This window comes from Aotus nancymaae, unplaced genomic scaffold (assembly GCF_030222135.1).
Source record: "Aotus nancymaae isolate 86718 unplaced genomic scaffold, 86718_ANA_hifiasm-v0.15.2.pri h1tg000030l, whole genome shotgun sequence".
Lineage (NCBI taxonomy): Eukaryota > Metazoa > Chordata > Mammalia > Primates > Aotidae > Aotus > Aotus nancymaae.
Window position 1 is genome coordinate 10754282 of NW_026988443.1, and position 202424 is coordinate 10956705.

The 202424-nt window shown below is 40.6% G+C and overlaps 3 protein-coding genes and 1 long non-coding RNA gene across 10 annotated transcripts in view; 3 read left to right on the forward strand and 1 right to left on the reverse strand.

Moving 5' to 3' along the window:
- LOC105714069 (uncharacterized) overlaps positions 1 to 868 on the reverse strand; it is a 5367-nt gene extending 4499 nt beyond the window's left edge. The window contains exons 1-2 of the long non-coding RNA XR_001106732.3: positions 703 to 868; positions 193 to 301 (exon numbers count right to left, since the gene is read on the reverse strand). This is a non-coding gene — a long non-coding RNA (uncharacterized LOC105714069). The remainder of the gene's footprint in view (positions 1 to 192; positions 302 to 702) is intronic.
- Positions 869 to 19717: 18849 nt separating this feature from the next.
- MMP2 (matrix metallopeptidase 2) lies at positions 19718 to 63339 on the forward strand. 3 transcript variants are annotated; one of them, XM_012447939.2, is made up of 13 exons: positions 19718 to 19734; positions 39780 to 40006; positions 40892 to 41040; positions 42146 to 42274; positions 42460 to 42633; positions 45420 to 45593; positions 46528 to 46701; positions 48593 to 48748; positions 49896 to 50031; positions 53675 to 53811; positions 55059 to 55218; positions 60194 to 60303; positions 62423 to 63339. In XM_012447939.2, exons 2-13 carry the CDS (start codon positions 39855 to 39857, stop codon positions 62524 to 62526), a joined length of 1755 nt encoding a protein of 584 aa, XP_012303362.1. In that variant the 5' UTR covers positions 19718 to 19734; positions 39780 to 39854; the 3' UTR covers positions 62527 to 63339. The 3 variants fall into 3 exon arrangements, with proteins under 3 accessions (XP_012303362.1, XP_012303361.1, XP_064239144.1); XM_012447938.2 differs by lacking the exon at positions 19718 to 19734 and adding an exon at positions 36063 to 36539; XM_064383074.1 differs by lacking the exon at positions 19718 to 19734 and adding an exon at positions 36821 to 36837.
- A 2601-nt stretch (positions 63340 to 65940) lies between these two features.
- LPCAT2 (lysophosphatidylcholine acyltransferase 2) lies at positions 65941 to 184669 on the forward strand. 5 transcript variants are annotated; one of them, XR_010344834.1, is made up of 16 exons: positions 65941 to 66111; positions 82945 to 83084; positions 85822 to 86039; positions 87305 to 87417; positions 89404 to 89464; positions 91239 to 91297; positions 92802 to 92836; positions 96003 to 96057; positions 104118 to 104200; positions 107437 to 107562; positions 108968 to 109121; positions 137629 to 137727; positions 142176 to 142311; positions 145975 to 146187; positions 182977 to 183136; positions 183797 to 184669. XR_010344834.1 is itself a non-coding variant. In XM_064383076.1 (15 exons), the coding sequence occupies exons 1-14, from the start codon at positions 65941 to 65943 to the stop codon at positions 146157 to 146159; spliced, it is 1635 nt and encodes a 544-aa protein (XP_064239146.1). In that variant the 3' UTR covers positions 146160 to 146187; positions 149368 to 150081. The 5 variants fall into 5 exon arrangements, 3 of the variants coding, with proteins under 3 accessions (XP_064239146.1, XP_012303357.1, XP_012303354.2); XR_010344835.1 differs by having other exon boundaries at positions 183042 to 183136; positions 183797 to 184668; XM_064383076.1 differs by lacking the exons at positions 182977 to 183136; positions 183797 to 184669 and adding an exon at positions 149368 to 150081.
- On the forward strand, positions 123188 to 128833 carry CAPNS2 (calpain small subunit 2). Its single transcript, XM_064383075.1, has one exon. It carries the CDS (start codon positions 127531 to 127533, stop codon positions 128284 to 128286), a length of 756 nt encoding a protein of 251 aa, XP_064239145.1. The 5' UTR covers positions 123188 to 127530; the 3' UTR covers positions 128287 to 128833.
- Positions 184670 to 202424: the final 17755 nt, after the last annotated feature.

A 202424-nucleotide genomic window follows, 5' to 3' on the forward strand; every position in this document is an offset into this window, starting at 1 on the left:
CCCAGAAATTTTTATCTGCTATTAATCTTTCAGGATATAGTTAGTGTTGTGATATTTTCAGATATTGTTTTCGGGTGGCAGGGGGAGGGGAGGGCAGATTTCACGTGGCCGTCCCCTGGCAGTTTCAGAGATTACTCAGTGCTTATAAGCAGCTCAGAACTGTGTGACAGCATTTCCATGCAAGGGACTTACAATCATGTTTCATTAATTCGACGTGAATGAAGCCTCATTTCTGGCCTTGAGGAGCTTAAGATGTATGTGAAATTAATAACAGAACAGATGTCTTCACAATTTGGTTCCTCTGGAAAAAAAAAAAAAAGGAACCTGATTACTTTGAAAACTTCAATGCTTTAAAATGCAGACCCAGGGAGTTTTTACTCCAGGGTAAAGAGTTATGCCTTGATATCGTCCACATCTCAGAACTAAGTGGAATTTAAATGTCAGATTTATATTAAATAGTCATATTCCCCATCATGGCATATAATAAACAACAGCTTATTACTTTTATTAATAAGATGTGTTGGACATTTAAACTAAAGCTTTGGAGATAAAGCCACAGCTCCTGAGCAGGAGGTGCTGGGGAGACACAGGGGATGTGTGGGGGAATATTCAGGCAGCCTGGTTTTTAGCTTGCTTTCTGATAATTTAATCATTGATTTCTCACAGGAAAACAAAATGCATCTGTGCTCACACAAAACTCACCACTTTATAAAGAAGTTGAGCCGTCTCCCATGGATGTGTATGCCGGAGGCCGAATGCTCTGTTTCACAGGACACTTGAAGTCCTGCCTCTTTATTTTATTATTTCTTCCTGCTTGAAATCTTGTTTCTTTATCTAGGCTTCTGTGACACTAAGTGCCTCTCGAGCTGAATTTTAACACTCCTCAGGGCGTTAGTGTGACTGCACACCAGGGGGGCTGGGTTTTTATTTCTGAAAGTCCAAAGAGGAACAGTGTAATGGAAAGATTACCCAAGGGGAAGTTATTCTGGAGGAGCAGGAAGAGAGAACAAAGGCCCCCAGGCACATGGCCAGGAGTTGCCCTTGCCCTGGCTAGGCAAGCGAATGAAGTTTTCAGGGGAAAGGGGTGCTAACTGGGGAAGCCCAGGATTCACATGTTAGGTCTCAGAATCTGGTCTACTGTAATGACCATTACAACCGCTGTAATGACCCTTCTGTCTTTCAACGCCACTGTGTGTCCTTGAAACTGTCACTTTCCCCGCTTTCCACCACAGGGAAAGCAAGAGCATTGAACCAAATGATCTGCCAGCTTCTCACTTTGACATTCTCCATGTCATCTGAATTCGGCTTCCACAACATTTATTTTACTACGTCTACCTACTCCTCTCCACCTCCTTCCTCTCAAAACTGGACTGGGTGTGAGGTGCCATGGTAGTCAGTCACCTCTGCAGATTGCCCTAGATATAATGATCAAAAGAAGCTCAAAGGGCAGGGGTCTTCTCTGGTCCCAGCTCTCCGTACAGGCGTGGCCTTGGGTAAGATACATGGTGTGGGCACCAGGTATGGTGGCTCACAACTATAATCCCAGCACTTTGAGAGGCGAAGGTGGGAGGATTGCATGGAGTTTGAGACCAGGCTGGGCAACATAGTGAGACTCTGATCCCACAAACGAACAACAAAAAAATGCAGGAATAGTGGCACATAGCTGTAGTCCCAGCTACCAGGGAGGCTGAGCTGGTATGATCGCTTGAGCCCAGGAGGTCAAGGTTGCAGTGAGCTGTGACTGTGCCACTGCACTCCAGTCTTGGTGACAAAGCAAGAGCCTATATCAAAAAAAGAAAAAAAAAAGATACACGGTGTGTTTGACCCTCAGATTTTTCACGTGAAAAGGGATGGAATGACCTTCACCCAGGACTGTTGTGAGAATGATGCGAGCTGCTGCACATGTGTTTGGTACAGAACATAGCACCTCTTGTTAGTATTCCCAGCTAAGGAATGTGAAGGAGAGAGGTATCCAGGAGTGACTGCACTTTCGGAAACTCCCTGAACTGCCACAGTCCCCAGCACCACTGTTGAAGAAGGATTGTCTAAGTCTTCTGTATTCTTGACTAATATGGGGGCTGCGTGTGCACAGCAGTGGAGACCAGGCCAGGATGCAGAAGGTAGGCCCCACCCGAGGGATTGGGGGCAGCTCGGTGTCAGGCACTTGTCACCCCAGATGTGCATCCCAATGGCGCTATGTAGCCCCATAATCACTGCATAAGGTCACCACACAGCTCCAAGTGACAGAATCCCAAGCCAAATAGGTTTAAACAAAGAACAGCAACAGCAGTCAAGTTTATTCGGTTATAGGAGAGAAAAGTACAGAGGTGTCTGGCCAGGATCACCTGGATCCAAGTGCTCCAGCAACGACCCCTGGGCTCCGTTTCTGTCTCTCTGCTCCACATTTGGCTGTGTTGGTTCCACACTCATACAGATGCCTCGTGGTAGCAAAAAGGCTGCCGATGCTCCAGCTCCACATATTTCTGGGATTGGGTCCCCTGGGAAACAGCATCTGTTCTGTCCCTAGAACAAAAGCCATGGGTCATCTCTATGGCTCTGAAAGGGTCCCTTGCCCTCGTGGAGCCAATCACAGTGGTCAAGTTTACCTGCCCGCCTGGAACTAAGGATAGATTCCTTCTGGCCCATTTTACCCAGACTTCAGAGCCAGGGAAACTGAATGGAGGCCTGGGTGGGGGCAAAATCGTAGGTCTGTATTACCAGGTGACTCAGCAAACCCTTGCATTTCAACAGTGAAACTAAGAGACGAGGTGAAATCTGGCCAAAGTCACACAGCAAAGTCACTGGCAAAGCCAAGGCTGTGACCCGGACCTCTCAGTTTGGAAATTCCTGCATTGTACCACCTGGGATTAGTGGAACCTGTTTCCCCCATTTCCTATGTCTTCCCCCCAACCCCGCCCTGAGGGGAAAGAGACAAGGAAAGCCAACACTGTAACAAGCACACGCCCATGTGAGCACACGCGGGCGCACGCACGCACGCACACACACACACACACACCTCATGAGCAAAGATCACAGCCCTCCATTAGCAAGCTCGTGCCAGAGTAACCACAATTTACCTTTTCTTCTTTTGTACATCCCTCATCACTGGAGAGGTCTCTACTGAGTCCAGCACAAAGTTAACACTCAATAAATGTCGCTATTATTATTGTCGTAATTATTATCTCTCATACTATGAATTACTCCCTCCTACACTCTCCTTGGCCTAATCTGTTAATTTACATTGAGGCACAAATGATTAAGCAAAAGGAGTATGAATGACCAAGCAGAAGGACCAAGGGAGTCGGCATTTTTAATAAAAGCCAGAGCCTGAATTCAGCAAAAGATATGAAAGTCCTAATAATTATTAATGTGCATAGCTCTTTCCAGTTTGCAGACCACTTTCTCATTCATCACCTCATTTGATTTTTAAAAAACAAAACCAAAAAAACAACCCACTGACTGAAATTAGGAGAGAATTATTTCCAACCACAGATAAGAAAGCCAAACACTTCCAAAGAAACGTTTAGCTAAAGTTTTCCAGGTACTAACTGGGAGAACTGGGATAGAACTGGAGTCCTAGTTTAGAAGCTTTTTACTAAATGTACGTGTGTATGCATGCATGCACATAAGCATCCACACACACTCATATTGTTAGAAATACAGGTCTGGAGTGGTGACTCATGCCTGCAATCCTAGAACTTTGGGAGGCCAAGGTAGGAGGATCACTTGAGGCTAGGAATTCAAAACCAGCCTGGGAAACATAGCAAGACCTCATCTCTACTAAAAATAAAATAATTAGCAGGGCATGATAGTGCACATCTGTAGTCTCAGCTACTTGGGAGGCTGAGGTGGGAGGATCACTTGAGCCCAGGAGTTGGAAACTGCAATGAGCCATGATTGCCCCACTGCACCCCAACCTGGGCAACAGGGCAGCCCTTTTTCAAAAAAGGAAAGAAAAGAAGAGAAAAGAAAGAGAAGGGAAGAAAAGAGAAGGGAGAAAAAAGGGAAGGAAGGAAGGAAGAAGAAAGAAAGGAAACAAGAAAGTGAGAGGGAAAGAAAGAAAGAGAAGAAAGGAAAGAAAAAGAAAGAAAGAGGAAGAAGGAGGAGGAGGAAGGAAGGAAGGATGGAAGGAGGGAGGGAAGGAAGGAAGGAAGAAAGGAAAGAAGGGTGGGAGGGAGGAAGGAAGGAGAGATATTGCAACACAAATAAACGGTGTATCTAAAAGCTCACCAAGTCATGAACACTCATAGGGCCTTACTTAAACATTACTCATGCCCTGATTTAACTTTGCATAAAAGTATTAAAAGCTCTTTGGGCCACAGATCTTTAAGTCATGTATGAAATAAGCTCCATTTCCTACCCACCACCAATCATTACCACCTGCAAGGCCACCACGTTGATCTCTTCTCCTACCTCCCACTTTTATTTATCTCAATTATATTGTAGATTTTTTTCCCTTTGCTAACAAGAACTCTATTCAAGTCAATGATCTGATCTCCTAGAAGGCAGTTACTATCTCCATTTCACTGACTAGGAAGCAGAGATTCAGAAAGAGTTTAAGTAACGTGTCTGAAATTGTACAGCTAGACTTAACCATTTTCTCTTGTCTTCCTCTGGCCCAGGTGGCTTGTCATTTGATTCTACCCAGTTTCTTCTTTTTGAAACCAGGAAGCATGAGTGCTCAGGTCCTAACCTTGAAAAAGTAGAAAGAAAGTAGTTTTTCCTGGTCCCCACTTCAGACCAAGTCACGTATATTCATTCACTTGACAACATTTACTGAGTTCCTACTACGTGTTAGTTCTTTTACGCATGAGGTTTTGAAGGGTTTGGAGGGTAGAAGAGAAAGGAAAGAGAACAGTCATTTTTAATTAAAGTATAATTGATTCCATAAATGTTCGTTCTTGGGCGAGAGCCTATATTGACAAACACTAATGGAAAAATAAGTTCAAGAATCAAGCCAAAAGTATTATATACATATCTCATCTACATCTATATCCATACCTATATGTATGCATAATATTCTATTTTAGTAGGTAATGCGTACATGTGGTGGAAAATCGTAAGTTACAAAGTGTCTTTCACACACTAACCACCCAGTTCCACTGCTTAGAGACAATAACTTGTTTCTCACTAGTCCATCCAGAGAAAGTGAAGCATGCACTATTGAGTCTGCTTATCTCTCGGGAATCTTTTCAAAAGAATATACCGTCAAACGTTGTGACATTTGCCAATCTGACCAATGAAAAATTGTACAATCTGTCCTTGAACAACATGGGGGTTGGAGTGGACACTCCCAGCACAGTCCAAAATCCATGTAAAACTTTGGTCTCCCCCAAAACTTAACTACAAATAGCCTACTGTGGACCTTACCAATAACATAAACAGTTGACTGACATCTATTTTGTATGCTATATTTATCCTATGGTACATTCTTACTATAATGTAAGCTAGAGAAGAGAAAGTCATTAAGAAGAAAAAATGTATTTATTATTCATTAAGTGGAAGTGTATGAAAGGTCTTCGTCCTTATCGTCTTTAAGTTGAGCAGGCGGAGGAGGAAGACGAGGGGTTGGTCTCGAAGGGTGGCAGAGGCAGAAGAGGTGGCGGAGATGGAAAAGGAGGCAAAAGAGGCAGGCACACTTCATGTAACATTTTATTTTATTTTGAGACTGAGTATTGCTCTGTCTCCCAGGCTGGAGTGCAATGGTGCAATCTCAGCTCACTGCAACCTCTGCCTCCAGGGTTCAAGCGATTCTCCTGCCTCAGCCTCCTGAGTAGCTGGGATTACAGGCGCCCGCCATCATGCCCGGCTAATTTTTGTATTCTTAGTAGAGAAAGGGTTTCATCATGTTGGCCAAGCTGGCCTCAAACTCCTAATCTCAGTTGATCTGCCTTTGTCAGCCTCTCAAAGTGTTGGAATTACAGGCATGAGCCACCTGCACCTGGCCTTCATGCATCTTTTTTTTTTTTTTTTTTTTTTAAAGAAATTCTGGTGTAAGCGGGCCTGTGCAGTTCAAACCCGTATTGTTCAGGGGTCAACTGAATTTCATTTTCCTTGAGTGGCTCGTTCGTATTTTCAGCACATTTTTCTGTTCAGTCGTTTGACTTTTTTTTAATTGATTAATCGAAACTCTTTATACATTCAGTAAATTTATTATTGTAAGGTGCGAGCTGCAAATATTTTCCCACGTTTATTTTGCTTTACTTCAATGTTTGCTTTTTTGTTATTCAGTCCTATGAAGATTTTTTTGTAAATTGATCAACGTTTTCTTTTATGGCTTCTGTTGATTCAGTCATATTTTGAAAACTTTCCAATTCTGAGATTATTTTAAAGTTTCTCTATATTTTCTTCAATTCTTTTATATTTTATTGTATATACAAAAAAAACATTGATTCATCTGGAATTATCTTGGTATAAATTGTGAGGTAGGGATCCAACTTCCTATTTTTTCCAGATGAGTACCCATCTATTCTGAATATTTATTAAAAGATGTATTAAATGAGCCTTCTTTTCCCTAGTTTTTGAAATTTTCAAACCTCAGTAGCAGCTGTTATTTCAGTATTTTTCACTTATTTCATTGCTGGGAGGTTATGTAGTGATTTCAAACTGATAATCCCACTCACAATGCTTGTGGGAGCCATTTTGCACAAAGTTTAGACGATATAGATAAAAAATACTTTGATGAAGAACAAGGGCATTAAGTATACACCAACGGAAGAGCTACATACAATTGATGTTATAAATAAAAAACATGGTGGGAATACTGCGCATTATGCATCTCTAAGTGTGTTTAGGTTTCAGATACCAAGAGAAAAAAATTTGAATACCAAAACGGGATATGAAAGTGCATTGCTCTGTAAGCAAAAATTTGTCATGTGAAAGTTGAGGAGGTTCATATGTGAGATGCAATTCCTGATACACGTCGACTTATCCCCAGCTAGGACAGTTCCAGAACATGCTGCTAGACTTAGGGTTGTGACCCTACAGCCGTGACACTCAACCGCCCTCAACCAGAGCTCACCTCGTTGCTCTACAGCAACAATTTTAACTACTGTGGCCTGCCTGGAACTTGAGGTGATCCTGGGACCTGCCTCCCACTGGGGAAGGCCTGAGTGCTCTTTAATCTTCTTAGAGCAAAATCCACTGAGCAAAATTATAATTTGATATGGCTGCACTTAGCCAATAGAAACTCATAAACCATCTTAACATCATAATGCATTGTGAAAAAGAATTGCTAAGTACCATGAAACATATGAGAACCCCAGGCTTCCATTCATCTCTAGCTTTATGCTAGGGTAGCATATTAAAGTGATTTCAACTTCAGAGCAGAGCTCCCCGAAGAGTGTTCCAGTCTTAATTAAAATGTCAATGAAATACAAAAGTGCATAAGGGACATTTTCAGAAATCATTCCTTTTTAACTTCTGGATGGCTGGCTGATCCTTTCCTCAAATCTGCCTGCTTGTCCACTCAACACAGACACCCAAACCACCTTTCTTTTCTGCCACGGGGAAGCCTTTGCCTAGACGGAGTCCCACCCTGCCGCCCAGGCTGGAGTGCTCACTGCTACCTCTGACTCTTGGGTTCAAGCGATTCTCTTGCCTCAGCCTCCAGAGCAGCTGAGATTACAGGTGCTCACCACCACACCTGGCTATTTTTTTTTTCTTGTATTCTTAGTAGAAACAAGGTTTTGCCATATTGGCCAGGCTAGTCTCAAACTGTTGACCTCAGGTGATCCTCCCACCTCGGTCTCCCAAAGTGCTGGAATTACAGGCGTGAGCCACCACACCTAGCCACCTAGATCTTTTACCATTCCCATGCGAGACTGGAGTGAGGTGGGCTGCAGAGGTTTCTCTGCACTTGGAGTTAAGGCGTGGGTTAGCACCACCTGGGTGCACAGCCTAGAACTGCAGAATGCCGGATAAAGGGGAAAATTAGGGCAAAATAAGAAAACACCAGCCTCAGACTGGCTGGTACAGCATCAGCAAACTGAGGGGAACAAGAGTGACAAAAGATTTTCTTAGAGTTGAAAATGCAGATACTTATGGGGCTGACCAAGTGATGTAGCTGAGGATATTGGGGAGGTGTGGGGACAGTAGGGAATGGTAGGGACTGTGGTGAACTAGAAATCATTCTCCCTTCAAAAGGGGCAGCTGCTATTCAGCTTCAAGATTGTTTTCACATGGAGTGGAAACCTAGTGTTACTGTCTTTTCAAGAAAAGCCAGAGCCAGGTGTGGTAGCACTCATCTGTAATTCTAGCTACTTGGGAAGTCGAACCAGGAGGATTATTTGAGCCCAGTAGGTTGAGGTCAGTCTAGGCAATGTAGCATAACCCTGTCTCTTAAAAAAAAAAAAAGAATAAAAGCCATAAATTTACATTTTAAAGATGTGAAATCTCCCAATTTTGTACTGGCTACTTATTATTTGAAACCCTTGTGAGGGTCAACTGTACTACACACACACCCCCTACACACACACACACACACACACACACACAATGTGTGTAGACAAACTCTGGCCTTCAATCCTGAGAGGGGGCTGTTAGGTCTCAGCTTGGTCTCTTTCCTTAATTTCAATATTCATCCATCCATCCCTTCATCCATCCCTCCATCTATCTATCCATTCATTCATCCATTCATTTATTTATTCACCCATCCATTCATCTATTCATTCATTTATCCATCCAACCATTCATTTGCTCATCTATCCATCTATTCATTCATCCATTCATGTATTCATCCATTCATCTATTCATTTATGAATCCATCCATTCTTTTACTCATCTATCCATTCACCCATTCATTCATATATTCACCCATCCATCTATTCATTTATTCATTCATCTATTTATATGTCCATCTCTGCATCTGTTTATCCACTGAATATTTATTAGTGCCTTCAGGTGTAAGATAATGTGATAAAAATGGGAATGAGCCAAGCCCCAAATTCAATCTGATCTCCAGCCTTATCCTGATCCTATTCTTGACTTTGGAGAAGGAGACAGCAGGTATAGGTTTTAAATAATATTATGTGCTTACTTTTTCAGGCCAGGGATTAAGTCAATGTCGCCTGGGCCCCATGGCTCATGCCTGTAATCCCAGCACTTTGGGAGGCTGAGGTGGGAAGATTGCTTGAGGAGTTCGAGAGCAGAGTGAGCAACATAGCAAGACCCTATCTCAACAAAAAAATAAAAAATAAAAAATTCACCTGTGCATGGTGGTGCATGCCTATAGCCCCAGCTACATGGGAGGCTAAGAAGGGAGGATTCCTTGAGTCCAGGAGGTCAAGGCTGCAGTGAGCTACAATGGTGCCACTGCACTCCAGCCTAGGTAACAAAGATGTCTCTAAAACTAAAAAATTTTAGAAGTCAATGTCTTTGGACCTGTCTTGGCCTCTCAGTTGTATGTGACCTTGAGCTAATGCCTTTCTATCTTTAGGCTTCTCCTTTTCCATAGCATAAACCAGAGAAACATTTGTGAGACTTTAAGTTGACACAGTGATGATTTCTGCTCAGTCCTTGACCTCATCTGAGGCCCAAGGTCAATGCTGATCTTTGTGCTGACATCACCTCTGTTTAGAGAGCTAGTCTTAATAGGCTCCACTGCTTGAATCTGCCCATGACTTCCTCCTTGTGCCCTGCCTGGACCATAGCCACAAGAAATGCCTCCATAGTTGCTGAGATTGCAGCATTTTGAGTCTTTAACCAATGGAGAACCTAGGAAAGCGGCATCCATCACCTCCTCAGAGAGGAGTGACTGCCTGGGCTGCAGCCAGAGAGGGACTATTGCCAAGTGAGGGACTGACTTCCTCCTCTGTCCCCTGGTAGTCCCAACCCTGTCCTTTTGCATGGGAGGGGAGCAGGTACTTTTAATAACATGGGGAAGGCAATCCCTGCCTCACAGGTGGTGGCCCTTCTTGCTACTGATGTGAGACCCCTGGGAAGATGCCAGCCATAATCATCTACCACCTGATGCCACAGATAGCTTGTGAGGGCAGCCCCTTGACTCCCACCTCCATGTCCCTGGTGCCTTGCACAGAGATGATACTAGCAGTGCAATGTTGGTAGACTGACTGATCTGCTGGGGAAAGAATTGTTTCACTGATGGAGAATTCAGAAGCCAAAAAGGAGACGAAACTTTCCTAAGGCCTCTTTCTCTCTTCTCCCTCTCACTGTCTTCACACACACACAGTGGAGACACAGACACACAGACACACATCCAGATACCAGACAGGCACACACAGTCACACATAGACACACAGAGACACTGAGTTCACAGACACTCACACAGACAAACTCACACATAGACACTCAGATACCAGATAGACACACACTCACACGTGGACATTCACACACTCACACACTCAGACTGGAAACATACACATATGCATGGACTGCCATAGTCTGAGTGTCTGTATCCCCCCAGAATTCCCATGTTGAAATCTTAACTCCCAAGGTGATGGAGTTAGGAGGCAAGGCCTTTGGAAAGTGACTGGGTTATGAGGGAAGAGCTCTTGTGAATGGGATCAGTGCCCTCATAAAAGAGACCAGAGAGAGACCTCTTGTCTCTTCAACTACATGAGGACACAGCTGGAAGTCACTATCTGTTAACCAGAAAGGGAGCCCCACCAAACACTAAATCTGCTGGTGCCATGATCTTGGACTTCCCAACCTCCAGAACTGTGAGCAATACATTCTGTTATTTTAAGTAGCCCAGTATATGAAATGTTGTTAAGGCAGCCCAAATGGACTAAGACACAGACACACCCACACAGACAGACGTACATAGACAGACACATAGATACACATAGAGATACATGCTTACACACTCAGACACACACGTACAGACAACATACACATAGATACATGTGTTTATGTAGACATAAACACATGCACACAAACACGTGTACACACAGGCACATAAAGACACACATATAGACACACACTGACACACACATATAAACACACACTGACACACACACATACACATATATACCCTCCTCTAACCTTTTCCCTGCCTTTTGCTCCTGGAAACTACCCCTGTATCAATAGCGATTCACCCAGGTCTCTTGCTCAAACTCATTGTCCCAGTGCAGAGGGGCCTGTTTTCTTACACCTCTGTGAAAGTTGCACACATCTTCAGGTTCACGCTAAATATTTGACTTCTCATTCAAGTTGCACCTCTCAGGAAAACCTTATCCTTTAAACAGAGGGCTTCTTTCTGGGCCTTAAGTGAAAGAACAAACCTGGAAGGACATTTCCACTGGTGGGGAGAGATTTCCTCATCATGCTTGAAATCCAGTCTCCAGGAAGTATTTACTTCACTTGAGACACAAGTAGGGACACACCCATTCATGGCTGCAGCCACCCTTGACCTTAAGCTGCATAAAACATTTTTGTCATTTTTGTACAGAGTTGTAAAAATGCAATGTAGTTTCTTTGATCAAAAGTTTAAGATGGGCTGGGGGTGATAGCTCATGCCTGTAATCCCAGCACTTTGAGAGGCCAAGGTGGAATGATCACCTGAGGTCGGGAGTTCGAACCAGCCTGGACAACACTGTGAAACCTTGTCTCTACCAAAAATACAAAATTAGCCAGGCATCGTGGCAGGTGCCTGTAATCCTTGCTACTTGGGAGGCTGAGGCAGGAGACTCGCTTGAACCTGGGAGGTGGAGGTTGCAGTGAGCCGAGACCATGCCACTGCACTCCAGACTGGATGACAGAGCGAGACTCCACTTCAAAAAAAAAAAGAAAGAAAGAAAGCTTAAGATGCTGCTGTTAGACCATGAATGCCCACTTTTTCTGTGCCTATTTCCCTGAGTTCAAGGTTTTCATTTTCCTTATCTGCTTATCTTTTCCTTTGTGTCTTAGGTCATGAATCCGTATATGTCTTCTACACACGGTTTGGAGCCCTTTGGGGTCTGTTTTCTGATCATCCATCCAGTGAAAGACCTTTATTCAACTGCTACTCAAAATCTGTGGCACTTTGTCATCTCCAGCAGACAATTTGGCCATAATTTAACATGTGTGTCCTTTCAAATAACTCAAATGCTTTTCTCCCATTGTCCTAGATGCCCTGTTTGAGAGGCAGGGATGGGAGCGATGTACCTGTGGTTTTGCTCTGCCTTTGTCTGAGCCTGTTGCTGAGAAGTAGCGTGTATTTTGTTCATCTTATCTGTCTTTCCAGCTTTTGATCAATAGCAGAGTGTGTGTTTTTTATCCAAAAACTAACCAAATGTATTCAACAGATTATACATTAATTTTACCATCATGACATCGTATGAACAGATAATCCACAAAAAAGCTCCATATTTCCTAAAAGTGAATTTAATTATAAGTAGTAATGTGTGCTGGAGAATTATAATTATGAAAAGTCGTGTTCTTTAAGTCTGAAATGACAGATTATATTTCAAGGGCTTATTGCAGAGGAATTAAAGGACCCAATTTATTAGTTGTAAATGTATGATTATTGCAGCTTTGCTTTACACACACACATACACACACACACATAGTCATAGCATATTCTAGCTGGATTTAATGCATATAATCCTTTCGACAAGAACCGTATTTTGCACCAAAAGCTGCCACTCTATTAATTTGTTTGTGAGACAGAGACAGGCAACTAATCTTTGTCTTCTGATCCCTGAATAGCAATAATTTCAAGTACTTTGTGGGCATGTTTTGTGCCCCTTACTCCCATCCCCACAAAGCGATTAAGAAGTTGACATGGATTGAAGAACAGAAATATTATTTCCCAAAAAGAAACAGAGAGGGTCTTATGAAGGCTGGAAGGTGCTGAGGCTGCAAAGGACTTGGGCCTGGGCTATTTGTTCATGCAACAAATATTTATGAACATCTGCTATGTTCTAGGCACCATACTAAGTATATTCTACCTGCTACTGCAATTAAGCCTCTTAGAACAACACCTGAATGTAGATATATTGTAACCTTATTTCACAGATGGGGAAACTGAGGCTCAGAGAAATCATCAACTAACCTGCCCAGGGAAACTGAGTTTATGAGTGATGGAGGCAAGATGTGAATGCAGGTGTGTTGGTGAAAACTTTGGAGTGGTCTGGCACATCTACAGCCGCATCAAGCGGAGCTAGAGGGCTGTGTTTATAACGCTCTCAAAGGCAGAGCTGGGAAAGGAGGAGTCATTTGTGCTGGGTCAAGGTGTGAAGGGTGGCATCAAGGGAAGTCCAAAAGGATGGAGTACCAGAGGGGTGCGGTAGGTACATTGAGCCACATCCTGAAGGAGAAGAAAGTTTCTCCAGGCATGGAAAGAGTATTCCTGGCAGAAGGAACAGCTTGCAAAGTAGACAGGTTTAGAAGAACATAAAGAACGAGGGTCTTGTGTTTGCAAAGGTGTGACAAGGACTTAGGGTGTAAGGCAGAGCTGAGGAGACAGACATAAGGCAGAAGCAGGAGGTAAGCCTGGAACAGTCCATGGCAAAGATCCTTTACTGCCAGGCTGAGGAGCTTAGATTTCTCTCGTAGACAATGGGGAGCCATAAACAGTTCATGAGTTGGGAATATTGGAAGAAGAGATGGTCAACTCATTTGCCTACAGAACCAAGTGGGTAAGAGATATGAGTGAAGTCATGTAAACCAGAAACAGCACATCCTAACAGCAACCACCCTAAAAGTGTGTTCCTATTTGATTCCAGTTTACTGTGGATACTGGGAATTTGTTAAGAAAAGCTAGAAATAGTAGCAACTTGGTAGATTGATTGCAAAAATAGCCTCAGTCTTCCACCTCTTTATCTACACTTTTTATAAGTGATTTTGTAGCCTCTCCCATTGCAAATTAGAGTCTATTTCCCCACCCATTGAATCTGCTTTGGCTCATTAAGTATGTCAGAAGCAAAATTGTGTCTGTTCTGAGCCTAGGCTTCAAGTGACCTTGCACATTTCCATCCTCTGCCTTGGAAGCCTACCTCCACACCATGAACTGCTGGGGACCAGGGTCCACATGGAGCAGAGTCAAGCCATCCCATGGCCTACCTAGACCCGCCAAGCTCAGCTGACCCATCAGCTCTGCAGACGTAAGAGAGCCTAGCTAAGCTCAGAACAGCAGAACCACCTAACCACGCTGTAGATTAATTTTTAAAAAATGTTGTGTGAAACCATTGTGCTTTGGAGTGGTTTGTTAGGCAGCAATAGCTAACTGATACAGCAACTAATTCGTGTTTTAAAAAGCATCTCAGGCTGGGCACCATGGCTCACACCTGTAATCTCAGCATTTTGAGAGGCCAAGGCAGGTGGATCACTTAAGGCCAGGAGTTTGAGACCAGCCTGGCCAACATAGTGAACCCCTGTCTCTACTTAAAAAAAAAAAAAAAAAAAAATGGCTGGGTGTGGTGACAGGCACCTGTAATCCCAGCTACTCTGGAGCCTGGGGCAGGAGAATCACTTGAACCCAGGAAGCAGAGGTTGCAGTGAGCCAAGATCATGCCATTGCACTCCAGCCTGACAATACAGGAGACTCTGTCTCAAAAAAAAAAAAAAAAAAAAAAAAAAAAAAAGGCAGCTCTATGTGACTTCTTCCCTCCCTCCTACAAAAAAAACACGGAGGGGCCAGAGACTCAGTCAACAGCATTTCTGGTTCAACAAGCATCAAATTAGCTGAGTTCTATGTTGCTGGGGTGAGGCACAGGAGAGGTCTAAGGACATTTCACACCCTGACACCCGATCTGTCCTTTTCTGGAGGATTGTTTCCCACCACGGACTCCACTGCAGCCTCAGAATCCCCGAAAGCAGCTTGCTCACGCCCCACCCAGCTTCCCTCCTTCACTGCCTGTGCCCAGTTCACTCACCAGTCTCCAATCCAGCCGTCTCCCCTCACCCCCGGCCCTCAGCTCCACTTGTCTAGGGCTGTGACATCCAAGGTCTTGGAGCCCTATTAGGTTGGTGCAAAGGTAATTGCAGTTTTTACCATTGAAAGTGATGCAAAACCACATTTACTTTTGCACCAACGTAATAGATGCTGAAAAAATGGCCTTGTTTGGGAGCTCTGGACAGCAGCTGGCCGAATTCAGAGAGGCAGAACTGACTGGGATCCCCACAATCCTCCCTCCCCTGGGGAATGGCCCCTCTGAAAAGCACCCCTCAGCCCCCGGGCTGATTTCATTGGGATATACAGGAAGCCAACCGTTCCTGCTCACATCTGTTCAGCATTGACTGTTTTCAGACACCATGCTAAGCATCAGATGAGCAAAATCTAACACTCTCAGATGCCATCTGAGTTGGGCTTACTGAATATCACCTTTGGAAAGATGCAGAATTGTAAAAGAAGAAAAAAGAACCCCCCTTTGCTAGAGTGGGGTCCTATTTCCAGTGGCCAAAGAGGCCAGGGCTGAAAAACGCCCAACTGGCTGCTGGAGCAGAATCCCATGATGAAATAAGCCTCAAAAAGCATTTACTAGTATTTCTGGTCATGGCTGTTACAGATTAGATGGTGCCTCACCTTCTGCACCCCTCTGGCCCCCACATCTTCTATGTTCCTTTCTCAGGAATTCTCCATAGGGATCTGGAAGGACAGGTGGATCGAGAAACCACGTGGGGCCTCCATGAGGGGCCAGGGGACGTGGACAGTGAACTGCCTGGGGCAACTGCAGAGAGGGGAGCTTGGGGAACAGAGGGAGACCACAGGGAGACAGAGCTGAGTGCAGCCTGAGCCTGTGATTTTCAAGCCCCTCAGCTGGCCTCCCGGGGTCCTTATAATCATACTCCGACTCCCTTCTCCTTGGTCTAAGGGGGCTTCTGTTTCTTGTTCCCAACTGCTACCTCACTAAGATAGCCTCATTTCCAGACCTCTCTAAGGATTGCAACCTTTCCTGCAATTCCTGCCTGGGATGGCTGCTCCTCCAGTCCTGACCTGGGCAGAAGGTTCCAAGTGAGAACCTACAGCATTGCTGCTTCTGCGTCATCATCCACCCCCGAGAACCACTCCAGAGGCCAAGCAAGGCTGCGGAGCCTTCCAAGAGCCCCACACTTCTTCTGTCACGGGAAAGGAGATTGCCCAGGGAAGGCCTTGCCCTGAACAGACATGGCAGGCAATGCTGACAGCTACAAAATTGGAATGCAGAGACTTTGGAATCCTTCTAGATGCTGTTATCCTTCAGTTATTAAGATTATAAGGACTGGGCACAGTGGCTCACACCTGTAATTCCAGCACTTTGGGAGGCTGAGGTGGGTGGATCATGAGGTCGGGAGTTGGAGACCAGCCTGACCAACATGACAACATGCTGTTTCTACTAAAAATAGAAAAATTAGCCAGACCTTATGGCTGGAGACTATAATCCCAGCTACTCAAAAAGCTGAGGTAGGAGAATCACTTGAACTGGGAGGTGGAAGTTGCAGTGAACCAAGATTGCCCCACTGCACTCCAGCCTGTGTGACAAAGCAAGACTCCATCATGGAAAAAAAAAAAAAAAGAAGAAGGCAGGCTGCCTAGCCTAGCTTTGCCATGACTAATCTACTTATCAGCTAAGTAACATTCATGCAAGCTATTTCACCTCTGTGTGCCTCAGTTTCTTCATCTGTAAAATAGTGATAATCATTTTACACCCCTCGAAAAATGTCTTTTGAGTGGGTCAATGAATATTTGTAAAAACACCAGCCACATCGTTAGCCCTTGCTAAATCTAAACTTTAAATGTTAAATGGCTTCTTTCTTTTTCTCTCTCTTTCCTTCCTTCCTTTCTTCCTTTCTTTCTTTCCTTCCTTCTGCCCTCCCTCCCTCCCTCTCTCTCTTTCTTTCTTTCTTTCCTCTTTCTTCTCTTTCCCTGTTTCCCTCTTTCTCTCTTGGAAGGTCTCACTTTGTTGCCCAGGCTGGAGTGCAGTGGGCAATCATGGCTCACTGCCTACAACCCCACCCTAAGTCCCTCTGGGATTCCATGATGCAGATACTTATTCCAATCAGGGTCAAGCTGGTGGAGGAGTGGGATATTGCCTAGCTGTCAGTTCCTCAGGGCCGGTCCTTGGGAAGGAAGGACAGGAATGAGTTGAGTTTGCTGAGAGTGGGAACTCTCCTTGGGGTTGCCCCTCCTCCCCACTGAGGACAGTGTTGCTGGGAAGGCAGATTGGGAATGCAGAAAGGTCCAGATTTGGAAACTCACTTGGGTTTCACAGTTAGGGCTTCAGGGGACTCCAGCCTGCGGTGGGAGTTTGTAGGTATCTGGGCTGTGACTGGGAGGGCAATGGATGAAGGTCAAGCTGTGCCAGTTTTCCTATTTGAAGAGAAAGGGAGCAGGGGAAGCAGAGTTCTAGGTGGCACCATTGAGAAGGGAAGCTGTGTCCTCAGCCCGGCCTGGGGGGAGGACCGGGCTGCAACTTACAGGAAAGAGGATTGACTGGATTCTTAGAAAAACAAGAGCCAGGGCTTGTTGCTGCGCAGAGGGATTGGGGTCACCAGCTGGCTTTTGTTACTGTGACTGGTTCCTGATGCTTCGGAATTCAAGGGCAGAAGGCACTTGGGGCAGTGGCTGAACCTTGGCTCTCTGACCCCTCCTCAGCCCTCTTCCTGGGCCCCACCACATATAAGATACTCTGATTGTCTATGTCTCCTTCCTTCTCATTTTACTCTTCATTTGGTGGACTGTGTGCTGGGGATAAAATCTTAGACGTGTTTATCTGAGCCATATAGAGACCTGATGGAAATAGACGCGTTATCCCAAACTCACTGCCTGGATGCCTGTGGAGGGCGATTGCTCTCTAGTGCTCTCTAGTGGTAGAGTGTGGCGGGGACATGGCCTGGTGGGAAGAGGAGTCCTTCCAGACAGGGGCTGGTGGACTAACCTCATGCCCACAGGTGGGAAACCACCCACACAGAATCACAGCTTCTCAGAAGGGCAACGCCAGAAAAATCCCCAGGAACCTGATTTTCCTTGGAGCACAACCCAATTCCTTGGCCTGGCGAACGAGGCCTAGCACATCTGGGCCCAACGTCATCTTCCTTCATTCCTCCACTGCATCAGTAGGGTTATTTGGGTGTAGGCAAAGTAAACTCTGGCCAACGTAAGCAAAAGGGAATTTGTTAGAAAAGGATAAGGGAGCCAGACAACTGGAGCAGATATCGAGATGGGAACCCGAGACCCTCAGAGTCCCACAGCTGCTGTGCCTGGGCTGCCAGTGTTCCAGCTGTATCTATGCACTCAAGATTATATGAGTGGGCTGCTGCGCTGGCTCATGCCTGTAATCCCAGCACTTTGGGAGTCCGAGGTGGAAGGATCACCTGAGGTCAGGGTTCGAGACCAACCTGGCCAACATGGTAAAGCCCTGTCCCTACCAAAAATACAAAAATTAGCCAGGTGTGGTGGTGGGCACCTGTAATCGCAGCTACTCAGGAGGCTGAGGCAAGAGAATCACTTGAACTCCGGAGGTGGAGGTTGCAGTGAGCCGAGACTGTGCCATTGCACACCAGCCTGAGCAACAAGAGTGAAAATCTGTCTCAAAAAAAAAAAATCATATTAGTGTTCCGTTGGCTAAGCCTAGCTCACAGCCCCACCCCGGCAGGGTAATAAGAGGAAGGCTTAGAACTCTATTGACTTCTGAAGAGGGTAGGACGGTAACCCAAACCACCTTCCCAGCAGCACTGTCCTTAGTAGGGAGGAGGGACAACCCCCAAGGAGGTGGGGACACATGTTCTCCAACTAAACCTACAAAAGCTCATTGTGCCCATCACACACTCTGCTCCAGCCACGGTGGCCTTCTTTCTGTTCCTCAAATCCTATCAGCGTGCTCCCACCCCAGGGCCTTTGCACTCGCCATCTGCTCTCCCTGGAACACTCTTCCCCTTGTTCTGCATGTGACTGCTTCATTTTCCTCCTTCAGGACTCAGAACTAACAAGGGCCTCCAAGAGGCCCCCCCTGACCACCCATTCTCAAGTTGCCCCCATCAGGTAACCCTGACCTCATCCTTCCTCAGTCTCCAGCCATCTAAAACTACCTTGTTTACGAGTCTGTTTATTCTGTATTGTCTGTCTCCCCACTGGAATGCAAACACCACAAGAGAGATGACTGTGGTTAACTGCTGCTGTATATCCAGCACCCAGAACAGGGCTTAAAAACATTGACCAGGCAAATAAATAGAGACGGAGACCCCCCAGAGGTGGGTGCCTTGGCCAAGGATGCCTGGAGAGAATGCTGATGTCATTGAGGATGCAGAAGCCAAATCTTATCTGCCGCTGGGGCACAGGATAGCACCAGCCTAAGAGTGTGGGCACCAGAGCAGATTGCCTGGGTCAACACTCACTCTCTGTGTAACCTTGAGTGAGTTTCTTAACCTCTCTGTGCCTTGGTATACTCATACATAAAGAGATGACCATAATAATAATGCATTATCAGGGGCTGTGGCAAGGATCACATAAACTAATATATGTAAAGTACTAGAACAATATTGTAATACTGTCAACACGTGCAAGCTATTATGATTGGAAGCCTTCTGTGTCTTTATTTCTGATTGACAGGTCAGTGCTCAATCCCACCCTCAACCCAACCAGGATGAAGAATGAGTAAGCCAGATAGCTACAGTAATCGACAAACAGGAGCATCGTATGACCCAGAGGCCAGCAAGTCCCGCCCCAGTGACACCATTTCACTTTTGCAGAGCTCTTGTTTGCAAAGTGCAGCTAGGAGAACCCAGGTCTCCTGATGGCAAATGCTCCTTCTTTCTGCTCCCCATGTGCCAAGAGTGAGGAAGGAAGATGTCTGCTGGCTCGCTGTGTGGTCATAGGTGAGTACATGTGACTCTCTAGATCCCCATTTCCTCATCTTTAAATTGCAAGCAAGAACCTCAGCCTGCCCCGTCACCCTCTTAAGAGAATAAGTAGTGCCAACAAATAGTAAATGTGCTTTCTGAGACCTAAAGTGGCTGCTGATTTTATTACCAAACGGGAGGTCGGGGGAGGAACCGGTGCAAATAATTCAGCAGAAGTCCCGGTAAGGTCATGATTCTCAAACTCAAGTTTTCCAGAGTTAAGAATCACACAGGAATCTTGTTTAAAGTATAAGTTCTATGGATGCATGCCCCTAAATTCTGATTCTGTAGCTCTAAGATGGAGTCCCAGAATTTTTTAAAGAACTTCATCCGCAGATGGTGCTAAGCCTGAAACTAATGGACCGTGATGGTACATTAAAGCCACTAGATGGTGCCATGAACCCAGAGAATGGTGTAATCCGGGCGGCTCTGAGCCCTGAGGCTGCTTCTCCAAAAGTATCCACCAGATGGCGCAGCCTATCTACAGAAGGAAGAGCGCCTTAGAAATGTGGGATGGGCTGAAGTCACCCCGCCTAAGAGAACCTGTGATCTGAGAGATGTACAGATCTTCCCTGCCCAGGTAGTTCTAAGTCCGAGGAGGAGCTCGGTGGCCAGGGAGACCCAGTTCCATTTCAAGGCGATGAGCATCCAACTCCATCCCTGTCAGAGCCTCATCTGCCAATGGTCTCAGCACCTCCTCCAGATATAAAAGTCTTGCACTCAGTAGGTACTCAGCAAAGACTTTTGATCTTTTGATTTGGACAGATACACACACACACACACAGACATACACACATCTACACACACATGTATAACACACGGATAAACGAACACACATATATATCCGCACAGACATACACACATCTACAAACACACATACATGCACGTATAAACACACACATGTACACACACGTATACACATACACACAAGCACACACATGCATATATACACAAATATCTACACACATATATACACATAGACACATATGCACGTACACGTGTATACATATACATATATACAATACATAAACATATACACACATATTCACACACATATACACATATATACACATACACACATATATCTACACACACACATATACACATACACACAGGCCTACTTGATGAACACTGTAGGGAACACGTTATAAAGATAATGACCAATTATTACATTTCTACCGCATGCATGCCAGGCACTATAAGTGCTTAATAAACACCAACAGACTCTTGCCACAGCCCTGAGGGAAAGTAGCTACAGTTATTGGACAAATAAAGGGAGTGAGGCTCTATGAGGTTACATCACCTGGGGTCACACGATCAGGAGGCCGTATTCAGTACCCAAACATGTCTGCAGATGAAGGGCTTGGAATCAAGGAAGCCTTCCTGGAGGCAAGGAGTTTTGAGCTAGCTTTGAAAGTAGGGTACAGTTGTGGATGGGCCAAAGGGAAGGCATTTGGAGAACATCCCTAAACTAGGGAGAACCAGTGAGCTGAGGGCAGTGGAGGGGCAGAGGGACGTTGGCTGCAGGGATGCTGCAAAGGGGCACGAGACAGCGGGGTGGGGAGCTTGGCAGACAGAGAACCCAGCAGTGGGGGAGGGAGTAGCAGCTGCAGAGGATCAATGATGTGGGTGCCAGCATTGTGCTTACTTGCTGGGTGTCCTTGGTCAAATTCCTTAACTTCTCTGGGCTCACTTTTACCGTCATATTCATAGCCTGTAAATATATAACCCTGAGTTTATTAGGAGGACTGAGTACAACCACCTGTGTGAAAATGCCTGGCACAGTTCCTGGCTCAAAGCGAGCCCGGAGGAGTGCTGGTTGTCCTCCCTTTGTTGTGTGGCCCAGGCAAATCCTTTTCTGTGCCTCAGTTTCCCCATGTCTCCAGGAAGGCTATGTAATGTGGTGATTAGGTGGAAAGGCTGTGACATTAGAGAAGCCCCAGGCGTATCCTGATGCAGATATCAAGTGTGTGGCAATGAACAAGTCATCCTCTCTGTGCCTCAGCTTCCTCAACTATAAAACAGTGCTAACCATCCCACCTGTTTCAAAGAAATCTCCTGAGAATGAACATCCATAAAAGACCCAGCACAGTGCCTGACACGCGGTCAGTGCTCAGTCTCTCTCCCAGTGCTGACTGTCATTCAACAGGGAAATGAACTGGATCATCTCTGGGAACTGCTCAGATCTGACATGCTGGTCTTTAATTAGCAGCCCCTAACTGCCCTAGGACCCCACTCCTGGCTGTGTCCCGACCTGGGCCTCTCCTTTCTCTGACCATCTATAGCCTTCCATTCTACAGGAAGTCCCGCCTGGAAACGCTATCAGCAACAAATGCATGGCTACTATGTTCCCACTCCTCTGAAAAATTATTGTCCCAAACCCCAGCCCACCTAAGGGACAGTGCCTTAATCCAAGGGAACAAGTGTCCATGGGGAACCCGTGGTGCTATGGGAGATTTTCACAGGATGAACTGCCTAGGAGGCCCAGACTGTGAGGCAAAGAGTGAGCAAGAGATTTATCAGTGAGTGTTCTTGGGGTCGCCACCCTCTAAAGGGGAAAAGAGAAAGCGGGATGGGGCAGGTAGAGGAGGTGGGCTACTGTGCAGTCTCTACAAAGGCCTCATTCCACCTCACAGGGACACTCTAAAACTGAACTGTACTTCAAAAGTGTTCTAAATTGGGCCGAGTGTGGTGGCTCACGCCTGTAATCCCAGCACTTTGAGAGACTGAGATGGCAGATCACTTGAGGTCAGGAGCTTGAGACCACCCTGGCCAACATGGTGAAACTCTGTATCTACTAAAAATACAAAAATTAGCCAGGCATGGTAGCACACACCTGTAATCTCCGCTGCTCAGAAGCTTGAAGCAGAATCACTTGAACCCTGGAGGCAGAGGTTGCGGTGAGCTGAGATTGCACCACTGCACTCCAGCCTAGGTGACAGAGTGAGACTCTGTCTTTAAAAAAAAAAAAAAAAAGTGTTCCAAATTAAAAAAAGGAGGGAGTGGAGGGAGTGGAGCCATTCTAATCCTGCACCAACCAGCCTTGAATGCCTGCGGCCCCAGGAAGGGATACAACCTTCAGGGAGGCTGGTCTCTTCTGCCAGGGCAAGTCCCAAGGGGCTGAAAGCTGGCCAGCATCACACTAGCAGCTGGGCACAGGTCCTCCAGTCCGAGGCAGATCGGGGTGGGTAGTGTCCTCTCTGCTGCCTCCCCAGGTAGAGGAGCCCAAGCTAGTTTAAGCACCTTCCAATACTGCACAGGGAGCTCGCTGCCTGTTTCCATCTAGCTCCCCATAGCCTGGGCTTCCTGGGGTTTCTCAAACAGCAGGAGGAATGCGGTCCCTTCCTCACCGATGTCCTGGTGCTCTGTGGGGGCCAGATCTCTGCTCTGATCTCTTCCACCTCATGGTGCCAAGGGAGGAAGCCCCAACCCTCAGGAGCACAGAAAATGGCAAATCGTCTGCCTGGCTTAGTGTTGGAAACAGATACTCTGTGCCCCAAAGAAAAATTAGCACTGAGACAAAGGATTTCCTAGCAAGCAATTTTCACTTCCGGTAAAAAGAATATCCTTACTAGCCATTTTGCCATGAGAGTACAATGACCAAAGAAAAGCAGGCGTATTTATCCTTATGCATTTGGGGTCATCATTACTGCTATGTCTGATTTCTGTTGACTGGAGCCAGATCTCACCTCACAATCTAAACTAAAACCCAATTGGCTAATAACTTAAAACTTTTGTAAACAGGTAAGGGGCATAGGCTGCGAGCTGGGACGTGCCTCTGAGCACATCCAGCAGAGATATTTTGGTTAAAGAAAAAAGGACATAGAATATACTACGTGCCTGTAAGCATGGCATGTTTAATAGCTACATAGGCTAGGGCTTAACGAAGAGTTATTAGCAAATTTATTTTTTTACAAGAAAGGAAACTTTGAAGAGGAACTTTCACTTCCCACACTTGGTGACCTACAGACAGACAGACACCAGGACCTACGGCAATTCACTAGCCTTATCCACTGAGGACTCCTTACCTGCGGGAGAAGCTTAGTGGTGGCCTTTCCAAGGTAACACTTTTATTGCCCAGGGATCCTTTAGGTACAAACAATAGAAATGTTACTCAAATGGGACTCAGTATAATAAGGGTTCATTGGACTGAAAATCCAAAGCCAGATGGGTTTTAGGTACAGTGTAGCCGGATCCGTATCTCAGCCAGCATGGCGAGGCCATGGCCTCTACTCCCCTCTCTGAGGCAGGCACTGCCCCTTGCCCCAGACAGACACATTCAACAGTGTCCTGTGCCCATTCCTGAAGTTAGCATCATCTCCCTGAGGGCTCAAGTCTCCCAGTGGCCTGGGGCACATGCAGGTAGGGACACTCACTTTCTCGAGGACAGCCTAGTGTGCTTCGAGCAGAGGAACAGAGAGTGGGGGCGAGCAGGCACAAGCAACAGCTGGCCCAGCACCCCACCCTGTCCCGTCCCGACCATCCCAGCCAGAGGCCACACATTTGGACAAAGGCAAAGTCAGAGGCTGCGGCTAAGAACACAGCAGGGAGAGACGGGGAAGTGGGCGGTGGCAGAGCCTTGGAGAACACAGGGACTCGGGGGGACTCAGAGACCCCCAGGGGATGGTGGAGAGAAAATGGGATGGGGGAAGCAGTGAGCAAGGTGGGAGTGGCAAGGAAGGAAGCCAACTGCCCGCTTGCCCTTCCCAGCCCAGCCAGAATCTTTGAGCTGTCTTAAGGTTCTGGAGTCCACTCATGAGTCTATGCTAGGCCAAACCGGGTCTCACCAGTCCTCTGTCTCACTGAGGTCCCACAGGGAAGCAGGCCTACCTAATGAACACTTTAAGGCCTCATTCTTTTTATTTGCTATTGGGAAGTCCCACCTAGAGCCTACCCTAAATTTCTCCTGCTGTTGGTTACAAATAAACAATTCTACCTTCAGACTCCAAAGTCTAAAGTGATCTATCCTTACCTTACCTCCAGATGGCACAAAGGGAAGCTCTAGGATAGAAGGTGTGCCTTTATAAGACAAGAAAATTCCTAGAGTTTTGAGTCAGCCAAATGACTCCCGAGCAGCCCAGGGCAGAGCCCCCAGTGCTCTGTTTAGCCTTTCCTTCAACCCTGGGGACCACCCCACCATCCCCAACTCCAGCTACTGGGCCTGCCTTTACATCTCCCCTTATCTTGGGAAGAATCATTCATTTATTCAAACATGTATTTATTTAACATATGTTTATTGAGCACTTACTATGTGCAAAACCCTGTTCTTTTTTTTTCCTTTCTATTTTTTGGTGGGGGACCGGAGTTTCCCTCTTGTTGCCCAGGCTGGATTACAATGGTGCAATCTCAGCTCACTGCATCCTCTACCTCCTGGGTTCAAGCGATTCTTCTGCCTCAGCCTCCCAAGTAGCTGGGATTACAGGCATGTTCAACCACACGCAGCTAATTTTGTATTTTTAGTAGAGACGGGGTTTCCGCCATGTTGGTCAGACTGGTCTCGAACTCCCAACCTCAGGTGATCTGCCTGCCTCAGTCTCCCAAAGTACTGTGATTATAGGCATGAGCCACAGCGCCTGGCCGTGGAACCCTGTTCTAAGTACTGGAGATGCAGCTGGCATTCAAGTGCAAGAATCAATTTTTAAAAGTCAGAAATTAAAGTAACAAGATTGTTTCAAGACAGCAGTAGCTGCCAGAAATGAAATAACACAAGGGTGTTTAGGGGATGGTCAGTCAAGGAAGGCTTCACTGAGGAGGTGGCACTGGAGCTGAAGCCTTAAAGATGAGACACTTTGCAGTTCAAGGGAACATTGAATGCAAAATCCAGTGGAGACAGATGTGTCAGTTGGATCCTCCAGGAAGCAGAGTCTGAAACGAAGCTATAAGTTTGGGGGACTAAGAAAGAAAAAAGGGGGCTGAAGCAGATTTGGAAACGGAGAATCTCAGTCCTCGACACTCTGAAAAGTATCCACCTACCCAGTGGGGAGCTGTGGAGAAAAGATAGGAGTCCCACATTTAGGCAGATACACCAGGCTGCAGCCTTCCGCAGTGCATAATCATTGGCTGGGGCCTGACCGAAAGGAAAATGGCTTAGACTTAGAGGCTAAGGCTGTCATTTCACTGCATTCTGCTGCTGAATGGCAAGTTCTTTCTTTTCCTTTTCTTTTCCTTCTTTTTTTCTTTTTGAGACAGGATCTCATTCTGTCTTCCAAGCTGGAGTGCAGTGGCGCAATCTCAACTCACTGCAACCTCTACCTCCAGGTTCAAGCAATCCTCCCACCTCAGCCTCCCGCACAGCTGGGTCTCTAGGTGTGCGCCACCACTCCTGGATAATTTTTGTATGTTTAATGGAGACAGGGTTTCACCATGTTGGTCAGGCTGGTATTGAACTCCTGACCTCTTGATCCACCCACCTTGGCCTCCCAAAGTTCTGGGATCACAAGCATGAGCCACCATGCCCGGTTGGCCTGCAAGTTCTTTCTTAAAAGAGGACCCCAGCAGCCACCTCTATGGCCCTCACCACAGGGTTGCTATCTTTCAGGAACAGAGAGAAGGGCCATGTGGCCTGGACTGAAAGAACAAGGGAAAGAATTTGAGGATAGAGGCCAGAGCTGGGCCCTCCTCTTTGCCTCCCCAGGTGGCTCTGCACCTCCCACCCTCAGGCTGCATTGCCCAGCTCCTCTGCTTCCTGTCCTGGGCTGAGTTCTGCCAATGGGGAGCACAGACACAGATCAGAAGAAGAGAGGAAAATAAAGTCAGTGTATTCATTTCCAGATTCCTTCTGGGAGGCCACCTGGGGCTGGCTGCTTCATTCATGGCCTCTGCTGTGTGCAATTCTCCCTCCTTTTGGGTTCCAGGAACTGCTCCCTCTGGTCAGCCCTCTGGGCCTGGTGCTTCTGGCCCAGGTCCCTGCGTGCCACCCCTTGGCCTCCCTTATGCTCTGCCCCTGTGCTTTGAAATTAATCCATCTGTCAGTAAGCTTGCCTCGAATTATCCTTATCCGGGAGAGCCATCTGCTCCCTCCTGGGATCCTGATTGCTGCAGAGAGGTCATGGCAGGGTGTGGAAGGTTCTGCAGGCCGTGGCAAAGAGCTGTGGTCTTATTCGAAGAGTGAGCCAAAGTTGGCAGGGTGTTTTAAGAACAGTAGTCAGGACTTCTGAGCCTCTGGAGCTTGGAATCCATGAGCCTGGGATTGAGGCACCCAGCAGAGAAAACCTTCTGGGAGTCCCTGGCCCTGGGGAAGGCCCTGCCTCTGCTGCTTAAGGGCTGTACGTCCCAGCCCACTTTTGGCCCCTTGAGTGCTTCTCAGATGTATCTGGGACCTGTGACAAAACAAAGGAGGGCAGGGACCTCGGGCAGAGGGTCTCTGTAACCTTCACACCCCTGTTAGTCTTTCCTTCTATCCTGGGACCACCCCACCAGCCCAAATCTGGTTACTGGGCCTGACCTATCTCCCCATATGTAGGGAGAATCATTCATTTCTTCAAGCATTCATTTGTTCAACAGATATTTACTGAGCACCTACTATGTGCAAAATCCTATTCTAAGTATTGGAAACACAACTGATATTCTAGTTCAGAAGTCAATAAAGAAGTCAGAAATTAAAGTAACAAGATTGTTTCAAGACAGCAGTGGCTGCCAGAAATGGAATAACACAGAGGTGGCTCATTTTAGGGGATGATCAGTCAAGCAAGTCTTCACTGAGGAGGCAGCACTGGAGCTGAGACCTTAAAGATGAGAAGCTTTGAAGTTTCTTACCTTTAAGATGGGGGCAGGTTTCTTAGCTAAGAGGTTTCTCAGCAAAAGTCTTTCACTGTTTCAATCAAGACTCTCAGGTTGCAAGTGACAGAAACTCGACCCATGGAGTCTTAAACAAAAACAAAATAAAACTCAAAGTTGAGAGGAGGAGATTTATTGGCTCACAAACTAAAAAGTGAAGGACACTTCTGGCTACAGGCAGGGCTGGGTCCACGGGTTCCACGGATTTTGGCTCTGCTCACAGTGGTGAGTTAAGTTAGGAAGCCTCTAAATTTAAAGGGTAGCTCCACCCTTAGGTCAGATGAACTTCATTTACAGGTGAAAGTGTGGGTGCATCCCAAATATAGGCATAACTCCTAGATGTTGCAAGTTCAATTCCAGACGGCCGCAGTGAAGCAAGTATTGCAGTAAAGCAAGCCACACACAGTTTTTGGTTTCCCAATGCATGTAAAAGTTATGGGCAGGGCATAGTGGCTCACACTTGTAATCCCAGCAATTTGGAAAGCTGACGTGGAAGCATGGCTTAAGCCCAGGAAATTGAGACCAGCCTGGGCAACATAGTGAGACCCTATCTCCACAAAAAATAAAAAATAAAAAAAATTAGCTGGGCACAGTAGTGCATACCTGTGGTCTCAGCTACTCGGTAGACTGATCTGGGAGTATCATTTGAACCTGGGAGGTAGAAGCTGCAGTGAGCCATTATTGTATCACTGCACTCTAGCCTGGGTGACAGAGTAAGATCCTAATTAAAAAAAAAAAGTTGTGTTTACATTACATTATAGTCTATTGCGTGTAATAGCATTATGTTTAAAAAACAATGTACATGCCCTAATTTAAAAACACTTGATCACTAAAAAAATAAAATTCGAACAATCATCTGAGCTTTCAGTGAGTCATAATCTTTTTGCTGGTGAAGAGTGTTGCCTCATTGTGGATGGCTGCCGACTGGTCAGGGTGGTGGTTGCTGAAGGTTGGGTGGCCATGGCAATTGCTTAAAATAAGACAACAATGAAGTTTGCTGCAGTGACTGACTCTTCTTTTCACAAAAGATTTCTCTGTAGCATGCAAAACTGTTTGATAGCACACTAGAACGTCTTTCAAAATTGGAGTAAATCCTCTGAAACCCTGCCACGCCTTTATCAACTGAGTTTATGGAATATTCTAAATACTTTATCGTCATTTCAACAACGTTCACCGCATCTTCACTAAGAGCAGGTTTTTGTCTCAAGAAACTACTTTCTGTGCTCACACATGAGCAACTCTGTATCTGTTCAAATTTGATCATGAGATTATAGCAATTCAGTCACATCTTCAGGCTCCACTTCTAATTCTCTTGTTATTTCTAGCACATCTGCAGTTACTTCCTCCACTGAGGTCTTGAACCCCTCAAAGTCATCCATGAGAGTTGCAATTGACTTCTTCCAAACTCCTGTTAATGTTGATATTTTGACCTCCTCCCATGAAATGGTGAATGTTTCCGTGAGCATCTAAAATGGTGAATCCTTTTCAGAAGATTTTCAACTTACTTTGCCCAGATCTATCAGAAGAATCACTGCATGTGACAGATGTAGCTTCATGAAATACATTTCTTAAATAATAAGACTAGAAAGTCAAAATTACTCCTTGATCCCTGCCTGCAGAATGGGTGTTGTGTTAGCAGGCGTGCAAACAATATTCATCTCATGCATCTCCATCAGAGCTCCTGGGTGGCCAGGTGCCTTCTCAATAAGCAGTAGTTGTTTGAAAGAAATTTTCCTTTTTTTTCCTTGAGATAGAGTTTTGCTCTTGTTGCCTAGGCTAGAGTGCAATGGTGCCATCTTGGCTTACTGCAACCTCCGTTTCCCAGGTTCAAGCGATTCTCCAGCCTCAGCCTCCCAAGTAGCTGGGATTACAGGCACCGCCACCACACCCAGCTAATTTTTTTTTTTTTTTAGTAGATAGAGTTTCACCATGTTGGTCTGGCTGATCTTGAACTCGTGACCTCAGGTGATCCACCCACCTCAGCCCCCCAAAGTGCTGGGATTAAGGGCATGAACCACCATGCCCAGCTGAAAGAAATTTTCGTTAAGGGCCCAGGATTTTTGAATTAGCAAGTAAGCATTGGCTTCAACTGAAAGCCTCTAGCTGCATTAACACCTGACAAGAGAGTCAGCCTGTCCTTTGAAGCAGGCGTTGACTTCCCATTTCTAGATGTGAAAGTCCTAGATGGCATCTTCTTTCAGTAGAAGGCTGTTTCACCTACATGGAAAATCTGTTGTTTAGTGTAGCCACCTTCACCAGTGATCTTAGCTAGACCTTCTGGATAACTTGCTGCTTACCTTGTACTTTTATCTTATGGAGACAGCGTCTTTTCTTAAATCTCCTGAACCAACTTCTGCTAGCTTTAAACTTTTCTTCTGCAGCTTCCTCACCTCTCTCAGCCTTCACAGAGTTGAAGAGAGTTAGAGCCTTGCTCCAGACTAAGCTTTATCTTAAGGGAATGTTGTGGCTGCTTTGTTCTTCTATCCAGACCACTCAAATTTTCTCCATATCAGCAATAAGGCTGTTTTACTTTCCTATAATTTGTGTGTTCACTGGGCTAGCACTTGGAATTTTCTTTGAGACCTTTCCTTTGCATTCACAACTTGGCTACCTGGTGGAAGAGACCTAGATTTGGGCTCCCCAGGCTTTTGATATGCCGTTTTCACTAAGCTTAATCATTTTTAGCTTTTGATATAAAGTGAGAGATGTGCAACCATTCCGTTCACCTGAACACTTAAAGGCCACTGTAGAGTTATTAATTGGCCTCATTTTGATATCGTTGATTTCAGGGTATAGTGAAGCCCACAGAGAGGGAGAGAAGTGAGGCATGGCCAGTCAGATGGTAGAGCAGTCAGAGCACACACATTTACAAGGGTGATTAAGTTCGCCCTTGTATATGGGCACAGTTTGTGGCACTCCAAAACAATTAAATAGTAAAATCAGAGATCACTGACCATAGATCACTATAACAGATACAATAATAATGAAAAATTTGGAAATATGTCAAGAATTACCAAAATGTGACACGAAGACATGAAGTGAGCCCATGCTGTAGGAAAAAATGACATCAATCAACTTGCTTGATGCAGGGTGGCCACAAACCTTCAATTTGCAAAAACATGCTCTATCTGCACAGCACAGTAAGGCAAAGTGTGAATAAAATGAGGGAAGCTGTACCTCCAACTAAAGTCTCAGAATTAATTTTCCTTGGCTCCAGTGGATTCTCAAGCCTGTAACTGAAACATCACCTCACCAAGATGTCTGAATCTGCTTTTTAGCCCAGCCTGGGTCACATCACCACTGTGCAGCCAGGACGTGGGTCACATCTGCTGAACTCAGACCTAGAGTTGGGGAGAAGTGGCTTCCCAGTGGGAAATTAAGGGGCAGCTACCAAAAGTAGGAGGACAGGGTCTTGGGAAGGCTTACATGGCAGATGGCCACTATCTCCCTCAGGGCTCTGTCCTCTGCTTAGTGTCCCTCACTGTCATTTCTGCCTCTTCATCAATGCAAACACCACTTTAGTGCCGCTGCACCCCAGCACAGAGAACAGTGTTCATCAAAAACTTCCTCAGTGGATGAAAGAATTCGTGCCATATTGCGATGTCTTCTAATCACAGCCTGCGTAGGTTTCTAGAGCTGCTGTAACGAAGCACTACAGACTGGGTGGCTTAAAACGGAAATTTATTCTCTCACAGCTCTGGAGCCTAGAAGTTCAAAATCAACATGGCAGCAGGGCCACGCTCCCTCTGAAGCCTCTGGGGAAGAATTCTTTGTTGTCTCTTCCAGCTTCCGGATTGCAGGCATTCCTTGTCTTGCAGCTGCTTTACTCCAATCTCTGCCTCCACAGTCACATGGAGTTCTCGTTGTGTGTCTCTGTGTCCAAATTTTTGTCTTCCTGTAATGACAACAGGCAATGGATTAGAGTCCACTCATCCTAACTTGATTGTATCTGCAAAGGCTCTATTTCCATGTGAGGGCGCAGTCACAGGCATTAGGACTTGAACGTATCTCTTTGGGGAAACACAATTCTATCCACTTACCAGCATTTTTGCATCTGTATTAAGATTGACTAAAAGATGCTGCAGTTACATACCTCTAAGGCTCAGTGGTTCGTTGTGTAACAGTTTGTTTTTCACTTACAAAGTCAGTAGTGGGTCTAGTTGCTTTCATTTTACGACTTTGCCAGATCAACACAGGGCTCCCACGGTCACCAAGGCAGGGAAGAGAGATTTACAGGAGTGCACAGGGGCCCTGGAGCATATTACATGTGCTCACCAATAAGCCCATTATCATCAGATACTGCCTGCTCTCTCCTAGTCCCCTGGGCGGGCCCTGGTTGTTACTGCAAAGGGGTCCCAATCCAGACCCCAAGCGAGGGTTCTTGGATCTAATACAAGAAGGAATTTGAGACGAGTCCGTAGAATAACGTGAAAGCAAGTTTATTAAGAAAGTAAGGGAATAGGCCAGGTGCGGTGGCTCATGCCTGTAATCCCAGCACTTTGGGAGGCCAAGGCAGACAGATCATTTGAGGTCGGGAGTTAGAGACCAGCCCGACCAACATGGAGAAACCCCATCTCTACCAAAAATACAAAATTAGCTGGGTGTGCTGGTGCATGCCCGTAATACCAGCTACTCGGGAGGCTGAGGCAGTAGAGTCATTTGAACCTGGGAGGCGGAGGTTACAGTGAGCTGAGATCGCGCCATTGCACTGCAGCCTGGGTAATAAGAGAGAAATTCCGTCTCAAAAAAAAAAAAAAATAGGGAATAAAAGAATGGCTATTCCGTAGACAGAGCAGCCCCAAGAGCTGCTGGTTGCCCACTTTTATGGTTATTTCTTGATCATATCCTAATCAAGGGGTAAATTATTCACGCCTCCCCCTTTTAGATCATATAGGGTAACTTCCTGACGTTGCCATGGCATCTGTCAACTGTCATGGCGGCGGTGGGAGTGTGGCAGTAAGGCTGACCAGAGATTTTTCTCATCATCACCTTGGTTTTGGTGGGTCTTGGCCAGCTTCTTTACTGCGGCCTGTTTTATCAGCAAGGTCTTTATGACCTGTATCTTGTGCCAACCTCCTATCTCATTTTGTGATTAGGAATGCCTTGACTTACTGGAAATGCAGGCCAGCAGGTCTTAGCCTTATTTTACCTAACCCCTATTCAAGATGGAGTTGCTCTGGTTCCAGTGCCTCTGACATAGCCACTGCTGGGCACAGAAGCCTCTCTCTCACTGAGTGCTCTCTCTCTTCTGCAGCCATTGCCATCTCTGAATGGGCACCAAGCCCCTACACTGGAAACCGATGCCCTAGGAATGCCAAAACCACAGAGGCTCTGAAGAGGTGCAGTCAAAGCTGCCCTCTGCCACAGGAACCCCAAAGCTATGTTATGTAGATCCCAAAGACTTTTCAGAAAAGGTTAAAACTCAAATTGGGCAAGTGTAAGTGAGCAACACCTAGTGAAGGAAGCCACATGCAAGGCAATGCAATAGAGAGTGGTGAGGACTGTGGCAAACCGAAGTATGTGCCTCATCTAAAAGGAGCAGCCACTACTCGGCTTCGGCAAATTATTGCCATATGGAAACTGGCATCCGGTATCGTCAGATCTTAGGGAAATTTTTTTAAAAAAAGAAAACCAGAAAGTCAGATTTTTACGTGAAGTTTCCCAAATTTCAAAACGCTGTTCAGGCTGGATTCAGCCCACAGGCCACGAGTTTGCAACCCCTGCTTTAGTGAGACAACTTTTTCCATTTTCACTCTTAGCTCTCCGACTTGGCTCTCTGGCTATCCACAGGATGTGGACATGAGCCCAGTGGGGCTGGGCCAGGAGGCAATCCCCCTCCCCAGTCGACCTCAGTCTCGCCCTCTCCAGAACAGCGGAGGTTTCTCACTGGGTCAGGCTGAAGGGCCTGACTCCCTCCTTCGGGGCAAAGTCCCTCCCAAGAGTCTCCTTTTAAACTGACACACCCACCAGGCAAGCTTGAACTTGTCTGAAGCCCATTGAGACCCAAGCTGCAGAGGCTTTTCCGGCCGTGATGATCACGACTCATAACCGTGACCTCCAATTCTCTCCACAATCATATTGCTCCTGACTCTTTCAGCCCCTCACCTTGCTTCTCAAACTGTTCCCTGCTGACCCCCAGTCCTATCTGCCCCCTTCCTAGGCTGGTCCTTACTGACCCCTCCAGCTGCATCCCCTCACCCTGTGCCCCACCTTTTTCAGATAGAAAAAACTTCCTTCTCCAGTGCCTTTTGCTGTTTTTCATCTCTGGGCTATTGTCTGTGTTCCCTAGATTGGGCCTAAAACATTTCCCATATTCCCCACTCAGCCCTCCACCTCTTTAGCTCTTTGGGTTTCAGCTCTGAAGTCACTCCTTCCAGGAAGCCTTTCCTGATTGTCTTTACTAGTTTAGGGGCTGAAGTTAGGTGTTCCCAACAGCCTGCTGGAGTTTCCCATCACAGATGATCTCTTAATTGTCTTTCCTGAGAGAGGGAGAGGACATTCCTTAGAGGTGGGTGTCACGGGGAGAACCTCAAAATTGGGATTCAGCCTGAGAGACCACATGGATTCTTGGCTTGGCACAGGGAAGAATTCAAGAGTGAGTGGGGAGTTCCTGGAACTGAGGACTCCTCTCCTTTTTAGACCATAGAGGGTAAACTTCCTCATATTGCCATGGCGTTTATAAACTGCCATGGCACTGGTGGGTGCAGGGTCCAGCCTCGCAGGGTCTAGTGGGTGTTCTTTTGTGTGCAGAGACGATAGATCGCAGGAAAGAAAGACACAAGATGCAGAAATAAGAGAGAACTCAGCTGGGCCCGGGGGACCACTGCTATCAAGGGTGGAGTCCAGTAGTGGCCCCAAATGCCTGGACACGCTGATATTTATTGTATACAGGGCAGGGTGCAGGGTAAGGAGAGTGAATCATCTGACATGATGGATAGTGTCAAGCAAATCACATGCTTACAGTACAGAGGGCCCCTCCCTCTCAGGGAGCCACTACAAGGAGGAGAGGCACTTAGGTCAGCATCTCTCTATGCACTTATCAGAAAGATCAAAGGCTTTCAGGATTCCTCTATTCTTACTTCTCATGACTTCTAAGAACTTCAAAAGAGCACCAGGTGAGAAAGCAGAACATGAAAGTGGACAAGGATGGTGACCGTCGGAGCACAGCACCACAGAGAGGCATTTAAGCCCCTGGATGTCTGCAGGCAGGCCTGGCTAATGTCAGCCCTTCCTGAAGAGCCGGGCAGAGCAGAGTGTTCCCTGGACTCCCCCAGTGAAAGGGAAACTCCCCTTCACGACCTGCTAAATAACGGGCATCTTCCCAGGCAGTGGCGTTACCACAAGGCCTGCCTGCTAAGTAACGGGCACCTTCCCAGGTGCTGGCGCTACCGCGAGGCTCTCACTCTCGCCTCCTGCTCAGTCTCACAGGTCCCTTCAGTTCCTAACTATATTTCACCTGGTTGTTTCTATACTATAAGACTAGAATGTTTTTATGCTATAATACTAAAGCAAAGATTCATAAAGAATAATGATTTAATAAGATTATGTAATTATTATGTGACTGTTTCTAAATATATTTGGTATCATTGCTAAAACTAGGTAATCATTTATTATACTGGGTCAGCTTGTGCCTTCTCTTGGCTTGGCACCTGGGCAACTTTCTTCCCACAGGTGGGTGCTTCCTTTAACTTGCTAATGCATTATAATTAGCATACAATGAGCAGTGAGGATGACCAGAGGTCACTTTCTTTGCCATCTTGATTTTGACTGGCTCTTTCACTGCATCCTGTTTTATCCGTGGGGTCTTTGTGACCTCTCTCTTATGAAAGCAGTCTTGCCAATTCCTATCTCATCCTGTGACTGAGAATGCGGGCCCTCAGCAAGTCTCAGCCTCATTTTACCCAGCTCCCTGTTCAAGATGGAGTCGCTCTGGTTCAGACGCCTCTGACACGGGGCCCATGACTTTTCCCAAGGTGTATCTAGCATGTAGCACTATGCTGAGGCCAAGTTAAGGCTTAGACATTCATAGAAGGAAAGAGGTAAGGAAGCAGCCTGGGACCTTCCACTGTTTCCATCTCTCTATCTCTTTCCGTCTCAGTTCATCTCACCCCTCTCTACCTCCATTTCTAAATATCTAAAATTTCTGTCTCTGACGGTCTATCAACGTGGCTGATCATCTGTTTCTGACCATTCCTTCCTGTTCCTGACCCCAGGGAGCGCAGGGTGTCCTGGCCCAGCCCGCGTCCCTCCAACCTCAGAGTACCACTCTCTAACCTCAGGAAGTCAGGGGCCTAGAGCGACAGCGCCAGATGTTTCCCAGCAGGGGAGTCTGAGGCTGTGAGCCCAGATCGCGAGAAAGGGAAGTGGGGTGGCGAGGTCGTGCACTGACGCGGAGGCCAGGAGTAGCAGGCGGCGGGGGAAACCAGGTGGAGAAAGGAAAAAAGAAAAGAGGAGCGAGAGTAGGGGGTGGGGCAGAGAGGGCGGGTCCGAGTGCGCCCCCCGCCCCCAGCCCCGCACTGCCAGCTCCCTCCCAGCCCAGCCGGCTACATCTGGCGGCTGCCCTCCTTTGTTTCCGCTGCTTCCAGACTTCTCCGGTGGTGGCTGGAGACTGCGCATCTGGGGCTTTAAACATACAAAGGGATTGCCAGGACCTGCGGCGCCGGCGGCGGCGGGGGCTGGGGCGCGAGGGCTGGACCATGAGACGCTGAGCCGGGCAAAGCGCAGGAGACCGACCCAGCGGACCCTCGGAGCGCAGCCCTGCGCCGCGGAATAGGTTCCAACCAGGCGGCGTCGCGGCTGCACGCACCGAGCCAGCGACCCCCGGGCGACGCGCGGGGCCCGGGAGCGCAACGATGGAGGCGTTAAAGGCCCAGGGCGCGCTCGCGGGTCCCCTGAGGACGCTCTGCCTCCTGGGCTGCCTGCTGAGCCACGCCGCCGCCCCGCCGTCGCCCATCATCAAGTTCCCCGGCGATGTCGCCCCCAAAACGGACAAAGAGTTGGCAGTGGTGAGTTGCTGCGCTGGTCTCAAGGAACTAAGTTTAGACAAACTTCGGAGGCAAAGGATGGGGGTGTCTCTCTCCCTGCCCTCGGCAGTGGTCCCACACACAGCGTGGGGGAGGGGCTTCGGTAAGCAGTTTGGGGGGTCTTTGGCAAGCTGTTGGAATGATCTCTTGCAAACGGTGAGGGATCTTTTGTAAGCAGAGGAGACCTTTAATAAACAATTTGGCAACCTTCAGGATACAGCAGGGGGGGCGAGAAACAAGCCGGAGTGGAAGAGGGGTGACCCGGCTAACTACTGGCAAGGTATTCTATGTAAATAGCGGGGACCACCTCCTCTAGTAAATGGGATGTTTGGCTAGGGGGTTCGGGCTTTGTAAACAACTTTTGGACATATCTGGGCAGTTGCTAAGGGCTCTCGTCAAGCATCTTGGTAGGCCTTTGGCAAACAGCTAAAGGGTTGTTGTTTTGTTTGTTTTGTGTGTGTGTGTTTCTAATTTAGGACTTTGGGAACGAATGGGGCGCTCTGGCACACAATTTGGGTAAACTTTTGCATAAAGATGAGAAGGAGCTTGGCCAAAGCGGAGCTTGGCAAACTTCTAGGAACCTTTGGCACACATCTGGAGAGGGGCCTTTAAATAAACAGCTGGAGGGGGCCATTTGAGAAGTGATTGGGGCAGGAGGGAAGCAGAGAGAACATCTTTTTCGCCTGGTTTAATGGACAAATTAGTCAAGGGTTAGGCCTCGGAAAGTTTCCTCGAACTTCTCCAAAGGGTCAGAGGAAAGAAGGAGAGAGCTGGCCAGGCAGGAGGGAGGGGGAGGGGAGCAGGCGCAGGAGGGCCCGGCGCGTGGGGCGGGGGCGGACTGCGCTACCCTCTGCGGCCAGCGAGCCCTCCTTCCTGGTTCGGCTCCCAAACTGCGGTTCAGATGTTGTCTTGTGAGAGTGCGCACGCCTGGCTGGTGGGGCACCCTGGCCTCCGTGTTGCATAAGTAGAGCCTAAGGAGAGAGGCAAGTCAGGGACCCTTCAAGATGTCCTTTCCAGCCCAGGGGATATCTGTCCCTGGCTGCCTCAGGCACCCTGCCCTCCAGCCTCCCCCTCAACCTGTCCGGGAGAAGACTCCCCCGTGCCCTCTGGTCACTCCAGGAACTCCTTCAGGAATTGACACCTACCCTCTCCCACCTCTCACCCTTTCCAAGCCGCTAGGTCTCAGCCCCCTCTGAACAGATGGGTTGGGAGACCTCCACACATGTTTAGAGGGCTACTTTTTTCAAGGGTCTGGAGCTGGCTGGCACAATGATGTCGCCGTTTTGAGTGGAGTTTTGGGACAATAACAAAGAGACTTGGGTTCCTACACCTTTTCCAGCCAGCCAATGGGTCACAGGATGAACCTCTAAATTGGGGTTCAGCCTAGGGGGCCACATGGGTTCTTGGCTTCACACAGGAAGGAATTCAAGAGCGAGCCAACAGAATAAAATGAAAACAAATTTAATAAGAAAGTAAAGGAATAAAAGGGTGGTTATTCCATAGGCAGAGCAGGGAATGGGCTGCTTGACTGAGTATACACATGGTTATTTCTTGATTAGATGCTAAACAAGGGGTGTATTATTTATAAGTTTTCCGGAAAAGGGAGACGATTTCCTGGAACTGAGGGTTCTTCTCCCTCTTAGACCCTATAGGGTAACTTCTTGATGTTGCTATGGCATTTATAAACTGTCATGGCCCTGGTGGGAGCCTCTAATGTATTTAGCATGCTAACACATTATAATTAGCATATAATAAGCACTGAGGTCAACCAGAGGTCACTTTCATTGCCGTCTTGGTTTGGGTGGGCTTCGTCCAGCTTCTTTACTGTGTCTTGTTTTATCATCGGGGTCTTTGTGACCTGTATGTTGTGAAATCAGTCACGCCGACCTCCTGTCTCATTTTGCGACTAAGAATGCCTGCTCTCCTGGGAATCCAGCACAGCAGGTCTCAGCCTCATCTTACCCAGCCCCTACTCAAGATGGGGGTACTCTGGTTTGAATACCTCTGACAAATGGAAGTCTATGTGTCAAGAGATAATGCTATGGGGGCTTAGGAAGCTAGCTCTGGACTTAGATCGCTTGGTTTCAAATCAAAGAGTACACGAACCAACCAGCTGGCCTAGTGATGATCTTGGGCAAGTGATTTAGCTTCTCAGCTTCTTCATCTGCAAACTGGGAAATTTCCTGTCTCAGGGTTAAAGGAGAGGGAATCTTAGGTGCTTACCCAGCACGTGGTAAGTACTTAATAAGCATTAGCCATTATTCCTATTATATTATTATTATTGTTATATCCTCGATTTCCTTTTTCCTAACGACTTCCAACAAGGCTAGGACCATTGTCTTAAGATCTCCTGGCTGCTTTCATCATTCCAACACAGCCCTTATCACATACTTCATTTTGCTTTTATTTGTGATCTGTCAGCCCCCCTGCTAGGATTTGAACCTTAGAGACAGAACCATCTATCTTGTTCACCAGTTTATCCTCAGCAGTAACACAGGGTTTGGTACATGGTAGGTGTTAAAAAGTATTTGTTGAGTAAGTAAATGAGTCGATTGCTCCCGGAACCTCTGCAGGGACCTGCTCAGTTTTGGCCTCAGTTTGGGCTGGGCCACTTGTATGGCACCTGAAGGACAGGACTCCTTTCTTTTTGCAAATGGCCGATTCAGGATTTGAACTCAGGTCTGTCTGTTGCCAGAGCCCATGCATGTAGTCCTTGAATCTCTTTATAAGAAAAAAGAAGGAAAAAAGTCCCTAAGTCACCAGCTGTGAGGTAGAAAAATGAGTTGATAGAAGTAAAGGAAGGATGCTGGAGTATCAAGTTTCCCATCACAGGCTCTGGAGTCAGATTGCTTTGTCCCAAATCCAGATCTACCATTTGTGAACGGTGTGATCTTAAGTAAGTTTCTTAACTTTTCTGTGCTTCAGTTTCCTCCTCTATATAATAAGGATAGTATATCTACACTATAGAATATGTGAGTTAACATATTCTGACTTTAGAGCCTGCCATATAGCCAGCACCCAGCACCAACAAGTGGTAGCCATGCTCTCTATAGCTGTATGCCCTGTCACTCAACTAATGTGTGACAGTGCTGGTTTTGGGAACCCAGTACTCCACCCAGTGCTCTGGGACCCCTGGCTTACATGCTGTCTGGACTATGGCACTGGGTCGGGGGGTACAGCCTGCTACAGCCTGCTTTGGTCAATAGTATGCCATCCTTTCAGCAATACCTGAACACCTTCTACGGCTGCCCCAAGGAGAGTTGCAACCTGTTCGTGCTGAAGGACACGCTGAAGAAGATGCAGAAGTTCTTTGGACTACCCCAGACAGGCGATCTTGACCAGAACACCATTGAGACCATGCGGAAGCCGCGCTGCGGCAACCCAGATGTGGCCAACTACAACTTCTTCCCCAACAAGCCCAAGTGGGACAAGAACCAGATCACATACAGGTGCCAGGGCAGGGCTTTGGGAGGCAGGGCCATTGGGCTGAGGGACACGAGTCTCCTTGAGCCATGCGTTCTCTCCACTCGGGGAACCCATGAGGTGTCTTTTGTGAGGGCTTGGCATCTTAGGGAGTTTCAATACACAGTTCTTAGAAAATGAAGGCGGACAGACCTGAACTTAAGTTTCATACTTGCTAGCCAGGAGGCACTGGGTTACTTTCAATGCTGTGAATATTGGCTTTCCAGTCTACAAAATGGAGCTTAAAAATGCCCTTCGTCATAGGGTTGGTTGGGGAACTAAGCCAGACTGAACTAATATAAAGGGCTTCTATGATGTTTGACAGAGCAAGGGTGTAGTAATGCTAGTGATTGTTACTGTTTTTGGATACGGTCACTGGGATGGGCAGAAGGAACATGATCACTGATTGCTAATTAGGAGTTTAGCAGCCCAAGTGGGTTATCATTGGTTGATAATTGGGCCAATAGCTGTGTTCTGTATGGCTGCTGCTGGGTTCCAATGGTGAGATCTTTGCCCTGTGCCCCATAAGGCACTACTTATGGCCCTCCCCCACCAGCCAGAGTGAGAGATGGGACTCCTGAGTCAGGGCCTGAAAATGTTGGCTGGTCTGGGACTCCCTGGGTCTTCAAGGCATTCTGGGAAAGTTGCTCTTGGCAGTGACCCCCGCTCAACCTGCTAACACATACATGCAGGCACGTGCTCACATATACGTGCACATGCTTGTGTACCGTTCCCATGCATATGCATATACTTGTATGTTTTCATACACACACACTCAAACTTTTTCACATATCTGTGCACAGACACATATTTGTATATACACACACTTACGCACATGCATACACACTCACATGCATTTCTACCACCTCCAGGATCCTTGGCTACACACCTGATCTGGACCCAGAGACGGTGGATGATGCCTTCGCTCGTGCCTTCCAAGTCTGGAGCGATGTGACCCCCCTGCGGTTTTCACGAATCCATGATGGAGAGGCAGACATCATGATCAACTTTGGCCGCTGGGGTAGGCAAAAGAGTGGGTAGAAGAGTGGCCAGCAAGGATGAGTGTCGAGACAAAGGGGCAAGATGGACATTAGAGGGCCATGGGGATCCTGAGGGCAGCTTAGATAGGAGAGTCGCTGGTTTAGACCCTGGGGGTGGTTTAGATAGGGAGAGCACAACATGGAGTGGGCACTGGAGAGTCACGTGGACATGGGGGCAGATGCTGTGCTGTGGTGTAACCTGGAGGCCATGTGAACCTGAAGCAAGTGGTCTACTGTGATGTCCAATGTGGTGGCCATTGGGTATAATATATATGGCTATTTAAATTAGAATTAGTTAAAAATTTAGAATCGGTTTCCTGGCACTCTGGGCACATTTCAAGTGCTCAAAAGGCACATGAGGTTAGTGGCTATTGATTTTGGACAGCACAGACGAAGAATATTCCTCTAATAACAGAAAGTTCTGCTAGATGCTGCTGGTAGATTCCGAGGAACTGTAGAGACAGGAGATTGATTTGGAAACAGTGGAGCAACGTAGACATGAGAGTAAGGATCACAGAAACCAGGGTCAGGTGGCCATTTGAGTTTATGATGTGAACACTGGCAGCAGCGCAGACAGAAAGGTAGGTGGTATAGACACTGAGTGGTAAGTGATGAAGGTAAACAGCATGGGAAACAGTGTAGACAAGTGAGTGGTGACAAGGTGGGCATGAGGATTTGTGTTGTGGATATTGGTGATAGTGGAAGGCAAGTGTGTGGTTAAGATGGCAGTATTGACAGGACGGTGGATGGCAGAGACATTGGAGATGATGAGGGTAAGGGGTGAGGACACTAGTGTGGCAATGTGAGTATGTGGTAGATATAGTGTCATGGTGGTAGTGTAGACAATGAAGGTAGGGGGTATGGAGACTGGGAGTCATGGAAACCTGGGAGAGCAGTGTAGACCATAGGATGGTAACAACAAGGTCAGCAAATCTCTACTGAGCCCCTGTGTTTCCAGTCCTGGATAACCCTACTGGGATGAGGGAAGGGGCAGATGCTGGGTGGGCTGACAGGCCCCACACGTAGATGGGGTGCAGAGGGGTCTAGCTGGCACAGCTAGAAGCTAAGACCTGGTGTGTGTTTCAGAACATGGCGATGGATACCCCTTTGATGGTAAGGATGGACTCCTGGCTCATGCTTTCTCCCCAAGCCCTGGTATTGGGGGAGACTCCCATTTTGATGACGATGAGCTGTGGACCTTGGGAGAAGGGCAAGGTGAGCTGTCCCCTAGCAGCAAGAGCTGTGGCTTTCCTGGCAACCCTGGACACCTCCACCCACTCCATCTGCTTAGACCTGAGAGGTGGGAGGGGAGGAAAGTCACACACCTGGGTGCGTCATAATCTTGCTCTCCAAAGAAGACCTGGAGAAGTCCAACCTCCCCCTTCCACGTTGCCCTTTAGTGGTCCGTGTGAAGTACGGGAACGCTGACGGGGAGTACTGCAAGTTCCCCTTCCTGTTCAATGGCAAGGAGTACAACAGCTGCACTGACATAGGCCGCAGCGACGGCTTCCTCTGGTGCTCCACCACCTACAACTTTGAGAAGGACGGCAAGTACGGCTTCTGTCCCCACGAAGGTGAGCATCCACTCTAGCCCTCAAGGCTTTCCACCCCAAGCCTCCAGCTTCCCCGGCTCCCCACTGCTCCGCCCTCCACATTCTCCAAGACTGGCTGCCACTGCCAGCCAACGAGCATCTCCCCACCGTCCTTCACTCAGTTTCCCCATCCTGATCTGAGCCATTGCTGTTTCTCTTCCACCAGTGCCATGGTGAACGTAATACTTTAATTAAATCAAGTTAATAGTTTTTTTTTTAAGTTTCCCCATTAGTAATCATACTTATGGAGTCACAGATTTGATGTGCTAATTATTTATTTCTAACCAATATTGGAGTGAACTTAGAATTATTAAAATGCCCAGCGGTTCTCTGTAGAACCAATCTTTACACTTCAATCAAGATTGATAGTTCAAGGGCATGAGGAATGGCCTGCTGGTAACTGGAAACCTAGCAGTGTGATTGGGAGGCAGGACTCAGACCAAGGCTGGACCCAATCTGGTTTGGGGACTTCAACCCCAGGAATTTCAGCTATTGCTCCGGTCTTGGTCCAGATGCTGCCTCTGTTAATGCGTGCACATGCGTGCGTGTGTGTGTGTGCATGTGTTTGTGTGTGCACATGCGTGTGTGTGTCTGGGCACAGGGGCTATGCCATCTGCCTCTCTTGGACACTGTCTTTTCCTGCCTCCGGTTTAGCTTGTGTCTGCATCTTTGTGTCTTAATAAAGATGTTAGGCTTGACTCAGTATTTGTGTGTGTGTGCTTGTCAGTGTCTAAGACACAAAATTTTCAGAGATTTTGAAGCTACATGGGGGAAACCTTTCAAAAAGGGGTGCAGATATTGACATATGCACTCAATCCTTTTTAAAAATATCCTTGACACACTTCGTAGTCATAAATCACAAAAAGATCGTGTCTGTGTAACTTCATATTCTATGAAGTCATCATGTTTGATAATTCTGGAGATTGAAAGCCGAGAAAACCTGGGAAAAATGGGAACAAGTCAAAAATTTTTCTAAACACTATCTTCTTTCCCATCTCACAAAGACTCTTTAGTCTATCTAGACTAAGAACTGTCTTTTTGTCTGTAATTTTACGTCTGTGAATCTCCGTAACCCCATTGTAACTAAACACTGGGCACTATCTTGACAGAATGAAAGAAACGAAGAGCTAGTTAATTGCCTTCCTGTTTACGATTTTATTACCAGAGCTAAGCTTTATATTAAGTAAGAGTTCAAGCCATTCACCATTAATAAGTCAGAAATTTTGAAATAAAAATATTTTCTGTGTCTTGTGTTTCCCAGTAGGGATTACATGTGGCATTAACCTTTCCCTGTGTCACTCCTCTGATAGGAACAGAATCCTTTGATGATAGAAGTGGAAACAGCTGTATTTCATAAGTTTGGGAAGGGTTATTCCCTGCATTGGACATTAGCCATTTACTTTGTGCTTAGCCAGATGCAAGTACGCACAACACACACGTGTCTGGGTCTTGAGGCAGAGGTTCTTGTTACTCAGCCCCTGCTGACTGCTGAGTCAGTGTCTGATTCTTGCCATCCTTGTCGGGTGGATTTGGGAGGAGACGGGGGCTTCCTGGGTGGTAGAAATCGGCTGATCGGAGGTCAGAGGCAGGGGGCTGGCATTGGTCTAAGTTAACACTTTGCCTTTTTCAACTCTGAGGCCATAAAGGTATCTGGACTCTGTCTTGCCTTTTCTCTAGGTGCCATTGTTTCTGGCATTGCAGGACACGGTCTTTTGGTAGAGAGGGGAGCAGTGAGAATACAGAGCCCCAAGTTCTGTGGTGGGAGGCAAGGGACTGGGCTCCATTCTGGCCATAGTGGAGTTAACAGGGGCTGGTGAGGTCACTTCTGGCGCCGTTGTGCACAGATGGTCCTTGTTACTGACTTGTGGTTTTGCTGGTTGGCAATTCCAGAGACACACCATTTTTTAGCTTTGGGTGGATGAGGGGAGGAGGGGGAGAATCCAAGACAGACAGGCCAGGCTCTGAACCCCGCTCCCTCCCCCAGCTCTTCAGCCATGGCCCCTGTCTTAAGGATGTCAAAGTAAGAGCCCAGAGTGTTTAGTAAAAGGTACCTGAAGGCACCACCTCCTTCTCCCTCCCTCCTCCTCTTCTCTCTTTCTCTCCCTCCTACAGGGACTGCAACAAGGCCATCCAGGAAGGGGCCTGGGGCTGACAGGAGGTAAAGCTTTCTTTCTGTGCATGTGTGTGCACACACACACATACATGCCTGAGAGTGACAGAGAGACTGAGCAAGAGAGATTGAGATTCATGTGTTTTTATAGTTTTTAGTTCCAACCTTCACTCACTTCTTTCATTTGTGTGACCCTGAGCAGTTAGAGAACCAGCTTTGTCTTAGCCTTGATTTCTCCATCTATCAAATGGAGAGAGACTCTTGTGGTCCTGCCTGCCATGACTGACATATTCATGTCATATATCATTATTACGTGAAATTTGCATGATATAGCATGGACCAGGTAGAGTGGACAGTGACCTTGGGGCTGAGGCAGGGTTCTAGAAGCCCTTGTTGTGTACGCATTTACCAGGTGTCAACCATTTTGTCATTGGGTGGTCCATAAAGTCCCAGGGGAGGGATTGGATTAACTGAGGAAGCAGGGATTCTCTCTGGGAGCTCAGAGAAGCAGCTCCTTACCAACCAGTAGAGATGTTGTCTTAATATTTTAACAATGCACCAACTTCTCTGGTGTGAACCAGCAGGTGGGCAGCCAGCCAGCCCTATGCCAATGGAGGCATCTCTCATTCACATCCGTCTCTCTCTCCCCCACCCCTAGCCCTGTTCACCATGGGTGGCAACGCTGAAGGACAGCCCTGCAAGTTCCCATTCCGTTTCCAGGGCACATCGTATAACAGCTGCACCACTGAGGGCCGCACGGATGGCTACCGCTGGTGCGGCACCACTGAGGACTACGACCGTGACAAGAAGTATGGCTTCTGCCCTGAGACTGGTGGGTGCCACTGCCTCTCCCTCCATCAAGGCCCAGCGCCGGCTGTCTGATGAAAAACCCACAAGACTCCCTGTGCCAACCTCCTTTCCCCAAGACAGGGGTGCTAAGGCATCTGTGCGAATGACCTACACCCAGGACATCCGTGCAGCTAGTCAGGATATGTGACACCTGGTGTGGCCTGGGCATTGAAATCAGAACAGACAGTGGGAGTCAACAGCTGAATTGGTGACAACTAAATGTCAGGCCTACTCAGGACCCTGTGACCGAGCTGCATCCCTTTTCTCTCGGGATCTCTGACAGATGCTTCTCTCTCCTCCTCTCTGACCTTGCAGTCTCTCTTCCCTGTTGCTCCTGGTCTGTATCTCCTCCTTTTAGTCTGTTTTTCATTAAGAGCTCCCTGCTTTCCTTCCTATTCCCCTCCTTTCCTCCTTCTCTCCATCCCTCCCTCCTTTCCTTCTTCTCTTCCTCCAACAGGTGTTTACTGAGTGCCTGCTTTGTGCAGCAGACACAGAGGTTGGTCTCTGCAGAGCCCTGCCCAGAGGACTCACCACTGAGGGGCATGTGCTGGTGCTATCAGCTTCATCCAACCCCCTTTGCCCCTAGCCCATCTGCCCCCTCCATGGGAGGCTCATTAGAACTCTGAAACCTGGCTGCCTGGGTTTGAATTGCAGCTCTGATACTTCCTAGCAGTGTTGGCTCAGGGAAATTTCATCATCTCTCTGATCTCCAGTTTCCCATCCATGAAACTGCGGGTGCCATTCGGTCCCTCCTGCACAGGGCTGTTGCCAGGGGCAGGGTGAGATGACTCTACAGATACAGGGCCTGGGACTGAGTCTACCTTAAGTGTGGTTTGTTAAGGTCACTTTCATGCCACTGCTTCCTGGGTAACCTCAGACTCTTTGCTGCTCCTTGACCCATATCCCTAACCCCACAGCCATGTCCACTGTTGGTGGGAACTCAGAAGGTGCCCCCTGTGTCTTCCCCTTCACCTTCCTGGGCAATAAGTATGAGAGCTGCACCAGCGCCGGCCGCAGTGATGGAAAGATGTGGTGTGCAACCACAGCCAGCTACGACGACGACCGCAAGTGGGGCTTCTGCCCCGACCAAGGTACGAGGCTCTGGCCATTGGACAGAGACCCTGGACATTGCCCTCGCCCCTAAACCTGCGCCAAAAACCTCCCTGAGACCTCACCCACTTCAAGCATAGACACTGCCCCCAGACACTCACCTGCCCTCATAGGGACACTGTGGTCCCTCCCAGACCCGCCCACCTGGGCTGAGCTAATGCCCATCTCTGGTGGAGCCAAGGTCCCTGTTTAGGTCCTGCCCATCCACGTGGAGGCACAGCCTCCAAGACAAGACCCTGGTAGACCAGATGCTGCTACCTGCCTCCCGGGTAAGAACCAGCCCTCCTGAGGGGTCACTGCTCTTCCCTTCCCCTTTAGTCACCCTCCAGGCAGGGTTGTGACTACCAAGAAATGTCTGAGTCCTGAGCACAGGTTACCAGAGAGACGATTCTTCTAAGAGACCTTCCCACTGCACAAAGAGGGGCCTTCAAGGAGCTGGTGGGCAGCAAAAGAAAGGAAAAAAGCAACAGCCTCATGCTTGATCTGACCCCGCAGTCCATGCAGCCCTGGGGGAGCCCTCAGAGCCCTCTCTCCCCATCAGTCAGCACCATCTGTTACCAGGGTTTACATGGTGGGTCCTCATCAGTCCTGGGTGCTGAGGATGCAGCTGGCTGGGACAGCTCTCTGCCCCCTAGGACTCACAAGCTCAGGGGAGAGAGTGACCAGGAGACAGCTTGTGACCTTACTGTGTGCTACGTGCTGAGCAGGGTGTTGCTGAGGATGCAGCTGGCTGGGACAGCTCTCTGCCCCCTAGGACTCACAAGCTCAGGGGAGAGAGTGACCAGGAGACAGCTTGTGACCTTACTGTGTGCTACGTGCTGAGCAGGGTGTTTAGGGCCCTGTGCCCACTCCAGACTCCAGGGCCCAGGGTTACAGGGCTTAGAGCTCCCTGATGGCTCACAATGGCCAGGTCAGTGGGCAGGTCCAGGGCCAGTCAGAATTAGGCCAGCCTGTCTTTATGTTACTTTTATTCTTTTTCATCATCATGAGATGAAACTTGGCCCATGTCAGTGGACAGAGGCTGGCCAAAGGAGGTTTTCTTATCCCCTGCTAAATTCCTTCCTAGGGCACATTCTGATTTTACCAACCTTCTACCTAAAGTTGGGATTCTCCATCTTGCTGAGTGGTTCAAGGATCCAGAGCTCAGTGGCTCACCCAGGGTGGATATTATTGTCTCCTAGGGTTGCCACGACAAAGTGCCACAACTGATGACTTGAAACAAACCCAATGTATTCTTTCATGTTTCTGGAGGCTGGAAGTCTAAAATCAGGGTGTCAGTAGGGCCATGTTCCCTCTGAAGGATGCGTTCCTCCAGTCTCTGCCTCTGTCATGACATGGCCTTCTTCCCCCTCTGCCTGTCTCTCCTCTTAGAAGCTCACAAGCCATATTCGATTAAGGGCCCACTCTAGTCCAATCTGACCTCATTGTAACTTGCATCTTAATAACATGTGCAAAGACCCTATTTCCATATAAGATTCCATTCACAGGTCCCTAGGGTTAAGACTTGGGCAAATCTTTTCTGGTGGGGACTTATTTAACCATAACAGGATGTGACACCCTGCTGTGTGACAGGTGTGACGGGTTTTGCTCACTGGCTGTGGCTCAGCCTGGGCAACCACGCTAAGTGGGAGTAGTTTATACTGCTTTTGCTTGGGCAGAAACAGTGGTAATATGGGGCCAGCTGATCCCCATTCTCTTACCTCTTCAGAGAGCCTGAGGAGCGAGGTTGTTCCCTCATCTTTTAGAGAGACACAAAAAACCAGGAAGCAGGATTTTTGTGTCCTTAAAAGTCTGCCTCACTGGATCAGGTCCTGACTTCTCTTTCATCTCTCTTCCTGCCTTTCAACCCTCTCCCCTCCCTGCAACCCTCAGGGTACAGCCTGTTCCTCGTGGCTGCCCACGAGTTTGGCCACGCCATGGGGCTGGAGCACTCCAAGGACCCTGGAGCCCTGATGGCGCCCATTTACACCTACACCAAGAACTTCCGCCTGTCCCAGGATGACATCAAGGGCATTCAGGAGCTCTACGGTAAACCTCAGAGGGGGCTGGGGTGGTAATGTAGCCTGGGATGGAGGCCCAGGGGATGGGACCAGCAAGATCTCATCCAGCCAGAACTGCTGGAGAAGAGGGCAGGAAGCAGGAGTGTTGACCTGGTCCTGGAAAGTCAGAGCAGCTCTCCAAGGGGATATTCAGTTAACCCTTCCCTATCCAAACAATGCTAATATCAGTGTCCCTCTTGGTTCTCCATTTCTGGGTCTCTCCCATTTTCCAGGTGAGTAAGGTCACCTGGTGCAAGGTTACACAGGTTTGAGCAACCCAGTGGAGTTCAGAATCCAGGAGAGTTGCCAAGTACAGGAAAGAATTTTCCATCATGTGAAATGACCTTAACAATACGGGGGTGGAAGTTTCTAGTTTTCATAATAAGCTTTGATTTTAGTATGTAATAGAAGCAGAACAACCAGTGCCTTAAGCCAATGATTTATTTATTGTTAGTGCTTACAGTGAGGCTAGAGTTTAAAAAGTCAGTCCATTTTAAACATAAATTAAATATTTAATGGTCTTCGTGATATCTGAGCCAGGCCAAAATAGTGAAAATGGTGCTTGAGTGACGATGTTTGGGAACCACTAGACTCAGGAAGGAGCCCAGGTCTGCTGTGAGAAGTGCTGGGTTCAAATGTGGCCTCTGCCTCTCACCAGCTGCAAGAGATTGTCCAGGTCTTTATACCTCTTTGGACTCAGTTTCCTCATCTCTGAAATGATCGCTTATCACGAAGAGTGCCACACTCTCAATGCTGGACAAATCAATGGTTCCCTGACTACCCTGACTTGTGGGTGTAAGAATCCGAGTTTTGGGTTTGAAAGTTTGGGGAAGCCACTTAACTTTTCTAGGCCTCAGTTTCCTCGCCTGTGGAATGGTGCAATAATGATACCCCACTCCCAGGAATATAGAGAGGACTGGTTTGGGTGATGTCAGTAAAAACCATATGTCAAGTTCAAAGGGCCCCGGGGTGCCCCAAGTCTAAGCATCTTCTTGTTATCTCATGGAGCTTACACTAAGGCCAGAAGACTATTTCTTCTGACGCTTAGCAGGTTGGCTGGGCACCCCAGGGGGGCTCAGCCTGGTGGGGAGAACCTTTGCAGCTGCGGAGAGTCTAAGGTCAGGTGCCCTCCCCAGGGGTCTCTCCTGACATTGACCTTGGCACCGGCCCCACCCCCACGCTGGGACCTGTCACTCCTGAGATCTGCACACAGGACATCGTCTTTGATGGCATCGCTCAGATCCGTGGTGAGATCTTCTTCTTCAAGGACCGGTGAGTGCAGGAGCTTGCTCCTTGTCCTCCTTGTCTCCTGTCCTCTGCGCCTATACCATTATTCTTTTCCATCCATCTTTGCTGAAGAACCCACCAAGCACTTCACAGAATGACCTGTATTTGGCAGTTTCCGCTGTGTGTCAGACAACCTCCAGATTTTAGTGGATTTGCACCCAAGCATTTTGTTTGTTCTCTCATAGTCTGCGGGTCTACTAGGTGTCTTGGCTTCCAGGTACAATTGGGTTCAGGTGTGCTCTGCCTGTTGTTCTCATGGGATTAGCAGCTACTCATGGCAGATGACAGGGTGCAAGAGGCCAAACTGAACTACATAAGCACATTTAAAGCGTTCACACACGTCTTGTCTGAGAATATTCCACTGCCTGAAATAAATCACATGGCCAATCCCAACACCTAATCTAGAGGGTGGTACTACAAAGTCACATGGAAATGCACATAAATGCATAATTCTAAAATAGGAATAGAGGGAAGAATTGGGAACAATAATTCAGTCTACCACAGGCCTTCTTCTAGAATGGCATTGACCTCAAATGGCCAAATTGCTCTGTGTATGGGTGGTGAGTGACTGAAGGGTAGAAAAAGGTGGTATTCTTCATGCTGTAAAGATCACCACTCAGTTGACTAAAGGCTGAGATTTACCCTGATGCCCTTGTTCCCTGGAGAATGGCAGGCAGTGTCTAGGACTCATTAAAGGGTCCATCCTTCTATTCTTCTATCATCCATCCATCCATCTACCCGTCCATCCATCCATCCATCCATCCATCCCCATATCTTTCCATCCGTCGTCCAGCCAGCCAGTCAGCTATTATCCATTACTTATGATCCCACCATCCATTATTCATTATTCATCATTCATTCATTCATAGAGTGTAGTAGTTGAGAAAATGGACTCTGAAGCCAGATTGTCTGGGTTAGAATTTTTTACCTGCTACTTACTGTTTATATAATCATAGGCAAGTTAATTAAGTATCTTCTTTGTGCCTTGGTTTCCTCATTTATAAAATGGGGCTGGTATTCCAACATATCTCATAGGGCTGTTGTAAGGATTAGATGAACTTAGTGCTGAGAACAAAGACAATGCCTGACATGGAGACACAGACTATTCATATTAGCTATTATTATTGACACATAGTTATTTGGCATCTACTGTGCCATATACTTTGCTAGGCTTTAGTAGCTGGAGGAGGAAGAATGATGTTATTGGGGCAGTGGGGTGGGGGACTGCTTAATATCTAGATCAGCATTCTCAAAAACAGGCAAATGAGCTTCCTAAAACAGAGCCACCTACAGTGTGGTAAAGGGTGAGTATTAAAAGGTGGGTTTCTGCCCCAGCTTTAGACCCTCCTGACTGGAATCTCTGGGGATAGGCCCCCGGAATATGCATTTTAGCAAATTCCCCTGGTGATTCTGATGCACATTAAAGTTTGTGCATCACAAGTCCAGTTTGAGAAATAGGCATAGAGAACTGACATGGCGGGATGAAAGAAAAGTGATCACAGAGATATTAGGTGCTTTTGTGGGCACATCCAGTCATGGAAGTTTTCACAGATGTGGTAGCATTTGAGCAGAGCCTTTAACGGAGAAGCAAGAATCTGATGGGGGTGATAAGTTAGGAGGATCTTTGAGAAGGAGGGACCTGCAGAGCCAAACCATAGACATGTGAAGTTTCTGGGTTAGCCTGGGAGAGTCTGGTGAGGCTAGAAGATGTTCCACAAACTTTCAGGAAGGGCTTCCTCTACTCTAGGCACTGGGCCAGATTCTGGGATGCAGATGCCCTGCCCTTCACAGAGTCTGCTGGCCAGTGGGGAGATGGCAAGAATGCAATAAGAGACGAGACTTGGAATGCAGAGAAATCAGGTCCCATCAGGCTTCGGATCCCCAAGGGTACATAATAGCAGATGTCAGTGCTGCTCTGCAGTCCTCACTGTAAGGATCTGGCATCGTCCTTCATCTGGAGCTCCTCCTGCTAAGAAAGCCCTGACCACACGCGCAGATCTCAGATGTGTGAGGCCTAGGAAAGGATGCAGAGTCTAGACCCAGGCTGGAGCCACCCCTGGCCTGCTACATCACAGTTTCTTTCAAAAGGAATTTGATAAGTGTTTAATGGGCTTATCTGATTAACCAGTAAATATTAAGCATCAACCACAAGCAAAAATTGTTGCTAGGCACTGGTGAGGGTGGGGGTCATGAAGGACAGTATTGCAGGGTGATTAAACTCAGATTTTGAGCCAGATCTGGACTTGAACCTTAGTAATACCTCATTTACTTAGTTGTTGATGTAGTAATAACTAAGTAATTTGAATCTCAACCTCTCTGAACTTCATTTGCCAAACAAAAATTGTGACACCTTCTCATGTTAGGATGTTTTGCTGCAAATAACGGAGAAGATCCCTCTGCAAACTCAATCCAGCCTAAACAGTAGAGAGAAATTGCTTTCATATGGTACAAAGTCCAGGGGTAGAGCTGCCTGCAGGGGCAGAGAGAGGGTCAATGACTTGATATCTTTGTCCACTGCCAGCCTCTGCACTGACTTCACCCTAAGGCTGGTTCCTCCTCATGGTCACAAGAAGGCTCCTAGTGGCAACTGGGGCTCTAATCCCTGCCCTCTCCTAGCAAGTGAGAGAGAAAGTGACACCCACAGATACACACACAGAGACCCCTAGATGTGAAATACAAGTCAATGTGTTCTGTCTTACACCACTGTAAGTCACATTGCAACTGCTGAATCAGTAACAATGCCAGGGAATGCTAAATTCTGATTGCCTTAGACCAGTAGTTCTTAAACTTTGACATGCATTAGAATCATTTAGAAGCCTTGTTAAAACACAGATTCTGGGCCCCAAGCCCAGAGATTTTTATCTGTAGATCTCTGGAAGGACCCAATCATTTGCATTTCTAATGAGTTCTCAGGTGACGCTGGTAGGGAGACTGCACTTTGAGAGCCAGTGGCTTGGACCAATCAGTATCTACTACTAGAATAGGGGTTGGGGACACAGGGTCCAAGGAGGTGAAAGCTGGATCATAAATGTGGAAGTTTTATGAGGAGGGATGGTGGGGAAATAGATAATTAATGCTAGGTAGACCATCCAGAGTGCCTACTGTCATTTAAGATTGTGAGGATTAAATTACAAGGCACATAAAGCGCATGGCACTTAGTAGGACCTCAATAAATGATAACTCTTACTCTTGACAAAGTACACAAATTCATTTCATTTTAATTCAGGAAGTACTTGAGTGTCATCAACTCCTGCCCCAATTGACTTCTAATCAAATAGGACAGAGAAGACAAACAGACACTACTGTTCTGGGCACTCAGTTGATGAGTTTGAGAGGCTTAGAGGAAGGAAAACACAGTAGGGACAGACGTAGTCAGGGAAGGCTTCCTGGAGGAGGTAGAGGGAGAGAACAAAACAAGGTGAGCGGATGTTTCTCAGCTCCGGCAGATTGCAGACAGAAGCTCTGCCTGTTCTCCAGTCCTTCTCCAACCTTCCTTTAATCTTGCCTCCCACTCCCATCATGGAATCATCTCTGGAATGTTTCTGGGTGGGTTTCGGGGGGTGTGTGTGGTTCCAGCTGCAGGGTGACTAAAGATGTGGTTTCCTGTGTCCCCCTGCCCTCCCCCCAGGTTCATTTGGCGGACTGTGACACCACGTGACAAGCCCACGGGGCCCCTGCTGGTGGCCACATTCTGGCCTGAGCTCCCGGAAAAGATTGATGCTGTATACGAGGCCCCACAGGAAGAGAAGACTGTGTTCTTTGCAGGTGTGTGGGAAGCATCCTTCCTTGGCCCTCAGCTCCACAGGGCTCTGCGCCGGGGCTCCTGCATGGTCCAGGCTCACTCCGTCTCCCAAACCACAGTTCCTATGCACCCGTGGGCGCTCCCTCTCCTTTATGGATTCATTCTTTCAACATCATTTCTAAAGCATGCAACTCATCTGGGAGATTGGTTCCAACACCTGACATCAGATAGCATTAACCCACAGAGTACAATTTTCATTTTCCCTTAATTCTTTTCAATCCTTTTCGTTTTTTTTCTAGAAGGAAAAAAGTCTCAGTTTAGTGCTGGTGTGTCCCTAACCCCTTTGTAGTGCTACATCCTTTGGCAGGTAGCAGTTTTAGTTAGAATTTTTTTTTAAAGATTTGTTTTTATTTTTACTTTTAAACATAAAGTTATTTTAACAGAGGTAGTTAGTTATAATAGGGTGGAGTTCCAAATCAGGACAGAAACGGATTACTCAGTCACTGATATTTCAACAGTCAAAAAATATTTTTTAATAAATTTGTTTTTAAAGATTTCAAAATGAATTCACTGAAAGCAGAATGTTAAGGAAATAATAGTACAAGGAGCCCCTAGAAGTGGCGGAAATCATCAAGGCGAGGTCTGTATGGCTGAGATTTGGGAAGCCCTGCTCATTTAATGTTTATTGGAGCATTTCCATGCGCTGGGCTTTGCCAGACCCTGGGGATACAGTCTCCGCCCTCACGTTGCTCACAAACTACTCAGGGAGACAGACGGCTGGGCTGCCATGAGAGGGTGAAGAAAGACTTAGGAGGCCCCTGCCCTGGTCTGAGGTGGGATCCTAGAGAAGATAAAGGCTCAGCCAAGACTGTGGGTAATTACCGTCCCCACCACCTGGCTCCCATCTCCTTCACCCACTGTAATCACGGGTCCTGGCCAGGACAACTGCTGGCTCCTAGGGCATCTTTTTGCAAATTAGCAAAAGGTACCTCTTCATGGCAGGCACAGCCCTTAGAGTGCAAGACTTGATGAGCAGAGTGTGAGCTGGATGTATTCCCAATTCACGTCCTTGGCCAGGCACCTCCTGTAACTGACTTCCAAAGCCCTCTGTGTGAGCCCTGACTCTGGGCAGTGCACCCAGGAGTGAGCGGGAAGCTGTACTCTGTTGGGAATGGCCACAGTGGGGCCCGCTGACAGGCAGATGATGGTAGGAGCAGGCTGGCCTAGGGCATGTCAGCGCCAGCCAACACACCCTTTGCTTCCACCCCAGGGAATGAATACTGGATCTACTCAGCCAGCACCCTGGAGCGAGGGTATCCCAAGCCGCTGACCAGCTTGGGACTGCCCCCTGATGTCCAGAGAGTGGATGCTGCCTTTAACTGGAGCAAGAACAAGAAGACATACATCTTTGCTGGAGACAAATTCTGGAGGTAAGGGAGGGTCGTGGGTAGGACAGCAGCACAGCTGGCTGCGGGAGACAGAGAAGCCGCTCGAGTTCAGAGGTCAGTGGGCCCTGGATGCCCTCTCTCTGGTCTCTCACCTCTTTGGTCTCTAGCCCCTCTGAGATGTTGCCAAAGGTGAACCATTCTTGTACATGTTGCTGATGTAATTCTGGTTGGAATATCCTTTCCCTTTGCAGAATTCTTTTATTTATTTATTTATTTTTTGAGACAGAGTCTTAGTCTGTCGCCAGGCTGGAGTATAGTGGCTCAATCTTGGCTTACTGAAACCTCTGCCTCCCAGGTTCAAGCGATTCTCCTGCCTCAGCCTCCTGAGTAGCTGGGACTACAGTCGTGTGCCACCACATCTGGCTAGTTTTTTGTATTTTAGTAGAGATGGGGTTTTACCATGTTGACCAGGATGGTCTCGATCTCCTGACCTTCTGATCCACCCGCCTTGGCCTCCTAAAGTGCTGGGATTACAGGTGTGAGCCACCGTGCCCAGTCCCTTTGCAGAATTCTTTTGATTGGCCCATGTCTGGTCTGGAGCCCCACATTTTGAAGTGACTCACTGAAGAAGGGGAAAATAAAAAAAAAGATAATAACTGCTCCTACTGACACCATGTGCCAGAGACTGTCCCAAGGGCTCTATGAGGTGGCAATTATTATTTCTCCCATTTTACAGATGAGAAAACTTGGGTTCAGGAAGGTCAGGCAACTGTGGCTGGGCGCAGTGGCTCACGCCTGTAATCCCAGCACTTGGAGAGGATGAGATGGGCGGAACACTTGAGGTCAGGAGTTCCAGACCAGCCTGGCCAACATGGTGAAACCTCGTCTCTATTAAAAATACAAAAAAGTAGCTGGGCGTGGTGGTGCATGCCTGAAATCCCAGCTACTCGGGAGGCTGAGGCAGGGGAATCCCATGAATCCAGAAGACAAAGGTTGCGTTGAACCGAGATCATGCCACTGCACTCCAGCCTGGGCAAGAGACTGAGACTCTGTCTCAAAAAAAAAAAAAAAGCAAAGAGAGGCTAAGTAACCAGCTTAGAGTCACGTAGCCAAGTAGGGGCAGGTTGGGATTTGAACCCTGGCATTCTGTCTTCTGGGAAAACATGTTAGTCTTCACTTCTATTCTATACCTGGGAAGCGGGGTTTGAAGAGATGGGGAACATGATGGCAGAGGGCAAAATATGAAGAAGATTTAGAGATGGGGTACACCACCCATCCGTAGAAACCAGCATCCAAATCAGACCCCTTGGAAGGAGCAGGCACCCTGTGGCATAGCCCACAGCCAGCTCAGTGGCTGTGGGTATAAGTTGGCAGGGGATCAGTTTGGAAGCAGGTGGTTCTGCAGGGAAGGGTCCGATTCTGAGAGGCCATGGTCATGACCAGGGAACCCAATATCTGGGAGTGGCTGGTGAGAGGTAGCCCAAGCCTCAGGAGTTGGACTGTAATTCTGCACACTTTCTAGAAAGGAAACAAAGGTCAAAAGAAATTAAATAACTTGTCCAAGCTATTGAGATACATGTGTGTTTGCACAGAGCCAGGATTATAGCTACTTCTCTTGTATTCTAACCGAGTGCCCCCTTCACTATACCTGCTGGGCCATTTGATTAGTGTGGAAAGAGTGGTGGGGCACAAAGACTTGTGAGGTGTCTTTCCATCCCCTCCCTGCTGGGATCCCCACATTCCTTCTGTGGCTGCCACTGCTTCTGGCCCTTATCCAAGAATTTTAGAGGGCATTCGCTGAGGCCTTTGTCTGCCATCCCCAAAGCAATCCCACTTACTTCCCAAGACCTCTGTCTTTTCCCCCTTCCCTCCTCCCCACTACCCTGCCCCCCAGCTGCCCTGCGTTCAGAAGCTCTTTATAACCTAGGCCTGCCCATGTCAGGGTGGAATTCCAGACATATTGCTAAGACACTTAGCAACCTAAGCTGATTGATATCTCAAGCCTCAAGAAAGAAAACAGTCAGGCAGGAAACTGCAGAGCGGGCTTTCCACCCACAGGCTCCAGACACACACACACACATGCGCGCGCACACACACACACACACACACACACATACTGCGAATGGCATCTCAGCATTGTAGGACCTCTGAATCTCCAAGTCTTAGAATTCTGGCTGGTGAGAGGCACAGAACCACAGAAATGTGAATCTTAGAATCCTAAAGCCCTGATGTTTTCGAATTATGGTGTGGAAGGACTTTTTAAATCACTTTCCCATGCACTGTATCTATGTAAACATGCAAAAACAGACCTGTTCCTAGCATATAGGAACATGACTGTATGTGCACATGTGCACACACACACACATACACATACACACACACACAGGTATGCAGGTTGTGGCAGTGCCTTGCTGGGTTTCCAGGCAGAGTTATTTGCCTCCCAGTCCTTTTCCACACAAGTCCACCTCCCAAAGCCAGAGGCAGGACAGACAGCCTGCTCTACAGAGGAACCATGCTGAGACTTCCTGAAAAGGGACAGAGCTGAAGGGCCTATCAGAAGCTTTGTGCTGGCTTCCAAAGGAGGCGGATCTCTCTCCCAAGAGAAGTGGTGAATGAGCTTGTGACACTGGCCCCTGCCATAGAGTCTGCAGAGGCCTCAGAGGCATCTTTGCTGGAGAAGGAAAGAGAGCCCCAGAGTGACAGAGACCGAGCAGCTGTCTTTAGCATGCCAAGAAGAGCTCAGCGCCTGCTTGTAGAAGCTTCCACTAAGCCACAAATACATGTTCAACATCTGCTGTGTGCCAGACACTTAGCTAGATGCTGAAGAGACAGGGTCAAGAAATCATCACACCCTGCCCTCATGTAGTTTGTAGTAGAATGAGGAAAAATTACATAAATATATTTGAATCAGATAATGAAGGCCCTCAGTATGGGACCTCTACCAGAGCCCAGCCTGAGGCTATGCGTGTCATGTATTTCTCAGTTATTAGCTCCTTTTCCCAAGTGTGGAAACTGAGGCTGAAGTGGCTCAAGGAAAAGCTGGGACACAAATGTCTGTTCTTTTTTTTTTTTTTTTTTTTTTTTGAGACGGAGTTTCCCTCTTGTTACCCAGGCTGGAGTGCAATGGCGCGATCTCGGCTCACCGCAACCTCCGCCTCCTGGGTTCAGGCAATTCTCCTGCCTCAGCCTCCCGAGTAGCTGGGATTACAGGCACGCGCCACCATGCCCAGCTAATTTTTTGTATTTTTAGTAGAGATGGGGTTTCACCATGTTGACCAGGATGGTCTCGATCTCTTGACCTCGTGATCCACCCACCTTGGCCTCCCAAAGTGTTGGGATTACAGGCGTGAGCCACTGCGCCCAGCCCCAAATGTCTGTTCTTAATAGCTGCTCCACATGGCAACTTCTACAGCTGCAGAGAAGTACCAGAGTGTTACAGAGAAACCTTTATAACCAGTGTACACCAGTGAGTGGAAACCACCATTCAAAGAGCTGATGGGGACAGAGAGGAAAGTGAAGCGGTACGGTCCCCTTCAGAGAGAACATCTTCTGATACCACAGTGCTTGTATTCTTTCTGGATGAAAAGAACTTGGAAGCAAAATAATTATCTGAGCCTTAGTTTTCTCATCTGGAAAATGGGCTTGACTTCTGCCATCCCCACCTTCTGTGGGTAGAATGAGAAAGAAATGAGGGCCAGTTCAAGCATGGGACACATATCTCCAAACCATCCTAACGCTAGGGAATGTTGTTTGAGGGCTCAGTGGAGGTGGCTCAGATGGGAGTGTTGGGATTTTGAGCTAGGCAACTTGGTTTTGGTGACACAGGGCATGAGGAAGCATGCTGGGTTTTGTAAGAATGAGTCTTACGCTGCAGCTGGGATTAAGGAAGGCTTTTTTGGCAGTTCTTGGGGGTGATGGCTGAGGGAGAAGACCACTCTAGAAGGCAGCTGCTGTTGGGGTCCAGGGTGCTGTTGGGGTCCAGGGTGAAGGTGGTCAAGGCTGGCTGCAGACAGAAAGAGAGCTGGCTAGGAGGTGCTGTGGAGCAAAGGGTGGCTGCTACCAGGATGGGATTCAAACACATCCATCTAGAAACAGCTCTACTTAGGCAAGACTTGATCTTGTTTACTAGGGTATCCATAGCTCCCAGAGTGGGAGCTCAATAAATATTTACGGAATAATGAAGTGGAGAAGCAAAGGAATCAGCATGATAGCGGCATTTAAAAAGTTCTCCAAACATCTTAAAAAACAGAAGGGTTGCTAGCCAGGGAGAAGAACATACCAACCGATGCCGCGGTATTTACCTGAATTAAAGGCGGGGCCCAGGATTGCTGCGGCTGGAAATGAGGTGACATGTGGTCCACCCTGTGACTAACAGGCCTTGGACTCACACGTAGCACCTTGCATTGTAACCTCACTGCCCCAGCCATGACTGTCTTCCAGGGTAGAGTTTGTCATCTTCCCTTGACAGATGTAGAAGCAGCAATTTTTCCAAGCCACAAAGTGAAAGAATGATGGGGCGGGTTTCCATCCCTGGGCTTCTATTTAGTGCTCCTCAGATTACAGCAGGGATTTGTTTGTAAGGGAGCTAACATTTCTTAAATACCTACTAAATATTTATGAGATATGGGGATAGAGGCTCTGCATGTGCTATTTGATTTAATGCATACATTAAATTAAATATGCTAAATTAGACACAACCCAGTTTTACAGTTGGTAAAACTGAGGCTGTATAGAAAGTGTTTAACACACTGTTTGGCATGTAGTAAGTGCCATATAAATGTCAGAGATTATTTTTCTGGGATCGTCCAAAGTCATATATAATTAAAAGTAGGAGATCTGGGGCTCAGACTCAGGTCTGATTCCCTGCCTTTCCACTGCAGCCAGCTGCTTCCCTGAAGGGCTAGGTCCAGTTTCCCCGGCCTATCCAGGAGCCATCTGCTGTGTGCGCCCATCCAGGCTGGGAGAGAAGTGGCCTTTAGAGAGGCCCTGCTGGTTCACTGTATCTGTTTCTTTACAGATACAATGAAGTGAAGAAGAAAATGGATCCTGGCTTCCCCAAGCTCATCGCGGATGCCTGGAATGCCATTCCCGATAACCTAGATGCCGTCGTGGACCTGCAGGGTAGCGGTGAGCCACCCAGAACTGTCTCCGCTTTCTAGGACTCCCCGCCCCTAGCCAGGGCCCAGCTCCTTGTAAACACACACTTCCTCATTGTACAGGGCAGGCAGGCAGGCGGCGCCATGGAAAACAAATCAACTCCTTCATTCCAGTGCTGGGAAGGCATCCAGATCCCTAACCTCTGCTCCTTGGCCTGGCTCCAGGCAGTAAGACCCAGAAAGGCTTCTCACAGCTGCAGGGCCTGGAGCCAGGGCAGGGGAGGGCGTAAGGCCTGGGCTGGTGGAGGGGGAAGGAACACGGGCTGCATGCCATGGATTCATTCTGGGGTTTGATCCAGGCCCTTTGGGTTTCGCAGGAGGCCTGTGACCACCTCCCATTAGCAGAAGGATGGCTCCATTTGAGACAAGGCAAACTTTGTCATGCTCTGTTGCTCATGTGGCAAAGATCTCCCACTCAACCAGTTTGCCCCTGGCCCTTTGCTGATTAAAACACAACCAGTAGCAGTGAGGGATAGAATTTGGAGTTCAAAAATCATACTCTTGAGGAAGCATCTGTGAGCTCTCTAGGGTCCTGGAAATGGGTCCAGTTTAACGTTTTTAGAGGAGATTGTAACTAAATTCCACAGAATTTGTTTTTGAGCACCTACTGTATGCTAAGCACAGGGCCCCGACCTCCAGTAGCTAAAGGTCTTACATGTCCAAGAAAAAGCAGTGTACAATCAGATGCTAGATTAGGGACTATCTTTAAGAATAAACATCTATTGAGTACCTACTATGTACTAGCATTTTAATATGAGATTGTGTATGTCAGTAGTCACAAATTTCAGCAGCTCCATGGGCCAGGCAGGTAGTACAAATGAGTAAAGCAGGCAGGGCACACAGTGGGGAATGGTGGTGTCCACGTTGAATCAGAGAGCACATGCCTCATTTACAGGAGACAGCTGCTTCTCACCTTCTGATAATTATTGGTGGACAAGATGAGGGGCCTAGGCCAGGTACTGTGGTTCACATCTGCAATCCTAGCACTCTGGGAGGCCAAGGCAGGAGGATTGCTTGGGCCCAGAAATTTGAGACCAGCATGGGCAACATAGTAAGACTCTATCTCTACAAAAAAATTTTTAAAAATATTAGCTACACATGATGACACACACCTGTAGTCCAAGCTACTGGGGAGGCCAAGCAGAAAGGATTGTTTGAGCCCAGGAGTTTGAGGCTGCAGCAAGCCGTGTTCACGCCACTACACTTCAGCCTGGATGACAGAGCATTCAGCCTGGATGACAGAGCAACACCCAGTCTCAAAAAAAAAAAAAAAAAAAAAAAACAAGAATGGGGGAGCTGGTGTTGTTAGATATTCTATATTGGATATTCAGATTTAAAGACGAAACAAAACAAAAAAAAACTTAAGAGAGCCAAATAAAACACATCTGTGGGCCTGATAGGACTGGACGTATCCTGTTTTGCCACCTCTGGTTTATGGAAAGTGCTTAGTTTGACGCTTGTGTTAAGTGGGGTTATTGGTTTTAATAATAGCATATGTTATCTGATTTAATCCTCACTTCAAGCACTAGGAGGTTGGTATCTTTATCCTCATCTTAGAGATGAGCAAACAGGGAATAAGAGAGCTTACTTCACAGCCATTTCCCTTCTTACAGTCCCAATGGGGGCTCTTCTGGGTATTAGTTGTGTTTTATTTTTGTTTTTGTTTTCTTTTCTTCAATCAGCTCAGGTTGAAACAATTGAACTTTTTTTCTTTTTTAAGAGACAAGGTCTTCTTGCTCTGTCGCCAAGCTAGAGGCACAATCATAGCCCACTGCAGCCTCCAACTCTTGGGCTTAAACGACCCTCCCATCTCAGCCTCCCAAGTAGCTTGGACTACAAGAATGCACCACTATACCCAGCTAATTTAAAAAAATTTTATTTTTTTTGGTAGAGACAGGGGTCTCTCTATGCTGCCCAGGCTGGTCTTGAACTCCTTGGCTCAAGCAATCCCCCTGCCTCAGCCTTTCAAAGCTCTCTTCTGGTTTAAAAGCTTCTTCCCTATGCCAGGCAGAAATTCAAGCTCCCAGAAACCTTCTTTGTGCCAGAATGTCAGGATAAGGTGGTCACAGTCTCTTCTTTCTCTGTCCCAGGTCACAGCTACTTCTTCAAGGGTGCCTATTACCTGAAGCTGGAGAACCAAAGTCTGAAGAGCGTGAAGTTTGGAAGCATCAAATCCGACTGGCTAGGCTGCTGAGCTGGCCCCGGCTCCCACAGGCCCTTCCTCTCCACTGCCTTCCATACACCGGGCCTGGAGCACTAGAGAAGGACCCGGAGGGGCCTGGCAGCTGTGCCTTCCGCTCTACAGCTAATCAGCATTCTCACTCCTACCTGGTAATTTAAGATTCCAGAGAGTGGCTCCTCCCTGTGCCCAAGGATAGGTGCTGATTGTACCCCTCCCAGGCACCCCTTCCCCTTCCACTCCCACCAACCCTCAGAGCCACCCCTGACAAGATACTTTGATATTTTCAATGCAGCCCTGCTTTGGGCTGCCCTGGTGCTGCCACACTTCAGACTCTTCTCCCTCCACAACCTTCTGTGGCTCACAGCACCCTCGGAGCCAACAGAGACTGTCTCAAGGGGGCACTGGTGGCCCGACAGCCTGGAATAGGGCAGTGGGATGGGGGCATGGCCAGGTGGCCACTCCAGACCCCTGGCCTTTCACTGCTGGCTGCCTTAGAACCTTCCTTACATTAGTAGTTTGCTTTCTCTGCACTTTGTTTTCTTTCGGTCTTGTTTTTTTTTTTTTTTTCCTTTTTTTTCCCCACTTGGAAATTGCATTTCCTGACAGAAGGACTCAGGTTGTCTGAAGTCACTGCATGGTACATCTCAGCCCACATAGTGATCGTTCCCCTGTTCACTCTATTTAGCATGTCCCTACCCAGTCTCTTCCTCCACTGGCTGGAGGAAAACAAGTGGTGGCTTCCCGTTTGGCCCTCCCCACCCCTCCCTTCAACCGTTCCCCATGGGAAATGTCAACAAGTATGAATAAAGACACCAATTGAGTGGCTGCGTTTGCCATCTGTTTTAGCAGAGCCTAGACAAGGGCCACAGACCCAGCCAGAAGCGGAAACTTAAGAAGTCCAAATCTCTGGTCCCCGCAGGGAACAGGTGATGATGTCTGCTGGAAAGGTCAGCGCTTCTAAAGTAAACAGCAAGAGAATCTCAGGGAGAATGAACCCTAGTCCTTCTGTCCTGTTGAAAGAGCCCGGAAGAAACAGCAATTCTGTTGCTTTATTGTGGGGCCTGTTCAAGGTTTTCTTCCTCTATAAGTCTCAGTTTCTTCACTAGCAATCCTGTCAGTTCTAATGCTGCTACTAATAACAATGAACAGCAACGATAATATCCCCTTCCATTAATATGCTTTCTATGTGCGAAGCACTTCTCAAGCATCACTTAATTTAACCTTTCCTACCCCATAAATAGAGAGAGGCTATTATTGGTTGAATCTTATTGAAGAAGAGACCGATGGCTCAAAAGAAGTGGTTTTTCCAGGGTCCCATAGCTATTAGGGACCTAATATCCTTTGCAAGGCCAAAGGATAGCCTAGCAGAGGAGCTTTAGCCCTCAACTAGAATATCCACCACCCTCAAAACCACTCCTGCCACCCTCCACCACCCCCAAAACCACCCTGGGTAAACACAGCTAGGGGAGAAATAATGTGCTTGCTTCTAAACACAGCTGGTATTAATGGATAAGCTCCTTACTCCTTCATACCAGTCTACCCACCCCAACCTCCTATATAGAAATTCTGGAGCTACTGCTGAACAGAAATTTAAAGCCTGGGGATTTTCTGAGGCCCTTTCTGGCTCCGATAGTCGGATTAGTGTATTGCTTCTGGCTTCTGATGATGGGCCTGGTGAGGAAAGTGGGTAAGGAGTGAACTCTACAGGTGACCTCCTCAGTGGTCCTGATGTCATCTTTTCTATCATTTATCCTCCCATGGCCTGCCCCCTAGCTCATATTCTTTTTGTTTTGTTTTGTTTTGTTTTGAGACAGTGTCTTGCTCTGTCACCCAGGCTGGAGTGCAATGGCACAATCGTAGTTCACTGCAGCCTCGATCTTCTGGGCTCAAGCTATCCTCCCACATCAGCCTCCTGAGTAGCTGGGACTGCAGTCATGCAACAGCACGGCCAGCTAATTTTTTCTTCCTTTCTTTTTTTTTTTTTTGAGAGACGGGGGTCTCACTTTGTTGCCCAGGCTGATCTCGAACTCCTGGACTCAAGGGATTCACCCTCTTCAGCCCCCAAAGTGCTAGGATTACAGGCATGAGCCACCACCCATGGCCTGGCTTAGGTTGTTGATAGTTGGAAAGACATCCTTCTGTGCAGGTATCTGGCTAAAGAGCCTCAAGGGTCTGCCAGTCCCAACTTGAAGACTCCCTAGACTGGGGAATCTTCCATCATGGCTATAATACACTGTTGTTAATGTTCCCTGTTATACTGAGAGAAAGTTCAGTGGCTCCATGACATGATAATGCTTAAAATATGCCATTTCTTCAGTGTTCCTCTATGAACACTTCACATGCATTATTTTATTAAATCCTTACTACAGTTCTATGGGGTTAGAATGAATCTCCCATTCCTAGACAAGGAAGCAAACTCAGGTTAAGTGACTAACTCAAGACCACACATCTATGTGGTAGGGCTGGAAGATTCTGAGATTCAGAGAGTATGTTTGGAGAAGCCCAGAGCTCAGATTTTATCCTGGCCTAACTGCCTGCTGTGAGCAGAGTTGATCAGTAGGAGTGAGTTGATTATCATCTCCTTCCTTTAACTCTCAGCCACTCAGGGCTTGATCAACTGGCCTCAGGTAATGGGACAACAACCCCTGCCCTCCCACCCCAACAAAGACCCAGATAGTTCGAAACAGGCCTTGAACTTCCTCAGTGTGAAATGGAGTCACAGCCCAAGGCATTTCCCTTTTCTGGGTCAGGTTCCTCATCTAGTGTGGAGGGAAACTGTAATTTTTCCCTTTTCTAGAAATAGCAGCTCAGTTTTCCTCTGGAGAACCATCTCTCTCCTGTCAGTCCATTATGTTTTGAGTGAGACAAATTCCACTCCTAGTGCCATCATGGGTGTATTAATATTAGTTCATTTAATGGAACAGTCCAGGGGAAGTGCTTGCTCCTAGCATTACTAGAATCAGGTTCTGATTATCTGAGAATACATTTATCTCCATTTTACAGAAGGCAACTGAAGTTCATGGAGATAGTGATTTGGCCAACTTCACAGACCCAGTAAAAGGGATTAAAAATCCAGGTCTGCCTGATCCTAAAGCAGGAAACTCTGCCTAGTGTCTCGCTGTGGCTTGTTAGGGATCCTGGGGTACCCTTCAGGGTCTTGGCTCTGAAGGAAAAGCATTCCTCTCCGAGGGGACGGGCTATATTACCAAGGGGGTGTGGCCAGATGCCTGAGGGGGTGTGGCCAGGGCCTGGGGCGGTCAGAGCCGAAGGGGCGGGGCGGCAGCAGCCTGGGTCTAGGTAACTTCAGCGCCTGCGCAGAGGCTCCCCAGCCCCGTCCTAGACTGGGACTCTAGTGGGGCTTCGGCTCGGTTTTGGCTGCACCGCCCGCGTAGGTCGATTCGCTCGGGTTCCACGCCCGGCTTGACCATGAGCCGGTGCGCCCAGGCGGCGGCCGTGGCGGCCACAGTGCCAGGTGCCGGCGTCGGGAACGTGGGGATACGGCCGCCCATGGTGCCCCGTCAGGCGTCCTTCTTCCCGCCGCCGGTGCCAAACCCCTTCGTGCAGCAGACGCAGATCGGCCCCGCAAGGCGGGTCCAGGTGAGAGGCGTGGGTCTGACAGGGGAGGTGGTCAGAGGGGGACGTGGGTCTGAGTGGAGAGGTGGTCTGAGTGGAGAGTTGGTCTGAGGGGGATCCAGGTGACGGGCGTGAGTTTGAGAGAGGAGGGCGGCCAAAGAGGGCGTGGGTCTGAGGGGGGAGGTGGTCTGAGGCAGGCGTGGGTCCGAGGAGGGAGGTGTTCTGAGGGGGGCGTGGGTCTGAGCGGGGAGGTAGTCTGAGGGGAGCCTGGGTCTGAGGCGGGTCCAGGTGAGGGGTGTAGGTCTGACGGGGGAGGGCGGTCGAGGGGCGCGTGGGTCTGGGAAGCAAAGGCATCTGAGGAAGAAAGAGCAGTGGATCTGAGAGGAGAGGACTTTTGAGGGGCCGTGAGCCTGAAAGGGGCAGAGATATGCGTCTGAGAATTGAGGACATTTGGAGGATGGTCAGAGCGGGCGCAGGAGGAGAGAAGATGCAGGGAAGATGCGGGCCTGAGAGGAAGATCCGAAACAGGAAGAGACCAGCTGGCCGGTGGCGCAGGCTACATTCCATGCCCCCGAAGGGAGAAGAATCTGTGAATCTGTGACAGAAGCTTCAACTTCAGTTTGTGAGTGTAGTGGGAGGCAGATCTACCACGGAAGAGTAGGTTTGAAGAAGTCTTTTTTTTTTTTTTTTTTTTTTTTTTTTTTGGCCTTAGGAAGGAGAGGAGTCAGTATGGGATGGGTAAGAGTGAGGCAGAAGGCAGAGCCCAGATCTGGGATTGGAACAACAGGTAAGGCTGTAATGATTTAGCTTAGCAGGAGCATGCTGGAGGGTAGGAAGTCAGAATCAAAGAAAAGGGATAACTGAGTCAGCTTAGGGTGTTCAAGATTTTTTGGTCCAGAATCAATCTTCACCTAAAAACTTTTCCAAAACAGAAGCATGAGTAGTAGCCCAGACTGTTTTCCACTGCTCAAAACGACTATACTCTTATGCACGAAGGAACTTTCCTTTCCTTTCCTTTTTCTTGTAAAGAGCTCCTTTTACCATTAGCAGTTGCACTCTTTGGACTTCCTCTTTGTTGAAGTTAGTGATCAGAGAACAAGATAGACCCTGCTTACCACATTTGTCCTGTATGTTCTGCAGGGGGAAAAATTTTTGAAGTTTTCATGTCCACCTCACACATTACTTTGGATTTGAAACAGTATAACATTTGCAGTCAGCTTGTATGCACTAACACCATTGTCTTTTACAGTTAAGTGGGAAGGTTAAGTATGGAGCTAAGCAACACAGGTGGTGGCTTGAGTAATGGTAGATGAGTGTCTGGTTGAAGAAGGGTGTGAGAGAGGAAGAAGATGAGGAATATAGTAATGCCATTTTGTAAGGAAATTAAACGTTTAAAAATTTGATCTTCATGTCTTTAAATGAATATTCTTTTTGTGTCTTGACATTCTGAAACATTTGTAAATACATAGCCCATTGTTCAAGGTTAAATTTAGTCCAATTTAGTTAAATCATACTTAAAAATATGCCCATCTATTTGACTTCATATTTTGGAAACTCAGAATAGCATGTTTACAAATATGTATATTGCACCTGGAATAAATTATTAAGTTTTTCCATCACCTGGTTTGTTACTGCTTAAAGATCTCTTCCAAATAACTCTCTGAGAATTGTAGTATAATGGAATGATAGCTAGTCAGTCATAGGACCTGGTCATTTATTAGTTGTGTGACTTTGCCCAAGTCACTTAACCTCTTTGAACTATACTTTTCTCATCTATTAAATTGGAATATTAATAATTCAAAGTAGGGTTAAAATTAAGTGAAATAATATAGGAAAGAATTTGGTGGTGTTCACTGATCTTAATATTGATAATTACCCTATTATTTTCTGCAAAGTACAGACTGTACTTAAAATTTGCTACTTGGATTAAATGGGATTTAACAAAGTCTGGATATTAAAAATACTTTTAAAATTTATATAGATCAGAGATACCAAAGAGGTTTTAATGACTTGAATAATCTGGGTAAAGGGAAGATTTGAATAGGCATGGTAGAAAAACAATGTCTATATTATCCAGTTTAAAAGATTAGACATACTTTCATTTAAGTATGATTTCGTATGATTAATTCAGACTAAATTTAATCTTAAGTGATGATCAATGTCTTGCTTAAGGACTGTTGTCCTCACATTTCACTAAGAAAGTTAAACAAACAAGTACAAAAATATATATTCCCATGTTTAGTAACTGTAATGAAGGAAAACCAGAAAATAACACTGAGAGAAGGCCACCCAATGGAGATGACATATTACCAAACAGAAATATGATGGGGAAGCCTCTTAATTTGTCAACAAGTTAACTCAGAATTGACTTACTATTAAGCACTATTATTTGTTGCAAACCTTGAGATGGCACAGAAAAAAAAAGTTGTCTAATATTTGGCAACTTGTTCAATTAAAATCCATAATGGTTGCTCGTGGTAGACATGAGTGACTCTTACACTAACATACTTGAACTTCATTCCAGGTCTTTCTTCAGGGTCTATGCTATATGGTCCTTTCTTTCAGTCAAGATTATTTCTTGGTCTTTTAATAATGATAACTCTTCAAAGAGAATCCCAGCTGTGACCTACCAGAGTGACTTGGGAATTTGAGTCATGGCATCTTTTCCACAGTACTATTCCCCAGTATACCACCATAATTCATTGCACCACCCATTCAAATAAATATAATGTTATCTAAAAATAGTATGCTTACCATGTATACAGAGCTTCAAGAAAAATCTCCTGGATCCAAGATCCCTACTATGTTATGGTTCTGAAACTCCTACCCATTTAATCTAATACATATTCTGTTTTATAGGAAATAAGATTGATAGCAAAGTTTCATTATATTTGTAAGTCAGTTTTCAAGTGAAGAATAATTTAACAGGGCTGGTTTTAGTCTCAGGAATGATGGAGTAGCTTAATGTAGACAAACCTTTCCATATATAACAATTATAAACCCTAGTCAAAATATGAAAAAAAACTACATGAAGGCACTATAGAGCAATACAAATCATACAGAAACTGGAGGTATTTGTTGCTTGAAACAATAGTGCTATAATATGTAACATTACCCCTGACTCCTTTTTTCTCTGAAGGTTATCACTTGACACCATGAGAAGGGATTGCTAGAAAGCCTCAGTCTTACTGGCCTAATGTATCAGAGCACAAAGTTCAAGACTATCAGAGTGGCTAAAAACTGAAGGAGGAAATCCCAGAAAGGAGGAAGCTAGGAATGAGGGAGCCCCTAAATTGGCATATAAATTCTCTCAAAACCTTGGCTGATCCCTGAACTGTGTATTTACAAAGGAGTCTTCAAAAGTAACAGCGGAAAGGAAGAAGGAATGTTTAACAGCTGAAAGGAAGAAGGAAAGTAACAGCTGAAAGGAAGACGCTGAACAGACACTTCAACTGGTTAACACAACAGGGAAAGCACATTTAGAATCCCACCAATTAAGAGGACCCTGGCAAACATTTCAGGCTTTACACTGAAACCTCACAAAGGGGATACCATAGGAGAAAAGCTGTACCCTAGGACTAAGGCTTCAGTCAAAGACTAAGGTCTAGCTTCAAACCATTTTTTCCTTAAAAAATATAAAACTATGCCTTCACAAGGTGAATGCAACCAGCCAGAATTTTATCTACTTGCTAAGAAAGAAATCAATACTCTTTAGAAAAGGGTAACAGAATCCAGAATATCTGTAATATATCATCCAAAATGGCCACTATACTATAAAAACTATAGTAGACATTCAAATAAATAGGAAAGTGTGACCTATGATCAAAAGAAAAATCAGGCAATAAAAATAGACTCTAAGATGACCAAATGTAGTACTTTGCAGAAAAATACTTTAAAGTAGCTATTATAAAAATGCTCAAGGACTTAAAAGTAAAGAGTGACATAATGAATGAATAGTTGAGGGGAGCTTTAGCAGAGAAATAGAAAATGTAAAAGAGAACCAAATGGGCATTCTAAAACTGAAAATTATTATATCTGAAATGGAAAATTAACTAGATAGGCTTAACAACACATTGGAGATGGTAAAAGAAAGTGTCAGTGAACTTGAAGTTAGGTCACTAGAAATTATTCAGTCTAAAAAGCAGAATGAAAAAAAATTGAGATGAAACGTTAGCAAAATTGGTGAAGTAAAGGCCTTTGAAAATTATCTTCTCCATGCAAACAATGAAAACACAAAAAAATTATCAGAATCAACTTTGTCATAGCTCTAAAAATTAACCAAAGGCTTTCAACAATCCAAGGAGCATTTATTTAAGAGTGAGTGCTGACTCTTGATAAGAATAGTAGGCTTCGAGACAGTTTTATTTTATTCTCATTCCTCATCCTCAGCTCTGTAGTAGCCTTAGAAACCAACAGTCTGCAGTCGTAATGAAAACCAGTAACCTGGCAACCACTAGTGGGGAAAGAATAGTGTTGGAGTTTCTTCAAAGCCTCATTCCCAAGGAATTGTCATTATTGGTCAGTCTGGTGGCTGCCTGGAAGGCCTCCTTTGCCAAACTGTCTTCATGTGATTTGTCTTGGTGCTTACACAGTGCAAATAGCCTTTTCTCAAGGGCGTTTGTCAAAAACAATCAGAGGAAAGCGAGTGCAGTAGTGCACACCTGTAGTCCCAGCTATTCAGGAGGCTGATGTGAGAGGATCTTGAGCCCAGAAATTCAAAGCCAGCCTAGGCAACATAGAGAGACTCTGTTTCTTAAAAAACAAAAATAAAAAAATCAGAGGCAATTGCTTAACGTCACAGCTGCCTGAGGCAGTGGGTAACAGTTGGAGTTAACAGTAGGCTAGCCAAAACCTTAAAAGAAAAAGGTAGGGGATGAGATGACCATAAGGGACTTTAAAAGCTTTGACATATTCCTAGGAATCTAGAAGGCTCTCCACATAAGTAAGGCTTTGTTCATGCTTGAGGCTATGCACATGTTCTGAAAATATCTAAAAATACCCTAAGCTCTCACCTCTGACTAACCTTGAGGCTCTGTACTAGCAGAAAGTGAAGGCTAAGGCTGAGTTGTCATCTGTCACCTGAATGTTTATGGTGTGCCCCAACATGTACACAGAGACCCTTTGCAAGCATCAGGAAACTTAGTGGTTTCAGGTACTTAAGAAAATCTCTAATCATTAACTGATTACTAAGGTAACTGGACAGAGACTTTAAATTTAGTAGCCACAAGGGCAAAGAATACAAGCTTTACAAATTAGTTTATAAAATACACTAAACAAACAACTAACAACAACAACAAACAGCAATCACAACAAAGCCTGGTAAGGGATGAGAATCATTTCCAGAGTTGCTATATTATTTAAGATATTTAGTTTTCATTTAAAAATTGCAAGGTATATAAAGAAAAATAAAGTATAGCTTATAAATAGTTAAAAAAAAAAAAAAGCAGTCAATGCAAACTTTCCCTGAGTAAGCCCAGACTTTAGTCTTACTATACAAAGACTTTAAATCAGATATTTAAAATATGGTCCAATCACTAAAGGAAACCATGTCAAAAGAGCTAAAAGAAAGTATGGAGCGAGCAGGTTATCACCAAATGGATAATATCAACAAAGATGTAGAGTGTGTGTGTGTGTGTGTGTGTGTGTGTGTGTGTATTCACTAGAGGGGCTCAACAGCAGACTATATCAAACAAAAAAGGAATCAGCAAACTTGAAAACAGGTAAACTGAGATTATCTAGTTTAAGGAACATAAAGAAAAAAAAGATGAAGAAAACCAAACAGAGTCTCAGAGACCTATGGACACTATCAACTTTACAAACAGATTCATAATGGGAGTCCCAGGAAAGAAGAAAGGGGCAGAAAGAATATTAGAAGAAATAATGGCCAAAAACTTGATGAATTTGGTTAAAAACACTAATCTGCCTACCCAAGAAGCTCAAGGAACTCTAAGAATAAGCTCAAAGGTATCTATATCTACAGCTATCATAATTAAACCATTGAAATCCAAAGAAAAAGATCTTGAAAACAGAAAGAGAGAAGCAACTCATTATGTACAAAGAATCCTCAAGATTAATGACTGATTGCTCATCAAGAACTATAAAGACCAGAAGGGAATAACAGGATGACATTTTCAAAGTGCTGAAAGAAGAAGACTGTCAACAAAGAATTGTATAGCCAGAAAACTATCCTTAAAATGAAGTACAAATGAGCAAAAACTAAGAGAATTTGTCATTAGCACACATGCCCTAAGATAAATAATAAAGAGAGTCCCTCAGACTGAAATGAAAGGATACTGGAAAGTAACTCAAATTCACATGAAGACATAAACAGCAGTGGTAAAGGCAACTACATGAGTAGATATAAAGACAGTACAAATGTAATTTTTTTGTTTGTAAATCTTTTTTTGATCCAACTTTAAAAAGTCTGCATAAAACAATAATTATAAATCTGTGTTGATGGACATACAATGTATTAAGACATAATCTGTATAACAATAATGCAAATAGGAGAAAGGAGGGAATGGCTCACAGTTTTTGTATACTATTGAAATAAAGTTGGTTGATCCAAACCAGATAATTATTATAAGTTAAGATGGAGGCTGGGCGCGGTGGCTCAAGCCTGTAATCCCAGCACTTTGGGAGGCCAAGGTGGGTAGATCACGAGGTCAAGAGATCGAGACCATCCTGGTCAACATGGTGAAACCCCGTCTCTACTAAAAATACAAAAAATTAGCTGGGCATAGTGGCGCGTGCCTGTAATCCCAGCTACTCAGGAGGCTGAGGCAGGAGAATTGCCTGAACCCAGGAGGCAGAGGTTGCGGTGAGCCGAGATCGCGCCATTGCACTCCAGCCTGGGTAACAAGAGCGAAACTCCGTCTCAAAAAAAAAAAAAAAAAGATGGAAAAACTTAGAACAATCACTAAGCAAATACATTTTTAAATATAGCAAAAGAAAGAATGAGGGAATTAAAATGGTATCATAGAAAATATTTAACACAGGAGAAGGCAGCAATGTAGACATAGAGAAATAAAAAAAGATATAAGACATATCGACAACAACTAGCAAAATGTCATATATAAATTCTACCTTATTAGTAATTACATTAAATATAAATTGATAAAACAATTCAATTAAAATGAAGATTGGCAGAATTGATAAAAAATGTAACTGTACACCTCCTTAAAGGGACACACTTTATTTATTCATTCATTTATTTACGTAGAAGCAGAGTCTCACTCTGTCGCCCAGGCTGGAGTGCAGTGGTACAATCACAGCTCACTGTAGCCTTGACCTCCTGGCTCAAGTGATCCTTCCATCTCAGCTTCCTGAATGGCTGCCACTATAGGCATGCACCACCACACCCAACAAATTTTTATATTTTTTATAGAGGTGGAGTCTCCCTATATTGCCCAGACTGGTCTTGAACTTCTGGGCTCAAGCAATCTTTCTGCCTTGGCTTCCCAAAGTGCTGGGATTATAGGTGTGAGCTACCATGCCTGGCCAAGAGACATACTTTTGATTCAAATACACAAATAGTTTGGACATAAAAAGATGAAAAATGATATACCATACAAACAGTAACCAAGTGAGAGCTGGAATGGTTGTATTACTATTAGATAAAATAGACTTCAAGACAGAAATTTTTGCTAAAGAAAGACATTTATAATGATAAAAGGGTTGATTCATTAAGATGTAATTATAACTATATGCATCTAACAGCAGAGCCCAGAAATACACAAAGCAAAAAGTGGCAGAACTGAAGGGTGAAATAGACAATTCGACAATACTAAAGACTTCAATTACTCAATAATGATAGACGGTAGAACAATGAGACAGTATCAACAAGGAAATAGAAGACTTGAAGAACACTATAAACTGACTAGATCTAACAGATTCATATGTAAAATACTTAACACTAGCAGAAAAAACATTCCGTGTTTTCTGCTGTTGGAGCATTTGCCAAGGTAGACCATATGTTAGGCCATAAAACAAGTCTCAATAAATATAAAGTGGTTAAAATAATACAAAGTATGTACTCTGACCACAGTGGATTGAAATTAGAAATCAATAACAGAAAAAAAATGTTGGAAATTCACAAAAAAATACATTGAAATAAATTACTTCTAAATAACCAATGATTCCAAAGTAGTAATAAGAAAAACACCACCACCAAAAGTTGATACTCTGAAAAAAACCTGACAAATATTTGTCTGCACTAGCCAAGAAAAAAATGAAAGAAGACTCAAATTAAGAGAGAACAATATTACTGACCTTTCCAAAATAAAAAGGATTATAAGAATTATACGAACAATTGCATGCTAACAAATTAAATAACTTAGTTGAAATGACTAATTTCTAGAAAGACACAAAATACCAAAACTGATTCAAGAATAAGTAAAAAATCAAATAGATCTGTAATAAATAAAAGGATTAACTAGTTATTAAAAACATCCCACAGAGAAAAGTTGAGGACCAGATGGCTTCACTGGTGAACTCTACCAAAGGGTTAAAGAAGAATTAATATCAATCCTTCACAAGTCCTTCCAAAAAATAAGAGGGAACACTCCCCAGCTTATTCTGTGAGGCCAGGCCTACTCTGATACCAAAACCAAAAAAGGACATCACAATAAAAGAAAACTATAGACCAAGATTCATTGTGAATATATATGCAAAAATCCTCAATAAAATACTAGCAAACTGAATCCAGCAACTAATAAAAGGGATTATACCGTGGCAAAGTGAGATTTATCCTAAAAATGGAATTCTGGTTCAACATAGAAAAATTAATATGAGCATCGTATTTATTGAATAAAAGGCACAAGATCATTTTAACAGACAGAGAAAAATGATTTGACTCCCATTCATGATAAAAGCCACTCAATAAACTAAGAATGGAAAGGAATTTCCTCAGCCTTATAAAGGGCATATGTGAAAAACAGCTAACATTATACTTAATAGTGAAACACCGAAAAGTTTTCTTCTAAGACCAGGAACAAGACAGTGATGTCTACTCATTACTTCTATTCAACATTGTAGTGGAGGTTCTAACAAGGGCAATTAGGCAAGAAAAAGAAAAGACATCTATATTGGAAAGGAAGAAGTAAAACTATCAAGATGACATGATTTTTTAAACATAGAAAATCCTAAGGAATGCACAAAAACACTTGGAACTAATACAGGAGTTCAGCAAGATGACAGGATACAAGATCAATATGAAAAAATCATGGTATATTTTTTCCACAAGCAACAATCTGAAAATGAAATTTAAAAAACAGTTCAATTTAACTTAGCATCAAAAAGAGTGAAATACTTTAGCAACAGAAGAATTCTACACGGAAAACTACAAAATATCATTGTATTCTGTATTCATAGATTTGGATGACTTAAATTGTTAAGATAATGATACTCCCCAAACTGATCTACAGATTAATATAATCCTTATCAAAATATCAGCTGGCTTCTTTATTTATTTGCAGAAATTGATAAGCTAATTTTAAAATTCATACAGAAATGCAAGGGACTACAAACAATCAAAAGAATCTTGAAAAATCAAAACAAAATTGGAGAACTCACATTTCTCAATTTTAAAACCTACTATGAAGCTACAAGAATCAAGACTGTGTTGTACCAGTAACAAGACAGACATATAAATCAATGAAATAGAATTGACTGTACAGAAGTAAGTTCATACATCTATGGCCATTGATTTTCCACAGGATTGCCAAGACAATAAAAGGGAGTGACTAGTTTTTGCAACAAATGGTCTGGAACAATTGGATTGACATGTGTCACAGCATATACAAAAATTAACTCAAAGTGAATCACAATACTAAATGTAAGACTTAAAGCCATAAAACTCTTAGAAGAGAATATAAGTGTCAATCTTTTTGACCTTGGATTAGGCAATGGTTTTCTAGACATACAACAAAAGTACTAGCAACCAAAAAAAGAATGGGTAAAGAGTACTTCATCAAAATAAAACATTTTGTGATTCAAAGTACACTACCACGAAATTGAAAAGATAACTTACTGAATGGAAGAAAATATATGCAAATTATACATTGAGTAAGAGTGGAGTGTTCAAAATATATAAAGAACTCTTAGAATGCACCAATAAAAAGATAACCCAACCCAAGTATCAACCCAGAATTCTATATCTAATGAAAATATTATTCTGAAATGAAGGGAAAATGAAGACATGAAGACATTTTCAGATAAGTGAGAATGGAGGGAATTCGTGGTCAGGCCTGCATTCAAGAAATGGTAAAGAAAATTTTTTGAGTTGTAGGAAAATAACACCAGATTGAGACTTGGATATACGGAAAAGAATGAAGAACACTGGAAATGGTAAATATGGAAAGAACAATATCAAACTTTTTTCTTTATATTAATTTCACCAAAGAGTTAGAAAATGTAACCATTTAATACAAAAATTATTATTTTCTTGGGTTTACATATATGTAGAGGTAAAAAATATAATAATACTGAAAGGATGGTGGATAGGATGGAATTGTACTGCTTTTCTTACACTTTCTGTGAAGTGGTATAGCGTTAACTCAGAGAAGATTGTCTTATGCTAAGCACACATTGTAATCTTCAGCCCAACTGCTGACTAAAAGTACAAGAAGATACAGCTAAGGAGCCATTAAAGAAATTTAAATGGAGCACTAAAGAAAAATTTCATTAACTCGAGAAAACAGAAAAGAGAAACAGAAACATAAAACTGGTGGGAACTCATGGGATATATAGAAAAACAGCAAAACAGTAGATTTATATTCAAATACATCAATAATTAAATTTGGTATACATTAACATTCTAACAAAGGCGAAGATTTTCAGACTGGACAAAAGAATAAGACTCAGCTATACATTAATTTACAATACATGCACTATAAATGTAAACACAAAGATAAGAAAATATAACATGGAAATAGTAAGTGTAGGAAGCTGATACATACTAATATCAGATAAAGTAGACTTCAAGACATGTCATAACACCACATATAAAGAGGGACATTTCTTAAAATAAAAAGGTCAGTGGGAAAACTTAGCAGCACTTAATGCTTATGTACCTAATGTCAGAACTTTGAAAACATGAAGCTAAAATTGAGAGAACTAAACAAAGAAATAGATAAAACATAATTGAGGACAGAAACACCCCTTTCTTGGTAATTGACAGAACAGTCAAACCAAAGATTAATAACATAGAATATCTGAACATTAGTAACCACTTTGACTGAATTGAAATTTATGGAACGCTACCTCCAATAATACCAGAATATACCTTCAAGTACACATTAAATGCTTATCAACATAGACCAAATGCTGGGTCATAAAAACAACTCAATAAATTTCCAAAGTTTGAAATATTACACATCATATTCTCTGACCACAATGAATTATGTTAGAAATGAATAACAAATACATCTGATAAAAATTGACATATTTAGAAATCAAGCTATATACTTTAAAATGGTCCCTGGGTCAAAAACATACTACAAGTGAAATTACAAAATGTTTTAAAATAAATGTAAACAAAAGACAACATATCAAAATTGTAGGATGCAGTTAAAGCAGTGCTTGCAACTAAACCAATACATTTAAATACATAGAAAAGAAGAAAGGCTTAAGATTAATGATTTAAGTTCTCACCTTCAGAAGCTGGAAGAGAAAATTAAACACAAAGTAAATCAAAGAAAGGAAATAATAAAGATAAGAGCAATAATCAGTGAAATAGAAAACTAACCACATAGGAAATTAAAATGAAACATTTGTTAATAGATTAATAGAATAGACTAATGGAATTGATAAATCCTTTTGATGGAATTGATAAATACTTACCAAGACTGATGATAAAACAAGAAAGAAAATACAGATTACCAGTATCAAGAATGAAAGAGCATGTGTCATTATGGTTAGATGGCTAACAAGGGAACATTATTAATAACCTTATGCCAGTAAATGTAAAATGTACATGAAATGGACAAAAATCCAGTGTATCAAAAATGGACACAAGAACTAGAAAATATGGATAGACCTTTATCTATGAAGGAATTTGAATTTATTTTGTATACACAAATATACATTTAAAGAAAACTTTTCACCAAGATTATTTCACTAGTAAATTTTGTCAAACTTTTAAGAATATAATAAAATCACGCACACAAGCTTTTTCAGAAAGTAGAGAAGTGTGGAATACTACCTAATTACTTTGATGGGGATATCATTACCTTGATATCTAATCTGAAAAGACATTATAAGAAAAGAAAATTATAGATCAATATTCCTCATGCTCATAAACGTAAGAACTCTTAACAAAATATTAGCAGGTCAAATATGGCATTGTATAAAAAGAATGATACTGTATATTACTTCCAAGTTCATCATATCTCAGGAATATAAGGTTGATTTAACATATAAGATTCAAATTTCAATGTAATTCACCATATAAGCAAAGCATATGATAAAATGCATGTGATCATCTCAATAGATGAAGAAATTTCATTAACTTACATGACAAAATTCAATACCCACTGATGATAAGAAAATTTCATAATAAAATATGGATGAAAGGGAACTCTCTCCATCAGATACAGAGCATCTACAAAACACCCACAATTAATACCATGATGGTAAAATATTGAATCTATTTCCGCAAAGGTTTGGAACAAGACAAATACCTTGTTCACCACTTCTGTTTGACATTATGTTGGGGATCCTAGTCAGTGCAATAAGGTAAGAAAAAGGAATAAAAGACATATGGATTAGAATGGGAAAAGTATAACTGTCCTATTCACAAATGATATAGACTGTATATGAAGAACTTCCTAAGGAATCAACAGAACAACTAACTACTAAGACTAATAAGTGAACCTAGCTAGGTCATAGGATACAATATCAAAACTTAAAATCAATTTTACATTTATATACTAGAGGAGCAAATAATTACAAAATTAAATCAAGTAATTAATTTATAACAGCGATAAAATGATATTAAATACTTAGAAAAAACCATATAAGACCACTACACTGAAAACTACAAAATATTACTGTGAGAAATTAATGAAGACTTACATAAATGGAGAGATATACCATGTTTATGAATTGGAAGAATCAGTATTATTAGGATGGCAGTTTCCTCCAAATTGATCTGTAGATTCATTTTGAAATCTCAGTAAAAATTCTAACAGGCTTTTGTGTATGTATGGAAACTGACAATTCTAAAACTTATTTGGAAATGTGAAGTATCTAAAATAGCCTTCAGAAAAATGTTGAAGGAGAAAGTGTTGTTGGTCTCACACTACCTGATTTCAAGACTTACTTCAAAGCTGTAGTAAATAAGATAGCGGAGTATTGACAGAAGTATAGATGAACAGATCAATGCAACAGAAAGAGAATCCATACATAAATATCCAATTGATTTTTTGCAAAATTGCCAAGAAAATTCATTGAGGAATGTCAAGTCTTTTGGTGCTGCAACAACTAGATAAATTTATACTTAAAAATGAACTTTGCTCCATACTGCACACCACACACAAAAAAGTCATTGAAAATTGACCATAGATTGAAATGTAAAACTCAAAACCATACAGCTTCTAGAAGAAAAAAATATAGAATATTTTCAGGACCTTGAGGTAAAGATTTTTTCAGAAGGACACAGAAAAGAATTAAACATAAAATACAAATTGATAAATTAAGCTTCATCATAATTAAAATTACTTTAATCAAAAAATGCTATTAAGAAAATGAGAAAGCAAGCCACAGAATGAGTGAAAATATTTTCAATGCATATATTTTCAGAGCTCTTACAAATTGATAAGAAAAAGACAGACAGTTTTGATAAAAGAAAAAGACAAATTGATAAGAAAAAGAAACAACCCAGTAAAAATGGGCCAAAGACTTGAACAGACACTAGTATAAGAAGTTAAAGAAATGACCAATAAGCATATGAAAAATGTGTTCAACATCATTGTTCATGAAATGTAGATTAAAGCCACATGAGATATCATTTTATACCCACTTTAATGGCTAACATTAAAAAATAAAAAAACTGACCATACAATATGTTGGTAAGGATGTGGAGCAACAGGAACTCTCATACCGTGCTAGAGATGTAAACTGGTGAAGCCACTTTGGGAAATAGTTTTATAGTATTAAATAAAGTTAAGCATGCCCTATGACCCAATAATTTTATTTACAGTGCAATGAAAATGTATGGTCACACAGAGATTTGAATATTAATGTTCATATGAACAATAACGGTTGAAAACTTATAATGGGCCAAATGTCCTTGAACAAGTAAATAGATTGTGATATATTCATACAATGGAATAGTACTCTCCGATTAAAAAGAGTAAATACTGACACATATGACAATATGGTTGACTCTCAAAAATATGAAGTGATCAAGCCAGATATAAAAGGGTAAATGCTGCCAGGCACAGTGGCTCACGCCTGTAATCTCAGCACTTTGGGAGGCTAAGGCAGGCAGATCATGAGTCAAGAGATCGAGACCATCTTGGCCAACATGGTGAAACCCCGTCTCTACTAAAAATACAAAAAATTAGCTGGGCGTGGTGATGTGCACCTGTAGTACCAGCCACTCGGGAGGCTGAGGCAGAAGAATCTCTTGAACCCAGGAGGCAGAGGTTGCAGTGAGCCAAGATAGCGCCACTGCACTCTCTAGCCTGGCGACAGAGCGAGACTCCCGTCTCAAAAAATAAAAGGAAAATGCTATGTGATTTTACTTATATGAAAATCTAGAGCAAGTAAAACTATAGTGAAAGAAAGCCTATCAGTGGTTGCTTAGGTTTGGGGAGGGTATATTAATTGCAAAGGGCAAAAGAAAACTTTTTGGGATGATGGAAATATCTTGATTGTGGTGGTCATTGCATAGGAGTATGCATTTGAGAGACTTGTAATCTATGAACTTCAAATAGGTGTATTTTCTTTTATGCACATTATACCTTAATAAAGTTGTTTTGTTGTTTCGTTTTGTTTTTGAGATGCGGTCTAGTGCAATGGCATAATCTCAGCTCACTGCAACCTCTGCCTCCTGGATTCAAGCGATTCTCCTGCCTCATCCTCCCAAGTAGCTGGGATTACAGGTGCCTGCCACCATGCCTGGCTAATTTCTTTGTATTTTTAGTAGAGACAGGGTTTCGCCATGTTGGCCAGGCTGGTCTCGAACTCCTGATATGATGATCTGCCCACCTTGACCTCTCAAAGTGTTGAGATTACAAGCGTGAGCCACCACGCCTGACCATAAAATTTTTTTTTTTTTTAGTCTACCAACACCAAATGCTGGCAAGGATGTACAGCAGCTGAAATTCTCATACATTTCTACTGATACTTTTGTATGATACAACTTTAGAAAACTGGTGGCTTATTATAAAGTTTAACAACATCTATGAACCAGCATTTCAACTCCTAGGTATTTACCAAAGAGAAATGAAAACATATTCACAGAAAGACTTGTATAAGAATGTTCGTAGTGGCTTTATTCATAAGAGCCCACAATTGGAAACAACCCAAATGTTCATCAGTAGGAGAATCAATAAACCAATTGTCATATAGTTACATAGTGGAATAATACTCTGCAATTATGAAGAATGAATTACTAATGTATGAAACAACATAGTGGAATTAAAAATATTAAGTGGAAGAATGCATGATATAGGATTCCATTTATGTGATGTTTAAGAACAGATAAAACTAAATTATGGCAACAGAAATCTAGCATTGGTTGCCTAAGAACGTAGGGTTTGACTAGAAGAGGCACAAGGTGACTTTCTCAGAGTGGTAAATATGTTTTGTGTGTTAATTGTGGTGGTGGTTACACAAGTATATATTTATCAAAGCTCATTGAATTGTGTTCTTTAGATCTGTACATTTCCTTGTGTTACTATTTAGTATTCTAGAGACCAAATAATTAGAATATTTTTGGCATTTTTTATCAATTATTTGATGGTCTCGGAATCATATAAGGGCCAATAGAGACAGAAAAAGAATGCTATTTGAGTAATATAATTGGCTTATAGAAAAAATGACAATGTGCTATACATAAGCACAGTCTATTTAACTCAAAAGGCAGTACAATGAAAGAATTAAGAGCAAAGACTTTATAAGGAAACTAGGTTCAAATCCTGATTTTACCACTTGTGATCTTAAGCAATTTAACTCCTTCTGTGCTACTCCTCTCTGGTATGTAAAACTTGAAACTCAAGGTTGTAAAAACTAAATAGCTTACTACATGCCACAGGCTTAGAATGCCTGGTACATCACATAGTATGCATCCATGTATTATTTGCTGTTCTTACTTATTTCCTTTTCTTCTTATTATTTATTTTTATTTTCTCATCTGTTTTTATTATTAGTTATAAAGTTCTGGCAGGTATATAAAACAATGCATTTACTTCTTCACACTCTGGTGTCTTCACTCTTCTACCTAAAGCTCTCAAAAAGCAATTTCCCCTTCTTACCTTGCTAGTTCCTGCTTGTCTTGCAAGACTGTTCAAGCTACAACTCCTCCAGGAAGCTTTCCCTGGCTGCTAAATCTTATACACCTTTTCTTTGTTCCCCCAGCATTCTCTATTCACTTTCATGGATATGCAGATCATTTGTCTTATGGTTTTTCTTCAGTGTTTCTCTTGCTACACAGTAGGCTTTGTGAAGTTAGATATAATTTGTTATTTTTCTTTGTGCTTAAATCCTTGTCTGGTACAGGGTAGTAGACAATTCATCCTTAAGTGAGGGAATGCATGAATACCATAAAACTTTCCTGTTACATGTTTCTGCTTGATAGTTATGAATTAGAATAATGTCCATTCATCTATTTTTACCAACTTTGACTTTCAGATTTTCCTTCTTGGGATTATCCTGCTTCCAATTCGTGCCTTATTGGTTGCATTAATTTTATTACTTGCATGGCCATTTGCTGCAATTTCAACAGTATGCTGTCCTGAAAAGCAGACCCACCCAGTAACTGGTTGGAGGAGGTAAGAAATAATTATGTCCAAAATATTAGGACATAATATTAAATTAAGATATATTATGTCAATATAAAAAAGTTTATAATAATTTAGTCAGTGATCAATAGCTTTATCTAACTGCTACCTACTCAAAAATAAATAACAATTTATTTTTATTTCTCATATAAAATATGTAGAAATTACTGCCCAAATGCCAACTACATTATGATAATCTTCTAAAAGATGTAATTTCCTAATGTTAAAATATTTTATTTTCTGAGTTATTGCCACATGTGATACAACCCTAATTCGGAAAGATACCCAACGATTATATTTGAGACTATTAAAGCTACAAAATACCTCTTTTTCTCTTCCTCAGTTTTCACATTTGCTTTTCTCCCTCTACAGCTTTTTGTAGTGGCATTAAGTGGATGAATTATATTATTTTTATTAATTACTTTAATAGTAATTTCTATTGTAATAGAATAACAATTTAATTATTAACCAATATAGTCTAGTTGTTTCAAACATTAGCATGAGGCAGAATGGAACTACTTTTCAGGCATTATCTAATTAAGATGGTAATAGAAGAGAAACTGATCATGAATTAATAAACTACTGGTAAAAGTTTATTCTTATTGGACAGAACCAAATTGTTGTGTTCTGTATGCCTTGGAAGTGCATGCCTTGGAAGTGCAGCCTCTTATTTGGACTCCACGGATTCCATGTGAATTTCAAATCTGTAGATAGGTTTTAGTGCATTGTCAAACTCTTTGAAATTGTTGGCAATTTCTTTTATATGCCAGAATATTTTTGTATCCAAATCTCAAATGTGAATACATCCTCCGGAAATTTTGAGAAACACTATTCTAGAAACTTTTAAAGAAATGTGTAGTTTGCTGTTCAGTTCATGTTCTGGTGAACAAATGTCAATATCAAACACAAGGCTGGTTTGAAGTGGAAATGAATCCAATGCTGTAATGCCCCAGAGAAATCTCAGTTCTTGTAAACCATGCTCCTTTGTTTTATAACTCAAGGTTGTATAGTATAAAACAACACTTGAAGGGTTGTTTTTTATGACTCACCAATTCTTTTCAGATTACCTCTTTGGTTTTTATTGTCAGTGGCTTATGAAAACCTAGGATGATAAAAGGAATAGGTCTAAGAATCCAGACAATAGATATAATAAATGTTAGAAAAGAAAGTTTTACTTTTGTCCATTAAACCAGTATCTCTTTCTCCTCTCAAACAGGTAATGTTGAAGATATTATGTGGGAACAGACTTACAGCCATTTTTTAAACATGTTAAATAGGAGTGTTTAATGACTCCGAATATGGGATAAATATAGTTATCAGAAGCTACATCACTATAGATAAAAAATAAGAGGTGTGAAAATTTGATAAAGGGATACACTTTGTATCATTACATGAGTAGAAATCTCTTCTCTAAACTAAAGGTGAAGAAAGGGAGGTACAGTTCCTGTGCCCTTTGGAAAAGTATTTTGGTTTTCTTTATATAACTTCTCCTTGTGAAATGAAAGTCACAGAAACTTCCTCAGAGCTAGTTGCTAATAGCTCCTCACTATATTATTACAAAACTGTGGAGATAATTAGATGAGAATCCTATTTTTAAAAGCTAAGGTGGGCGGATCACTTGAGGTCAGGAGTTTGAGACCAAACTGGCCAACATGGTGAAACCCCATCTTTACTAAAAATACAAAAATTAGGCCTGGTGGCAGGTGCCTGTAATCCCAGCTACTTAGGAGGCTAAGGCGAGAGAATTACTTGAACCAGGGAGGCAGAGGTTGCAGTGAGCCAAGATTGCACCACTGCACTCCAGCCTGGGCAATAGAGCAAGACAACGTCTCAAAAAAAAAAAAAGAAAAAAAGCTCTCATTAGATACCTCCAGGATGATGTACATATTTTATTTTTGATAAAAAGCTATATGCTTATTCACATACTGAGATATCCCTTCTCTGTTTGCACTTCTGGGAATACATTTTTGTTTCCCTGCTCAACTGGATCTTCTTTGTCTTGTGTGTCCCGCACAGTTCCTGGCACAATTTGATGAATTAACTAATCTTTAATGGCACAATCTTTTTTAAAAAGTTTTTTTAAAAAGTAGTTTCTGGATTGCTCAAGTGGATCTCATTCCAGGGAAGTGAGATGGTGAACTAACTTCTGATGATTCTTGATGATATCTAAAAACTGTAACAATACAGATAACAAAACTTACTTTTTAAAAAATTCCGAAGATAATTCTGAAGACAGTTTCAGTGTGAGAGTTCCAAAAGTGTTTTAGGAGATAGTAGCATCTTCATTACAACAAATGTGGATTTCCAAGATAACTACTTTGAAGGACAATACTTATTTGGACATCTCAGTAGGGGATGTTTGTTGAAAATTCATTTTTAACACTTTATAGTCTCAGAATGATGGAGCCGTTTATTAGCCACATGTCCTTGGGCAAATTACTTCTCTGTGCCTCGGTTTTCTCATCTGTAAAATGGGAGAAATAATTTTAAAATACCTACTTCAAAAGATTAGGCTGAGGATTAAATATATATATATAAAGCATTTAGAATAGTGCCTGGTACCTGGCAGAAAGAGTGTCATGTAAATGTTAGCTATTATTCTCCTCAGCTCATATTTTTAATATGAAACACTCTGATGTATTTTGGTTTTCTTATTGTATTTTAGAGTAAAACCCTGCTGCTAGCTTTAATTAACAAAACTAATTGTATCTTTTTAATATTTTCACAGGAAAATTACTCAAACAGCTTTGAAGTTTCTGGGTCGTGCTATGTTCTTTTCAATGGGATTTATAGTTGCTGTAAAAGGAAAGGTCGCAAGTCCTTTGGAAGCACCAGTCTTTGTTGCTGCCCCTCATTCAACATTCTTTGATGGAATTGCCTGTATTGTAGCTGGGTTACCTTCTATGGTATCTCGAAATGAGAATGCACACGTCCCTCTGATTGGCAGTAAGTACTTGTAAGGTAACATAGATAAAATATTTTCATGCTCATGCTTTAAAATAAAATATATAGTTTATTGATAAACTTTTTTAAAAGTTTAAAATAATAAAACATTACAAACCTATTTACTTTATTGTAATAAGGTACTACATGGAAATAGTATATTTATGACAAAAGATTAGAGACTTCCCTTTTATAGCCTCATAACTCTTTAAAACTTTTTATTACTATACCATTATGTCTTTCTGTTCTTATATATAGCCAGAAAGACTGGTTTTCAGATACTACCCATGCTTGATTTGAGAGAATTTAATCCATGTTTGATTTGAGAGAATCTGTGAAAACACAGGTTACATGTTGTTTCATGAATTTATCTTCAGGATATTAGGCTGCTAAATGCAGTAAGTCATTTTGCCTCACTGTTTTCTTCATATTGCCCTCCAAATCTCCATGAGGGACCTATGTGTAGCTCTCTGAAAATTATGATGTGGAACAATAAGTACTTCCTGCCATAAAAAAAATAATGACACAAGTGAAATGTTTTTCCCACCAGATGCTTTGGTCTCTCCCTCAGGAATTGTCTCCAAGTAACTACTCCCTGTTGTCCCAAGGTTATTGCAAACATCACATGAGAGAGTGAGTGTGAAAGTTGCCTCATGTTGCCTTGGTGCTCTGGAGAAGTAATAGTAGTTCTTGCAGCTTTGTCATTCAGCTAAGACACTTTTTTTGTTTGTTTGTTTTTTTAACGTAACTACCATGCTTTGTGTAATATGTCTTTTTCCTGAAAAATTGTGTAGCAATAGGTTTTTGGTAAATTGAGGTTGATTTTTCATGTACCAGGAAGCTATTAAAAAAAAAAACTGTTGTGCTGAAAATTGCAGTATTATGAGTAATGGTTACCCCTACTTATGTGTACTATGAATTCAAATAATCAGTTTTCAAGGTATTCCTAAAATAAAACAATAATCTTGTAGCATACTGTAACGTTAATGTCAAATGAGGAAGAAGACCTTTAGGGGGAAAATTACATTTGCTTCTTTTCATATTTTTGCTGCTCACTCCTGTTAAATTAATGAAATATTTTTATTTGTAAATATCCACTTCTCCTTTTGAAATTAGAAGCTAAGTTCTAATAAATTCATTTTTAAATTGCTCTCTTCAATTTACTCTCATTTTAATTTTCCATACAATGTGTTATATATCCAGAATTATTGCTGTGGTTGCTTTCGCCAAAAAAATGGCATGCCTGTGACTTTTTATTTGTTTTAAAGGACTGTTACGGGCTGTGCAACCAGTATTGGTGTCCCGTGTAGATCCAGATTCCCGAAAAAACACAATAAATGAAATAATAAAGCGAGCAACATCAGGAGGAGAATGGCCCCAGGTAAAACATGGTAGATGTTAATTTAAATATATTGAGAGTTTATTCATTGTATGTATGTAGACTTAATCATTTGGATCCACAGATAGCAATATCTGTGGACACCTATACTAGGTATCTTTAGCATAATAGGTACAGAGTAAATATAGTAGCAAGTATTAAGCAGTCTTCTTTCCCATGAGATGCTCGATGGTATTAAATTTATCATTCTTTTTTATTCTCTAAACTCTTCGAACCAGTTTTCTCTTTGGGTTATAAAAAGTGATTCTCTAACTCTGAATTTAATTGCCACTTTAAAGATGAGATAGGAGATAGATACCTTAGTATCTATGACCATTATACTAAAGTATCTCCTATTTTATTTAAAAATCTTAATTATACAAGCTCAATTATACTTAATATTGTGATGGGTAAGTGATTAAGATCTTTAATTTCAACTGAAATTTATTTAGATAGTGCTTTTCAGTTCAAGGGGCATATCAAAATCACCTGTAGAACTTTTTTTCATACTTTACTATCTCACCATTCACTTCCCTGGAATCCCTTTTGAAAGCAAAGGAGGAGTAACATTTACTGCAAAATAAGCCAAGAGTGATTCTAATAGGAACCCCTTCATCTTTGCCCGGTTGTAAACAATTCATCTCTAGCAGACTAATAGTTCTACAGTGATCTAGCCATACATGATGACATGAAGATGTTAAAGTCCAAGAGGAAGTATGTTACCAAACAGGTGGTTTTAGAAACCAAGATGTGTAAGGAATGATTAAAATGAAGATAGGTGGCAGTTGGAGTAGAGTTTGATTTTTCTCTATGGATCCAAAGAATATATCTAGGACTAGTAAGTGGGAGATAGCAAATAAATAAATTTCAGCTCATTTTGCTCATCTTAAAGAACTTTCAGTCCAGAAGTAAAATGGTCTGATGTGGCATCCTTTTCTAGAGTTTTCAGGCATTGGCTGAACAACCACTTGGGGGGGATATTGTAGAAAGAATTTAAGCATTAGAGCTACTAGGTGATTTTTGAATGGCCCTTCCAGCTCTGAGATTTTATGATTCACTGTATACCCATTAATTTTTAGTAGTTTAGTTGTTAAATTTTCACTGAATAAAGTATATTTGATATTGTATCCCACTGTCATAGGAAACCTACTTTTAAATTGGAGAATGGGATTATACCTATTCATAATTTTTATTTTATAAATAACCTGTTATTGTGGCAATGTAGCCCAATAAGGGTTTTCTTTATCTAATTATCATAAAACCCTTTGCTAACTGCTGTGATTGCAGGAATTTATTTTATTTTATGCACTTAGCAATTTATTCATGGCTAAATTTTAAGGGCATCAGAAAACTAAGTTGCTACTTTACTTAGTTAATGGAGGAAACTAACTTACTGCATATCTTTTACCTTGAAAATGTGAAGAAGGATTTTAAAAGCTAAAAACACTGCCTGAAAAAGAAAAAAGATATTAAGTTGTATTCCATATGTCAACTAATTCAAGTAAACATAAAACACATTGTACACATTTCTTTTTTCCTTTGTCCTCAAGATATAACTGAACTACATGTTGGGAAGTAAATATTATTTAATGGGAAAACTGAAACAAAGTAGGAAATTATTTGGTTAAGGATATATAGCAGAAGAAAGAATTTAATGTAGCCTAATGCAAAATTTGACCATGAATTACACACTAATCTTCTTTTAAGTTTATTCAGATCATTAATATTATCATTATGAGATATTTGTTAAATATATTCTTTATTCAAAGCTTAAATCCATTTTCCAATTATCTTAATAGTCAGACAACTTTTTTTTTCATAAGAAAATTGAATTATCCGATGGTAGCATTCATTAGAATCAAGTGTTAGCCTTTTATTTTATTTTTGCTTTTTAAGCATTGGCAGCTGTTTGTGAAGTCATAAGAAAGCGAGTAAAGAGGTAATTTATTAATTAGATTGAAATATTAAATCTATTCCTTTTTTCCCAAGATACTAGTTTTCCCAGAAGGTACTTGTACTAATCGTTCCTGTTTGATTACTTTTAAACCAGGTGAGAAAAATTAAATTATGTATTCTAACAAAGTAATATGGAAGATTTCTCAAATAATTTTATAGAAATATACAAAATAATTCTTTAGCTTGCTCTGAGCATTTTTTTCTTTTCTGATAGCAAGTTTTTAACATTGTGGATCCACAGAACTTACTCCTTTGCTTTCTTTTGTGGTGTCACAATTCCTTTCCCCTTGTAGTGTCCACTCCATGCATGTGTGCTAGAGATGTGTGGCTGTGAATGCATTTGGGAACCCTCACAGACACGTGAGGTTCTATGTCATCAAGTAGAAAACCTATTTCATTATAATGTCTTCAGATGACTTCTAAGATTTACTTCTTTTTTTAACATTAGAAGTCAGTGAATGCAGCTTTCTTTATAATTTGTAATACTTTAAAATGTTTTTATGTTAGCTGCTAAAATGCTCAGCAGCAGTTATGACTCACTTCTAGTGAGTGTGGTAGTTCTTGCTTCAAGCATTTAGTTTATGTAGATTTTCTTATTTTTCTTTGTCATGATTTTATCATTCCTTAAAATTCTGTTGAGAATGGGAGAAAATTTTTGCAATCTATCCATCTGACAAAGGGCTAATATCCAGAATCTACAAGAAACTTAAACAAATTTTCAGAAAGAAAACAAACAACCCCATCAAAAAGTGGGCTAAGGATATAAACAGACACTTCTCAAAAGAAGACGTTTATGTGGTCAACAAACATATGAAAAAAGGCTCGTCATCACTGGTCATTAGAGAAATGCAAATAAAAACCACAATGAGATACCGTCTCATTCCAGTTAGAATGGGGATCATTAAAAAGTCAGGAAACAACAGATGCTGGAGAGGATGTGGAGAAATAGGAACACTTTTACACCATTGATGGGAGTGTAAATTAGTTCAACCACTGTGGAAGACAGTGTGGTGATTCCTCAAGGATCTAGAACCAGAAATGCCAATTGACCCAGCAACCCCATTGCTGGGTATATATCCAAAGGATATAAATCATTCTACTATAAAGATACATGTACACGTATGTTTATTGCAGCACTGTTCACAATAGCAAAGACTCAGAACCAATCCAAATGCCCATCAATAATAGACTGGATAAAGAAAATGTGGCACATATACACTATGGCACCATGGAATACTATGCAGCCATAAAAAAGGATGAGTTCATGTCCTTTGCAGGAATGAAGCTGGAAACTATCATTCTCAGCAGACTAACACAGATACAGAAAACCAAACACCATATGTTCTCACTTACAAATGCGAGTTGAACAATGAGAACACATGGACACAGGGAAGGGAACATCACATTCTGGGGCCTGTTGGTGGGTCGGGGGCTAGGGGAGGGATAGCATTAGAAGAAATACCTAATGTAGATGACAGGTTGATGACTGCAGCAACACCTCATGGCATATATATACCAATGTAACAAACCTGCACGTTCTGCACATGTATCTGAGAACTTCAAGTTTAATAATTTTTAAAAATTCTGTTGTATATTAACACTTAGAAAATGAAAAAAGTGAATAAATAATGAATAAGCAAATACTTTAAATGGCATAGGCACAGCATTTAATATTTTCTTTCAGTAGTTCTTAATTCAAAAAATCTCTCATTTGGTAAGCACTAGGAATTTACCAACATTTAGCAAATGATTTCTGTTATACATACTCTTAAAATATTTAGTCTGTTTATACTATTTACTAATTTTTTCTTTATCATAAAACTTTTATTCACATAAAAACACATTATAAAATGTAAATGTGGTTGCAGGAGCCTTCATTCCAGGAGTTCCAGTGCAGCCAGTCCTCCTCAGATACCCAAACAAGCTGGTAAGCATAGTATTTTACTACAGGAAGAATTTCAATATTCCTAATAGCACAGATACTCTGGAACCCCTTTTAATATAAAAATAAGATTGTGAACAGATAAATGGTGGAAGCCAATGGGCAAGCTCATTCTGCTCACCACATCTAGTTTTCAAAAATTTGCAAGATAGGCACATATCCACTGATACCAATATTAAATATTATTTTGCTATTACTGAACTTCAGGAAGATATTTCTTTAGCCTCTACTCTGTTGTCACCATGTTGGTGTGATTAATTCCAAGATTAGGGTCTCATTAGAATGAATAGTAAAAATTTGTGATTTTCATTAACTCTAGAAGGAAACTTTTCCTGATTCAGTGGTCATTACTAGTGAAGAAGTATTGAAATAGCAGGATAAATATGAGACGCTTGGTCTTTCATTACTGGCTCAGTACTTACTAATTGTGTGAGCCTTGGTAGCAAGTAGATTAATTAAATAAGAAAATATCTGAGAAGAACTTTACTTTTTTTTTTTTTTGAGACAGAGTCTTACTCTGTTACCCAGACTGGAGTACAATGGCGTGATCTTGGCTCACTGCAACCTCCGCCTCCTGGGTTCAAGTTATTCTCTCTCCTGTCTCAGCCTCCTGAGTAGCTGGAAATACAGGCATGCTCCACCAGGCCTTGCTAATTTTTGAACATTTAATGGAGACAGGGGTTCAACATGTTGGCCAGGCTGCTCTTGAACTCCTGACCTCAAGTAATCAACCCTCCTTGCCCTCTTAAAGTCCTGGGATTACAGGCATGAACCACCGTGCCCGGCCTAATTTAACATCTTATATAAAGTCCAGAGTTGCCTCAGGAAGTAGTCTCTTCTGCTCCAGTTGAGTTACATTGTTGTCCTCTAGATATTGATTGTACCATGATTTTCCTAAAGAAAGACTTTTGAGGAAATGTTTTGGTTCTGAGAGAAACTTTCTTTACTAGAGAATTTATATAAAAAGCCAGGATATAATTATTAGTTGTCTCTACTATTTAAGATTAAGAGTTACTGATGAAATCAATTTCTATATAGAGGCTGGTTTTTCAACCTTAGACATCTATGGCTAAAGAAGGAATTAAGATCTATCAAACTTATTCGTTGTACTTCTGCCTATAGGTTTGAGTTTATCATATGTTCAAATTCTTTCATTTCTCCCAAATAAGCATGTTTTCTTTTGAAAACTGATGTATTCTGGGTTTTTTTAAAGCAAATTAATTATCCAGATATGTTCATATTAGAAGAAAAGTGACTAAGCATGTACAATAGTTTTTAAAAAATTCAGAACATGTTATTTCATAAAAAGTTGGTGACATTAGGAAGATCTTTGCTATGTAGATATGTAATCCAATAATATATTTATTTTACTTCTCAACATTTTGCTTTTAATTTCAGAAAATAAATACATGAATCCTTATATTAAAATAAGATCTTTATTTCGTATTTTTCCTCTAGACTAACAGCTAAAATAATTTTGTTATTATAGGATACTGTGACCTGGACATGGCAAGGATATACATTGTAAGCCACTTATGTCTATTATTAGTTTCTATAAATTTTATTTTAGTGAAGAAAAAGAAAGATTGTTTATTCATTTTTTAACAAGTGTAATTTAAAACATATTGTTATCTTTAAAAATTTAAAAATTTCTGATCAGAGTCTTAAATCGTATTACTGATAAGTCTCTGTAAGAGCATCACTATTTTGACCACTAACCCCTGGTGTCTCCTGTATGCAAAATTCTAGTCATCTGTCCTATTCAAGTGGATCTCAAGTGTTTGTCTGCTAGTTTGTAAGTGACCTAATTTGTGTCATAGTTAGCTTTAATTGTGTAGTTTTATTTCCATTGCAGATTTGGCATTACCTAGTGTCTCCATTCTTACTATGTTGGTTTAAGCCATTCAGAAACATTTAGTCATATGGCCTGAAATAGCTATGAAGTGTCTGATATTCAGAGTTGAAAAAATAGCTAACCAAGATTTCAGTTCTGCTCTTGGATTTGAAAAGCATTGGAATCAGCAGTTTCTATAAGCACTTAAGAGAGGAGAGGAATATAGTTTCATTATTAAGCAAGCTGATGTGAAGTAGGCCTTTAAAAAGAACAGAACATGTAGAAACTTGGTTTCTCTCCAGATCTTTTGTTTAGTTCTCTCTGAACAAATCTCAGCCTGTTTAAATTTTGGTGAGAGCCATATGAAACACCTAGATTTGCAGACTTCCCCTAGGGGCTTACCCAGTTTTCATATTGTCAAGCACAAAGCTTAGATAACGTTGTTGATGAATAGGTGACAATCACTTAGAAATATTTAAGGAAATCATCAAGGGCCTTCACATACATTGTAGGCATTTTTAGATACTTTCCTCATAATCCAGCCAACTTCTGAAATCAAAATTTTTTACTACTGCATAATTTCTTCACTTTTTGTATTTGTAAATTGCTTTGAAATAATAAATTTAAATCAGAATAGGTAACTGATGGGCCAGTAGAATAAATATTAATACATATGAAACATTTATATTCTTGTTATGCTTCAGTCCTTGATAATTGAAGATAAGCAAATCACACCAAAAATAAAGAACATAAATTTTAGAGGATATCTAAACAGCATATTATCTTTCACTTACCAGGAAATCAATTTATTCATTTGACTAAAATACATGTTTCGTGGCACTACTGATTTTGAATTCCTGATTGCTTTTATACATGGGAGAATTAGGAGAAACAGGTAGTATGAAAGTATTTGGGAAAATGAAGTGACTTAATAATGGATGCGTAGCATACTTCAGCTTCCTGAGGTGCGCCTTCCTCCCGGCCTTTATAGGTTAAGTTCCTAACAGAGATAGTGACTTGGGTTCACTATGTGGTCAATAGGAATTTTTATTTTTTATTGCACAGCAGTCCAGGTTAATGTGCAGATCAAATAGAAGAAAGCTTTTCTAGAAGAGGAACTGGGGCTAGACAACATAATAGATGGGTTTAGTTAATCTAGCCTTCTCAACTGAGAAGTATGTGAGAAAAGGAAAAGGAAATTAGGAGAGAGAATTCAGGAATGAAAGAGAGAAAAAATATTTTGAGAGTCAAAGATTTTTCAGGACTTTTAGACAAACACAAAATCTTTAGAAGGCGCAGCTTTGTTTTGTTTGAATGCCACATTGCACCTGTCTATCTATTGCAAATCTCACTTCCACTTTTGTCTTCTCATCCACTTCAGACTATTGTTAGCACTGTCTCTCTTACTTCTAAATAAATTTTCTCAATGACCCTTGCTCAAAGTCCTACTCCAGACACAGATTCTAAGAAATGGATTTTATACCAAAACAAATATCCCAAGGGAAAGGAGACTCAGAATAAACTTAGAGAAGTTTTGTATCAGTTAAGAAGTATTCAGTCTGTCTGTAGGGTGGACGAGACGGGTTAATTGAGACTTCGTGTGTGGTTTTATATGTTTTACAGTATGCAGAATTTTCAGAACAGAATATGCATCTATTCAAATACTTGAATTCCACAGCTCTATTTAAATAATTAAAAAGAATTTACAGTGGATGGTGTGGATTGACTTTAGAGTTTAAAGATAGTAAAAGATTTTTTTCCTTTCAGATGGAAGATTTGCGAACTAACACATTAACAATTTATAATTAATTATGAAAGTGATAAATCTACTTTCTAAATTATTTCTTTTAACTAAATTATTAAGGTCCTAAATTCCTTAAATAAGTCCCCTCAGGTAATTTTTAAAGAAAAAATTATATTTTAATTTCTGAACAGTGAAAAGAGATTGGTTGGTTCTTTTCTTAAATGTGTAGTCTAATCCACTCTGCCTGATTTCTGGGTCAGTTGTCTAATGAGGCTAAATTAAAAATCCCATAGAAATCTTACCCAGAGAATCTGAATATGTACTGGAAAGCTACAAGTGGGAACAACTATTTCAAACATTATCTTTGAGAGGGTTGCTTAATCACTTTAAAGACAGTCTTTGCCTGCCTTTACAATGAAATTTGAAACTTTTCAGATTTCCTCATAACTAAAACATTTGTAAATAACTGGGACAACTTTGATAAAGCTTCTGCTTTTAAGAAAAGGCCCATTGATTTTTTTTTTAATGTCAAAAAGAGTTAAGAAATGTAATGATCTACCTAGGAGTTTTCTTATACACATATTTACATACCTTAAAATGTGGCCTTAGGTAGTTTCTCTAGGGACTTGCGCCTTTGAGTCTGTGTTGTCAAGGAAACTTCAAATTTGTGGTTTAGTCTGTTGAGCTGAGGCTCTCACTCAAATACATATTTGGTATTCATTTGGTGATTTAATTTTCGAATAAAAATTGTCAAGAATACTTGTCTAAGCCGGGCACAGTGGCTTACACTTGTAGTCCCAGCTACATGGGAGACTGAGGTAGGAGAATCACCTGAGTCCAGGAGGTTGAGGCTGCAGTGAGCTGTGATTATGCCACTGCACTCCAGCCTGGGTGACAGAGTAAGACCCTGTCTCCAATAAAAGAAGAAGAAGAAAAATAAGTATAGTTGTCTAGGCCCAAAATGTGTTATTGCTGCAGCGTAGCATTTATAAATGCAAAACATATATGTAGTGTGATATGGGAGTATTTGTGTATAAAGAAATGATTGCTGAATAATGTAAGATGATACTTGCATTATTGTATAAAGATAGCCCTTTCTTTTTTCTCTTCAGCATTCAGCTTTGTATGCTTACTTTCTGCCAGCTCTTCACAAAGGTAGAAGTTGAGGTAAGTCATTCAAAATGTAGCTTTGGAACTTGAGATTTGGCCTTTCCTTTAATTTTGAATTTCTAGTCTAGAGAGTCCAGATACAAAGGTCCATCACCCATAACATAAACCTTGGTGTTTTACAAATTGTGTATATAAACCTAGGCTGTCAGATTTAGCCCTTAAAATCATGTTAGAAAACACCTCTAGATTCTGGGAACTTGAAATATGTAACCACCCTGGCTGGCCAGAGGGTCATCACCTGCTCTCATTTTTTTTTTTAACTCCTTTTAATGCTGACCTCTGCCAAACTGAATGTGTTTCTACATTCTGACAAAAGGAGCTGACCGTAGCTGATAGAGCCCCACACCTCCTTAAAGAAAATGTTTTGTGAAAGCTAAGAGATGCTACTTGGGGTCTAGGGGAGAGACATAGGGGTCATAAGCCCTCACTGTGAAATCACTTTGCACATGAAAAGCCCAAGGAAATTATATCTGGGAGGCAGCTCATAACATCATTCACAGGACAATCCTGGTTTGAGTTACAGTGGCAGGTAGTGAGAGAGGTGTTATTATAGCATTCTGAAAATTTTGACCAGGTTTTTAAGGCTCTAAAGGTTAGTTCCAGAACTGTTCTTAGTTTCTAGATATGATGTAGAGTAGACCTCAGAATTCAGAATTTGGTGGGTTTTAGCAATACCCTCAGGTAGTCTCTGAAGAGAGACAGTTTGATTGTGGGTCTCCTGGATTTTCTAATTGCATCCATGAGTTGTGTAATGAAAGCCTTATACAGAGTTCTGAGTGGGGACTACTGCCTAAGTGACAGGACTGTGGAATTTAATTCATATGAATACTATTTTGCTTTGTTGGATAGCTTAGTGATTTGGCCATTTAGAGATTGTCAGCAATTCCAAATGAGTTAGGAGGGCAAATTACATTTCAGAATGAGTTTAGTGAAATTTTCTTGAGATTTGCCTGTTTTCTGCCTGTCTTGAAAATATCTGTCTATTAATTATATTTTGCACCTCCCCACTTTGAAAACCAGCTCAGTGTCTCTCATTGTGGCCAAAAAAACCCACATTTGTGCTTGAGTTTTTCTTAGAGGTTCCTGGGGGAAAAAAAAAAAACTAATTTAATAAGTTTAGGAAGTATTAAGGTAAACAAAATGAATTTTTTTTTTTCTCAAGACTACTCAGTGCCTTTGAAATGTCTGACTTATAGAACCATTTTCTCTGGATATCTCCCAGAACCAGTGTTCTGTAGAATGCATTTCAGGAAGCTCTATATGCTAATATTTCTAAATACTCTGACACTGTTCTTGCTTCTTTAAGAGCTGCTCAGGCGGTCTAGGCCGGTTTTACTTTTCTAAAAAAGCAAGAAAACTCTTACTTTTAAAAAGCCGTGCTGTCTTCTCTGCAAGACATTGTCTCCCTCTCAATTTGTCTCTCTCTAGCTACAACAAGATCTAGCAACAGATGTAGAAATGTACACAGAGCTATCCTTTTTCGTCTTAGCATGTCAGTGGTCAAACTGCATTACAACAGAGGTATTCAGATTCCTCTTTTTTTTTTTTTTTGCCGTGACCATTATTACCACATTTCCTTTTTGTGTCATGGCTTTCTTTTTTTTAAAACATTATAATATTTGCGTTCTCCAGCTAGTTCTGAGACCTATTTGGATTGTATTTTTCTGGCAAAGAAAACAATGTAGTCTTTGTTCCATAACTTCACAAGTAAAATGACTTTTTGCTGCATGAAAATAGCCACATCAACAAAGATTTGATGAATTAGAATTGTGGTGCAGAACAAGAGGATGAGAATTTGTGGACTTCAAATTTAGTACAGATATTCTTATTTTCATTATGTTTATTTTAAATTTATGATTCTCCCTTCCACTCAGGTGACTCCTAAATACTTTATGATATTTTGATATTTTAATACTCACTTTGGGATTTAACTGAAAATGTATCCCAGCAGCCCTTCAGGCACTAAGTATACCACACCCTGGCTTGAGGCTCTGAAGAGCTGAACCATCTCTGAGGTGCCATCTTTTCCACCGTGTCTGCTGAGGCCCATCTTGAGATTGGTTTGTGGTCTCGGTACATTTAGTTGCTCCAGTTTCAATTGTCTTGGTTGTTCTCAAGTAACTCCTTTTTTATTTTAAATTGATGGAAATCCTTGCTATTATCTTATTTTAAACATGGTTTTGGAACTTCTTAAATATTAGGTAAACCTAATTCAAGATATATTATTCAAGAATATGGTATTAATTTTATGGTTTTTAAATTGAACTTGGAGTGAATTGTTAAAGTGCCTTTTAGACACTCTTGCTTTTGTGAGTCACATGACATCCCATTATGTTGGCTGCCATATCCTTTAGTTTCACAAGTCTCCCCTCAGTAATGATGATTACCAAACTCTTTAATTACCAAGATCATTACATATCTAAGATGTAATAAATCTAATATTTAGGAATATTTTCTTACCACCTCTTCCCAGCCCGCTCTGCTTCCCAACATAGAGACATACAGTATTTTTGAAAAGGTTATTATTTTCTCAACTCTTGGATCTTAAAAATATAGTAAGTTCTAAACCTCATGTCCTGTGTAATTGTTCTTCCTGCATCCTTGAACAATGATAAAGACGTGTGTCTACAGAATGGTTCTACTAAAAGTTATTCTTTGAATTGTAATGTGGCATAATGGGTGTTCTTAAAGTATCTTTTAGTCATACTTTTATCAACCAGCTATTTCACAAATACGCCTTTATAATGATAAGGCTTAGGATAGAGGAAATAAGATAGCTAGTAGGAAGCATTGCAAAAGTGACATAAATGAAGAGTCTGCTAGTTTATCTCATGAGAGAGAATACATGCTAAATCAGACTATAAAGCACTAAGTGGGCAGCAGCTAGTTTATGAATGGAAACTAGCCATTCACACTAACTGTGCAGTTAGTTTCCTTCATAGGCTATATCTCAGTTTGTATTCAAAGCATGTTGACTTTAGAAGCCATGTAGTGTATATTATAGATACATAAAAATTGTCTGTACTGGACATATTAAACATATAATAAGTCCTCCCTTATCTGTAGGGGATATGTTCCAAGACCCCCAGTGAATGCTTGAAACTGCAGAACGTACCAAACCCTGTATATACTAAGGTTTTTCCTAAACATACATACCTCCAATACAATTTAATTTATAAAATAAGCACAGTAAGAGATTAACAGTAATAACCAATTATAAAATAGAACAGCTTTAACAATATATATAATAAGAGTTGAATGTGAATGTGGTCTCTCTCTCTCTCTCTCTGTCAAAATCTCATTGTACTATACTCATCTCTCTTCTTGTGATGAAGAAAGGATGGAGCAGGATGGCATGAAATTTCATCACCCTATTCAGAATGGCATGCAATTTAAACTTATGAATTGTTTATTTCCAGAATTTTCCATATAATGTGTTGGGACTATGGTTGACTGTTGGTACCTGAAACCACAGAAAGCAAAACCCCAGATAAGGGAGACTACTGTATTTTCTTTAGGAAAATTCCTTTACAAAGCTTATAGTGAGCTTATAGTAGCTAGCATTAGGTCTAAAATACTTTGTGGTGGGCAATTCATTTCCTTAAAGTAATAGAAAAGTTTTTTTTTTTTTTAATTTAAAAAGAATGTCTGATTTAGGAAAGGATCATAATAAGGAGTATTATGATCAACAGCTCTACATATATATCACTTTTAAGATCTTTAGAGAGCTAATTACTTAGGAAAGATCGAAAGGCATTTATATAGTTTATTTAAATATCCAAATGCACTAAAATTATTTGTAGTTTTTAATCTAAAATGAGCCTTTTAGAAAACCTCAATCACACAACTACACACACACACACACACACACACACACATGCCCTACATATATACTTGTTCTAACAAAGCTAATTTTGTCTGAAACTTGGTAATATTCTGGAATTTGTCAATACTAAATAGAGAAATAGAGTGTTATAAAAAGGGTATTAACTGGAGTTTTTTTTCTAATCCTGTTATTACCTACCTCTGTGTGCTTGAGAAAATTAAACCTTTCTAAGCCTGCATTCTCACTGGAAAAATGGGGATATAACACTTAATTTATAGAGTTTTGAGGATTAATAAGGTTACTTATGTGCTGGCACATAGTAAGTGTTCAATAAGCACTAATGTTTACTTTCCATCTCATCTAGATGTTTCTGTTCTTTTGGAAAGGAAGCAGCAAGAGTTGTTTATAAATACCTTCCTTCTTTTGCATTTTTTCTCTTCAAAGATTTAAAAGAAGAATTATAGAAAGAACTAGAAATGCATGTTTAAGATTGTCCTTTTAAAATTCATTTCTGTTACAAGGAAAAAAGAAAAGATTTATTATGTATCATAATTCCTCAGTCTACCTCTTCCTTATCATTTATTTAGTAGAAAGGAATGTGCTTGATGTGGTTAAGAAAAAAATGAATAAACTAGCTTTATTGATACTGAGCATTTATGTAAGTGACTGACTTTGGTTGATGGATGTCTTAAATAGTAGACTGAAGAATTTTGTATCTTGCTTGTATGTAATTTAAGGCCCAAGAGGAAGTAGGGTACTCTGGGACCAAAAGCACAAACAAGAGATATTAATCTGAGAAACATGTTGATTAGTCTCTTCCTCATCTGGGACAGGATGGTGCAGAGTTAAGTATGGTAAAGGTACGGAGAATACTGTATTTGAAAGGAGAGGGGAGTGGAGCTATGAAGCCAGTTTCAGATGCAAAAAAAAAAAAGGAATAAGTTAACATAAGCTGTCTTGTTTATAAAGTTGAAAGTGAAGTATCATTTATCCAGGGAGAGTGAGGTAAAAGTTCAATTGCAACTTGAAAAGCATGGAACATATGTAACACTGTTAGCATCTCTCAGTGGTCCCTAATAGGAATATGAAGGCAAGATCAGAAGAGGTGGCTGAGGCTGTGTGATTGGCACTATGGGCATGGCAGAAGTGAAAGATTCTAAGTAACAGGTCGTACAGGTCGACTTGAGAAGCATCTGACTCTCAAGTCCAGTTTTGATAGGCAGGGAGATGTTGCCAGAGAGAGTGGATGAAGAGGGATGATTAGATCCAGATGTGACCATTAGGTTGTCATGGTCTATGAAAGACCAGATTAGGGGAGAAATAAACACTAATAGATAATGAGGAAAAACTGATTGAAGAACTTATCAGAGATTAGAGTCATAAGTTTATTTCCATGAGTGAGTTAAGTTGAGAAGAATATCTGTGGCCAAGATGTCAAGCAGATCATCAGTGTGAATACAGAGGATACTGAGAGAAGATGAAGTTAGAAAGGAAAACTTGGCGGCTTGGATTCATTGGGATATAAAGATGTGTGTTGGGAACCATAAAAGATAGTGGCACTGATGTTCCCCTCTCTTTGATTGATTTTCCTTTCCAAATAAAGGATACATGGATACTGTGAGCCTTGAATGACTGTACAAAATGGAAATGTGATATACAGGGCAAGGTCTTATCCTAGGAGAGGTGACTTTTTATTAGAATTTCCACTGAATTGCTTCTCAGGAGAAATGGGGACTCCAAGGCCCATGGGTGTCAAATTTAGGATTTTAATTATTTTGTACTCTCAGTGGAACTTATTTCCTTAAGAATAAAATGCTATGACAATGTGAGAGCTATTAAAAATCATTTTATGAAAAATACTACCTGCACTAATAGAAACTAAACCCATATTTCATTGTATTATGTTTGGTTAACAGTGTAGCAGCAAATTATTTTTCAAGGTTTTCAGTATGTACTTTTATGACCTACACATCAAGTGTATTATAAATGGTTGTTTGGCCTTTTTAAAAAATGAAGAATTATATGGCAATTTGAAACTTTAATTTCTTACACTATTTTGTTAGAGATTTTATGAACATTAATTTCAACTTTCTGGTTTTTTTTAATGTCATACTAAGCAAATGCAAGAAATTTTGCTAGATCAGGATGCAGGGAATTTTTAGAAATATTTCTTTGCAGATAGTTATTCTAGATATATAAGGATGTGGGGACCTCTGGTGGCTTAGTTTATTTTTCCTATTAAAGAACAACTATGCAAAATAGAGAGCCACACACAGAATTCCAATTGGGAAGGACTTTAGAGATCATTTAGTTAAATTTTTTTGTTTGACAGGAGAGGGCACTGAGGCTCAGAAAGGCTAAATGACTTTTCCAGGATCACACGGCAGATCTCAAGCAGCAACCCAGTCCAACAACTCTTTCTGCAGGATGTGGCTGCCCTCTTGAGAGAAAGTAATCAGATAAATGTGAAAAGTAAAAATGTCCTATAACATATTGTTCTATAATTCCTATACATTTTATCTTAAAAAATGCAACTTGCATCCATGCCATCCTCCACATCCTCACTCCCTCTCCTGAAGGTCTTATTCTCTCTCTCTCTCATGATTGCAGTTGCTTCCAGCCATTCTCCCCACTCTTAGTCTCTTCTTTGGGGCATACCCTGAAGTTACCACTCAAAAACTCGGACCTGGTCATGTCATTCCCTTGCTTAAACGTCACCTGAGATACCAATGCTTACAGCTTTCTTAATATGATTGACAAGATTTGAAAATAGGTTCATTTGGGGAAAATACAATATTTTTAACTTCTTCTAGTTTCATTCTTTATTTATCAAATGGAAGTGGTAGGATTTACCTCAAGGAATTGTTTAGAGAGTTAATCATGTAAAGCCCCTAATATAAAATACCCAGCACACAGTAGATGCTTAATGGATGGTAACTCTTATTGGTGAATTTAGCTCATTGTTTCATAAATTTCTACCCTACTGCATGGAGAGCTTCTTGAGGGCAGGGACTTTGTTGTGGTGTTTTTAGGGCTTAGTGCAGTGCCTGAGCACCTATTACGGAAGAAGAATTAATGAAATAAAATAATGTATGTAAAACACCTAGCATGATGTCCTGTTTGTAGTTATAATTCAATAAATATAACTATTGGCAAAATCTCACTTAACCTTTAAAAGCCAGGATCAAGTATTAGTTCTTCTATAGAGTATCCTTAACAGAATTAGCTTTCTTGTGTGCACTCTCTCCCTAGGCACCAGCTTCCTCTTTGGCTGCATTTCCCTGGCCCCTGACAAAATTAATCCTTTCCTACCTCTTGCTCTCATACTCCTGGAAGGATGGTTAGTGGGGAAAATAAGGTTTTTTGAATCTGACAAATCTTGGGCTGAATTCTGGCCATGTGACTTGTATGCATTTAGGTAAGTTAATTAAGCTATTGAGCCCCATCTATAATTGGGGGTAATAAGGGTAATGACACTTAGCATATGCGGTTATTAATGTGTTGGTCTATCCTATTAAAATATTGATCTTCTTTAGAGGAGGGAATAGGGTCCTATTAATCTTGCCTGGTATATAGTAGGTGCTGAAAAATATGTAATGACTTGAATATGGCACTAAAACCTTGTTAATGTTAGAAAACCATAAATAAAAACAAGAACAGAACAATTGAAGCATCACAGAACATCAAGTGGAGAAAAAGTATAATTAAAAATGCTAAAGCAAAAAATGGTGTTAAGCAAAAACTGTAAAGCCAATACTAAGAGTTTTTTTTAAAGCAGAATAAATGATAAAACATAAAGTTCAAACAAATAATGAAAACTATGAAAGACAAAAATAAAAAAGTTTTCACATAAAGGGATGGGAGTAGTAGAAAATGCAGTTCTAGGAGTAAGATCTTTAAGTATAAAGTAGTTACAGCTTTATACTTCCAGAATTCCAGGCACTGGCTCATTTCACCCTCACAATCACCAGAGAAGTAGTGATCATAAACCTCTTTTTAGAGTTGAGGAGTTGGTTCAGCAAAGTTAAATGACATACTGGTTAACACACAAGCAGACTCAGGGCTTAGAAACAGATCTCCTGAGTCCAAGACCAGTGCCCCATTACCTCATGTAACCTGTGTTCTAGAAAGGTAGATGATTTAATATATTGATAATTTATAAATTAATTTACTTAGCATTTAATGTCTTAGGCTTAAGACATTGTTATGGAAAGGTATATTTGTCTTTCAGTTTATGCCTGTTCAAGTACCAAATGATGAAGAAAGAAACGATCCTGTCCTTTTTGCCAGTAGAGTCCGGAATTTAATGGCAGAGTAAGTGTCTTTATGTGATTATAACTCACAAATAATTTGAATGTTATTTCTACATGGTATTTAACTAGTTTTAAGGGGTTTTCCCCCCCACGAAGGCCTTGTTCCCCAACTTATTTTGGTACATAAAATAATGTTCCAAGAGACGAGGTCAGTATAACAATCTACAAATGTTTTCCCCAGCTACATACCCCAGATAAGGAAATATGACTGAAGAGGGTACAATAACCAGAAAAGACCAGAATCTGCTCTCCACAGGGCAGATTCTCTCAAGCTGGCCCGCCACTGTCAGATGAACCTTGTGATGATCTGTGGTTCCCGCCGTGGCCCGTTTTCTATCCCCTCAACCTTCATATAGCTGCCCAAGGCTGTGTTTCTAAGGCATTACTGACTATAGCACCAAAAAAGAGAAAGTTTGCAATGGAAAAAGATGCATAGAAGAGGGAAAAAGTCACCCTTCATAGATGGCTATAAATTAGGATTTAGAAACTATAAAACATAAGGTTAATATTTTCCTGCACATAAGGGAGTTCTAACTGGCCATTATTCTGATTAGATAAATCACCCCTATCTTGTAATGAAAGAATGTATTATACTCTACCACCACCCAGGCAGCCTCAGAGCCCTCCAGGCATGCACCCTCTCCCAACACACCACCTTCTTCATTCCCAGTAGTAAGTTTGGAGCTAATAGACCAGCAATGTTTATTCTCTTAGTAAAAATTCAAGGAGAACTCTGAATTTAGCTTCATAGCTGAATTTAGCTTTATAGCCAGATTTCATATATATAGCCAGCCATGTATATATGTATATGTATGTGTCTCTATATGTTTTATTCTAATATATGTATCTTAATGTTTTTCTGCAGAATAACTATTTTCAAAATAGAATAAAATTATGGCAAAAAAATTTGCTATTAAGTGTATATAGATGTGCTTGTTTTATCTAGTGTTTAGACCACCTACAAAGTTAACATTTATGTTGTTTTCCTTTCTTCCTTTCATGTTTCATGTCAGCTTATATCCAAAAGGTAGAAAGCAAGACAAGTATTAGAAATTGAGAACATGTACCCCAGAACCTAAAGTAAAATTTAAAAAAAAAGAAAGAAATTGAGAGAACTGGGCCAAGAGTGCTGGCTCATATCTGTAATCCCAGCACTTTGGGAGGCAAAGGCAGGCAAGTTACTTAAGGTCAAAGTTCATGACCAGCCTGGCCAACATGGTGAAACCCCATCTCTATTAAAAATACAAAAATTAGTTGGGCATGGTGGTGGTACATACCTGTAATCCCAGCTACTTGGGAGGCTGAGGCAGGACAATTGCTTGAACCAGGGAGGTGGAGGTTACAGTAAGCCAAGATTGAGCCATTGCCTTGGCAACAGAGCAAGACTCTGTCTTAAAAAAAGAAAAAAAAAAAGAAAAGAAAAAGAAATTGAGAGAATTTATATCAGATATTTTGGCTTCCCAAATTGTGCCTAAAAGCAAGAGAAGGGTTTTGTTTAGACAGTCTTTTTCTAAATTCAAAGGTGTGGAGGTAGTAATGGCTTGCGATAAAGACTAAGAAAGACCTTGATTAGCTGCATAACCCTGGACAAGTCTCCTCCAATTCTCCTTCTCCTCACATGTGAAATGGGAGTTAAAATCATTGCCTTGTCTTTCTCATGGTTTTGATTATTAGGAGACTCAAGGAGGAAAGTATGTGATAAAAGCATTTGAAAACACAAGTACTGTGGGAGGCCCTTAAGTTATTTAACAATATCTTTACATCAACTCTATGATGTAAGGAAGAAAGCTGACTCAGGCAGTGAGTAGTTTGCCTAAAATCACACTAGGTAGTGACTGTCTGAGCTGGAACTCAAATCCTCATTTCCTGTTACCAAAACCCAAACTCTTAACTATTATACTATACTATTTATTATATTATTATAATTCCCAATATTTTAAAATTTATTTTTCTATCTTATATATTCTTATACCCAAATATTTATTAATCAAAGAGCTATTACTTTTTCTATTAATAAAAAAAGTATTTTACATAGAAAAAAATGTTTTATTCTGATTGTATTCACTCAAAATTTAGTGTTTCTAGCAATGATTCAACAAAATCCAATACAGTTTAAAGACATAATTTTATGATTTTCACTGAATATTTGTGAATAAAAACTTAGTGAGGAATCTCATGTGCTGTACAATCTTTTTTTTTGGTATTCATTATTTTTCCAGTTCTTATAAACGTGTAATCTAATTAACTATCATTTAATCTGTGAGCAGTAGTGAAGTAGGAACTAGGATTTATACTCTTCCTTAAGGATGGAGGATTTTTAGGTTTAGAAGAAACATCAGCTTATTATCAATTTGCTTCAATATTTTTGGAAGATTGCTATGTAGCAAGAAGGTGATCTCTAGCTATAAAAGGTGAAAAAACATAGCTAGCAGTTTGAATAGATTGTTTACTTATCCTATGTACAAATCCAATTTATCTGCTTATTTATTTATTTTTTGAGATTGGGTCTCCCTCTGTTACCCAGGCTGGAGCGCAGTGGTACATTCTCAGCTCACTACAACCTCTGCCTCCTGGTTTCAAGCAGTTCTCCTGACTCAGACTTCTGAGCAGCTGAGACTACAGACATACCACCACCACGCCCGGGAAATTTTTGTATTTTTAGTAGAGATGGGGTTTCGCCATGTTGGCCAGGCTGGTCTTGAACTCCTGGCCTCAAGTGATCTACCTGCCTTGGCCTCCCAAAGTGCTGGGATTACAGGCATGAGACACCGTGCCCAGTTCCATTTATCTGTTTAAACAGTACCTCCACAGGCATTCTTCTTACATCCTTACAATAACCATTTGGAATAAGGACAGTATTCATTCCTGTGTACAGATAAGAAAAGTGAGGCTTCATTCACAGCTAGTAAAAAACTCCACTAGGACTTGAACCTAAGTCTTCTAATTACTTTCCATGAGACTGAAGGCAACTGTTATTATTGTTATAGTTAAAACACAAAACAAAAATGATCAGCCACATAGACAGAAGCATGTAGATATAAGTAGATTAACTTGGTCCTCAGTAAGTCTGTAAAAAAGTGGAGAAATATATCTCTTTGTGAAGAAAAGCCAGAGTTACTGGTTTAAAAAGTAGTAAATACTTTTTCATTTGCTGTTGTTTGGAACCAATTAAAGCCTGATGAAAAATGACTACTTTTTTTTTAAATTGAATTTTAGTTTTCTTCTTAATACTTTTAGAGCTCTGGGAATACCAGTAACAGATCATACCTATGAAGATTGCAGATTGATGATTTCAGCAGGACAGCTAACATTGCCTATGGAAGCTGGGCTGGTGGAATTTACTAAAATTAGTCAGAAATTGAAGTAAGTAGATTTTAAAATGACTACACTTTCATAAAGATGTTCAAAAGGGATCTGAAATTCTGTCTGTTTATTTTCTCCTGCTTTATTAATGCCCAGCTCTAGGACCCACTTGGTGTTTATTAGGAAAGTCGGAGTTGTAAATTTATCTCACACTTTTATTCATCTACTTTTGCTTTTTCAAGAACAGTTAACTCAGAGATGTGTGCATTGGTCACAGGAGGAGACCAAGGGATAAAAAATGTGGATCCACACAGATCTGCCTCCCTACTCAGAGAGAGGTAGTGGCTCAGAGAAGTTAGTCCTGCCACCTGCTTACAAGAAGGACAGCATTGTTAGATGATATTGGCATGTGGTGGTCAGAACTTTACATGTGAAACATGAATTGACTTGTATAGTTGCAATTCTGACCATCACTGAATTTTAAATACTTGCCCTAGGTCTACCTTTTTCTCTGGATACCTGTTTTCCTTTAAAAAAGACAAACATTCTTCTTCGTGCTCTTATAATTTAGTTTAAACCATTGACAACATTCTTTTTGAGCTGTTTTCTATAAAAGGTGTAACCCTCAGCCTCTCTTTACTCTTACTATAGTTCATTCTGTTCTCAGCCCTATCTGGAATTTGCAAAATTTATTAATTAATATCCTCTCCATGAAGGAGCTATAGAAAGTTACTATATTAAAGTTCAGTATTAAAGTATAATATTTTGATAACTGATATAGAAAATGTAATTTATGTCCTAAGATAACAAAAATGTTTTGCTTTTGTTTGTATATTCTGGTCACAATGTTATGTAGATATAAAAAGTTTAGAGAGTCACTAAAATTGGGCTAAGAAGTATATTTTGGGTCATTTGTTTAATTCTACAAAGCAAAGATAGGATATGATGTAAGCTACAGTACATTTTCCAGTGTTTTATCACCATGGCTTTTCATAACTAATCTTGGAGGACATGTGTATCATCTAATGAATCCCCCATCATAACATTTTGTGAAATATGAATTCACTCTCAGCCTGAAAGCTTCTTGAAAGCAAGAATTGCAATTTCATCTTTAAAAACTTAATACATGCTATAGATTTACTAAGATTATGTTTACATTTTTTAAAATTTGCTTTCTTATTTTCTTCTCATGAGTCATTTATTGTTTCACTACAATGTTCTTCTCATTTACTTTTATTTCCCTGAGATATTTGAGGTAATCATCAGTTATATAAGTATCCTTTAAAAGATTAAACGCCTGCATATATGTTCAATATGTGCTTTTAAATACCTATTTTATTCTCCTTTACAAATTTAACACTTAAATTTTTTTTCATCAGATACATTAATAAAATAATGGTCATAAAATGTCCATGTCAATTCTAAAGGGCTAATAACATGTATCTATAATTCTTTGTTTCTTTAGATTAGATTGGGATGGTGTTCGTAGGCATTTGGATGAATATGCATCTATTGCAAGTTCCTCAAAAGGAGGAAGAATTGGAATTGAAGAATTTGCCGAGTATTTAAAGTTGCCTGTTTCAGATGTCTTGAGACAACTTTTTGCACTCTTTGACAGGGTATGTTAAAATTTAATCTTTCACATTTTTATTCTGTCAGCCCTACAGTGCGTAAATCAATATGGTAGTCAGTTTGGAAAACTTGATAGTTCAATGTTAGAAGAATCAAGCCTGAGCCTATGGTTTATCTGCATGATTTTGTTTTTTCTTCTTAATAGTGATAATAATTGCGTGTGTGTATTATGTTTATTATAGTGTCATACATAATATAAGTATCTATTATTTTAAATACCAGGTCAGAAATAAATATTGTGATCATATAACCACATTTGTAGTGTGGAATTGGAAGAGTTTATATAATTGGCAGGATTTTTAAAATTTATAACAAAATTCATACATTGATGACGTAGGTGCTAAAATTCTATCTGAAGGTTTTAGACTTCCCCAAACCTGTATGAAGACCAAATAGATTTTTATTTTCAAGTGATATTTTGTAACAAATATTTTAATTAAAATCTGGCCATTTGTCCTTATATTGGGGATACAGTTTGCTGCTTATGAATATTTAAGTACATGCAATTAGATAATTGAATTGTCAATAAGTTTCCTTAGGAAAACTGTATCATGACTTCAGATTTTCCATTTAAAATTTTTTTTTAATATATAAAATTGGTAGTATACAGAAACTAGCCAGGCATAGTGGTACGTGCCTGTAATCCCAGATACTTCGGGAGGCTGAGGTGGCAGCCTCAGCTTGACCCAAGGAGGTCAAGGGATCAAGATGGCTTGACCCCAGGAGGCGGAGGTTGCAGTGAGCCAAGATGGTGGCACTGAATTAAAGCCTGGGCAACAGAGCAAGACCCTATCTCAAAAAAAAAAAATGATGGTAAAATGCACCATTTTGGTTACAGTTCTATGAGTTCTAACAAATGCATAGAAACATGTAACTACCACTGCATTCAAGATACAGAACAGTTTAAAAAATACATATATTTTATTGCAGCTATTCTGTTTGTAGTCAAGCCCTTCCCCCAGTTTTAACTCCTGGAAGTCACTGATCTGTTCTCCATCTCTATAGTTTATGTTTTTCCAGATGTCATATAAATGAAATCATGCAATATATAGTTTTTGGAGTATGATTTCTTTCACTGAGCATGATGCATTTGAGATTCAGGCCTGGTGTTTTATATATCAATAATTAGTTCTCTTTCATTGATGAGTAGTATTCCATTGTATGAATGTACTATAGTTACTTTATCTATTCCCTAATTGAGGAACATTTGGTTTGGGTACAATTGGGGGCAAATATGACTATAGCTGTCATCCTAAGCATTTGTATATAGGTTATTATATAAATGTAGGTTTTCATTTCACTTGGGTAAATACTTAAGAGTAAGAACCCTTTATTTTCTCTTATCTGAGATATTTTGCATTCATTCTGAAAGATATTTTTGTTGTCCAGGCAGGTCTTGGAAATGTTTGGGGTTTGGTTCCAGATCACTGCAATAAAGGGAGTATCACAATAAGTGAGCCATATGCAGTTTTTGGTTTCCCAATGCATAGAAAAGTTTATTTATAATATACACTTGTCTAGTGAGTATGCAATAGCATTATATCTAAATAAACAATGTATATATCCTAATTTAGAAATACTTGACTGCTAAAAAAATGTGAGCAATCATCTGAGCCTTCAGCAAGTTGTAATCTTCTTGCTGGTGGATTATCTTGCCTCAGTGTTGATGCCTGCTAACTGATCAGGATGATAGTTGCTGAAGGTTGGGCTGGTGGTGGCACTTTTTAAAAATAAGACAACAATGAAGTTTGCTGCATTGATAGACTCTTTCTTGCATGTAAGATTTCTTCGTAGCCTGGGTGCAGTGGCTCATACCTGTAATCCCAGCAGTTTGGGAGGCCAAGGTGGGTGGATCACCTGAGGTCGGGAGTTCGAGACCAGCCTGACCAACGTGGTGAAACCCTGTCTTTTCTAAAAATACAAAAATTAGCTAGGCATGGTGATACATCCCTGTTATCCCAGCTACTTGGGAGGCTGAGGCAGGAGAATTGCTTGAACCTGCGAGACGGAGGTTGCAATGGACCAAGATCGTCCCATTGCACTCCAGCTGGGGCAACAAGAACAAAACTCCATCTCCTAAAAAAAAAAAAAAATTATTTGTAGTATTTTATGCCATTTGATAGCATTTTACCACAGTGTAACTTCTTTCAAAATTGCAGGCAGGCATCTCAAAACATGTCATTGCTTTAGCAATTTAGTTCATATAATAGTCTAAATCCTTTGTTGTCATTTTTTGACAGTGTTCACAGCATCTTCATCAGGCATAGTTTCCATTGCAATAACCCACTTTCTTTGGGAATCCATAAGAAGATTATCATGAGATTGCAGCAATTCAGTCACATCTTCAGGCTCCATTTTTAATTCTAGATTTCTTGGTATTTCTACAACATCTGCAGTTACTTCCTCCACTGAGGTCTTGAACCCCTCAAAGTCATCCATAAGGGTTGCAATTGACTTCTTCCAAACTCTTGTTAATATTGATAAGTTGACCTTCCATGAATCATGAATGTTCTTAATGGTTTCTAAAATGGTGAATCTTTTCCAAAAGGTTTTCAATTTACTTTGCCCAAATCCATCAGCAGAATCGCTAGCTACAGCAGCTGTAGACTTGTAGCATTTCCTTATGGCAGCTATAGCCTTACAGTATTTCTTAATAGGATTTCAAAGTCGAAATTACTCCTTCATCTATGGGTAGCAGAACTGATGTTGTGTTAGCAGGCATGAAAACAACATCATCCTCCTTGTACATCTCCATCAGAGCTCTTGAGCAATTAGGTGCATTCTCAATGAGCAGTAATATTTTGAAAGGAATCTTTTTTTCCTAAGCAGTAGGTCTCAACAATGTTCTTAAAATAATCTTTAAATCATCCCATGAACAAATGTGCAGTCATCCAGGCTTTGTTTTTCCATTTATAAAACACAGATAGAGTAGACTTAACATAATTTTTAAGGGCCCTGGAATTTTCAGAATGGCAAATCAGTACAGAATATGGCAGGGACATGCAAATCAGGACAGAAGACAGGGAAATAGGAAGGAACACGAAACAGGGACAAAGAATGAAGTTTATAGAACATCTTAGACATTGTGCTCATCAGGATTTTTAATCAAAATTAAAATTTAAAGTCACCAGCTGCATTCTCCCCTAACAAAAGGATCAGTGTGTCTTAAGCCTTGAAGCCAGACATTGACTGACTTCTCTCTAGCTGTGAAAGTCCTAGATGGCATTTTCTTTCATTAAAAGACCATTTCATCTTCACTGAAAATCTTCATCAATGATCTTAGCTAGATTTTCTAAATAACTTGCAGCTTCTCTATCAGCACTTGCTGCTTTACCTTGTGCTTTATTGTTAGGGAGACAGCTTCTTTTCTTAAACCTCATGAATCAACCTCTGCTAGCTTTAGTCTTTTCCTCTGCAGCTTCCTCACCTCTCTCAGCCTTCATAGAATTGAAGAGAGTTGGAGCCTTGCTCTGAATTAGGCTTTGGCTTAACAAAATGTTGTGGCTGCTTTGATCTTCTATCCAGACTGTTCAAACTTTCTCCATAACAGCAATAAGGTTGTTTCACTTTTTTATCATTTGTGTGTTCACTGGGGTAGCACTTTTAATTTTCAATAACTTTCCTTTGCATTCACAACTTGGCTGTTTGATGCAAGAAGCCTAGCTTTTGACCTGTCTTGGGTAAGAAATGTGCAACCATTCCCTTCACCTGAACACTTAGAGGTTGTCATAGGATTATTACTCAGCCTAATTTCAATATTGTTGTTCAATATCCCTTCAGTGAACAGGGAGGGACCAAGGAGAGTAAGCAAGACTGGGAATGACCAGTCAGTCCATGGAACAATCAGAATACACACAACATTTATCAATTAAGTTTTCCATCTTACATGGGCAGAGTTTGTAGTGCTCCAAAACAATTATAATAGTAGCATCAAAGATCACTGATTATTGATCACCATAGCAGATATAAAAATAACAAACATTTTTTGAAGTATTAGGAGAATTACCAACATGTGACACGAAGACAGGAAGTGAACATGTGCTGTTGGAAAAATGGTGGTGATAGACTTGCTCATGCAAGTTTGCTACAAATCTTTAAACTGTTAAAAAAAAAAATACATTATCTGTGAAATGCAGTAAAGCAAAGAACAATAAAATGAGATATGCCTGTATATAGAATTCTGAGTTGACTGTTCTTTTCTCTCCACAGTTTAATAATATCTTACTTTAATATGACCCCCATGGTTTTGCAGCCTTACTAGTTCTTCAAGTTTTGACTTTTCTCACCAACCCTTCTCCTATGCTATTTTGTCCAGAGGTAGTTGCTTTTTGTATTTTGTTCAGAGTTTCTAGTTATAGTCGAGAATGATAGGCTGGCTAAAGATTCCATCCATCTTGGCCTGCAGCAAAAGTTCCAGTTTTATATTTACTGTTGGAAAAAAAATAGTTTGTAAGGAAAACATGGCTTCATGACCAAAATAACCAGTGCTTTTTTTCTTTTTTCCCAGAGCACACTAAATTCTTCTAATGACTGTGAACTCATAGATGAAGTATTCTTTAACAAGATGCTGTTAAGCAACCTTTTAGGTGTAGCACCTGGACCTCTCTTCTCAGCTTGCATGCAGCATACAAATAACCTGTCCTCATCTATGAAATAATAATGTATAACTGCAGCAGTATTACTATAAAGTGCAATGAAGATTTAGGGGAAGAAAGAAGTAAATTATTGTTTGTTCGTCTGTTCATTTCTTGAGATTTAGTCTTACTCTGTCACTCACGCTGTAGTAAATGGCATGATCTTGGCTTTCTGCAACCTCTGCCTCCTGGGTTGAAGTGATTCTCCTGCCTCTGCCTCCTGAGTAGCTAGAATTACAGGCATGCACCACTACCCTGGTTAATTTTTGTATTTTTAGTAGAGACAAGGTTTCACTATGTTGGCCAGGCTCATCTTGAATTCCGACCTCAGGTGATCCACTCACCTTGGCCGCCCAAAGTACTGGGATTATAGACCTGAGCCACCACAGCCATCCAGAAGTGCAAGTTGGGAAATTAGAGGTACCTTTTTACTTGTATGATTAATAATATTTCTGAGATTCATATAGCATTTTCCACTATGGCTTTAGAAACCATGCAAGTGATTTTAAATAAAATTTTTATATATACGAAACTAGTGATGAGAAGGAATATGGCAGGGACATATAAACCAGGACAGGAAATAGGGAAATAGGATAGGATATAAAACAAGGACAAAGGACAAAGTTTATAGCACATCTTAGACATTGTGCTCTCAGGATTTTTAATCAAAATTAAAAATAATATCTGTAGAAGAGAGAGATCCAAGATGGCTGATCACTAGCAGTTCGGGATTGTAGCTCCCAGAGAAAACGCACAGAACAAGAGGACGCCACAGTTTCAGATGAATTTTTGTTACCCACGGACTGGAAGATTCCCAGCGGAGGAGCCCCATGGGTCGCCAGGGCTACACTTGTGGCCGGTGTCGCGGTTTTGCCGGCGCCTCGGTGCGGCAGTTCTTGGTGCAGAGTAAACGGGACTGATCGATATTTGGAGCTCCGGGAAGGCAGAGTCACCCATTTACCCATTTACCTGACTGAAGAAGAGACTCAAGAGGGAAGCCAGACTGGGGATTCCCGGGCAGAAAAGCACCACGAATCTTGATGCCGCTGTTTTGGCCGGCACAGTGGGTTGCTCAGATTTTGGCACTGGGAATCAACAAGTTGGACGTCCACTCAGAGACCTAATTTGAAAGTAGGCAATTACAAAGACGACAGGTGGATGAAGAAGAAACCAATGTAAAAAGGCTGAGAATACCCAAGATCAGAATGTCTCTCCTTCTACAGGTGATCACAGTTCCTCATCAACAAGAGAACAAGGCCTGATGGAGAACGAGTGTGTTCCATTAACAGATTTAGGCTTCAGAAAGTGGATAATAAAGAACTTTAGTGAACTAAAAGAACATGTTCTAGCCCAATGTAAAGAAACTAAGAACCTTGAAAAAAGGTTTGACGAAATCCTAACGAGAATAGACAATTTAGAGAGGAATGTAAGTGAATTAATGGAACTGAAGAATACAATACGAGAACTCCGCGAAGTATGCACAGGTTTTAACAGTCAAATTGATCAAGCAGAAGAAAGGATATCAGAGGTCGAAGACCAACTTAACAAAATGAAATGAGAAGACAAGATTAGAGAAGAAAGAGTAAAAAGGAATGAGCAAAGTCTCCAAGAAATATGGGACTATGTGAAAAGACCTAATTTACGATTAATAGGTATACCTGAATGTCATGAAGAGAATGAATCCAAGTTGGAAGATATTCTTCAGGATATTCTTCAGGAAAACTTTCCTAATCTAGTATGGCAGGACAATACTCAACTCCAGGTAATACAGAGAACACCTAAAAGATATTTCTCAAGTAGAGCAACTCCAAGACACATAATCACTAGATTCACTAGGGTTGAAATAAAGGAGAAAATTCTAAGGGCAGCTAGAGAGAAAGGTCATGTTACCCATAAAGGGAAGCCTATCAGACTCACAGCAGACCTCTCACCAGAAACCCTACAAACTAGAAGAGAGTGGGGGTCAATATTCAATATCCTCAAAGAAAAGAATTTTCAACCCAGAATTTCATATCCCACCAAACTAAGCTTTATAAGTGAAGGAAAAAGAAAATTTTTCACGAACAAGCAAGCACTCAGCGATTTCATCACCACCAGGCCTGCTTTACAAGAGCTTCTGAAAGAAGCACCATACACAGGAAGGAACAACCAGTATCAGTCATCTCAAAAACTTACCAAAACATAAAGAGTATCTCTATAATGAAGAATCTACATCAACTAATGGGCAAAAATAGCCAGCTAGCATTAAATGACAATATTGAACTCACAAATATTAATATTATTCTAAATTTAAATGGATTAAATGCCCCAATCAAAGACACAGGCAGGTAAATTGAATAAAAAGTCAAAACCCATTGGTATGCTGTATCCAGATCTATTTCACAAGCAACGACATAGAGACTCAAAACAAAGGGATAGAGGAAGATTCACCAATTAAATGGAGAGCAAAAAATAAAAAATAAAAAAAAAAACAGGAGTTGTAACTTTCGTCTCTCACAAAATAGACTTTAATATTAACAAAGACTAAAAGAAACAAAGGACATTACATAATGGTAAAAGGATCAATGCAACAACAGGAGTTAATGATTATAAATATATATGCACCCAATACAGGAGCACCCAGATACATAAGACAAATTCTTAATGACTTATAAAGAGACCTGGACTCCTGCACAATAATAGTGGGAGATTTTGACACCACATTGTTAATATTCGATGGATTAACGACATAGAAAATTAATAGGGACATCTATGATTTGAACTTAGACCTGGAATAAGTAAACTTAGTGAATATTTATAGAATTCTCCACCCCAGGTCAACAGAACATACATTTTTCTCAGTATCACATTACACCTATTTTGAAAGTGACCACATAACTGGAAAATTGGAAGTAAATCACACTTCAGCATTTGCATAATAAATGAAATATTGGTTGGCTGTTTGTTATTTTCTTCTCTCATTCCTTCCTGTCTCCGTTGTTAAGCACAATTATCGGCATAAAAGAGGTTTTTAATACCTATTTTTAGATTGCATTCCAGCCCGGGCAATAGAGCAAAAATCCTGTTCTCTCTCCCCCTTTTTCTTTCTCTTTCTTTCTTTCTCTAAAAAATAAATAAATCGCCTCTGATAAAGTAGACTTTAAAGCAACAAAGAGCAAAAGAGGCAAAGAAGGACATTACATAATGGCAAAAGGATCAATGTAACAAGAAGAGCTAACGATTTTATAGATCAACGAGACAGAAAATTAACAAGAACATCCAGGACTTGAACTCAGACCCGGAACAAGTAAACTTAATAAACATTTATAGAACTCCCCACTTCAAATACACAAAACATACATTACCACCTCACACCTATTCCAAAAGCGACTACATAATTGGAAGTAAATCACTCCTCAGTAATCGCATAGCATTTCATAGGTTTAAATGAAATATTGGTTGGCTGCTTGTTTGTTATTTTCTTCCCTTATTCTTTCCTGTCTACATCAAGTATAATTATTGGTATAAAAGAGGTTTTCAATACCCATTACTAAACTGCATTGTAGCCTGGGCAAGAAAGCAATACTCCCATTCTCTCTCTCTCTTTCTCTTCCTTTTTCTTCCTCTTCTTCATTCTTTTTCTTTCTTTCTTTCTTTCTAAAAAAAAATAAAAATAAAAATAATAAATAAATAAAACAATAATAATAATAATAATATCTGTAGAGCTTGCCCTGTCCTTCAGGTGTCAAACTATTATAGCTAGCAGTTACAGGATTGTTATGACACCAGTTCTGTCTTTTGATGATTGATGATACCTGCCAATAGCCTCACTGTTTGTACAGCACTGTGAGTATAGGAAGATTTGAGTGGGGACGGGGATATAAACCAAGGATTAAAGTAACTACCAGCTAGCTGATTGACTAACTCAGACTAGAGATAACAATTGGCCCAGGCAGTTAGAAGACTGGTGAGCCTTTGTAGCCTATTTGGTCACCACATTTTTGCATGGAATGATTTGATAGCATACATATTATTTTATAATTATGGGGTGGTTTTTTTTGCTTTTTTTTTTCTTTGTATGATATGTCTGAAGTTTAGATATGAACCGTAACTGTTCTTCAAAGCACTTTTTTTTGATCTCCAACATACTGAAAGGTAGACAAAATAGTTTGGAGAATTAATGACTAACGCATTTGACCTTTCTTTCCTTCCTTTTTCCTTTTTTCCTTTCTCTCTCTCTCTCTCTCTCTCTCTGTTCTCAGCACACCTGCCTGTCTGACTGTGAAGATTCACTTTGTTTTGAGAAGCTGAATTGTGCAATTGATGCCACACCTTATATACATACTCACTTTCCATGCTAGGTTTGTTTTCTCAGTCTCTGCAAGTGATTTAACAGAGGGATGTTTGATGGGAAAGTCAAGGAATTTCAGCAGCTCCATAGTTTGTTTTCTTTCAGGGTAGCTTATCTTGTCAAACTAAATGCATAATGGGGAGAAGGGGAGGAAGGATGGGAAAGAGAAAAGGTAAGGTGTCCCTGTTGCTCTTTCAGCGCTAGAAATTCTTGCAGTGAAAAATGCTCCCATAAGTTCCTCCCATGTTCCTTTCCCACTTTATCCTCCTTTCCCCGCTTATTCTTTTCTTTTCTCATCTTTTCTCAAGTCTAATGCCATTGTGGTTGGAACCTGGGGGATGGAGGGAAAACCTCATTATCTCTCCACCATTCCCTTACTTTTTCTTCCCACCTGCATTCTTGGCTAGTCTGCAAAAACCTCATAATGGTTTTTGTCTCAGTTTATCCTACAAAAATATGCTATTAGCTCCTTCTAACATGTTCTTTAGATTCTCAGATATTTGATGGCAGACCGTTTGAAGGTCCAACAGAAATGTGGTATTCATGATCCAAAGCATGGCATAGTTCACTAGTTTAGGATAATTTCCTTTGGAAAAGTCTCATATCTTTGAAAAACAAAAAAGACTATTTTCATCTTTAGGTTTAATTTACCTTATTAATTTTTGTGAATGTGTTCTTAACTCTCTGGTTCAGAGGTTCATTGGGGATTAAATGTAAAGATGAGTTAGAGCTAAGGGCTTAAACAACAGTTTAAAACAGTGGATTCTCAACTTTTTTTTATGTTTATAATTCAAATTAAGAGTAGATTTTATACCAGCATACTTGAAGGGATTCAAAGACACTTAACAAGATTAAGAAATTTTTACACTGGCTAAATCAGAATTAATTATAACACAATCATTTTTACAGTTATAACAATGTCTTGCAATGTTCATAACAGCATCATTGTTCATTTCATCCTCCTTCAGCCCCGTGTTATTCGCCAGTTGTGTGCTTCCCTGGCAGCAGTATCTTCTGTATCTATAAAACAGTTCTTGCATATTTCTGTAAGCATAGAATTTTTGTTGCAAGCTTGCCAATATACCATATTATCTGCCTGTTACCTCCTACCACAAACAGGTCATATCTCTTCAACACTGTATCTCAAGATGTGTTCATCTTAATTTTCTATCTAACACTGTCACCATACTCACTAGCAGCAAAGCTATATTTTAGTCAGGAGACTTTCTCTCTGTAAAGGACCAGATAGAAAATATTTTTGACTTTGCAGACAATATGGTATCTGTTACAACTATTCATCTCCACTATTATAGTGCAGAAATGGCCATAAAAATACATAGATGAACAGCATGACTATGCCCCAATAAAACTTAATTAACAAAACAGGCACCAGATTGGATTTGGCCCACCAGCTGTAGTTCACTGGTCTCTACTGTATTTCCTAAGCTGATGAAAACAAAGCATGCTCCTAGGTTTAAGAACTGGATTCATGGATTACTATAAGTCACTATACATCAGTGCTTATAGTGACTGTTATTCATTTTTGGGTATTCTACATCTGATTTAAAGGGATCACTAATTTAAAGGGATCACTATTCTTAACTAATCTGTCTAGCTCTTGTTACTATCCTCCCATAGTTGTAAGTAGTGGTATATCATTCATCTTCACAGATGAGAGGAAAAGAGTGAGGAAATTGATTTCTAATTCTCATCTGTAGTCTGGCATAAGCTCACTTTCTCTTTTTACCAACACCATTATGTGAATAATAGATTATTCCTTAGTAAAATTTAGATAGATGATTATGATTTCCATTCTGTAAAGAATTTAACAGAGATCATGATTTTTCCCATTTCTGCCTCCTAACAAATACTTGGTTCTTCTGGCATTACTATGTACTTTGTTTAAATATTGGACAGGAAAAGTTTGTATATATTTTAGCACTTTGGCAATCCAGGCTTCTTGGCTATTGTAAACTTCTGTAGATGTTTTATTACTGTTTCACATTATATGGAATGAATGTGTTTCTTCGTTCCAAGTTTTTCCTGTCTGCCCTGTTCTTGTTCTTGGTATTAGTTCAAGTGTTAAATCTTAAGTGCCAATAATAACAAACATCCTTGCCTGCCCCTTCCTGTTAGAGAAGGTAGGGTGCTGTAGTGTGCAGGTTTTCTGCTCATGCTGAGAGTTAGGACAAAGCACTTAGGTGGGTTAAATGACTGGAAATGAACAGTAAAGTCTTCTATCCTTTAAGTTTCCAGTTGAGGTTTTATATGTAATACAGCATATATATTCACATGAAAAGAACCATTTTGATTCCAATTCCAGTTAATCAGGATTTGCTGTATGAAATCAACTCTACAACTTACATAAGTTGCCAAAAAAAGAAAAGAGGCTATAACTTTCTGGGTGGGACACATAAACTTTTCTATTCAGTTGTATAAGTTGTCTTGAATGTTTGGTCCTATATGTCTGAGTATTTCCCTATTCAATTCTCAGGTTCACTTAGCTCCTCTATTTAGTCCATCATAGTATTTTCTATGTCTCAGTATCGTTAACTAATATGTCCATCTAGACATGAGAATTACATGCTTTACTTCGGCTTCTCAATGCAAGTATACTTGGGGGATACATAGAGGAAACAGAAAGGAGCGGTAAAATTAAAATGTAACTTCTTAAACTAGAGCAAGGGAGTAATTACTGGCCTCCTCCAGGAGCACAAGGAAGTAAAGAACAAGGCTTTGTAAAAGAAAATTGTGTCACACCAACTTAATTTCCCTCTCTGACAGAGTGACAGTCTAAGATGATAAGGAAAACGAAATAGATTTCATCTATATGAACTCTAGAAAGACTTTTGATTTCATGGAACATGACATTCTTATCAACAAATTGGGAAGATCTGGTCCAGATCATGTTGCAGTTTGATGAAATCCCCACTTGACAGAAAGGCTTCCTCTAAAGTGGGAGTTGTGAGTCCTTCTGTGTTATTTAGACATGATTTAGTTCCCCTTGGAATTCTTTTTGGAGAGCAATATACTTAATAGGTTGCAGTCACCAGACAATATGTCAAAGTGGGAATAAGTGTAAGTGAGCATGTCTTTAAAAGTTGTAGAACCAAACCCAGATAAAGAAAGATTAAATTAAATTAATATATAGCATTAAAAGGTTTAGGCGCCAGAAGGAAACTAAACTCAGTACAAGAATGATAATCCTGTCACAAATCTAGATTCACAGAATTGTAGAGCTAAATACACTTTTGGTATCAAATTGCCTATCTTCATTTTGCAGAAGATTGCCAGCTCAAGAGAGGAAGTTACATGCTCAAGGCCACACAGCTGGTTAATTGCAGGACTGACACTAGAATTCCTAGTTTGGTATTTTTTTTTTACTACAAACTGTTACTATTGATTTAAAAAAAATTCTTTTGAGGCATATTTCACATATCATATAATTCACCCAGGTATACAATTCAGTATTTTTTTTGTAAATTTACCAACTTGTGCAGTTATCAACTTTAAAGCGATTTTAGAACATTTCCATCACCCCAGTAAGATTTTTATGTAATTAACTATTAATTCTTGCCACTACTTATGTCCTGGCCCTAGGCAACCACTAATCAACTTTCTATCTCTATAAATTTGCCTTTTCTGGACATTTTGTAGAAATGGAATCATATAATATATGTCTTTGTGTCTGGCTTCTTTCACTTAGCATAATGTTTTAAGGTTTATCTATCTTGTAGCATGTATCAGTCATCATTTTATTGCTGAATAGTATTCTTCTATGTGAATATATCATATTTTGCTTATCCATTCACGTTGGTGAACATTTAGGTTGCTTCCACTTTTGAACTATTTTAAATAATGTTTTTAATAACATTGTGTGTCGTTGTATACTTTTTAAGTTCCATAACTTTGTTCTCCAAATTGGGACTAAATTATCCATCAGGTGTGGCTTCTCTCTATACTACAATTTTTTTTTTGCAGATATGGATGGTAGAGTTCCCATAGACAGCAATTAAGGTTGCTATTAATGTTCTAATAAGTAGCCATAGGGGATTAAATCATCCAGAGGAGAAAAACCTTGTTAATCTAATACTAGCCTTTTATTTTGTGATGGCTTATGAGAAACTGTTGGCCAAATGCCTTCCATCTTCACAGAAAATAAATGAGAAGAATTGGATTTAAACCACAGGGAGAAAAAAAAAAACACTTCAGACGGGCACAAGGAGGCACATTTTATATGGCAGTCGATATTATCAAGTTAATTTGCAATATTATAAAAACAAAGTCCATGTGATTTTCTCTGAGAGGAGCTTATATGAATGGGTTTAAATCTGTCCTAAAAGGAAGACAGTTCTTTTGTGATACTTTTTCTGAGTGGTTAAAGAAGACATTTGGCTTTTGGTGTTCACAGAGGCCATTTCATTGTGCCCATTAGAAATAAAATCAGTCGTTGCAAAGTTTTACACAAACCATTCGGTGTGGCAGAGGACAGGACATTACTCCCATGTCCTGGACAGAGCAATGTTGCCTGGCTACTATTCCCTCCCTAGTAAAAGCTAGAATAATCATTATTTAATTCTAGAGTTAAGTAATTTCCAAAGTAATTTCACATCTCTTTTTTTTCTTTACATTTAAGCTCTCAGTAGTTTTATAGTTATTAGTAAGAGAGACTCTGCCACATAGCAGTTCAAAGCCCTTTCCAAACTGATTCCATCTTATTGATCTCTCTTTAGCTCTCAACACTCCTAGCAATGGAGTCTTATCGCATCATACTATTCACCATCTCTTGAATACCTTATAACCTTTAGCACCTCTGTATTTTTGCTATACTGTCCTTTTATATCCCTTATCTATTTTGAGAACTCTGACTCAGCCTCTGGTCAGGTCTACACATTATATCTTCTATAGGTAAATGTTCTCCTTTCCTTTGCCTCATTAGAATTCATTGATCCCTTTTTGGGTGCCCATACTAGTTTGATATCGCAGGACAATGTATTTGCTGCATGACCTTGGATAGTAGCTTAACTTTTCTTGAGTTTTTCTTACCTTATCTGAAATACATTTGTATCTTTCAGAGGAATTCAATGAAACCTAAACACTAAACCATATTATATACAAATATAATAGATTAGTATTAATAGTAGAAATGTAAACATAGACTTCAGATTATAATTATACCGGTTTCCTTGATTCTTGAGCATAGCCATCCTGCTTTATTCACCTTTGTAACCTAACCACTGAGCCCAAGTCCTGATACGTAATAAATCACATTGAATCATTAGAAGTAAGCAAGGGAGATAATATTGTTATCATTTGCATTTGAAATTGAGACCCCAAATGCTAAGTGATATAATGACTTAATTATTAAGTCCTAACCACTTTTCCTCAAGTTCACCAATAGAACTTTCAGCAACCTCTGGACTTGTACTCTGACTTGTAACCACTACTTCAAGGTAGGATTTCTCAAAGTATCTTCTGGGACTACCTGTTACAGACTGACTTCTGAAGATGCTTATTAAAAATGTAAAATCAAATCTCAAAAATATAATGTTGAGGGGGAAAAAGCCAGACACATAAAACCAGAAGTGAAAGAGAAGACATTGCTGCCAATTTCACAGAAATAAAAAGGATGATGAGTGAGTACTATGAACAACTGTATGCCAACAGATTGCATAAGCTAGATGAAATTGTCAAATTCCTGGAAACACACAATCTATCAAGACTGAATCATGAAGAAGGAAAACATATAAATAGACCTATAACTAGCAAATATATTGAATCAGTAACCAAAAACCTCCCAAAAAAGAAAAACCCAGGACAAGTTGGCTTCACTGGAAAATTCTACCCAACATTGAAAGAAGAACTAACACCAGTTGTTTTCAAATTTTTCCAGATAATTAAAGAACAGGGAATACTTTATGATTCATTCTCTGAGGCCAAAGTCAGATAAAGACACTAAGAGAGAAGAAAACTATAGACCAATATGTCATATGAATATGGATGCAGAAATCATCAACAAAATAGTAGCAAACAGAATTCAGTAGCACATTAAAAGTATTATATACCATGATCAAGTGGGATTTATTCTTGGAATGCAAGATGTTCAATATATGAAAATCAATTAATGAAACACAGCATATTCTCAGAATGAAGGGGAAAAATTACGTGATCATCTCAATGGTTGCAGAAAATGCATTTGACAAAATTCGCTACTCTTCTATGATAAAAACACACAACAAACTAGAAGGAAAGTATCCCAACATAATAAACACATAAATACCATATGTGAAAAGTTCATAGCTAACATTATGTTCGGTGATGAAAGAATGAAAGCTTTTCCTCTAAGATCAGGAATATGACTAGGATGCCCACTCTCATGCTTCTACTCAACATGGTACTGGAAATCATCACCAAAACAGTTAGGCAAGAAAAAGAAATAAGAGGCATATGAATTGGAAAGGAAGAAGTAAAACTATCTCTGTTAAGAAATGATATGATCTTAGTCTCAGAAAACCCTACAGATCCCACCCCCCTCCCAACACACACACATACAAAAAACAGAACTAATTAAGGGGCTTAGCAATGTTACAGGATATAAAGTCAACACACAAAAACCAGTTGCATTTTATACACCAACAATGAACAATCCTGAAAAGGAAACTAAGAAAACAATTCCATTACAATGGCATAAAAAAAGAATAAAATACTCAGGAATAGACTTAATGAAGGAAGCTAAAGACTTGTACACTGAAAACTACAAAGCACTGCTAAAAGAAATGAAAGAAGAGACAAATAAGTAGAAAGATATTCCATGTTTATGGATTAGAAGACAATATTAAGAGTCAGTACTCCTCACAGTGATCTACAGAGTTAAAGCAATCCTTTGCAAAGTCCCAACTTTTTTTTATGAAAATAGAAGATTCCATCCTAAAATCCGTAGATGGATTCAAGAATTCATCCTAAAATCTATCCTGACATTCAAATTCAAGGAACCCTGAATAGCCAAAACAATCTTGAAAAAGAAAAAAGAAGTTAAAAACTTTGTTTGTTGTGTGTTTTTATCATGACAATTCCTCATTTCAAACCTTACTACCAACCTACAGTAATAAAAACAGTGCAGCACTTGTTTCAATAAAGACATATAAGCCAATGGAATAGAATAGAGAACCCATAAATAAACTCTTCTGTATAAGGTCAAATGATTATCAACAAGAGTGGTCTTGGCCATTCTTGGTCAAGGACAATCTTTTCAACAAATGGTGCTGGGAAAATTATATATCCACATGTAAAAGAATGAAGTTGGACCCTTACCTTACACATACACAAAAGTTAATTCAAAATGGATCAAAGATCTAAACATAAGAGCTGAAACTATAAAACTCTTCGATGAAAACAGTGGAAAAGCTTCATGACATTGGATTTCCCAATGATTTCTTGAATATTACACCAAAAGAAAAAATAGCTAAAGAAAAATAGATAAATTGAACCACATACAAATTTTAAACTTTTGTGCATCAGATGACGCTAACAACAGAGTGGAAAGGTAACCTACAGAATGAAAGAAAACTTTTACAAATTATATATCTGATAAGGGATTAATATGTAGAATGTTTAATGAACTCCTGCAACTCAACAACAATACAAACTCCACAAGTAACCAGATTTTAAAATGGCCAAAAGATTTAAATAGACATTTTCCCAAAGATCTTCTTTGACCAGTAAATATTAATACATTAAAAGATGTTCAACATCATTAATCATTAGGGAAATGCAAATCAAAACCACAGTGTTATACCACTTTACACTCATTAGGATGATTATTATTAGAAAACAAAACAACACTAAAAGAGAAAATAACAAGTGTTGGCAAGGATATGGAGTAATTGGAACTCTTGTGTATTGCTGGTGGGGATGTAAGTGGTACAGTCAATATGGTAGTTCCTTAAAAATATAAAAATAGAATTATCATATGATTCAGCAATTCTACTTCTTGGTATATACCCAAAAGAATTGAAAGCAAAGATTCAAACAAAGATCTGTATACCCGTGTTCATAGCACCATTATTCACAATAGCTTAAAAACCCAAGTATCCACCAATGGGATAATGGAAAAACAAACTGGGTATATTCATACAATACAATATTATTCATCATTAGAAAGGAAGGGAATTCTGACAGATGCTACAACATGGATGAATCTTGAAGAAATTACGCTAATTTAAATAAGCAAGTCACAAAAGAACAAATACTGTATTATTCCACTTGTATAAGGTATACAGAGTAGACAAGTCATAGAGATAGAAAGTAGAGTGATGATACCAGAGGTGGGGGAAGGGAAGAATGAGAGTTAAAGGGTACAGTTCCAGTTTGCCAGATGAAAAAAGTACTGAAGATAGATGGTGGTGATGGTTGCATAATGCAAATATACTTAATGCTACTGAACTATATATTTAAAAATGGTTACAATAGCACATTTTATTGTATGTATACTTTATCATAATTTTAATATGTTTAAAATTTTTACAGTGAAAAAGGAAGACACAAAAGAGTCTGTACTGTCTGATTTAATTTATTTAAACTGCTAAAATAAATCTATGGTGTTAGATGTCAGGACAGTGGCTATCCTTAGAAGAGGGAAGTAACTGGAAAGAAGTATGAAGAGGCTTCCATGATGCTGGTGATGTTCTATCTCTTGATCTGGATGCTCTAACATGGATGTTCAGTCTGTGAAATTCTTTGAGCTATCCATTTATGATTTATATTATACTTTTTTCTATATGAATATTAGACTTCAAAAAAGATTTTAGCAGTGTCAGTCACAGACCCCACAGCAGACCTATGGAATCAGAATCTCTGGGAATGGGAACTCAGGGCTTTGCATTTAAAAAATCTCTTTTCTAAGTTTTTCTTAAGACTATTGGATTTTGAGACTGTTCGCTAAGGGAAGAGGATTAGATAAATATTCTTCCAGTGCTCCAGATTTCTTCAATTCTATCCTAACAATAAGTATTTCCTGGAAAAGAAATTTTTTATTTTCTTGAGTCATTTACCTTCTTCCTGTTAGGAAAATGCACACATTTTTTAGGTGCTAAGACAGAGGACTAAGAAATCAGTGACATAAAAATGCATAGTTTAATATTTTTTCTTTGAAACTATTATCCTAAGGTGTCATACATAGTATAATTTATGAATATCTGAAAGAGTGAAAACAGTTTTATTGAGGCCTTGTAAAATATGGCAGGTGCTAGGACCTCATGGAACTCAGTATCTTCAGTAGGATGTGAAACATCACATCATGAGGCGTGGTGCAGTGTCAGCAGGTAAAGAAAAGCCAGTTCTTCCACATGTAAACGACTTGAACTCCATTTCATCTTTTTTCATACCATCTCCAAGATTTCAGCAGCTTTCACACTTGCTTGTTAAACTGAAAGCATGTTTCTTGCAAAGGCTGTATTGGAAGGAGCAGATCAAGGTCTTGGAGAAGCTCTTGGAGGCCTCTTTGGAGGAGGTGGGCAGAGAAGAGGAGGAGGAGGAGGAGGAGGAAATATTGGAGGGATAGTTGGAGGAATTGTGAATTTTATCAGTGAGGCTGCAGCAGCTCAGTATACTCCAGAACCACCTCCTCCTACTCAGCAGCATTTCACCAATGTAGAAGCCTCAGAAAGTGAGGAAGTTAGGCGATTTCGGCAGCAATTTGCACAGCTGGCTGGACCAGACATGGAGGTGGGTGCCACTGACCTGATGAATATTCTCAACAAAGTCCTTTCTAAGCACAAGGATCTGAAGACTGATGGTTTTAGTCTCGACACCTGCCGGAGCATTGTGGCTGTCATGGACAATGACACGACTGGGAAGCTGGGCTTTGAAGAATTTAAGTATCTGTGGAACAACATCAAGAAATGGCAGTGTGTTTATAAGCAGTATGACAGGGACCATTCTGGGTCATTGGGAAATTCTCAGCTGCGGGGAGCTCTGCAGGCAGCAGGCTTCAAGCTAAATGAACAACTTTACCAAATGATTGTCCGCCGGTATGCTAATGAGGATGGAGATATGGATTTTAACAATTTCATCAGCTGTTTGGTCCGCCTGGATGCTATGTTTCGTGCCTTCAAGTCGCTGGATAGAGATACAGATGGACTGATTCAAATGTCTCTCAAAGAATGGCTACAGTTAACCATGTATTCCTGAAGTGGGCACTGAGAAGTCAAGACCCTCCCTGGAGGACTGAAAGCCTTGTCATGCTGTACACAGTTGCTGATACCCTGTGCAACAGCTGTCATTTCCTGGCGAGCTCTTTCACAACCCTACATATTTCTGATCATGTGCTGCCTTTTACTGCTGAATTAAAACAGATATTGCATGAAAAATGTTCTGAGTGGTTTGTATATCAGCTTTTTGAGATTTGGATTTATATGGACTTACATATATATGATGGGGAGGGTGTGGGATAGAGTTCTAATGAGTAGATTTTAAAAGGTGTTGCTTATTTGGTGAATAAATTTCAAGGAGTAGGAACTTTATCATTGTTGTTATTGCTGTTAAGAATGATTTTTTAAAAATCCTAGAATAAATCAAGAAAGCCCTCAGGAGATACATTTTTCTTTTTAAAAAGTTGAGGAGAGAAGTTCAAAATCTGTTTTTCTTATAATTTTACACCTGGTCTTTCCATTATGCAAAAAAATGAAGTGCTTTTTAGGAAACACATTTAACTGTAAAGAAACAGGTTCAGATAGTGAAATTAAGCAGTTTTACATAAGGGTAGCATTTTTTTTTTTTTTTTTTTTTAGAGTTCTTTGTTTTTTATTGATACATGATATTTTACATGTTTATGGAGTACATCTGAGTGTTTGTTACATGCATGGAATGAGTAATAACCAAGCCAGGGTAATCTGGGATATCCATCACCATGCATGTATGCATGTTTCTCATTTTTGGGTGTTGTTATCATTTCCAGTCTTCTCTTCCAGTTACTTTGCAATGTACATAATAGTATTGCTACATATGATCACCCTAGTCTACTATCAAACATTAGGATTATTTCTTCAATGTAACTGCATGTTTATATCCATAAACAACCTCTCTTTACCTCCCCTTCCCAGTTCCTGATATCTATCCTATTCTTGATGTCCAAGGGTAGCATTTTTTTGAATGATGGAGCTACTATCTAAAATTCTAAAGTTCTTTAATTCTGTTTCTTTAGTAAAAAAAAGCACATAGCAATTTTATTTTGTTCTGATACATTTGTAAAGAGAATTAAAGACACTGGGGAATAAAACAGTATACTCATAGTTTAAAAATGGCTCTCACTGCCTTAATGAATCAGAATGTTTGCTCTTATGCATACTTCATACAAAACCAGGCATGCCCTGCCGATGTTAGCCAGCTCTTGTCATGTCTTGTCCTGCCTTAGAGCAAGGAAAATTCTTTTGTTCATCTTTGAAAACTACAGGCAGGAAAAAACAGCAAACAAAAGAAAAAAAAAAAGAAAAACACATGAACAGTAATCAGTTCAATGGAATGTAAAGCAATATAGAGAACACATATTGCTGACTATTGCAGTTGTTCTCAGCTCTGGCTGCAATTTGGAATCACTGGGAGAGCTCTTTAGGAATACTAACACTTGAGTCTCACTCCTAATATGTTAAATAAGACTCTTTAGAGGTGGGGCCCAGAGATGAATATTTTTAAAGCTCCTCAAGTGATTCTAATAATTAGCCAAGGTTGACAGCCTTGATTGCTTTAAAGCAGGCTGCCTCACAGTATTTTTCAAGCCTGTCTCAGCCAAAACTGAGGCCAAGCAGGAGAGTCAGTGTTGCCAGCATTCAGGAAAAGGAAGATAGAAATACCAAGAAACTGCCACCCAAAAGCTGGAGTAGTTGTGCCTTTCTTGTGTACAGAACTTGGTTTGACTCTATAATTTTGATAACAGGCTATTACAGCAGAGCAAACAGAATCCTGAATCCCAGTGCCAGTAGACACAGCTAGAAACGCTGCGTTTCTAAGTGCTCAGTTCCTCTGCCTGTTACTTAATTGGTCTCTAACCCTTCTTCACTGATTTTTAATGCATTGTCTCTATCCCAGGCTACTTTGGAGGGTGATCCCGAGTTTGCAGATAAATTCTTCCTTCCTCTTTGGACTCATTTAGAAGAAAGTTGCAACTATGGAAATGATGTAACTAGCCTGTTAACATCCCTCAACTTCCTGTTAGAAATCCCCAGTGAAGTCTGGAGCGGTTGGCATTTGGCCTTTGTGTTCACCATCATCACCATCATCTAATATTTATGAAACACCACACACATATAATTCTGAACTGAGCCAAGCACAGAGATCACATCCACTTTCCTCAGGGGACTTGTAATTTAACCTTGGTCTGGTATGCTACTTCGACCAGGTGTGGTTACATAAGAATGAGGCTGCTGCCAGCAACCACACATTAATATCAATCTCTCTATTCTAGAGTAAGTCCAGGAATATGTTAGGCGTGGATGTAGTAAAGTAGCCAAGAAAGGGGAAAGCTGCCAGACATCTTTTAAGGTCTCAGAATATTAGGTTTATAATTTAACCTTTCCACAGGATGGTTGTAGAAAGAACAAGGTAACCACATTTTTTTTTATTATACTTTAAGTTCTGTGGTACATGTGCAGATCATGCAGGATTGTTATATAGGTATACACATGCCTTTGTGGTTTGCTGCCTCCATCCCCCCTTCACCTACATTAGGTATTTCTCCTAATGTTATCATCCCTCCCCAACCTCCCCACCCCCTGCTATCGCTCCCCTAGCCCCCTACCCAACAGAACCCCAGTGTGTGATGTTCCTCTCCCTGTGTCCATGTGTTCTCATTGTTCAACACCCACTTATGAGTAAGAACATGCAGTGTTTGGTTTTCTGTTCTTGTGTCAGTTTGCTGAGAATGATGGTTTACAGATTCATCCACGTCCCTGCAAAGGACATGAACTCATCCTTTTTTATGGCTGCATAGTATTCCATGGTGTATACGTGCCACATTTTCTTTATCAAGTCTATCCTTGATGGTCATCTGGGTTGGTTCCAAGTCTTTGCTGTTGTAAACCATGCCAAAATGAACATACGTGTATGTGTGTCTTTATAATAGAACTATTTATAATCCTTTGGGTATATATCCAGTAATGGGATTGCTGGGTCAAATGGTATCTCTATTTCTAGATCCTTGAGGAATCACCACACTGTCTTCCATAATGGTTGCACTAATTCACACTCCCACCAACAGTATAAAAGCAGTCCTATTTCTCCACATCCTCTCCAGCATCTGTTGTCTCCAGATTTTTTAAGGATCGCCATTCTAACTGGCATAAGATGGTATCTCAATGTGGTTTTAATTTGCATTTCTCTAATGACCAGTGATGGTGACCATTTTTTCATATGTTTGCTGGTGACATAAATGTTTTCTTTTGAAAAGTGCCTGTTTGTATTCTTCACCCACTTTTTGATGAAGTTGTTTGTTTTTTTCTTGTAAATTTGTTTTAGTTCTTTGTAGATTCTGGATATTAGCCCTTCATCAGATGGGTAGCTTGTAAAAATTTTTTCCCATTCTGTTGGTTGCCAGTTCACTCTAATGATTGTTTCTTTTGCTGTGTGGAAGCTCTTAAGTTTAATTAGATCCCATTTGTCTATTTTGGCTTTTGTTGCCATTGCTTTTGGTGTTTTAGCCATGAAGTCCTTGCCTATGTCTATGTCCTGAATGGTTTTGCCTAGGTTTTCTTTCGGATTTTTATGGTGTTAGGTCTTATACTTAAATCTTTAATCCATCTGGAGTTAATTTTTGTATAAGGTGTAAGGAATGGGTCCAGTTTCAGCTTTCTGCACATGGCTAGCCAGTTTTCCCAACACCATTTATTAAACAGGGAATCCTTTCCCCATTGCTTGTTTTTGTCAGATGTGTCAAAGATCAGATGGTTGTAGGTGTGTGGCATTACTTCTGCGGCCTCTGTTCTGTTCCATTTGTCTATATCTCTGTTTTGGTACCAGTACCTTGCTGTTTTGATTACTGTAGTCTTATAGTATAGTTTAAATTCAGGTAGCACGATGCCTCCAGCTTTTTTCTTTTTGCTTAAGATTGTCTTGTCTATGTGGGCTCTTTTTTGGTTCCATATGAAGTTTAAGATGGTTTTTTCTAGTTCTGTGAAGAAGGTCAATGGTAGCTTGATAAGGATAGCATTGAATCTATAAATTACTTTGGGCAGTATGGTCATTTTCATGATATTGTTTCTTCCTAACCATAAGCATGGAATGCTTTTCCATCTGGGTAACTACATTTTTGTTCCTCACTTTATTGTAAATGTTTTATAAAAGTTAAAACAATCATCCCACACTAGGAGTGGTATTATTGCCCTTGCTCCTCAAGTTGAGGGATTACCCACTTTTACAATTCTCTTCCAGCAGCGTGCTAATGGAGAAACATCTTGAAATTACCTAAGTTTCTCTCCTGTTCTCTTCTGAACTTGTATAAAAGTAGCCTCAGACATCAGAGTGGATACTAGAAACTCAAAAATCTGGATTTTTCCAAGGACCAATAGCCTAGCAAGTGATTGAATTTCTTAGTTTTCATTTAATATTTGATGTTTTAAAGGCACATTTTCAGTTTTAGAAGCAGTATTTAACCTGACGCTTTTTTTAAAAATTACCTGTTCTACATGCAAGACTATTTATAGCCTGAGATTTATATAATATGATTCACATAACTCCATGCCGACATTTTCAAATTTCTAACATTAAGTAATTTAATCAATGTAGTAAATTGAAAATCATACTCAGTGATAAAAAGATGTGAAATTGTACATCTACATTTTGAAATTTCAAAATAATGTCATATGATTTTGAAAAGTAACTTTATCTTGATATAATCCACTAAATTTTATAAACTATAAAAAAGAAAAAAGAATCATGTGCTCTGTAACTAAGAACAGCAGACTTCCAAAAACATTCAAAATTTGCATGTGATCTTAAAGTCACTTTTAAAATATTTTTGAGTAGTGGTGCATGTGTTTTTAAAAGTTGGTTTATCTAGCCACCCAGTCAGAAATCTTATCAGTACTGACTGAGATGGTGTGGCTCAGACCTGTAATCCTAGCACTTTGGGAGGCTAAAGCAGGCTGATTGCTTTGAGCCAGGAGTTCAAGACTAGCCTGGGCAACATGGCAAAACCCTGTCTCTACAACAAAATACAAAAACTCCCCACAACTAGTCAGGCAAGTTGGTGCACGCCTGTAGTACCTGCTACTCATTAGGCTGAGGCAGAGGATCACTTGAGCCCTGGAGGTTCAGCCTGAGAGACATACATAAGGAGACCCTGTCTTGAAAAAACAATTTAAAAAAAAATCTTATCGGTAGTATTACACAACTACCCATATAGTGGGACTTAAAAAATATTTGTGGAGGCACTTACAAGGTACTGATATTTAATGTGCCTACTGATCTTGAAGAACCTTCAGAATATACTTAAATATTTTTAAAAAGCAATTCTGAAAGTTTTTATTCCTAGAAAATTGGTACAATTATGTATGTGGGTAGAAATATGCTCTTAATCAGAATATTCAGTTAAATAGAATACCTCTTCCCATACTGTTCTGCATAACTAAGAACTTACTGAATTTTAATAATAGTACTCCTTTGGATTTATAGATTATCTTTGAAGATGTGAAGACTTTTGTCTGTTGGTTGCTGCCAAGTAAATTCTGTTTTATGTAATCATTTTAAAATTATTTTGATGACATTATCTCTCATTTGCAGGGATGATATGTATCAGTTATAACACAACGAAGGAAAATTGTCCTTCTTCTTGGGAGTTTATCACTGCAAAATGTCTTCAAAACCATATCCTTAAATTTTGCTAAACATAAAAAGCTGTAAAGAGTATCTAATTCCACATGAAAAAAGATGTTGAATGAATTCAACTATGAAACAACTAGAAGGAACTGATACCTAAGAATCAGACACATAAGAATCGCTCCTTATTTTTTCAAGAGTTTTAAGTGCACTTTGGGAGGCCGAGGCGGGTGGATCACGAGGTCGAGAGATCGAGACCATCCTGGTCAACATTGTGAAACCCCGTCTCTATTAATACAAAAAAATTAGCTGGGCACGGTGGCGCGTGCCTGTAATCCCAGCTACTCAGGAGGCTGAGGCAGGAGAATTGCCTGAACCCAGGAGGCGGAGGTTGCGGTGAGCCGAGATCGCGCCATTGCACTCCTGCCCGGGTAACAAGAGCGAGACTCCGTCTCAAAAAAAAAAAAAGAGTTTTAAGTGAACAATATTTGAACAAGTAGCCTAGAACTTCCTGCTTGCCCTAAAAGCTGATGTTGTGTGACTGAGCAGATGAAAGGTGCTGGGGGGCCATGAGCTCGCAGTGACCTCCACCCAGACAAAACTCCATGCTTTTCTGATCCTGTTAACTTCCAGGAAAGGGATGGGATCCCCTGTCTGGAGTTTCTGTGAGACCATTATCCCTTCTATTTGCAGTTACTCAATGCAACTCCTTACTTCCAACTCTGGACTTCCCTGGGCTCCAGACTAGGACAGTTTATGGAGGGATTATGGCCTCCCTCCAAAGAACTGGCCTCTTCCTTTGAAATGTGGCCCTGAAATATTTTCAAGTCTAGATTTTTTTTTCTTAAGTTCATAATTCTTCCTGGGCACTTCGGTAGGTTTTTAAAGAAAAGAACCAAAGATTGTGGAATAATTCTTATCATGATACTGATTCAAAATTTAAGAATTAAAAATAGTATATTTTGCTGTATAATTTTTATCTGTTTGGGGATATATTTTATCAAGCTATTTATTTTAGTAAGTAGCCAGATTACCTAAATTTAATTGCAGGTATGGCAATAGTGAGTTTTGTGACCTCAAGAGAAACTTTTGTCTCATTTTTTTCATCGGTAACAATTAAGAAGTTGAATGGATGATTTATAAGATTCCTTCCAGTTCTAAATATTATTATTCTGAATTTGGAATCTTAACAGTGTTTGATTTACTAATCCAATAATATAATCTCTCAGAATAATTTTCATGCTGCTTTTTTCTTCACATTACCAGGATGATAACATCCAGATAATCTTGCGATCATCAAGAGTCTGCTTTAACATTCTTTTGTCATTCAAAACCTCTCATCTGTTGGTGAAAATTAGGGGTCCAGAATGTTACCTTGTTCTATGACTAGTGGATATATTACGAGTTTGTCACATTTCCATTTCTCCATCTGCAAAATAACTTAATGATGCTTGACCTGTGTTATGCATAGGATTTGGTAGTATAGATAAAAACTAGATGTCTCACAATAAAGATACAACATAAATTCAAAGGAGTATTTCCAATTATACAGACAATCTATAATAGTAACTTCAATGTCCATAAATCATTCTTAGATCTGTTCTTAAGAACTTCTATTTAAGACTTCTATGTTGCTTAGTGGAAAAAGCTAAGTGCGGAAGAAATGTATCTATGTTGAGCAATATAGCCATGGTTCAAGAACATCCTCAACCTCTAAGGTTCAGTAAAAACAGCCCTCCAGAGTGCATAAGAAAATTAAATGGTGGTGGCAAAGAAGGAAATGGTTTCCTTTAATACTCTGCCTTCTCTGAAACTTCTAGAGTGATTAAATGTAGATATTGACTGTGACAGTGGTTACCATGGTGTATACATTTGTCAAAACACATCAAAATAAACTGGGCGTGGTGGCACACGCCTGTAGTTCCAGCTCCTCTGGAGGTTGAAGTGGAAGAATCTCCTGAGACAAGGAGTTTGAGCTGTAGTGCGCTTATGATTGTGCTATGGATAGCCACTGAACTCCAGCCTGGGCAAGAGAGTAAGAGCATATCTCTAAAAGAGACAAAAAACACATTAAAACTGTACATTTTAAATGGATGCATCCTGTTGAATGTAAATATAATCAACACTAATAAAGCTGATTAAAGAAAAGAGTGGGGGAACAGCTCTCTGACAGACTGGTAATCAGACAAAAGGAAATCAGGTAACTTGAATATTTCAGGAATAAACCTTGTTGCTTTAGTGAAATCTCAAAACCTCTGTTTCTACTTTCTCTGGTGAGAAAATGAGATTAAATTATTATTCCTTTTAGTTTTCACCCTGCAGTAAGATAAAGTAATATGGTGAAAATGATTCTTAACTTTTTGAGTTTTGGTTATTTTGAGAAGCTGATAAAAGCTACAACATTTTTCTCTAGAAAGATGTCATAAAAATTGCATACCATTTCAGGGACTTCACAGCCCTCTCTTCCCCAAATTCATTCATGAAACCCCAGCAAAGAATGCTTGCCTTAGTGTTTTAAAGTGAAAGTTCTATAAACCTAGAGTAGTAGGTAAAGGTAGATGAGAAAATGTTATTTTGTTGTTGTTTTTAGCACTTGTCTCTGTGCTGGGGAATGAGAATACACTGTTACACAAAGAAAACAGCCCTTGCCTTTAAGGAACTTTTGATTAAAGTTCAGATACTTAGTCACAGTTGAATGTCTTACTCTTGTTGAGTCAAATATTATTATTAACCTATCAAATTAAGTACTGCCCTAGCTTTGTTGTTACTAGTTGATAGTTTATCTGGGAACTTACCACTTGAAAAATTTGCTGCCAAAATGATTCTAACACCTGGTATTATAATCAAGTACTTATTTACAGTTCTCTTTCTCCCTCCTCCTACCTTACCTCCACATTGCTATCTTTTTTTCTAACACTTCCATCTATTTGTCCTTTCTCCTCTGCTCCCTCTTTCTTTTTTAGTTCTCTGTCTGGTCTGTCTTCCTTCAGTCCTCCCTACTCTCTGCCTCATCTCTGTCACTCTTTCTTCATTTTCTCCTAAGCTTTCTTCTCTCCATTTTCATCTTCTTTAGTGCTCCTGTCTAGGTAAACAGTTAATGTACAGGGAAAACTCTGTGTTTAGTCAGCCCAAATTACAATGATAAATTTCTTCCTTTATATTGCCATCAGGAAATGCCTCCTAGGATGTATTGCTCCTGGTTTACTGCAGATTAAGCCTGGAAGAAAGAAAAAATGTAGCTGGGATTATTGCCCTTTTTCTTATCCTTTTATTTTCCACATGTGGAAGAATGCTTAGTAACCCTTTAGGACCCTTAATGACCCTTTGGTGTTGGTCTTTATGGCAGGACCACCAGTAATGGCAAAATAAGCACTTCATTTCCACAAAGGATGAAACTCAAAGGTCCTGCCTCCCAGAGGGGTTCCCATCATGGCAAAGCTGAGCTCAAGAACCCCCACTGGATGCCATAGAGCCATGATAAATGGCCCCAGCCATAAAAGGTTTATATTTGTTGCTAAACAGAAAATATATTTTTCTTCCTTCTTGGGAATAGTTGGGCTACTTGCTTGCTCTTCCATCTCAATTAGACGTTCCTCCAAATAGGAGCAGTGAATGATGATGTTGAGCTGTAAGACATACCTGAATTTCACCTTGCTGTAGGATTAATTCCACTAGTAGTAATTCCACTAGTGGCCCTCCTAATTGATTTTTCCCATCCTTTCACAGAACCATGATGGCAGCATCGACTTCCGAGAGTATGTGATTGGCTTGGCTGTCTTGTGCAACCCTGCCAACACAGAGGAGATCATCCAGGTGGCATTTAAGGTACTGTCAGCCCCACTGAAAGCATCTTGGTCTGCCTCATAAACAAGTGTTGACTCTAAGTGTATTATTTGAAAAATCAGTGAATCTATTACATGATTTTATAGATCTGCTGTGACATGTACAGGACAATAATGTGATTAGGTCAGTTGCTACTGAGAATAAAGAAAACAAGCATTCGTTAAGCAAAAAGTCTTTAAAAGCAGCCTAATTAACAGCATCAAGATTGAAGAGCAGGCGGTTTCATAAATTAACTTAAAAAGTATTTCTTTTCAGCTTCCCCATTTTGAAGCCCCAAAGGGAAGTTTATAAATAAACACCACCTGTCACTAGTCATCCTAATTCACTCTCTGGAAAGTTCTGATCTATCCTTATTTTCTCATTCTGTATATCAGTGATATTTTCAGTGGTATGTTTTTTAATAGAATTTGTTTTTTCATTGTGGTATCCAGTGAACTCCATCATAAATGTCCCAAGTTCCTACCCCTCATGTCTTCCATAGATTTTCACAGCAATACAGGGATCTAAATTGGGAGCCGATGAATAAAATTCATTCCCTGGTTCCCACAGAGCTTGATGCAAGTTTGAATTTTGAGGACCATTTACTTACAAGTGTGAAAGAAGAGGGAAGAATACATTCCCAAAATGTATGTTCTGTTCTGAGGGTAAAGGGGCTTCATCTATCTAATCAGTATGTTTAAATATGATACTCCCTTTTAGTTCTAAGCTTTCATGGTCATCTCTCAAGTCAAAGAGAAACTTGATTTCTCTCTTTGGCTTGCTAAGCTGTGTATATTGGCTCTTGTTGTACAGCCACTTAGTTTCCTTGCTTTTGTCCAACAGAAAAGCTGCAGATCTTCTCTATTTCTGTTTTCTACTCGTCTCTTCCTGGCTTTCTTGGAGAAGAATATCCCACTGCAATTCCAAGATGTCATTTCTCCCTCTATTATCTATAAAGACTTTCTTCTTCCAAGAGGTCTTTCTTATGTCTTAGAGGCCACTTGGGATAAGTCTTAGGAATTTTTATGTGTACTATCATTGACAGAAGAGCCCCTGAGTTTACTTTTTATTTCAGATTGGTTTAAACTGAGTTAACTGCTAGGCCTATAAAGAACCGAAATGGTTGATGCTTAGCAGATGGTCATAAGGCAAAGGCCAGACTTTTTCCAAAGTTTAAACCTTTCAGCATTTACAGACTTATTCATCATAAAACCTAAAATTACACACATAGCTAACTTTTTCTGATCTAGATATTTCTGTTTCTGTTTTGAGATTGTATGTGTAATTATAAGTTTAGTTGAGCAAATGGTCATTTTGGTTTACTAATGAAAGACCTGATAGAAAATTTGGCCCTTAATCACAGTAATTGTGTTTTGAAAGAAACTGAGATTTTTATCTAGCCTAGACCTTGGTTTGGGGAAGGGGAAGGGAGAAAGGAGGGCTTAAAACTGTAATTAGCTTTTTTTTTTTCCAGTAAGGCAAGAATTATGCTTTACATTGGTTATTTTTTAACCTTCCTTTTCTAGTGTGTTTTATGTTTTGGAAGTATTTTTGCATACTTTTTATTTAGTAGTATCCTTTTACATATAGGATTCTTTTACATCCTTTTATTTGGATAGCACTTCACAGTTAATTTTCCATCTTTTATATCATTTCACCTTCACAGTGACACTTAGAGTTTGAATATTAGTCAAGATTCTTCATTTGCAAGCAGTAAGATAGACTGGCTGACTGATGCCAAAGTGGAATTATTTGTAAGGCCAGGGAGTAGACCCAAGGGAAAACTTGCAGCCAGGCAGCTTCAGAGGTCCCGGCTGCAGGAACAGCCTTACACCCTCCCTGGGCATTGCAGTTAAAATGAGCAAACTCCAACTCTGTTCATAATGCACATTTCAGGGAGGGTCCAGCTGGTCTTGGGCCATGTTTTTGATGGGAAAGACAGAATGTTTTCATTAAGATTCCACGTTATTCTGTGCAATGGGGAGATATCAGTCACCATAACAAAAGAAACTGGGGTGTTAAACTTTTTACCAGAGTACAGATCATGCATGGGGTTTACCTTAGATCTAGGAACTATGTAGTGGGGAGTGACAAGTAAGTGAGGGAAATTGAAGAGTTTAGTGAGGGGAGTTATGGCAGAGGACACATATAGAGAAAGTAAAAGTCTCTAGTATGGACCATGTAACTTATACAGAAGTGACAGACACCAAAGCACCAAACCTGACAAGAATTTAGACTGTTCAGATGAGTTGGTACAAACTGTTTAGGCATGGAAGGCCTCTGAAGAAAGGTTAGAGCTTGTAAGGAGGGAGCTAAGACTGAGTCCTGGCAATTACCGTGTGAAGTCCAGGGCACATGAAGAGCCTGAGGTCTATAGTTTGTGAAAACAGATGTGATTCACTTTTCACTTTCCAACTATTTTATCCCCTAACTTGGGACTGAGTGGTAGGAACTGGACTTGAAGCCAGAGCTTTGTCTGCTGGGTCAACAAATCTCAACTTCAAGTTATATTTTTTTTATCCTTCTACCCTTTATGAACCATTAAAATGCTATTCAATATTTGCTTATTATTTTTTTCATGGTCATCACCCCTTATCTAATACTCATTTTTCTCTCTTTTTGATCTTGTGTTTGGTCAGAGGTAGAAATCTCCATATCAGGAACTCTAGATATTATCTATCTGGATTGGGATACCCCCTGTACCACTTGCCAGTGGTGTGACCTTGGGAAAAGCTTCCTAACTTCCTTGCCCCTCAGCTTTCCAATCTGTAAGATAGGACTGACAGTGGCACCTACCATAAGACTATTGTGAGAGTTGAGTGAGTTCATACATGTAATTCCTTGCCCCTCAGCTTTCCAATCTGTAAGATAGGACTGACAGTAGCACCTACCATAAGACTATTGTGAGAGTTGAGTGAGTTCATACATGTAAAGTGATTTGAACACTTCTGATCAGTGCTTCTAAAACGTAAGTACTCATATCATTAAAAATTCTTAAGACCCAGGAGAAGACTTTGAGTAAGGGATATTAATTATCTGTCAGTTATCCTTATTTTGCTTCATGACTTTCAGTCTCCCCCACTCTACTGCCTTTTCCCCTCCTCCTAAAAACATATTCAATCTCTCCTTTCCTAAAACAACCTCTTTTGTGCTTGGATACTACCCCAAGTATCCCTCTCCCTTTGTTTCATAATTTCTTAAAATGAAGAGTCCATACTTCTTACCTCTGCTTTTCACTTCTGTTCATCTCTTGATTCCCATTACCGTCTGGCTTCTGGTTCCCTGAAACTGTTTACTAAAGTCATCCGGATCCTCTAATAATCAAATCCAACAAACTGTTTCACTTCTTGCTTGGCCTTCCTATGGCATTTTGCTCTGTTGTCCCACACTACTGTTAGCATCTCTTCCTCTTTCCTGAACACACTCCCTTAGCTTCTAAGAGGCATGCTCTTATTTCCTGGTTCTCCTGTCTGACTACTTCTTCTAAGCCTTTTCTGTCAGAACTCCTTTTCACTACTCATATCTCAACTGTTGCTGTTCGCAGGCCTTTGCTTTACTGTATGCATTCTCTACAGATAAGTTCAAACATACTCATAGTTTCCATTCTTACCCAAATTTATAACTCAACACTCATCAGTTTCCTAAAATGATATGCTGAATCTCTGATTTACTCCTGGCACCTCTGATTCAAATTTAACCTCTCTAGGTCTAACTCTTGGTCTCTGTGACACTTGTTCTGTTTCCCACTTTGGTTAAGGTAATCAGCTTTTACTTAGTTACCTAAGCTAGAAGATATCAATCATCTTTGCTTTTTTCCTTTCCATCACTACAGACCCCTTATTGATATGCAAGTCCTGTCTTTGCTTTTTATGAATTCTATCCCTTCCTGTCCTTCCTGCTTCTCAACCCCAGACTCTTAATTAGTTTTCCTGCCTCTGGTTTTATCAATCCTTTGCCCCCAATTCATCCTCCATACTCTCCCTCAAAGAGTTTTCTTAGTTCTCATAGGATCACACCACCTCCACTCTCATTAAAATTTTACAGGATTTTGTGAGGAATTATATGCCCACCATAATCTAATTCCTGTTTTTCTCTATCTTTTGACTGGAGCTCCAGGCAATCAGTTGCCCTTCCTTGTATATTCTGGGAACTTCTCTTCATGTTCTAAGACCCAACTCAAATGTTAACTCCTGTAAAGCCTTCTGTTCCCCATGGAGCTCCCCTGTCCCTTTGTACTATGTACCATTGGTATAGCTCCTGTTTCAATCCTGTCTCTGTCAACCACCAAGCTCCAGGTGTTGTGAGGGTAGCAGAGGTGATACTTTCTTAATATACATATTTCTAGCCCATGCCACAGTAGATGTTTGAATTATTAAAGACTTTATTTTCCAAGATTATTCCCCACCACTATGACCCTGAGGGATCTAATTCTTACATTTTATTTTCTTCAGCTCTTTGATGTTGATGAGGATGGCTATATAACAGAAGAAGAGTTCTCCACCATTCTACAGGCTTCCCTTGGAGTGCCTGACCTTGATGTTTCTGGTCTCTTCAAGGAAATAGCCCAAGGGTACTCAATTTCTTATGGTGAGTCGGCAATTTGGCCTCCTAATTTATTCAAAGGAGGACATCCAGACTATGGACTGCTGCTCAAGAGTACTGTTTCTCTTAACTAATTATATTAATAATAGACATAATAGTAATAATGATGACCACAGTAATAATAGTAGTAATGGTACTAATTACTGAGGACTTATATGCTAGGCACTCTATTAAACATTTTATATATATTAACCTGTGTAATCTTTATAGCAAGCCTATCTAATCAGTATTCTTAATTATTCTTATTTTACTAAGATACAAAGAATTTAAGTAACTTATCTAAGATAATTCAGCTAAAGAACATCAGAGCCACAATTCAAAAACCAAAACAGTTTGGCTTTGGAGCCTGCACTATTAACTCTACACCTTAGTGCTTTCTACTGTCAGTGTGACCAGGCAAAACTGAACAAGTTAACCAGGTAGGTTGCAACTATAGTAAAGGAACATGGACTGAGGCACCAACAATAATAGTAGCTGAACCATTTATTGATGTTGCTGTTAGTGACCTATGTAAGTTTTCACATTACTTGTCTCATGCCATCTTGATAGCAACTCCTATGAGTTAGGGTCTATTATGGAGAAAGACCTTGTGGCAAAGTGGCAGGTCTATCCATCAGTAACTGTCTTTTCTCTTGATGGCTCAAGTCCACCTATCAAAACAAGTTGCACAGGGTTAAAGGATGGTACATCGATTTCTCTATATTCACAGTGCAGTTGTTGAGAAAGACATCTCAATGGAGAGGCCAAGAAGATTGTTTCCCTGTCTTGGGTTTGATGTGGTCATGGATGTCAAGCTGGCTTATCTTCCTCAGTCTTTCCCCTGAGGCTGGAGGGAGACTCTTTAGTTACTCTTTCCTTAAGGTGTTCAAGAGTTTCAGCTTGTTAACTTTCATGGGATGGGAAAAGTAGATTACATACTTCTCTTACTCTCTGTTTTTAATTACTGTCATTTAGGTAATTAAATGCCTAGGGCACTTAATATATTGAGTTCACTTGAAAAAAATAGAATAAAATGGGAGGTATATATACTGAGATGAAAGTTATGAGTCATAAACTCATGTGTACTGATTCTTCCTTGGCTATTTTCTTTTCATAAGTAAGGCTCTCCATTACTCTAAACTACTAAATTTTGAAAAGCTATTTGGAATAACTACTTCAATGGAAACTAATACTAAAAATGATTTGTAGGTAGCCATAATAACCTGTCGAATTAAGTAATTTTTCAGGGATATCTGCTTTGATTTTTGGAGTTCAACCTTTTTCTTTGCGTAATACACAGAATGTCTCCCCTTTCCTGGTGTTAGGCAAATCTGCCATATTTTTCAAGAATGTTTGAAGTATTTAAGTGTAATTTTATTTAAAAAGTAGATATTGCTATCTGTCATGAATGTGACCATTTAAATTGTTTAAATGTGACCCTTTAAATCAGGGGTCCCCAACCCTTGGGCCATGGACCGGTACTAATCTGTGGCAGTTAGGAACAGAGTTGCACAGCAGGAGGTGAGTGGCAGGCGAGTGAGCATTACTGCCCGAACTCCACCTCCTGTGTGATCAGTGGAGGCATTAGATTCTCACAGGAGCGCGTGAGCCCCATTGTGAACTGCGCATGTGAGGGATCTAGGTTGCACACTCCTTATGAGAATCCAGTGCCTGATGATCTGAGGTTGAGCAATTTCATCCTAAAACCATCTCCCCTATCCCCTCTACCATCCATGGAAAAATTATCTTCCATAAAACCAATCCCTGGTGCCAAAAAGACTGTGGACTGCTGCCTTAAATTACTTTTATTTGGTTTTCCATTATCTAAATTAATACTCAAATTCCACTTAGAGCCAATCACAGGACTTTCAGAAATGAGTTACTCTTTAATGCCACCGACATCCCAGCAGAGGATCTTGATCTTTTGAACACAGCACAAGTCTTGAAATTAAAGTTCTTGGTTTCAGTAGATCAACTGTCATGCTCACTTATCTTCGAGGTCACTTAAGTCTTCTATGTCTCCATCACTGAAACAGACTCATGTAGACGAAGCTGTATTTATTTTGATTTCTTTTTCTATAATGTATCCCTAGAAACAAGAACCTTTATTTTGGAAGTTAAAAAAGAACAATTAGTAGTTTGCCTGATTTAGAAAGAAAAAGTGGTCTATTAATGCAAAACAACATTGCAATTGCAAATAATGATTTGGGTTCAAACTGGTGACTTCCTTATCACTAAGACCTGTTTGTTTATTTGTTTTTTTGAGATAGGGTCTCACTCTGTTTCCCAGGCTGGAGTGCAGTGGCATGATCAGGGGTCATTGCAGACTAAGACCTATTTTTATATTCAAGAGTTAGGCAGTCTACTGTGTCATGAAGCAGACTTGCTTATCAGATGATTTTTAAAAATAAATGGATATAAATAAGACATTGAGTTAAAATTCTTTTATTATCGAACCAAATAGCAGCAAATTGAAAGACCATGCTGTCTTTGCTCTAATAAACTCAATCAAGTTTTATCTAACAAAAAGAAGAACATGGAGAGATATCAAAATAGAGGACAGAATAATATTTCAGAAACTCCAGGTTATGGAGAGTTGAGGTTCAAATCCTGATAGTTAACTGAGTAAGCCTTTAATAGCCCTGCCTCAGCACCTAAAACACTTGAGTTAAAAAGAACTCCTCTATTTGCAGTCCTTGTGGTATGATTATTTTATATTGTACACTTCCTATCCATTATTGATTATAAATCAAGGCTCAGCTTTTTAAGACTGTATTTTTCTGTACTAGAGTTAAGGGCTCAAATAGTTTTAAAAGCCAGTTATAGAAAGTGCTGGGTAATAGAATATTTGAAACATTTTTTAATTGCTAGAAATAACAAAAATACGGAAAACTAAATAAAGCATATAAAGCACAATTAAGTTTTATAAAGTGAACACCTGTGTAACTACCATTCAAGTCAAGAAATAGAGCTTTTCCAAAACTCCAGAGACTCCTGTGTGCCCCTTCCCAACCACACCTGTACCTCTCTTTTAAAGGAGGGGGTTACTATCCTGACTTAAAAAGAAATCTCTGCCTTGCTTTATTTTACTTTAATAGTTCACTCCAAAAGTATGTATCTTTAAATATTGTATTTTAGTTTTGTCTAAGTTTTTGAACTTTATATAAATAGACTCATACAATTATGTGTTCTTTTATATCTTGCTTTTTTCATTAAACATTATGGCTTTAAGATTAATCCATATTGTTACTACATAGCTGTTCATTCATTTTCATTGCTATATAGCCTTATGTTCCATGAGTATGACACAACTTATTTATGCATTTCTACTGTTGATAGACATCCAAGTTGTTTTTATTTTTTATCTATTATGAATAATGTTGCTGTGAACATTCTCATACATGTCTCTCAGAGCACAATATACACAAATTTCTCTAGGTTATATACCTCAGGAGTAGAATTAATGGGTCAAAGAGTATGTATATCTTCAACTTGACTAGGTAATGGAAAAACCATCTCCCAAAGTGGTTGTATAACTTATATTTTCATCAACAATGTTTGTGTGTTGAGTAGTAGACTTTTGTAATAATTGCGTTATTAGAGTCATTTATTAATCTGCATCATGCCAAAAGAAGATTCACCCCAACTTATTTTTTCTTTCTCTTCTAGAGGAATTTAAAAATTTTGCCTTAAAGCATCCAGAATATGCTAAGATATTTACAACATACCTAGACCTCCAGACATGCCATGTGTTTTCATTACCAAAAGAAGTCCAGACAGCTCCCTCCATCGCCAGTAATAAAGTCAGCCCTGAAAAGCATGAAGACAGTACGTCAGACAAAAAAGATGACTGAAAGCAGTATTCCCAATAAGGAAAACACAGTAGGTTTTCATTGAAATTGTAAAGGCATTTATTGATAATACTTTTAATGTGTTGCTATAGTAATGATGTTTAAAATTGGAAGATTTTTAAAATGAAAATCACAGATTTTCTTACTAAAAATGTTTTTATTAACCTTGCTTTTATTGGAGAAAAGCAATATTTCTTTTTCTTTTGTGTTATATTGTACTTTACTGATTGGTTTACTGGTGATACATATGTTTTTATGAATTTTCCGTTTAATTTGCATATACAAATGAATGCAATAGTCTTACAATTGGTGAGCATTGAGTAATACCATATAAAGTTTTTATGAACACTTTTTAATTTACTTTCCTCTGAAAATCAATAATATTCTGTTATCTCTAATCCTTTTCCATTCGGGAAATACGAATGAATAATCTGAGAATTTTACACCTACAACTTTACAACCATTTAAATTTCAGTTTCTTGGATCACTGAATATGGGAAGGGAGAGCTTCATTAATTAGATGAAACTTCTTAAGAACTTATATTCTCTTTAACATACATCTCTATTGTATATATATTTTTTCTTTTTTTTTTGAGATGGAGTCTTGCTCTGTCACCCAGACTGGAGTGCAGTGGTGCAATCTTGGCTCACTGCAACCTCTGCCTCCCAGGTCAAGCGATTCTCATGCCTCAGACTCCCGAGTAGCAGGGATTACAGGCACCCACCACCACACCTGGCTAATTTTTGTGTTTTTAGTAGAGATGGGGTTTTGCCATGTCAGCCAGGCTGGTTTCAAACTCCTGACCTCAGGTGATCTACCTGCCTCAGCCTCCCAAAATGCTGGGTATTACAGGTGTGAGCCACCATGCTGGCCTGTTGTAGATTTTCTTAACTGCTTGCTAAGGAAATCATATCCTTTTACATGAACTACAGGTTTAGAACTTGGTTTTAAAGACAACTGCTATGGCCAGAGGGTAAATAGGAATTGCCTTATTGAAAGTAGCATTGATTGCCTAATGAGAAAATGAATTGTTTGCCACAGAGTTGAATTTAATTTGAGTTGGATAGTTCAGAATGTAGCACTTGCCCAATAAATGAATCAGATTTGTTCTATTTATATCATATTAGAATTAATATATTTTACCATCCCAGTGGGAATTTTATTTTGTTAACTGGACTCTCAAATTTCAGAGCTTGTATGAAATATCTCCACAGAAAACACAAAAAGTTTCAAAGTATCACCCAAAGCTAGGGAATCAAAAAACCTACTTTATTAATGCAAGACCACAATTTAAGCCCCAGGCAGGAATCCAACAGTAACATTTTTCCTTTAGGTTAAGCAATAATTTCTTTGAATTGCCATTTTAATAGGTCTCATACATGGTATTGTTCATATCATTCATGTTTGAGATTTTCAACAAAGAACCAATTTATTAATATAATGTACAAAAATAGTTGGTTCATTTTCTGAATTCAGTCTTTGAAATAACACTCTTTGTTTTGGCTATGTTTCTGAATGTATTGGTGATTCACCCCCAAGCGAATTTTTTAAAGTCATTTTTGAAGTTGGCAAGTCTCATGAGAGATGTTGAAGTATGAATTTAATTAAGAGTCATGATTTCAAACTAGTTTTACATATTAAGCAGTTAATGTTCTAATTTAATGGGTAAATGTGTATTTGGATAATTAAATACCTGAACATTTCATCCTTAAGTATATGTAATTATTTGCCTCTTATATGTCTTAAAGCTATTTAAATAGGTATTTAAAAAGCTATTTAAAAGGTGTTGAATGAGCCAAAACAATTGTTTAAGTAATTACAATGGTGCATCTTTATTATAATAGTGTCTGTCATGTGCAATGAATGTATGTAATACTAAAAAATCATGACTACTTTTATCAAAGAAAAACCACATATTAATCTTATTAATCATGAAAGTGTAGCATTGTAAATTAAAGGTTTTCTATGAGGCTCCTGAAAGTGATTCCATTGTTTTCCTGTTTTAAAATGATATTTTATGTTCGTTATTTCCACTTCTGTGTGATATTTTTATTTTGTGATTATGTTACTGGATAGACAAACTTGCTACATAAAATTCTTAGCAATTAAAAACATTCTGATTTTGTCCTTCTGTCTCAAATGTAATATACCTTTTTAATATCATGGTTAGGGTATGTTTACATATTTATGAATATGATTAATCATTTGTTTGCATTAAGCTTTATGAAATGTCAGACATGATTTTACTCTAATGAAAAACTCAAATTTTTCTTGAAGTAGCAATAGTTATTCTTAACTTGAATTTTGACTGGTTGAATTTTATATAATAACACAAGTCATGATTATTAATGTTACTGCAGACCAGGACTCTGCTTATATGCCTTGCTAACAAAGATTTCTTTCACAGAGGTTTTTCTCTTCTTAAGATGTAAAGTAAGAAATTAGATTTTATTAAATCAGTTAAATGCACCGTCGTTTCATATAATAATATGAAAAAATGACTCTTTGAAGTGAAAAAATATATCCTAAAACCTCTAAACCATAAAAATTTCATTTGAAACAGTTCTGTTGAAGGATAGTGACATACTGACTGCTTATAGACTAAGTCGCTTGCATTATGTATATTTAGTCCTCCTCTGCCACTGCCTTTAGAGCCTTGGAAGGCTGAGCATGGTAGTAATGCTAGCTCTAATGGATATTTAAAGGAGACTGCCTCCCTTTTAAAAGACATCTGGTCTGCTCTCTGCATGAGGTACAGCAGTAATGCCATCTGATTCCCAGAATCAAGAACTCTCCCCTTCAGATTATTATCAAATGCAGGATGGTTAAGTGAAGGCCATTAATTGATGCTCAAATAGAAGGGCATTGACTATATTGGAGCAGATGAACTCCCTACTACAAAAGTCCTTGGGTATTTGTTTCTTATATGGCAAATGCTAACATGGATAGACAGATACTGGTACAAGACCATTCCCTAGGGAAGCAGACAGAGTTACTTTTTTTTTCCCTTTTCTGCTTATTTGAATGAACTTCTCAATTTTTTTATTAAACTGTTATATCAGAGTGATAAGTAAATGCTATGTTATGGCTTGATAGAGATGAAGCTCTTCATATATATTCAAAATACATATTACAAAGTTTGGTAATAGGATAAAAATATGAAGAACGTTTGCCCTTTTTAACCCCATTTACTGTAACTCTTGTTTCTAGGTCATCGTTCTCTCCCAACAAACTTCTCAAGTGTCTGTGTAACAACCAACGTGTTCTCCTAATGTTATCCCTCCCCAATCCCCCCAACCCTGCTATACCTCCCCTAACCCCTGCCCCCGGCAGGCCTCGTGTGTGATGTTCCCCTCCCTGTGTCCATGTGTTTTCATTGTTCAACACCCACTTATGAGTGAGAACATGTGTATACCTATGTAACAAATCAGCACAATCTGTACATGTACTCCAGAACTTAAAGTATAATTTAAAAAATGAAAAAAAACCCAACATGTTCTAACAGTTTCCATTGCACTTCAACATCCAGCTCCCAATGTTTTATAACATATTAACTTTATCATTTCCTTATCATCATTTTAAAAGAACTGTGCACACTATAAAAATAAAAAAGGTAGAGAAAAATATAAACAGAAAAAATCATGTTTACGTCTACCACCCTAAATCAACTATTATCAAGTTTTTGACATATTTTACTCCATCTTTTTTCAGTTTCTTACATTTTCAAAATAACTGTGTATAAGCTGTTTTATATCCTACTTTTTCCCTTAAACATGGCATTTTCCAATGTTACTAAAATTCTCTGTGAATGTAAATTTTAAAAAGTGTACCTACTGTTTTTTGGAAATCTGTAACAAGCTATGTATAATCATTCTTCTAATATTAAACATGTGAGTTTGATTTTCATTTTCACTTGGGATCTATTATAAAATCCCTCAATATTCCATAGTAGTTCAAAATTAGAAATAGTTTGCTAAGAGACTTATTTATAATTTCTGAAAAATTCACTGAAGATTTTCCAATTATTAAAGTTGGTTTTAAACTACTTTTATTACAGGAAAAAGTTGATATTATTATAGATTACATAGAGTATGGTAATTTTAACTTCATGTAAAATTATGTGAAGGTAATTTTACATGAAGTTAACAGATTCATGTCTTTTAAAGGTTAGTAGATTTTACCTTTCAAAATATGCTTTCCTTTCTAAAAGTAATAGACTTAACAATTGTTATAATAAGTGATAATAATTATAATGGCTACCTTTTGGAGTGCCTACCTATGTATTAGTCATTGTGGTAAGTGATATACAGGCATCTCATTTACAGTTCAACTCATTTGCACCTCAATGAAGCATAGTTTTGTCCCTTATTTGTTCAACAAAATTTAAAACTATTTCTAAGTCACTCATTAAATGACAAAGCTTAAACCAAATTTTGTCTGATTCCAAAAGCCATACTTTTAATCATTTATATAAAACAATACAGCTGCCTGATTTATAGAATTTATAGATTTAGCTTCTGCCATATGTTTTCTTACTGACGAATGATAGATATCAAATGTTGACTTTGTTTTTAAATGGAAGACAGAGGTAGTTTAGAATGGCCTATTTTCAGTCAGTCGAAAATGCCAAAACCTTCTATGAGTAGTCCAAGTACTGGAAATCAGAGACAATTTAAACTTCAGGATACTACGATATGTTTTTTTCCTTTGTGAGTAGTGATGGAGCATGAATTCTCTACTTCTTGTCAGTCCTTCTGCTGTGATGGCCCTTTCAGTTACACCTCTGTTCTCAAAATAAAAATATAATAAATAAAGTAGGGCTTGAGGAACTGAGGACTAAGTCAAAAGTGGGATACCTAGGACTTCATTCTAGTTACTGTGGAATATTGCTTTTCTCCCTGTTTGTGCTTTTTCTGCCCTGTAAATTCTCTTGCCTTATGGAAAGCACGGTGACTGTTTAAAAGCATAAACTAGACATCACTTCTCCAGTTTAGTTTTTTTCAAAGGCCCCCATTGCATTTTGGAAAAAAATTCCAAATATTCAACATGGCCTACAAAGCCCTGTCACCCTTGAATAGAGTGTTGAGTCTGGCTCCTACCTGTGGTCTAAATCTCAACTGTCTCCAATCTCCTCCCTCACTAAACGCCTACCATTAAATCTTTCTTTTCTTCAAACTGCCTAATGCCTTATTCTAGCCTCAGAGTTTTTGTTTTGCTGTTCTCTTGGCTACAGTGTTCTTCCCCAAGATTTTTATCTGACTTTCTCTTCTTCATTTAGACTTTTAAACAAACAGCTTCATTGAGATATAATTCATATACATGAAATTTAGCCATTTAAGGTATACAATTTAATGTTTTTACTATATTCACAGGGTTGTAAAACCATCACCACATCTAATTTCAGAACATTTTCATCTTGACTCAGATTTTAAATCAAATGTCACATCATCCAATAGGAACTCCAGTCACTAATTAGAAATGCCCATTCTGTTTCTACAGACATTCTCAATCCCACTACCTATTTTGTTATTGCACTCAAACTTAAATGAAGTTATTTACTTGTGTATACATTTATTGTGTTATTCCTAGCACACAGAAGGTATGCCTGACACACAGTAAACACTCAATCTTTGATGAATGAATAACATGTTTTTTTGCTTATTTTGTCTTGTCTTGTGTAAGATAAGAGACAATCCTTACAACAAACTTGAAAACCCAGACTTGTGATCTCTAAAACTCATATGTAAATTAAGGCTCAGAGAAGTTACATCACTTGCTCAGAGTTACATAACTGGTGAATACCAGGGCTAGATTTCATACCCAAGGCTGCCTGGCTCTAAATGAGGGAACTTTTGATTAGGCCAAAGTAACCTGAACCCTTAAAATAACCAATTATTTGACAGGCTTTAACTTCTAGAAACATGGAAACTAAATAACCTGAGAACCTCTGGCCACAAAACCCCTAGAATACAGAACACAATATCACAAACATATTTTGAAATGCATAGATGAGCATGCAAAATACTGAGGGAAATCCTCAGTGGCCAAAAGTGAAAAGCAGCTGAAAACCAGAACTGTGTAAAAGCCTAAAAGTTACAGTTGTCCTGTAGACATTTGTCAATGTCAGTAACAAAGGGACTTAGTATTTTTTGGCTATGGAAGACAAAAGACAAGGTTTTTGTATAAGGTGGGAATGTTGAACTGAGACCTCGGGGAGAAAAAAAGAGATGAAGGGTTAGAGACTCAGTAAAAGAATGAACTGGAAAAATCCATCTTCTGACACAGACAATGAAGAAAGTTTTCTATCTTGGGCTGGGTGCTTGGTTGGAGCAGGGGGAAAGACTCTGTGATTTTTTTAAAACTTTCAATTAAGAAGAAATGTTTCGAGACTCATTTGATGGCCCAGTCTAGGTATGTCTTGTTGAATGTCCCATGTGCATTTGAAAAGAATATGTATTCTGCATTTGTTGAATGTAATGTTCAACAAATATAAATTAGGTTCAGTAGTTGGTAATGCTGTATAAGTCCTCTATAGCCTCACTGATTTTTTTTTGTCTGCTTGTTCTTTAATTATTGAAAAGGGGATACTGAAATTGCCAACTGAAACCATGATTTTATCAGCAGTCAGTTTGTCTGATGTCCTGCCCTTAGATTCATAATCACTTATGATTTTCATATAGTCTTGATGAATTGACCCTTTTATCATTATGAAATATTCCTCTTTAATTCTAATAATACCCCTATGGTTAACGTAGCTACTTCAACCATGCCAACCTTCTTATCATTAGTGTTTGCATGGTGTATATTTTTTCATTCTTTTACTATTAACTTGTGTCCTTATTTTTAAAATATATCTCTTAAATGAGTAATTTATGGCCCATTCAGGCCTTGATTTTTTATTCTATCTGACAATTTCTGTCTTTTAATTGTGGCATTTACTCCACCTGTGTTTAATGTAATTATTGATACAGTTAGGTTTACTACCACACCAAGTCTACTATCTTGCTTTTTGTTTTCTGTTTGTTCCATCTGTTCTGGGAACTCTCTCTTCCTTTTCTGACTTCTTTTGGATTAGTCATTTTTTTAAACATTTTATCATTTTATATTTTCTTTTGGCTTATTAGATATAATTACTCATTTTTGATGGTTGCTCCAAGGCTTACAATGTCTTTCATATCTAAACTGTATCTTTAACATAATATAGTCTACTTTCAAATAATAGTATGCATTTTCACGTATGGCATGTGAACCTTATAACAATATACTTTCATTTTACTCTACTTTATTATTTCTGCTGTTGCCATATGTTATTTATGTGTTTTAAACCCCACAAGACACTTTTATTATTTTTGTTATAAACAATTACCCTTGAGAGAAAGTAAGACTTTGAGAAAGAAATGTATTTTATGTTTATCTACATATTTACTGTTTCTGGCACTCTTCATTTCTTTATGTAGTTCCACTTTTCATCATTTTCCTTCAGCATGAGGACCTTCCTTGAACAATTATTATGGCACAAGTCTTCTGTCAATAAGTTCTCTCAGCTTTCTTTTGTCTGAATATGTCTGTATTTTGCCTTCATTTTTGTAGAATATTTTTGCTGGATACATAACTCTAGGTTGACTTTTTTTTCTTCTAGTATATTATTCATTGTCTTTTTATTATCTCTGATGAGAAATTAGCAATAATTATCTTCCTAGTTCTGTTGTATGTAATTTATCATCAGGCTACTTTTAACATTACTAGCTTCGAAAAGTTATATTATGATTTGCCTCTGTGTGATATTCTTTATGCTTTTGGGGTTTATTGAACTGCTTGGATCTGTATGTTTTGAGTTTTCATGAAATTTGGAAAATTTTTCAGCTATTATATTTTTCAAATAATTTTTCTGCCCCTAATCTTTCTCATTTCTCTCCTCTAATTGCATATATGTGAGACCATTTGGACTACTCCGTAGGTCCCTGAGTCTCTGGTAATTGTTTTCATCTTCCTGTTTCTGTACACTTCAGCTTTGATAATTTTCGTTGCTCTTCAAGTTCACCAATTGTGTCTTCTGCAGTATAAATGTTTCACAGATACCACATTTTTTGCTTCTTGAATTTTAATTTGGTTCTTTTCTTAGTTTCTATTTGGCTAATGAGAACTCCTATTCTCTCATCTAGACTATATTTATATGTAGTTTTAAGTTCTTATTTCCTATTTCATCTTTGTTATTCCTGATTCTATTTCTGTCAGCTGATTTTCCTCCTAGTAATAGGTCATATTTCCTTTTTCTTCACATGTCTGATAATTTTGTATTATATTCTAGACATTATGGATGCCACTTCATTAAGTGTCTAGATTTGGCTGTCATCCTTAAATTGAATGTTGAGTTTTGTTCTGCCAGGTAGTTAATTTACCTGCAGATCAGCCTGGTTCTTTCTAGGCTTATTTTAAAGTTTTACAAGAAAAGGTCTATAGTATTCTTTCCTCTGGGATTAGATTAGCCTTATGCCTAAGGTGTAGCCTTTCTGAGGGGTCTCTTTTGAATGTCCTGGATATTCAACAAGGTCTCTACCTTCTGGCTGTTCAAAAATAAAATCTGTTCTAACCTCGTGTGAGCTCCAGTCATTATTCAATATACAGCTTCCTTTGTAGATATTCTTTCCTCAGTAGTTTTTCTTTCCCCAGTAGATGTTCGTTATCTGGCCTCATAGATTCTTGCACTGAGAATGTGCAGCTTAGTAGCTATATTTATCCACTTAGGCTGCCATAACAAAATAGCAGACTGGGGGGGGCTTTAACAGTTCTGGAGGTTAGAAGTCCAAGATCAGGATGCTGTTAAGGATGGTTTCTGGTAAGGTTTCTGGTTTATAGACAGCTGCCTACTTATGTGTCCTCACATGGTCTCTTCTCTCTATACATGTGTAGAGAGAGAGAGAGAGTATGCTCTGGTATCCCTTTCTCTTATAAGGACACCATTCCTATTGCATTAGAACACCACTCTTATGATCTCATTTAACCTTAACTTACCTTTCTAAAGGCTCTATCTTCACATACAGACATATTGAGGGCTAAGGTTTCAACATATGAATTTAGGTGAGAGAGAGATGAAGACACAATTTAGTTCATGACAATAATCAACCTAAGACTTAAAGGGTTTCTTATAGAGATTTCTGTAGCTCTATCTGTAACCAACTTCCTTTTTCTAAGTACCATACTCTACATTTTCGAACCAACTCAGCCTCCTCAGGCTCTAATCTCTGTCTCCTTAGCTAAGTGATACTTCCATATTCTGTTTGGGCTCTTGCATTCTACAAAATAGTCCAGAAAGTTTTCTAGACAGAAAACAAGAGTGGTCATTTTATCACCTCATTTGTTTTCCTTCTCTTGGGAATCATAGTCCTGCATGGCCTCTTGTCCAAAGTCTGAAAATAGTTTTGATATATTTTGTTCATTTTAATAATACTTTAAAGCAAGAGGACTAACCAAGTACTAGCTATTCCATCATAAGTGGAAGCAGAGTTTCCTCACTGCCTCCATCCCAAGCATTTTAAAACATAGACTAGGCCTCATGTGTGTTTGAAGTTTGAAATTTACTGATATGTTCTATGAAACCCCAAAGCTGAAAATTAAGAATAAATTCCCTGGGATACCCACTAGATAGAAATGTAAATCTCTGGAATAGTGACCAATAAAAGACAAAAAGGGGCATTACATAATGGTAAAGGACTACACTTAACAAGAAGACTTAACTATCCTCCACAGAACCCTTTACCCCAAAACACAATATGCATTCTTCTCATAACCACATAGTACATCTTCTAAAGCACTCCTCAGCATATAAAAAAATAATAATAATAATACCAACCACACTCTCGGATCACAGCACAATAAAAATAGATATCAATACCAAGAAGATTGCTTAAAACCCTATAGTTACATGGAAATTAAACAACTGACTCCTGAATGACTTCTGGGTAAACAATGAATTAAATCAGAAATCAAGAAATGAAAACAAAGATATAGCACACCAGAATCTCTCTGAGACACGGCTAAAGCAGGGTTAAGAGAAAAGGTTATAGCACTAAACACCCACATTAAAAAGTTAAAAAATCTCAAATTAACAACTTAAAATCACATATCGAGGAAGTAGGAAAACAAGAGAAAGCCAACCTTGAAACTAGCAGAAGACAAGAAATAACCAAAATCAAAGCTGAACTGAATGAAATTGAGATACAAAAAAAAAAAAAATCTGAAAGATTGATGAAACCAGAATTGGTTATTTGAAAGAATAAATAAGATAGATAGACTGATAGCTAGACTAATAAAGAAAAGAAGATCCAAATAAACACAATCAGAAATGACATAGGGGACATTAACACTGACCCCTAGAAATGCCAAAAAAAGAAAGAAAACCCATCCCAAAGATTATTACAAAAACCTCTATGCACACATATAGAATACCCAGAAGAAATGGATACATTCCTGGAAACATAGCTCCCAAGACTGAACCAAGAAGAAATTGAAATCCTGAACAGATCAATCATGAGTTCCAAAATTGAATCAGTAATAACAAACCTACCAACCAGAAAAACTCAGGTGAAAACAGATTCACACCCGAACTCTACCAGACATATAAAGAAGAGCTGGTACCATTCCTACTGAAACTATTCAAAAAAATTTAGGAAGCACTCCTCCCTAATGCATTCTGTGAGGCCAGCATCATCCTGATACAAAAGTCTGGCAAATAAAAAAAAAAAAAAAAAACTTCAGACAATATCTTTAATAAACAAAGATGCAAGAATCCTGAGCAACATACATCCAAACTGAATTCAGCAGTACCTCAAAAAGCGATTCCACCACAATCAAGTAGGCTTTATCCCTGGGATTCAAGTGGTTCAACATTTGCAAATCAATAAATGTCATGCACCACATGAACAGAACTAAAAACAAAAAACACATGATCATCTCAATATGCAGAAAAAGTTTTTGATAATATTCAGCATTTCTTCATTTAAAAATCCTCAGTAAACTAGGAATTAAAGAAACATACCTCAAAATAATAAGAGCCATTTACAGCCAACATCATACTGAATGGGCAGAAGCTGAAGCATTCCCCTTAAGAACTGAAACAAGACAAGGATTCTCACTCTCACCATTCCTATTCAGCATAGTCCTGGAAGTCTTAGCTAGAGCAATCAGGCAACAGAAAGAATTAAAAGGCATGCAAATCAGAAGAGAGGAAGTCAAACTATCTGTGTTTGTAGACAATATGATTTTAAACCTAGAAAACCTGATTGTCTACCCCAAAGCTCCCAGATCTAATAAACAACTTCAGCCAAGTTTCTGGGTACAAAATTAATGTGCAAAAAACAGTAGCATTTCTGTGCAACAGTAATGTTGAAACTGAGTGCCAAATCAAGAACACAATCCCATTTACAATAGCTACAAAAAAAACAATAAAATTCTTAGGAATACAGCTAGCCAGGGAGGTGAAATCTGTCTAGGAGAACTACAGAACACTGCTCAAAGATGTCAGAGATGACATGACAAATAGACACAAACAAATGGAAAACATTTCATGGTCATGAACAGGAAGAATTAACGTTGTTAAAATGGCCATACTGCCCAGAGCAATTTACAGATTCAGTGCTATTCCTATTAAACTACCAATGACATTCTTCACAGAATTAGGGGGAAAAAAAAAAAAGCTGTTCTGCAATTTTTATAGAACCAAAAAGGGGCCCAAATAGCCAAAGCAATCCTAAATCAAAAGAACAAAGCTGGAGGTATCACATTACCCAATTTCAAACTATATTACAAGATTACAGTAACCAAAGCAGCATGGTACTGGTACAAAAATAGACACATAGACCAATGGAACAGAGTAGAGAGCCCAGAAATAAAGCCACACACTATAGCCATCTGATCTTTGACAAAGTCAACAAAAACAAGCAATGGGGCAAGTTATTTTATCAACCATCAACAAATGACTGATAAAATAACTGGCTAGCCATATACAGAAGACTAAAATAGGATTCCTTCCTTACACCATACACAAAATTAACTCAAGATGGATTAGTGGCTTAAATGTAAAATCTAAAACTATGAAAACCCTTCAAGAAAACCTGGAAAATACCATTCTACTTATAGGCTCTGGTAAAGATTTTGTGACAAAGATACCAAAGGCAATTGAAACAAAAACAAAAATTGACAATCGAGACCTAGTTAAAGAGCTTCTACACAGCAAAAGAAACTATCAATAGATTAAACAGAGAACCCACAAATTGGGAGAAAATATTTTCAAACTATGCATCTGACAAAGGTCCAATATCCAGAATCTGTAAGAATCTTAAATTTACAAGAAATAAAACCCTATTAAAAATGGGCAAAGAACATGAATAGACACTTCAAAAAAAAAAAAGACATACACACGGTCAAAAAGCATATGAAAGAAAACTCAACATCACAAATCATTGCAGAAATGCAAATCAAAACCACAGTGAGCTACCATCTCATACCAGTCAGAATAGCTATTAATAAAGTAAAAAATAACAGATGTTGGTGAGGCTGCAGGGAAAAGGGAATGTGTATACACTGCTAGTGGGAATGTAAATTATTTCAGCCACTGTGGAAAGCAATTTAATGATTTCTCAAAAAATTTAAAACAGAACTACCATTTGGTCCAGCAATTTCATTATTGGGTATATAACCAAAGAAATATAAATTGTTCCACCATAAACACACATGCATGCATATATTCATTGCAGCACTATTCAGAATTGCAAAGACAAGGAATCAGCCTAAATAGATTATCCAGTAGACTGGATAGATAAAGAAAATGTGGTACATATACACCATGGAATACTCTGTAGTCATAAGAAGGAGCAAAATAACATTCTTTCCAGAAACATGGATGTAGCTGTAGGTCGTTATTTTAGGTGAACTAATGCAGGAACAGAAAATCAAATACCACGTTTCCACTTGTAAGTGGGAGCTAAACATTGAGTACACATGGGCACAAAGAAGGGAACAATAGATACTGGAGTCTACTTGGGCATGGAGGGCAGTAGGAAGGTAAGGATAGAAAAAAAAAACTGCATTTTGGGTACTAAGCTTGTTACTTAGGTGATGAAATCGTGTGTGCACCAAATCCCCGTGACATGCAATTTATCTATAGATGTACTCTGAAACTAAAATAAATGTTAAAAAAAAGAAAAAAAAGCTGAATATCAAAGGAGAGAAAGATGTACCATGCAAAAAAAAAAAAGTTTATATTAAAATAAGTGAACTTCAAAGATACCAGGAGGGATAAAGAGAAGTCATTATATGATAGTAAAAGGTATAATTCACTAGGAAGATGCAATAATTCTAAACTTACAGGCATCTAATGATCTAACATTAAATATATGCAAGGAAAAAGTGACAATTAACAAGGAAAATGAAGAATCCATAATCACAGAGGAATATTTCAATAGGTTTCTGTCTGTAATTGATAGATAAAGGAGACAGAAATTAGTAAAATTGTAAAATATTAGAACAAATTAATTAACAAGTTGGAGCTAATGAACATACATAGAATATATAGAATTTTGCACCCAACAATTAGATTAGAGGATATATATTCTCAAGCATACATGAAATTTGACCACATACTGAACCCCAAAGAAAGACTGACTAAAATTTAGCATAGTTAGAATTCAATGGCAGATATTTACCAAGAATCCCCCAAAACACACCAAAAGAACATGTAAAGATATATATATATACATACATATATCTGTATATATATCTATATACATGGGAAAGATATATAGGCGTGGGTATGTATATATATACATGTATGTGTATGTATATATGTATATGTGTGTGTGTGTGTGTGTATGATGAGTTAAAGCCAATAGACAAGCGGATCAATAGATAGGAAGATTGGTAGATAGATACATGAAAAGAGAGAGATTTTAAGAAATGGTCTCACATAATTGTGGAGGCTGGCAGGTCCAAGATCTGCAGTGTTGGTGGGCAAGGAGATCCAGTGGAGAGTTAATGTTGCAGCTGGAGTTCAAAGACAACCTGGAAGCAGAATTTCCTGTTCTTTGGGGGACTTCAGTCTGTTTTCTCTTAAAGTCTTCAAGTGATTGAATGAGGCTTACCCACATTGTTGAGGGTAATCTGCTTTACTCAAAGTCTACTGATTTAAATTTTAATCTTCTCTTAAAACTGTCAAAACCACATTGAGATACCATCTCACGCCAGTTAGAATGGCAATCATTAAAAAATCTGGAGACAACAGATGCTAGAGAGGATGTGGAGAAATAGGATCACTTTTACAGTGTTGGTGGGAGTGTAAATTAGTTCAACCATTGTGGAAGGCAGTGTGGCGAGTCCTCAAGGATCTAGAAATAGAAATTCCATTTGACCCAGCAATCCCATTACTGGGTATATACCCAAACGACTATAAATCATTCCATTATAAAGACACATGCATGTTAATTGCAGCACTGTTTACAATAGCAAAGACCTGAAACCAACCCAAATGCCCATCAGTGATAGACTGGACAGGGAAAATGTGACACATATACACCATGGAATACTATGCAGCCTAAAAAATGATGAGTTTGTGTCCTTTGTAGGGACATGGATGAACCTGGAAACCATCATTCTCAGCAAACTGACACAAGAACAGAAAATCAAACACCGCATGTTCTCACTCATAGGCAGGTGTTGAACAATGAGAACACTTAGACACAAAGAGGGGAGCATCACACACCGGGGTTCGTTGCAGGGGCTACAGGAGGGATAGTGGGAGGGAGGGTGGGGGAGGGATAACTTGGGGAGAAATGTCAGGTATAAGTGATGGGGGGATGGTGGCAACAAACCACCTTGCCATGAATGTACCTATGCAACAATCTTGCATGATCTGCACATGTACCCCAGAATCTAAAGTACAATTTTTAAAAATGTCCTTACAGCTACAGCACACTGGTGTTTGACCAAACATTTGAATACCTCGACCTAGCCAAGTTGACACATAAAATTAACCATCCCACCCTTTGGCACCCATACGGAACTCCTTAAACCACACTTACTCTCCTCTAGAGAAGTGTGCCAAGTGAAAACAGCCAATTCCCCAAAGTTATATATTATGTGATTTCATTTATGTAACATTACTGAAATGACAAAATTACAGAAATGGAGAACCAATTAGTGGTTTCCAGAGACTAAGGTGGGTAGCGTGGATGGGAATGGGTGGGAAATGGCAGTGGCTGTAACAAACAAAATGAAGACTCCTCATGGTGATGGAAATGTGCTGTATCTTGACCATATCAATGTCATCTGGTTGTGATATTGTACTGTAGTTTTATAAGATGTTGCCACTGGGGAAACTGGGTTAAGGATACACAGGATCTCTCTGTATTATTTCTTACAACTGCTTGTGAATCTATAGTTTTTTCAAAATAAAAAGATCAATTTTAAAACTTCTAGGAAAATGAATAAAGAGAAAAACAATTTTAAGTATCTAAAAATGGGCACCACTACATATTGAGAAAGAATTTTTTAAAATCACAAGCAAATACTATGAAACACATTCTTCAGATGAAACAAAATATTCAAGAACGAGAAATGTTTATTCATGAAACTCACAGTAATGTAGTTTGATTGGGGTAGAGGGATAAGAGGCAGAATAACCTCTGAAAATTAATCTGCTTTACTTTAAGGGAGACTCCTTTTAATTTATGTTTACTGTATTTTACAGAGAAAAAGGCATACTTCTCATCTATTCTGAATCTTAAGACCATATTTTACCCCAGGGGTGTCAGAATTTCCTGGGCATAAAACAAATGAACAATTTGAAATAGTGACAGGTGAGAAATACAATCGCCAAATAATTGGATAACAAATACTGTTGTAAATCAGGTTTTTTTCATTGTTTTCAACAAGACTGGAGAAGGACCAATCAGCTTGTAAGCTGGTAAATAATTACAAACAATCTGTGATAATTGATCACTATATGATTTTTGGCAAATAAAAGTAATTCAAATAAATTTTTATAACACATTCTTCCATTCCCATCTCTTGTATGTTCAAATGATTTTTTCAGGGCTTTTATCTATAAAAATGAAAATATGAATAGTCCTGATGATAAACCATGAACTTTTAGCAATAAGTAATACTCATGATCAGCTACATAAGCTAATTAGAAAGAAATCCTGCTCATCTCATAAAAAGATACATTTCCTATGAAAGTTTGCTTTTGTATTTGATGGTACTAAAATATATAATACATTCCAATCAACACCTTCAATACAGAAGACATTTTAACGTTTATGGTCTTAATTTACACAACAATTAAGAGTATTGTGATAGGGTGATCAATAAAAGATTTTAAAGCAAAAACTTGTGAAATGGAAATACACAGAGAAGAGGGAATATTATAAAATTTCTGACTGAGAAAACTTTGTTCATGCAGTTTTATTGTTATTTTTATAGTTATTTTAATTAAAATATATAAACATTGGAATGCACAAATCTAACTGGAAACACTCATGTAAACCACACTCCTATTTCAAAGTTTCCTTAAATCCCTTTACAGCTAATAATCCTCATCACCATGAAGACAACTACTGTTTTAATTTCTATCACCACAAACTATCTTTGCCTGTTCCAGAAATTCATATAAATGAAATTATACAGTTTATGCTTTAAGTACATAAAATATGCACCATTTGGTGTCCAACTTCCTTTGCATTATATGTGGGATTCATCTATGTTAATGAATACTATTGCAGAGTAGGATTATATTGTATGAATACATCTCTGTTTGTTTCTCTGTTCTCCTAATGATAGATATTTGAATTGTTTTGAGTTTTTACTATTATGAATAAAAATATTCAGGGAATCTGCTTTCAACATTCACGTACAAGTGTTTTCATTTTTATTTAGGTTCAGGGGTACATATGCAGGTTTATTATATAGGTAAACACGTGTCACTGGGGTTTGTTGTACAGATTATTCCATTACTCAGGTACTAAGCCTAGTACCTAATAGTTATTTTTTCTGATCCTCTCCCTTTTCTACCCTCCACCCTCAAGTAGGCCCCAGGTATGTTTATCCCTTCTTTGTGTCCATGTGTTATCATCATTTAGCTCCCACTTATAAGTGAGAACATGCAGTATTTGATTTTCTATTCCTGAATTAATTTGCTAAAGATGGTGGCTTCAAGCTCCATTCATTTTCCTGCAAATGGTTTCATTCTTTTCTATGGCTGTATAGTATTCCATGTTGTATGTGTACCACATTTTCTTTATTCCATCTACCATTGACAGATAGTCTTTGCTATTGTGAATAGTGCTGCAATGAATATACACACGCATGTCTTTATAGTATGATTTACATTTCTTTGGGTATATACTTAGTAATGAGATTGCTGGGTTGAATGGTAGCACTGTTTTTAGCTCCTTGAGGAATTGCTACACTGCTTTCCACAATGGCTGAGCTAATTTACACTCCTACCAACAGTGTACAAGTGTTCCCTTTTCTCTGCAACCTTGCCAGCTTCTGTTATTTATTGACTTTTTAATAATAGCCATTCTGACTGGTGTGAAATGGTATCTCATTGTGGTTTTGATTTGCATTTCTCTAATGATCATTGATGTTGAACTTTGTTTCATATGCTTCTTGGCCACATACATGTCTTCTTTTGAGAAGTGTCTGTTCATTTCCTTTGCTCACTTTTTAATGGGGCTGCTTGTTTTTTGGGTTTTTTGTTGTTGTTGTTTCTTGTTTTTTGTTTTTTAATCTGTTTAAGCTCCTTTTCGATGCTGGGAAAAGGAGACCTTTGTCAGATGCATAGTTTGCAAATATTTTCTCCTACTCTGGAGGCTTTTACTCTGTTCATAGTTTCCTTTGCTGTGCAGAGCTCTTAAATTTAATTAGATCCCATTTGTCAATTTTTGCTTTTTTGTAATTGCTTTCAGCATTTTTGTCAGGAGTTCTTTGCCAGTTCCTATGTCCAGATGGTATTACCTAAGTTACCTTACATAGTTTTTATAGTTTTGGGTTTTACATTTAAGCCTTTAATCCACCTTGCATTGATTTTTGTGTATGGTGTAAGGAAGGTACCAATCTTCTACATATGGCTAGCCAGTTATCCCAGCATCATTTATTGAATAGGGAGTCCTTTCCCTGTCGCTTGTTTTTGTCAGCTTTGTCAAAGATCAGATGATTGTACGTGTGTGGCTTTATTTTCTGGGCTCCCCACTCTGTTCCACTGGTCTATGTGTCTATTTTTGTAACAATGCCATGTTGTTTTGATTACTGTAGTCTTGCAGCGTATTTTGAAATCAGGTAATGTGATGCCTCCAATTTTGTCCTTTTTGTTTGATTGCCTTGCTATTCATACTCTTTTTTTTTTTTGGTTCCATAAGAATGTCAGAATAGTTTTATCTTATTCTGTGAAGAATGTCACTGAAGTATGATAGGAATAATATTGAATTTGTAGATTGCTTTGAACAGTGTGGCCATTTTAATGATATTGATTATTTTGATCCATGAGCATGAAATGTTTTTCCATTTGTTTGTGTCATCTCTGATTTCTTTGAGCAGTGTTTTGTAATTCTCATTGTAGAGATCTTTCACTTACCTGATTAGCTGTATTCCTAAGTATTTTATGCATTATGTTGCAATTGTGAATGAGATTGTGTTTCTGATTTGGCTCTTAGCTTGGCTACTGTTGGTGTATAGGAGTACTGTGCTTTTTGTATGTTGATTTTGTATCCTGAAACTTTGCTGAAGTTGTTTATTAGCTGAAGGAGCTTTTGAGTCAAGGCTATGAGGTTTTGGAGATACAGAATTATTTCATCAGCAAACAGGGATAGTTTGACTTCCTCTCAACCTAATTGCATGCCTTTTATTTCTTTCTCTTGCCTGATTGCTGTGGTCAGGACTTCCAATATTATGTTGAATAGGAGTGGTGAGAGAGGGCATTCTTGTTTTCTGCTAGTTTTCAAGGGGAACACTTCCAGCTTTTGTTCATTCAGTATAATGTTGGCTGAGAATCTGTCACAGAGGGCTCTTATTATTTTGAGGTATGTTCCTTCAATCTAGTTTTTTGAGGGTTTATAACGTTAAGGGATGTTGAATTTTATTGAGAGTCTTTTCTGCATCTATTGAAATAGTGCTGCAATTTTTGTCTTTAGTTTTGTTTATATGATGAATCACATTTATTGATTTGCAGATGTTGAACCAACCTTGCAACCCAGAGATAAAGCTTACTTGATCGTGGTGGATTCGCTTTTTGATGTGCTGCTGGATTCAGTTTGCCAGTATTTTGTTGAGGATTTTTGCAAGGATATTGGCCTGAAATTTTCTTTTTTTCTTGTGTCTCTGCCAGGTTTTGGTATCAGGATGATGCTGGCCTCATAGAATAAGTTAGCAAGGAGTTCCTCCTCTTCAATTTGTTTCAATAGTTTCAGTAGGAATGGTGCCAACTCTTCTTTGTACATCTGGTAGATTTTAGCTGTGAATCTGTCTGGTCCTGGGCTTTTTTGGGTTGGTAGGCTATTTATTACTGATTCCATTTCAGAGCTCATTATTGGCTTGTTAGGAAATCAATTTCTTCATGGTTCAGTTTTAGGAAGGTGTAATGTGTCCAAGAATTTATTCATCACCTCTAGGTTTTCTAGTTTGTGTGCATAGAGGTGTTCACAGTAGTCTCTGATGATTGTTTGTGGTGTCAGTGGTAATATTCCCCTTTGCCATTTCTGATTGTATTTATTTGGATCTTCTCTATTTTTCTCTTTATTAGCCTAGCTGTCAGCCTGTCTATTTTATTATTCTTTTTCCAAAAACCAACTCTTGGATTCATTTATCTCTTAAATGGTTTTTCGTGTCTCGGTCTCCTTCAGCTCAGCTCTGATTTTGGTTATTTCTTGTCTTCTGCTAGCTTTGGGGTTGGTTTGCTCTTCTTTCTCTATTTCTTTTAGTTGTAATATGTGGTTGTTTATTTGAGATCTTTCTAACTTTTTAATGTAGGCATTTAGTGCTATAATATTTTTTTTTTTTTTTTTTTTTGAGATGGAGTCTCGCTCTGTCGCCCGGGCTGGAGTGCAGTGGTGTGATCTTGGCTCACTGCAACTTCTGCCTCCTGGGTTCAAGCAATTCTCCTTCCTCAGCCTCCTTAGTAGCTGGGACTACAGGTACACACCACCATGCCCAGTTAATTTTTGTATTTTTAGTAGAGACAGGGTTTCACCGTGTTGTTCAGGATGGTCTTGATCTCCTGACCTCAGATGATCTGCCCACCTTGGTCTCCCAAAGTTGGGATACAGAAATCTCTTCTAAGCAAGGGAGTTGTGCAGATGACAGTCCCCCTGCCTCGGTCTCCCAAAGACCAAGGGGATTACAGGTGTGAGCCATGGTGCCCAGCTTAAATTTTCTTAACACTGCCTTAGCTGTGTCCCAGAGATTTTGATATTTTGTATCTTTGTTTTCATTAGTTTCAAAGAACTTCTTGATTTCTCCCTTAATTTCATTATTTACCAGTCAGGAGTATTTTTTTTTTTTTAGAAGGAAAGAAAAAAAAGAATGAAGAAGAGGAAGAAAAAGGAAGAGAAAGAGAGAGAGAGAATGGAGGAGTATGTTGTTTGATTTCCATATAACTGAATAATTTTGAGTGACGTTTACATTCTTAATTTCTATTTTTATTGTACTGTGGTCTGACAGTGTGTTTGGTATGATTTCAGTTCTTTTGCATTTGTTGAGGATTGTTTTATTTATTTATTGTGTGGTTGATTTTAGAATATGTGCTATGTGGTGATGAGAAGAATGTATATACTGTTGTTTTTACATGGAGCATTCCATAGAGGTCTAACAGATCCATTTGGTCCAATGTTGAGTTCAGGTCCTGAATATCTGTATTAATTTTCTGCCTCAGTGATCTATCTAATACTGTCAGTACTCCACTTATTATTGTGTGATAGTCTAAGTCTCTTTGTAGGTCTCTAATAACTTGTTTTATGAATCTGGACACCCCTGTGTTGGTTGCATGTGTATGTGTGGTTTCTTTATTTATTTTTTTTTTTTTTGAGATGAAGTCTCTCACTGTTGACCCTTCTACAGTGCAATGGTGTGATCTCGGCTCACTGCAACCTCCACCTCCCAGGTTCAAACGATTCTCCTGCCTCAGCCTCCCGAGTAACTGGGATTACAGGTGCCGCCACCATGCCCAGCTATTTCTTTGCATTTTCAGTAGAGATGGAGTTTCACTATGATGGCCAGGCTGGTCTTGATCTCCTGACCTCGTGATCCACCAGCCTTGGTCTCCCAAAGTGCTGGGATTACAGGCATGAGCTATCACACCCAGCTGGGTGCATGTGTTTTTGTGGGCATACGTTTATGCTTCTCTAGAGTCAATATCTAGATATATTGCAAGGTCATTAAGTGACTGTAGGTTTAGTGCTTTATAAGAAACTAAAGTGGCTGTACCAATTTGTATTCCCATTGGCAATCGGTAAGAGCCCTGATCACTCTACAGTCTTGCCAGCATTTGATGGTGTCACTATTTTTAATTTTATAGGTTGTGATTTTCAAGGAATTTTTTATTTCATCGTTTTAAATTTTATTGCAATAAAGTTGCTCATAATATTCTTGTATTATTCCTTTGATATCTGCAGAATCGAAGTCATAGCCTCTCTCTTATTGCTAACATCAATAAATTATGTTTTATACTTTCTTAATTATAGCTGTTGCTTATTTTCTTGTCAATAGATTTGTGTTCTTGTCTTTCTTACTACCTTTCTTCAAGTTTTGGTTTTCATTTGCTCGTATTTTTTCTAGCCACCTAACATGGATTCTAAGATAATTGATTTTAAGTATTATTTCATTTCTGCCAAAAGACACAATGTCAACGAATTGAGTTTAAAGATCTAACTGTCTTTTATTAGTGATTCCTGAATCGAGAAGTACCCCATCTATTAAAAAAATAGAAAAGTGTTCTATTGGACATGGCAGAACAGTTATTTTTATAAAGTAGGTTAGACAGGAACAAAGAAACAGAGCAGTACAAAAGGCAAATTGGTAAAAAATCAGGTTACTTCCAGGTTACTTTCCTTGGAAAGGTTAAAGCAGGGGATTTCATTATGATACCAGGTCAAGTTAACTGGGCTTTCTGATTGGTTGCTGTGAATCTCCTGTTTTTAGAAATAACTGGTTTGTTTCGAGATTTTCTTGCTTTCTTAACATTTCAGTTTTATCATGTGGTGCTTAGCACAAGTGATTCCAACTATTCTATAATTAAATAATTGATGTCTAAATAAGCCAAAAGTCAAAGAAAAAATTATAAGATGAATTATAAAATATTTGGAACTGCATGATAATGCAAATACAAAATTTGTGGAAAGAAGTGAAAGTGGTGCTTAGAGAAAAATGTATAAATTTAATTGCCTATTTAGGACACATTCAATAAAATTTATGGGAGGCCATTGTTTTAGACTGAGCTCCTGCACTAGACCCCAACACACAAAACCATTTACTTTCAACCTATTTATATCTGTATATTTAAAGAATGTCTCTTCTAGATATCCTATAACTGGGTCTTCTTATGTATCCAGTATTGACATCCTCTGCCTTTTAATCTGAGTGTTTAGTTTATTTACATTTATTATAATTATTGATATAGTTGGATTTAGGTCTACCTCTTTGCCGTCTTTTCTTTCTTATATATTCTTTCTTTATTTAGATTAAATAAATAGCCTTTAAGATTCATTTTAACTCACCTATTGGACTTTTATCTATACCTCTTTGTATTATTATTTGGTGATTGCTGTAGGGCTTACATTATACAACTTATCAAAATCCTCTTAGTATTGCAATACTTCATATAAAATATAGGAACTCTCAACATTATAGCTCCATTTATATTTCCTATTATTTGTGCAATTATTATCATGTAATATCTACATTATTACAAGTGTAGCAACTCTTTATAATTTTAGCTATAAAGAATCATATGTCGTATACTTGTTGTTTAATTTGGAAATCATAACTGCCTTGACATCAGTGTGAGTCTCTGCATTTCAGTGTGGGTCTCTGCATCTCAGTCCATGATTGAGGGGTTCTACTTTTCCCACTTGGATATTGGCCTGGCATTTCATTTGCACATTAGTGCCCACTCTTCTTTGTCCTTAGAATTTCTATATCTGAAGTTTTCCCAAACACTATGTTGCCAATAAGCAAATTAGTTTTAGCTTCAATAAAATAAAATAAGTCATATGTCTTTTAAATAAATTTAGAGGAAAAAATAAATGCAGACTTTTATATTTATCCAGTTATTTACTATTACCCATGTTCTTTATTCCTTCCTATAGCTCTGAATCGCCATCCAGTGTCATTTCCCTTCAGCCTGCAGAACTTCATTTAACGTTTTTTGTAATGCAGTTCTGCTTGTGAAAAAGTCTCTGTTGATTTGAAAATTTCTTTATTTATCCATTAGTTTTGAAACATAGTTTTACTAAATATAAAATTCTGGATTGAGATGGTTTTTTGGCACTACTTTAAATAATGTCTTTCCATTTTCCTCTGGCTTCTATTGTTTTGCATAAGAAGTTGGCTGTTGTTTTTATTATTGTTTCTCCATATGTAATCTGCCATTATACTCAGCCTGCTTTCAGTCTTGGGAGGCTATTTAGGCAATACGTTCCTTGCTCTCATGTCCTGTTGGTTTCAGGAGACCTAGCAGGAGACCAGTGGAAGGGAAGAGGGTGAAGTCAGAATACTTACCACTCTTTCTCTCTGTAGTGTTCTTATGCTGACTACATCCATTTGTTGAAGATCACAGCTCATTTCAAGGAACAAAGTGTGACTGTCGTATCAGAATTCTGATAGCCACTTCCTCCTCTTCCTTCTTCTGGCCTAAAGGTAGTAATCGCCTTCATGGTCTCTAGTCCAGGAGTACCGTATCTTATGTAGTTTCCCTATATCTTGGACACATCTCTATGAAGTAGACCCTTTTTGAAATTTTTTCAAGTTATCCTAATTTGAGTGTTCAATCTATTTCTTTCAGGTATCCTTAGAATTTAGGTCATTCAGAATTTAAAATAAGCTCTAAGTCCTCCAGAAAAATAGTTAGTTTTACTAAGTCTGGCCTTGTAAGAGAGGCTTGGAATGTTTTCCTCAAAGAAACAAAATCCAAACTGGGTCTGGAAGCTTGGATTAGCTACACACAAACAAGGGAGACATCCAGGGAGGCTTGGTGGTTTAAGTACTGCACACAGTTCAGTCTGACTCAGAATAAATGAGAGCCTAAGAGTAACATGTGAGAGCAAGCATGCAGAGATAAATGGCAGCCTGATTGTGAAGGGCCTGTGAGCTATGGTAATTAATTGAAACTTGAAACTCAAAGAGTGTGATTAATACATAATACTTAGTTTCAAAATATATTGCAATTGATAACATTTCAGGAACCTTGGGAACTTTTGTGTAACTTAAAGGCACCAAGAGCATGCAAATCTTGTCAGAAAATACTAAGGATTAACAAATGACTCTCTAACAGGGTAGCAGTAAGATGTCCTAAAGTAATTAATGCCTCCAGGATATTGTACTGCACTTGCCTTTTTTTACCCTATTGTCAGACCAAGGTTTATTAGGCATTGGGGGGCCACCACTGCCCTTTCCATGTAAGATTTGTGTGTGACATCCCTTTCTCTGGGCTCCTGTCTATGCCTAATTCCTTAGTGTTTGGGCTGCCAAACTCTTTCTGTACCACCATGATAGGTAAGAACCTAAAACATGAATTATCTTCTTGATTTTCCTTTCATTTTATATAAAACCATGCCTGCATCCACTTGTTTTGGCAGTTGGAAGAACTACAGAAAGGCTTTGGCCCCAGTCCTAAGTAGCTCGGTGTGAAAGTGACAGCAAACAGTGTCTCCTACATACACCCATGTCACCTAGTAGGGAGACCCTGTGGCCAGACACACCCGTAAGCTGTAGTTCAAAGAATCTCAAGATTTAGCCTGTTAAATTATCGGTTTATCAAGTGAGTAAAAGAGGAACAGAAGGAAAAGATCTCTTCCTCCTCTCTATAGCCAAAAGTGGAAATATGAAGCAGGAAAGTCTTCTCTGTTAAGATTACACTAGAAAATATCTAGTTTTAGTATTTCTTCTACCTTGAGATTCTGTGTTTCGCAGAGTTACTTCCTCAGTAAGCAATTGCAAGCATTTTTGGTTATGGCATGCATTTTTGCCACATAGAAAGATAAACATATGTGTCTGCTGAAGAAGGTTCAAGTGGATGAACTGATAATTTGGGAAGCTGGAGTTGGGAGAAGGCTAGAATTCCTTCTAGGGTGGTTGCTTGAATTGGCATTGCTGAATTTTAATTTCCTTCTCTATAATAGAAGTTTCCCTTAAATACGTTGTATTCACATACACACACAAAGTTTTATTACTTGGAAAAATATTTGTAATATAAACTTGCAAATTTTTCTAGATTTCTTGGAGACAGTCATCTGCTTGTCAGTGTTTCAGGCTAGAAGTCACTACAAATTAAATTGGGATAACTGAAGCAAAATCTCTGTGCTTGGCATAATTGTTAGGAAAAATCCATTTCTTTTGAAAGGTAAACACAGGCTTGTGAACAGCTGATGGGCCTGCTGAAGTCACTTTTCTCCGTATTTGGGATAACTTTCAGATTCATAGGATAGAGGAAAACAAATGACTTGTCAAAGCTCAAAGAAAACGGACAGAAAAGTTGGGAAGGCTAAAATAAAATTCTGACATAGCTAATTTCTATGAAAACAAGTGTTTTTCAGTAAATAGATTCAACTTGCAACAAAATGAAACATTGGTTTGCTAATCCCTTACTGTATCATGCTGCATTGGTTTAATTTTTACAAATTATATTTCCTTTTCATCCATATCTGGCCACATTTGTAAGCCCCACCTTACCTATCCACCCCTCCTGTGATAATTTTTGGACTAAGAAGTAACCACCTACTCTCAATCTGAAAGTTTCTGGGTGAAGAAAAGCAAAACACAGAAATCCTAAAAGAGAAGTGCTGTCACTTTCCCAATGACAGTTTGACTCATTGTTTAAGTAATCCCCCCAAAACTGTGGGGATATTGCCTTTAAAACTGCCCAGGAGTGCCTCTTTCCCCATCACTAGCCCACAATGCGTGCATCATGCACATTATGAAGAAGTCTGGCAAACGGGGAACAGTGGTGGGAAGATTTAAACATAATCCACAAATGGCTCAGAAGAGAAGGAACAAGACAATTGGTCCTGTGATATGTTCTACAGCTCCCTGATCCTCAGAGGATATCTTTGGAGATGATTTTGCTTTCTGGCATAGGTTCACTCATAACAGCCATAAATACACCTAAGCTTTGTCTTCATGAAGTCATTGATTCAGTAGATCGTTGGAATCATGAGGCCAAAAAGTTTTGTTTTGTTTGATTTCAGTTCTTTAATGGTTCTCAAAGTACCATCATCAAGAAGCTACCTTTTTGGACCCTAGCAATGTCTGGTAGAAGCAGTAGCTCTCTTCTGCTTTAGACAGAAGCAGAAGGGCAAATGAATGAGCTGAGGTCCTGTGAGGCAGAACAACTGCTTGGAGCCAACTCTGAAGACAGACAGAGGTCTCTCAGCTCTGAGGACACAGCTGTCCTCAGATTCCAAGTTCTCTAACTTGTCGACCAGCTCTGATCCCTACACACCACCACTCAGCCACTTCAGTTTCTCTCAGCCTCAGTTTCCACATCTCTAAAAGGAAATAATTATCATTGCTTTGTCTACCACACAGGGTCTTAGGGAGAGCAGATGAGATTAGATGGGAGAGGGCTCTGGACACTGGTAAAGCCACACATAGGTAAAATGACCTTGAAAGGAGCCCCACATGCTCACAGGATGGCTCTTGAGCCATATCAAAGCCTTGCACTTCCTGAATCATTGTTTGTGTATTTATGGATGAGTTCCTGCAGAGGTCACCCAGCCCCAGCGCTCTGACAGCTCTGAGGCATTCACTCCAGGGTGGGGCCAGCACCAAGAGATGGCAAGGGGAAATGGGATAGTTCTGGGAGTGAGAGGAAAAGTCTTATTTATTCCCAGAGAGCTTGCCTGCCAGGCTTGGGGCTGGGATGTCTGCACACCTTGGGTCAAGGATTGCACCCAAAAGAAGCTGCAGAGGGCAGCAGCTCGGGAAGAAATCCAGGCACTGGCCCTCTAACCTAACCCTTCCCCATTCCCATTCCACACCTTCACTGTGCTTCAGCTGTTCTTCTTCTAAGTGGGCCTGCAACACAGAGAAAAGAGTACCAATGTCAGGATACATAGGTTCTTGTCCCTGTGTTTATCCACTTACTGTCAGGTCCCTTACCTTCCCTGGGACTCAGTTTCCTCATCTGCAAAATGGGGATACTACTTCATCTACATACTGTCACTGAAATTTTGTGAGGGTCAGTTCAGACCAGATTCATGTGAGTGTGCATGTGTGTGTCTGCATGTGTATGAGTGTGCACGTGTGCATGCAGGTGAGAGACAAAGAAACAGACAGAAAGAAACTGAGAGAATGAGAGTGAGAGAGGCCAGGCATGGTGGGTCATGCCTGTAATCCCGGCACTTCAGAAGGCTGATGCGGGAGGTTTGCTTCAGTCCAGGAGATCAAGACCAGCCTGGCAACATAGTGAAACCCTGCCTCTACAAAATAAATAAAATGAAATAAAGAGAGTGAGGGAAAACCCTGGGAAGTGTAACAACTAAGCAAATGCAAAGTACTTTCTTACTTTCTTTCTTTTTCTTTCTTTCTCTCTCTCTCTTTCCTTCCTTCCTTCCTTTCTCTCTCTCTCTTTCTCTCTTTCTTTCTTTGGACAGAGTCTCACTCTCTTGCCCAGGTTGGAATGCAATGATGTAATCTCTGCATTCAACCTCTGCCTCCCAGCCTAAAGTGATTCTCATACCTTGACCTCCCGAGCAGCTGAAACTACAGGTGTGCACCACCACACACAGCTAATTTTTGTATTTCTAGTAGAGACAGGCTTTCACATTAGCCAGGCTGGTCTCAAACTCATGGCCTCAAATGATCTGCCCTCATCAGCCTCTCAAAGTTCTGGGAATACAGGCATGAGTCACAGTGCCTGGCCGCAAAGTATTTTCTTTAAAGCTGACATTATGATTGGAGCTTTGGAACATCCAGAGACTCCAAGGGATGTAATGTGATATTTTTTATCCCAAGGTTCTCTGAGCTAGTAGAGATCTTGCCTGAGTTGTCCTTCAGATATTCTAGGAAACCCATTTTACAGATATGTGGAGGGAGATAGAGGTAGGACCAAGGAGATTGGCAGGATGTGTACTCATTCTCCAAACCACTTCCAAATGACAGCCAAGAAGAAACGGAATGAAATAATGACCTTTGATAAATCCCTGGCATAGTCAAACGATGGCTCTTAATGCAGTTTGGATGGGGGGCAGTGTGGGTAGGGGTGGATTGAGTGCTGATTACATGCTAGGTGCTCACCATCCTGTTGACAACTCGTGATGAGTATAAATTGCCCTCCTCAGAACAGGCAGCTTTTCTTGTCTTGTCAAATGGGATACTTTAGCAAAGTGAGCCCGAACTCCAAACTGGAAAAAATATCAAGCTTATTTTCTAAAGCTTGAATCAAACCATGTGTTTTTCCCCCTTGAGTTACAAAGGAAAGCTAAGTTATGCCTTCTCACTTATCCCCAACATCTGCTAATGAATCCATTCCAATATGAATCAACTTTTTCCTTTTTTTCACTATAACCAGTGTACTGTAAAAAAATCTAAGTTCTGTTATATTATATGAACTGACTGGATTTGATCTGAGGCCGAGGTTGTCACATAAGAAAAGGCCACACCCAATTAGGACATCACTCAGAAGTTTAAGGTCCTTAGTCTGGACGCAGTCAGGAGAAGCAACTAGAAAGTTTCTGGCCCACATCTGGAGCAACTCACAATACTGATACTTCTTTAGGGAAGGAAGAGAAAAGGACAGCTTTCTGGGACCTACAATAATAATACTTAACCTCTTACAACCCAGATAGGACTGGCATGTCTGATGGAGTCAGGACATCCCAACTAGGATCACATTATACAGATTAAACAGGATTAGGAAATGCCACAGCCAGCATGCCAGCATCCTGCTTCACCCACATTTGCCCCTTACTGGTCCTATGGGTGAGCCAGAGTGGGCTGAGAGACCCCGTTAGCTCAGGTCATTCATGGCAGTGTCTCAATTGATTTTCTCACTGAAGTCATCCTTTGCCCATCAACTTGGAGGCAGCAATGGCTGATAGTGAAAGAGGCCTTGGTGCTTGTTATGGGTTTAACGTCTTTTGTCCCCCTGGCTCCCAAAAGATATGTTGAAGGCTTAACCCCTAGTACACCAGCATGTGATCTTATTTGGAAATAGGGTCTCTGTAGATGTAGATATTTTAAGATGAGGTTGTTAGGGTATGCCTTAACCTGATAGGTGTCATAACAAGAAGAGAAAAATTTGGACACAGATTCACACAAAAAGAAGAAAAATATGTGATGACGGAGGCAAAGACTGAAGTCAAACAGCCGTGAGCCAAGAACGCCAACGAATGACCTCAAACCCAGAGGCTGGAAAAGGCGACAAAGGTTCCCCTGCAGGTTTCAGAGGGAACATGGCCCCCGACACCTTGATTTAAGACTTCTAGCTTCCAGAACCACGGAATAATGCATTTCGGTTGCTTTATGCCACCAACTTGAGGTACTTGAGGTAACAGTCTTAGAAAACCAATACAGCATTTTATGTGTGTCAGGCCTCCATGTGCAAGCCTGGACCCAGAAAGTCTGAAGTCCTGCCTGCCTCAGCTGATCACCCCCCACCCACCACCCCTCGCCTGCATTTGCCATTATCCCTGATTGCCCAGCGGAGCTTCTCACCCCACCCTGCCATCTTAACTGTTCTTGCTCTGTGAATATCCCTCTGCCCCACCCTACCATCTTAACTACTCTTATGCCTTAGCCCACCCACCATTGTAACTGAACTTATGGTAATGTATACTTCTTGCCCCTACCCCCACCACTGTAACTGATCTTACTCTGTAACACCCCTGCCCCCCCAAAATTGCCCAACCTATAAAGCCAATTCCCAACCCTACTCCCTTTGCCAGTCCTTTCTCAGATTCAGCCCGCTTGCACCCAAGAGTGAAATAAAACAGCCTTGTTGCCCACACAAAGCCTGTTTGGAAGATCTCTTTATTAAATGTGTTTAATATTCAGCACTATTGGACGCAGGTAACCATGTGAACACATTGTTTCTAAAGACAGAGCTGAACAAACTTCAGCAACAACCCTTCAGATCCTCAGGCCCCCACTGCAGAAGTGCATGCCCACATACTCTCAGGGCAGCTGGGCAGTTGCACGTTAGAAGGATGCTTTCCCACTCACTCCTGACAATCCAGCACAACATCAGGTCAGACCCTGAATGCCAAGTCAGACAGTCAACAAAACAGGTTGGTGCTGGCGCTGTATTAGCAGCTAGGGGTATATGGTGAATAAGACAATGGGCAAAGTTTTGCCATTCCTTGGTGAGAGCAGAGAGAAACCTGAAGAATGAAATATTCATTGTCAAAAAAAGGTGAGGCAGGAATCAGCATCTTGCTCTTGGTCAAAACCTTCACCAGAGGTAAAAGGTCATGAGCTATCAGTTCTGCTGGCGGGTCTGAGTTCTTGAACATGGAGCACTCGTCATTCACGGATACTTAAGGATAAAATCTAGAGTTCTCAACCTGGCCTCCCTCAGGTCAGGGCCCTGCCTGTCTTTCCAGAAGCTTCTCCCACTCTTTCCTCTCCTCACAACCTTCACTTCAGCCATACTGGTCCTCCTAATGTCTCCCTCGATCCACAGGCTGGTCCCTCTGCCTGCAGAGGTTTATCTCTTCCTCTTTGCTTGGAGAATTCCACTTCTCAGGTCTTAGTCCCAACTCATCTGACCCCACAGGCCAGATCAGATTCCCTGATACATGTTTTAATTCCACCAAGGAATTCTAGTCACAGGCCACATTCTACATGTCATTAATTAATGTCTGTGTTCTCTTATTACCTATAAGCTTCTAAGGGCCTAGACCAGGTCTGGCCCTAGGAGAAATGCCAACTCCACGCCAGCTCACAGAAACTGCTGCTACCCCCAAATGGTGACAGTCTTTATTTCATGATGCACCTTTCTCCTCTGGCAGCACAAAAAAACCTGCTAGCAAATTTGAATCTGTGCCCAGCCCCTGGCCCATGTGTCTCTTGTAAAAGTAGAGAAACTGCCTGTTGTTGAGGGTTCCCAGGGTTCCATCTGGCTACCCTGGGGGGCTATGTTTCCCAGGTCATTCTGGAACCCAGTCAAGGTGTAAAGGCCCCAGGTTTTGGACTGTGTCCCTGAGAGAACTCACTGTGTGTGCTAGGCCACTCAAGGCGTGTTGAGCTGGGCCAGCCCTGGTCCGGCTTCAGGGCCTCCTGATGATGAAAAAGTCAAACTCTGTAAAACATTTGAAGAGATTTATTCTGAGCCAAATGTGAAGACCATGACCCATGACACAGCCTCAGGAGTTCCTAAGAACATACACCCAAGGCAGCTGGGTTACAGCTTGGTTTTATACATTTTAGGGTCGTAAGATGTCAATCAATACATGTAAGATATGCATGAGTTCATTCTGGGCGGGAGCGAGGGGGAGGCTTACAGGTTATAGGTGGATTCGAAGATTTTCTGATTGGCGATTGGTTGAAAGAGTTAAGTTAATATCTAAAGACCTGGAATCAATAGAAAGGAGTGTCTAGATTAAGATAAGGGGTTGTGGAAACTAAGGATCTTATTATGTAGATGAAGTCTTATAGGTGGCCATTCTTAGAGGGAATAGGTGGCAAATGTTTCCTATTCAGACTTTTAAAATGTGCTAGATCCTCAACTAATCTCTTCAGGATCAGAAAAAGACCTGGAAAAAGAAGAGAATTCTCTACAGAATGTAAATTTTCCCCATAAGACACAGCTTTGAAGGGCTGTTTCAAAATATGTCAAAGAATATATTTTGAAATACAACACTTTAAATTTTTCAGGGTCTGCTCTTTGTCCTGTGATGCTATACTAGGTGCCTAGAGCCAGGTTGGAATTCAGTATCTTATTGCTACAGAGTCTGTGTTGTTAATGTTAAGATCTCTGTTTTAATGTTAGTGATGATCAGTTGTGCCTGAATTCCAAAGGGAGGAGGGTATAATTGTTTCAGTAGGTACTCAGACATAAGCAGGGTAGGAAAGGGCCATCCACCTCCCCACAAAGGAATGTCAGGTGGCCATCACGTGATAGTCAAGTGGTTGTTAAACTGTCTCTCTAAAATAATACTTTTAGAGAGGCACCAGGAAAAGGCTGTCTTCCAGTAGATAGAAAACATCTGAAGCTGGTGATCAACAGCTTCTGGTAAGATCTCAGGAGCTGGGCAAAGGGACCCAAGCATGCACACTAACAGGCAAAATGGCAGAGTTTACCTGGTATATGACCTTATAGGAAACCTTGACTAATAAAGGAAGAGCGCCTCAAGTCAGCATGTGCACAACCTCAGTAAACACACCGTGCATGCAGCCCTCCCAAGTGCTGGCAGGCTACTGTGCATGCAGAAAGCCTGCTCCAGGGAAGAATCAGGGGAGATGCAACCCCCAGAAGCATGCCAATGTAGAAAGCCCAAGTCTAAGGTCAAACCACACACTTGAATCTCTCACGTACCCCTTTAGTCCTCCTCCAAGTATACTTTACTTCCTGTCACTCCTGCTCTAAAACTTTTTGATAAATTTCCACTTCTCCTCTAAAACTTGCCTTGGTCTCTCACATTGCCTTATGCCCCTCAGTCAGATTCTTTTTTCTGAAGAGGAAAGAACTGAGGTTGCTGCAGACTCATACAGACTCACCACTGCTAACATACTTTGGTGTTGCATGACTTAGATACATTTCTGGTGTCACGTGAGTTGGATATGTTTCCTGGTGGGAAGATACCTCTGTGCCTCGCCTTCTTCAGCTGGAGCATGCACACTAAGAAGCAAAATGGTGAAGTTTACCTGGTACATGACCTTTCTCTAGGAACACTCGATTGGTAAGGGAAGAACGCCTCAAGTGAGCATTTGCACAACTTCAGTAAACACACATGCATGTGGACGGCCCACCCCAAAGAAAGAATCAGGGCTAAGTCTTCTGGTGGTTTTTGAAGCAGTTTTTCTGACTGAATATGGCCTCACTCTGTGACCCTTTGAGGACCCCACCTGGAGTTTTTGAGTTGGCACCAACTCCTTTGGGAGAAGGGGAAATTCTTCCTTTGCCATTTGTGAGCCCTTATCCCAGGCTTCAAGTCCTCTAGAGGTTCCTTCTCTATGCCAGCAGTGTAAATAAACACCACCCTCTGAAATCCAAGGACTGCTGTTTTTATGACTATGTAAAGGCTTTCATGAGCATTCCTCTTGCTTCTTCCCACTTTCTCCTGTAGCCTCTATTACTCTAATCACTTCCACACCCTTCTCAATATGTATCAAGACCCTCAAGATCATATTTAAAAGGAGGGAAGTCCATCCCTCTTGCAGCAGTTAGCTGAAAAACAGGCTTCTTGTTTACCTAAATAACATGGAAAATGAGAATCTGAGAAAAGAGATAATCATTTTGTTGCGAGAATGCTCCATGTGAGAGTCACTATAAAGTCATGAAGACAAGGATACAGGTTGGCCCAAGGCTTCAGGTACAAGAGACTTATAGGACAGAGATGAAGGTTGTTACCAAGCTAGCAGGTTACATTAGAACAGAAATAAAGGCAAGTTGGGGGTATATGGCAATACCAGTTCATTCCCGAATCCCAATGATGAATAGGGATCCTCCTGTTCGCTCCAGTATGTTCTTTGTTCTCAAGTGGGTAATTGTGACAAGATGGGATCTAGATTAAGGGTACATGGTAAGATCAGTTCATTCTGTAACCTTAAGGATAAATGGTGGATGCCCTGATCAGGGTAACAGGAAAGTAAGAGGGGATGCCATCTTTTTCTTTTTCCTTTCTTTCTCCTCTGTTCTCTTTTTGCAGATGCATAATCGTATCTCCATACGATAGGACATGCCTCTCAAGTGCATCCTGAAGAACTGGGAAAAGTTTGATCCCCAAAGTCTTAAAACCAGAAACTAGGTTTTCTTTGTAATACCATTTGGCCTAAAAATTAACTGGGAGAAAGTCATAAAAGTCAGCTTTAGAATTCAGTGCCCTTACGAAGGAAATCCTCAAATTAGCCTCCTCGGTCTTTTATAACCAAGATCAGGACAAGGAGGACAGGGCTAAGAAAGAGGAGAAATGCAGGGATAAGAGGCAGTCTCAACTACTGGCTTCTCTGCAAGCCTACAAACCTGCTCTGGGCCTCAGAATACCCTCCCAGGTAACTGTCATCAGTGTAGAAGGCCAGGCTGCTAGAAGGCAAACTGCCCCAATAGGATAAATGGGAGAAAGGCCCACATGGCTTGCCCCCTCTGCCACAAGCTTGGACACTGGAATCAGCACTGTTCTGAAGGCTGAATGTTCCCCAGGACAGAATCCCAACCCCCGGCAGCCTTGAGCTGAAGGGGCCTTCCACTCCAGCAGGCTTCCAAATCAGACACTGTCATCAATAGGACAAGGGCAACTCTGGAGGCAACAAGTAAAATGACAAATTTCCCTTTTGGGCTCAAGAGCTGCCTACTTTGTGCTAATTTCCTTCTCTAAGCACTCTCCTCTAAATCCTATCGAGTCATGGGGTCAAATGTCATACCCTCCCTTCAAAAAAAAAAAAAGGATTCACACCCCCTTTATATTATTTAAGGGAACAATTAACATTCTTCCACCAATCCCTGGTAAAGTCTACATACCCCACATCTTTTTTGGGAAACAATACACTTTCAAGATGGATATCTACTTAATATTTACCCAACATTTGAACGAACCTTTTTTTCTAATAGCCCTATGTATCCTGGGAAAGCAGCCTAAATCTTTAACCAATGACTTCAGCCTAGATAGTGCTACCTCAAGGGTTTAGAAATAGCCCACGCTTATTCAGACAAGCTCTAGCAGAACTAACTGAACAATCTTTTGAGGGGGGATAACTTCTGCAGTATATACATAACCTCCTTATCTGTGCCCCCTTCACAGGACTCACACAGCAACATGCAATACAAATCTTGACTTTCTAGCAGAAGGAAAATGACTTGTCTAATCCAAAGGTTATGAAAGTAAAGAGGTAGTTTTGGTAAGAAAGGTTAAAAAGAAAATAGATATTCATTAAAAAGGCTCTTACATGATAAATTCTTGTCCTAAAGTAAAAATGACTTTTTTTTTAAAGAGAGATGTTTAGAACAAGTCAGAAAGTCCAAGGATGTTATAGGCGGCCACAAAAAATTTGTGAAAGGGAATTTATAAAATAAATGTTATACAATATGAAAGATTATTATTTCTACTAATTACTTTAAGGTCATAAACTGCTGCTATGACTTTTAACTGTACAACATGCCTGCTTTAAAGCTAGGTAAGACCTAAGAACATACAGAGTGAGCCATGCTCCCTAGCTATGCTGGAAGGAGTCAGAATTTATCTGCACTTTATCTACTCTTCTAGGTCCAAACCTATTACATAATTAGAATCATTTACTTACCAGACTTTTTCACCAAAAGTAAAATTTACTAAGAGTTAACAGTGTAACATGTACTCAAGGCTACTGGAAAAACAGCTTTACATGCAAGGCATATAAGGAAAGTAGAAAGTGCTCTTGGCAAAAGATAAGAAGAAAACATGGGATTATAAATTTTTCTGCCTAGTTTAGAGGGTTAAAGGGTTGTTTAAGTTAGACAGGACAAAGCTGAAGATTTGAGGAAGTTGTGGAAGATTTATAAAAGATTAATATTTTAAAAGAAATTATGTGTGTGAATATATTAGCCAAAATTAAAGGGGTAATATGTAGTCTATCCATAAATTAAGCATTGAAATAAAAGCACAACCTGAGTTTCTTTAGGCATTATTCTGCTCTTTAACAGAAAATTGAAAGAAGTTTATGAGAATCTTATGTTATGGTCAAACTGGTTAAGATTGGATAGATTTGTCTATAAGATTTTATTAAGAACTGGGTTTGACATCAATAATACACTAATGCAAAGGTAAAATTTGGCTTTTTTTGGATTGTGTTGGTATAAATGTGTTACTGGTATACATTCCAAAATTATGCAAAACTCCTACAATTCTGACATGACTTAGTATACATTATCAGTGATAATTATAATTGTTAATGTTAAATTATTGTGTGGTACTGAGGTAACAAATTTCCTTGTCAATTGTATCTTTGACCATGGCTACCCTAAGACTTTTTGTCATCCATGAACAATTGTGTTGTTTTAATCCTCGTTAAAAGCTGATTTTCTAATCAGCTCTAGGACTCTAACAGGTACCCTTAAATGCAGGTTTCTGGTAACTTTGGAGACTCTGACATTAGAATAGGGGAAAAATTTCCAAGACTCTCCTGGAGAGCTAAAATGTTTATGAATAACAAGCAGAACAGGAGTTAATTTCATAGACTAAATTAATAGAACACTAAAATAATCCTTTTATGAATTTTTGCTTAAAATTTTGCTAACCCTTTGTTTTTCAAAACCAAGAAAACTTTTCTTTTGAGCTATTTACAGCTTTTAACAATAAAGTATACTCCTATAAACAAAATTTGGAGCAATTTCTCCGAAATTTGGAAAGTATTTATGAGTATTCTTAACATAATGGCAATATAGTTATTTGCATAAATGCAATAAGAATCTGTTTTCTTTTGTATCAGGACACAATTGGAGACATTGATTATTTTACCAAGACTTTAACTGGAATGATGTGCTTTCATTTAAGGAATCAAATTTGACTTACAGAGCCAATAAACCCCCTTGGGAAAATCGGCCTCATACCTTGCCTTTGTACTCCCTGTACAGAATTCCTGACTCATGGTAAGTAAAGAATGTCACTTTCTTACAGGCTCAGGAGGCCCAAGTTATCCTGGGACCTCAAGAGGAGAGAAATTTACCCAATTCATACAGATATTTGATGGCACAATCCAATGGCTGGACTTAAGGCTTTAAAAAAATCTAATCTAAGATGTCTTGTGAAACAAAGTTCCATCAAAGTCAGTTTTAAAAAGAACCTATATGACAAATAATTATTCTTGCTGTGCTTTATACAAATAATTGGGTAAGTATAACAAGATGAAAGCTTATTTTGCAAACAAATCAGTCTTATAATTTGTTTTTAATAAAAATGAGGACTGAGAGAGAAAAATTATGTTTTAAAGACCATGGTATGCCTGTCATTAGATTCTAGTCTCATCAGTTGTTTTTGAGTTTTTGTCTGTAATTTAGGCTAACCCTGCTTATTTCTGGAAATAACAAGTGATCTCTGGCTGCAGCTCAGAAGAAACAAGAGGGATGGGTAATGCAAAAATCTGGATCAATATTCTAATTCTCGGCACATATTGGAATTGGCTAGCAACCCCACACACTCAAGTCTTAGCAGGCATGACTATACCCACCAGCTACCTGGGTATGTTGGCAGCCTCGGGATTTTTTGGAGCCGTCCTCAACCCCTTATTTCATTTTGCTTCTCACCTTCAGGCCATTGAACTCCAGATGACCCTCAGTGAGGAATGCTATACTTTCAATATTCAAGAGTCATCTTTCTACAGAGAATTCCTAGACTGCCCATCAGAGGAACATGACAAAGATGAAATCCTGCCCCTGTCTTCCTTGGACCTGGATGGATGATACCACTTTCACCAACCCATGGAGCCACCCTGCCCTGACAGCTAGCAAGAGGCCAAGACCCACAAAACAACCACCACTATCCCTCTGTCAACAGGAAGCAATTACAGAAGAGTGATCCTTATCCATTTCCCCAAAGAATTGGGGTCTTGGACTCTTGAAGAGGGAAATGTTATAGTAGGTATGTAGTCAGACATGAGCAGGGCAGGAGAGTCCCCTCCCCACCAGGAATGTCAGGTGGTCATCAGGTGATAGGTGATTGTTAAACTATATCTCTAGAATAATAATTGGTGGCAGCCGGATCCAGGTAAAGGTAGTTTCTCAATAGATAGAAAACACCTGAAACTGGTGATTAGCAGCTTCTGATAAAATCTCAGCAGTTGGACAAGTCAACTCAAGCATGCACACAAGAGGCAAAAATAGCGGAGTTAACCTGGTATATGACCTTCCTCTAGGACACTCAACTGGTAAGGGAAGAACGCCTCAAGTGAGCATTCACACAAGTTCAGCAAACACACTGTGCATGTGGTCCCTCCCAAGTGCTGGCAGGCCAGACAGCCCACTCCAAAGGAAGAATCAGGGAAGAAAAGATGCAACTCCCTGGAAGCATGCCAATGTATAAAACCCCAAGTCAAAGGTCAAACCATGCACTTGAACCTCTCAAGTAGTTCCCTGTGTGGCCCTCATCCAAGTGTACTTTATTTCCTATTGTTCCTGTGCTAGCACCTTTTAATAAACTTTCACTTCTGCTCTAAAACTTGCCTTGGTCTCTTACTTTACTGTATGCTCCTCAGTTGAATTATTTCTTCTGAGGAGGCAAGAATTGAGGTTGCTGCAGACTCATACAGATTCACCACTGCTAACATAATGAAGCATGTCTCACCCCCGCCTTCCTGTCATGGCCTGAACTAGTTTTTCAGATTTACTTTAGAATCTCCTTAGCCAAGAGGGTGGCTCCATTTAGTAGCACGGGAAGCTTAGAATTTTATTTTTGGTTTACACTCCAAACACCAGGTATATGTAGATTGATGTACAATGTCCCACTGTGTGTGGTGTCACTCTGGAGTCTATTTCTGGTTTGTCTAGGATACAATGAATGTGAATACACATTGAGAATCCACAGTCCTTTAAGAGTAACAATAACAATGATTTTATCAGATTATATAATCTTCTCTTTCACATGTGTAAATCTGAGATCACACTGCCTGCAGGGGCTCTGCTTTTTCTTCTTTCCCATGGAAAAGACGCTAAAGCAAAAAAAAAAAAAGATGCAAAAGCAAAAAAAAAAAAAAAAAAAAAAAAGTGTGCTGAGGGAGCCCAGGAAAATGAAGGTCCACACCACAACACCATGCACTCAGAAAAAACGACATCAAAGCTGATCCTACAGGATGGATATTCCTTTATCAGACAATGAGGTGGGCAGTAGGGTATGGTGGTGGAGGTGGGGAAGGGTGTCTTAGGTGGAGAGAATGGCACGTACAAAGACAAGGAGGGCCAGGAAACAGCAGGCAACACTCCCACAGGTAGGAGTTCAGGTGGATGGCTAGCAACGGCTAAGGAGGTTGGTGGGAATGGAGAACCCTGGGCGCTTGTATAGAGGCGAAGTGATAGCCCTTTCCCAGATAGTGATAGCCCTTTCCACCACCATCAGGCCAGTGCTGGTACAAAGAGGAGGAAGTGTCCAGGGCACGGATTACAAACTCTCAAACATCACAGAGCCTGGTCAGAAACATAAGGCAGGTAGGAATTAAGGAGTCTGGGACCCAACAGATGAGCTTGTGCCCTCTCCAAAACTTAAGAGTGGCCAGATGGCTGGGCACAGTGGCTCACACTTGTAATTCCAGCACTTTGGGAGGCTGAGGCAGGCAGATCACTTGAGGTCAGGAGTTCGAGACCAGCCTGACCAACATGGTGAAACCCTGTGTCTACTAAAAGTACAAAAATTAGCCAGACGTGGTAGCATATGCCTGTAATCCCAGCTACTTGGGAGCATGAGGCAGCAGAATCCCTTGAACTGGGGAGGCAAAGGTTGCAGTAAGTCAAGATTGCACCATTGCACTCCAGCGTGGGAGACAGAGCCAGACCCTCTCTCTCTCTCTCTCTGACACACACACACACATGCACACACACACACACACTCACACACACGAGTGGTCAGACAGAGCTCCTGATGCTTTATGAAAAGCCAGAATTGCAGAGGTTTTATGTAAAATTTCCTGATTCACAAACCACTGGGTATACCGAATAAACACCACTGGGGGCTATAGCTGTCCCACAAAACACTGGGTGGTGGTGACTCTCTGTAATAGAGGTGACTCCCTGTAATAGAGGTAACTCCTTCCACAATCTGCCCTGAACATTGAGCTCTGCAATGCCACAGCTGCCCTAGTGACCCTTGGGTACCTTCTTGAGTGATCACAAATTGTTATGACCTGTCCCTGGTGAGAGAGAAGAGGTAGGTCTCTTGAGGGTGGTGAAGCAGTACAAATGTTTGCATTTCACAGGGAAGCAATCGATGTAAACCAGATAAATGAAACCAGAGAAAGTCAGTGGCTGATGCAGGGATGAAATGTGTCCCTGTGGCCTCTTAAGCAATTAGTTTGACGTTCCCTGGCAGCTGCTGAATTCCAAAGGCAATTCCAGGGTATTTGAAGCTAGTCTCTTAAGACCCACTTAAAGGCAGGGGGTACCCAGAGAAGAGCAAACCTAGGGTGGGTGGTGGTGATGGGGGTGGGGAGATGGAGTTGTTATTCCTGCCCTCAATGTCTGCAGAGTTGTTATGTAGAAGGATAAGTACAAATTTCTTTTGTGTGGATCCAGGAGCTAAGCCCAGGGCTAGCTGGTAGAAGCTACAGGGAGATAGATCTTGACCTAAGGAACACCCTAACAAAGAGAGATGTCTGAAGGTGGAGTCAGTTGCCTTTGGAGGTAGCAAACACTACATCATGGGAGGCCTTCGAGCACATGGGAAATGGCCGCTCCTGGGACTGAAATGGTAAAGAGAGGGGTTGTTCTGCATAAACTCTGATGTTCTTTCTAAACTAGAATTTTTTTTATTTACCCTATTAGCAATATTTCGTGGTATTCAACTGACCCATTTATTTGGGGTCTTGATTTTTTACTTTAATAAAATGTGCCAAAACTTTAGAATTCTCTTTCTACTCTGAAAATGGGACTCTCTGCACAGAAAATGTAACAAGTGGAAGAAAACTCAGAACTATGATACTTTAGAGGCACAGGTAACAGGGAGTGACTGGCAGTGACTTCATCCCTGGCTGCCTGGGAAGAGTTAAAGTATTATATAAGCCAGGCTGCTGAAAAACGGGAAGGGGAATGCACAGATAGGACACGGGAGCCTGGAATTAATAAGGAGTCAAATAGCTGAGTCACTGAACTAATTTCAAAGTCTGAAGGTAACAGGAAAAAGAGAAAATCAGACAATTGGAAAGTAATGAAGGTTTTGCAAAGACCCCAGATAGCCAAAACAACAGAAGTCGGGAAAACGTAATTACGACGCTGATGTGAGTCCTTTGAGCCAGACCATCCTGCCTCTGGCCCTCCCCTCTCACTCGAGTCCTGCCTGGTCAGTAGCAGCTCCCCACCCCAGGATACAATTAGAGGAGCGGAAGGCTCACCATTCACTCAAAGCACTTTCGGGTAGTGGCCCCAGTGATCATGTCTGTAAGTCCATCATGGCCAGTCACTCCCTCTTGGTAAGAATCTGTCTCCCTCTGACAAAGAATGTCAGAACAGATGTGATTCCTGGGAACTTTCACCCATTATACAGAGGGAAAAACTGAGGCCCAAAGAGTGGCTCCTGTGCAAAGTGCAATGGGGAGGATTGAGGTGTACGAGACTCAATTCGTTCTTTCCTCCTGAATTAACAGAAAAGGCCCATACTGGGAAAGCAAGAGCTTGTGCTTCTGCTTTAAAAAACATCTTCTCTGGGGATGAATGTAGATAGTCTCTCAAACTCAATAACTGGCTTTTGAGGAATAGAGATTTCTCATGTTCCACAATCCAAACCTTTTTGTTGACAGGGTGAGGTTTGAGGACGTACTTAAGAACCATCAAAATCTGTGTTCTGTCCTGTTCACAGACTGATCAAGAGAGCCGGCAGCCTTTGAAGCTACTCCTGTCTATCCAACTTTAAAAGACAGAGAGAGGCCCAAAGACAGTTTCCCAGCAGGATGGGACAAGTTAGCAAGTCTTCTGACCCAGGGCAATCATATCTGTAAAGAACTAGAGAGGGAATATTCATTAAGTCTTTAAAATTCTTTCTTTCTTTCTTTCTTTATTTTTAGAATCAGAAAATGCGCCTCCCCCTCTCAAGATGGTCCTTGTGTGATGGGCTTTAGAATGTCATCAAACTATTTTTGTTGTCCAGCCAATCCTTCTCCTCCTGCCTGGGAGGAGAGCCTCAACTCTTCTTACCCTCGTCTCTCCTGGGTGTCTGCAGGGCCTCCTGACCAGTCCCTGTTTCACCCCTGCCCACCACTCTACACACGGTAGCCAGACAGGCTCTTTAAAATACAAATCTGATCATGCTACCCAATGTGAAGTTTTCATTGGAGTTCCCACTGTGTTGAGAGTAAAAGCCATCCTCCTCAGAGTGGCCAGAAGGTGGCTTAAAATCAGGTCACTGCCACCCTCATCTCCCCTTGCTCACAACCTGGATGGCACTGCCCTCCTTTCTCTGCTCAGCCTCCCTCCAACCCTCACAGTGCTTTTGAACCTGGTGCTGCCTCTTCCTAACTCACTCCTCCCTGGCTGTCTGCAGGGCGGAGCTCAACTTGAGAGACCTTGAGGAGGATATTTCTGAGTACCTGGCCACTGCAGGTCTTTCCCAGGCAGTGTGAGTCTAACTCACCACTCTGGGAACTTGTCAATATCTACCCACATCTTACTCATTTCCTTGTTTATGTGTTTCTAGACTTTTCTCCTGGTTTGACTTTAAGAAGGGACCTCACCTGTCTTGTTTACCACTATAGTCCTGGCTGATAGAATTGTTCCTGTTACATAGGGATGACTCAAGAAATGCTTGTGGGAGGCAAGGAAGGAAGGCAGAGAAGGAGGGAAGGGAGGAAGGAAGGAGGGAGGAAAGGAAGGAGAGAAAAAGAAAGATTGGATGGAGAGAGGAAATCTCTTTTTTTTTTTTTTTTTTTTTTTTTACATATTCTAGTTGGTTTTTAGCCAGAGAAGGGTGATACTTAAAACAAGAGGCTTAACTATAGGCTTTCCGGCCTAAGAACAGCAATGTTTGGGGCAAGGTAAGAATAGCTGGGGATCCCTCAAGTCTTACCTTGCAGGCAGCCAGCTGTGTTGCCTACAGGTGAGACAGATGCTAGGGAAGGCAAGGGAGCTGCTAGTGGGGGCAGAAGGGAATCAGTGGAGGACCTGGGGAATCTCGGCCCTCGTAGGTTTGCAGGACCTCTTCCTGCCTGGGAGACTCCAGCATCTGCCTTTTAATGAACAGCGTCAGGACTAGCATTGCCTCCAAATAACCTGGAATCAATGAAAGTGTTGATGGAGTGCAGATATTTGGGCCAGAGAAAGGGAGCCCCTTGGAGACAGAGCTCCAAAGTTCTGCAAGTGCAATATCTTCATTTAAAGACTAGTCTTTAATTGGCACTCCACACACAGTTGTGCCATTTATAGATGATGGCATGGGGTTCTGAAGGCCAGCTCCAGAGAGGTGAGGTGCATGGACCCTAGGCATTGCAGAGGGCAAGACTCCTATGCATGGAAGAAAAGCATCTACAACCACCAGCAGAGAAATCTCTTCTTGTTTATGTTTTTTGTTTGTTTGTTTTTGAGACCGAGTTTTGTTCTTTTTGCAGGCTGGGGTGCAATTCATGGTCTTGGCTCAGTGAAACTCCCACCTCCTGGGTTCAAGCAATTCTCCTGCCTCAGCCTCCCAAGTAGCTGGGATTGCAGGCACCCACCACTACACCCAGCTAATTTTTTTGTATTTTCAGTAGAGATGGGATTTTACCACGTTGGCCAGGCTGGTCTCGAACTCCTGACCTCAGATGATCTGTCCACCTCGGCCTCCCAAAGTGTTAGGATAGATAAATCTCTGCCAAGCAAGAGAACTGTGCAGACGGCACAGGACAATTTGCTGGGTGAGGCATGAGCTGGCTCGGTGAGGGGCTGGTGAGGATGGTGGTCAGAGGCGCCTGGCAAACCTCAGATTCTATGACATTAAGACCAGGTCCATTTCCTACTGATGCCCAAGTGGACTCTCAGAAACCATCAGGAGGGTGTTCGGCTTGTCAGGGGCAAGTCAATTCCCCAGGGCTTTCACTTATAACTTTGTTTGCAGATAGCGAGCCTTTTCCGCCCGGCTCCTCATCCCGAGCCTTTCTGCCTGTAACAATCACATTATTTAATTTAGACGAGTGAAGTTACCTTAGATCAATTATACTTATTTTTCCTGTGTAATTTCCAAAGCTTAATATCTCCATTCGGGCCCAGCCTGGGGGACAGGTTGTCTAGCAGAGTCCTAAACGATTTCAGCCTTTAATTCAATTGTACTTTTACCATAGCCCAGCAGCGAGCATAATTCTTTTATCCCTAAGATGTCTCATTAGCAATAATCTAATAGCACATATTGAAATATAGGTCACTGAGGTGGGCTGCCAAGTAGAAGGCTTGTCATAACTTTGAAGGCTAGACAGCTGCCTTGGTGGGACTGGGTCCCCCAATACCACACCACCCTGACTCTAGGCTTAATTCCAAAACAATCAATAAAACACAACAAAAACAGCTTACTTTCTGCAGTTCAAGGTTAAGAGCCAACGCTGGCTAGGAAATAGACTGTGGGGTAGGGTAAGGCGGAGGGGAATGTTCTTGCCAACATGACGTAGTAGGAATGATCTCTGGCCTCAGGCTTTGGGCTGGAACCTAATCCCAGTTGTGCAGTGAACATGCAGAGTGGCCTGCAGTACAGCTCTTATGCCCCTTGGCCTGGGTTTGCACACCTGCAAAAGGGGAAGATACTAGGCTCAGAGCCAATGCTTCCTGAATTCTGACACTCCCTGATCAACTTGTCCTAGTATGCATTTGGTGTTTTCCCTTAAATCAACTCACTCTTCTTAATTAAATACATTTGTTTGAAAAAGGAAGCTCAAGTATCAACATGGAAAAACCTCAAGAACATTTGCAGGAGGATTCGTGCAGAATAAGGCCAACCATATAAACTTTAAACATGCACAAAAGTGATGCGTAAAAATGGCTTAGACAGGCAAAGTAAACCTATGGGGTTCAAGGTTGAGAGAGTAGTTCTGGGAGGAGGAAGATGTTGACAGGGACAGTCAACAAGGAGGACTCCTCGGGTTCTGGTCATTTTTTTTTTTTCATTTTTTGGAATGGCCTGGGTGTGGTTTCATGGGTGTTTTTACTATATAAAAAGCGCATTTATAATTACTTCAATTTTCTGTGTGTGTTAAGCCTCATACAAATATACATATATGTTTTATGTATAAAAATGTGTATATACACGTTTTTATATATATAGTTTAAGTGCATAAAATTTTGGGGATATACACAAATTTTCAGGTTTATGTAAATGTACATGTGTAATTTTAAGTAATAATGTAAGCATATAATGTATACATAGGTCCGTATACATATGCTATATATGTACCATATATGTATAATTACATAATATATACATGCACAGTATATGTATATATTGAGTATGTGTGCGTGTGTGTATAGTATGTATATTGATTATTCCTAATAATACATATTTCTATTTAATGCTAAATACATATTGTTACATAATTATGCATCATATGCATGTATACCATATATTTAATATGTGCTATTAGGTATGTATTATGTATGCGTATAGTGTGAATTATTCCCACGCATGTATCTAAGCTTTCACTATCTGGTATCTATGTATACTATAGAGCAGGTATCTAGTGAGAGCAGAGATACCCTGTAGTGACAGTGTAAATACATGCTTGGGAATAATCCACATTTTTTAAGTTAACAGTAAGAAATAATGAAAGAAACTTTATATCACTGTCATATAATAAATAAAAAACCAACATCATATGCCATAAATAGATAATTGTAAAAATAAAGCGATGAAAAGAAAGCACTGATAGGAGATTCTAGTTTGATGTGGTTTGGGCCCGAAGGTTCTGACCTAAAACCTGGCTTCCCTCGATTGAACTGGGGATTAGTAGGTGAGAGTCATTACAGACACATGAACACCAGACAGAGCCTCACTCCTTCCATAATCAGGGCAAAAAAAGCATGAAAAGCAGTGGGACTCTCTCCCTCTGTGATTCCAAGTCATTTAAAGCAAGGCCTACATAGCCCTGAGCCAGTGCCCTCTCTCCTGAGGGCTGCACTTCTCTACTTCCGGAGAGATCTGCAATGTCCCTCTAAGCTCTGATCATCCTGGCTTCTAAGGGATGGGGGCATGGCGAGCAGTCTTGTTAGGGGCGTGTTGGAGGATAGGGAGAAAAAAGGGAAGGACACTATTAGCAAAATTTGGAAAACGTTGGAACAAAGCCCCATTCCTTTCTCCAGCTCCCCAGACTTGTTCTCCCAAAGCCTGAGCCTGAGGCAGGGGCAGGCGGGGCATTCATTCCTCAGAGGTCAGCCCCTAGCCTTCTCAGACACAGCCCTTCCACCTCCCTCCTGGGCTACACTGAGTTGGGGACTGAGTCCTTTAAGTGCATGTTTGTGGCTCTGGGCCTGCTCTTTGGCCACACAGAACTTATGTGCAGCCCTCCCTGGTGACTGCGTGTTTACTCCTGAGCCCAGCAGGTCTGTCCCTCAGTCTGCTCCTATTGCCTAATTTCTCCACCAACTGCCTGGCCTGCCTCTCCCCAGGACATGCACTGAAGAACGGAACTGCATATGGGAACCCCGTCAGCTCCACATCCACACGTGGGCACTGTAGACCAGCTGCCAGTCCCCTCACAAGGGAAGTGTGTGTGCTGGATGGCTCAGTGAGGATTCCCATGGCCCTTGGAACAGGCAGGGTGGCCTCATGATGACCTATCCCCACCTCTGACATCACCAAGGACCCTTCCCAGCCAGGACTCTCCTCTCAGTGCCACTATAAACCTCCCCACCGCCCAGACCTCTGAGTCTTCCCAGCCTCCTCATGGACACCTATCTTTCCTTCATCTCCTTCCTTCAGAGTAGTAACACCAGAGCAGTGTTCAACTGCCTGCTCTGAGGAACGTTCCATAGAGAGGACGTGGGTGCGGGAAGACCCTGGGACCACGTGTCGGAGCCAGGTCTGAGCTCTTGCTCTGCCACTACCTTGCGCAATTTGGGGAGTGGAAGTGAGGCAGGGAGGCACGGAGCAGGGCTGAGAAGTGGAGGGTTCTTCTGCCAGCTACCTGGGAGGAAGGGCGAAGCACATGAAACGCAGCAGTCGGGGAGACTGTCAGCAGATGCTGAGGACCTGAAAGGTGGGCAGGACAAAGTCAGAGTGGGCAGAGAAGAAAAGTAGAAGAGAAACAAAATGGAGTTTGGGGCAGATCCTAGAACTGGTGGGAGGGGTGGATCTAACGGCTTGAGGTGGGAGGTGAGCCTTGAAGAGGGAAGGACTCTAACTCCTTGAGGGGAAAGGGCCAGAACAGACAGCTGCTGAGCCACGGAGACAGAACAGGGGTGAAGAGTGTGTGCCCTGGAGCCCACCAGCATTCGGGTTTAAACCCTACCCTCTGTCTCGCTCTAGCCATGTAGTCCGGGACAGGACATCTAACCACTTTCGTCATTGTCTTTAATCTGTAAAATGAGAATTAATGATCGTCTTGTATGAAATGGTACTTAGCATAATGCCTAGATCCAGTTTGCCAAGTGAATAAGAACTGCCAAATGGATAGCAAATGATCGTGTATGTAGTACATGCTAATCACTGCTGATGCGCTTTGCAGTTGCTGATGCATTTAAGCCCTACAACTCCCCCAAGAGATATAGATACTATCAAAAGCCCAATTTTGTTATTATTATTATTATTGAGAAAGGGTCTCACTCTGTTACCCAGGCTGGAGTGCAGTGGGGTGATAATGGCTCACTGCAGCCTTGACCTCCCAGGCTCAAGTGATTCTCTTACATCAGCCTTCCTGAGTAGCTGGGACTATAGGTGTGTGCCATCACACCTGGCTAATTTTTGTATTTTTTGCAGAGACAGGGTCTTGCCATGTTGCCTAGGCTGGTCTCAAACTCCTGGACTCAAGCAATCCACCTGCTTTGGCCTTCCAAAGTGCTGGGATTACAGGTGAGAGCCACTGTGCCTGGCCCTAAGCCCCATTTTATAAATGATAAAACTGAGGCACACATCAGCCCGAGGTAGCAAAGCTGATAAGTGAAAGCCAGGATTTGAACTCCCAAGCAGTATTGAAGTTGAGTTCCACTATTTCTGCTGATCACATTAAAGGAGCCAGGGATCAGGGCCCTCCTAAAAAACTAGGAAGAGAGGGTGGTGATGCCAGAAAGAGGGGTAGCGAGTCATTACCCTGCGCCCTACCTCCTAGTTCCCCCGTCCTTACCCAAAGACCACCCAGCTTTCATTTTGAGAGCTGAGAATACAGATGAGGAGGATGAGACTTCTTAAGAACACGTTTCAGGAAGACGTTTTCTGTGTGTGGTCCACAGAGTGTGAACTGCTTGTACCACCATCACTAAACAACTTAATAGGTTCAGGATCCTGGGCACGAATGCAGAGCAGGACCAGCCCAGACTACGTGCAGCATCCCCCAGGCCTTGGCTTCATTGCAGACAACTCCGAGCCAAGGCCTCAGGATTCCCTTGAAAAGGGTGATGTTCACACCTCTGTTCCTTCACCCCTCCATGCCCCTGCTCTGGAGGGGTTGATGGATGAACTTGCTGCCTCCTAGATGGTCCCCTAGACAGTGAACGTGAAGGAGCTTTTCTCCGTTCCATGTCTTAGAAGGCACCCGTTCATGCCTTCATGGGAACAGACAGTCCCGGCAGGAAATGGCTTTTTTGCCAAGCGGACAGAGCAAAAGGAGGACACACCAGTCTGAGGGAAGAAAGGCATTCAAATTTGGCAAAGCTGAATTGCCCACAAACTGCCACAGCCGCTCTCGACGTGGAACAAAGGTTATGAAACACGTCACTAATACTGGAGTTGTTATTTTTTTATAAAGAGCAACAATTATTTATTTTACTCTTAAGTCATCATTTGGGGTGGGGCTTAAAGGGAATGACTTGTTTCTGTTCCATGATGTCAAGGGTCTCAACTGGAATAACTTGGTTGGCTGAAGCTAGAATGGCAGGGGGCTGGCAGGTCTCAGAGCCTCTCCCTGCGATCTCTCCAGCATGGTAACCTCAGGGAAGTTGGACTTCACACATGGAGACAGAGGTTTCCAAGAGCGTTCTGGGAAGAGCTGCAAGCCTTCTTTTTCTTACCTCACTTGGAAAGTCCCAGAACATTATTCCTACCACATTCCACTGCTCATGCAGGGCCAGCCCTGACTCGGTGTGGTTGAGCATTCCACAGGGGCCTGAGTATTGGGAACTGCAGATCATTGTGAGCCATCGTGAGTGTGAGCTATATGATTTCCTTGCTTTGGGCATAACCTTACTGAATAAATTCTGTTGTAATTTCACATTTACCATTTTATTACAGAGGATATTGCAAAGGATACAGATGAAGAGATGAGTAGGGCGGTGCTTGGGTGAAGGGGCTTGGAGCTTCCATGCTCTCCCTGGTGTACTATGTTCCAGGAACCTCCCCATGTTCAACTATCTGAAAGCTCCAGTTAATATTTCTTTTACTAGGAATCAACATGCCACAAACATGCAGATTCCTAGCTCCCACTGCAGACCCACTGAATTCAAATGTCTGGGGTGGGGCCCAGGAATATGCACTTTTAACATATCTGCCAGAATGGTATGAACTGGGAAAGTGGGAAAGATACAAAAGGCCACCAGGAAGAAATGGTGACCCTTGAGGACACAACTGCCACTGTATTTTAGAGCATTGAGAACCATAACCCTTCATACAGTGCTACTCACTGATTATCTTCACAGCTGTTGTTATTCCCATTTTACAGCTGGGAACGCTGAGACTCAGAAGCCAAAAGTCACCCAGCCAGCAAGTAATAATGCCAGGTTTTCAACTCAGCTTTTGTTTTTTAAGTCCAAAAGTCACACTTGTAATTGTTATATCAGCCCATATTTGCTATTTTATCCCAGTCTTGTAATTTGAAGTCAGATAAATCTAAATTAAAATTCTGGAGAAGATCCCTGCCTCCCACAGACAAAGAAATTAAATGTTTTGATAACAAGAAGAAGAAGTAACATATATATGATGCCAGGCACTGTTCTAGGTGCTTTACATGTATTTACTCATTTTAATTCTCTCAGCAATTGTATGAGGTAAGTGCTCTTATCATCATCATCATCATCATCATCATCATCATCATCTTACACATTTCTCAGATGAAGAAACAGGCCAGGCATGGTAGCTCATGCCAGTAATTCAAGCACTTCGAGAGGCTGAGACAGATAGATTGCTTGAGCCCAGAAGTATGAGACCAGCCTGGGCAATATTACAAGACCCCATCTCTACAGGAAGGAAGGAAGGAAGGAAGGACGGAAGGAAGGAAGGAAGGAAGGAAGGAAAGGGAAGGGAAGGGAAGGGAAGGGAAGGGAAGGGAAGGGAAGGGAGGAAGAAGGAAGGAAGGAGAAAGAAAGAAAGAAAAAGAGAAAGAAAGAAAGAAAGAGAGAGAAACTGAGACACAGAGAAGTAGGGAAACCCGGCCAGAATTTCACAGATAATCAGGGGGCCAGTGAGACAGTTAAGAAGGAAGTTGGAAAATAACTATAAGAATCACTTTGGTCCAAATATATTCCTGGTGAAGCCATTGAGAAGTGTTTTCTGAGCAAAGAGAAAAGAACCATACACTAGAGGGCAATAATTTTAAGACACTCTGAGATGGATTTCATCCAAGAGTTTGCAAATTCTCCCAAAACTCTCTTTAAAATGCTATGTACGTTAAAGAAGACATACATGGAAACATGTACTGTGTTCTTGGATGGGAAGACTGAGCACTGTGCTGACGTCAGTTCTCCCTCAAATTGATCTATAGATTTAATGCAATAACAATTGAAATTCCAATGGGATTTTTCACGGAACTCTGCAAGGTGATTCAGAAATTTGTAGGGAAGAACGTGGCCAAGACATTTTCAAAGAAAAAGAACTGGAGAATTGTGCTCCACCGGATAAGAAAGTGTATTATAAAACAACGTTAATTAAGACAGTGTGGTAATTCTTAGGCACAGATAAATAGACCAACAGAACAGAAGAGAGATCCTAGAAAAAAAAAAAACAACTGTACAAGGAAACTTGTTTTATGATACAGAATTCTCTGATGATTAGAGCAGAGAAGATGTAACTACTTAACGACTGGGTCAGGAAAATTTTTTATGTGTTATTCAAATGAAAAATAGTGAAGTGGAATCCCTACCTCACATTCTATACAAAAATCAACTCCAGGTGCACATCAATATGAAGGACAAAACTGTCAAATTTTAAAATATAACTTAGAAAAATATCAGCTAGGGACAGATTTCTTAAACCTGACATAAATACAGAAACTGAAAGAAAAGATTGCCACATTAAATTACATTGAAGCTAATAACCTCTACTTATCAAAGCCCCCCAACGGGGCAAAAAGCCTTACAATGCAGCCAAGAAAAGATGTTGGCAACATTTCAAAGATCAGTACCCAGGATATATTATTAACTACTGTGAATTAATAAGAAAAAGATGAACAAGCCAATAGAAAATTTCACGAACAACATGTATCATCATCTCATAGAAGACAAAGAAACAGAAATGACCGCTAGGCATTTGTGAGATGTTCAAGATCATGAGAAGTCAGGGAGGTGCAGATGAAAACTGCAGTGAGATACCATTTCACGTGCAAAAGTTTGGCAAAAGTTAAAAGCATAGATAATACCAAGGGTTAGGGAGGATGTAAAGAAGTTAGACGTGAAGAATTGACACGGTGCCAGAGGGAATTTCAGCTGGTACAATCACTTTAGAGAACGGTTTGGCATTACTTGATAAAGCTGAACAAACACATCCCCTACAAACCAGCAATTCATGCCTAAGAATAAACCGAGGAAAACTCTTGCACATGTGTGTAGGTGACATCTTAAAGAGTTTACAGACAGCATTGTTCAAAATACGAAAAACCAAACCAAACAAAACAAAACTGGAAACAAGCCAAATGTTCTTCACAGCTGGATGAATAAATAAATCATTATTATTCATAAAATAGAATGAATATAAACAACAGTGAAAATGAGTAAACTACAGCCAACCCCATCAGCAAGGATGACCCTCAGAAACATGATATTGAGCCAAAAAAAGTCACAGAACAATTCTATAGTGCGATTCCTTTTACATAAAGTTTGGAGAAGAATAAACTAACAATGTGTTTAGAAATATATTCATATATGCTAATATTATGAAGAAAAACAAATAAGTGGTGATTGCCAAACTTAGGATAGTGTTTATTTTGGAACAGGGGACAGGGGTGATGTGCTTGGGGGGCGTGGAGTGCATGTGGGCTTGTCAGATATGGAGATATTCTATTTCTTAACCCAGAGGGGAAGGTGGGTTCTTGTATGTTCATATTGTCATTATTATTTGAACTGAAAAAAATAATGCATGTTTTGTTTTAAGGGATCCTGAGATGGATTTCATGCAGGGTTTGCAAATCTGCCCCAAATTCTATTTAAAATGCTGTGTACATTAAAGAAGACAAATACATGGAAAGATGTACTGTGTACACTTTTTTCTTTAATATGATACATTTCACATGGAATTTAAAAATGCTGGGTGTCTGTGCCTATTTCTGGGAGGAAATTCCATGTTTCATCGGATTATCTAAGGAATGCCTGGTGTTCTAACAGAGGGACAACTGGATGTAAGGTTTCTGAGATTCTGTCCTGCTCTGATATTCTCAGGTGGACAGAGTCCCTGTGCAGGCTGGCAGCCCGGTCAGCTAGCCAAACCTCCCTCTGTCTTAGAGAGGGACCTGAACCAGCTGTGAGTCTTCTCCCTCCATAATTCACATGACTATCTTTTTTGTTTGTTTGTTTATTTGTTTATTTATTGAGCTAAAATTTCGCTCTTGTTGCTCAGGTTGGAGTGCAATGGCGTGATCTTGGTTCACTGCAACCTCTGCCTCCCAGGTTCAAGCGATTCTCTTGCCTCAGCCTCCCATGACTATCTTAAGGTCAAAGGATGTATCTGGGGTCTCATGAAGGGGAAGGCAAAGTTCCTCTTTTCCTCCAGGGAGACTGATTCCCTTTGCCCTGGGCACCTCCTTCTCTTTCTCCTTCCCCAGCTCTTCTGACATGTGCTCTCTTTCCTCTTTCTATGGTCCATCTATGATAATTCCAGGGATTATCTCCAAAATAATCCTTGCTGATGGACTTGGCCGTTACGTACAGCCTGAAAACAGCAGAGCCCAAGTCAGGACCCAGGGTGCTGTCTCCCAGCCCAGTGCTTTTCTGCCATGCCACTGGCCATTCATATTCTCTTCTCCCCCAGCACCTCTGTCTCTGCCTGATCTGGCTTCCCATGGGGGCTGCAGGGCTCAGCTGGGCTTGCATTGGCAAGTCCACCAAAGAATGCGTTTATTTATTCATCCATGTCACCCACGGAAAGGACTTTGGGTTTTGTTTGTTTTTGAGGCATGGTCTTACTCTGTCACCCAGGCTGGAGTACAGTAGCATGACCACAGCTCACTGCAGCCTCCACCTTCTGGATTCAAGCAATCCTCCCACCTCGCCCTCCTGAGTAACTGGGACTACAGGTGCACCCCATCATCCTTGGCTAATATTTTTTAAAATTTCTTGTAGAGACAGGGTCTCATTATGTTGCTCAGGCTGGTTTCAAACTCCTGGATTTAAGCAATCCTCCTACCTCAGTCTCCCAAAGTGCTGAGATTGGACTTCGGATTTTATTCTGAAGGAGATAAGAGCCATTGGAGAGAGACAGTGACAGGCTCCAAACTTGTTTCCAGAAGATCTTTCTAGCTGCTATGTGAAACAAAAACTTCACGAGATAAGGGAAAAATTCAGAAAGGCCATTTGGAAGCTATCACATTAATCCAGGCAAGAGATGACGTGGCTTCTAACAGGGAAGTCACCGTGTGGAGAGGGGAGGTGTGATATGATTTGGAACCAGCCATTTGCAGTAGGATTGGATGAAGGACAAGAGAAAGAGTAGTCGAGACTGACTCCAAGGTTTGTGGCCTAAGGAACTAGAAGGAAAAAGATGCCATTCCCTTGGTAGGGAGAGTGTGGAGGAGCAGGTGTGGTGTGGGTCAGGAAGGGGAGGTCAAGGATGCTACTTTGGACATGGTGACTTCCATGTGCCTTTGATTACCCAGGTAGTGATGTCCAGTCTGCAGTTTGATAAAGGCACATGAAGTTCAGGGGAGAGGATGTGAATGTGAAATCAGCAAGCAACAGATGCTCTTTAATGCCAGTGCCAGACTAGGGTCAGCTGGGTTTAGGAATTAATAGGAAAGCCTAAGGACCAAGCCACATCTGCACAGGTCGGAAGTCTCAGGTATCCCCAGGGCACTTTAGTGGGAGGTGTCCTGAAGGAGGCTGATTTCAGCTCATGGAGGTCTTTAGTCTATTTGTAAATCCAGCACAACTTATACCAGTGATGAATGGATTCAGGGCAGGTCAGCTGCAGTATAACATGGGCCTATTGTCCCTTGATCACGAAAGAAAGAAAGAAACGGAGGAAGGAAGGAAGGGAGGGAGGGAGGGAAAAAGAAGGGAAGGAAGGGAAGGAGGGAGGGAAGAATGGAGGGAGAGAGGGAAAGGGGGGAAGGGAAAAAAGGGGGAGAAAAAAGTGAAGGGGGAAAGAAGAAAGAAGGAAAGGAAGGACAGAAGGAAAGGAGAGAAAGAAAGGGAGGAAGGGAAAAAGAAAAAAGGAAGGAAGGAAAGAAGGAAGGAAGAAAGAAAGAGAAAGAAAGAGAAGGAAGGAAGGGTGAAGGAGGGAAGGAGGGAGGGAGGAAATAAATCTGCAGGCAAACCTCTCCTCCTATTTTTCCTTAGTTTCCCCATTGGTGCCATGGAGATATAGGTCCTCATAGCATCCTCAGGACACAGGTCCTTGGATTCTAAATGTGTCCCAGCCCAGCCGCTGTGTGTCAGGGCCCTGGTGTCTGTGGGGCAATGGCCAGAGCTGGACTCACAGCATCAGCCATTGCCTTATATCCCATGGCCTGTGTCACCAAGTGCCATGGTAAGTGGAAGTGATGCCTCCCCAGAGATCACATTAGCTCTGATAACGCTCCAGCCTCCCGTACACCACTTGCCCTCAGGCCACCTGGCTGGGCAGGAAGCAGGGCACCTAGAGAAGCCACATGGCCCCACGGCAGGGAGTCTGGGCCAGAGATGGAGAGAGACGCCTTCCTTTTCAGCCCAGCCCCAGCCTGGTGTCCTCACTGCTGACCCCCAGTAGTCTCTGAAACCACAGGTGGGTGGAGCTCCCGGACTTGCTGATTGGCCCTCTGATGGTGTACATGTTACAGGGAAATGCCTCCCTCCACGCTTGTAACAAACACTTCCAGAGCCTTGCCCACACCTCTTATCATCCACTGTTGCTGTCTGTACCTGGGGCTCTGCTGGTAGCCTTTCTCTGGCAGCAGGACAGGCTCATCCCGTTCATCAGACAGGCTGGACTTGCTGGGAAGTTGACACTCTGGGGGCGGCCTTCATGGATAAATCCTCCAGTTTCCTTGCCCCTCAAGTGAGACAACCCTGAGACATGCTCTATGCAGGCTCCCCGAGGCCCCCAGCAGGCCTGAGCACCAGTTTCCCCAGCAGCAAGTGCTCCTTAATCTACCTTCTATTGGTTTCCTTCCATTTGCTGTCTCGCTTCTCTCCCCGACCAGTGTTTGCAGGGATTATCTCCAAAATAAACTACTTGCGTTCAAGAGGAATCCAATACAAAACAAAACCAACCGAAGACACCAAACCCAACCAAAGAATAAGATCTCTTCTAGTGCTGTTTTGTACCTGTTTCTGGAGCACCATTTAAGTAACAGGATACGTCAGGCACTGTCCTTGACCCGGATAGGGAGGTCTCACAAATAACTGTACAGGCAAATATACACAGCAGTATAAAAGAGGAGTTTGACTCTGGTGTAGGAAGTGGTTATCAGGGAAAGCTTCACAGTGAAGGTGACTGGAGGTTTCAGAGGATGAATAGGAGTTCTCCAGATAGAAAAAAAGAATAATGGAAACAGCATATTCAAAAATCCAGAAGTGTAAAAAAGCACAAGATATTGAGGGAACTACTAATAGTTAAGTATCTCTCATGTTGCTAGAGAATAAAGCATATTTTGGAGGTGAAAAGGGATTTGTAGGAAAAATGAGGAGAGAATTAGATAAGTAGGAGATGTGGTTAAATACCTAGAGATGTGGTTAAATA

Coding starts and splice junctions, on each gene's coding strand:
- LPCAT2 (XM_064383076.1), top strand. CDS start 65,941: ATGAGCCGGTGCGCCCAGGCGGCGGCCGTGGCGGCCACAGTGCCAGGT. Junction 107,563..108,967: donor AAAATTAGTCAGAAATTGAA/GTAAGTAGATTT, acceptor TTGTTTCTTTAG/ATTAGATTGGGATGGTGTTC. Junction 137,728..142,175: donor TCATCCAGGTGGCATTTAAG/GTACTGTCAGCC, acceptor TATTTTCTTCAG/CTCTTTGATGTTGATGAGGA.
- CAPNS2 (XM_064383075.1), top strand. CDS start 127,531: ATGTTTCTTGCAAAGGCTGTATTGGAAGGAGCAGATCAAGGTCTTGGA.
- MMP2 (XM_012447938.2), top strand. CDS start 36,387: ATGGAGGCGTTAAAGGCCCAGGGCGCGCTCGCGGGTCCCCTGAGGACG. Junction 40,007..40,891: donor AAGAACCAGATCACATACAG/GTGCCAGGGCAG, acceptor TACCACCTCCAG/GATCCTTGGCTACACACCTG. Junction 46,702..48,592: donor GGGCTTCTGCCCCGACCAAG/GTACGAGGCTCT, acceptor TGCAACCCTCAG/GGTACAGCCTGTTCCTCGTG.